Source organism: Anser brachyrhynchus (assembly GCF_964034855.1).
Source record: "Anser brachyrhynchus genome assembly, chromosome: 1".
Lineage (NCBI taxonomy): Eukaryota > Metazoa > Chordata > Aves > Anseriformes > Anatidae > Anser > Anser brachyrhynchus.
Genome location: NC_137694.1, coordinates 8779736 through 9068093, shown reverse-complemented (window position 1 = coordinate 9068093; position 288358 = coordinate 8779736). Strand labels below are relative to the sequence as shown.

General features: G+C 37.6%; 1 protein-coding gene and 1 long non-coding RNA gene across 6 annotated transcripts; one reads left to right on the top strand and one right to left on the bottom strand.

Annotated features, from left to right (window-relative positions):
* Positions 1-111150: 111150 nt before the first annotated feature.
* Positions 111151-259816, bottom strand: SEMA3D (semaphorin 3D). 4 transcript variants are annotated; one of them, XM_080555457.1, is made up of 20 exons: positions 259240-259507; positions 227029-227145; positions 225460-225527; positions 214319-214507; positions 196294-196454; positions 183522-183584; positions 181727-181846; positions 177445-177538; positions 174076-174204; positions 167743-167885; positions 153588-153702; positions 153142-153211; positions 152098-152242; positions 139959-140181; positions 136592-136680; positions 134707-134748; positions 133317-133474; positions 130962-131026; positions 128604-128743; positions 111151-118672 (listed from the first exon to the last, which is right to left on the bottom strand). In XM_080555457.1, the coding sequence occupies exons 4-20, from the start codon at positions 214431-214433 to the stop codon at positions 118259-118261; spliced, it is 2286 nt and encodes a 761-aa protein (XP_080411583.1). In that variant the 5' UTR covers positions 214434-214507; positions 225460-225527; positions 227029-227145; positions 259240-259507; the 3' UTR covers positions 111151-118258. The 4 variants fall into 4 exon arrangements, with proteins under 4 accessions (XP_080411583.1, XP_080411584.1, XP_080411586.1 ...); XM_080555458.1 differs by lacking the exon at positions 227029-227145 and having other exon boundaries at positions 259240-259814; XM_080555460.1 differs by lacking the exons at positions 225460-225527; positions 227029-227145 and having other exon boundaries at positions 133317-133471; positions 259240-259816.
* Positions 183599-210089, top strand: LOC308177833. Of its 2 annotated transcripts, XR_013939434.1 has the most exons (5): positions 183599-192964; positions 194125-194459; positions 194706-202370; positions 203136-203170; positions 204342-210089. It is a non-coding gene; the product is annotated as an uncharacterized lncRNA (long non-coding RNA). The 2 variants fall into 2 exon arrangements; XR_013939435.1 differs by having other exon boundaries at positions 194706-210089.
* Positions 259817-288358: the final 28542 nt, after the last annotated feature.

Genomic DNA, 288358 nt, shown 5'->3' with positions numbered 1-288358 from the left:
CTTGAATCGAGTAAATCACTTCAATGACTTTTAGGCATCTGAGTGTTGGTAACTTTTGAAATTGTGTTTCAGGCTCAGACGATTTTTATAAACACCACTAGAGGGGCTGTTCATATAGGTTTAAACACTCATGATACAAACATCTAGGTTTGAGCTAGTCATCCCAACTTCCTGTACAATCAGTGGAGAGGTCAAAAGATGATGTTAAAATTAAAGAATGGTATCATAGAATCAAAAGGTTGCAAAAAGCCTTAAAGATCATCAAGTCCAACAACCAACCTGACCTACTAAGTTCCATCACTAAACCATGTCCCTTAGTGCCACATCCATGTGTCTTTTCCACCTCCACGGATAGAGACTCCACCAAGTCCCTTGACATTTCATTCCAATCCTTGTCCACCCTCTCCATGAAGAAATTCTTCCTAATATCCAATATAAACCTCCCCTATCACAACTTGAGACTGTTTCCTCATCCTATTACTTGTCACCTGAGAAAACAGACCAACACCCTCCTTGCTGCAACCTCCTTTCAGATAGTTGTAGACAGTGATGAGATCTCCCCTCAGTCTCCTCTTCTCCAGACTAAACAAACCCAGCTCCTTCAGTTGCTCCTCATAAGTCTTGTTCTCTAGTCCCTTCACCAGCTTTGTTGGTCTTCTCTGTATATGCTTGAGGAACTCAATATCCTTCTTGCAGTGAGGGACCCAAAACTGAACACAGCATTTGATTTGTCGTCTCACCAATGCCATTTACGAAGGTGTGCTGGTTTTACTCAGGTGAGCAGCCGAGCTCTACCACAACCCCTCCCTCTCCTCAAAGGGAAAGGGGGAGAAAATATGATGAAAAGGGATCAAGGATTGAGATAAGAACAGGGAGATCACTCAACAATTATCATGATGGGCAATATAGACTCAGTGTAGGGAGATTAGAGAAATTTCTTGCCTATTGCTAACAAGCTAGAGAAGTGAGAAACAAAGTAAACAAACTAAAACCACCTTCCCCTCATCCACCCTCTTCCACCTCCTCCCCCCAAGCATCACAGGGGAACAGGGGAATGGGGGCTGTGGTCAGTCTCTAACACTTCATCTCCGCCGCTCTTTCAAAGTCACTCTTCCCCTGCTCCAGTGTGGGGTCCCTCTCACATGCGGAGGGACCATTACAAAAGCACCTACATACCTAATTCCCATTAGAATCCACCCCCCCCCCCAAAAAAAAAACAAAGTAGAAAAGACTACCTTAACTTGTCAGTAACTTTCCAAAATTTTATTGAACTTCTGAAGTCTAAAACTTTTTCTTACTCCTATGCACATTCCCTCAGGAACGTTTGAGAATATAGTATTTTCATGCTGACCATTAAACTTTCCAAAATCTTAGTATAATAAGCAGTATTAATATATTTTCTTCAATATATTTTAGCCATCATGAGAAGGGGCAATTCACCCAACCTTTGCATGTTTTAAACATATACACTTTAAGTAAGTTGCTCGCTGTAATGCCTAAATTCCTTTGGCCAAGGAAAAATATAAAATGTTTTTGAAAGACTTTATTGCTCCTTCATTTCCACCTAACTTATTTACCTAAACTAAGATGGACTATTCAAAGAACACTGCTTTCTAGCATTTACTTTATAAACAATGGCTTCAGGTATTAAAGAAGTGTAGTTTATTAAGTACCTAAAATGCAGGTGACATTTAGTCTCACAGGGACAGGATAAGACCTAGATAGTTTTGTATTGTTTTACCTAAATTCATTAAAAGCACATTTACAGTAGTATTAAAGATGACTCACTGAAACAGGATATTCTCTTAGGATAAAAAAAAAAAAAAAGGTATCTGAACAGAGTGCATCCCAACACCAAGAATACATGAAAACAATACCAATGAATTAATTGGGAATGGAAATTGGACAAGACTAGGCATTTATGAAGATTCCATATACCTTGGAGTATAAGGTATTTGGTTTTCTGTTTCAATTTGACTTCTGTATTTGATTAGGACTTATTGAGATGGAGTTGTTTGAAAAAATATTTTTAAATTCTCAGATGAAATGTGCTGGATGAATGAACAGCATTGTTATATCAACTGTGATATCAAGGAGCTATATCACAGCTAACTGTCATTGCCAGGCAATTTACTATTTACCAAGGCAGCTGAATGATCCTGAGATCTTTCAACTCCTCTCTTTCTTATTCAGTAAAAAGGCACTGTGTGTCAAAGGAAAAACAAATAGCACTTTGACATGAGGAAACACACCTTTCACCATAGCATTAAATTCCAGCATAGCTTTAAAGGCAATAGGAAAAAAAAATAATAATGAGGGGGCATTCCATCATTATTCCCAAATAATATTCCCAATAGAAATTTTGTAATAAATGCCTTCTCTTTCAGTATGAAGAGCACCGTATTCAACTCTTGGTTCGAACCAGTGCCTCACAGCAGGAATAGCACATGGTAATAGAACTGCAATAATATTCTTCTGCACATATGGAACGAGCAAATTAGGCCAACTTTTTTTAATTGTAAAAAATGATTGAATCACTTCTACTTCAATCTAATAGTCATTTTCCCTAACTGCAAGCATTAATGACTTCCCTGACTAATGAAAATTAATTGCTAGCCCGCCATGACAATTACATTGTGATCGATCAAGTTTAAAGGAGCTGCAAGGGTCATTTGCTGTAATTCTAATGCAATCCATTAAATCTGCAGCAGATGATAACCTTTAACTTAGTTGCATATTAGGGAATACTAATGGCAACTCAAGATGTCACTGTTTATACAAGAGGAGATACATCATATTGTCTATTTCTCCTAACACTCTTGAGGTGTTGCTGTTTTGTAGCTAATATGCAAATTCCCCTTGACATCCAAACATAGCATATCTACAATCTTTTCAAGGTTCTATAAAGGCAGAATCATACGAATCCAAACATGCTGAGAGTACTCAGCACATTTTAGGATAAGGCTCCTGGCTGTTATACAGAACTGAGTTGTAAAATGAGGATCAAATTTGCTAAGTCTTAATGGAATGCACTGTCAGAGAAATACATCTAAAGTACGCATCGTATTTTATTGGTCCTGCAGAACCCATCAGCTGTGCAACACTCTTGAATGTCATCTACTGGTTTTTATGCAAAATGGAGTTGTAAAACAAGGTTCAAATTTGTGAAGAGTTATTGAACTCATAATAGTGCACTCATTGGGTTCATAGTAAACAACCAATGTAATTACCCAGAAAAGACAGAACTGCACTGTATGTTCTCAATTGCCTTTTACAGGCACATTATCCAAATATTTACAGCACATACATACTGAATAATGATTTTTTTTTTTTTTGCTTCTTTTTTCAAAAGGAATTAAGAACAAATCACGTTGGATCTAAAACAAAACAAAACAACTTCAAAAGGCAAACAAACAAAAACCTTTAAATTGAAGCTTCACAGATTTCTCAGCTGATTTGAGCTATCCTATACATTTAAAGGCAAACTGCTGATTTTTGGGAAAGTTTGGTGTGATTTTCTTGAGATGAGAAAAAGGTGCTTGAAGAAGTGAATGAAAGAAATAATTTTAATCTAACTCTGATCTGCTATTTTGTATCTCCAATTTGTGAGTCTATGGGGGCAGGTACTGATTTTAGACTTTTATCTAGAACTGAGTCTTTCATGTACACAGACATGCGGCTATGCAACGTCACCTTAATAACTCAATTGAAAGGCTGTAGAAGTGTAAGCTAACAAAAAGTTTCTACATCTTGATCCAGTACATGTTTTTGCACAGATAGTGGTGCATATTTTGTAAGTTGCTAAATGTGTTCGTGAAGAAATTATTGCAAGAAATCCTGATCTTAGCCCTTAGTTGTTTAATAAAGACAGTCCAGGGTTATTTTATCTCTTGGGGGTGTTAATTCCACTGTATACTAAATACGTCTTCTACTGTCTGCACTATATACTAATTACTGTGACTACTACTTCAGTGTTTAAGAAGACAAGAAAAGTATTCAAAGCTTGACTGCAAACAGAAGAATCATAGAATCACAAATGTTGGAAATGACCTCTAAGATCATCTAGTCCAACTGTCCCCCTAGCTCCAATATTACCCACTAAACTATGTCCCTAAGTACCACACCCAACCTTTCCTTAAACAAACCCTGCAACCCTGTAAAACCCAAGGAAACTTGGAAACAAATATGCCCTGTTACATCTGTCACTCACAACTGTAGCAATGACCTTACAGTGATCATTTCAGATTTTCTAAAGTGGACTTTGCCTATCTCTACCAAAAACAAGCTCAGTAATGTGCTGAAGAATGCATGGATTGAACTTCAGCAGTATCATCAATAAATAAATAAATTAATAAATAATAATAATAATTCTATCATAAATCAAGTAAATCAAGTATGCCAATTTACGCTGTATTATTATTTCTCAGGTAAATTTACATATCTTTCTAGTTTATTCTAGAAAGCCTAAATTATAAATTTACATGGAAAACTACAGTTTGAAGAAGAAAGAAAACTTACTTCCCCAAATATATATTAGCACTTTGGCTAGACTTTTTGAAGAAGTTATTTGATAAGAGAGGTGCTCACACAGCAAAATTTCTTAAAAGATTTTATATTGATGTAAAAAAGAAACACCAAGAACTACATTATCAGCCAGCCTTAATAACTCTACAGCTGTAGCTATAACTCTACATGTGTAACTCTACATGTGTTGCTATAGTAGTTAAGGACACTGAATCAGTTAGTATCACTGACAGTGGTAAGTAAGGAATGTAATTTTTGAAGTGTACTTAAAAAAAGAAATTTAAAGCTTTTCCCATGTTACAAGAGAACAAGTTACCTATTTTTAAATTTGTTTCTAGTGGGCTCTTAGAACAATATAAACTGGCAAGAATTCCACTAAAATATCTTAATATTGTAAATTTATACAGGCGTAACCAAGATCAGATGCCAGTCTGTGGAAATCGAAACAAGTAATACAGAGATATGAAATCCTTCAGACTACATCAGTTTCAGTTTTTAGAAAATTAATTTTGAGCACTTGATTATGTTTGGGTAAAATAGACTGTGGTGGATTACCAATGATCTGTAAAATTTTCCCATAAGTATCATCAGGGAAAAAAACATACCCTTAGGAGACAGAAAAAAGCCACACAATTGCCTACTACACCATGACTACATTAAACACTAATAAAATATCGAGGGGCCTCTCCAGATATTTTTTTTTTGGTCCATCTTAACATTGTTGGATTGCTATTTAAAAAAAAATTATATATATATATATCTATGCCATCTGGGTTTTTGTTTGTTTGCTTGGGGGGGTGGTTGGGGGGGGTTGGGGAGGGGGGATTCCACCATTAGAAACCATCTGTACTGTACCTTAGCCATGTCTGTATGAGGCATTTCTCATTCTAGCCAAAAATGCTGGACACTGATATTAAAACTGTTCTAGAAACAATATTCCATACAAAGTTTTCACATTTTCAACTATAATGTAAGAGTCAAAGCTTGCTGAAATCAATTAAATGGGTTTATTGGCCTTACTGGCTTTCACCAGGACCACAATGTGAATAGCAGCTTAAGATTTAGTCACAAAAGTATTTTATTATATGCCTAGCTTGTATGAAAGCCCATTCCCACCGATGTCAATGGCTTTCATATTCTTCAGACTAGGCATATGCTTATTTACTGTACTGAATCAAGGCTTTCATGTCTACTCCTCAGACAAAACTTTTGTTTTTTAACCAAATCTCACTTCCAGTATACTTATGGATTCTGATATTTTCGAATAGCCAGCACTAAAAAAATGAAATTTCTGACTGGTTATGGTTCTGAGGCACTTTAGAAACTATAACATAAAGTAAATTGTCTCATCTCATTGAGTAAAGGTAAAAATCACAGCCTTATCAAGTGTGACACTGCTGATGTGGAAAAAAAAAAAAGTATTGCAACAGGCAATTAAATTGTTAATGGCCACGTTCTATTCTCAGGTTTGTGGTTTGATGCAGTCTGGGCAAAATGTCAAACTGTATCAACTTTAACAGCTTCTGACAAGCTCAAGGAAAAAAAATAAAGCTGAATGAATAAACTAATCTGTAAATAAAGAGATACTGTAACCTTTTAAAGACAGATGGAATTTAATTAAGGAAATTAACAGATCTTTTAGACACTGCAATTTTCTGAACCTCATTCTTTACTGTCAGGAAAAAGTTATATTCCTTAGTAACACTAATGATAAACAGTAAGTGCTACTCCCTGATCTAAAGTTAGTCATATCATCTAGATAAAAATGGAGAGAAATGAAGATGAATCAATGTAACTTTGATCATGAGTTTTTCTTTCTCTATTTATCCATTCTTTGATTAAATGGTGTAAGCATTAAATGGTGTAAGTTGAGAAACATGAAAAGAAAATGTTGCAACATTTTGAGAATCTTAGAAATACCAATATTAAACACTTCAAATGGCTCATCATTGCAAAATTTTAAATTGGATTCCACAGAGAAACATTTTGGTAGTTTTCAAATTTCAGTCTAAGCCATTCTATGTCTTAGAACATAATTCTTTCTCACTTATTGTCTTTTACACGATTTCCTGTTTATTAGGTCCAGGACAAGGAATACCATTAATATCTCAGAATCACAGAATCACAGAATCATCTAGGTTGGAAGAGACTTCCAAGATCACCGAGTCCAACCTCTGACACTAACAAGTCCTCCACTAAACCATACCACTAAGTTCTAAATCTAAACATCTTTTAAAGACCTCCAGGGATGGTGACTCAACCACTTCTCTGGGCAGCCTATTCCAATGCCTAACAACCCTTTTGGTAAAGAAGTTCTTCCTAATATCCAACCTAAACCTCTCCTGGCGCAACTTTAGCCCATTCCCCCTCGTCCTGTCACCAGGCACGTGGGAGAACAGACCAACCCCCACCTCGCTACAGCCTCCTTTAAGGTACCTGTAGAGTGTGATAAGATCGCCCCTGAGCCTCCTCTTTTCCAGACTGAACAATCGCAGCTCCCTCAGCCTCTCCTCGTAAGACTTGTTCTCCAGACCCCTCACCAGCTTCGTTGCCCTTCTCTGGACTCGCTTGAGCACCTCAATGTCCTTCTTGTAGTGAGGGACCCAAAACTGAACACAGTACTCGAGGTTCGGCCTCACCAGAGCCGAGTAAAGGGGGACAATCATTTAATTTGACTACTTTTTAATGGTTGTATCCATGTGTTTTAATTAGACAAGGAACTTTTCAATATAGGTTCAGATGTTAGTGTTTTGCAGAAGGACTACTAGACTATTAGAAACTAAGGTCTGCATAAACCTTCTGTTTTTCCAAAATGAAAAAAATAAAATAAAATTGCAGAGGGAAGGAAAAAAGGAAGAAAGGAAACAGGAAATAAGGACACTAAACTGAGAGAAGCTGTTGACTCCGTCAAGGGTGGAGAGGCCTCTCAGAGATCTTGACAAATTCAAGGGCTGGGCAAACACCAACAATATAAAGTTTAACAAGAACAAGTGCTGGATTCTGCACCTGGGAAAGAGCAACCCTGGATATACATACAGACTGAGGGATGAGAGGCTGGAGAGCAGCTCCGCAGAAAAGTCATTTGGTCAACAGGTTTTGGTCAACAGCAAGTTGAACATGAGCCAAAAGTGTGCCCTGGCAGTCAGGAGGACCAACCATATGGCTGGCTACAAAGGATGGCTACAAAGTTCTAGAGGGCAAGACACTCTAGAGCAGCTCAGGTCCCTTGGTTTGTTCAGCCCAGAGAAGAGGAGGCTGAGGGGAGACCTCATGGCGGCCTGCAGCTTACTCACAAGGGAAACTGAGCTCTGCTCTCTGGGGACAGTGACAGGACCCGAGGGAATGGCATGGAGCTGGGACAGCGGAGGGTCAGGTTGGATGTTAGGAAAAAGTTCAGGTGGTTCGGGAGGGTGGTCAGGCACTGGGACAGGCTCCCCAGGGCATTGGTCACAGCACTGAGCCTGCCAGAGTTCAAAAAGTGTTTGGACAACTCTCTCAGACACGTCCTGATTTTTGGGTGGTCCTATGTGGAGCCAGGAGTTGGACCCAGTGATCATGGTGAGTCCCTTCCAACTCAGGATATTCTATGACTCCATGATTCTAAGGAAAAAAATGACTGAATATTAAGAAGATTAACAGAAAGGATGGATTTTTTATTATTATTATTTTGTGTGTGTGTGTTAATCATAAATTAAAAATAATTGGATGGATTTTTCCAAATATTATCATGATTTTCCCAATTACAGCTAAAATTAAAAAATAAAAAACAAAAAATCCCCTTTTCTTTTTAAAGCATTCATCACCGTTTTGTTAAAAAAGAGAGAATGTAGAGAGAGAATACAATTATCAAAGCAGACAATACAAATAGAACAGTAGTGATTTATGTTATAGTAGCTTCTATATTTTTAACAAACTAGATAAGGTTTGGGAATTAAATAGTGTAGAAATGTTTAATGTAAGGTCAGATACTTTGTATCTTCAGAACTTTGTTTTTCTTTAGGCTCCTCTAACTGTATCAACAAGGTATAAATTGACAAAATGGAGTTTAGATATCTTGGAAATATATGGCTACATCTATAAAAGACACCATGAAACATCTACACTTAAGTGTCTAAATCTGGAACCAAATTCCACCACAAATGATTCCACACATAGTTTATAGTTTTGTCTGTGTACAGAGTACAAGGTTAATCTTTTATGCCTTTGCAGGTAGAGTTCTAATTCATATAGATGTGGAAATAATCTGATATTGAGATCATCTAATCTCTCTTTGTCATGGGAAGCTGACACTATTCTCTGCTTCTAATCAATCTTATTCCATCAGCTCTTTTCAACAGCTGGAAAGTTTTTTTTTTCCTTTTGAGGACTGAAGCAGCAATGCTTCACTAATCTGACAATATCAGATCTTTGCAGCTGGTAGCCAATGAGGGTACGTGTAACCTACACTTCAGTTTTTCATTAAGAGCCATGCAACCTTGACATGGAATTATCTCCCTCTTTCCTTAAGTGCTAAGTAAGAAGTTTGTATTCCACACTTCACACCACAAAACAGAAAAGGGACGTTACTGGACCAGTGTATAACTTTCATTCCTTCTAAGTTCATCTGCAGTTAATTTCAGTTTCTACTGACCATCTTCTCATTACAGTGCAATATAAACATTAAGGAACAATATGAACTTTGGCTCTGCAGCTGCATTACTGAATAAATACTATAGCTGAGGCTGTTATTTTCAACACTGAATGCTTTGTTTGATAACATCTTAAAAATGTTATTGATACTGAAACTTTAATGTAGAACATTTGTTAGCTTTATGCTCTGCCATTCACACTGCTGTTTACAGAGATGTAACAGTTATGGAAGTTCCCTATTATAGCAACTTCATAATAGTTATTTACTTTGAGTCTGATACTTTAAAAATAAGAGCAAGTCCTGCAGAATATACTAACCATCCTTCATTCACTTTGATTGTTGACTGCCTTTATCACATTGCTGGATCAGATCAGAAACATGCAGCTGTTCTTTGAACTTTTGTATGTTTTGCATCACCATATTTATGGCAGTTGTAAAATGCTGTGAATCAGCTGAGGGCTGGGCCAGCATACTCTCCAAAAAAGTAGTTTGTTTTCAATAGCCCCAACATAATTTTTCATGTGTGCAGCAATTAATATTTCTTTCTTTTCTTGGTGGTTGCACTCATATCCTATAAATTATATTTCTTTAGTATAAAAAATACAAATCACTGTTAGGATTTATGAAAATGTAAGCTTTAACACCCATGTTCATTTTGGCTGATTTCTGGAAGAAGAGCCTGCGTATTTCTTTCCTAAGTGTCACTGTATTTGTAGTATCAAACCTCAGTTCCAATTGTGGGCAGTCAGAAACACTGTCATACCTACTGAGCTTTTAACAAGAAATAAAGAAAGAGGGAAAATCATATATTCATGTCCTGTTAGTCTGAAGAGCTAATTTATCTTATGATGATTAAAGAAGTTCACTGATGTACCTTCTTATGATCCCTCCCTATAACTCAAAAATTTGTTTAACTGAGATAGAAAATGTAGAGCAAAGCTTTTTCCTAACCTAATTACCAATTATCAACTCTTACTACTATTCTTAATATTTCTTATGAATAAATAATACATTAATAAAAATAATAAATTCTTGATGATATTATATTAATATTGATATCCTTGAGTCAATGTATGAAATAGATTACAATAAAATATTTTAGAATCTGATTTCCCTAGTTACATTTTTACACACCTTTAATCTTATCTGATCTCAAAAGTCTGTAACTAAACAGCTGGTTAACCAAATTTAGCCAGGACAGGAGCACTGCTGATGCCACCTTTTATGATCATGTTTTGAAGATAAATGCTTTCAGTATGAGTGCAGTCTGGAAAGGAAAATTTTCTGAGTGGTCCTGATCCACAAGGGGATGAAAATAAAATGTTTCAAAGCTGTTGTTTTTTTCTATTTTTTATTTAAATAACATTTCATTGTTTTTCTACTTTGTTTTGACTTGTACTTATGAGGAAATGAAGCATAAGACTCACTCTACAATCCTTAGTAGACCTGTTTGATCTTGCGGTCAGACACTAAGTGGAGATATGCCACACTGAGACCAAGCTTCTACTCTGACTTGACAACAGTCTCACATTTGACATATATACACCATAATTTCTGTCCTGTTTTCTATGAATTATTTATTTTGCAAGAGAGATAACATGACTTTTTTTTTTTTCCCAAACAAATTACACAGAGTGTCTGTAATAACTTAATAACTAACGGGCAGGGCCCAAAGGGTTATGGTAAATGGGGCTGCGTCAGGCTGGCGGGCGGTCACCAGTGGGGTCCCTCAAGGCTCCATTTTAGGGCCGGTACTTTTCAATATTTTTATAAACGATCTGGATGTAGGAATAGAAGGTATTTTGAGCAAGTTTGCTGATGACACCAAACTTGGAGGAGTTGTGGACTCGAATGAGGGTGGAAAGGCCTTGCAGAGGGATCTGGATAGGTTGGAGAGCTGGGCGATCACCAACCGCATGAAGTTCAATAAGAGCAAGTGCCGGGTCCTGCACCTGGGACGGGGAAACCCTGGCTGCACGTACAGACTGGGCGATGAGACGCTGGAGAGCAGCCTAGAAGAGAGGGATGTGGGAGTCGTGGTAGACAGCAAGTTGAATATGAGCCAGCAGTGTGCCCTGGCGGCCAGGAGGGCCAACCGTGTCCTGGGGTGCATCAAGCACGGCATCGCTAGTAGGTCAAGGGAGGTGATTGTCCCACTCTACTCTGCGCTGGTGCGGCCTCACCTCGAGTACTGTGTGCAGTTCTGGGCACCACAGTATAAAAAGGACATGAAACTGTTGGAGAGTGTACAGAGGAGGGCTACGAAGATGGTGAAAGGCCTGGAGGGGAAGACGTACGAGGAACGGCTGAGGTCACTGGGCCTGTTCAGCCTGGAGAAGAGGAGGCTGAGGGGAGACCTCATCACAGTCTACAACTTCCTCGTAAGGGGGTGTCGAGAGGCAGGAGACCTTTTCTCCATTAACACCAGTGACAGGACCCGCGGGAACGGGGTTAAGCTGAGGCAGGGGAAATTTAGGCTTGACATCAGGAGGGGGTTCTTCACAGAGAGGGTGGTTGCACACTGGAACAGGCTCCCCAGGGAAGTGGTCACTGCACCGAGCCTGTCTGAATTCAAGAAGAGATTGGACTGTGCACTTAGTCACATGGTCTGAACTTTTGGGTAGACCTGTGCGGTGTCAAGAGTTGGACTTGATGATCCTTAAGGGTCCCTTCCAACTCAGGATATTCTATGATTCTATGATTCTATGATAACTTTGGCATATATATATATATTTAAAAACCACTACTCTGAAAATCCTTAAAGCTACTATCACCTCAAAATATTTCTGTGAATGCTATGCCTTAAAAATTAGGTTTCAGTATATGTCTTTTTTTTAACTAGTTCAACATTTTTCTCCAATACCGACTTTGGTAACTTGTTTACAAATCTATTATTTCCTTCTCTTTCGTAACATTTCCATAGTTAACTAAATAAACATAGTTAACTAATAACATAGTTAACTAAAATAAAAACAGCCAGATTCTGTTTCTCTTTACTATGTTGTGAATAACCAAAATTCAGATGAAATTGGGAGATATTTACCAATGCAATTGAATGAGACTACATCTCAAGAAATGTAAAATAATTGTAATCTTCAGTAGATCGTTGTAATGCTATGTCCACATGTTTATAATATTCTACACTTTATGGTCTAAAGCAAGATGCTTATATCCATGAAAGGAAAAGAGCTTGTCAGGCATTAAGAGGTCAGGAGTCTACTGAGGAAGAAAAGCAGGATGTCACCATTTTCAATAATGATCTTGACGACCGTAGCATATTTGAAATGTGCTTTGCCAAATAAAAGGATGGTTTTCTAAATCATGGCAATTGCCAACAGAAGAGTTCATTGTCTAAGAAATCCACTGAAGCATAAGCCTTCCTTGATGCAAACTAAACATATATAGAGGGAAGAGTGGGATAATCTTAAGATTTTTTTCCAAGTGATTTATTTGCTTTAAATGCAACTACTGAAAAGCCATGACAAAAGGTACCCTTGAGAAAATTAGTAGGTATAGTCCTATAGTGATATACATCTTTCATCTCACTTCATATACAAAGGTACTTTTTTCCTGTAGTACTGAATTGTGTGTTTCTTATATGTTGTACATCAAAATTAATGCTGTTAATAAATACTTGCTACTGAAAATTTTATTTTTATTTTTTAATGAGCAGAAGAGTTTAGCAAGACATTTACCATCAATCACTTAGTTTCTGCGTGCAGTATTTTACAGACCAAATGACTTGGGAATCAGCTCATCAGACAGTGTTCTGCACTTTATTTAGACACTTGTAAGATGCCTGAAAATATCCTCATTCATTTCAGTTAACTGAGTCAAATGTCCAAAAGAGAAGAAATTTGATTATTCTCAGTTGTTTATAAGCTTCTCAGAATTTGATCTTTTCAGAGATACAAGGAGTGTATGACCCAGATATGTTTTCTGGCTCATATACTTTGAGCAGCTTAGTTTCATATGAAGAATCTTAGTAACTCCAGATGATGTGAGAACCAGAGACCACAAGTTCACTTTTACGTCCCAGACCATGCTGGCAGAGCTGACAGTTTCAAGCAAACCCTAGAGCCCATCATTTAGCTTGTAATCTAAGTAAGCTTTACCGGGAGCCATCAAGAAACAGTGAACGAGACCTCATTTCATTGACTGAGAAGGATGTTTTCTGGCTCTTTGCATTCTCTTTGCACTTTCCAAACTGTGTCAAGGTGGTAGATATTAGCTATAAATCTTGGTAGATTTCTGCCAGTTCACATTCTCCAGCATGCATAGATCTGAGTTAGCCAGTCTCAGAGCAGGCTTTATTTCATAATGGCTCTAGCCACAGTACAGGCTGGCAATGCTCAGCTGGCATCCTGCACACTAGGGTTTTTTGCCAAAAAACACAAATTAGAAGAGCCCCAGGCAGCTTTACTGCTTCCTGGTGTTGGCTCTGTTGCAGAGAAATGAGGAACTGTGAACCTGACAGCTCCACTGAACAAAGGAGAAAAGACAAACTGGAATATCTTTAATAAAGTTCAACAATAAAATAGATAAATGTTGGATGTGTAAATCCAAATGTACATTTCAGCACTTAGACAGGTGTCTACATCATGATTTGTAGATGTTAGGTAGAAGTTCTACTTTATCCCTGCTTAAAAACAGAGCTTACAATTTGCCAACACAAGGAGAAAAAAAAAAAAAAAAGTCTATCTAAATATGTGCTGCTTATTGAATTTCAAACTGTAAAGTCCAAGGATTTACAACTACCCATTTCAAGCTCACCAGTCCAAATGTTTATTACCATTAATTCAAATCCTTTGCTATGGATATTACCTTGATTGGAAATTAAAGTCTGTATTACTGAAGAAAGAGTACAATAATGGAAAATTAAACTAATGCTCCCATTGGGGCAGTATCTCCTGACTACTAATTCAGATCTATTTTGGCTCCAGAAAGCAATGTTTGGCCAACACCATCTGTAAAGTGTCAGCCACACATTCAAAATAGTAAAGGAAGAAGAAAATTGGGTATGAAAATTGGCATGTTTAGGCCAGAGTCTTGGGAACACTTGATTTTGGGTTGAAGCAACACCAACATGACTGCTTTTTAAGCACAAAGCACACCTAACCAACAGACAGCTGTGAATGATTTGCTTTACCCTTAACCATAAAATTCAACATGGTGTGCCAAGAATCTGAATTATGAGGCAAAGGGAAAAATGGGAATAGGCTTCCAGTAATGAAGTGTCACCCACAGAAGAGGAGAAAAATAATGGAAAAGCTATGGTTATCTCCAGTCATGGATAATTTTCAGTAACATAGGATGACAATTATTAGGGCAGGAATTCAATCCAAAACCATGTGTTTGGTCTTCTTTCATCCTTCCAAACTGTAACCTATTTTATGGTGGAAGGCATCCTGCTGAAACACAAGAAGTCACTTTATTTCTGAATTTCCTTTACTTTGTATTTCCCATAAACTATCTTTGCTAATTGGTGTATTAATACATTTCACTTGCTGACATCATTAACCCAGTTACATAGGTGCTATTTACTCCTGCAAAACTTTCTGAAACTGTTATGAATGAAATAGGCAATATTCTATGTGAAGAGGAATGAGGAGGTGGTAGAAGTAGAAATGAGAAAATTTGAGGCTATAAGTTTAGAAACTTCCTGGGCTTACCTGAAGCATTAAACAAACCAAGAATCATTTTCTGACCAATTGATTTTATTTTCTCTAAGCAGATTTCGTATTATTACTTGGGGAACAAAGCAGAAGAGAGCTGCTGGGAAAGAACAGCAGAAATCTAACTGGAAAGAAATAAAAGTGATCTGAGTTATGTCTGTGTGGGGTATGGGAGATCAGCAGATACCACCCCACAGAATTGTTCAAATGGTTACTTGCCAGGAAGGACTGAATAGTAACTCAGTAACAACTGAATTTACGTCTGTGTTGTTTGCTCTGGGGTAAAATCTGGAGATTCCAAGAGACAATCCTGGTTTTAAAAAACTTATATGCTAAGATTTAAGGGTATTTAGATTGAGGATGAAGGACTACCTACAGGGATTTGGAAACTGTGAAGAATTCTTACATAGTCACTAAAAGGTTTAGGAAAATAAATAAATAAATAAATCTGCTTTTCGATGAGAAGCTGGGGGGGGGGGGGGGGGGAAGGTAGAACATAGTTTCATAGTATTTCCCTTCTTAGAAGAAAAAACAAGGTCAATTTTTGACCACTCCAGAGGTACCACATCCATTGCACAGACTGTGAGCTCCTGTGAACTACAATAAAATGACATTAGGTCAGAGAGGAAATTTCTAGAAGCAACATGCATGGAGGTCCCATTTCTTTAGCCTTACTCTAGTCCTTACTCTAGTCGTTCAGCTATAAAAGTACTGTCCTGAGATATTACATAAAACAAAACAAAATAAACAAACAAAAAACACTTGTTTTTACTTATTTATTTATTTTTTTACTTAATTAGAATAATAGAATCAAGGAATATGCTGAGTTGGAAGTGACTCACAAAGATCATTGAGTCCAACCCCTGGCTCCGCACAGGACCACCCAAAAATCAGACCATATGTCTGAGAGATGTCCAAATGCTCCTTGAACTCCAGCAGGCTCAATGCTGTGATCACTGCCCTGGGGAGCCTGTTCCAGTGCCTGACCACCTTTTGGTGAAGGACCTTTTCCTAACATCCAACCTGAACCTCCCCTGGTTTACCTTCCCACTTTACTTATTCATATTATCATTTGTCCTAACTAACAAGACATATCAATGTGGATTTTACACTTCCAACAGTCTTTGCTATCACCCTCAGTTCAATTCTATAAACTTACTTATTTTCAAGACCTTACTTGCCTCATTGGTTGTGAAATTAAAAACTGAATAAAAAAAAGAACTGTTTACTAGAGAAACATCAAGCGAAGTATTTCAAAATCAGTATTTGTTCTTAGTCCTTTTTTAAATAAAATGTCATCAGAATTGAGGTTTCTGAAGAAAGTTTTCTTGTGTTCAAATAAACTATTTTCAACCAGCTCTACCAAACAATAACAAACAGTACTAATGGTACTAATTTGCAATTAGTATAAAATCTGTAAATAAAAAGAGAAACTAAAGTTTATAGCTGAATGAGTTTATGCCACTGTAACTTTGTGAAGATGCAGTTTAGGTCTAGAATTCTAAGTTTATGTCTGAGCAGTAAGACAGGGCACTGTAATTTTTATTTTATTATTATCATTTTTAATATGAAAACCTCAGCAAATCATGTATTCAATTTCAAAATGATTAATCTTTTTTCCTTCCTGATACATGTAGATCTATAGAGTAATAAATGAATTACAACGTAATTATTTTCCAATTTGTTTTAAGAGTATATCCATGGTCTAAACATGCTTGGATTTGAAAAACAGTAACAGTCCTAAACTGATTTTTTGAGGCTAGTTCACCAATATTCTAATTCTTTCAGTTTTTCTATAGCTCCAAAATAGCATCACTGCAACTGAGAACCACTAATAATAATCATACCTTTATACAGCATCTTTTGTCTGGTATGATTCCAAAAGACTTTGCTTTTATTACTTTAGTGCAAAGGTCATTCATTTCCAAATGACAGTTTCTTTGTATTTTCCTTCCTGTGATGCAAAGACATAGAAATGAAAGATTCAGTGAGTTAACAGGCTAAGCTATATTGCTTTAGACTTTCCCTTTATGATTTCAGGTGACTTCCCACCCCCATGCCCCTGCCCCTGCACAACAATGAATGGATGTAAAATCAGGACTGTAGTGCTTAGCCCCTAGAGCCACATTTGATTAAAAATGCAGAGACTAGTGTGCCACTGGCCTGCTATGGTCTTAGCATATAGTTTATTATCCAGTTTAAAAGAAACATGTTATTCATATAAGTGGCATTATTAGAAACATAAATTATTGTATAAACATAGATCTCTATTTGCAACTGCTGTGGCTTTCATTAGGACTGGTTAAAAAATTACTCTGATTGGTTGTCTTAGGAATGATATATATTAATGTGCTTGTCTCCTGTCTGTCATCTGGAATTTTTTGGCTTTATGGGGAGAATTAGGTACTTTATGAAAAGACAAGTAGAAAAAAAAATAGTCTACAGTCTGAAGGAAACTGTTCAGTTCATGTTTGGCATTCTAGTACAGCTTTGAAAATCAGAGGAAGCTTAAACTGAAAAATTTAAAATTGGAAACATTTTAAACATAAACCTGCAAAAATCTCTCAGCACATCCCCTTGTGTTCCTTTACAAACTTACAGCTTCATTAATTTTACCAAGTGTTTAAAAGTGTTTTACATTTTGTTAAAACTGTCTAACATAAAAACAAAAGTTATCTTGCATTAGGGAAATCTATTATCATTCTAATATTTTGTACTGCAACTGTATAGTTTTTTTGGTTTATTGGTTGGTTGGTTTGTTGTTTTTTTGTTTGTTTGTTTGCCTTTTTGCCTTTTAAAGATTACAAAAGCAATGCAATATGAATGAGTTTAAGGCTAAGATTAAGTTCTCAATTAAATCAATCAGAATTGAATAGCCAGTATTTTTGATCTTTTAAAATGAATCCTGGATACTTATTATTCAAATATTTGCCTTTTTCTTTGAATCTCTTACTGTCCTAGACTTGGATACTGAAAGAAGGAGCAAAAACATATTTTAAACACACTGGTACTGTATATCAAAAAGACACTATCATCTTATTACTGCACAAACTTCAAAATTTATCTGTAGTAAGACCAAAATTAAAAAGGATCTTATAGGAAAAACTAGCCTTCTCTATAAATGGCATGTGTAACTTCAATCATTCAGAGTTCAAGTAAGCCAGCAGCTACTGTATATGTATAATGCATTGCTTTAGGGTGGGTCATGAAAGCTCATAATACAATTCAAATAGAGCGCATATAAATTTTAGTTTGTGTCCTTATTGCTGTTGTTGTTGTTAGAAAAATCAATTTAACCCCTAACCAACTTTTTTTTCTGCCTCCTTCTCCTCATACACCAGCAATGGACTATTGCCTTGGACAACAGTGTAAATTACAGGTTTACAGGAATATGACCACAGCAATAATAGAGCAAGATGTCATTAACTTGACCTCATTCCAGTTACTTTCTTACATGGCTTTCAAAAAACAGGTTTTTTTTGTGTGTGTTTTTTTTTTTTCTCAGAGATGCCTAGGTGATTTCTAAAGCCAAGTTTACTTACAGTAGTCCATTTCAACATCATAGGTTAAATTTTCAAAGCATTTTAGACAAGTCTCTGCTACATCTCTTAATGGGAGAAGATTGACTAACCTTTCCTTTTCTACCCCTCCTTCAAATTGCAAACATAAGCAATGCCAATACAGCGATTCATAATAACTAAAACATACAGAAGATACAGACAGTAACATAATCACAGGAAAAGTAGGAGCCTCCCAAGAAAACATGACTTTTTTCCTGTAATGCAGTGACCATGCAAGAGGCTGGTGAACAGAAAATGTGGTTCTGTTGCTACTGTTCTAGTAAGAATCTTTCTATAATACAGCAAGAGCATTATAAACAGGATTGCTTTCTGCAAGGCAAGGAGGCAGAGCCCTGAATGTGCAAAATGACTTTTCCATATACCTACAGAATCTGTATGAGAACATGGAATAACCAGACAGGTGCTAAAGCTTGCTGACATTGTGGATCTGCATGGCCACCCCTTACCGCAACAGAAGAACCACATCTTTAATAGATCATGAATTCTCTTTCCGTTATGTTCTTGTAAGTCAGTACTTTAATTTTCATACAGATATTTTGTATTCATCTTGTAGGAATCAAAATAAATAAATAAATAAATAAATAAATCCTACAAATACATTAAATTCCTCTTATGGCTGACAAACAAAGCTATTCTTTTAACATCAAACTAAGGCTTTTTCTCTGCTTTTGGAATGTTAAAGGGAAGAACTGAAATAATAAAAAAATCATGCACTGTCCATGTGTTTTCTGTAGGACATTACAGAAAAAGCTTTACAGAAGTGTTTCTTATAATCACTGCTCCAGCAGAGACCTTCCCTTCATTTCCTCTCGTTGCCTTATCTGTGAAAAGCTGGAAGAGATATCCAACAAAGGGTGGTAAGTTAGACTAAATGAAACACAATCATACCTATTTCATGTGTATTTATCTCATGTAAGAATATACATGAAGGAACTCCACAGAATCACAGAATGGTTTAGGTCGGAAGAGACCTTTGCAGGTCATATGGTCCAATTCACCTGCTCAAGCAGGGATACCCAGAGCAGGCTGCCCAGGACAACGTCCCAATGGCTTCTGAGTATTTCCAAGGACAGAGACATCACAGCCTTTCTCTACAAACTAATAAATTGTTTTATTGTGCACAATAAAGAAATGTTTCCTGATGTTCAGACAGAACCTCCTGTTTTTTTCTGTTCATTTATTTGCCTATTATGTTTCAGCTATTACAATGCAGTTACTGAGATCTGTCCATAAAATCTGTCCATGAGATGATAGTTTTTGTCCTTCTAACACCAATGGGAAGCCTCCTGACGCCAAAGTTTCTCACACCTGTGTATTGAAGAGCATCAACTTACCAAAATGTTAACTGCATTACAAAGAATGGACTTTGCTCTTTTTTTGCAGCAATAAAAAATGTTTTGCATGCTATATAGTTATACAGCCACCAGTGATTTTTCTTTAGAAAATACATGAAATGCACCAAACTTGTGGTTGTAAACTTTTTGACAATGATGGTATGAAAATTTTTAACAAACCTCTGAATGTACAATGCAATTTTTGCAAATCAACATTGTTATTAAATTAAGCACGTTCTGAAATCCCATTCTGTGTTGTCCCTTAGGTGACAAGGAACAGCCTGCATTTGTGTTCATATACCTCTTTGTGTCCAACAAGGCTGGCTCTGTGCAGAATTTGAGACACAGTCACTTGTGAACACAGCTGCAAATTATCTGAGCAGACAATTACTACCTTCCAAAATCATCTCAAGGAACAGTCCAATCACTTGCTAATAGAGATAGTCACATTCAACTGCCTGAGAATGCTCCTGCATATTATTTAAATTATTAGTATATCAGGTATAACAGACAAAAAAAAAATATTTTAGAAGACACAACAGTGAAGAGTAAGTTGACTAGACTGTATTTTTCTTTGTTAAACAGCATACTTTTCCAGGCAAAGGCCTTGTTTTTCAGTTATTTACAGAAATTTATAGGCATAGTTCTGTTAGTGAAATTGCAGCGAAGTTGTGCCAAATATACACCAATATAGGTTATAGCAGGACTGTATCCCAACTTTTTAAACATTTGACACAGTACTTACTTTTATGAGGACCTATTAAAAAAGAAATAAAGTAAACTGTATCATCTCCTTCATCTCCATAGACAGATAAGATTAAGTCCATATGGATTTCTGCAGTTAGAATGTAGAGGAACAGAGTATAAACTTTCAGGGTTGTGTCTCTAATCTCATAAATAAATAAATAAATAAATAAATAAAAATAAAAAATTGTTCTATGTTTGTTTCAAAAGTTTCATAGGATTCGTGAGCAAGAATGGAGCTTGTGTGCTGGGTGTTCTCCATGACACTGCTGTACAACATCATAATCATATAAGGAAAAAGAAAGAGAATGCATCTACAGTTAAGGGATCTACACAGGATGCAAAAACTCAGATTCTACTTTTTCTGCTAACATGGAACACAGACAGGAAACCTGGTCTCCTTAATTTCAGATGCACACCAAAATCAGCAGACTGTTATGCACAGTCTGGATACCTTCCCAACATCAGAAATTAGTTCTAAAGTGCTAAAATAGGTTGCAAAACCACCAAATTCAATAGTAATATTTATGTAAGAGCAGTCATTTGAACTCTTACCTCTCAAAACACTGTCTTGGGCTAACACTTGTAAACTATTTTTCTCAGTTTGATCATTTGAAAGTTTTTCCATTCCATACAGAACATTCAGATATTCACTACAGCAGAGAACATGACTGTGAGATAATTCATCTGCTGCACAGTTTTTAGGGTACTTACCCTGGAGATGTGATATGATGTCTCTTATTTAGAGACTATCAAAGCAGCTTATACAAAATTAGGTAATTTCAACAGAAAAACCTCAACTATCTTGAATATACAACACAATGATTGAGAATATTCTCTTAGATGTGAAATTCCTTAATCAGAGCAGGATAACGAAACTATGTTCTTCCATAATCATAGGGAAATAATGCTATATATGTGCTCTTTTGTAACATGGAAGCCAACGTTATTTTTTGAGTGCTATGTAAGTCCATCAACTAATTCTCTTTTGTTAAATACACTTACATATTCTTTTTCTTTTCTTTCAAATTAGGAAAAAAATAAAAAGTTTCTTTGACCAAGTATGGAATCTGGGGGAGGGGTTGTTTGTTTTGATGATAATTATGAAAAATTCATCCTACTTCATACAAAAAGGATTCCCTTTCAGATTTTATGGATGTCCTGGAAAAATAATTAATCACACAGCTCTGTTGTAAACAAATATTTGACAATGGCAAGGGAGTAGCCCATGTGGAGTCTGTTAGGATTCAAAATATTAACAGCATAAGTATGCCAGTTTTGTAGCAGCTGACTTTTTATGTGAGAGTGATTACAGCTGGAAACACACTAAAAATTAGCAAGACAGAGCTTCGCAACCTTAGCAGAAATTGCAAAACTGAACTCAGTAACAGAAGTTGATACTGCAGTATTACTTTGAGTCTACGGAACCACATACATTTCTTGTTGTAATACAATTCTTGTTGTTTGGTACCTTTCAATGTTTTTATCAACATGAAAAATCTCTTTTAAAAGGTGTTTATTGCAGGATATGTGTTGTACAAAGCTTTTGTTCACTTCCACAAGTGGAATACTCTTACTGATATGAAGGTTCCTAATGTTTAATGCTCGTATATACTACCTGGTTAGTAAAGCCATATCAAACAGAAAGAGGAAAAATCAAAGGAAAATGAGAGAGAGAAGAAAAAAACATAAAAGAGAGAGATGGGAATATGAGCTAACAAAAACACTTTTTACTTTGATGCTTTAAAGAAGAGGGGTGAAACCCATGCAGACCTCCCAGGAGTCTGAGTCATCCAATACCCCTCAGCATTTGAACTAATAAGCATTTGTACAGTGAGTAAAAGAGGGAAAAAAAAGTGTTATTAATTAAATTAAGAACATTAGATCTTTCTTCTTGGTAGATTTCAGAATACATTTTTCTTGTCAAAGTGCAACTCCGAGGCAACTTAGCAGTCTTGTCCATGGAGACCAAGTTCAAGAGGCTGTACCAAGCTTCTCTGCAGAACACTGAAGACAACAGCTCCCACACAGCCTCCAGGAAAGGGAGAGAGATGCTAACAAAGCCAGCTGAGGGGGGGTTCAGAAACTTCTTTTGCTGACAAGCAAAACTGTATACGGGACTGGAAGGAATTTATCACCCACTGGTATCACATTAACTAAATAACTTTCCTTTTTTAAAAAAATTGTTTTTAATGAGAACTTCTGTTTTATAAACAGTTACCTATTATCAATCAAAAATCATTAATTCCTGATTACTTTACACCTGGGTTCATAGTGCACTTTGATATGTGCAGTATTTCTAGTGCTATTGGAACAGATAGGGAGTATGTAGGATGCAAAGTTTGGAAACAAAACCTGTCCAGGGGTGATTATGGAGGTTAATGCAAAGAATATGCTTATGAGTATATCATAAGCAGTGCACCAGGTCCCCAGATCAGTGAAATCATACAATATTCCTCAGTGTAGTATTTGCAGGAACAAAGATGTTAAACTAAAAACACTAAGCCGGGGAAGATAAAGGAGATTTCTAATTATTTTCACTCTGGTGCCTGTAAGGTTCTTTCTACAGTTAATAGTACAGTGAAGACTCAGTCCTCAGAGAACTCCATGTTAAGAAAAAAAGCAAGTTTTCTCATGTGTTTAATACTAATATCTTATCAGAATGAATGCTCACAGGAAATACTCTGCTTATAACTTCTGGTCCATTGCTGGTCTCAAATCTAGTGTAATTCTGTTTAGATCAATGATTTTTTTCTTGCATAATAGTGCCATCTCAATTTGAAGTTAGTCCTACAAACTATATTCCACCTTTAATTTCCATGCAGAATTTCAGTGGTTTCATCCCACATATCTTTTGACACGTTTATAAAGTTATGATTTTATCAAACTTACTTTACTTTTGAGCAATTTCAACCACCTCCTCCAAGGACAGAAAGCAGAAGCCTTATTTGCCTGGCTTTGCATTCCCCTATGTGCACCTTTAACATTCCTTAGTAACAGCTTAATTTGCTGACAAGAGTAATTTATATTCAAGACCATCTCAAACAAGCTACTTCACTGAACATTAATGCAGGATATGACACTAGAGACACACATAAGTATCTCTTAGAAAGACGGTTTCTTTAAAAAAAAAGTAACAAAAACACATTTTATGTTAAAATTCTTTCTGTTCACATCATTGAAATTAATTCCCAGACAGTAAAACTCTACAGACAAAAGCATCACTGTCTAAAATGATATCACAACACACACTTTTTCAATTTGGGTGGCAGACATGCTACTGGAGGTTTGGGAAAAGCCCCACTGCCTAATATTAGTGCTTGTTTTCTACGCAACACAGCATGACAGATCTGGCATACGTTTTGTGGTTCTGACTTGATGCAGATTTTCTGTATTTTCTTGAAACGTCCAAACTGAAAATAGCAGTAAGTTCAAGTGTTTTTCATTGTGATCATAAACCAGTCACACATGTGATTTGATCTAAGTGCCACAAAGCTGCACTTGGTTTAGCTGTTGTCCATTTGGGAAGAACTGAAGCACTTTAAACTGGATTTCAAAGCTACATAGTGAAATTCCATATGAAAATATATTTTAAAAGAGTTTGTCTTCCCTTTAAGCAATTTAATATAATTTCCTAATTTACTGCTTCAAACTAAACCAATGTAATTAAGAGTTAAATCTTATGAAAAATATCCACATAGGGGACTTGTACCAATTTGAAAGATTTTTTTATTATTTTTTTTAACTGAGCTAGAAAAGTAGGACTCATTTAAATTTTAACACCAAAATATGCCCCAGTGAAAGTGAGGATATGAGTGTACATTCTGAAGTCAGTTGACTTTATTTGGCTTCGCAAATCATTCAGTAGCCAAAAGTAAGCAATTTGGCTTAAAAGCTTCCTTACCTGGAGGATCATCTTGTTAGTGAGCCAGCCGTCACAACTAGGATGAAGCTCAAGCAGTAACAGAAATTTTCAGTCTTTACATCATCTAACTCTCCAATCATTAATCTTGTCCACTTAAAAAAAAAACTTTTAGGGCCAAAGCTCGCTAAGCCGTTTAATTGAAATTTTGGAAGCACTTACAGGAGTAAAAGTAGAAAATTGTATCTGCCATGGACCTTTGAAGTAAAAACAACTAAAACTACACAGACAGCTTTGCTCTCATTTTAGTAACTTGAGGAAAAAAAGCAAAGTAGACCTACATTCAGTAATTGAGTATGTATCAGCAGATTAAATTTGGACATAAGAAAAAGCAACATAAAACTACAAAGTTTTAATTTCTGTTTTCTTTACATAATTAGATGTTGGTTAAGAAGAAGATACAGTATACTTCAAGACGGAAAGATATTATGGTCCCAGCAGTACTTAGGAGCCTTGAAATATTCCAGACAGTCAGCAGTAGCTTGAGTAAAGAGCATCCGCAAAGACACAGGCATGACTAATCATAGATCCATAGAATGGCTTGGGTTGGAAGGGACCTTAAAGATCACCTAGTTCCAAGTCCCCTGCCATGGACAGGGATGACACCCACTAAATTGGATTGCCAAGGGCCTTGACTAACCCAGTCTTAAACACCTCCAGGAATGGGGGATCCACACCTTCTCTGGACAACCTGTTCCAGTGCCTCACCACCCTCTGAGCGAAGAATTTCCTCCTAACATATAATCTAAATCTCCCCTCTTTCAGTTTAAAATCATTCCCCCTTGTCCTATCACTGTCTGCCCATATAAAAATTCTCCATCTTTTTTTTTTCTAAGCCCCCCTTAAGTACTGGAACGGGGCTTATAGTACTGATGAAGGTATCTTACTCACAGCGTCCTTCCACTAGTCTTCCTCCAGAATCATCAAGGGGTTATGGTGCAGTTGCCACACCAAGGAAAATATGACATTTATAAAAAATGCCTTGAGTGGGCAGCTATAGTCCCAATTCCATTCCCAACCCAAGTTTTGTAGAGCTGAATCTGCAAGATGTTTTCTCATCCAGAAAACTAAATCAAAGATTCAAAATCTGTACCCTTAAGTCTCAATATCTACACCTCACCTCAGGCAAGACTAGACCTGGCAAACCAACTAGAGAACACTCCACAATTGTCTGTAAAATTTTATATGTTTAAAACAATTTAGTGCTTACAGGTTTAGGAGCCTACTCAACTCTTTAGCTCATCAGCTAATTTAGTCTTCTACTAGGACAAGATGCTAAGCAGGATAGTAGTCTGAGAAGCAGACAGAAATTTATTAACAGAGGACTTACAAGAGAAAAGAAAGATTAAACTATTAGGTTTTTAGCCTGAAAAAGTCCACAGAATCTGCCACTGTTTTTCCAATCTAACCAAATAGTCCAGCAGGGACAGCATTTCAAGCAAACAGATTATCTGAAGGACCAGTTCCCTGATTAAAACAGCAATGATAAATCACAGAGTATTCTCCAGTGCAATGCACTGTTTTAGCCATACAAAATGAAAGAAAAGGATATGAAATGGTAGGCCTTTGAGAATCTATATAGTGAAAGGGAGTTCTGAAGTCTATGGAGAATTGTTCGTGTGAAAATATTTAATTTCTGTCTCTCTCTCTTTCTCTCTCTTCTTTTAATAATCTCCAAAGTACTTTTCATAGTTTCAACTCAGAACCCAGAAATGAAAAATAATTCTAGAAGACAATGACTAAGTGTAATTGTTATTAAAACTATATTAACAATGACAAGTGTATATTTTAATAATTATACATACTATATTTATTAAGTAAACTATAGTTTAGTACAACTAGTATTGTCAAAGTAAGCAATAAAAAAATTTAAATTGCAGAAATAATATTAACTTAATCTGATCCTTCAGTTTAGTACTTATTCATGTGTATATACGTCAAAGTCTTTAGTATAACCTGTATTTATTTGAATTGTAGTCATATATATTTACGTGTGCATTTCCTGTCACATTTTATTTTTTTTTCCATAGAGTGCATCTCATTTATTGCACAGAATAGGCATTGTTCAATTAATAGTTCTTCATTCTTAAACTTGTCTCCCTGGGCCTCATTAAAACATATAATTCAAACAATGCACTGCATTTTACATCGAAGGAATATCTTTGTAGACATTCTCTACTGTTGGAATTCAGGGATTACAAACAGGAATGTTTTTTATTAAAACAAACAAACAAACAAACAGGAAGGTCTTCAATGATCGAAGGAAAGAAAACAACCCACTTTGTTATTTTATTCTACAAAGAATATAGTAAGTGTACTGTGATGAGCAGGTCAACAAAAAGATGTTGTTCTTTCCCCTTGAAGCCAAAACAGAAGATGCAATTACACAACCAGAATGACTCCAGGTTGCTTCATAGGTAGTCAGAACAGATCCTCTGGTTCAAAGTGGCACTAAGAGCAATGATCATGGATATAACTGATAGCACTTTATATGACTAATTGTAAAATACTCTAGAGATCTCTAAGGGGTGTTGAAGAAGCAGAACATTAAAGCATTTCCCAGAGATTCATCCCATGTCATGAGCAAAAGCAGTCAGGGGTCAAAAGAAGTCACAACCTTCTTATACAGCAAAAGAAGGATGTGGTCTTGTTAGAGCTTCCTGGAATCAATCTTCCATGAATAGAATGGCTAAAGCAGTCAGGAGGGATAAACATAAGAGAGAAGTAAAAAACTGAAAAAACGTACATATACAGTTTGTACTAAAACATATATATAACCAAGTTACAGATGGACATAGAGGAAAAACTATTTAATTTTCCACGTGATACTGTGAGAAATCTAAGTAGTAAACAAATGTAACTGGAATTGCTCATGTCTGAGAAGAGTTTGACCTACTTAGGAATTACTGAATTTGGGTTGAAATATTTCAGTAATTCCTAAATGAAATTGTATTGTAAGACTCAAATTAGTGGAATCTTTCCATTGACGATTATAACCTATTTAGGAAGAAGTCAGTGGGGAAAAAAGGAAGGGGGAATGGTAGAATATGTCAAAAATAATTTGAACCGTTTCTACATTACCAGCATTGTGTAACAAATAAATGCTTATAATTAGGAGTAACTGTGGCAACATATAAAGCACTATATGTGGAGCTCCAGTCTCACAATAGATAACAGGATGATAAACTTTTTAAAAAACAATATGTCATGCATAGGTGGAAAAAGATGCATTACTGTCAGGGATTTCAATTCTTACTGACACGTTGGAAGTCATAAGCAGGGAGCACTTCAGTACTTTCAGGATTTATAAAATTATAAAACATAACCTAAAACTAAAATGTTATAACTTCTATAGACGAATTGCAGGCTTCTTATCTCCATATATAAAGAAGCATTGGTCTCAGAGCGAAAATTAACAACTGATACATTACAAGAAATAATGAACAATTGATAAATTACAAGAAATAACTAATCAATTATGTCAGAGAGTGCAAAGTCCCAACCTCCACCATATTTACAGTTCATTTAAATTTTATAGGCTAGATTTATGAGGTTGATAACAATTATGAGTAAAATCTATTGGGAGAAAGTAATTAACTGTGATTGATATTGGGAATTCCTTAAGTGCCCAAAACTTCTGGTGATGAAGAAGGATATGCTAGTTAAAACAGACATAGAAGGTATCTGAAAACATCAATTAATTAACTAATAATTATCATAGAAAAGAGGAGGAGCTTGTAGTCATAAATGCAAAAGATAAGAAATATAAAATATCTATAAGGGAACAAAAGAAAAAAAAATATGGTTAATAGATATATGTGACTGGTAGCTTTAGAAAGCTGTGTTGTGTTTTGTTTTTTTTTTTAAACTATTATACATTCTTATAGTACACAGGTGGTTGGATAATAAGCTTCATATTTTCAGTGTAAGTACACTAAGGCTTACTACTATTTAGCTTTTTTAATCAATTACTTGAGGAAAGACAATGTAAATACATTACTGTAACATTTGTCAATTATGTAAAGATCTGGAGAACCAGTAGTAGGAAAAAGACTGCCAAGAATGCAGAATGAACTCTACTTCTTGGTAAACCTATTGTGGGAAAATTATGTGTGTTTCAATGTTGCCAAATGGCAAAAACATAATTACGAACACGGAATGTAAGTCAATTCTTCAGGACTGGGAATTCTAAGGAACGAAAGAAATATTGAGTGACTTAGAGGTCAGCATGCGTAATTACTTGAATATGAGTTTTCATTGTGGAATACCGTAGTCCTTGAAAGTTTTAGCAAGAAAATGCCAAGTATGAGTGAAGAGATTATATTACAGATGTACTGACACTGAAGACATCAGTGCTAGATTATTGTGTCTAATTATGCGTTCAAAGAAGACGATGAAAAATTATAAAGGTTCAGAGAAGTCCATGGAGATGATTAAAGGACTAGAGAAAATGTCTTAAAAGAAAAAAAAAAGAAAACAAAAAATCAGAATAATACTTTAGTTTCCAAATTGAAGGTTAAGAAGTGACATGATCAGTGATTAAATGTTCTTTCCTGATGAAATATGGTAACAGAGAACTTCTCAACCTGGAAACATTAAGGACAATAATCCCTTATTATTTTTCCCAAACAATGCCAATATTTCTGTGGGATGATTCTGATTCCCAATTATATGTATTTTAAAGCCTCAAAATCCTTCCCTGAAGGTAATTTCTGACCCCCATATGATTTTAATTCTCAGTCTCAGAATGAGAAATAGCTGGGCAATTTCTGCCATAATTATCTGTTGAAAACTTCATCTTGAGGCCTGGCAATGAAAATTTGAAGTAGTTAAAATCAGACAGCCTTCTAAACACCCAAGGATATGGCCTCATCATGCACAATCCTGACCTGCAGTGTCACCTTCTGAGCTAGTTATAAATTTTCCGTGCTTTCAACCATGTGACCTCACAGTTTCTTGAAAGTCAGTGTATGCCCTAATCTAATTTCAAAACTCAGCTTCTGTGAATAAACAGCCCTTATCCAGAGTCACAAATAAAACAGTGGCTCGCAATAAGAACATAAAACAAATCTCCTGATTTCTGATCCCTGTTCAAGTCATCACAAGAACTCCCTGCTAATAATATTTAGTGATTAGCAGCTACTTCATTGTATCGACACTGCAGTGTTTACATGTACTACAGACTCTGAATTCCTATTCAGAACTCCACAGTCTTCAACCTGCAATTTATTTAGCCAAACAAAACAGAAATAATTCAAATAAAAGCAACACTTCAAAACTGTGGGCTATCCAGTTTCTGGGTAATCTCAGACATTAAACTTCAGTTTACAAGGGAACCTCAGTGTAAAAAAAAAAATAAAAAAAAAATCAATTCTCCTATAAAATGTAGAGGAGAGATAGGGGATGTCTGAGCAAGGTTTTGAGGCTTCCAGTCCTAAACTTAGAGACTTAAGCCTCCAGCTTTAATCCTAGGCACTGGCACTGTGCATATGGAAAAGTTTCCATGTGCTACAGTTTATGTTCTAATCTAAACAGTACAATATAAACTGGTGCATGTGTTATTTCATGGATGACACAGTTTTCAAGTTATGACAGTTCAGTAGTGTCCCAGACTCTTGGTTCCCACACATTCCACCCACCCCTTTTTCATTTTCCATTACTGTCATCAAAAGCAGCTTCAGAGCACTGGAGGACACTGAGGGAAAAGAGAGAAAAAAGATATGTAATATATTCAGATAATAAACTGTGATGGATCTGTGTTATGACATTATCTGTTGCTATGATGATAGGTCAGGATTGCAGTCAGGCAGTTTAGAGCAGTTAGTTTAAGAAAACAAAATTATTCCCAGTAGATTTCTCAAGGCCATTACAAGCAATACAGAAAATCTCTTTCCTCATCCTCTTCTCCTGCTCTCACTCTCTGCCTTCTGCCACAATGAATCATTATGATATACTACTTTTTTTTTTTTTTTCAAATTCTTTTTCTCCAAGTTGAGAAAGAGTACTTTCTTCAAAATAGTTTACTTACCTGTCCTGGTGAACATTAAATTGATGTCAAGGTCACCTTGTCTTTGGACTATTTGGTGCTTTGCTTGCTGCTTTTAAATTACTTTGACCCTAGTCAGGTAACTTTGTACTTTCATTACCAGTCACATTTCGTGAGTAAATAAACACACACTTGCCACCTCTTCTTTAACTGGAATAAATTAAAACCTATGTTTCAAGCCTGGACTTCTGATTTTTCCCTTGTCATATATGCAGTACTGTCATTAGCCCTTTTGCATACAACACAATTGAAGAGTTTCACTTAGTATGACATATGCACATGTGAATTTGTTTTCCTTCCAGAGGTGCAGTTCTCAGTGCAGATGGGAACAGAAAGAAAAGTACATCACAGCAGAATGGAAACAACATGCTAAAACATCACTTTAAAGATGTGCTCTTCGAACAAAGGCTTTCCAGATCTCATTTGTTGTTGGAGTCACCAAGAAAAAGTACTTGAAAGTAACAGATGCTTTGAAGAAATGGGGAAATAAATCTACAACTGATTTAAAATACAAAAATCAGATTCTGCTCTAAGCTGAATCTGTTGGAGTTATACCAATTGCAAACCGGGAAAGACTCAAGACCTACAACTTTTCATTGCTAAGAACCTAGGTACATACCAAGAGACACAATGAGATTTGTTCAGTACATGCTGCATCTGTAACTCCACATACTAGTTTATAGATTTAACCTAACGCACCTTCCATCAATGAAATTAAATCCACCTGTATTTAGAAAATGTTAGTGTGGTTATTCAGATAGGTATTGGGGGAAATAAGCACCATAAAAGTACATAGAGAATATGATACATTTGAGGTTAGAACTATTGTGCACAACATGCATGGTATGTGTGTTCTCTTCCTGGGTCAGTAGAAAAATGAATAAATCTTTCAGTCCTAAAGTCTGATGGGTTAATGTATAGCTGCACTGCATGTTACCATGCACTCTAGGTTTGTTAAAATATTGCTGATGCCTTCTGAAGTCTAGAAAAATTGGATTCCTTTAAACTGTCATCCACAGGTAGATTTATTCTCTAAGTTTGTGTTTGGTAATTTAAATTTAACTGAGATTTTCTGTTCTAGTCATCAACATTCAAGGCTTAACTGTGTTATCTTTCTAGTGTTTGCAGAGATTAAAAGGATTTTAATGGTAAATTAAGAAAGATAACTTCCCTTTCTAACCTGTATTATACACTTTTAAAAATGACTTTTCTTGTTGCCACAAAAATCTTTTTGAAACACAGCATCCTGTTTCAAAGAACATAAACAACTCAGAGCAAGTTAATGATCCCTAGCTTTGATCATGCATATCCCCTCCTGTACAAGTAACACAATGAAACCAATAGGATAATTTATGCAAGTACAAGTCCTCCATGCTAACAGAAGTTATCAGTTTTGTGACTACTCTCCTTTCTAATAATATTGAGATGAATACTGCTACATCTGAATTCCAAAGTTTTATTTTACTTCTGTAAATGAAGTAGTGTTGCTACCATTGGTAGAAAAAAGATTAATTACCCTCGTTAATGTCTGCAGTACAAAGGAGTCTATGCTTCTAATTATGAGATATATTAAGAAAGGATTTAATTTGCCTCTTCTGTAGGAATTACTGTGTATGAACCACTCACTATTATGCCTACATACAGGGAAGAATACAATCTTCTTCATCCATTCACAGTAGCAAACAACAGCATCCAGAACACCTATGTATGACAATTTTTAGATTTTGGAAATTGTCCAAACCTATAGCCCTTAATTTAAATATTCCAAATAAAGCAGTCTGATTCCTCACCTGAATCCAATTCATTGAGTAAAATGTATACTTTATCAAGAATAGCACATATATTTCATGTGAATTTCATGACGTAATTATATCTGTAACATGTTTTATGTTGAAATAGAATGATATTAAAATCATTATTTAGTCTGGATACAATTGCTCACTGAGATGTTGCACTGCAGATAAGAGGAAAAATAAATTTAAAAAACCTAGCCTTTATACGCGTAGCTGCATCATAGGTGGTTACTAAGACCAACATGTATTAACAAATCTAAAGAAACAGAAGAAGCAAAAGTATTAGTAAATACATTTCATTGAAAAATACCATATTGCTGTGTGATGGGACTCCAAATTGAAAAGTAGAATTGCTCTCCCTTTCCTTGAAGAACAAGTACAAAGACATGCCCTCAAACATCTAGAGTTAACTTACTTATAATGCATTACATAGGAGTGAAGAGCTAAGTAATTAGGGAGAAAACAGCTATGCAGGATGAGCCAGATAAAACAAAAGTCCTAAAAAGGAAGTTATTGTTGTGCCCTGGCAACATGTGACTTCTCCTTTGCTCTTTGCAGTTCAACCATACTCAATGGTTTGTGGGTTGGCTAAAATCCATCAAGTCTCATTCCTCCCTTAGGAACACAGAGAAATTCCTCTTCTCCTATCACTGCTAAGTCTCAGCTGGGCAGCTCTTCCCTTCTGCATGCACAACTACCCTGTTAGCTCAAGGCTTTCTTGATTCTGCCCTTCATCTGCAAGCTCCCAGTTTGCTGGCTTGCACCTTCACTTGCCTTTTGTCTTCCAGTTCTGGCAACACATGCAGGACATTCCTGGAGGGCACAAGGTGCTTTTTATGCTGATCTTGGTTGATCTTGGAAGATAAGCAAATTCCTTCTCCTTTCAGGGGGCTCCCTTGACCCAGAGGGCAGCACTTGAGACCAAAGGGAACTGTTCTCCCTACTCTGTACCAACAACTTTTTTAACAGAACATTTATACAATAAAATGAGAACAGACATTTTAACTAGATTTGTCTGTCATGCTGTTAAAAGTCAGATTTGCAAGGAAAATGTCTTAATGCGGCTGCTCATAATTTTCCCCTTAAAATTCTAAGTGTGTGGTTGGTTACAAGGTTGATTTTATTTTGTTTCCCAAAACTCCTGTTGAATTTCAAATTTACAGATATTTCAAAATGCGGCCCAGTCCGTACAATACAGGTTATAAACCTCAAAACACAGTAAAGATAGAGTGAATACCACACCGTTCGTGGGTATTTGGAAAATAACCATATAGTTAGCATCTTCTTATGTCAATCATCAATATAAACTATTATATTAGTATTAACTCAGAAAATAACATCATTAGAAACCACGATTCAGACCCACAGAATTTAATCATCTACTACTATAATTTTTGAAAATAATCACGATTGAGCATATGAAGTTGATAAAGACAGTATGTAAAATGCTGCTATCTCACGGTGAAACAACTGGGAGCAAACACCACAATGGGCAGTAGTGAGGCGGAGACAAGCATTCTTCTATCATAAAACCAATTTTGTTAACAGTTAAGGGAGTTGCGAAGAGTAAATCCTATCTCTGTCATTCAAAACCTCTCTGCAATCACTTGTCTTACATCAGAAACTGATCATCTAGGTCAGCAGTCTTGTCAAATAATTTTAGTTCTGCAATACTGTAGCCACTCAAAATCTTAAAAGAAACAAACAAGCGAAAACCTACTATTTTTAACGTTTCAACCACTAGCAAAAGCATGCAGTCAGGTTTCCCTCAGCTGGCAAAATGAAAGTTCTTGGTGCATCCAGAGTGGTAGAAAAGTCCCAACCTGGGAAAGTCACCATCTTGATTAGGGTGTCTCTCCAGACAGGTGTGTAAAGGCAATACTTCCGACACATCTAAACTGTGCTCAAACCAAGCTCTTTAGTGTCCATCATGGTCAGTCTACATACAAACTTCTGTGAACTCTGTGAGACCTAAATTTGAAGCCAACAAAAGTTTCAGGGACAGCATTCCCATTTCTTGTGCCAGTTTTGTTTTTTTTTTCCTGGTAGACTGATATCTGCCTTTGGGTAGGTCAGCCTATAATTCATAAAATCTTTTAAAACAGGAAAAAAAAAAAATGAAGACTGATAGAGTGAAAGATAATTCCACAAGTGATCTGGTAACAACTTTCTTTTGATGAGCTTTTTGCCAGACAGAACATCACCTACTGAAACCACAGAATCATAAAACTACCCAGTTTGTCATGAATTTTTGAGTTACGTTTACAGTAGTTGTCCTTTTTTCCATCTCCCTCTCACACTCTTTAAATCAACTAAGCACTGCTTTCTGTTCAAAGTTGTAGAGAGGTCATGAAAGCTGAAGACGTTACTTGTGGTTGAAAGCATCACTTCATGAATTTAAAAGATGTGTGTGACAAAGAAAAAAAAAGTTAATTATTTTCATTAATGGTACACTATCTCAGTTCCTCTCTGCTGTAAACTCTGGCCAGTGAGAATCATGAACACTAATGAGAATAGAGCAGAATGAGGACTAGGATATTTTGTTTTTTTGGCTCCATTACTGACCGTAAGAAGGTCCCAAGGTGTTACAAGGAGATAAATTTTAAATTGCTAAAATAAGTTGGGACTCCCACTGCATGCAAGAAGAAGCTGTGTTCGTGTATAATTATAGGATTACGACCTATTTTCCTACTCAGGATCTGATCAGTAGGTTTGCAAAGAAGCCTCAGCTTACATTTAGGTCTTAAGGGAGCTTATTCTCATTCTAGACCATTCCTTTAAATTAGCATAAAAGGAAAAAAAAGCACTGCACTAAAATCAGATATTATTCCTTTTTCATTATTTAATATTGTTTCAAGGAATCTACTATTCATCCTAAAATACCATTTCAATGGCTAATACTTCATTAAATAAAAATAATCCGAAAATCCACCATACCTATTTTGCAATAATTTTATTACCTTTTTGACATTTGCAACAACCCGTTCTTTCAGCTGTCTATGATCATTTTCTTTCTTAGTGGCCCCAATCTGCTATCTTTCACAGTCTGCAATTTACATAATTTTTGGATAAGTTATATTACCCCCACCAATCTCACAGTCTCTAAAAATATGTAACTTCTGTAAGAAATTTCTCTCTCTCCTCTTTAGGATCAATGTTTTCATAACTTTCATGTACATAACAGTTTCTTCTACAAACACCTGATAACCATCTGTGTTATTATTTGGGCTATAAAATGGTCCCCTCTTTTTTTTTTTTTTTTTTTTAATATCACTTTGTTTTGCTGATTGGATCTCTATGTTTGCTTGGATTCTTTTTTTTTTTTTAAATCTAAAATTTCTTTTGCAGTTAGGTCGCACAGCATCTAAGTCTTCTGGCTAGTCAATCAAATAGTTATGAATCCCAAAACAAGATCCAATGTTAAAAAAAAATCATATCATGGTGAGAAAATTGTAAAAGAACATATCTAAAAGAACTATTTTTACATATGAACTTGCAGCTGTTGGTGTTATAATACATAAAAATAGACCTCAGTAGTAACTGCATATGAATTCCAAAGAAATCAAAGAATCAGTTACATATACTGGTATGAGTAAGTATACTGATATAATCAGAGGAGAAGTCACATAAATGATGTGACATGAAGACAGAATGAACTGAATTGATACACAGAAAGAAAAAAAAAAAGAAAAATAAAGAGAGAAAAAAAAAAGCTATTCCCTTCATTTTCAATTTTCCTTTCATTTTTTTCTTAAATTTCCATGTCTTCCCAAATGTAATATTCACCCTTGTATTAGTAGCAAATATTACCAGCTGCCTATCATCAAAATTATAATGTCCATTATCTTCTGAACATATTATTTTCAGCCAACATAGCAACAAGATGGATTATCTTACTTAGTATGCCTGTAACTATATATGGCTTGAATGAATTCTAACTACTTTGGTAGGTAGAATTGGAAAAAAAAATCTACATTTGTTAGTTATTACTACTTGGTTTTCTCAAATACTTTCTATTAATAGAGATAAGCTACTGGTGACTGAAATGATCAAAAATAAGAGGAGATGGCAAGTCTTCTAACAAAAATCTCTATTTTCAGTGTCATTTCTTGAATAAAAGCGCACTGTTTTAGCATTAGATTTTACTAATTTAGAACAGTATGAAGTACTGCACAGTAAAATCAATTATCTAATGAAATACACTCTTATAGCATTCAGAAGGCTACTTTTTTTGTCTTTTACCAGCTTTTCTGTTGTATGTCTGACCAATTGAAACTTTTAGATGAATATTAAAAAGGAACAAAATATAAACTACAAAAATAACAAAAAGGAAATTACATAGGTCACAAAAGGAAGGAAAAATATTTCAAATGCAACTTTGCTCTTGTGAACCCTTACTTATTTTAGTTGTGGTTACGGAAGACTTCACCTATATTAATAGTCCTATACCTGTTCACAAAGTTAGTATCTACATGGGCATTAGTGACTACTTTGAAGTGTTGATTTGTCATTCGTAACATGGGGAATCAGAAAGAAGCAAACCCAATGCAGAATCTTTCTGCTCCTCTTTCTCCTCATGAGCTATATAAAATGTTTTGCTTATCTGCCCATAAAAGGCAGGACATGCTCCAAATGTGGGGTCCTCTGGCATTCTGTTTTACAACAGAATGTAGGCCACTGTATATACTGGGGTAGAAGATAATTGTAGGGAATTGCAGCAGGATTGAACTTTGTTGAAAGCTCCTACACATTCAGAATGTAGAACTGAAGCCAAAGGCTATAAACTGTTGGACATTTTGTGCGGATTAACCACCGTTTTGTTTATGCCAGCTGTAATTAGACCATATTGCAAGCCATCATCACACAAGCAGACTCTATTATATCTAAACACTAGGATACACTTTTTAGGAGTTATGCAAACCTACGGTAATTGTGGGGTGGTTCTACTTCTATAGTACATTGAAGAAATGCAGATAGAATGTGCGTGTTTTGTTCATTGTTAGTTTCTTGGTTAGTTATTTCCATATGATTTTTCTGTTGCACAATAGACAAAATTGGTTCGTCCCTGACATAGCTCTATTATGGAACTTCAATTGTCAAATGTTTCTCTATTGCTCAGGCCAATTTTAAAATATTTGACATTAGAGCCAAGCTTTAGTTAGCACAAAACCAGCAAACTAAACTTTTCATTCTTTAAGTGCTTTCCTTTATCAGTTAAAGGCTAAAAAATTGGCTTTTTAGCTGGCACCCGTGGCTTTGGGGAGTGTTTTACAGTACATTTTTGCAAACCGCTTTTTTCAGGTTTATTGGCCTCACAGCAGAGATTACAGAAGACCACACAATTGGAATGATCATTTTTCTTTGCATTAGCAGAATGCATTTAGAATGGCAGGAGCTAACCTTAGGGGAACCTGGACTAATGAATGATACTTTATGGAAAATGTTTCAACATTTAAGAGAGAGTACAGACAGGAATCTTCAAAAGTGTCTTGGAATTGAAGTTCTAAAGTCACAGTGAAAGCCAATGAAACTGTGCTCCTAATTCTCTGGGGTTTGTTTTAGTTCTAATTAGGCCTCTGTCTCCCAGTCTTCAACTGTTTATAAGCATATTGCATGGAGAAAAAAAATAAATAAAAAAGAGTTTTAATCATTCATGAGGTAGAAAATTCTTCTTTGTTTAATGCAGTGAAACAGACACGTTTCTGTGAGAGAGAATCTCCTCGCTGTGGCAGGTTGGCATGCAATAGTACATGTGAAAATGTATGTTTGAGCAAAGAACACATCTAGAACAAATAAGGATTATGGAATCCTACAAACTTGTTCAGTGGTTACGAAAAGGCTCATTGCCTTCCCTTGAATTGACATGTATATATGAAGTGATTTGATTCCTCTTTCTTTATTCTATGAAACAGCTATATGAACAACAGCTATTCCTTGGATATGGAAGCTCATCTTTTTTTATTTATCTTTTGGCTGCTCATTTCATAATCACATCATAAAGAATCACTGAATCAGTTAAGAAAAACTATTATATCATCTCTTTAATCCTTTTTCAAAGTTAACACATGATACAGTTCTCCCACAGAGACTAGCACAGACAACTGTCTTCTGCAGAAATTATGTGAAAATACAGGAACATGGGTCAATCTCATCCATATTCATTGACTTTCTAGGCACATCTTACACCAGGAATGAATTTGGAGACATAAACAGTAGTTAAAAATAAATGCTTAAAAACTAGCCCCATATACTGTTTTCATTACATGTCTGAATAATGCAAAAATGGGGAATGAAAATGCAAAACATATTGTCATGATCTGTAAGTAGCACTGTTTATTAATACGGTAGTAGTTAAAACAGTTTTCAAATAAACTGTCAGCCAGCCAAAGACATCTTCTGTGAAAGCACAAAAAACGCATGCCACATACTAAGTAAACAAAAAATTATTTTATGGGTGTGTTCTGCATGGCATCACACAAGAAGGCCCAGAGAAAATCAAAAGCTGAAGGAGTGAAATCACTTATGTATATGAATTTATCACCATGGATGTCTTAGAACAAAAAAAAAAAGTAAAATATTAAATACAATTTAAAAATAAATAAAAAGGTGTGAAACTTACGCCTTTATCAACCCCATGTTCAACACCACAAAGACTAGCTAATTTCCAGAGTGCATAACTTTATTTCGTATGTTCTGAAGATTCAGGAAAGACTGAAAAACTTAGATGTTTGTTGAACTGGAGAGCTTTTTCAATGTTCATGAGAAACTAACATTTGTGTATATATAGCTCTTTAACCAATGCCTCACAAACATATCTTTATCAATGATCTGGATGAGGGGATTGAGTGCACCCTCAGTAAGTCTGCAGATGACACCAAATTAGGCGGGAGTGTTGATCTGATTGAGGGTAGGAAGGCTCTGCAAAGGGATCTGGATAGGCTGCACTGATGGGCTGAGGCCAACGGTATGAGGTTCAACAAGGCCAAGGGCTGGGTCCTGCACTTGCAGCACAACAACCCCATGCAGCGCTACAGGCTGGGGGAAGAGTGGCTGGGAAGCTACCTGGCAGAAAGGGACCTGGGGGTATTGGTTGATAGCTGGCTAAATATGAGACAGCAGTGTGCTCAGGTGGCCAAGAAGGCAAATGTCATTCTGACTTGTATCAGAAACAACATGGCCAACAGGACTAGGGAAATGATCATCCCCCTGTACTCAGTTCTGGTGAGGCTGTACCTCTAATACTGTGTTCAGTTTTGGACCCCTCACTACCAGAAGGACATCAAGGTGCTGGAGAGTGCCCAAAGAAGGGCAACAAAGCTGGTGAAGGGTTTGGAGCACAAGTCCTATGAAGAGCAGCTGAGGAAACTGGGGTTGTTTAGTCTGGAGAAGAGAAGGTTCAGGACAGACATTATCACCCTCTACAACTACCCTAAAAGAGGTTGTTGTGAGGTGGGGGTCAGTCTCTTCTCCCAGGAAACAAGCAATGGAACAAGAGGAAATGGCTTTAAGTTGCACCAGGGGAGGTTTAGATTGGATATTAGGAAAACATTCTTCACTGAAAGGATTATGAAGCATTGGAACAGGCTGCCCAGAGAAGTGGTTGAGTCACCAACCCTGGAGGTATTCAAAAAACATGAAGATGTTGTGCTTAGGGATATGGTTTAATGGTGAACTTGGCAGTGATAGGTTAACAGTTGGACTAGATGATCTCAGAGGTCTTTTCCAACCTAAATGTTACTATGATTCTACAATTCCTGCTGTAATCATCTAAAAATAAAATAGTATATAATCTGTGATTTATAACATTGGCTTTCGTGGATCAGTTTGAAGATTGGGAATACAGACATGATATTATGCACTGAATAGGGTGTAAAGTAATTCTTCCATCCAATCCACATTATAGCAATTTATTTTTAAAACAGAAGACATTTAATAACAATTCCAATCTGATTACACTGAACTCTCAGAATTCTTCTATTCAGATTAGGACAGATCATCTTTACAGAAGAAAAGATTTTTCAGTTTATTTTGCTGTGCAAAATGTACAGACTTTTTTTAGAGTTTATGCGCATAATATTTTTTTTGTTGTTTGTTTGTTTTTAAATTGGTTGTTTAACACTCATGGTTAGAGTATTGGTTAATCTAAAAAAGAAAGAATTTACAAGGATATCAAAACTCTATTTCTGCTTTAGAAACTTTTGTGTATATTTCTTTGTTTTGTTACATCTTTAAAATATTAATATTTTAAAATACAGGCCATATATTGTTGTTTGCTTATAGACACATGGCAAAAACAAACAAACAAAACAAACAAACAAAAAAACAGTCTTCAAGACACACTGAAAGTTGAAAATAATATATTTAATTTGTGATGCTGGTCATGTCATAAAATATGACATCACACTAAGACTTATATGACAGTAAGAGTTAATCAGATGGATCACGTGATTGGCAGCAGTTGGAATAAAAGAATTTGCAAACTTCTTTGACTTGGTGTACATTTGGGTCTGATCAGTGTATCAGACAAATGTGGCTGAATGTAGAGCTAGTGTAATTCCCTTAAATTTAGGATTGATTAATGTTTAATGAACTTGAAACATGGAGCAGAAATAATATATTGTATTTATCTGGAATTTTTCTTTTGTTAAAAAAAAATAAATTAGTGAACAAATGCATGTGAAACTATTTTTGTTGAATTTATTTTGTTAAGCTTTCTGTTTATAAACTGAACAAGCCATTAAAAGCCTTCCACATTTCTCAGACAAATAGTAAATCTCTATATCTCAAAAATGTATTTTCTCTAGCATTGGAAGGCACAGTTAAGCAAAATTCTGGACTCCATGCCTTAAATCTAGGAATTAGAGCTAGATCTTTTTCCCCATGCAAAATGTTAACCTTTGCCAAGTACATTAGACAATAATTAAAAACAGGTCTAAATCCTTTATCAATCAAGATTTCAAAGATGTTGCAGCAGACAGATGCTGTTTCAAGCTAAGATGAAAGCTTTACAATATCATGATCACAATTTATGCAGTATATGGCCCTACAACCGCAGTTAAACTGAGGGAAGATTTTAAAATTGTGGCTTTGTTTGAAAAAGGAGAACTAGCTCCCTGCTTGCAATTAGTAGGTGAAAAGCCAGGAGAAGAATTTCACTGATACATGCTTTGAAAAGATACCTTCCTTACATGTGTAGCTGATAGGCCTAAAGTGAATCAAAGCGTCTCCAGAGAGAATGAACAGTGGTTGTGATCACGATACCTCTAGGGAATTAATCTTTTCTAAGCACTATTTCAAACCAGACTGGCCAATGGGCAGCATAATCCAGAAATACAATTGCTTTTTCTTGTGTTGTTTTTTTTTTTTTTATTTCTTTATTTATTTTTTTATTTATTTATTGTTGTTTGTTTTTCACCATGGGCTATATAATCTTCTAATTTAAACTATGAATAAGAAGATGAAGAGTGCCCTTCAACTCCAGTAAGAAGTATAAACAAGCTATAGTGAAGGTAGCTCTGCAGGTTATTTTATTCCCTTTGAAGTGAATACACAGATCTTTTTTATTCTCATTAATGATGCATCTAAATACTATGTGATAGTAAAAACTAATCCAGCCATACCATGGTCATTTAAATATTGAATCCTCTAATTACTTGACTTAAACTGGGATTCTTACTGCTTTCCATTTTCTGTAATGATTTATTGCACACTTAACACATAGTTTAAATAAAATATGCCTGTAAAAAACAGATTTGAAAATGGTATGGCAAATTTGTTAAACTCTCATAAAAATTTACCATCAGATTTCAAATGAAAAAACAGTGATACCACTTTTAATTGTTATTCATTTGCTTAACAAAATGAATGTTTTTGAATTATGAGAGCACTGACATTAACTTGGTTTTCTAGAAAATCCTTAAGCAGTGATCAAAACTGCTGTTCTAAATTATCATTTCCTGCTGATACCATAAACAAAATATCATGCTTGTCATCTCACCTTTCTGTTAACTACTGTGTTAATGAGCACTAACTATTTTTATCTGATTTTCTGTTGTTTTTTAACATAGACAAAAACATTAAAATGACTTAAATTTTTCTCAAAATTTTAATTCCAGAATGAGTTTATATAAACATACTCACTATGCATGTTTCTTAGTATTGAACCCTAGCCACTAGTGTTTTGTAAGAAGTGGGAACATTTTAGCATTTACATTCGTAAAGGAAGTTTCTTCTTTACCTAAATGTGATAACAATTTGCATGAATATCAAAGCTGCTATATACAGTTTGACATTATTCAGCACACAGATAAGGTAACCCATTTGTCACATTGCTGAGCTCTTCAGTCAGTCTACAGCTGAACAAATTTCTTTGGCTTGCTTTTCCCAGGAGAATTATCCTGGATATATTGCTTTCACAGGAGACGTTAACCAAAAGCATTGCTTTCTTTCAGCCTTGCCCCAAAAGTCTCTCTTGGCAAATAAGAAATATTAAACACATTGTTTAGATTTCACAAAAGCTAAATCACCACAAGGAGGAAAGAATAGGCAACTTGAACATTCTCTAGAAAGTTAAATTAGGAAAAGACAAACCACCCAAGAGGGAAGCTTTTGTAAGATCTTTCATGACAATAAATAAGAAACTACTCTCTCATCAAAGAATCCTTTCCATTGCCAATATAACTAAGCATAAGGATAATACAGTTCGCATTTTAAAACTCATAAAATTTTGGGTTTGCTAAATTAAGGCTTTCTAATCATCTCTACAGCTGTTGTCTACCTGCCTGTGAACCTGTTATTGAAAGGAGATCCAGAGGGACCACCCATCCAGAGACCATATCACCAAACAGGGAAGTGCCAAGTTTAATCCTTCAGAGGGCTTTTTACCCCCACCACATATCCAACACTTCCATCAAGCTACAGGGTTGAGTGACAAGAGATTTAATGTTTTGTAATGAGAGGCTAATTTTTCGGGAATTATACTGGGGACAGGGGGTCTCTGTAGCAGAGCTGTGTCAATGAAAATGCCACAATGGTGATATCACATCCAGGTTGCTAAGATTACCACCTACTGATGTCCCAAAGGTGGAGACTAAAGAATGAACTTCATAGATTTAGCTAGGAGTTCATGTTACAGAATGCAACCATATGTTGGCACTTAGGTTGTGGAAGCAAAACTCTCAGCAATGGAAAGAACTGGTAAGACAAAGGGTGGGAGAGAGAGAGAGTCACATACAGATATAATAAAACAGTAAAAAAATAATAATAATAATTAAAAATAATTAAAAAAAAAGGTATGATTTGTTGGATTTTTCAGAGCAAAATAACTTTTCACTTAAATTTGCTGAAACACCCACATACCAGCTATTATAAAGTAACGGATTTTTACTTGTATTTATCATTTGGTCACGCCCTTTAATACAGGGAAGCAGAGGCCAGAAAATAAACTGTAATTGTCTTTAATTGCTTTAAGTATTATATTTGTTTGTTTAGATTAAACCTGTAGAAAATCATTTATGGTTAAAAATGTGTTGATTGTAACTTAAGTGCATGAATACTCTGATTGCCTTAGGGTGGGAAGAAAGACCCTCTTATCACATACAAAAGTACTTGACCCAGGGAATGCATTCAAAAATTGGGATCAAATGTGCACCAGCTGAGTTAATTTATGAATGCTTCATTTGTCAGAACAAAAAAAATCAAGAAAATAATGGGGAAAAAATCTGATGAGATCCTAGACTGTCACAGTAAGTTCAGGTGTAAACAACAGCTGCTAAAGTGAGACATTGTACTATATCTAAGTAACATGACTGAAACAATGGATAATAAAAATATACTTTAAGTCTCGTAAAGTTAACTTGAATATTCTAGAGTGAAATTCATTACTGTTCACTTTTCCCTAAATTTTCTATGAGCAGTTCTCTTATTCTGTGCATCAGTTTAGAAAAGAAATCTTAAACAGTTTGATAAAGATAATTAACAAAAAGTTAACTTGTTCAATGTTATGTTATGTTATGTTATGTTGGCAACAGGGCAAATGCGTGGAACAAAAAGAAAGAATGAGTTTAGAGGGTATCTTTAAAAGGCTTTTATTTCTCAGAGAAAGAAAAATCAGAGTAACAAAATGTTTACTGAATCCCTAGAAGGAAGAGGAAATGGAGTGCTTCTTTTTCCGTCTTGTAAGGTTGCTGAGTCCTTATTTAAAACAAAAACAAGTCACTACCAACTTATATTTACTATATGGATTAAAATGTTGGTTATGACCCATGTTTGTCTGTTTACATGTATGCATGGAGATATGATACGATGCTTTATGCAGGGGACTGAGATTCTATTTTAACAATTGAGCATATTTTTTATTTCCCCATCTGAAAATGACTGGTTAAAACAAAGGGAAAAGAGCTGGCATTCATTAGATGCCAGTTCATATCCCTGCATAATGGCTTAAGGGAATAATATTTTTCCAAATTACCTGAATGCTGAGAGTGCAACATCTTCTTGGTGATCATCACATATGTTGGTAATGGAAGCTATGCTACATAATTAGCTAAATTCTGTGTGAGTCTACCTTTTTACATTTTTCAGTCAATATAATGGACCATATTCTCAATATTCTGCCTATATACCACACAAGAAAATTTAATTAAGAGAGCAAATCTCTTTATCATTCTTAAATAATGTTATAGAATCTCACAGGAATTCTCATTAATTCTTTTTCTCACTGACAGGAGTGTGAAACAAAATCTGTTTCTTGTTCTTCCATATTTTCTTGCCTAGTGTAATCCAGTTGGGAAAGAGGAACTTTATAATGCAACTGAGGAGCATGAAATCAGTGTGCTTAGCACATTTTAGACATCTTTAATCTAACAAATTGAGGTAAAAATCTCAATTATGGCAGAAGTATAGGGTTCAGCACTTAAGTAAATTAATGGAGTAGATTCATGACCTTGTTCAGGCCAAGCCATAAGCTGCAATTTTACAGCAATACTTTAACAGTTACCAACCACTTACAAATACATTATAACTATGCTGAAAACAACTGCATTTGTTTTGATCATCCATCAAGGTTTTAGTATGGATATAGGGTATGAGTTTCAATATGGATATACTTTTCTAATTTCTTGACCCTAAGGATATTTCATTTTTTTCCCTATTGGTGGGTGAAAATAGCAATAAAAGTGAAACACAAAATGCATTTCAGATTAGATGTGGATAGTGTTGCATTCACACTAAAATAATAGAGGAATATGCACTTGAGAGGACTTGGTTTTATGAAGACAATCGTGCTATAATTCACGTCTGCTCCACATTTGAGACATTTCTCCTCTTTTGCAAGATATTTATCACTTACTGTGCACAATAAGTCCCTTTGGAGTTTTACTCTTCCCAATCCATCAAATTTGAAGGGCCAAATTTAATGCATGAGTTCCAGACCAAATATTTTCAGCAGTTAGATGGTATAAAGGGATAAGATGGAAGGAAGTATCGTCACTGTCACTGCACAAACAACTGACTCTATAGCCTACACAAAAGGGTGGATTATACTGACCCTCATCAAGATATTTACATCATATCAGTGTCAATGTTCTTCTGATCAGCAGAAATCAAACATCATCAGCAAAGATGTGTAAGTTTGTGGACAAAGAAGATTACACATATATTGCAACTGTAACAGAAATTAAAAAACAATTACCTTCATGCTGCTTACTGAATACCAGATAAGAATAATTATTCTCTGCATCTGACTGTGGTACTATTTCATTAAAAATATATATGAGAAATCAATTAAAACACAGGGAAAATGCAAAGGTCTTTGACTTCACTACTTACTTTATCATGAACCATAGTGTTAAGCACATACAATAATCTTTAACTTTACTCTGGAACTAATTTCTCTCTACTAATTGTTATAAAAGATGTTAAAAATTACTTGTAATTTTGAATTTATCCATGTTGTAGTTACTGACTCTAAAAGATTTTACTAAGGTACTCTGTTTGGAGAGGCTTCATGGTATTTATGTGAGTCTTGATTCCTCAGAGTCCCCTCCAATGATATTCAAAGTCACGGAGTTAAAGTTGGCAGGTGAGAATATATGCAGTACCTCTTCTATCATTATCATACATAGACTCATAGAATCATAGAATCATTAAGGTCGGAAAAGACCTCCAAGATCATCTGGTCCAACCATCTTTCAATCCATCTTTTGAAGTATCTTTCAGTAATGAGCACAGTGTGAAACTGAAACACAATTTACCCTCTTATTGAGTACTACTTATAATAACTATATATATCAATGTAATACATGTTGATATGAGAGACTTTATTTGTATCTGTTCTGAATTTAAGATATTGGCCATGACATTTTACTGCAAAACATAAGTAAGAAATAATAATAAAATGATGAACAACAAAATGGTTTTGTGAAAGTTAGAACTAAGAAAGGTGACTTTGGAGTTAGAAATTAATTATAATTGTTTTAAAATAGCGCATTAAAAACACCAGCTTTTTTCTTCTTTGCCTTTTGGACAGAAAATTATGCTCAGATCTAGCTCCACAATTTTATTTTTTTTTATATTAGCTTAGTATTATCTTCTGAAAGAAATGTAGAATTGAACTTTATTGGTTGCATATAATACCCTAATTTAAAAAGAAGAAAATAAAAATAATTCAGATGCTTGTTGTATCTGAATAACCCATTTATTAACTTATGAAGTTATGAGCTATTCTAGAAAAGAACTGCTATAGCAAAATATATTATTCTTTTTTTTTTTAACCCCAATTATCTTCACTATCAATGTTCCCCTGTGTACAGTCATATATAATCAGAGTTCTTCTCACAGCTTCCCTTGCAACAAGAGTGAAGAGAAGCAGACTATCACAAACAATTATAGGAACTTATAGTCGTAAGGTAGCTTTCTGAAGTTGGAAGACAGAAAGACCAGTCTTACTGAGGACTTTTGTAATTGTCTTCAAACAGGCAAGAATTTTGTAGCAAAACTTCAACAGATTTCTATATGTATCATAAATAAAGACAGAAGAGAATAAAAACACTGCATAAATTCTTAATAATAAAATTAATACTATATGATGCAATTCGAAAAAGTGAATTCATTCTTTTTAATAACTGGGCTTTCGGAGAGTTTCTACAAAAATATGGTTTTGATCTACAATACATGTAATGCGCAACTCACAAATGGTTTTTTTGTTTTTCTTCCATAAAGCAGAAAGAAATATGTGAACTGCTATGAAATATAAACATCCTCTTATGCTGTGATAGAATCCAGTTTCAAACAGAACAGATCTGATTTCTAATCTGCAAGAAAATAATTTGAGAATCACAGATCTGAGGTAAACCCAGAAGAAAACCATCATCTTTGACTAAATCTTTCTATGAGGTTTTAAATTCAAACACAGACACTGAAAAATAAAGACAGTATTCCAATATTTTGAAAGAAAAACAAAGAAGATGTTTGCAAAGCTTGTAAGAGCCACTAGGTTTCATACAGATCTATAACCAAGTAATTGATTCTAAATGGAACAGGAGTAGTATATATACTTAAGATACATTTCATCAAAAATGAAGGAATTTGAGGCTTAGAAAAGCTCCACATAATGAAAAAAAATACACAAGTTTACAAACTTTTATGATATGTGGACCCATGAGCTTTTTTGAAGGAAATTATAAGCTCCTATCTATTAGGAGTTCTGCATAGGTAGACTACCGCACAACATTTAAGAATCTGTTTTTCCCAGTAACATTTGCAGACAGCTTTAATGCAGTCCACTTATTTTCTCTCATGCTAAAACTATATTGACAAATTAAAGGGTGCTAAGGAACATTTCCAAGCACTGAGAAGCTTCATCATTTATACTGTTAAAACTTTAGACACAGACCAATTAGCACTGTCCCAAACATCTTGTGAGCATAGTTCAGAAGACAGCAAAATAATGCATTCCTAGATGGTATTTTACAGACTTTCCTTGATTAAAATAGCTAGATATTTTAGCAATATGGTTGAAAGTTGCTCCACACAGCCTGGAGTCAGGACTGGAGAATATAGTGATCTTTTTACATTTAATATGCTGATATAGAGACAGCTTCAGAGTCTGGAGATCACTAGTTTCAATTGTATTAATGACATCAACAAAAATTACTGATGCAAAAGTAAAACTAAAAGTCTTTAACAGAGTGATGGAACGAGGTGCCCCCAAAAAATAGTTGAAAAAAAAATACAAAAATACAAAAAATAGTATGGAACGAGACTATGAAATTCCTTATAAAAACAATATACCAATTTTGCTAGGTTTAAGAAGATTCTCAGGAACATCTTTTGTAGGAACAGATTTTTCACAAAAAGAGTTATAAGGAGGTTCAGCAATATATTTTCCCAGCACTTCAAATTTTATTATGAATATATTCATAAACCTTGCATATACAGTTACTCTCAAGACTTGAGTTGGGCTGGTTAGTTTTTAAGAACTTGTGTGACCGAAACTCTGACCAGACTGAGAAATTTGAAAACAAAAAGTTCAAACCTGACATTTAGGATCCAATAAAAACTTAAAAAGATTCTGGGTAGAAGATACCCTCCCCCCAAAAAAATAAAAAAGATGATGATCAAATAAAAACATTGAAAAGGTTAAGAACTATTAAAGAGTTCTAATCAGAGCTTAAAGGGTCATCCTGCTTCCATCAAAAGAAATAAAAATGCAGAAAGCTTATAGGAAATGTGGAAACTTAATTAACACTGCTTCTGACAAGACAGTGAACCACAGTTAGCTGGCAGATGTATTACTCCTGGCTTTGTACAGGATGGTCACCTCATGAACAGGGACATAGACAGAGCAGAGATGTTTAATGCCATCTTTGCCTCTGTCTTCAACACAAGTGATACGCTCTGGACCCCAACTGCTCCGAGTTGGAGGACTGTGACTGTGGGAATGATAAACTCCCAGTCAACCCCGAACTTGTGTGGGATTTGTGGCTCCAGCCAGATGCATTTAAGTCTATGGGGCCTGATGGGATTCATCCCAGGGTATTCAGAGAGCTGTCTGATGTCATTGCGATACCTCTGAAATATTTTTCAGTGATCTTGGGAATCTGGACAGGTCCCAGATGACTGGAAGCTGACGAACGTTGTCCCAGTTTTCAAGAAGGGCATGAAAGAAGATCGTGGTAATTACAGGCCTGTCAGTCTCCCTTCAGTGACTGGTAAAATTATACAGATTATTCTAGTATTATTGAAAAATACCTGAAGGACAATGCAGTCATAGCCAACACAGGTTCACAAGGGGAAAATGACTTGGATGGAAGACTAGAAGGTGTTCTGAGTAAGTTTGAAGATGTTAGTAAACTGGGAAGAGCTGTTGACCCTGTTGAGGGTAGAGAGGCCTTGCAGAGAGATCTGGACAAATTAGAGGGCTGAGCAATCCCCAAGAACATGAAGTTTAACAAGAGAAGTGCTGGATTCTACATTCTGGAAGGGGCAACCCTGGCTATACGTACAGACTGAGGGGCGAGAAGCTGGATAGCAGCCCCACAGAAAGGGATCTGGGGGTTTTGGTCAACAGCAAACTGAACATAAGCCAGCAGTGTGCCCTGGCAGACAGGAGGGACAACCATACCCTGGGGTGCACCAGGCCCAGCATTGCTAACTAGTCAAGGGAAAGGAGTGTCCCACTCTGCTCTGCACTGGTGTGGAGTGCTAGTGTAGTACCTTGAGTAGTGTGTGCAGTTTTGGGTGCCACAGTATAAGAAGGACATAAAAGTATTAGAGAGGAGGGCTATGAAGACAGTGTCCTCAGAAGAGGGCTATGAAGACAGTGAGGGCAGGATACATGAGGAGTGGCTGAGGTCCCTTGGTGTGTTCAGCCCAGAGCAGAGGAGCTGAGGGGAAGCCTCATGGTGGCCTGCAGCTTCCTCAGGATGGGAGAAGAGGGGCAGGCGCTGAGCTCTGCTCTCACTATTAATTTGAATAAAGTATCTGATCGCACAAGTGGCCTCCATGAATCTATTTACATTTTAAAATTTAAAGTGACAGTTTATCATGCTTGTAAATGAAACGATTTTTTATTCCTGAATTTATATCATTTGCTTGTTTGAATAGAATAACACTATGACAGCTTGCTATACAAGTGGGCCAAAATCTCTTGTTTTTAGAGGAAATTATTATTTCAGTTGCATTGATCTGGAAAAAAAAAAAGTAGCAAGATAGGATGCAATTTTTTTCTTAATCAGTGAGCAGTCTGTATGATGCCATTGATCTAAATTTGTGATCATGGATTACAATTGTTATTGTGTTACATAAATAAAAAGATTAATGACTTGGGCCCAGATCCTTACAAGACATTTAGTCAAGTTGAATCCCGTGGACTATAGGCTAACTAATATTGTGGGTTTTTTTAGAGTGTTGTATAAATAAACACAAAATTTGGGTTATAGATAACAACCCAGATTTAATTTGCTTTTACTTCAATAACACAGCTTCCACCTACTCAACTAGAGCTGTGCATATGTAACATTATCAATGGCTCGTACCTACATGTGGTGGTTTAACCCCTGCAGGCAGCTAAGTACCACAGAGCCGCTTGCTCATTCTCTTCAGGTGGGATGGGGGAGAGAATCAGAAAGGTAAAGGTGTGAGGACTCATGGGTTGAGAAAATGACAGATAAAGCAAAAGCTGCACATGCAAGCAAAGCAAAACCAGGAATTCATTCACTGTTTCCTATCAGCAGACAGGTGTACAGCTAATTCCAGGAAAGCAGGGTCCATCACACATAACAGTTTCTTGGGAAGACAAACACCGTAATTCCCAATGTCCCGCCCTTCCTTACCCATTTTTACTCATCTTTTCCTTCTTTACCCATCTTTTATTGCTGAGCATGACGCCATGGTTGTGGAATCTCTCTTTGGTCATCCTGGGTCACCTGTCCTGGCTGTGTCCCCTCTCAGCTCATTGTGCACCCCCAGCCTCCTCACTGGCAGGGTAGCACAAGAAGCAAAAAAGTCCTTGGCTCTACCACTGCTCTGCAACAACTGAAAACACCAGTGTGTTATCACCACTACTTTCATGAAAAATCCAAAACACAGCATCACACAAGCCTCTACAAAGAAAATTAACTCTATACCAGCCAAACCCATGACACTGCGCTATTAATTTAACCATCTATTTTCATTAACTTTGGATTGTTCCATCCTTAGGTAAATGGTGTGCATAGTACTAGTACCCATGAATGAAAATTTGTGTTATCTCTGCATAAAAGAAAATTACAGCAGTGGAATTGACATACGCTCTGCAGGAGGTATGGGTGATGAAAAACGGTTCATATTCACATGACCAGCAATTAAACATAGGCCTTTTATTCTTGTGAAATGATACTACAATACTTCCTCAACAAGAATGAAACAAATTGATTTCCAAACGCAGCAAAGTAGTCATACATGAATGCATGCTCTGTACTACAATACTGCACATTTGCCAGCTAATCAGTGCAGAGCTTTTGATCTTGACATTCTCTCTCTAATGTAGAAAATAATGAATCTGTCATATGAACTTGAGTAGATCGATTAAGTAACAAGCTTGTTCCATATGTTTGTTGCATATACCACAGGGAGTTGTGATAAGTAGCTTTTCAGCATATTGCAGCCAGATTCCATTTCACGTAAGCTAGGTTTCTTTTGTGTTAGAATGAGAAAAATCCGCATATATTTGCCCCAGTTCTCTAATTTTCTCCAAATCTATTTTACTCTCATCATCCCTCTTCAATTGGTGCTCCCAAAGGCCAGTAAATATCAACACTGTAAGAGCAGTGTCTTGCAAGGTCTACAATTATCCAATGACTTGATATGGCAGGCTAATCGCATTAAATTGCAGCTATATCCTTTCAGCTTGGTTCCCTAGCTCCAAATAATCAACATCACAGAGAGTAAGGTTCTCTGCTTTAATTCTCTCTGGGTAGTCAGAACGAGTCCTGTATCACTCTCACAGCACTGCATTACTCAGTGTTTGAAAACCATCTTATTTTTAATCCAATTATTTTGGTTCTTGGGCTCTTCACAAAAACAATACACTTCTTTCAGCCTTAAACTGTAAGCTAATTACCATGATGATTTGCCTAGACCATAAATACCTGTTAGAAAGAAGGCTACATTAGTCAGAGATAAGTTTGCCAGCAAATCCTTAAGGGATGCAAAGGAGAAACAGGAGTCATTCTCCACCTTAGAAGCTGTTTCCAATTATTACATATCCATCTCCAATTGATATTTTAATCCCTAAAACAGTTTTTAGTGTCCATTATTGTTAACCTTCTAAAATTTCCAATTACTATCTAAAAAGAGGTAGTGAAAGGAAATAAAAGGAAAATATCCCAAGTACTGAAAATGCATAACCTAGAGGTTTTTAATACAAAATACAGTCATGGCAGATCTGAGCATTTCCTACAGGAAAGTCAGATAACTTCAATATCCAATTTAAAATGCACACATTTTCAGAAAATATGAAATAAATAAAAAATATATTCTTTACATTCTTTTGCAAGTCCCAAGCAATCTTCTTCTGAAAATTATATCTCCCATTAAAAAAAATAATAAAAAAATCTTAGTATACAGTATTAAGAATATAAACTGTTATTGATAAGTTATTAAGTAATGTACTTATAAAAAATTAGACAAATGATTATGCAACTGTGAACATGAGCTTTCATTCCTTACAGAGGGTTTCAATTCATTTATGCAAAATCCAGTATTTTGCAGTGTACTAGAAATTCTACAGCTGTAGTATCATGCTAATTTTTAAACTAAAATTTAAGACATAGAAAATATATGGTATAACTTAGGTGGTGGTGGTGATAATGAATAAAATTTCTAAAACACTGCCACACATGCAAATTTCAAAATTCTGTCACAGAAAAATCCCAATGGCACTATAGAAGTTATGGGCACTGCATTAAGATGGGGATGCTCTGACAGAGTCATTAGCTAAATGTCAGCAATAAGAAATTTAATGTTGTCATTGAAGTGATCACCAACTACTTAGAAGAGTGGCCATAGCTTACATCTTCAAAGGTGTAGGCTGCCTTCAGAAAATACTATTTTTAAATCATTTAAGAAAAAGACCACTTCCCTTCCCCAGAACAAGTTACTAAAGAGCACTACAACAGAGCTGAACATTCAGTGTACCTGCTCAGATACTCAGCCTTACTGATATATTTCCCAAACAGTTCAAACCAATAACTGTGCACAGCGTAAATCCATTCTGCATCAGTGACACAGATCTCAAAGCAAAGTACAGCAGCAACATCATTGCCCTTACAACTAGCTGTGGAGAATAAGGTAATGATAGTTTTGTCTCCTTTTTTACCATGACCAGGTTAGATAATTCTACAGGAAATGACATACCCCAGCTTCCCTTAGGCTGGATCTACCACTGATGGATGGATTTACTTTCCTTTTACCATAATGGTGCAGTTCTGTAGGTTTAGTTTTCTCGATGTACTAGCTGGATGCAGCTACTTGAAGATGAATCACTATATTAACCTGTGACCCTCCTCCCCATCCAGTCCCCCCACTTCCCCTCCCCCCCCCCCGAAAAAAAAAAAAAAGTGTCAGGGGGGAGTGGGGAGATGGAGAGGGTGGCAAGCCTAAAACAGGGCCTGGAAGAAAGCAAAGGAAACAGAATATGATCATTTAACGTCCGTAGTCTTATCAGAGTCTTACCATCTTGGTTTGGTGTTATTTATACAACTTTTATTTATTCATAATACTTAAGAAATCACTGAAACATGGATCAGAACAACAGGGTATATGTACAGTGTTCACAGTGGAATGAGGAATAAATCAGTAGTACAGATCATTTGATATTATTCTGTACTAACACTTTAGATCACATTAGAGTTGAAAGGCATTGAACAGTTTAGTTTAAAACAGTGGTGATTCACCATGACAAAAGATCCTTTTGCACCACTGAAGCACACATAGATCTTCAAGAACAATAATGGCTAGATGTCAGGTGACACTGCTGAATGGTATAGTGACATTAAATAACAAGGCAATGTATTTAAAATATTTGTCATTCCCCTTTAGTAAATACTTTCCTACCTGGAAAACCTCACTAAAGTGCTCTCTCATTAATCTTACTGTGAAAAGAGAGATAAGGCAAATAAAAACCACACACCTGCATTCTGGAATTGAACAGTCTGGAAATAAAATAAAAAAAAGGGGGTGGGGGGTGGGGGGGAAGGCAGACAGCAGCTATAAAGCAGGAGACCTTCCTTTCAATTACATAATAAATTCAAGGGAAATGCCAAGAGGATGGCAGGCTACACAGTTGAGAAGAAAGAGATGAAACAAGAAAATTGAGAAATAAAGACATTTGGTGACCATCTAGGTAGAGGTATGTTAACACATGGGGAGGAGGAAGGAAGCATTAAGAATCATTCCACCCACTAGCATTTATTCTTCAAATTGCAGGTTTTGTGTTAAAGGAATTTAAAACATCCATTAGCCTTTCACAAGGAGACTGGGTCATGAATTATAACTGCTAGGGGTGCAGTTGAGTGAAAATAAAGTCTGGCACATTTTTGAGCTAATTTAAATATTTATCACATAGTAACTTCTTATGCAAATGAAAATGATAATGTAGATTTTGGTCCTTCTTGTTCAGGCTGAGTAATAACTCCTCACTGAAATCTATGCTGCCATTAAGAATTGTAATTTATGTTTTCAGAGTCAGGACCATAGAGGTGTTATAAACACTAAATAAAGTTGCTATGTTTACTCAAAACGTGGTCAGTGAAACTGTCTCTACTATGTCCTTTCTTCAAAAATGGCAGCATTGGGAAGGTATGCACAAAGGTCACTATTTAAGCTTTTTATTATTATTTTCTTTAAAAGAGAAAATATGTCTCTACTGGCTCATTGAAATGAAAAAATAGACACAAAAATAAATATATGACCAAATTCTTCTCTCTTTCACACTGAACCCACACAACTGGTTCCAGTGGGGGTTTTCTGCTGCAAGAGGAAAGGTCTAATGTATTGCATTAATGAATGATAAAAGTTTCTTTCACTTTTCCTTCTTGCTCTGCTTTCATATTAAAGTCTTCTAGTTGTGCATTTTCCATTATTTTTTCAGTCTTTCAAAATGCTAATAGCTTGCTGAGAAAGCAAGTTCCACACCACTCCCACTTCACGATGCATAGAGGATATAGATTTGTAACAGCTCAACAAATATAGATTCAGTATTTGGCTCAAGCTACAGAGCACATTTTTTCTACTACTCAACGTGCTGAATTTGCTACCTCATCTGGTGGCCATTAAACCGATGGGGACTTAGTACCATAAATCAGGCACAGATAGGGAAGCGAGGGCTACTAGCCAGTGGATTATATGAACAGGGCTGTAGATGTCCTAAAGTCTTCAAAAGAGATTTCAAATTCAACCTCAGTTACGTGTTATCCCAGTACAGAAGAGTGAATTTCACCCGCAGGGATTTTATACTAGCTCACATAGTAGTCTTATTGTGGAAAATTCACCTCTGCCTCAATTTACAGTATTCCCTCTCTCTCTCTTCTTCTCTCCACTTCCTATCCTCAGGCCAACAAAAGGAAATCTGGTTTATATTTCTCAGCACAGCATTTGTTTTCACCTCTGACACACACTGAACAATCTATGCAAGCAAGCGCCACGTTACCGGCAGTGCCACACTTCTCACCTCGCAGTCTAATCACTCATGGCCTGCAGTGCCTTGTGCCCAGCTCACAACCAAATCAGCAACACCCCTCCTGATATAGGCTTATCAAGGGATTTTATTCTGGGAAATGAGTAAATGTGCAAGATCATAATTTTGACTTAAATGGAAGCTTATCTTCCCAAAATTATAAGCAGCACTTCCTTAAAATGGACGATTCCTGTTACACATCTGTGTATAGCCAAGTGTCAGAAATCAAAGGCAGAACAACTTTCCTGTACATACTGTGTTTCAGAATCACCTTTGTTTCAGCAGCAAAACTTTTTTTGAGAATAACAGCTGAGTTAAACTTAAACAAATAGAAAATAACATTTAGCTAGGTTCCTATAACTAATCACTGACTTCAGCTGAAATAAAAGTAAAAAAGTTGATAAACCCTATGCAAAATCCATTTTCAAAGATGCCTTAGCCTGTAAAGGCATGCTAATTGAAAAGTCTTGCATCTGGGTCCTTACAGGATTTACCTTAAGCTGGATATCGAGAGTAGTGCTCAACAGCCCCTTGTTATATGCTTGAGTAGCATGAAAAGCAAACGCATTCAGAAACTGTAATAGCATTCTGAACTACCATGAGCCTATGACTTAATAAACATTCATATCACTAGCAATTCAGAATAGCCCTGATTTTTGATTAAGTATTAAAAAAAAATAAAAAAAAGTAATAATTATTGCTTTAACACAGTACAAGCTCTCAGCTCTGGACAGGCATTCCAAATTTTTCTCATTTTACATTGCCTTTTCAGGCACTTGGAGGTTCATGTTACATAAATGTTCGTGCTCATGCTTAACATTCTGTAAATGAATTTGCAAATGGCCTCACTGAGACCATTTCTATAGTTAAAACTATGAATGGCAGTACAGTTGAATTAAGTATCATTGTTCTAAACATTATATACAGACAACTCCTCAAGGATATGTGTGTAAGTTAAACAGACTAAACAGACGATGTCTTGTATGGAAAGCAGAGGCATAGCAACCTATATTTAACTTAGTACATTGCTACACTTCTATATATGAAGCCTTCACTTGTTTTTTTAAGCACTTTTAAGTGTTGGTCTAAAGCAGTCTGACTACTGTCAGCAAACCTTGTTTGAAAGAAGAATCAAGAGACTTGCAGACGTTGCTAGAGCAGCTGCCTGGCACAGTGGCAAATAGGACTGAAGTCTCTGGAGCTTGCTTCAAATTGCAACAAATTTTTGTTCTGGTGATAAGCACTGAAACCCTAACTGTATGCTTGTAGGAGCACTCCTCACCCCCCCCCCCCCTTTTTTTTTTTTTCATCTCAGATCTTCCACTCTCTCATTGATACTAATCTTATCAGAGTTCCTCCCAAGGCATCCTTCTGTTACATCAGAGTGTCATTTTCTTCTCTCAGATGCTGACTACCCATAAAAATGAGACTTCTCTGCTTCTGTATGTGGTGGGTTAGCCTGGGCAAACAGCCAAACTCCCACCTAGCTGCTCACTTGCTTTGTCCCTCAGTAGGATGGGTGTGTGTGTGGGGGGGGGTGGAAAGAGTGACAAGAAGGATGAGAAATCTCATGTGTTGAGATGAAGACAGGGAGATCACTTACCAGTTACCATTACACACAGAACAGTCTTGACTTGAGGAAAATTAACTTCATTGCCAATAAAAACAAACTTGGGTAATGAAAAGACAAGCATTAAAACAACATCTTTCCTCCCCCCTCCCCTAGTCTCCACTTCACTCTTTCATTCCCAACTCCTCTAACCCCTACTCCTAGAGGCTCAGGATGATGAGGAACAGCAGGCGGGTTATGGTCAGTACGTACTGGTTTCTTTCTCCTGCTCTTTCCTCCTCATACTCTTCTCCTTCTCCATGGGCTGCAGTCCTTCAGGCAATATCCATCTACTGTGGCGTGCAGTCCTCCACAGGCCGCAGTGGACACCTGCTCCAGGCCTGGGGCACCTCCTTCCCCTCCTCTCTCCTCTGACTTTGGTTTTCTCTCTGCTGTTTCTCAGTCTTTTTGTTCCTCCTCCTCTGCCTGGTTAGCATTTTTTGCCCTTTCTTAAGGCAGCCCTATCACTGATGGGCTCACCTGCCGGCATGGGAGCTGTCATGGCACCAGCTGGAACTGGCTGGAGCATGCTGTATCCAGCACTGGGCAGCCCCTGCCTCTCCTCACAGAGGTCCCTGCAGTCCCCCACTGCCAACACCTCGGCATGGACACCCAGTAACACTGTGCCAGATGTATGATTGTTATCGCCTGTATTCAAAACTGAATTTAGGTACCTTGATTAAAACCAGTTCAGAAAAGTTAATCCAAGAAGCCTGTCCAGCTGCCAGTTCACCTCAGAGATATCTGAATTCACAAAAGGTACCCTCCTATTGCTGTGGTATCGATCTGCTTTCTCATGTGACAAGTGACGATAGGATGCAAGAAAAAAGTCACAACTTGCACTGGGGGAGGTTAGGAAGAAATTCCCCATGGAGAGAGTGGACAAGCACTGGACTGGGCTGCCAGGGAAGTGGCAGAGTCCTTATCGCTGGAGGTATTTTGGAGGCATTTAAGAGATATGTGGTCCTTACATGCCCTTAAAAACAACCTTTATAGCTTAGCCTAATTCAGAGCCATAATGTTGATGTTAGGTTAGGGATGTACAAAATTTACTGTGCATTAACAAAACAGTAGAAGTAAATGTTTTCATCCAGCTAATTGACCAGTTTGTACACTGCATAGTCCACAAACTATGCCCAGATTGATCAGATAGGTTGATAAATCAACATTTGATAAGTTTTCATCTCTGTGCTTAATTTGATAAAAGCATTCAGAAGTCACCCCAACCAATAAATGAGTAAATAAATAAATAATAATATTAATAAAAGAATTAAATCATTTTATCAGTTTAAAACTAGCAGAAATGTTGAGGATACTCCCATATCTAAAGAGACCTCTCCAGTAACTGAAAACTTGTGGGTAATGTTTTCAATAGCTTAATGTTGCTGTTGTACATCAGATGAAAACTGACTAGATATAATTTGTAAGTTCTTTTAGGAAGCGAAGATAAGAACGATAAAGAGGATGTTTCAATATTTAATACCATTTATTTTCCTTTTAAATGCATTTAAAAATTTTAACAATGCAGTCTTAAAATGAGAGAAGCCTGATCTTACATATGCTAAACTTTATGAGAAACTGAATTCAATAAACACAAGTTACAATAATGAATTGCTGACATATTTGGTCATAAATTTGATACAACTAAGATACATCATGATAAATCTTCAGATAAAAAGCTTCATTTTAATTGTCAACATGACTTCATAGATACTTGAATTCATATTTAATTTCAATAAGCAAACTTGTCTTGTTCTGATTGTATACTTTATGACAAAAATATATTGATTTTTCCAGAAAAAAAAAAATAAAATCAAATATTACCAAAAGACTGAAACTTCATGAAAAAAAAAAAAAAGAAAAGAAAAAAAAGGAAAAACAAACAAACAAAAAAAAGATAAGGATTATTTGTATGAAGAACAGTGTGTCTTGATTTGGTGATTATGTGTGTCTTTCAGGATATGTAATAGGAAAGGATCTAATGTACTTCCCTAAAATTTTTGTGGGTTTGTCGTTTGTCTTTGTGTGTGTGTTTTTTAATAGTGGAATATGCATTACCTTAGATATATCAGTAGAATGGAAATTTGCCTTTTATAAACAGATTTGGATAGCGCACAGGAAAATCCCAAGTATTGAATCTGCTAGGGTAGGGTTTGTTTTATACATTTAAAGCTATTCAAAAATTAAAATAAATAAATAAATAAATAAATAAATAAATGAAAACAGCATTGCAATGAATCAGCAATTACAGTAAATACTATTTTAAATACTGCTCTGTTTGAATAATACTGTTATTCCACAGAAACAGAAGAATGCATGTAAGAAAAATACATGACCTATTATGTTTTTTTTTTTTCTAAAACATTCATTGGAATTGAACTTTATTCCATATTTTTTCATGAAGAAAAACTCCAAAACATAATTTCCAAATTTCTCCATTGAAATGGAGGCGCAGAAATACCATAGCTTTCCCAGATGACTTATAATTAATCCTTGTTGGTATTTTACATTACGTAGTTGGAGAGGGGGTGGACAGTGGGTAGGAAAAGAGCAGACATAAATCTGTGAGTAGAGGCAGGTGTCCAAGACTGCTTTTTCCCATGTGAGTGTTCCCTTGTCTGTTTGACCATCAGAAATCCCATAATCCTTCCTGCAGAAGGCTCCATCCAGCACGGCAGAACATCCCCATTCAGACCAGCACTTAAATGTCAATGCACTTTCAGAAGGCTTGGTCAGGAGGGTATCAACTCATTGTCCCACTTGCTGGATAATAATACTAAACACTAGGCTATTACAGAATGAAGTGGCAAGTTGATAACATGTTCTAAAATAAACATCCTGGCCTGCCCTTTCAAAATTTGATTGTAATTCTCTTCCCTCAAGAGAAATTTCCCTGCTCCTATTTCTTTTATCCTGTTAGCCTGAATGACATGAGGAGAGAAATCAAGGCACATGTACTGTGTTGCAGTGGTTAATTTTGCTGGGCACATCTGAGATGGCTATCGACTGATGGATGTTTCTCTTTTACTGAATGTTTTCAAGAGGCATTTCTACAAGCCTTTCACAGCAAGGTGGCACACCTCTGTGAGTCTGAGATTCAAATTCTACTAAGCAGGCACTGCTGAAAGTAACTCTGAAGGTACTTTGCTGCAAATCCACAAGGGTGGTTCTATGATTCCTATTAAAAATCATCTATTTTAAATGACAATAGGATGCTTGAATCCCTCTGTGGATCTGGGACTCCAGTCTCTTAATAGGTCTCAGTCTACTACCTAAGATTTGGAACATAACAGCTGAAATAGGGGTCGGGAGGAGGGGTGCAGGGGATTTTGGACTAGAATCCTATCTTACTAATAGGATGCATTTTGTCAGTATATATTAATCAATTTTGCTTTCCATTAAAGTGTAAATTTTGTGGTAAATTTCACATCTATTGGGAAACCACAGAAATGTCCTAAATACTGTCATCACCCTAATAGTATTTTCAGAAGGTTTTAAACTGCTTTTATATAGCCAAAATTGTTTTCTCAGCATCCGATGATTATTTTTAAAAAAGCAGAGCACCTATATGTCCATACAGAGCTCCAACTTTTCATTTTCTCACTCTGTGTATTAAAGGAGACATCTTTCAGCATGTCTTACATAGTCAGTAAGAAAGTAGGACTAAGTCTTCAACAGAGGGAAAAGAACTGGCAAATAACCACAGCCATGTCAGCAGATTCAAGTACTGACTTTTGAGGCTGCTACAACTAAAACCAACATATCCATTTCATCCATGCTCTATCCTGAAGGTTCAGAAGGTGAGAGGCAACTCTTGCTATGTATAAACAGCCATCTACAGAATATTTGACAAAGAAATTTTATTGTCTTAAAATGGCTTTGCTTCTACCACCCACAGTGTAGAAATACAACAGTGGAGCTTGTAAACCAGCTTCCATCCTGTTCTAATGATAGTTTAACAACCAGAAGAACTATAATGTTTAAATATAGAATTATTTCTGTTTACACATTTAACTATCCCCAGTGTTTCAGGGACTTTGGCAGTTTACATAATAACCTCTGAACAATAGATTTGTGCAGTCTACACTGGGTGAAATAATACAGCCATCCTTTAAGGGATTAAAAGTTCTAGCGTTTATGTTGATTTTTTTTTAAATTGCGGTTAATCCTGTCTTTGATATGCAATGCCTGTGTTGGCAGCCTCCTGATGCTGACAGCATCTAGATTCAGTTCAGGAGCTCCAGCTTAAATTTGCCACTCCAGCCAGACTTACAGGCACCAGACACTATGGTGATTTCTATGCTAGTAAATAGAACAGAGTACAAAGGCTAGCCTGCTGAGCAACGGGATATTTAGATAAGAAACATAAAGTAAATCATGCATCTGAAATGTTCTCTTGGTCTCTTGTAGATTTAAGTACTAATGCACCTATAGGTCCAGGTACTTGGAGACTGGAATCCATTCTTGCTGTTAGGTACCTTGTGTCCTAAGGAAGTTGCCTGCTTGAAATATTAGCTAATATCACTCACATTCAGCTAATATTTAGCAACTTTCCTTGCAAAGTTTCTTTTTTTTTTTTTTCTTTACATTTCACATAAAACTCAACCACTGTTAGACTGAGATTTGAATTCACTCAGTTCCTTCAAAATTCAAAGTGAAATTTGGGATGTGGTTTGACTATATTGAGCTGGTCCATTAAACATTTGATCCAACACTAATTTTATCAAGTAAAATTGTTCTCAGCTTCTTTTTACCTTCATAGAATTATCTTGTACTATATTTATTTATAGCACTGACTGAATGAATGACATGTATATTAACCAGACTGTCCTCAACATGCAGTTGTTATTGGTTTTGTTTTTTCTTCACATACTTCACATTAATGCAGATCCTTCACAGATGTATCCAAAAGTACAACCAGACATTGCTAAACTGATAAAATAAATAATAATAAAAAGCTTTTATTGTTTTCTCACTTTTGAGAAAAACAATATTAGTTGAGTCAATCTCTCGTGATTTCATGATTTCCTTATAGAAGTATGAACTGCTGTGCTTGGAATTTGGTCCAAGGTCATGGGAAGCCCAGCCAAGTCTCACAGCCTGAAAGGTCAGAAGGAAGGTAGTGAATCTGTAGCCCGCTCAACAGAGGCCTCAGGACTTCTGGTTATTATTCCTGCCTGAACTAAAGCTTTGACATCTTTTTTGATTCAGATCCCAGTGACTACACCAGAAGTACAATGAAGTAATGCCCTCTGAGTGTTGGTTCTACTCTCTTTAGCTGACATTTCTAAACTGTTATGATTTTTCCTTGGACTAACAGGGACACACAGGATACAGGTTGAAAACTGCAATAGTAAGCTGCATCTTCTAGGGGTAAAAAAAAAAAAAAAAAAAGTGATGTAGAGAATCTGCTTTTGTTTTACAGTTATAAAAAAAAAAAAAAAAAGAAATCCAGATTATTTTTCTTTGACATCATGTTTCATAAGAACTGTTTCATAGAGATTAAAAAGAAAAGCAATATTCTTTTTCACTAACTATATATTTTCTTTGCATTGCCAAAGAAAAGTCAACGTACTTCCACTGCCATCAAATCAAAGGTGGTAAAATTGTCTTTAGAAACTAATCAGTCCTTCAGAGTTGGAGGTCTGTTCAGGAACTTTGCTGTTACTAAACAGCATGGATAAAATACATTTGGCCAATGTGCGCTCTTGGTTTATATCAGCACATATATTCTCCAGCACTAAACACAGCTGTTAAATAGTGAGTGAAGGAAAAAGGCTGTGCATTACTGTGAGCGTTTCTCCATTTCATAACCTGAAGCACATGTTTGTGTTGAGCTCTGCTAACAGGCAACCACAACACCATTAGCCACTTCTTTTTCCCCACTGTTGGTAGTGTTTTTAAGGATAGTGTGGGAGATGTAGCTATGAAAGACGGAAAGAAAGAAGGCACCAGAAAGGCAGACAGGATGGCAGGCAGACAGGAAGGCAGGAAGGCAGGAAAGAAAAAAAGAAAAGGAAAAAGAAAAAGAAAAAGAAAAAGAAAAAGAAAAAGAAAAAGAAAAAGAAAAAGAAAAAGATAAAGAAAAAGAAAAAGAAAAAGAAAAAGAAAAAGAAAAAGAAAAAGAAAAAGAAAAAGAAAAAGAAAAAGAAAAAGAAAAAGAAAAAGAAAAAGAAAAAGAAAAGGAAAAGAAAAGGAAAAGGAAAAGGAAAAGAAAAAGAAAAGGAAAAGGAAAAGGAAAAGAAAAAGAAAAAGAAAAAGAAAAAGAAAAAGAAAAAGAAAAAGAAAAAGAAAAAGAAAAAGAAAAAGAAAAAGAAAAAGAAAAAGAAAAAGAAAAAGAAAAAGAGAAAAAGAAAAAGAGAGAGAAAAAAGAGAGAGAAAGAGAAAGAGAGAGAGAGAGAGAAAGAGAAAGAGAGAAAGAGAAAGAGAGAGAGAGAGAGAAAGAGAAAGAGAAAGAGAAAGAGAAAGAGAAAGAGAAAGAGAAAGAGAAAGAGAAAGAGAAAGAGAAAGAGAAAGAGAAAGAGAAAGAGAAAGAGAGAAAGAGAAAGAGAAAGAGAAAGAGAGAGAGAGAGAGAGAGAGAAAGAGAAAGAAAGAGAGAGAGAGAAAGAGAAAGAAAGGGAAAGAAAGAAAGAAAGAAAAAAAGAAGAAAGAAAGAAAGAAAAAAGAAAGAAAGAAAGAAAAAAGAAAGAAAGAAAGAAAGAAAGAAAGAAAGAAAGAAAGAAAGAAAGAAAGAAAGAAAGAAGGAAAGAGAAAGAAAGAGAAAGAAAGAAGAAAAGAAAGGAAGAGAAAGAAAAGAAAGGAAGAGAAAGAAAAGGAAGAAAGGATCGTTTCAAAAACTGAACAAAAAATACAGGGCTAAATTTCCATCATAGTTGTGCCCTAGTAAAGCTTATTACCACAGGTCAAAGGTGGAGACATTTTAAATTCTGATTTTGAAAAGTGGTGACAATTCAGTATCTCTATGTTTATCACTCATACATCTGGTTTATATCTGGGCATGGTTATAATTTGTTAGCATCTTGAAGTATTTTTCTTTTCTTTATTATACTTGAGTATACTGTGTCTAGATAGATGTCCTAGCAGTTAATTGACATAACGGAAAGGATTGCAAATATTAACATAAGACAAAGCAATATATAAACTAATCCTAGGAATGTAAGGAAGTTGTCAAAGATTGTTAAAATACAGAGTGAATGCAATGATAAATAAACCATAGCACATACAAAGTCTTTTCACAGCATTTTAATATAGGATAATAGCTTGATACAGAAATGATATAAATAATCAGTAACAACTAAAGAGCTCAACTGTACTTCAGGGATGGAGGTATAACTACAACTTTTTCACATACAGGATGTTTATACTTCATAGACATACTGCATGACTTCTGTTAAGCTCAAGAATGGCAAACGACCTATTACATTAAAGAAAGACTCATTTAGTACTACACTACAAATGTGTAAAGCTAAATCAAGTGAAGTCTATGAATATAATGCAAACTGGTATAACAATAGAAACTCAACAAATAAAACTCAGTGTTGTGGTACCAAGTATATGCAATGTGATCCAGGAATTAGGACATTGAAAATAAGAAATCAGCGAAACCAATCTGCCATTGAGTTTGCAACTATTAAGTCTTACATTTAAACCATCTGCTAAAAAAGTTGGGGTGCAGAATATCTCTTAGAGTGCTATTCCAGCTCTTGGCACCAGAGTTAAGACCAGTGGTACCTCTTAGCTCTTTTAAGGATACAGGGTTACTTGTATATTTATAGTCCAAAAGCTCAAGGAAATAATTTTTTCTCAAGAAAAAAAAAAATATTTTTCCTTATATGCATTCACCGTTTCTGCTGTTAAGACCACCCAGTAACAGTACTGTCATTGACGCCATCTCGTACACCTGAAATCCAATGCACCTAAACTACTGAACTGGAAAGAAAATAATAATAATAATATCCTGGCACAAGTTTCTGTGATGATTTTAAATTATTTTAAAGGTAGGGAATATATGTCATGAAAATCCTTTATCAAAGATATAAGTAAAACAGAAATTCATTAATCAGCCCAGATCCTTGCGTAACTCAATATTAGGTATAGCTAGTTATAATTATAGTTATATTTCTATAGCTAGTTCTTATAGCTATAATTATATTGTTACAACTAGTTCTTATTTATTCCATAAAAAAATAAATCATCGAGTATAATAAGGAAAATGGTTTAATAAAATTTTGTCTTGATTTTGGGGAGAATACGGTGATTATAATGAACTACTTTTTGAGTTAATATATCTTCTTCCCATGATGACATACAAATTAGAAAAAGGTCATAAAACTGATCAAAACAAGACATACAATTGGTTGCTGTTTTTGTTTAAATTTTAAGTGCTGTACTGATACAAAGATGTAAATTACAATTTGGAAATCCCTAGTTTTCTTGTAAGTGATAAAATATATCCAAGCCCACTGACTCCTCATTAATCTACCCTAAATTCCACTTTCTCCCACACTTAGAAACATCAGTGTGTTTTTCAAATAATGTCCTCTGAAGAATTTATTGCTGTTTTGTCTATTCTTATTTCTAGACTTGTATATGACGTACACAATCTTAAAACACAGTAAATTATGAAAAGAATATAGAGCTATTTCCCTTTATCGGAAAACTGTCTGCATCTTGCTTTTTTTTTTCCCCTCTCACTCACTGATACTGTATTGCCAGAAATGATGTCATGCTATTCATATCATATCTCACAATAACACTTTTCTAGAGTAAAACCTTAATCTCCTAAATCCAGTGTACAGTGGCTGTCCAAACAGAATAGATGTCTCTCTTTTTTTAATAAAAGCCAGGTGATAAATTAAGTGCTTCTGATAAATGAGAACCCCACGGTTCTGTGGATCTAATTCTCCCATAGAGAGAAATATTTGACCAAGCATAATGTGTTTCTTATGAGGAAGGTATCTTTCACAAAGGAAACAAAGCATGGAATTTCTGTAACATTCCTTGCATAAATATTCTTATAAATATATTACATATGGAAATAATAATAAAAAACTGCGCTACTTTCATCACTCTTTTTGGCCCAGGAAACAATAAATAGGTAGAAATCCTAGCCAATTTTTTCAAAGCTCGATGTCTGAAGGTAGTCCTATAAATTGTACCTATGTGAAAGCAATTTTCAGAGGTACTGAGAACAGTTCTCACTGATTCCCACATGTATATATAAGTGCTTATTTCTAGACACTCAACTTCAAAAATTTTGGCATGTAATTCAGCTATATAAACTCGGGATTTGTCCCAATAAAAATAAAAGCAAGATTTATCATTGGTTCTCCTGATATTTACTGTCTCTATCTAGCTACTTCTATGGTCCCATCAACATAGCTTTTGAGCACCTCCCAAGATTTAAAAATTAAAAACAATAAATCTCTCTCTCTCTCTTATTTCCTGTCTTCCCAGTCTATAGAGCACAGTTTGATTCATTTATTTGGCTCTGCTCTTTCAGTCTGTGAGTTTGGGTAAAAGCTCAGGGAAAAATAAAAAAATACAAAAATAAAAATAAAAAGGATTCTCTTTCTGAAGAATAATTTAGAGATACTCTAACTAGCTTTTCGACAAGTGATACTGGAACGCAGTTCAGGCTATTTTGCACCTCTGAGAAGCAATGCTTATACTTTCAATTGCATTTCTCTGTGGTCATGCTGTCTCATGCATGAATCAGCTCTTTTGCAGCTACTTTGGGCTAATCCTACTCTCCAGTGTGGCCTGAAGAATAGGCATGCTATAAGTTAAATAGTGGAATTCCATTGGTTTGTTCCAGAAGTGTTGAGGCCTGCAACCATGCTGTCTCAGGGGTGAGCTGCACACACACATCTCTCCCAGACCGCTCATGTTTAGTTCAGGTCCTCTCACAGGGAGCCATGTCCACCAGCTCACACTGGCTGACTCCACTTCCCAGCGCTTGCCTTGCTCATAGTGTTTCGCTGACATATCTTGAGCTGAGGGGGGGGTTGGGATCCAAAATTATCCCAGAGGCCGGAAGGATACAAGCTGTGGAGCTGTGACCTGCAGTTAGGCAGAATGGTCCACGATAAAGCAGCACCTCTTGCTAAAACCTGCTCACTCCATCCTCAGGGAGTTTTCTTGAGTCCCTCTGGACACTTCCCCAGTCTTTTGGGGAATTATAGTCTCTACTTTGGAAAAGGACTAAAAATAGTTTCCGTTACCTTAAAACCAATTGGTTGTTATTCCCTATGAAACCTCTCTATATATATACATATATATGTACATATATATATATATATAAATTATTGTTTTACATGAGTACACCAAAACTTCACAAGAGAGGCCCTCAATTCTGTTCTGTGATCTGTGTGGTCCACGCAAAGAATGTCATGATTTTGTGTTCAGGGTAGCATGTTGCTAAGCAGAGCCTACTGTTGTGCTTCAAACAAATAGTGGCTTTCTTGGTTTATGAAACTTCATTCCTGGGAATGAAGAGTTACATTAGTCAAGTCTGAGAGGGATTAATTTCTGCACCAGCAGAGGCAGGTGTGTGTTCTGGGAGAAGAAACAGTTCTGGCCCATGCAGATGGAAACTGCCTTTTTCAGGCATTCAGTAGCACTGCTGGGAAAGATTCCCATTTTCTTACTGACTTCATTGCAAGACAACTCTCCAGATAGAGCTGGAAAGTTCAGGGAAAACAATTTTCGTCCAAGTGCTCTTTTCTACTTTGACAGATATTCCTTCCTTCCTTCCTTCCTTCCTTCCTTCCTTCCTTCCTTCCTTCCTTCCTTCCCTCCTTCCTTCCCTCCTTCCCTCCTTCCTTCCCTCCTTCCTTCCTTCCTTCCCTCCCTCCCTCCCTCCTTCCTTCCTTCCTTGCTTCCTTCCTTCCTTCCTTCCTTCCTTCCTTCCTTCCTTCCTTCCTTCCTTCCTTCCTCCCTCTTTTAAAAGAAATATATATTATTTCAGTTTGGCCCTGAGGAAGGTGGAGATGATGCAGTTTCTGTCTAATACAGATCTGAACTAAGCATGAATTGCCAAGGACATTCACTACTGATATATTAGTCCATAATGAAGCACAAGGTTTGTAGAGATGTTGAATAGTGCAAAGGATTTTAATGATTTCTCCAGGAGAGAAAAAATGGAGGTGGAGAGATGTTGGCCATAAAACACCTCAGATACTACCCGAGGGAAAACAATTAAAACAGTTAAAGTTTTCACCATTTACGTTTGTTCATCTCTGACTGCCAGAAAAAAAAAAAAACTGGAGTACTTAAGTGAAACAGAAAAGACTATGTTTCTCCCCATGAAGGCACTTGAATCTGGCTATGATCAGAGTAACAAACTTACACTCTTTAGACATTAATACCAAACAATAATAGTAAAGGTTGCATAACTTAGCATTTGCTAGTACATACCTATTTTTAGGTAGCCATGTTTTACAGAGCTTTTCCAGTGGTTTAGAGGAGGCTGTCTTTTTTATTTATATTTTTTTCAGTAGATTTAATAATAAGAAAAACTGTTATATTCAATTTCTTGCTGGAATGATTTTACACCAGTGTTTAGCAACATGGAAAAAAAAAAAAATAGCAGCAATATTTAACAAAAAAGGTACCGAAAGGCTCTTTGCAAAACAATGCAGACATTTACTCTGTGCCTTTCTACTAATTAAAAAAAAAAAAAAAAAAAGGATGGGACATTTACTTTAAATGTTGAAAAATGAAATTTAGAGTCTGAGCAGTGAAGCAGGTTGCTGAGAGAAGCTGTGGAGTCTTCCTCCTTGGAGATCTTCAGAAGCCATCTGTACCTGGTCCTGGGCAACCTACAAGGTGATTGGGCAAGATGACTTCCAGAGGTCATTAGAGGTTCTATGACTTCTCTACCACAGTCATTAAGCATGTCCATGACACTGTGTTCACTTGCCACACCATGAGACTAACAGGGTAGTAGAGTTTGCCTGGAGTTCAAATAAATAGCATGTGCTCCCACATCTGACTGCTGAGGTGTTCATGCAACAAACCACAGCATGCACAGCTTAGGACTTCTCAGAGAAACACTGCAAAAGCAATAGCACTATTTTCCTAATTTTCCCAATATTGCACATGAAGTGGAGTAAAGAATTTAATTCAAGTATCTTGATCCAACACATATGTTACAATTTTATGTTCTCTCTGTTAGGTATATACTTTTTTTGTTTTGTTTTGTTTTGTTTTGTTTTTCACATAAAACCCATGAATACATCTAAATTGTATAGGAAAAATAGCTTGTTTTCAGTGGAGTTCCTGCAAATCGTCTAGTATGTAAGGTAAGTATCTGTCAGGTGCTGTATCATACTATGTTTTGTATTTCATATTCTTTTGTTTTTTTAAGCTGCTTGCATATTGCCAAGTATAAAAACTAGGAGTTATTCCAAATAGCTTTCCACAAAGTATTTTTCTTTTTCTATATTTATTTTTTTAGCAGGCTCGGAAATTTAAAATATTTTCCTACACATGACTTTCCTACTGAGGCCAGGGCTGGGTGATAATTCATAACGATAACAGATAATGAAAAATAATGGTTTTGTCAATGTTTGCAAATGGCACATTTGAAAGTGATGTCATTATTTATAGGATCAGAGTGATGCCCATATACAATGATCTCAGATCTAGAATGTAAATTAAAATGATATGGTGTGATTTTGTCAGATGTGATGCCCTAGACTTCAGGGAGAAAAAAGCAAGGCTCTTACCTTCACATTGAAATACTTTAAAATAAAATAATGGACAGTTGAGATGCCAACTTAAAAAACTTCTCCATTTTGCATGTAGTTAGACATTTATTTGGGCCATACATTATCCTAGGGCATGCTTTTGAAAATCTTAATGGTCTAACTGGCAGAGACTCCACAATACATTATTCCTGTATTCTTCAAACACCTATATCACTTCAACTAGCTAGAGGAGACAATTAGAATAAATATTTTACTAAAAATGTTCTAAGCTAAATAGCTGGCTCTGTGCTATTATTTCTATTTATGGGTTCCTAATGAACATTAAGAATGTGCTGAAGATATTCTAACAGATGGATAACAAGGAAGTTCTGTACATAATTTACATTAGCATACTTATGTCGTTCACAGCAAAGCACGGATTTCACAAAAATAAAGTTTAATCTGATTTCTTTAAACAATCTTGTCATATGGGGGAGGCAGTTCTTACAATTTTAATTCCTTTCTCATGATAATTATTAGTTGCTTAATATGGCTGCTCTTAAAACTGAGGGAAATGTAAGATCCTCGCTTTCACTTAGAAGGAAATGGAAGAAGAGGAGAATGAGGAAGAGGCATTTAATGCATTTTTTGCCTCTGCTTTAAACACAAGTGGTGGGCTAAGCACACGTGAGCAAAAGTGGTGGGCTGGGCACAAGCTGCCCTGAGTTGGAGCACCATGACTGTGAAAACTCCCAGACAACCTTGAACTTGTGCAGGATTTGCTGCTCCAGCTGGATGTATGTAAGTCCATGGGGCCTGATGGGATTCATCCCAGGGCACTCAAAGAGCTGGCTGATGTCATCGTGGGACTTCTCTCAATTATATTTTGAGGGTCTTGGGAATCTGGAGAGGTCCCAGTTGATGGAAGCTGGCAAATGTGGTCCCAGTTTTCAAGAAGGGCAATTACAGGCCTGTCAGTCTCACTTCAGTGCCTGGTAAAATTATGGAGAAGATTATTCCAGGAGTTATTGAAAAATACCTAAAGGAAAATGCAGCCATTGGTCATAGCCAACACAGGTTCGTGAGGGGAAGGTCCTGCTTAACAAACTTAATTCCCTTTTATGATGAGGTCACCCACCTAGCTGACCAAGGGAAGCCAGTTGACGTAATCTTTCTGGATTTTAGTAAAGCTTTCAATACTTTCTCTACCAATATCCTTCTGGACAAAATGACCAGAATACAGTTAGATAAAAGCATAATAAGATGGGTAAACAATTGCCTGATGGGTCAGGCCCAAATGGTTCTTGTAAATAGGGTTACAACAGGATGGTGACCTGCCACTAGTGGGGTTCCCCAGGGCTCCATTTTAGGGTCAGTCCTCTTCAATGTTTTCATAAATGATTTGGATGTAGGACTTGAAAGTTTTTCGAGCAAGTTCATGGACAATAGCAAATTGGGTGGAACTGTTGACTCCATCGAGGGCGGTGAGGCCTTGCAGTTTGGAGACTTGGGCAATCACCAACAATACGAAGTTTAACAAGAGCAAGTGCCAGATTCTGCACTTGGGAAGTGGTAACCCTGGCTATACATACAAGCTGGGGGACAAGATTCAGCCCCACAGACAGAGATCTGGAGGTTTTGGTCAAGAGCAAGCTGAACATGAGCCAGCAGTGTGCCTTGGCAGCCAGGAGGTCCAACCATACGCTGGTGCACATCAAGCATGGCACTGTTAGCCAGTCAAGGGAAGTGATTGTCCCGCTCTACTCTGTGCTGGTGCAGCCTCACCTCAAATACTGTGTGCAGTTCTGGGCACCACAGTATAAGAAAGATAGAAAACTTTTAGAGAGTGTCCAGAGGAGGGCTACAAAGATGGTGCAGGATCTGGAGGGGAGAACGTATGAGGAGCAGCTGAAGTCCCTTGGTTTGTTCAGCTTGGAGAAGAGGAGACTGAGGGGAGGCTTCATGGTGGCCTGCAGCTTCCTCATGAGGGGAGCGGAGGGGCAGGTGCTGATCTCTTTTTATATTGGATTTACATGGCAAAGTTTTGGCAGCGGTGGGCTACAGGGGTGGCCTGTGTGAGAAGAATCCAGAAGCTGCCCCATGCTAGATAAGGGCCAGTTTCAGCTGGCTCCAAAGGGACCCACTGCTGGCCAGAGCCAAGCCAATAAGTGACGTTGTTTGCACTTCTGTGAGAGCAGACTTAAGAAAGAAAAAAAAAAAAAAAAAAAAGGAAAGAGAAAAGAGAAAAGAAAAGGAAAGAGAAAAGGAGGAAAGGGAAGGGAAGGGAAGGGAAGGGAAGGGAAGGGAAGGGAAGGGAAGGGAAGGGAAGGGAAGGGAAGGGAAGGGAAGGGAAGGGAAGGGAAGGGAAGGGAAGGGAAGGGAAGGGAAGGGAAGGGAAGGGAAGGGAAGGGAAGGGAAGGGAAGGGAAGGGAAGGAAGGGAAGGGAAGGGAAGGGAAGAAAAAGAAAGAAAAGGAAAGGAAAGGAAAGGAAAGGAAAGGAAAGGAAAGGAAAGGAAAGGAAAGGAAAGGAAAGGAAAGGAAAGGAAAGGAAAGGAAAGGAAAGGAAAGGAAAGGAAAGGAAAGGAAAGGAAAGGAAAGGAAAGGAAAGGAAAGGAAAGGAAAGGAAAGGAAAGGAAAGGAAAGGAAAGGAAAGGAAAGGAAAGGAAAGGAAAGGAAAGGAAAGGAAAGGAAAGGAAAGGAAAGGAAAGGAAAGGAAAGGAAAGGAAAGGAAAGGAAAGGAAAGGAAAGGAAAGGAAAGGAAAGGAAAGGAAAGAAAAGAAAAGAAAAGAAAAGAAAAGAAAAGAAAAGAAAAGAAAAGAAAAGAAAAGAAAAGAAAAGAAAAGAAAAGAAAAGAAAAGAAAAGAAAAGAAAAGAAAAAAGAAAAAAAGAAAAGAAAACTGCTGTGCAACAGCAGCTGGGAGAGTGAGGAGTGAGAACAAGCCCTGCAGGCACCAAGGTGAGTGCAGCAGGAGGGCAGGAGGTGCTCCAGGCACAGAGCAGAAGTACCCCTGCAGCCTGTGGAGAGGCCCCTGGTGGAGCAGGCTGTCCCCCTGCAGCCCATGGGTCCCACACGGAGCAGATCTCCACGCTGCAGCCTGTGGAGGAGCCCCCGGTGGAGAAGGTGGATGTGGCTTGGAGGAGGCCGCGGCCCATGGAGAGCCCCCGCAGGAGCAGGCCCCAGGCCAGAGCTGCAGCCCGTGGAGAGGAGCCCACGCAGGAGCAGGGGGTCTGGGGGGAGCTGCTGCCCGTGGGGGACCCGTGCTGGAGCAGTTTGCTTCTGGGGGATGGACCCCGTGGTTTGGAGCCATGTGGAGCCATTCTTCTTCTTGAAGAGCTGCTGCTTGTGGGCAGCCCCCGCAGGCTCAGTTCAGGAAGGACGGCATCCCGTGGGAGGGACCCCCACATGGAGAAAGGCCAGAGAGGGACTGTGAAGGAGTGGCAGAATCAAAGCATCAGGTACTGACCACAGCCCCTGTTCCCCATTCCCTTGTGCTGCTTGGGGGGAGGAGGTGGTGGAGGGTGGATGGGGGAGAAGGTGTTTTTAGTTTGTTTCCTTTGTTTCTCATGTCTCAATCTTGTTATTAATAGGTAATAAATTATATTAATCTCAGTATGCTGAGTCTGTTTTGCCCGTGACGATAATTGTAGAGTGATCTCCCTGTCCTTATCTCAAACCTTGAGCCCTTTTCATCATATTTTCTCCCCCTTTCCCTTTGAGGAAGGGGAGTGAGAAATGTAGCTCAGCTGCCCAGCTGGGTTAAACCACCACACTTCTCTCTGGTAACCAGCGACAGGACCTGAGGGAACAGCATGGAGCTGCAACAGGGGCGGTTCAGGCTGCATATCAGGAAAAGTTTTTTTGCACCGAGAAGGTAGTCAGGTGCTTGAACAGGCTCCTCAGGGAAGTGGTCACAGCACCAAGCCTGCCGGAGTTCAAGAAGCATGTGGATAATGCTCTCAGACACACGGTCTGATTTTTTGGGTGGTCCTTTGGGGACCCAGGAGTTGGACTCGAGAGTCTTTGTGAGTCCCTTCCAACTCAGGATATTCTATGATTCTAAGAGACATTTTTCTCTCTCCTTACTAATCCCAAGCAATCATCAAAGTCTAAAAAAAAAAAAAAAAAAAAAAAAAGAGCCTTCAAAAACTCATTGAAAATGATTATTTTATTTCTGAAAAGATTTATAAATAGTGGAAACCTAAGATAATTTCATGATTATAGAAAGGATATTAATGATTTGAGAGTACTAGAGGTTGGCAGTATTGGAAATAACAGCTTCATGTCTTTGGGGAATCTACAGTAAGAGTAATTATTGTCTTGCCTGGCAATATGGATTTTTTATTTTATTTTTTTAACTAGCCAACTATCATGCATTGCTAAGGAAATATCTAGCACATGGGTATTTTGCAGATCTGACTGAAGAAAATACAACAGTGAAAGAAGAAAGATAACCAGAATTTAGGCTTAAGTCAAGAAATTTCTAATTGCATGTGGGACTCACTGTGATTAGCAGTCTTTCTCTTAGATGCATTAATTGCAGAAAGATGAGAAGGATGATTTCCTGTTTGGTGAACCTCCATCCAGCATTTTTTTAAGAAAAGCTTTTGCTGGATACCTAGTGCATTCTCTAAGCATAGACTGATTGCTTCCTAAAGTAGATGTCTAAAATAAGTCAGACGAATTAGTCCCTAAAAGTGTCTATTTCTCTCTGTCATCGCCATGACCCCAGGAGGAGCATCTGAGGAGGATATGTAGATGCCTGCAGTAGATGAGACTGTTGCTGCCCCGGGCAGCTGAAGTCTGCTTGCCAAAACAAGTCTGTGCAGGCTACTGTATCCTGTGTCTCAGTGATTATCCTGCTTCTGTTTTTTGAGTTAGTGTTGTTAAAACTGAGCTGGTCTGCAAAAAATGTTTGCATCATGGATTATCTTTATCATTTATGTGAGTAACAAAGTAGAGAAACAGCCCTAGCCTGTCAGAAATTGGTATAAAGTTTACAAGCAGGATATGGCATCTAAATTCCAAAGGAGACAGGGTTTGAGTGGTTTCTCATGCAACTCTGCACTTTGGAAAATCAGGTCATTTTTAATGAGATGCCAATATTTCGAATTAGCTGTTTCTCATCAAGCACCTGTCATTTCCATGTTGGCCTTAGTTCTTGCAAAGTTAATTGTGGAATAGAGCTGGAGAACAAGTTTCTTGCCATTTTAGATGTCTGTTTACATAGAATAACTGAGGAATGTACTTTTGGCCTCTATTTTATAGTATAAACCTGTGATCCATTTTGAAAGTCTAAGTAATCTCTATGATCTTATTTTTTCCCTTTATATGACTGGTCATCTTCTCACTTGTTTTGATCAAAAGCCTGAAAGGTATGTTCTTTATTTGGTTTTGGCAGTTTAGTTTTCTTGTTAGTGGCCTGGGAAAAAAAAAAGGAAAAAAAGCCTACCAGCGCAAGGGACTGACAGATGGTTACAGTTTCCTGACAAATTATTTATTTGAATTCTCAAACACTCAGCTCTTACTTATGACTTTTTCACTTAAGTTTTAGGAGTCGATTTATCAACAAGAATGATCACATATTGACTGTACCCATACTCAAAAGCAAATGTATTCATTTGTTCACTCTACAGAAATGAGTTAGTGACAAGTGAACTGATTCAAACAAAACACCCAAACCAAGGCTTCAGTCCAACATCTGAACTATTACAAAAAGCTTGTGTATGTCCTTTCTTTCTGGCTTTTTCTAAACCCTTGTTGTAGGCCCCTACTTGGTACTGCATGCACTCATGGGTCTCTGACATTTTCTTTTCAGGAAACAGATAAAAAATTCTTTGAAAATATAAAGTTATTTTTCATTATATTTACACATATCTAAAAGGATTCATTGTTATAAAACATTCATTGGAATTTTCAATTTAAAGCAAGAAAATTGCTTTAACACAAAAAGATTTTTCATTAAAAGACATCTTTTTAATTAGATTTGAAGAAGGTTGTCACTGGTGCTGGAGTTCAACATAACAAACTCAGCTTCTCAGAATGAATGTTTCTTTTACAGGTAAAAGTATATCTTTGTAATTTCACCCCCCTCAAAAGAGACCATTTCTGTATGTAGTGTAATTCGAAAGTTATATATGATTATATATACATACATATGTGTATGTACATTTATTTGCATTGGTCTCTTAATTTTAAGTGAAATGTAGTTTACCAGTAAACATCCACTTAAAAAAAAAAATCATAAAATTGAAACACAGATTTTTATATTTTTCTTGCTGTTTCTTTACCAGTACAGTGAAGTTGTTTATTTATTTATATGGACATATGGTTCAGTGTTTAATGTATAAGTCTATCTGGGACCCATTCAGACCTTCAGCTTGTGTTTTATCTCATTAAACAGGGACTGTACATACACTGGATTTTTGTACTACACAAACAGAGTATTTACTATCTCCCAGTGGAAACATTTGGGAGTCCAAGCTGGAAGGAATCTGTTCTAAATGTAGTATTAGACGGGTGAATGTGTGTGTGAGCAAGTGGGAGGGAAATAAAGTGCCTATTACTGCACAACCTGGGATGCAGACAATGTAACTGCAAACTGTTTGATTAATGTTTCTTTTATAAAATGATGGCACCTTACTTGAAGCAGACACGTTGACAATTAAAGTACAAGTTTCTGATTTACCTGTCCTAGGTTCCTGTCTATCCTAGGGTGTGAGCTGCAGTCCCTCTTTTTCCCTAAAGCATCTGTGAAATCTGCAGCAGAATGAAACTGAACAGAAAGATTTTTTAGAAAACAGGTGTTTCTCACCCACATAATATTTTCATTGTGAGTGTGCAGAAATCTTAAAAAAATTGGTCCTTTACAAGAAAATTTATCTTACATAGTGATGGCCCTAACAGTGAAAATAAGTCTTGTCACAAACATCCACATTTTGTTAGCCTAGTAACAAGAATATCCTCTGTTGATTCGAGCAACCAGCATTTCTAGCTGCAGAATCAATACTTAGAACATGATGAATGGCTAAACTAAGAAAACATACCAATCAGCCCTGCATCTGAAGGCTTTCTCTAATGGAAAAAATAACTAAGTGATGTAAACAGAAAGGGCAAACCAAGTGACAACCTGCAAGACCACCCATCTGGGCTCGGCAGCTTGTTTAAGGGTTATCTGACTGCTTCCTTTGTGCAGGTTCACACAGTGACTATTGCTCTAAGTTCTGTTGACAGTGACCACAGATTAATTAGATCAGTGCTTTTTTAAAATGTAAACATTCCCAAGTTAGAAGACAAGTCTTATGTATAGTTCTCAGTGTGTTTGCTAGAAAAACCCATATCCTCAATTATTACTTAACTGTTGCATTTCTGTAGTACAATCTTCTTTTGGAGCTTCCCGCAGCAGAATATAAGTGATAGATTCTGGAGTTGTGCAAGCACAGATATTTACACTATATTTCTATAGTACACATTTAGAAAATCACTTTTAAAAGCTTGATTTTTTTTTTTCCCGAAAATTGCAAAAGATGTCCAATGTCGTTTCAAAAAAGAAAACTAAGCACAAGTTACATGCAGCCACTGTGGAAGAGGAGCATTAATTTCTAAGCAGAAAAATAAACACACTAAAATACACTAAAGTTGAGCATAAAAAGAGCATTAAAAAAAACCAACAACTTTGCTAACACTTTATGGTATATAGGGCTTTGAAATAGAATGTCAGAGAGCTTGGATCATTGCTTTTTATTGTAAGACATCAAAAATTCAACCATATGAGTCAGTTTCTTCCTCACAAGGAATAGTACTACACTGCACTATTACCCCTCAAGATTTCAATGGCCTACTTTTTGAAAGAAAAAAGTACTCACCGTGCATCACAAGCCCTAAATAATGCAAAGAGATCTTGCATCTCCTGCTTTTAGATTTTCATTCTCCTCCCTAATTTCAAGCTTTGGTTGCTAGTTGCTCGTGAACACCCGAGATTTCTCTAGTAGATCCATCTGTTCCCAGCTTTGTTCCTCCCTTGGAACTATTGAATTATTACCTTTACTTCCCTCATCTGGACTCCAAGAAAAGTAATAGGGGAAAGTGACTGAAAGTTCCCACAACCTATTGAATTATTAAAAAGCACAAGAATAAGGACCTTGGGGCAGATAACGGCACTTCTTTTTCCATTTTGGGAAACTTTTTCCTGATTTTACAGGCTTCCAGGCTGTAGCATTTCTGAGTATAGGGTGATGGCCAATAAATAGTTTTACTGATCAGTGGTTGAAGACTAAGCTATACAATTATTCCTGCTTCTTCTGAGACAAGCACACAAGGGAAAGATCAGCAATACACTAAGAGCCAAAGTAACGCCCTTCTCTTTTTGAGAATGATATCCATCTCCGACAGCAAATATAAAAGCAGTTGAAACAAGATTTCATGGGCCTCAATTCCCACAGCTTTTTCTGGGCATCAAATTTGATCACCATTGTAAAACATTCTATGTGAGTAGCTTGGACACTAAAAAAAAATAAAAAAAAATCTAAAACCCTTTATTTCTGTGAAATTTATAAAGTAGAATGAATCAGTTTTGTGGAAGGCATTTTGATGTGTACCAGACAGCTTTTAAATCAGTTTTCCACTGAGTAAAGAAAGGACCCTATCCCTGCTTGTTGAGCTATTGTGCTATTCTTTTACCCTGATCTACCTATAGCAATTCATTTTTTTCTTTTAGTGGAAAAGTATACAGGCTGCTCTTTGAACCTGGTTTAAAATATGAAAGCATTATAATGTTACAGGAAGAAGATAGCTACTCTACTATAAATTAGTTCTGGGATTAGACAATGAAGCAATTAAAATACCATGTAAAATAGTTTTGTCCAAATCCAATATTTCTGGTTTTTTTTTTTCTTGTTTTTTTCCCCTTAATGGAGATGATGCTGTCCCACAGCAATTTTTATTTATTTATTTATTTATATATTTAATGGGAAAAAAAGATTAGAGATTCTTCATTAATCTTTGAATTGTTCTTTCTTTTCAGAATACATAGCACCAATGTTTAAGGCCACAGGCTCCATATGTGTTTCTATTCCTGGGCCAAACTCACAGATCATTTTTTATTCTTACCAACATGTATGTGTAATGGATGGCTACCAGATAATCAAGACTCTTGTTTTCCTCATGTCACTGACAGATGTTGCCATAAAAATTCAACTAGGTCAACCTCACCCATTAAAAAAAAAAAGTTTCAGTTTATAAGACATCACAAACCATAGGCATTTCAGAATATGCATGTATTGTAACAAAACACTGTGGAGAAGTATCTAAGGCTCACACATAAGTCTGAGAATGTCCAAAACACAAATCTTTTGCCTTGTGCTGAATTTCATGTGTTTAAAATTTCTGAAAATCATAATGTCCTGCAACAGAAGGCAAAAGGAAAAAAGGTTTTCATATGATAGGAACAGGCAATTATAGAAAGATTTAATTTAATGTACTGCTGAACAAAGAACTTACAGGGGCTCCAGACAAATGGGCTTGGCTTGAACAGCTCAACTGCGTTTGAGCCTTGCTGAGTCATAGGTGGAGATTTATAGTATAGTGACATGAATTATCATTCTCCAGTAATTATGTATTTTTTACATCAACATAATCTTTCAGCTTGAATATGATTCAAACTTACTGAAACAGTAAAGAAAAGGTTAAAGAGAAAAGCTTTCCAGTGCTTAAATTAGTACTATTTCCGCTCCACATCCGTACAAGCATCAGAGATTTCTCCCTAAAGCTGCCAGTATTATTCTGTTCTGCTGACCCATAAGTAGCTGAAATTTGGGCTTACTCCAGTGTGTGATTTAGGGGTTACCCTCTCATTCACAGAGCTAGCATGTGGTCTTTTTTTGCTGTAGAACTCCCTTAGCAACCCACACTTCTCTCTTTGCCAGGCTTTCTCTTGCAGATTGTGAGGGCTCAAAAACACATGACGTCCAAAACCTTGGAGGTCAGAGCTGGCAAACTGTAGCTCATTGCTGGGAATTATTTCTTCTGGAACTCTTGAAGGAGAGGCGTTTGCCTTTTCAATTCTACAAGTTCTGCAGAGTTTTGTAGGGAGAAGTGTAATTTCTTTACTTGGAAAAATATATATACTTTTTTCTTCATGCAAGCCATTTGCTATGACCTCACAAGGTCTTTTGGGAAATGTTTTGAGGTAGAAGAAACATTTTGTTTCTCTGATCATTTTCTAAGGTACTATTATATGATTCCACTAGACATTTTAAACCCTGTCCTTAGCTAAAATAGGCAATCGATATTTAAACAACCTTCAGACTCCTTGTAAAACTTTGAGAGTACTATATATATTCTTGCTAAGATTCCCTCACCAGGGAATGACGAGGTGAGAAACAGGAAGAGCAAGCAAATCAATACCTGGCTCTAAGCTGGCTCTGGTGTCACCGAGATAATTTTTTTTATTTTTTTTTTTGATCATGGGTCATTTCACAAGACACCAGACCTGCTGGCAGTGGACGGCGATCACCTGTCTCTAGAGGGGAAAAGGATCTTTCCTCAGGATTTAGCAGGGCTCACTGTAAGGGCTTTAAACTAGATTTGAAGGGGGAAAGGGATAAAACCAGGCTTGACAGAGCTGGTTTAGGCTTTTCCCCCCAAAAAGGTGGCAGGATCACTAGCCCAACTGAAGTGCATCTACACAAATGCACGCAGTATGGGAAACAAACAGGAGGAGCTGTGTATTGGGTTTACATGGCAAGGTTTTGGTAGCAAGGGCCTGCAGGGATGGCCTCTGTAAGGAGTCCACCCATGGGGGACCCATGTTGGAGCAGTGTGTTCCTAATGGATGGGCCCCATGGTACAGACCTATGTGGGAGCAGTTCTTGAAGAGCTGCTGCCTGTGGGCAGCTCCCGCAGGCTCAGTTTGGGAAGGACGGCATCCCATGGGAGGGATCCCACATGGAGCAGGGGCCTGCAGAGAGTGACCGTGAAGGAGCTACGGAGACAAAGTGTTATGGACTGGCTGCAGCCCCATTTCCCATTCCCCTGCACCACTTGGGGGAAGCATACAGAAAAGGGTGGAGGGGAGGGAAGTGTTTTTCACTTGCTTTTAGTTTCTCACATCTCTAGCTTGTTAGTAATAGGTAATAAATTACATTAATCTCAGTATCCTGAGTCTGTTTTGCCTGTGACGGTAATTGGTGAGTGATTTCCTTGTCCTTATCTCAACTCTTGAGCCCTTTTCATCGCATTTTCTCCCCCTTTCCCTTAGAGGAGTGGGAGTGAAATAGTGGTTGTGGTAGAGATCAGCTGCCCAGCTGGGTAAAACCACCACAAGCTGGAAGCCATTGCGTAGCAGGAGGGCTATGACACAGTTATTATCATCAAAACATGGTATGACAGCTCACATGAATGGAGCACTGCAGTGGATGACTTCAAACTCTTCAGAAAGGTTAGGCTAGGAAAGAGAGGTGGGGGGATAGCCTTGTATGTGACGGAGTGTTTGGATTGTGTAGAGCTGAACAATGATGATGACAGCATTGAGTGTTTATGAGCAAGAATCAGGGGGAAGGCCAGTGAGGTAGATGTCGTGGTGGGAGTCTGTTATAGACTGCCCAACCAGGTGGAAGAGGCAGACAACATATCCTATAAGCAGCTGGGAGAAATCTTTGCAATCTCTAGCCCTTGTTCTCATGGGGGACTTCAGCTTACCAGATGTCTTCTGAAAATACAACACAGCAGAGAGGAAACAGTCTAGGAAGTTTCTAGAGTGTGTGGAAGATAACTTCCTGACACAGTTGATGGGTGAGCCAACTAGGGATGGCACCCCACTGGATCTTTTGCTTGTTAACAGAGAAGGACTTGTGAGTGAAGTGAAGGCTAAAGACTGTTTTGGGCATAGTGATCATGAATTAACTGAGTTCTTGATTCTTGGAAAAGTAAAGAGGCAGGTGAGCAGAACTGCCACCGTGGACTTCTGGAGGGAAGACTTTGACCTGTTTAGAAGACTGGTTGACGGAATCCCTTGGAAGGCAGTCCTGAAGGGCAAAGGAGTCTAGGAAGGTTGGACACTCTTCAAGAAGGAAATCTTAAAGGCACAGGAGGAGGCTGTCCCCACATGTCAAAAGACGAGCTGGCATGGAAGAAGACTGTCCTTCCTGAACAGAGAGCCATGGCTAGAGCTCAGGAAGAAAAAGAGGGTTATGACCCTTGGAAGAAGGGGCAGGTCACTCAGGGTGACTATAAAGAGATATTGTAGGGCTGTGCAGGGACAACATTAGAAGGGCCAAAGCCCAATTTGAGCTCAGTCTGACTACTGCTGTTAATAAAAATGTTTTTATAAATACACAAACAAGACAAGGGGTACAAAGAAATCTACATCCTTTATTGGATGTGGGGCGAAACATAGTGATAAGAGATGAGGAAATGGCTGAGGCACTTAATGCCTTCTTTGTCTCAGTTTTTAGCAGCAGATGTTCTGCAGGTACCCAGTCCACTGAGCTGGTAGATAGAGATAGGGAGCAGAATCAAGACCTCATAATCCATGAGGATTATCAAGCTAGCAACCTGCTAAACCACATAGACATATGCAAGCCTATGGGGCTGGATGCGATCCACCCGAGGGTACTGAGTTAGTTGTTGGAAGTGCTCACCAATCTACCTTCCATCATTTATCAGCAGTCCTGGCTATCAGGTGAGGTCCCAGTCAACTGGCATCTAGCAAATGAGACACCCATATACAAGAAGGGTGTGAAGGAGGATCTGGGAAACTACAGGCCTGTCAGTCAACTTCAGTGCCGGGGAAGCTCATGGAGCAGATTATCTTGAGTGCCATCATGCAGCACTTACAGGGCAACCAGGCAATCAGGCCCAGTCAGCGTGGGTTTATGAAAGGCAGGTCCTGCTTGACGAACCTGATTTCCTTCTATGGCAAGGTGATGCATTCAGTAGATAAGGAAAAGCTGTGGCTGTGATCTACCTAGACTTCAGTAAGGCTTTTGACACTGTTTTCCACAGCATCCTCCTAAAGGAGCTGGCTGTTCAAGGCCTGGACTGGTGTAATCTTCATTGGATTAAAAACTGGCTGGGTGGCCAGGCCCAAAGAGTTGTGGTGAATGGAGTTAAATCCAGTTGGAGGCTGGTTACTAGTGGTGTCCCCCAGGGCCTGGTATTGGGGCCAGTTTTCCTCAATATCTTTATCAATCATCTGGACGAGGGGATCGAGTGCACCCTCAGTAAGTTTGCAGATGACACCAAGTTAGGTGCGTGTGTCGATCTGGTCAGGGGTAGGAAGGCTCTGCAGGATGATCTGGATAGGCTGGACCAGTGGGCTGAGGCCAACTGTATGAAGTTCAACAAGGCTAAGTGCTGTGTCCTGCGCTTGGGGCACAACAACCCCATGAGCATGTCCAGAGAAGGGCAACAAAGCTGTTGAAGGGTCTAGAGAACAAGTCTTATGAAGAGTGGCTGAGGGAACTGAAGATATCTAGCCTATGGAACAAGACGATCAAAGAAGACGTTGTCACGCTCTACAGTTGCCTTTAAGGAGGCTTTTACAAGGTGGGGATAGGGCTCTTCTCCCAAGCACCAAGTGATAAGAGAAAGTGGCCTCAAGTTGCACCAGGGGAGGTTTAAGCCAGATACTAGGAAAAATTTCTTCACCGAGAAGGTTGTGAGGTATTGCAACAGGCTGCCCAGGAAAGTAGTTGAATCACCAACCATGGAGGTCTTCCAAAAAAGTGTAGATGTAGTGCTTAGTGATGGTTTAATGGTGGACTTCACAGTGCTAGGTTAATGGTTGGACTAGATGATCTTAGAGCTCATTTCCAACCTGAATGATTCTATGGTTCTATGGTTCTATGTAATCCTAAAGGTGCATTGAACCAGCAGTGTAGTTGCCATAGAAAGAACTGGCTGGCTAGGCTATTCCTAATGCTTGGCAGAGTCTGTTTTTTCACTCTTGAATTCATATCTAAACCTACATAAGAAGCTATTTTCATAAGCTTTATTTGATACCCATATGTTTTTAAGTTCTTACAAAACTCTGAAGTAACAGAATGACGTGAAGGTTCCCTGAGAAGAGATCAGCAGTCATCAGGATAGCAGCAGCCATGGTGAACTGTTTGCACAGGCTTGACTTCTATTAAACCAGAGAATACCTGACACAAAAGTCTGTGTCTAGACGCCACTGGTCAACTTCCTTTTTAAAATGCCCTGAGGGTTTCATTGGCCTATTCTCCTGCCTGGACACAAGGCAAGGAAAAAAAAAAAATGTGTATAGTGAATGGTATGAAGCTGGGATGCAACTGGGCACACAAGTGTAGAAATCGGGAACTACTCCAGCATCTGGTAATATTAGGCAGAACATAATCATGTCTGCTCTACATCTTTACTGCTTAGGGAAAAATAAGAATGATTTTAAGGCTGTAACTGTTTTGAGATTATCAAGACTGAAAATATTCTGTGAATTTATCACACTCCTGTTTAATGGCCGAGCAGTTTTCCTCTAGTTGTTGTTCTAATGGCTCAATAGCTGACATTCAGTGGAACAATATGCTATATACATCCATGCATCCCTAAATAGCTGAAGTCCCCATACGAGAAACTTAGCAACCAGCATCTGCAAAAGCAATCATACTCGGAATCATTATAAAACATAATACAGGTGATATGGTTATGAGATTATTTAAGCCTTCCTTGCTATTTAGAGCTCTATTACTGTCTTTTGTAGCAGTTCATAACAAGAAAGCCTGGATTTCTGAAAGCCATCTAATACTGACTTTTTTACCTGTTCTGTGAATACTAGGACATAAAAAACAATGAAAGCTTACTTCAAACATAAGTTAAATTGTATGCATTAAATCTTGGCACAACTGAAGTCAGTAGCAAAATTCCTGCTGACTTCTGTGTTCACAACCTCCATTTTTGAGCATTTATCAGTCTTTAAAGTGTTTAGCTTTGCACCCTCCTGTTGAGGGAGAGAACAGCTTAAATTTTACAGATGGCAAAGTAAGTCATAAAGGCTAGGATTCATTCAATTGGTTCCACCTATTTGAAAGTTAGGCATTTAGTCTAAATTGATCACCTCTGCATCTCTAGTCAATGGAAAAACATTTTTCCTTCCAGGGGAAATTGAATGAATGAATGAATGAATGAATGAATGAATGAAGTCTAGTTTAAGCAGGAAGAATCTACTGAAGGAAATACCTCCGACATTGCAGAGCTATTTTGGAATGAGGTCACTCTCCCTCAGGCTGCCTATTTGTTTCCACTGATGATGGGAAGAGCTCTAGATGAACTCTATATTAACTAAGTTAAAATATGAATCTGTAAAGGAACTTAGGGATCACTGCGTTCACTGGTACAATGCTTAACTTCTAGTTGTCTGCCCACAGCACAGTCTGTGGTTAGACCTTTTGTCTGACATTTAGATTCCATGTACAGGTCTCCTCAGAGTGGAGGGTAGAAGCCACCTGAGATCACAAACCAAAACAGACAGTAAGAAAATAAGAAAAGAAAAAAACACAGACCATAAGAAAGTATTGTGTCCAGTTCTGCCCCCTCCCCAGTATGAGAAAGATGGACATACTGGAAAGGATGCAATGTAAGGCCACAAAGGTGATTAAAGGACTGGGGTGTCTTTCCTCTGCAGAAAGGCTGAGAGAGCTGGGACTTTTTAGCCTAGAGAAGAGAAGGCTCAGGAGCTCTCATCAATGTGTATGAATAACTGAAGGGAGGGTGCAAAGAAAACAGAGCAAGGCTCTTTTCAGTGGTGCCCCATGCCAGGGCAATGGGATAAACTCAAACAAAAGAGGTTGTCTCTAAATATCAGGAAACACTTTTCTTATGTACTTGTGATGACTGTGTACTGGAACAGGTTCCTCAAAGGTGTTGTGGAGTCTCCCATCCTTGGAGAATAAAAACTGCCTGGGCAACTTGCTCCAGGTATCCCTGCTTGAGCAGGGGAGTTGGACCAGATGACCTCCAGAGATCCCTTCCAATCTCAACCATTCTGTGACTCTGTGAAATAATTAGAAAAAGAGTACCAGATCACCACTTCTTGTTAGGAAGTTGAGAGCCTATGCTCATGATAGAAGGATGCATTAATCATAGAATGGCTTGGGTTGGAAGGGACCTTAAAGATCATCTAGTTTCAATCCCCCTACCATGGGCAGGGATGTCATCCACTAAATCAGGTTGCCCAGAGCCCCATCTAACCTGGTCTTGAACATGGCCAGGGATGGGGCATCCACAACTTCTCTGGGCAACCTGTTCCAGCCTCACCACCCTCTGAGTAAAGAATTTCCCCCTAACATCCATACTAGATCTCCCCTCTTTTAGTTTAAAACCATTACCCTTTGTCTTGTCACTATCTGCCTGTGTAAAAATCTGGAGTTCAGAGTTGGTGTCTATTTATAAAAATGCAATATCATTACTTCTATACATTATGTCCCTGCCCAGGGAACTCTGAGTGGAATCAGAAAACCTAGGTTTGAAGATTATCTTCTCTTGAAAGGATTAATTTCAAATCCATAGTTCTCACCCCCAGGGGAGAACCATATGTAAGCTGTTTCAGGTGAAAAAGTTTACTTTATTCTACTTAGAAAAAGACTTGTGATCCAGTGAACAAGAGGGATTATCCTGGTCTATGACTAGGACAGTCACTGGGTACAGTGGAGAGCCAGACCTTGATCTCTATTCCCTCACCTTCTGGTATAGTTATCTCTAGAATCAAAAATCAGAACCTGAACCTCCCTTCCTCAGACACTCTCTTGTTAAATACTATTAGAAATCTACAGTAGTGCTAATGTTTCTGTGGGCAGACTACATCTCTTAGAAACAGAAAATAAAGAATTACATACCAAGAATATAGAAAAAAGTCCCTTGTTTTCTTAGTGTTTTCACAAGGAACTCCTTAGCCAAATCTCTCTCCTCTGCCCATAAATCCTCCCAACAGTGTAAAAGCTTATAATTTTAATACTCCAACATAAACCATAGACATGTTTCTTCCTGAATTACATGTAATTGCTAACCAGTAGCTGCAGGCAGATGTGTTCACCCCATCAAAAAAACAGTGAAAGTTTGCTTGGAGCTTTTTTTCCAAGATGACTGATAACCACAAACACCTGTATTTAAACCAACAGGCATCTTAAGAATTATGTAGAGTAATGAAGGGGCAACAAATCTTATCCTTGGTGCTGAACTCCTTGACAATTTAATTATCTTTAGCTGTGTGATATTTTAATCACCAGACTAGGGTAATCCTGGTCAGACAAAGAGGGACACATATCAGTTTGTACATCTGTGAGGGATACACACCACAGTCGGTGTCTTTTCACCTGTGAAAGTACAGTAGCTTCTTAGAAATATTCATTGGATTAAACAAGTTGCTTTTTCATCATAGAACGGTAAGTTTGCCTACTTCACTGTTTTTCTAAGTGTTCAATTTCAATTAAAAACTAATAAAAATCTAAACAATCTCACATAACAGGTTATGTAATCTTCAGTAGAAGTCTTCAGGGACCATGGCTGTTCATGGCTGTGAACTCAGAGCCATTTGTCAATGGGAGCATGCAGCATTTCTGCTATTCATACATATCCTATGGTGAGTGCCCTATTACTCATGTCATATCTTTTAATAAGGTATAAATGAAAATATTTATCTTCTGGTTTTCTGCCTATCATGCATAAAGTTTGGATACACAAAAGGATAGATTAAAAATTATTTTTTGATTTAGAGTTTTAGTCTTTTTTCTTTCAGTTTGAAGGTATGGGCAATAAGCAATCTTTGCTGTACTTCCATTATTTAATAGCAAGAAAAAGGTAGCAGATCATTAACATAAACGTACATACCTTTTATTCACAGGAAAACTATGGAATGATGAAGCTTCTTTCAGTACAAATTAGTACTGAAACAGCATTAGGAACTGAAGGGCTCCCCAACTTAATAATTGGAAATCCTACGTATTATTATGGTCCATAATTAGCAACACAATCAAAGGTTTAAGTTAAGAAAAAGATTATTTATAAGGCAAATACACGAACACCATAATGTAATGACTAGACACCAGGATAGAGTACAAACTCTAAGGCTATTTGTCGTTGGAAAAAATTTTCCTAGAGTTGTGATGAAGTTACCAGAACTTTAAATATAAAATATGATGAGCAAAATATGTGCTTGGGTTAGACACAGGGAGCTTCGCAAGGCATTTATTAGGTAAAGAGATGTGGCTTGTACTACACCAAACATTGAACCCCATGATTATAACTCTTTTCTACTCACAGATCCGGTAAGCACTGGACATTCAGCCTTGCCTGATTTCTCTGAGGTGATGATGCCTTCACTGTTTGGTTCAAATGGGGTGTTTTCCTTTATTTTTTGTATTTGTCTGTGTTTCTATTTGATATCTCAATATGATGAACTGGGCAAGGATTTTGCTGAACTCATTGCTGCACAGGCCTTTAAGCAAACACCAGATGAGAACTAAAGAATCCACTGACTGTCACTACTGAGTTGGTTTAGAATTGAATTAATCAAACTTTGTATAATTCATTAAGTACATTAGAATATTAAGTTAATTTAATGCTCTCTTTTCCTGATTAGGATATTTTATCAGACTCTCCTTCATTTGGGTTTACAGTGTCAGGTATTCCAATCAGTGACATTTAAACATGACTAATTTTAACTTAGAGGTGCAATCAGTGATTTTTCACAAGCAATCACCCCAGTAGATTAAAGAGGCTGACTCTCTTTTGGGAAATCATTTTCTTCTCTGGCATTTTCTGGGAAACAATCTGGTTTGAGGGCAAGCAGTATTTTGAATAAGACCCAGTAGTCTTGGCCTCTGGTATTTAACAGGAGTGTTATAAAAACAGGTGCTAATGTCATGCACATTATGTACTCACTCCCCAGCAGTTGTTAAGGTGATAGATAGTGTGGCTGAAAGCACCTTTTGGCAGATGAAGTTTCCTGAAATGTCATTGTATTCCACAGCTGCTGTGTAAAAGTGGGTCAACAGCCATGTCCTGTGGGCTGAGATGAGCAATCCAGTTTTGAAATTTCTCATCTACAAAGCTTGGAGGCCAAAGGAGAAATGTGAGGGAGTAGGTGAAATCCTGGTCCTCTCTGAGTCCAGGGAATGCCGCTAACGGCTTTAGGAAAGACCAGGATTTAATTCAATGTGTTTTAGTAGTTAAAGTCAGGTAAGGGAATCCCAAAAAGACAGGAGCCAAATGAACTGCTTTGTTGGTTACAGGGTAGTAGCATTTACACCAAGAAAATTTCAAAAAATCACTGTTGAAAAACTTTCTTCACAAGTTTATCTGTATCTTGTAAATCAACAGACATGAGTCTATTAGAAACCATCCTGATTTTGCCCACAAGATGACAGGTAACTTCAAAATTTCTGCCCAATTCAATTTTAGTGCTGGGATTTATGCTAAAGCAGAATAGCAGGTAAGGAAGGAGTCATGCCAAGAGGGGAAATACACGAGTATTATGAGTAAAATTGCTGGAACATTTGTATGAAGCAAATAAGCAAATGAATTGCAAGGTTGGTGCCAGGCTTCCTCTTGTTCCAGATGAAGGGTGATACAAGGTCATTTCTCTGTCTCCAGGCTGTTATCCCTGGTGCAGCCAACATAGCAAGGAAGGAGCACCGATCCCTGCTCTCAGTCACTGACTTCTCAGATATTCAACTGTTGTGGGATCAGGGTCCTGCTTTCTCTTGCTTCAACCATTAGTGCAAACTTGTCTCACCCGTTAGACCATTATAAACAGTGGGTTGAGCATGGGGCTTTTGTTTTTTTATCTGAAATACAGCCCCCATTGGTGGAAATTGCTCAGCTGTGCAGCATTTCTGCCCCTATTCTCTGGTCTTTAATCAATGCTTGTGTCTAAAAAAAGGAATATGAAGAAAAATGTTCTCCGTGTTCATAATAACAATTCAATTTACCATATATAAGAAGAGTTTTAATGCTATTTCAGGGAACACCAATGCTAAACAAACAGATAAATGAAAGGGCAGCAGACAGGTTCTTTCCAACACATAGCTCTCAAACATCTATTTCCCAGAATCGTCTCTTAGCGAGAAAATTCATTCAACATCTGAGCAATGGCTGCATTTTTTGGAGTATCTGAGGAGGGAGAGGTGGGACAGAGGCACTTGAAATGCATTTGAGTTTGAAAGGCATACATTTACAGGACTGACTGATTGCTGGAGTATTCAGGACACCAAAGCTGTTTCCACCAAGCTTTAAATAAGAGAACTCATTTGAACTTTTACAGAGTTTATTTTTACTGGGCGGTAAGCTGCAGTATTGTACTGGTCCATGAAAGAACAGAGATTCAGGCTTAGTGTTCACAACCTTGACCCCATGGCTTGCACATATGTATCGTGAGAGGCTCTTCCATTACATGATCACATAACAAATTCACACCCCTATTCCTGTTAAATAATTTGCAACTGTTTGAACCTGAGAGTCTCTCACTATTCGGCCAAGCCCCATGCCAGCCAACCACAAGTGTGCACCATATGAGCCGCTAAGGCTATAGCTGCTCTGCTGGCTCTACCACCATTGGGAAGGATACGCTTCCCATTGCTGGGGAGCACATGTCCTGCTTATGCACTTAGACGCCTTGTTTTTAAGATGTTTAGGCAGGTGTTGTTGTTACGGCCTGTGAAGCAGATGTGCATCTATGACTAACAGATCATAAAATGGAGAGGTTAATAAAGGGATAAGAGGTGTCACACTTGCAATATCAATGGTGAGGTGGGCTCGACAGGAGTCCAAGGTGCAACAATTGTTTAAAGGATATTATGTGATTTGTGAGGCTTATTAAAAACTAAGAACTATGTCTCAGTCTTTCTCTGCAATTCTTTCTCACCTTTTCTATTGTGTTCTCCCCACACTCACCATTTATTTAAAAAAAAATATTTTTATAAATATTGCAGTCAGTTATAATGTCTCATTTCTATACGTATTTAAAGCATAAAGCAGCTTAGTTTGTATATTAACTTGTAAATAATCTAGTAGGATATCTGAGTGGCTGTTATAAAATTGTGTGAGTCTCTCTCCTTCCCTTTTCCTCTTTTTTATTTCAGAAATGAAAAGACCAAATGTTCAAATGTTGCAGCACATACAGAATCCTCATTCGGATAAAAGCAAGCAAGCAAGTGAACAAATAAACTATTAAAAAAAAAAAAAAAAACTCAAATTACTATTTAGTAAACTGGAATAGCTCAAGAAAGTAAAATACCATTTCATTACTCTAGCCCTGAATTTCAAAAGTCCTTTCCTGGAGTTTATTTAAGGTCATTCTTAAAAGAGAATAGCAGCCATAATAGTAGAAATAGGAATTAATAACAATAATAAATTAGAAAGGAAGAAAAATGTAATGTGGGACCAATGGAAATAAAGTGTGCACTGATTAATGAAGTAGATTAAGGTTCAGATTTTCAAGTGGTGCAACTCTCCCGATTTCATGGATTTCACGAACATTTCATTAGCCCTGCCTTTGCCTTTGAGTCACAACAAGATCTACACTAAATTTCATCTTAATCTGCCTCTGCCTCTGTTCCCTCATTATTTCTAGATGTTGAAACACAGCTTTAAATGTTTGTAATGCTTTACAGTGCACTGAGAAGACTAGAAATGGAAAGGTCTACAAAAGTATTTTATAATTTTCATTAGGATGCAATACCCCATGTTGCACATCAAATACCTTATGAAATGGTTGAGTTTATTATTATTTTTTTAAGTCTACTACATGATACTGTACAGAGGTTTCATATAAAGGTATAATAAAGGCAGAATATTGTTAAATATATTTAAGTTGTATGCTGAAGTACTCTCAGCCTTAACTGGGGAGGCTAGTAAGAACTTAAATGACTGAGAGAGCAAAGGAGGTAGTTCTGATCTCCATTTAGCTTTTTAATTTAGAACTCCCAACTTGCAAGTTTAGAGTCACAGGGTAGCAATAGACTCCTAAATAAATTCATTTAAAATCCGAATTTAAATGTCTAATTCTGAGACTCAAGCCAGGAACTGTCTTCTAGCTGAGTCAGCAGATAGAGCAATAAACTATTCTCAGCTGGAAGTCAGTCTTTGAAGATCTTACAGATCTATTAATCTACATCTACTAATTCACCAAACTGAAGGAAATAATTCACTAACTTTCCAACTGACAAGCAACTCATGAGATATCTTTCATCCTTCATGAAGGAAAAAAAGAAAAAAAGATAGTAAAAATACAATGACTATTAGCTACAACATCTGATTTCAAAGCTTATCACAATCTAAACTCTCATCCCTCCTGGATTTTGTTTAATTTAATAGAGATGACATGTTTGGAGTATAAAGTGTACTCTGCACAAAATTTAATATCTAATTACAGAAAGTGACTGAAAACCAGAGCAAAGATGACACCAGTTGACAATTATTCCAGCTCCTTGGCTTTTACACATTTTTCATTGTTCAAGTATTAAATATCAATCCAGAAATCCTGATGCTTGCCCTTTGGACTATGTAGTAAATGAGTCCTGTCTTCCAACACATGTGCTTATGCAGTGTTTTGCAATTAAAGTGCGTGAGTAATGGAGTGTAAAAGAGTATCTCAGACATAAATCAAACATGCGCCCTCTGGATCATGCGAGATTTTGCCCAGACTTGAATGGTCAGGAACGCCTCTTGGCAAGCAGTCTGCATTTTCAAGATAAGACCAACTGTAAATGGCATTACTGGATGCCTTGGAGAGTATCATTTAACTCCACGTGGGAATACTGTAGTATGTAACACATCATCTGTAACTTATTCCCCTTCAAGAAAATGTATGACAATTTTGGAAGGCTTGTTCTAAATTACCGTTAGAATGTAAAGATAAACTCTGAGTCACTGAAATACAGAGACATTCAGACCATGTTTTTCAGTTTTGACACTTTGGTATTAGGAAAGGACATGGAAGATTATGGCGAAACCTGCTTGTTTTGCTTTCAGAGAAGTTGTGTTAGCCCCTGTGCTGATTGCTCCTGAAAATCTTACCTCCTTTAACATGCAACTTAGTGGTACTTTGTGCTGTAAGGGCAAAGTTCTCCCATTTGTGTAATTCCTCTTCATTGCAGTGGGACTGCATACACCTTTTACACGTTGATTAAAACCTTGTTGTAGGGCTTGAGGGCAAATTTCTCATCTTTTCATACTTTTCTCATTCCTAGTGATGTCACTGGGAGTTGTAACGGGATGAAGAAAATGGATTACCCCACACAGAAGTCTCGAATACAACTATTTTTTTACAGATCACTTGAACAACAGTCCTAATAAATAAATAAATAAATAAATAAATAAATAAATAAATTGCTATTAGCTGAAAGGCTTTATGTTTTAGCATAGTTTCTTTTCTTTCCCTTCTCCCTCCCTTCTCTGCCCCCCCCCCCCCCCCCCCAAGTGGAATTTGAGCTAACCTTGCAACAACTCAGATAAATGGAGAATACTTTTAGTTTCAAACCACACTGGATATCAGCGACATTGTTAACATTGTTACATTATTAAAGTACCAAGAAAGAAAAGTCAAGTCTTGTTCATGTTACTGGAAGTGACTATTCAGATTTATTACTGATCAGTCAAGCTCCAAGTGGTCTGTATCTTAATAAGAACATTCATGACTGGAGCAATATCAATTTATACTTCTTTTTCCCATAGTTTGACGATCCCAGACTGTACTGATCAGTCACAGAAAAGTGAGGCAATATGTGTGCATATATATATATATATATTTTTTTTTTTTTTCCAAAGGAATGGTTTTCCAGCAAAATCATTGGCTTGATGAGCTGGAAAATGTTCAGAGGAACGTGACATTTTTATAAACAATTTTTTTGAGGAAACCATCAGGATGCTTGATCTTGGCAAATATTCTTTAAAACACAACCTGCGTTAAATCATTTCAATAAGGTCAAAACTGAAATATTTCAGAATATTTTGTTTGACAAAAAGTCTCAAAGAGTTTTATATTTTGTAACAATTCAGAAGGAAAACATATTTCAAAGTGTCAGAATATCCCATGGGCTGGAAAACTGTTTTAGAGTTTGCTCTTGGGACAAGTATTACAGTAAATTATAACAATGAAATTAGGTGCAAGGTCTGTGGATACATCCTTCTGGATAAATTAATGAAACACCTTTTCAAAAACTACGTTAGGATCTGGAAAAGAGTTACTAATTGAATTGAAAGGAACTAGAGCAGAACCATCCTTCAACTCCCTTGAGAATCTTAGTCACAAAAAATAAAGGAGGGAAGACCTTCTAGCAGCATGCCGAATGCCGAATGTGATCTTAACTACAAGAGATTACTGAACATTGGCCCCAGAATCATAAGGGTCAAATATAAATATAACAGAAAAGACTAGTAAAAAATTAGCTTAAAATATTTTTTTTTATTTTTTTATTTTTTTCTTATTTCCAATGTTTTCTTTTGTTTGGTTGGTTTGTTTGGTTTGGTTTGTTTTCACTGTTTGTCTGCCTCTACTTTTTTTTTTTTTACTTTTTTGTTTTTCTAACTTTATTTTATTTATTTACTTATTTTAAAAGGCAGATCAGATAGGTAGTTTACTGAAAACTGCAGATTTACTGTATCTGGTAGTCAGATGTAGCAGAATTTAACAACATATATTTTCTGGGCATTGAAAATGAACCTATCGAATAATTTCAATGTGAATTCAATCCACAAGCCTTAGGGTATAAACTGATCACCAGATGGGGTAAGGAAGAAATATCCCCCATGGTATAATACCGCATGCACTAAGTGCATTTAACACTTTCTTCGTAGGTATTCAGAATTGAGGCAAGATGCTGGATAAAATGGATTAGTGATCTCTTGTGGTAAAGCAGTTCCTCTGCTGTTATTATCCTTCCCTTAAACTGATGGCTCATTTCATGAAATGGACTGCAGCAGCTCCAACTCAGGTGTCTCAATCCAGCCAGCCATGAAAAGGAATACGGAGACATCCTTGTGTAAGTCATTGTAAATGAGAAGCAGTTATTTTATTTGATAATATTCAAAACCAGTAGGAACTTTATTTGCAAAGCACCTAAAACCTCCAGCTAGTTTCAACAGAAGCAGCAGGTGCTCAAATCCTTCTCCAAATTTGTCCCTTGGTCTACAGTGTGTGTTAAATATGCTGTAAGGAAACAAACAAACAAAACAAAAACACAAATACAGGAAAAGAGTTTAAAGAAAAGATAGAAATATTACGGTAACCACTCGAATAGTCAGGGAAGAGCTCCAAATGGGAATGACATTGAGATCTAAGAAATCAAACAGGAGACTTGTTCAGGGATCTAAAAATCTAACAATTGATAAAAAGTATGGAGACGAGGTTGATTGTATGGCCAAAGCTGCCTATAGCAGTCTCAGTCTCTATCTTTCCAATTGCAGTCTCTGTACATTCACTTTCTCCCTACTTAACTGCTGGCATTTATTACACAACTTTTATTTGTTTGTTTGTTTTTACTACATTTAAAGGGAATTTATAAATATTCACTCCCATGGGATCAGAGTTTGGAGATGCAATGAATTTGAGACTTTCTCCAGGAAGTGGCAAAATGTTCAACTTCTGAAAGCTTCAGCTGATCACCAAGGATGCACATCCACATCTACATTAATAATTTGTGTTGCAAAGCTGGGGAAGGATATTGGGAACTCTCAAGATGCAGTCAACAGCATATGAGGAAATCTTTCTTACTCTGGCTTCAAATGTTTATCCTGTCCTATAGAAGCAGTCTTAGATTTGAAAAGGTGCCCAAGATCCCTCTATTTTCAGAGAAGTACTCTATGGAATGAGGGATAATTTCATAAGTCATATGCAAAATTTCAGAGTTGACCATCAGACTTGATGCTTAATACTGTACTCAGTTTTAACCTGAGCTAGATCTGCTTTTTCATTATCCATAGCCCTCAAGCAATGGCATATCTCTGACCTTTTTCTTTGATTTAAAAGTCAGCATGAAGAATGGTATCAAAGGTAAATTACACTGCATGAACTGAGTTAATTACCTCCCTTCTATTTGATTGCTCCTAGTAACACCAACAGTAAAATACATTAGAATCTGCTGTAGAAGGTGAGACAGCAGTTTTTTCTAATTAATTCATCTTTTGTAGCTATCAATGGAGTATGGGTACTTTGAGGACTTACAAGAGGTGACTATTTGATCATCTTGTCAAGTTGACAACTAAGATACTGAGGTTCTGTAGAAACCAGCACCTTGAGCACAGACCTGTAAATACAAGGGCTTTGTCCAGCCTTTGAGTTGACTTGGTACTGATGTGTCTATCTTCTCATGTTGGGGAGGACAGCAATATAGGCAACAGCTTTGCTGGTGCTCTGAAGCTAAGCATCCTCAACAGCAGGAAGCATCAGGAGTCATATTTTGCTGTTCTGCGCTGGTACAATAACAAATGCATCACCTGCTCCAGAAGGCTGGCACTTGAGCCATTTTGCAATTGCTGTGTACACAGCACATCCATTTTTTTCATGAACTAGGTCATTATTTTTTATTTAAATTTAAAATAATAATAATAATACAATACAAATCTAATTAGCTGAGGAGAAGAAAAGTAAGAAAGAGCAGAGCTCTACCCACCAGCTTTCTACAGACTTGTTCACTTAAAAAAAAAAAAAAAGTGGGAAAGATTTTCCAGATAAAACAGCTCTCCCAGTTTATCTATGGAGACCTTGCATTCCCATTCCCATCAAGCTTTGCTCTGAATCCCTAAACACGTCAGGCAATAATGCTTTAGTAAGCACCTGCTTGGCTTATTTGAAGAATCTTTCTGTGACAGCTTTAAATCCTGACCTTTGACTTCTGTCTGATGCCAAAATGATTATTTGTGCTGATTCTCAACTGGACATCAGGGAGCAATCAGTTAAGCCTCAGATCCTTCACCTTGTTATCTGCCATTCTTATACAGAATTGTTTCTGTACTTCAAATTTATAAAGACATATTTGATATTCTAACAACTATAGAAGATGCCTCAATTTCATCTGTTATTAGCTTACCTATAATGCAAAGAACAGAATAATTTTTTGTTTGTTTCTTTTCTTTCACATTTGCTCACAGAAACTCTGATGAATGACAAGTGGACAGCTCAGTTCATAGAAACCAAACAAGCAGTCAGAGACAAGGTTGCACCCTGTAGGAGTTCAGGTTATCTCTGTAGAACAAACTCTGTTAATGATGATTCTGATATTGCTGATCATATCTAGATTCAGACAGAAAAAAAAGGTGAAAAGAGTATTTATTTTTCATTAAAGCAAGTTGCAGATTTGTCCTGTCTTGGATAATGACAGAAAGAAATTTCATTAAGTATTAAAACATTTTTTTTGAAATTAAGCATTTATGATTTCAAAGGAAAGCTTATTTTTCAAATCAACATGATGTTTTATTTCAGAGATATATGTTCTTAAACAAAATTGAGCTGAATTTACATGTCAAGTATACCTTAGAAATGTAGCATTCTTTTTGGATTTAATTATTTATATTTTGAAGACAACACACTGGTTTTTTCAATCTTTAGTTTAACAAAACTGCTGAAAAACTTGCATCTAAAACAAAGTTCAAGATAAACCCCACTCCACACTCAAAAATTCTGAGCATCCTACAAGGGAAAAATCTTGTAAAACCTAAACTTCATTTATTTATTTATTTTTAATGTTAGAGTTACTGTTACTAGCAACATAAGTAACATTACAAACGAGTAATTTTGGTTGCTAATTACCATGCATCTCAGCAGGGACATGTGGTTCCTGTATGTGGTGAAGTTCTGTGTTAATCTACTTCTGATTAAAGAGGAGACACAGATCAAGGTCTCTGCTCTCCCCTCCCACCCCCTGCCCCATAGTGGAGCAAAGACAGCTGCCACAGCCAATTCAGCCAGAGCTAACAAGCCTGTGCCTTCCTCATGGACCAGCTGGGACAGCATGGATCTCTACTAACTTTGACACCACTATTATATGCTCCAGTGATGGGTATAAGCATACAGGTGAGATTTCCATAAAAAGATGATGTTAGGAATGAGTTTACACTTGTGTGCAATGAAAGCTAATAGGCTGAAGAGCTCTAACACACATCAAAGTCAAGAAACTAATGTCTTGCATGGGTAATAACAATGGAAATGTTCTGGTTATTTCCACTTATGGTGCTGTGTTTCAAGGCAGATCCATTGTGACAATCTAACACAGTCATACAGGGATGTACAGATTGTCAGGGATGTGACTTTTTAATTTAAATCGTTCAATAAAATCATGTTACATGTCATTTGCTATTTAGTCAGGGAGTTAAGGTTGTTTGTAGCATTACTGACTTATCAAAGTGCAGGTCACATCATTAGCAGGACTCAGTGCAGGAGCTCCATTTTACAGTAGCACTTTGGCTCCATCACAAAATGGATGAGTCCTTTTGTTTTCATATCTGTGGTTTCTTCATCATTCCAGTTGTTTCCAGAATATGCCTTGCTCTATCCATTCTTTTAAGTGGGCAGATGTGTTTTACTCCTAATTTATATACAGTTACTGCACTTAATCCTGCAGCCCCCAAAAGTAGTGTTCCCATGCCCACAGTAACAGAAATTAGTAGAATGTATTGTTTTCAATATTACATTCAACTTGTCCTCTGCAGAGCTATCCCAGCACCAGACTGCCAGCATCAGCAGCCAGAAATCTCCGTAGTGTCACTTGTCTGAGTAGAGACCGAATCCTCTTCTTTTACAAGCAGATGCTGATGCTGATTTCTTTCTCTTTGTTCCATGTTTTCTCAACTTGCCTTCTTCTACTAACAGATGCCATTGACTGTCCATCCTGGACTGTGTGTTGTACTTTAAAAATTTGGTTTAGCTTTCTCCCCCCCCCCCCCCCCCCCGTATTCTCTGGCATCTAAACTGTGAACTACGTCTCCAATGTACCAATCCAGCACTTTGCACGTTCTACTTGCACAGTAGCTTCTGGCCAAGTCTGTTCCCACTGAGGTCAACTGGCAGCTTGCCACTGTCTGCAGTGGGAAGAGTATCAAACTGTTATTTTAAGTGCAAATTCAGTCCCAAATCTGCAATTTCAAGGATGACATTATGTCTTAGCCTTGCTCAGTTTGATCTGTTGATATTTTAGCCAGTTAAGCATCTTAGATCATGCTCTTGGCATGTTGCTGTGAGGCTGGACACTCTTTTGTTACCATCATGATTATATTCTCCATGGGTTCTTGCAGTGCTCTCATCACTGTTGTATCTGAGGCTCTTCCAATTATTCATTAAGTGACTAACATCTGTCACATGTAATTCGTTCCTGGTGTCCCAGGAGGAGCCCAGTAGAGAGTTTTGCCATGTCTTTCTCTTCACCACATCAAACACAAGCTATCACCTACCCTACCCATCAACTGAAAATTAGAGCTGGTAAGAACATTTTGTCTGAAAAATCCCTCTCCAGCCATAATGAATGTTTCCCAGGTCAATATGTTACACTGTTCCCTGTGTAGAGGTATGTTTTTGCTCCAGGATGTATCCAGATACAGATGTGTGGGCTACCTAACTCCACAGGAGGGCATCTACTTTCCAGATGTGGAACCTCCCTTCTGGCTGTTGACATGGCAGAGATCTGGCACAGCAAAAGAATGATTTGCTCATACTGTGTATCAGTCTGAATATTGCCCAAACACCTGGAAATGAATGAAAGAAGTGAACAATATCATGGCTTAGAACAGTGAGTGATATAAAAATTAGAGTAAAATTTAAATTAAGGAAAAACTGTGGCAAACTATACCAGCACGTTCTTATCTGCTAAGACAATATTTCATTATGAAAATGCCTTGGAGTTGCTGAGTACCCCATAATACAATTGACTACAGTGAAGTAGGAAATATTCAGGTTTAGGGCTACATGGGAGTATGGAATTGCCTCTTATAATATCATTCATGACTTCTTTTTTATTCTTCATCAGAAGGTAACACAAAAGTTAATAAAAACCTGTAAAAATTTAAAATTGTATTAAAATATCACTTTGAAAATGAAACATTCAGGATCTTGTCTCAAAGGATGAATTCAAACATTAGTCTGAAACTGAGATTGTGCATGCGGGATGTTAACAGAGGTGTGAAATAGTCACATCTCCAGATTCTCTTTCCTACTTTACAGATGCACAAGATCAGTCTGTTGCAGACACACTATACTTAGATCTCATCCCTGCTCAGTGTCATTATGCGGTAATGCATAAGGCTGCTATGCACAAGAAAAGGAGGGTTAAACAGCCTCTTTCTTTCTTTTCTCTTTCCATCCAAAATCACATTTTGTGAAACTAAAACTGAGATAGTCCCTGCAGGGCATTTCTGTCTTAATGAAAATCATATTTTAGCAACAACCAAAAAGCTAATCAAAAGTGTTAGAACCTACTCTTTTGGGGAACAATTGGCATGAGGACCTAACAGTTGTGTGTGTGTGTGTGTGGTTTTTTTTTTCTTAACGCCAAGTAAAAAGTCTTGACGAATAGTGAATATGTGAAAGAAAAAAAACTATTATTTCCAAATGGTTCAACATTTAGCACATGAAGCATGGATGTAGCAAGGAAAATACTTTTGGATGATTTAGCCTGTGTAAGGGAATAGCAGACGGTGCATAATGCCACTTGTCCTGTGGGCTCTCAGAGGTGCTATATTCATCTAAAAGCAGATCTTACAGAGCGCTAATGTAAAATATTCTGATCCCAGACAGTCACCAGATTGATTTTCCAGTAACAACATTGTTAAAAAATCCCACGAAACAAAAAAAAATCACAAAGTTGGAGTGGTGGCTTTTGGAACCTTTATTTTTAAAGTACAAGTTTTGTTAAATTCACACATTCACTTAGCACCATGGCTTTACAAAAACATCTGATTTTGAGCATACCACAAGAAAATCTTGACAACAACACTGACGAGTAAAGTAAAATAGCTATACTGGGAGTAAAATAGCCTATTTTGCTTAGTATAAAACATAATGGATCCTCTGAAGGAAAACATTATTTTCATTAGAAGTCTTTATTTAAAAATCTGGACAAGTTTAGGAGTGATACTTGTATAAAACTTTCATATGTTTCTTTTCATTAAAACAGTTGTAACCTTTCTCTTTCCCCACTGTTTATGCTTTTAATGGGTCCCCTGAATAAAGCACTCAGATATTATAAATAATCACCTCTGCAATTAGCCTTCCAACTTTCAAAAAAAGTTATTGGATGAATCAGGAATGCAATATGACCAGTTAGGTTATTATGGAATAGTTAATAGGCAAATAAATTCTGAGACAGTATGAGAATGAAAACCTCTCCTCTTTCAGAAATGTGCTTTATTTTTACTTCTCAGTAAAGTAAATTGTTTTAATGATTCATACCACAATAGTCATATGTCTGCAGGAAAGTGTTGCCTTTGAGGGTTATCTAAATAGTTACTCAACTTAGTATAAGTTCACAGTGGAAGATGGAATCTACATTAATAACACTATATGCAGGGAAAAAAAAAAAAAAGTGAGTGAGATTAATTATCCTCAAATAAGAAGAAGCTTTCCCTTGTTATAAAAAAAACAGCCTGGAAAGCTTTAAGGATAGTAGGAGTTGGTAAAATTGTTCTGTATCAGATAAAGACAGGTTTAATTACTAAATTATTCAGTGGAACATATTTAGAAAGGCTGCATAATAAAGCCTGGCCTTTTTCTATTTATAATATATAGTGATAGTTATAGTCATGCCAGACCTCCAGCTATATAAGCTGAGAAAATTGTATTGCTGACAGTCACATCTTTTACCAAGTAAGATGAGAAATTCTATGCCACAAATCCACATTCAAGGGTTATATACCTAAATCTTTCTGTACCATATGTTTAGGCTGAGATCTTGATCTAACACAGTGACAGTTGGATATGATCTTTATTGGTCTTACCTTTGCAGAGGTTAAATGCACAAATGAAACCAGTCTGTGTGGATTTAACTAGATTTTTAAAATGATATGAACAGGGCAGCAAAATGCACACGCAGAAAATATAAGCATCTTTCCTTTGGTGACCTGGGTTTGATCTGATTCAGCACAGAAGCACAGAATATGTTAAAGGTCTGGGTTATATTTTTGAAAGAAGACTCCATAGAAAATATGCACACAAATTACTATAATAAGGGACAGTTGGCAAAAATGATAAGAATTGTAAGAATAAAGAGTGAGCATATTTTAGTTTGAAATAGTCTTTCGCTATCACATACCATCTGTTTCCACAGGGCATTGGAATGATGCTTAGCAGTGTTTTCCTAGCTGGAAGTATGAAAAAGTGAAGTATTTATGTCAATCCCTCATGATCGTGCTAGCAATTCCTTAATGCCATGGTTCTGAAAATCTTTTCTTTGAAGTTGGACTTCCTGGTAACACTGAATTCACAGTTTCTGACAATGTCTTAGTGTAAATCACCAAATAATTCCACTGGATTCTTACTTCTGCATGCCAAAGCAAATGAAAATATTCCATAGTCAATACTAAACTGTTGCTTTTAGAGAAATAAACAAACCTGAAAAAGATAAAATATTTCAGAACAAGTTTCACTTTGATTGGCAAAAAGGGGTTTTGTTGTTGCTTATTTTTTGTTTTGTTTTGTCTTTTTCTTTCCCAGCTCTTTCTGAGTAGCACTATAGCTGTTTGATATTTAGACTAGCTGACATTTAGAAACACTGAAATAATGAGACACACCATATTTAAACTTTTATAGGAAAAGTTGCAAAATTAAATGTGAGTGACTTAGCAAAACATTTAAAACACTTGGCAAAAAAAATCTAGGAAATTTCATCATGAATTCCAGCAACATTATGCAAGTAAAATAAATGTAATATATACTAGAACTTGTAATTTTAGTAGTTTCATATAAAATGCTAACAGCATAGCTAATGCATCACTAGATTAAGTGACATTCACTTAGCATGATGCTTTCTGTATGCATAGTTCCATTAAAAACTTTCAAAAGAAAATTCAGTGGTCTACTAAACTTTGTGAAATAATGTAGTTAAGTCTATGTTTGAGTTCTGCTAGTGTAGAACAGAAGGTCCTTCATTTTAATCAATGAAATTATTTTCTGATGCAGAAGCTTTTAAGTGAGGAATAATGTCTGACTAAGACTTACAATCCATTTCTTCAACCCTGCTTACATTATCTGCTAACTAATCATGGAGGAACGTCAAAAGATTTCAACAAGACAACTCGTTTAATAGAGTCCTACTTAGTGCAGGTCAGACAGTGAATTGGGATTCTAAAATTATACAGTGAATGCGTGTCTTTGGTCAAGTCACATGGAAATACTATGCAGCCCTGGGGCTCTTATTTCTTACCTTTTCAAGCAAAATGAATTTGTGGCCATCTCCATTCCATGAACTGCATTATATGTTAAATAAATGTACAAAGCAGTGGCCTTTCAGTACTACAAAAATGTCTTAGTTTGCTGCCACACAGAACATTGTTAAGGTTGAAGAAGAATGCTCACTTTGCCAAATCCAGGAGGTAGGGACTCTGTCTCTTAATAACTTCAAACATTTGATTTGGAAGGGATTATGAATAATAAAAGGACATCCCTTTATCCTAAGCACATGGTAGATTATTTTGATAAGGGGCTTCAGAGATCATAGAATCACAGAACTGTGATCTTGGACAGGACCTCTGGGGTTCCCAGCATCCTGCCCAAGCAAGGCCACCTGCAGCAGGTTGCCCAAGAGCATGTCTAGTTAGCTTTTGAAGATCTCCAGGGAGCAAGACTCCACAAGTTCTCTGGGAAACCTGTTTCCATGCTCCATCATCCACATAGTAAAGAAGTGTTTCCTGATGCTCAGAGAGAATGTCCTGTGTTTGAGTTTGAGCCCATCGTCTCTTGTTGTGTCACCACGGAAAAGAGGCTGGCTCCATTTTCTTCATTGCACCCTCTCTTCAGGTGTTTATATAAATTGATGAGATCTTTCTTGAGCCTTCTCTTTACCAGGCTGAACTCTTCCATCTCTCTCTGCCTTTCCTCATAGGACAGATGCTTCAGTCCCTTCATCATGTTTGTTTTGTACAGTAATTGGGGAAACAAGGGTAACAGCACCTGGCCTTTCCCAGAAGAATTCTGTGCCACTTGTGAATGAATAACATTCACTGGCATCTCATGGGTGGGTTTATCAGAAGGTTTTCAATTGAATAAACTTTGTATGGCTTTGGCTAGGAAGGGTGGATAAAATAGTTGTCAGCTGAATTCAAGCTGGAGGTAGGTGAATCCAAAAGACTAATCAGAACTCCATAACACCTTTTTAAATTTTGGGAATTTAGGTTATTTGTATGGTTGGACAAGGGATTGGAAAGAGGGACAGAAAGTTAATTGTTGTGGAATAACACCCATTTCTGGAATTAATGTTCAGACAACCTAAGAATCACATAATGATTAAGAAACTTTCCCACTATCAGTTAGGATCCTGGGTGTTATATCAACTGCAATGGACCTGATGTTTTAGAGCCTTTTTTTTTTTTTTTTTTTTTATATTCAGATGTTATTTATGGAGCTCTTGGAATTTGAAAATAGATTAAACTTCCTACAGAGAAATAGCTTATGCTTGTTGGTAACATTCAAATTCATTCAGTCTATGACCAACTTCCATGTGGGTGATAAGTCATGAATTTGTTCTGTAGAGTTACACATTTCATAGCTATGCTTCATTGAACTCTATGGTACACCCATTTTAAAGCTTAGCAAAACTGTGTTTGCAACACAGAAGTAAGCAAAAGTACATTGGTCAGATTAAAATGCAGCAGCAGAACACTGAAATGGGGCACAAATTTAAATAGGCTACTGGGAAAATTAATAAAGGAGGATAATTTTTTTTAGCATATTTTGGAAATGTATGGTGAATCAGATTGAACTTGCTGAAGCTGGAATTCAGTCAGTATGCTGGAATTATATTAGTCTGGCCTAAATTAACTATGAATTATTTGAGGGAATGACCAAGGGCTAGGATTGCACTCCATCACATTTCTGGTACTTTCAGATATATCATTTACAGTAAGCAAGTGGGAATGATGGCTGTTATCCTACCATCAGTAAGCAGATGGATCCCATATTTCAATAGGAAGTAAAGCTACAAGTGACACAGCTAGATAACAACGACTTTTGCCAATAGCCTTTTATAAATATCTTTTGTAATAAAATAAGATCCTTGTGTATGGGCTATAAAGCATTTTGCAAAATGCTTTGAAAGCTTTTTTTTTTTTTTCCTTTTGAAGATTATAGTCCTGCAACAATGTCTACAAAGACATAGGGACAAATATGCAACATCTGTGTATCTTATTTATTTATTTATTTATTTTTGATAGACTCTCGTCACGTTCACAGATGCATTTTTCCCAAAATAATAAAAAACAGAAGATACATTATCATTTCCACTAGTTCTTGATCGAGGCTAAGGGCAAATTTCTATTTTAATTTCAGCAGAAGAATTTTTATTCATTCTTCCACCTCAGAAACAGTGATGCTTATGACACAGTCCTAGTCACTCAGCTAGTTTAGGTTTACCTCACAAATGCTTATCCTGGTGTATATTAAGATGTGTCCTTAAAAGTTGTGCATACATCGCTTACTGTCCCCAAAAAGTTATGATCAAGGTTCCATATTTTGTATATCCTTCTCTTACCAGTATCACCTATCATATCACTGCCAAAGGTGGTGTGGTAGCTAAAAGTTTTGGATACTTCTTCAAGACTGAGATTTACTAAAATATTTTCAACTGTCTTAACACAAGTATAACTTTTAATATGTTTCAAACACAGTTCCTGTTATTGTAATTGTCTATATATATATGCTGCAGCCAAAGCTCAGATTTTTTAATTAAATGTAAGGCTTTACTATGCAAACACAAAGATTTGTCTTTGAAAAAACTCCAGTGTATAAAAAAACACAATACAGCATAAGACATACAGCAGTCTTCCACATATACTTTCCAGGTCTTTGAGTTCCTTTTGAATCATTTAGCCAACTGGTTGCACATTACAAAAACCAAGCTTCCCATATTATTTCTGAAATTTTGGCAGATTCTGTGTATTATGTTTTCCTCTTTCAAATAACTTCTATCCATAAATGTGATCCTAAATTCTGTTATGAATAAAAAAGGCCTCCTTGCAGTCTAAACAAAAGCAGAACATACAGCGCAAACAACAAAAGCTAGAAAATAAAACCCAGAAGATTTAGTGTCATTAAATAGGTTTGTGTGTGGAGAAAAAGGACAAGAGCACTCATGAAAAAAGTCTTTTAATAGGAACAGAATGGAGTTGCATCAGTGCGTAAAATAGCATGTGCTTCCTACGACTTATTTTCCAGAGCATTTTCATTTAGCATAGAGGACTTTCATATGCTGCTTTAGTGACGTCGAAAAGGACCAAGGAGGGAAACTGAAGTATGCAACAAGTGAATTGTGAATTCCTCAGATAAAGGCACCTCTACAAAATGAAGTTTATATTGCATTAAGTGAACTAAAACATTGTTATGTTCTTCACCATCTTTTAAATCCTCTGGTCAGGCATGCAATTTGAAGCATGCTCCACGTGAGAATATTCCATCCCCTCAGGAATAAGAAAGAAAGAAAGAAGAAAAAGGACAGGAAATAAAAATACTTACCAGCTGGAAGAGAAAGAAACAAAGGAAACAATATGCAGTTTCAAAAGGGTTGATTGCAACAACTACCTATTCATGTTCTTCTAAGATTTTCTTTTCATAAAAGAAAGGTATTTGAATTGAGAAGTACAATATTCCTGTCTTGTGCAATATACTTATAGTCAATTCTATCCAAAATGAGAATATGATTATGGTTTTCTGACTGGCAGCATATTCTCTACTGCCATTGTCTTCTGTAAGGTACAAGAGGTACATCCGTAGAGACTTGGACTCTCTTCTGAAACCATCTTAAAGCAGATTAAACAGATTCCCATTGTTTCAGCTTAGTCCACGTCTTGACTGAGGTGGAAAAATGTGAACATTCTGAAAATTGAAAAATGTTGTAACTTCCACCCTGTTCAAAACCTTGACTTTTTATCTAATTGAAGCAATCCTCCTCCTCTTTATCTAGTAGCATACTGCAGATGACACCATGATGTTCACTGAATCTCAAGCACACTGAGATTTTGTTTTTGCAATAAAAGACAGATACACACAGAAAAAGGTTAGCTCAATATCTACATTGCTAGCCAATGTCTTAAGGTTTAGAGTTCACTCACTTCTCTGCACCACAACTGTTAAATTTGTGATTTAGGGCTCAGTCCTCAGTGTGACTCACTGCCAGTCTGCGACACAGTTCCTGAGCTTTAGCTTTAGCTGCTTAATCTCCAGAAGGATATTTATTGTTGTGGATTTTTATGGCTGGGCTGACTACAGAAAGCTGAAATGGCATTGGAAAAGTGGAGAGAAAAGAACAAAAAAAGGAACAATAAAGGAAGACAACAACAACAACAAGAAAACAGCTGAGGGCTAGAATAATGACTGGCAATCCTGCTTTGTTGCCTACAAAAGTAGCTAAGTTTTCTTGTGGCATGCTGTGTTGAAGTTACTTTCAGTGCACAACTGACTCATGTATATCCACAAATCCTTGTGTATGCTGCAGTTGCACAGCCTCTCAGGGTCACTTATGCGAACGTTTCAAGCCCAACAGTATTTGCCATGGATTCCCTGAGCAAGCATCTTGTCTCCAATACATTGGATTCACTCTCTTACACAAACACATACATGGAGATTCAGTGGTCTTACAACAAGAAGTTCCCAAGTGTTTTTTGTTTGTTTGTTTGTGTTGTTTTTCTTTTTTTGTTTTGTTTTTGTTTTTCTGTTTTGCACCTCTAAGGGACAAGCTTATAGCAAGCCATTAGGAAAAGCTGGGGCTGGAATGCTGGGTATGATAGAAGTTGGCAATGAGTCTGCAATTTCACATTACAAGGTTAGATCACTGTTTACCATCTAGCTGGAAGTAGTGGTGCCTTTTTTTAATATATTAACCAGCAGTAGATACATTTATCTGTTTGGCATCAGCTAAAGCATCCCTTGCACAGTGCAGTCCATGCACACCCTAGGTGTACCCCAAATATACCATCCATACCTTCCTTACCTTAAAAGCATTTTGGAAAATACAAATTAAGACACACTCTGAACATCAGCTTGTGTCAGAGTAAGAGAGAATTTCTAGTATTTGCCCCATTAAAAGAGAATTAACCTGTAATTTGTCTGGAAACCTGCTCTTTAAATAGCCTTCATCCACTGATGCGCCTTGGGGAACGGAGCAAAATGGATATTACCCAAAGCAGATATTACTTTGATTCCATAACAAAATTCTGTGTTTCCTTAAATAATAAACCTTCATGACAATGGCTCTCATGTGAGTATTTTTAAAAAGCCTCCTATGTGCCCAGGCTGTCAACTTCCGAAGCTAAAACAACAGTTCCAGTGCTGCAAATGCCAACATCTGTGCTCAACTTGAAATCACTGAGAATAATCCCAATCATGGAAAGAAATGAAGAGAAGCAAGTCTAGTATGTGTTAGCAGATACAGTCCAAACACTGCATGCTTGTGGTTGTTTTCTTTATGAGGAAAAAATAAAAAAGCAACCAAGTTTTCCTGGGAGAAAGTTATGGACCACACCTACCTGTAAGAAATAAGCAGGAAAGGAGCAGCTTACTCTTTTGCTGTTGACTTTCTTCCCTGCGTGTGGAAATGAATGTAATACTGGAAGACGTAATTGTAAAGTACTGTAATAGCAACACTGGTAGATGTAAAAAATGATAGCCATTAACATTTTTATTGCAAGGCAAAGAATCAAACTGGCTAAAGAGTCAAAGTTTGTCATTTCCTGTCTTAACAACACTTAAGTTTCATCTAGCAACTCTTAAAAATGCTTGCTAGCTTTTTCCATTACATATTCAGTTACAAATTTGTTCTAAATAGTTGTAGGCAAAAGCAGAGAGGGAGATAACATTTATTAGCATTTCATAAATTGCCCCACATGTGCCGGTGTACAGTTTTGTCCAGTGTTTGATGAGCATTCTTGCAGACGTGATCGTGAACTGCAAACTGTGTCATTCTGCCCCAGTGCAGATATTACTGTATGCAGTAACTGCATGGACACATTGGTGCAAATTATATGAACCCCTAATCATCCCCTACACCATATTTTACTTTGCAGAAATACAAATGATTATGAACAGACTGTTAGCTCCCAGTTGCTTGTTTTCACAGTACATATGGATTCTGTGTGTGAACACATCCCAGAACACTTCCCGTGATTTGAATCACGAAGGGCCGGATTTTACCTCATACCTCTTACTTTAAGCACAGACTTCCGCAGCTAACAGCACTTCTGGTTTCCAAGGGTCTGGAAGGAGGCACCACACACAGCAAAGAGTGGAGCAGAGATTGCTCAGGAAGCCAATCAGTTCTGGAAATGTTTCTGAGCAACTGCAGCAAGAGTGTTTTTGCTCATTCCCGAGACTCATCACTAATTGTCTGGAAGTTTGACCCTGCTTAAATCCTTACAGAGAAAATGACAGATTTCAGCTTAATTAGCTTTTGTTTCTGTGAGTGCACACAAAGCAGTGCTGCATGTAATCTCTTACTGAGCAAGTGGCTGCAGAAAGGAGCTGAAGGGCTTCTTCCTTTCTTACACAGCCTCTGCTAATGAACCTGGTTAATCAGGCAGCCTATGCAGAGCACCTCTTCTCCTGCAGGAGCTGGAAGTGCTTTACCAGCTGGAGGCAGGACCAGAGCTGGGACACGCTGGCAGAATTCCCACTTACTTCAATGGGACCAACATTGATCCTACATGAGACATTATCAAATGCAGCCACCTGTGGGGAGGGAGCGGGGGAACCCGGCAGCTGTTTAGCAGTGCACGGGAACACAGAAATGAGAGTTCAGGCTCGGAAATGAAGAATACCATATCCAATTGCAACTGCAGGTGGAATGGAGGTAAGCAGAAGGCAATTGCTGCAGTTGGGATTTGGAGTCAGCTTTCAGGCCTGCAGTACCCTGGGACCTTTTCAGCAAAGGGTCAGAAGCATCGAGGTCTAATGGACACAGCATGGGATTGGGAAGCAGACGTCCTTCAGTGCACCAGTGCGGATGTCCTTGGAAATGACATGCTGACCGTCTGCTAACAAAATATCCTCCTTGGTCTTTAATAAATCCTGTGAAACACAGGGGGCTGTGCTGAAGGCTAGAAAAAGAGGTGACCGGTGAGCCTATTTATTTCCCTGTCTTTTTTTTTTTTTTTCCCCCAGCAATTTCCCTCTCCCTTTAACCATGGAGAAAGGCTACACTGCTTCATTACAAAAATGAACAGCCCTTCCTTCGCCCCAGTTATCCCCATCCTGAAAACACTCTGAAGGGCAGGAAACAGTCACACTCCCTTAAAGCCAAAAGTGCTCCCGAGGCTGTCCAGGATGGTTGGGTGATCTGTTTGTTTTGAGGGCAACTCCAAAATATAATGTCAGTGCAGTTTTTAAGGACAATGGTAGTTTTTCAATACCTATAAATGCATGCATTAAAAAGCTATTATTGAATTTAAATTAATAACTATGAACCTGCCTATTGTGTACTGCTTTGCACATACTAATCCAAATGGCTCAGGCCCATGGCTTCTTAAAGACATTTTTGTAGACTTAGTCTATTGCTTGTAAGCACATTCTCCATGAAGGCTGAACCTCTGACAGCCCTTATCAAGGTGAGCCTTCTGAATTAAGATACTTTAGGTTACTGACCTTGCATTAATATCCAAGCTGCTTCGTTTCCATGACATGAAGCAGATTTTGTTTCTTTGAAAGCTCATGTTTACTCTGTAGTTTGATGTGGGTTTAAATAAGAAGCTGAAACTCAGTACTTGCCTTTTATTATAGTACGAACTAAATATACATTTTTTGTGTTACCTTTGCATATAAGATTTAAATTTCTAGTAAAACAGCAGGCATGGCAAACACATAGCTTATTATCAGTTTTAAATGATACTTCAGTCATCATTTTAACTCAATTAGCTGCAGCATTTACAAATAGATACACTTATGAAAAAAAATCAGCCGTATTACTCTACAAATAGTTACATTAAAGAATGAAATTGAACCCCACTCACAAGGTCAGCCCGAGTACCACTTATGGCTTACAATTTAAAAAAGAAGGTATATGGCATATAATTCCTGTGCTGGGGTTTGGAAGGAGTGATGAATTTCACCTTAGGAGAAAATATAGTCTTTATTGGTCAAATGTGAGGTATTAATCATAATCCTCATTGTCAGTCCATTTAGTGTAACTTTTCATTTTGCAATTTGGAGATATGCTTTTGTAATCTCTTCCTCTCTCCCCAGCCAATATACATCCTGAGATAGTCACTGGGGGAGAGAGGAATAGAGACACATACATCATGGAAAAAAAAAAAAAAAAAAAGTAAACATTTGGAGATAATCTGTTCTCACTTGTATTTTCATAGATTTGTATGGTTTGTATCTAGTTTTTACAGCTGAGATATGTTGACAGGCAGTCTTAAAATGTGATTATTGCAGTTCATTTCTACGGAATAAGTCCTTGATGGAAGCCACATATAGTCTCAGAAAGAGGGCATGAGCATTTTTTGATGCTGCTTTTTCAAGTTTTAAGTACACATGAAAATATGAAACATATTCCAGTTCCATTTAAAATTTCCCAGTTTTTCTTGATTTTTTTTTCAGAGATGTGAAAGTATAGATTTAAAAAAAAAAAAAAAAGAAAAAAAAGAAAAAACCTTGTCCTACAGAGAAACATTTTAATAAACATATTTTAAATTAGAAGTTCCATTAAAAGAAAAGGAAAATAAATTTAGAAAGTGGAAATTTGTGAAATTCTGTTCATTCTTTTTTTATTTTGATATTTCTGGCAAATAATGGACTTAATAATGAACCTAATATGAGCTTAAATTTTCTGGATCTGTTTATACCAAAAGCATTTCATAATTTAAAGAAATATATACCTTTTTAAAATCTACTCTCAAATTCAATCTATGCAAGATAAACAGCACAGTGGTCTTTATACATCTTAGCATACTCGTTCAACCCATCAGACTTTGCTCCCTGCAAATGTACTATGCTGTTTCCATACCAAAATACCTGCCCAAGCCTTCTGTTCCTCTTACTGCTTTATCAGATGCTGCACCTTCAGAACATGTCTGGCTTTGGACATGTTTCCTCTTAGTAGCAGAAGTAGCATGAATAAAATAAAATAAAATGAGAAAAGAAAAGAAAAGAAAAAAGAAAAGAAAAGAAAAGAAAAGAAAAGAAAAGAAAAGAAAAGAAAAGAAAAGAAAAGAAAAGAAAAGAAAAGAGAAAAGAAAAGACAAAAGAAAAGAAAAGAAAAGAAAAGAAAAGAAAAGAAAAGAAAAGAAAAGAAAAGAAAAGAAAAGAAAAGAAAAGAAAAGAAAAGAAAAGAAAAGAAAAGAAAAGAAAAGAAAAGAAAAGAAAAGAAAAGAAAAGAAAAAAGAAAAGAAAAGAAAAGAAAAGAAAAAGAAAAATAGCCACAGCACTAATATACCAAAATTAAGATATGTCTAGGCTCATTACAAATATCACAGCCATGTATGGCTGGACAGATGACTTTCTTGGTTTGTACTGTTTGAAACTATTAACCAGCAGTCCATATCAATCAAGCAGATCACCTGGAAATGTTCTGTTTCTTATATCACATGGAAAACCTTATACTTTAAAGCACAAAAGACTTTGATTTTAAATTGGAGTGTTATACACAGTAACCACATAAGCAAAAGGAAAAAGGAGAGTTCTAAGCAAGTCCCCAAAATTTCCTTTGTAAATGCAAGCCCATCTGGTCTCTAATTTACCTCTCAGTATTTGGTTTACATCTGCAACTCTATACAAAAGCTAACACTTAGGAAAGTCATCGTCTGAAGGCAGATTGTGATACTGTGACTTGTGGGGAGGTTTATATGCTGAGGAAATGCAGATCCTGCAATATTTCTCCATATGGAAGCAGGGTTACCTGACACAGCGGAGTCTCAGACACAGCAGAAAACGGGCTTAACTGGTGGAAGTTAAAAACAAGCAAGTAAAAATCCATCCTCACTACAGCTGTCAGAACAGATGTTTCAGCCACACATTGGCAAGTGATGATCTCAAGATTATAATTTGTTATGTATCCTTACCTTACCAAGAAAAGAAAAACAAATACTGAAGTTCCTGGTACATTTAAGGGCACTCACTATTTTGATAGAAATAAAATCTTACAAATCTTACAAATCTGTCTTATAGAATTTATAATTGAACTCTTATCTTGTGCTTTTTTTTTTTTTGTTACTATAATGAACTTATTTTACAAACCCTGAAAACTGGATTACAACTGCAAAGAATGTCACACTTCAGCTAGCTACAGAAGCTTAGTTCAGGGTAATATTAGCAGCACTATGGTAAAATACTACAATGGAGACCATTTAAAGTTTATAAAATGTAACAGAATATATTAGAGAGACACGTGGGCTTAATTTTCCATTCACTCAGATGTCATTCCTTAGACCTCTACATCTCAACTACAAGAGTATGCAAGAAGAACCAGGCCAATATACTTTACAGGACAACCCATAGTTCAGGCTGTTTGACTACTAGACTGTAAATAGAATATAATCTACTTAGGCTGTGATTTGGTTCCAATAAGATTTTAATCTTTGTTGTCAGTGGGAGCCTATCTGAACCTTAGCTCACAAAATCATATTTGTCTTTTGCAATTACCCTCTATTACAAAATGAACATAACACATTCAAATATGTCCTGCTATACACATATGCTCATGTGACAACACTTTAGCAAAATCAATTTCCATTAGTTTCTATTAAATATTGATATTATCATGAGACACATGGACTAATTATATGAATAATGAGTAAAAATAAACAATTAATCGTTATCTGAAATTTTAAATGTAGATCAATACATGTAATGGATATATTAAAGAGTTTATAGCATTTTAACCGTAGGGATCTTCTGGTCAGAGTAGCACTTGAACTAAAGGAAAGTTGTGGCGTTTAACCTAATTACTGCATTATGAGTGACATGAGAACCAGGTCCAAAATCTACTTATGAATTGGAAAGTATTCACATTCCGAGGTTGATACCTCAAGCAAGTGTAAGTTAAACTGCTTGGAGAGGAAAGTATTTGCTTATGGCATGAACACACATTCACACCTGTTGTTGGAACAGTTTCTAGTAACGGAACTACTTTATCACAATAAGTGTTAATACTTTATTCCTTTCTCTGCTAATCCCATTTTCTGTTTTATTTTAACCGACTGCAAGACTGCTACAGAGTTTAGGGCCCTGTTGGGCTTTAAAGATTATGTCAGTTTTCAGCATTTTTATAACTACAGCTCACATTGTGCTGGTTATTCTAGGAATCTGTTTAAAGCCACTGCAGTTCAGTCAAGCACTGGCCATTTTCTGAAGCAGGGTCAGTGGGAAGGTTTTGCTGAAGGAAAAGATAATGTATTAATAACTGGACTCCTGAATGAATGCATCCGTAAATAAATACCTATGCTGTATCATATGCAGTAAGGCAGCTGCTTAAACCTGCAGTTATTAAGATGGAGGCAACTTTTTTTTCCACTGTGGACCAAAACTTTAACTTCTTTTTACTAGGCTCTTGCAGGAGGCAAGGCTCAGTTTCATTTTAACTATGAGCCTGTTGTGGGTCATAGCAACCCAACAAATATCCAAATCATCAGTTTGAAATTTAGTCAGGTTTAGGTTTTAGCCTTTAAATTATACACAAGATGATTTTTTTTTTCTGAAAAGAAAATGATACTTTCCAATCCTCTACTGGTCTAGTTTCTAGTCTAGCTCATCCTCTAAACTCCTCTCTGGGACTGCAGGCGGCTGAAAGACCCATGGTTCCTCCTGCTTCTACTCCTGGGTTTGCATTATGGAGTCCTGCCTAACAAAACCCTGTTTTCTGAAGTGATCCTTGATATGTCCCATTCAATCCCTGGTCTCCAACATCCTCTGGCCTCCTTGGCCATGTCAGATCTTCTGTGCATGAGGAGCTGTGCTAGCCCTGACGGCTTTAGGATACATACCTCTTACCCAATGTATCAAAACAGAGACATTTATCAGTGCAATATTATTAAATATTCCCCCTGGGGTGGTATGAACCCAGTACAGACCACTGGTTTGGAGGATATTGAATTTATTTCCCCATGATGGAAGTGGCCTTATAACTCACTTGGGGTTTTATGCTACCCACACTGATGAGGTAATTTCTTTAAGAAGAATCTCATTGCAGCAACACTGGAAATAAAAGAAATGAAAGTTGTTTTTTAGAGTAATAACATTTTAATTCAACCATTTAAATCTAATGCTCCCAGCACTGAGACCCTTAGTCATTCAAGACTTCTACTAAAGTCAGTGGGGGGAGGTTTCATTTGTAGAATACATACCCTCAGTTATATCTAAACATAAATCAAGTAATTTAGTTTTCATGAAGGATGGAAAAAAAATAGAAGAACTGATTTGCTTCTAGGCAAACATGAGATGACAGTTTTCTGAAATTAAAATACTGTGTCACCACTGGTGAGAAGAGTAGGCCCTTTGTCAGTGCATGTGAATGTAAACCACAGCCTTGCTGTGATTCCACTCATTTACTTAATACCCAAGTAAGAGAAATGGGACTTTATGGACTGATAAAAATCTAATAAGGAATAACTGAGCAGGTTCTGTATGATGACAGTACAACCTTCCAGCCAAGAATATTGAGTACCCCAGTACTTTTACATTTACATGGTTTACATTTAGTAGTTTAATACCCCCCAAAACCTCCTTTAAGTAGTCTTAATGGGCCTTAAAATCAAGGTACTCAAAATGATGAGTCTCCTGTGAAATGTCTGGCCTAAGTTATTTTGCAGCAAAAATGGCAAAAAAAAGTTCTCGGCAGGTGCTCAAAGTACTGTACTGTTGGTTAGTGTCTTCAGCATCAGTCTCTCTGCTGATTAAAGGTCCTGTGCTGAGAAATTCCCTCCTCCCCACAGACATTATAATATCTAGCACTCAGTGCTTTACACTATCAAAGCATTGTATGCATGCCATCTGATATCTCCTAATTAACTCATACATCTCCTATTTAAAAATAAAAAAAAAAAAAAATCTAAAATTAATGACATATGGTATTGCTGGCTTTTATACAATACATGCAAACTCAGCTTTTGTTTTTTACAGGAAGCATGGGTAAGCTGAGTTCCCTTTCTGAAGTCTGACATACACATTGCTGTATCTGACTTACAACAGAAAGGAAATGAACAGCGATGAAAATGGTAGCTACAGTTATCAACCCGGGACTGAATGCGCACACAAACACGAGCATGGGTAAGGGCAAATCTACAACTTTCTGAAGCAATGCTCTCAGTTCCTTAATGAGGCGCACACCAATTACACGGATTTCCCACAGGCTTTGCTCTCCCGATCTGTAGAATGCATGAGAAATGAGTAAAGTCTGTCATTTTGGTATCCATCAAAGCTCTCTTCCATGTGAGGAAGTGGCTAATTTGTCATTTCACACTCAAAAAGGCATGAAAGGCAAAACGGAGGACGTTAGCTGGAAGAGAAGAAAAAAGGGCTGTGACTCATGAGAAGAGACAGTAGGCCTGATTTTGAGCTTGTGTTTGTTGCTGCATATCAGGAATAAGTTCAACGAAATCATACTGATGTCAAATAGACAAGAATGAGGCCAGGGTTTCCTGCTTATATGAAAAGATTTACACTCCTACTACCAAAATATGAACTGAGGAACAAGGAACACTTTACAAATGGAATCATGGTATACAGCAAATTTCTAACTTACAAGTTTTATTTACACATGGACATCTTTTGTTTTATTTATTTATAATAAAAGTATTAATTCCAACAATGCAAATTTTCAACTTAAAAATACATAAGACCTTTGGGAGAAAATCCCAAAGAATACACATATCTGAGGAATGTCAGCTCTGTGTCAAGAGCACTGATCTCAGCCACTAAATATCTTCCCTCATCGTCTTTTGTTTTAGCTTTCTTGTTGTCTTTTATTTTTCTTTTCCTCTGCATAAAATAAGGCTAGCAAAGGGCCAGGGAAACAGCCAGAGTACAACACTCCGAGGGACAGGAGAGGTGCAGGCAAGAATCCCATTATTTGTTAATAGGATTTGTGCACATACCTCCCACACACCACTTAGGAAATTTACTCCCAAGCATCTCAGTGGCAGTTTCAATTAGAGTGAACATTTCAGTTCAGCAGATGGACTGCAAACTGGTGGCTATCAAACTCTAATGAATAAGGCTTGATAATTTCCCTCTCTTAAACTATGATTATGCTTTCTCTCTCTCTCTCTCTTTTTTTTTTTTTTAATGGGGAAAATCAATGTTGTCCCTAAGCCAATACTTAATTTGATTTTTCGCTGAGCCTCTCTGTGCTAGCAAACCCCACCCATGTGCCTGTATACAAGCCCAGTGGGTAAATTAGTGGGTATTTTTGCAGATCTGTCACACATTTCTACCGTGCTTCTTATTCAGAAAGATGCCAAAGAACTATGAATACATCTGCCCTCCCCTGAAATGGAGCCACCTCTGGGGTGGAACATGGCAGTAAATATTAACATGGGAACACGGATGCTAAATCCTATGTGAAAATTATGCAGGAAGTACAGAACACAGCTCGCGTAGCCTCAGGCTACCCAGAAATTAGCTAAAAGTGTACATCTTTTCTTTTTAATGAATGCATTCAAAATTATTGCCTGGCGTGTGGTACTCCAATAAGGAACATCTCATTTGGTATCGAATGCCATTGTACAGTCTTGTACAGATTAATAATGATGGTGAGCTATCTGATTTCAATAAGAAGCAGTACTAATTCATAGGCAAGATGCACAAAAACAAAACACAGTATTTTTTCTTTTTTTGTGGAAAATGTCCTTTAAATAGTGTTTTCAAACTACGTAGATGGTGGCCTGGCCGGCTCATGGTGCCTTCGGTTTCGCTTTTTTTTCATCTCCTGCACATGCTTCCATTTGGCACCACCTTTGTTTCGCTGTCGCCGTTTCTCCCGGTGCCACATCTGTTCACAGTACTCATCCAGGCTAAAGCTGGGGCTGCTGACGAGCTGGATATAGTCCTTGTACCGCAGCCGGGACTCTGTCAGCAAATCCCTCACCCGGCCCTCCTCGTCCTCAGTTTTCTGAGTGCTTTCCATTTGCCCATTCTCAATGACGTTTAAATTCAGCTTTACGATGGTGTGGACAAAGGTGTGTTCCTGGGCTTTGCAGAAATAGGCTCCCGCATCCCGTCTTTGCAAGCTGCGTATCAGCAGCCCATGCTCGGTTTTGATGATCCTTTCATCTGCCTTCAGCTGCATGGTTGGACAGAGAAGAATGAAATACGTGAATTTCCTCAGAAAAAAATAGAACACGTGTCAGTGCAATACCAAAGTGGAGACAAGGCAGGGCGGGCACACTGCACACCCTGTCCCAGCACGAGGTGGGGCATGCATGGCTCAGACAGATACCATGAGATCCTTTCAATTCCTGAGTTTTGCTCCTAACTATAGCATCTGCATCAGTGACATTTCAGCATGCATTAGTAAAAGATACACAGTGTACAGCTGAAAGGCCAGACAGCAGCACTCATCACACCAGAATGCAACAGATAGGCTGTGTTCTCCAAGGAAGGTTAGGTGTTTAGTGCCATAAATCCCATTTGTTTTTTAACTGCTTTTCTGGAGGTATCCGTAATATATCCAATATATGGGGGTACTAGTATATCTGGAATGACCTGAGACATTATTGCATTAAAAATAACGACCACTGCTGATTTTTAAAGTGAAATGCTCTGATTTTTATCTTCTTCAACTGGAATTTATAAAAGGAAATTGATCCTGCCTTTGACTCAGTGAGACGTGCTTAAAAGCACCCAGTGAGGTTAGATGACAACCCAGCACAATTATTTTATTGTTTTGACTATAAGATCCGTAAAGAAGAACTTACAGGGGGGAAAAAAAATAAAAAATAAAAAAATTTGCAAGTGAGAGCTGAAGTCTGTCAACATGGAAATGCAGTTTCATTTACGAATGCAAATATTTCCAAAAACATAGCATGATATGACATGTTAAAAAATGTGCACCTTAAAGTAATAACACTGTAAGATATGTTACATATCTGGTGATCTGAAAATGATTTCCAAAATAACCTAACTCTGAACTAAACTAAACTAAACTAAGTTAAGCTAAACTAAACTAAAATAAATAGAAATAGAAATAAAATAGAAATAGAAATGCAATATAATACAATAAAAAAACAAGATGGGGCACTGGGCATCTAAGTATTTTTGCAGCTGGGGAACACAGAAAGTAAATGATTTGCCAAAGACCATATAAAGATTAGTAGCAGAGGTGTAAGCAGAAAGCAGAGCCCTAACTCCCAGACTCCACCACCAGCATTTCCTTTGAAAACAATCCTGTTCCAGCACAGAGCTGTCATCTCCCTGGCATGCAATGTTCTGCTGCCGCACAGAGGCTGCAGGCCACAACAGCACCGAAGGACCTGGGGTGCCGCTTGCTCAGCCCATAGCAAAGCCAGTCCCTTGATCACAGCCTCAGAGCTGCTGGTGGTACTGTTATAATGAAGAAAAATTTCTGCACAAGGCTGAGCACCGGCTTTAAAAAGAGGGGTGGGGGCAGAGAGAACCAACACAGAATCTGGAAAATTTCCCGGAGTGCACATCTGACCCTCCAACAGACTTCAGAGAACGAAGATCATGGAGGCATAAAGATGACTAAATTAGATTTATTCACAGTGGGTAAGCTACACACTGTTTCTTTATGTAAAAAATCTGCACACAATTCCCTCTTCTACTCCATGGGAAAAAACTTATTTATACATATGATTCTCCATCTGTTATGATTCTAACTCACTGGTACTTTATCATAAGAGGGTATCTTGGAGCAAAAAAGATGGATGAGGTGCCCCTCCAAGGGCTTTTTGCTTTCCCATTTTCTGATATTCTTTGATAAGGACTTTGGAAGGGTTAAATGATTTAAGAGACCTTTTCAAGATCAGCAGAAAATATAACACGTGTATCTAAGTAATACATGAGCAGAGAGAGTTTTCCTTGCTAGCCTGTATCAGCTATAACAATCTTCAGCAACCTATAGATTTGGTAGGTGGATATTGGCCTGTGTACTACAATTGTTTTGACTGCATCAGTGAGAAGAAATCAAATGCTACAAAAACCTACGCTAGAACATGGCTCTGGCTGCCTGCTTCTGTGGCCAAGCATTGTTTGGATCCTGACACATGTTGGTAGTGTTGTGTCAACCCTGGGCTTTAGTTTCTTTGTTTGTAAATTGGATATAATCATGCCTACTGACACCAGCAGGGTGAAATCTTGCTAATTTCTGAAAATTCCTGGAAAATGGATTATTTTCTGACAACAGGTGCTACATGAGCACCAGCCGTATTTGATTTACTACACTGAGTTCCAACCGGAGAAATCATGGTCAAAACAGAAGAACAGACACATAAGATAGCAGGGAGACAGATTAGAAAAGACCAAATTTTCTCTTCCAGAAGCTACAGCATAGGACAGTAGTCTTCAATTTTATCAGATAGTGACACTTCATCCCAAGTAAATGCACCTTCCTCATGGTTACAGTAAAAACAGAAGCAAAAAAGGTATAAATGAACCCAAAGATAAGTAGTTGTAGGCAGAAATATGTCTAGGGCAGGTGTTTCCTTGTGCTGTTCTACTCCACAAAAAAGGAAAGCCTTGCAAAAGGAAGCTCCTCTTTTTTCTACCCAGGCTTCATGCTAACAATGGAAAATCCTACAGACCCCCAGTTTGAGGAATGTAGGGAGAGGGATGGGAAGGTGAAGCTAATTTGCAGACATTTGGGTTTCATAACTCTCTATGCAAAGACCCAGTTCCCACATTGTTTCAGTGAAAACTGGACAGATCTCTTTGAGCTCAGGGCTGGATGCAATTGCAGCAGTAGCATCTGCCTATCGTGGCTCTGCCAGTATTGTAGTCTAGAGTGCCTTGACAGCTGTGTACCTCCTACACTTGGAAGTGCTCCAGCTGGCTCTTTCGGCTGGCTCGGCACCAAGCCAAAGAGCCCTCACTAGTGCTTCGCCTATTTTCAGTGAAAGGAAGGCAGAATAATGGCAGATCTAGACTTGAAAAGATGACTGGACCCCTAAGTCCAGCACCCTGCTACTCATAACTATTTACCATTTGTGTAGCAGCCGTCCCTTTCTAGTTGTAAATGTGTTAACTCAGAGAGTTGCCCCCCTCTGCCTCAGGATACTGCAGAGAAAGCTAACAGAGGCTAAATTGGTTATGTCTCCTAATCCCAGCCCATCACAGCTCCTATTTTTAATGAAGCAGCATTCTTACAGAATGTCCTGTGTTAACCTTGGATATTGATTTACAGTGACTGTCACCTCCTTCTTCTCTGGGCCTTCATTGTTCATTCCTTTCTTATCCTCTGGTAGGATGAAATTATGGCTCTGATTTCACATGTATTGAGCAACACTTCATTATTGTTTTCCCCCCTCACTTCTCTTTTTGGTATCCTGTTTATGTTGTTTTACCCATAGGTTCAGAACTCTTCCTGTCTTTCCTCTCTACTTTTTCCCCCATAGGGCTCTGGAGTTTCATAAACACCTGGCATTTCATTACTTGGTAGTAGATCTTTAACCTTTCACTTGAATGCTTAATGTGCTCTTTGGTTCCTGACCTATAGATGTAAAACATATTTTATTAAATTTTGAGGAGAGTGAAAAGACTACTTAAAGACATCATTCTGTTTTGGTCAACTGTGGATTCATTCCCCCACTCCCCCCCCCCCCCGCCAATTATAATCAATACTTCTCCTTAAATATTTATAAATAGGGTTTAACAATTCAGAAGCACAACGGCTTTAATTCATAAAAAGCTTGCTGACATGCTTAAATTTCAGCATACAATAAAAATTAAACAGGAGAGAAATAGTTTTGTTCAATTGGGAACCAATTGTAAACCACAAAAATGAAGCAATTGATTACCATTAACTTTCTATTTTACTGGAGTGGGAGCAGATTTTTAAAAACATTTTATCTGCATTTTGTACTTTTTATCCTTTATGGTAGGCACTTGGGGTTTCAAAATTACACTAAATAAAACATGGCACATGCCATAGGAATTGGCAATATTTGACAAAGGAAAAATATCTCCATGTAATAGATTTTCGCAACCTGAATTTAACAATAGAGGAAAAATAGGCATTGCCAATAATGATGGCAAATCTTTAAACAATCAGTAAGTTGGAAAACAACCAAGGATTTGAAAGTGCTGTGGCACCAGGTTAGGTCAATGCCTTTTGTCCTTTGCTAATGATGTGTTTAGATAGCTCCCTCTTTACAAATAATTCACATGTCAACTCTTTCACAGTTAAAACACTGCACCTGTCTGGGAGAAGAAAGTGGCTTCAAAGCCTGCCTTCTCTCATTAATCACCATGTGAAAAAATGTTAGAGGTAAAGCTGGACTAATCATGGGGTAGCAGCAACCCCTGAACAAACTGTTGTAGGGGGGAGAGAGAAATGAGGAATATTTGCTGAGAATTCACATTCAGCTTTGTTTTTTCTATTGCCTTCTTATTCATCCTCACCATTTGAGTGGAAATAAAGATTACTCTGCTTTTGTTGGAATTATTGTTATATGCACCTTTTTTTCTGTTGTCCTGGTAAACTAATCATGTAACTCCAACACAGCTGTACAGTTGATTTCTCTACTTCTTCTTCTGCTTTTTTTTTCTTTTTTAACATTTTTTTAAAATTTATTTACTAAGAATTCACAACTAAAATGAAGAATGTGTTGTTGGTAGTGACATTATGGAGACACGTGCATTCTATTATTCTCAAGGTGAAGCTAACTTCTCATTCTATGACTAATTTTTAAACTTTTACCCCCCAATATATTCAAATGAAAGCAGAAATATCACCTTATATAGCAGCTCAGAGTTACATCTTTTTTTCCCCTTAGGAAACTGTCAAAAATATTAGTCTTACTTAAGGATCTCAAGGTATTAGAAAAAAATGCCACACCAATGAGTCATAATAAAATAAAAGAGTGAAAGCATGAGAGCTATAATTAGTCCCTAGGCTGCAGAATAAATCTTATTTTCTCCCACTCTTGATCTGTTTCTTATCGACCGAAGGATTAAGCCTGTGTCTGCTACAAAAATACTGAAATTCACTCCTGTGACAGAAAATACTACTAGAAACTTAGACCTTGGTGTACGTCCTCTTCCTTACTCAGCTCTCTCATCTGACTTTTAGGTTTCAGGGCTGGCCTAAGCATCCTTTACCACCTTTTTTTCACAAGATGCTTCTGACCAGATGTTTATAACAATGAAAATCACAGCCATCATGATGCAAGAATCTCCAGCCACAAAAAGATATGGAAACTTATGTCTCATTCACCAGCATACACCCACTAAGGTCAACTGAACAGGACACAGATCCTGGACAAACTGAAAAATGTCTTAGTCTGGCTAAAATGTTGAAAGGAAACAGCTCTTCCCTGAAGGGGTCATGCTCTTGTGCCCATCTAGAAGTCCTGTACAAGAGTGAGTCATGTTCATGTACCTACCAAAACGTCAGGCGGTCATTGAGCTGGGTCTGTCAGAAAAAACAGCCCAGGCTGTGGGGCAGGAAAATGGGACAGGGCGAGAATGGCTGCAGAAGAAACTGGAATGTTCTTCTGCCTTTCAGCCGATTTATTTTCACCTCCAGGTATGAATACACCAGAAAAGAGAGAGTTAAAAGCGACCCACACCTGTTCTGTCACTTCAGACCATATGGTTTGCTCTGTCCCCTGCATGGGTGCATGGCAGTTTGGCAGGCTCCAAGCCCCAGGAGGCCCAGGGTGAAGGCCAGCCTAAAGCAGGGGGCCGAGCACTTTCCAGAGCCACAAGACACCAAAACTGAGGGCTTTGTAGGGAGCCCTGCACTTGTTTTATTTTCTAGTCCTGATACCTATTATATACCTAACACATAGGAATTTCAGGAGAAATAAATACATATTTGAGTTTAAGCTTCAGGAAACTTCAGCACTTTAAGTCATTATGTAGAAATGGCATCCCCACTTTTTTTTTTTTTTTTTTTTTTTATGAACTCCAGTTGCCAAAACGCTCTCATCTCGGTGACTAACCCTGCAAGCACAGGAATAAACATGATCAATTGCGTGAGCAACACTAACCACAAAGGCACTAGATATTTGACTCCTGACCTTAAAACAGCCCCAAACTACAGGGAAATGTACTCCCACTGGCAGCAAAATGACCTGGTGACAGCTCCTGGACCACAGGAGATCCTGTCCCTCCCCGCAGGTTGCTCTGGCTGGAAGTCACACTCTGAACCATGACCCGAAGGGTGAAATGTTGGAGACATCCTGCTGGGCACAACGCTTCCCACCTAGTCTGGATTTTGCCCTTTTCCTTCCCTCAGGAAGCTGTAGTACATGTCAGAGAGAGTGCGTAGCTGTCTATTTGCAAAGCGAGGCTTAAAGACTTGCTGAGACATTGCAGCTACAGCCCTGGAACTAAAAGTCCGTAACCTAAATTCCAGGTGCACAGTCATTTGCAAAGCATGGTATCGTCATCACAATAAGTTACACCGCTAAGACACGCACTGAAATAATGCACAGTGTTATTTGAGAAATCTGCTGCAGGAAGGGAGAGGGAGCAGAAAATATAATTGTAATGGGAAAAGTTATGGTGAGGCATTGGGTAAGCAAAGATCAAGCTACACATTAAATATGACTACCCTGTTGCTGTCACATATGGTATTTCAGTCAAATTGAAGTACTTTATAAAGAAAGTCAATTACTATGCCTGTCTTTGAATTTTCCAGGAAGGCCTCCAATTAGGCTCTAATACCGATGAACTCATTTCCACTGATAAGATAGATTTCAAATTAGAAAAACTGAAAATCTTAATTTAAAAATGCCCAAATGAAAAAGGGATTAACATTTTAACCTGCAAATACTCTTATTCCCTTTAACAGGAAGAGTGATTGCTCAGCTTTTCTACAGATTGGGTGGGTTTATTTAGGCAGCCATATCTGAAATTAGGAATTTAACTTCAGGTACATGCATTTTTAAACATGACATTCATATATGATTAACTCTTTTAAAAATAAAAAAAAAAACTTTTTTTTTTTCTTTTCTTTCTGAAAAATGAAATGTCCCAACATGGTAATTTGAGATGTGAAAGCTGAGTTTACACAGGATGAGTTCCAGTTCTTAGGAGACTGGAACTAAACTGGGTCAAAACACTAGAAAATAAGAAAAAGAATTCTCTGGCAGGAATCAAGCAAAACTAATAGCTATATACTGTTTTAAGTGATCTGATCCTGTAATTGTCAATGTGTGCATATGCATTTATACAAGCTGCAACCTTCAAAGACTGGAAAAATAAATAAATAAATAAATAAAATAAACTAACAAAACCACCCCAAGGAGTTCCGGAACATGTGCTCCAACTTCTATTTTATCAAAGCTAGATCACAGAAACACTGCTATGGCTTTAGGGACAATATGTGGTAAGAAGCTATTTGCCTACTGTTAGCATTCATAATGTAGAAAATCTGTCTGCATATTTCTTCTTCAAATTTTCTTCTAAATTTGCCTCAAAGGTTAATCTAGCCTTTTAGCAAAGCTTTACTTTTCTCATACAAACAGATGTCAGACTGTTTACACAGAGCAAGCCCAGTAAACATTTCTGTGGAAGGCTGCTAATGTGCAAAGATGTATACTGTGCGCTTGCTGGAGATTCAAATGCCATCACACATAAGTGCACATTTCCATCCTCTCTCCCTAGATCACAACCTTGGCACGCTGGGCACTCCTGTAGTATTAGGAATCATGGTGTCTGGATTACTGGTATTTGGTGCAAAATTGGGAGCGGGGGCCCAGCCATTCCCACAATGAACCTTTTAGAAACACAAATGTTGGCAAAAAATGGCATAGCCTTATATTAAGCTATGTTATATAGGCTTATAGCCTGCTCTAACTTTGTTCAAAAGTCAGTTTGATCTGCTGTTTGTTTTGCAATCAAATCAGAAAAAAAAAAAAAAAAAAAAAAACACCATGAACTTGGCTTCCTGACTTTCAGGTGCACACCTGAACGTTTGACGTAGGAGAAAATCATTTTATTTACTTTTTCCTAAATTGACACAGGTAAAACTTAGAAACAGCACTCCATAAGAGGCTTTCAAATCTCGAAAGTACTGCTTCTTATGATACAGAAATATTATGTTCTTCACAGAGAACTGACTGCTTTAGATGAAGTTTGTAGCTCTGAGGAACTTGGACACATGCTGTAGTTACGATGCATTATTTAAAAAACATGACTGGGTCTCCTCATAATTTAATATGAACTACATTTCAGAATTTAAAAAAAAAATAAAAGTACCTGCTTAAATTTATTTTTAAAATTACTCTTAAACACATGGTTTGAATTAAGCAAATACTTTACTTTTTTCTCTGATCAAATATGTAATTGCATTTGCAAACTGATGCCTTAGGGAAGTAGAGCACAGTCTTCTGTACAGGACACTTAAAGGTAAATCAATTAAAGCACAAACCATGAGTGCCCATAGGTCTTTAAAGGCTGATACACTTCTAACTGGGTTTTCACTTTAACCACCTGTGGCTATGATCATGGTTGGCCTGCTGATCAGAAGACCACAATTTTTTTTCCAAGTATGGATTGTAATGGAGGTTAGAGATGGTGTTTCAGACCAGTAAGCTCCTTCCTTTGATATTTAGTGCATGCTGGGGGAAGCAGTGCATCTATAAATTAGTGAGATGTTTATTCCCAGCAGAGGGAAGAATCTTCGGCAATCCAAAGCATGAGTGAGAGAAGGGGAGTAAATTAAAAGCAATGCAGTGTCATAGTCAACATACAGCCTTGCTTTTTGTATCTCTTATGGAGAAAACTCAGAGGTGACTTGTATCCCTTTACTCTTGCTTCCTGGGTCAAGCCGTAACTGAGGTCTCAACTTTGAGGTGGCTTCATCCCTGCAGACTTCCCTTCATGCTACAAGCGGTGTTTAGTGGATGACAGCAGTGAGGCAGGTCTCAACCAGAGGTGATGCTCTCATGGGCATCTGCCCTGGCTTGCATCTCCCCAGTTTTTACAAAGAACTAGACTACTTTCCGCACTCAGAAAACCTCACAGGACAGGTTATCATTGAGAGTGGAAGACTGGTTGTGTGTTTGATAGTTCCTGTCATTTAAACTAATTTTTGTCTGGGATGAACATTTAACAAAAAAGTGTATCTAACACCTGGGAGCAGCTCATTTGAGAGGGCACTTCTTTTCCTTTCTTCTCCTTCCTTGTTGCCATGGCTGCAGCCACAGCAGGACTTGGCCTCAGACACAAAATCATTCATGTAAGGGAAAGGCTATGAAGGCTCCCGAGGTTTGAAACTCTCTCAAACCCAGTCAAGATCAGTCCCAGTTCGCTGACCTTTTGGGCATGTAAGAGGGCCCCTTTGTCACTAGGCCAGAAAGGAGTCTGCAGGACATGGCACAGGGGGCAAGGGAGGACCTGGAGGTTTTTCCAGCACTTCTCCACTGGTGCAGACCCCAGAACTGCCTCCTGCAGGAGTTAAGGGCCATCGCAAATTTCAGTGCTTTCTACTTCAGCTGCAAGGTGCAATTCTTTAACGTGACATCTCTGCCTCAGCAGAGTGCCATTTCAGAAAAATCCTCAGATTCCAAAGAAGAAAAAAAATAAAACAAAAAAACAAAACAAAACAAAAAGGTCCTTGCTGTACAAACTGTTCCTTCTCTGGGGAGACAGAGAAGCAGCAAGATATACAAAGCAATTCTTAGCTACAGTGCCTAACAATATAAGGGAAGGCAGTCAGACACTAAATGGAGCAGAGGTTTGAACATACTTTTGCCTGCAGAAGTAGTTGTACTAGTTACTGAACAAAAAGTCTTTTTTTTTTTTTTACTTTCAGTATTTTACCAGTATTTAAAGCCTAATTTCTCTATTCTTCCTTTTTTTTTTTTTTAATAGAATGAGCATGTAAGTCAAAGTAAGTATCTAAATCTGCTTATGATCCAGTGCAAATGGCTTCTCTCTTCCCCAGATGGTGTTACCAGAATGCTATGCAATACCTAAGGTGAGGCAAGGAAAAGTAAAACAATGGCTAATCCCAGTAACTCCAGCCTTTCAATACTCAGCTGAATTCTCTACAGAGGAAACTTGTCTTGATGACTATAACTTACCTCTTCTCGATGTTCTTCTCCAGAGCGTTGAATGTACCACCTAATAGAGGCTTGCTGGGACTTAGGAATACATTCCAGAAAAGTTGAATTAAATTCAATGCCAAAAATCACCTTTTCATCAGCAGTTTCATGACTAATGCCTGGAAAGCAAACATGGTACAGGAGATTAACCCTGACCTGTTTTTTAAAGCAATGGGAAAATAGCCTGATTCAGAACAGATGCTATAAGAGTGAGTGAATTATAAAAAAGCAAAAGGAAACTTAACTTTTAGCTTAAACTATAACTATGAGGATTTAGAGGCGGCTGCTAACCTTCCTCCAGTGCAACTGGTTTTTAAGGAGGTCAATAAAACCTATATCACGAGCTTGCTCCATTTTAAAGCTGAAGCTTTTGCCTTTGAGGATTTTAAAATCTGACCTATATTTTTCCTTTATGTAATGCAACTAGTAAACCTGAGAGAGGTGGAGCAGCTGCTGAAGGTACATCGTAGGGTCTGGTTTGTTCCTCTCAAACACTTTAAAGGAGTTGCAGGGCTAAAGTCAACTGAAGTTTGACTTCCTTCAGTATCATTTGAAATTCCCTGTAGTATGTTTCAGACCAAACACTCAAGTACACGAGCAGATCTAAGCTCTTTCTTGGGGGTTGGTAGACCTGAGCAAGTCATTGCTAAAATCTGCAACTCCATCTTCCTTTTCAGGCTGTCTTATTTGTGTCTTATCTGCCTTATCATCAGACTAAAGCTGTTTCTTACATCCTGCCAATAACAGAGAGGAACGTGAAAGCAGTGGCGTCTCCTAAAATAAAGGTTTGCTCAACAATAAAATGGATACAATTTTAGATTTTTTTTTTCAATATAATATGTACGTATATGAGATCTGCAGAAATTCAAGCTTTTTGCATTAAATGCTTTTCTTTTATTTCACTGTGCCACAGAGATTTTAGTAGAGCCAAACAACTTCATGCAGCCAATGCGGTTTCTGGGATGGAATCTCACACAGTGGAGCACTGAATTTAAGTAGGTTTTGGGGCCATAATGTTGTTAATTATCACAAATAGCATAAATAAGCCAAGAGCCTGGAGTGGCACAGGTCAGCTTCATGGTTTTATGGCACACAGGGATTGTCCCCAGCTGGATGAAATTTCTCTTGGTAGTGCTATGTCATGGATAAGGATTAATACCAATTTGCATGCTAAGTCATTTTACATTTGTCTAGGAAAACTGACTCTTCCAGTATCTCTTTATCTTTCCGGAAAAACGTGACATTGTCAGCCTTTCTGCTAGCATTTCTACAACCCTGAGCTTTGCACGGTCTCAGATGCCACTGCTTGGAAGTGATGGCAAGCAGCAAGTGGGTGAATTCTGGCCTTTTGGGAATGAACAGGAGTTTTGCCACTGTCTTTAATGGCAATGAGACATTACCCTGACTTTGTGACTATGTCTATATGTACACATGTATAGCCAGGGTCCTCTACACTGTGCAACAGACGTAAGCTTTGATCCTGTGGCAAGCAGCTCTGATTTCTGTAGGGATTCACGCCGAGATCTGCGGCAGGCATCCAGCACTGCTGCGGTATGAAAATCACCAGATCAATGGAAAGTGGTGGCTTTTCCTGAATCAAAGCTTGAGTGCAGCGATACAATCAATACTGTTTTGACTGGGTTGCTCACTTTAATAAGCAAATATAAGAGCCCCAGACAAACCCAAACTTGGTTTTGAATGCTTTTCATTTATTTTATGCTGCCACAGAGATTGCCGCGTAACCACAGGATTTCATACTGACAGTGCACGCTGCAAGGGAACTGCTGCAGCTGCCAAAGGAGCAAGCCAGATTCTTTGGCACCCGAAAAGAGGGTGTGGAAAAGGGAGGGGGGGAACTGATAGGAGGGGGGTAGGCTGTTGTTAATAACAGGAGTATTTAAGTAGCTGCAGGGAGGGGAAGGGGCTGCTTTGGCAGCTGGAGCTGGGTCTTAGGACTTGCATCCAGTGTATGTGATGGAAGGGGAAAAGTTGGTGTGTTCTGACTTTTCCCCTGAGTGTTTCTCTGTGGGATTGTCTTCCCTGTTTCTGAATTAACCGAGGTCCCAATAACTGCTCATAGTGATGTGTGTGATGTTTTCCCTCGCCTGGGTGGGTGCTGGGGAGGGATGCCCATACAGCATCCAAGGGTGCTGCCCTAGCCTTGGGTCCACGAATTTCACTGTGGGTTGAGAAATATATCTGAATCACAGGAAAGGCAGCTACTTTAATAGTGTTATTTTCCCCAGTTTAGCATGTTTTCACAGACAAACAGGGACCCTTAAAGCAAACTCTGTTGTCAAAAGGACAAAAGAGCAAGGAAAAGTGCAAAATACTCACTGTCTTCCACATCCCAGCATTGTGCGACAGGGTCTCCATATTTGACATCTTGCCTTCTGGCTCGCCTATGGGAAGAGCATGAAAACTTGTAACACTTCAGGCATAATTGCTGGAATTCAACAGCAAAATACAGAGGGGCTCAGCAGATGTGGATGCACGTTGCTCCCACCCTACTGCTGACAATTACGGTCTTAACTAAAACCAGCCTCACCCTCAAAGCTGCATGTGGCCTAGAGAGATTTGTACAATTGACATCAAGAGAAGGGCCTGTGATTTGGGAAAACCACTGTGAGGGGAAAGAGAGGGGGAAAAAAAGAGAGAGAAAAAAATAAATCTGGCTGGAATAAAGAATGTGCCATATAGTGACAGAAAGAACAGCTAAACCTGCTTTTAAACTGCCCATTCTGGGTGTAGGTCTCTTGGTGGGATGGACAGTCTTGGAAATATCTGGAAACATCCTTGACACTGTGCCATGAAAAAGATCTGAGGTTCAACGAGTCATAATAAAATCTGAGCTCAGGATCAGCCCAAGATAATACTGACTAGTAAATCTGCCATTAAAATGAAGAGGAGAAAACTTATATTTTAATTTGCCAACAAAAAATTGCCAAATCTGATTATCTTTCATCTGCATGTATAGAAAAAGCGCTTAAGCCAGTGATCTGGTTCCACAATTAACTTTCTTGGTAACCTCTGGGTGTGTTACTTAAACTCACTGTGATTTAGTGTAATTTTAGTGTCATAGTATTAAAAAACAAAAACAAAAACAAACAAAACCCCCTCTTCCTCTGCGGATGATTGCATTTATCTCCCAGGAGCTACAAACATGTTTATGTTTTAATTTTTCGGTGGAATAATTGGAGACCCGGGGAGGAGCTCCCTTTCTCACAGTCACACTGGAGCAAGACCTCAAATCTACAGAGCAATGCCTCAGTAGGAGAGCGGGTTCCCAAGGCCGAGCTGTCTGCTGTGGTGAAAGCTGTAGACATGCTGGAAGCACAGGCTGCTAGATGGAAGAAAAACATCCAACTGATCTACTGGAGGATTCCCAAGGCTGGCCACCCCATCCTTTGTTTCAGAGCCACAGACTTTTGGCCTACCCACCAAACTGCACATCTGTTGAAAAGCATGGACCATCAATCTCCATGCTCCAGCCCACCTCAGACTTCAGCAGGCCTCATGTGTGACTAACTTTGCAGTGAGCCTGAACACTTGCTTTTCTCCTTTCATTTACGCTTCTCTGAATTTAGTTTGCTTTGGCTTTGAGGGAAAACACATAAAGTTCCTTGACACCATGACACAATAACCTATGACTCATTAACTTCAATGGTTTGTCTAATTGCTCAGGTCCCAGCCCTGCAGCCCCTGAGGTAGAAAATCTCGTTCCAGAGCCTGAGCTCAGACTGCAACCTCTGACCCTCGCTACAAGAATTACTGTCAGGAAGGCTTCGTGCAAAGAGCAATGAAGAGGCTGTGGACTCCAGTTCAATCAGCCAGCAGAGCAATGGCTAAAGCAGCCAAAAACTCCAACAGGCACATCCCACATTGAATCAACAGCTTAGGTAATGCACTGCTGGAGCCTGCAGCACGCTCTTCTTCGATGCAGATCCATGCTGCAGCCCTAGCTGGTAGGTACAGAGAGTTCAGATAAAGCTTCTGTCACTGTAGAAAAACTGCTCCTGCTGCAGCCCAATCGCACTACTTAAACCTCTGTCTCCCTCTCATGGCTAAACCACAGATAAAATTTAGGAGAGTGGGCTACGCTATCTGAGTTGGTTAAATCAGATAGGAAAAGCTTGTTTGTTTAGATCAGGGAGTTAAATGCATTTCATTTATTGAGTTAAATGCATTTCATTGCTGATCACTCGGTGATACTAGAGTGGTAATATCACAGAATGGCTCAGGTTGGAAGGGACATTAAAGATCATCTAGTCCCAACACCAGGAGTGATAAACTTTGCTTCATAACTATGGTGGTGCCCTGAACAAAAAGCAAAAGCTCATGAGAGGCTCTCACATCTCTCTTCCATTGTCACAACCTGGCCCTCGATCTGAGCATCTCGTGCCTTAAAGAATTCAGCATAAAAAAGGAAAGTGATGGATTTATTATGTTAACTGCAGTAGCTGAGTTACTGTCACACACACTTAAACAATGCTATGTTGTCTTCACAGCTCTTCAAGCAGAAAATATGAAACATGGCCAGAGTTTGATCAAATTTTAAGGTAAATGACATGCTATGTTAAAGTAATTAAAAAAAAAAAAAGGTGAAAAAGGTGACACATTCTTATTGGGAACCTCTTAAATTCTTGCAAGCAGCAAGATCTTTTGCAGCACATGGTATTTTTTTTTTCTTACCTTTTAGAAGTGGGGGCGTATCTGGAACAGGAGTTTCCATCCCAGGCACAGTATGGGTCTCTGGCAAGGCAGCAGTCTGCACAAGCCTTCCCATACGTGTGACATCTGTGCAGAGAGAGCTGAACCAATCCATCCCTGGAACCAATGTACAATTGCTGCTGCAAATCAGGCAAAGCGAATGAATTAGGATCTTTCTCCAAGTAGCCCGGTTAAAAAGTTCCCTTCCTCAGTGCCACACTTGCAGACTTTCAACCTTGTCCCAGATTTTTGAAAAAAAGAGGGAGAATTCCTCCTTTACTGTAAGCTGTTTCTCAGGGCTCAGTGTGAACTGGCCATTCCCCACTAATCCCTGATGGAAAGGGGACTGCCGTCCTGGAAAGACACCAGCATTCAACACCCTTACACTTTTGGCTTTGTGTTGCGTCAAAAAAACCAGAAGCAATCTACGGCGAGGAGGGTTTATTAACACGTTTAAAAATAAGGGGCTGGATAGCCATGACATTATGAGTCTGGGAACTAGTGATGACCTTGTGTGAATAAAACATCATCTTCTGCTTCTGATCTTCAAGTAGTATGAGGATAATATTACTCCCCTTTCCCCAATGGGTGAGTGGATTGCTTGTTGAGACAAGGGTGGTCCAAGTGCTTGCTGTTGAGCCAGAGCTGGCTCATGCAGCACTTCCAGCTGGCTTGCCACCTTTTTGGGGGGGAGATGGGACCCAGCTGTGCTGTGCGTGCCTGAACAACAAAATACCTCCTGTATTTGGCATGTTCTACTGGAGCTGCTCCGGCCACCTCCATGGGGACGGAAGGGGTGGCTCTGGTGTCACGCTGCCTCCCGAGCCTGCACGGATCCATCACAGAGCTCGGAGCTGCCCTGAAACCCTTTCCCATAGGGGGAGTGCCAACTGGGACCAGCCCCTGCCAGGAGGGGACCACCCAGATTTAGACAGTGAACTAAGAGGAGGGGGGCCAGTGTGCAGGCTGTGCGTGCACAACATTCAGCACAATGAGGCCCTGAGCTCTCCTGACTACTAATACATAAAAAATAACAACAATAATAATAATTTATTGCTAGATTGTAGAGAGCCAAGTATTTCTAGTGTCCGGAAAATGAATGTGCATTGACTTCATTCACAAATCCCACAACCATAAGACTGAAGATTTGTTTCCATGAATAATTACCAGCTTGGGTACACAAATTACTGTTTGTAAGCAAATGTAAATTAGGCAGGGAAACAAGTTCAAACATATCCCCTTCTTTCCAGATCCATTTTAAGAGTTATCCATGGAAACTTTGGCCAATAAGTAACAGGCGCCACCTGAAAATTACAAACTAACTGTTCGGTGTACCCTATATCCTGCAGTAATTAAATGAGCTTGTGATTACCTGCTTCTGAGAAATCTCCATAGTCGAGATAAATGAAGGGTGCTAAAAAATAAATTAGGAAAGTGCATTAGTTTACACATTCACTTTTGTTAATAAAATGAGAACAGACACTAACATACCCAAAAGGTAAATTAAATTACAGATTAATTTATGTGGTTTAAACTAATATTAAAACAAAACAAAGACAAACAAAACACTAAATTCTTGCTTACAAAAATACCTCCCATAATTTTTCCCTGCTGCTTACAAGGTGACTGGTTTTAATTCTTAGAGTTTGCAGTCTATCCTGACCTGGGGACTGGCAATGAGCCTTTGCATCAAGTTAAGTTCTTATTAAACACTACTTGCAAGGTTTAGATGGCATTTAAGGGATACAAAGGCAGATCTTGTGCACTAGGATGCATTTCACTTCTGTGAAAGACAGTGAATTTTTGCCGGTGACTGATGTAAGAACAGGACAAAGCTCTGAGTATTATCTATCTCCTAATAGAAGATAATTAATCTAAGCCTACTGTTTAATGTTAATATGGTTCTAGGAAATAAGAGATGTTTTTTCAGCCCCTCACCCCCTTTAATTTTCTGGATTCAAAACCATAGAGGTAAAATAAATGTTACCAATAAAAACGTGAAGGAATGTCTGCTGACTAGAAAAAAAAAATAACCTTTTATTTTGTTTTGTTTTAAATATGATACGGTACATTCGCCCTTGACATTATATTTTAAGAATGCAGCAAATTAGTGCGCATGCTGAAACTCCTGATTACTTGGCAGGCCACTGAGTAATCTTGGTATTTTCAGAGCAATATTTATAATCGGTGTCCGAGACAGTTAGAAGAAGGCATGGAGAACTTTTAAATCAAAGTTTTATCATACACGTGACATATCAAAAAGCATTACAAAAATAATTTTTAAATATTCTGTCCTCATGCTTGGAAAACGCAGCCTCTAAGACTCAAAATCATTTCTTTAGCATGGACAGAAATTTTGGCTGAGACCTCATACAGCACATAAGAGAAAGAATATGCGGGAACATAATCAAAACGCCAGGGACACAGATAAACTATAATGAAAAAGCAAGGTGAAAACTGAAGAAGAGCTATATAGGTGAAGGTGAAAAGGAAGGAAAGTGAGAATGCAAAGAATGAAGAAGAAACTGCAAAATGGAAAAGAAAATCAGCAGGAAAAGCACATCTCTATTTTCCTACTGGAATGGAATGTCTGTGTAAGCTTCCTCACCAGCAATGAGGTTAATCAGAAATTATGCCTGTGCAACAGAAAGGAGGTTTTTTTTTTCTTTTTTTTTTTTTTTTTTTTACAAGTTCTATTTATGAAGAAGTTAATGGTGTTCTCAGGACTCTGGTGACTTTTCTTCTCAGCCAGAATAACCAAATCAAAATGGCCAAAAACACTGAGTCAACCCACTCCAAAAGATTAAAACACAATGATAAACAAAACTTGCTTTATTTTCTTTCAGTTCTCAATTGCTAAGGTGTTTTATTTTGAAGAACTTCTCTACATCTGTGGATTTTTTTGTTTGTTCGGTTTGTAAATTATAATTATATAAAGAATAATCACAAAGCTGAAACAACTGGAAAATCAGCATTAAAAATACAATAATAATAAATAATTTGTTCTCATAATAAGATTGCAGACTAGAACAAGGCAGGAAAAATGGGACTTTCTATGAGTCTGAAAAATCATGGCCTGTTTGATTTTGTTATTTTTTTTCAATTAAGTCATCAAAGAATACCAAGACATTTAAAAATTTACGTAGTGTCCCTCTGAAAACTTGAACTAGTTCCAACAAGCAAACAACCAGACAGACAAGGCCAGTTTGGGCCTTAAAGTTCCCTCAATAATAGAAATAGTGTCTGTTAATTCTTACCTTGTATATCTGCAGCTCTTCCAGGACCACCTCCTCCTTAGTCCACTTCTCCTTTGTAATACTCACAACCTTCAGGACTGTGCCTACATCTGAAACAAATGTTCACCAAGTAAACCCCACTGTTACATCTCGGCTACTCCATTTCTTACTTCATATCAACTTTTATATATACATTTTTAAAAATGATGCTGTAAACTTAGGCTAGAAAATAAAATAAATAAAAAATAAATAAAAAATAAATAAATAAATAAAAAATAAATAAAAACTGTGCACTGAAAATAAACCTAATGCATCAAGGATGTAGCCTTCAAATGGCATCTATCCTTACCTGCATCTATCACTACCTACATAACTCTATAAAATATGTTTGGTTTTACCATATGGCAGAGCCAACGCGATTGTAGATTGTGCTCAACAGGGGTGGTCTAGCACTGCTGCTACACAAATACACACACATACAAACACTCATAAGCACAAGCACATTCATGATCCCAGCTGGATCTTTCTGCATGTTTCCTTGAGCTGGAATTGGGACCCATCTGACCCTAAACAGATCCAGTTTAGGGGGCCAAACTGGTAGAAACCTATTTTATTTATTTATTTATTTATTTTTTAATAGGATTAATTTTCATCAGCACAACTTCTTAATCAGAAGTAGGGTTCATTTTAATGTGGGAAATTACGTAATGCATTTTTTCTCATTTGTCTTTTCATTTTAGGGAGATTTTTGCACAAAATCTCCATTCAACATTAGAAAAAGTTTAAACAGTGCAAAATTTCTTTCTTTATGTTATCTTGAGATTTATTTTTTTGTTTGTTTGTTTTGTTTTTTTTGTTTTGTTTTTTGTTTTGTTTTGTTTTGTTTTTAATTTTCTCTGTTCATTAATTTCAACCTGAATTCTTCATCTGTGAAAAAAAAAATAGATTTTTTCAGACCATTACACATTGCAAATCTTTACTGGCCTTGGAAAAAAAAAAAAAAAAACTTAAAAATTGCCTATGGAAGTGAGTTGGGTGCTGGAATATTCATTGTGGAAATGACACAGCACAGCTTAGTGCTAAGCATTATCCATCATTTTGAAATAATGGAAAATAATACATTGTAATGGAAAGAATGTGATTTTCTTTGTTTTTCCAAACTACAGAAGATCATATTACCAATCAAAGTTAAGAGTATTTCAGTTTGCCTTATATATTAGACATTTGTTTTGTTTTGGATATAATTTCCAAAGCCTGTGTATGTTAAAAGACCTGCAGCATGGTTGCATGTGCCTGTCTTTCTAAATTCTACAATAACATGGTTACATACATTCAAACACAGAGTAAGTTTCTGATCTGCTGCTAAAAAAATCTCATAGGTTATTTGGTATGCTTGTATTCAGTTTCTTTATGTGCTATTTGAAATTTTATATTTGTGTTTAGATTTTTTTTGTTTTTTCCATAGGACAAGTTTAGAAGATAAAATGGAACAAAAACACATGCCTCTGGAGAAGAAAACTCATTTTTAACGAAAGCATGATAAAAAAGTATCTGCATGTTATGGAGTGCCACCTAGTGACTGCATGGTACCTGTGCGCCTGGACACCTCCAAACCAAATGAATTACTCTGAAGAGTTAGCACCAGTGCTGGATAGTGACAGGTAACATGGCAATATTCTGGTTGCTGGTCTCTCAGTATAATTTCATTCCCATGAAAGATTTTGTATCAGAGGATAATAAACATCTAAAGGCATCCTCTGCAATCACTGAAAGAATATCTTGTATATTTTAGCTATAACCCATCTTTTCTTATAGCCTGTTTTACATTATTTTTCTTCAGTAGTATCGCTGTAAAAGCAGGCTTTAATGGGTACTCTCAAATCTTATGCAGCTCACAGCCTGAATTTGTTCACTTTCATTTGCCAATGACTATATTAAAGATTGCATTCAGAAAGCAACAAGGATTTTCTGTCATCATGGGTAAATTTTATTCCTAGCCTCCCCAGGCAGCCAGGGAGCAAATGCCATATTAATGTTCTTTTCTATGAAAATGCACTTTTCCATTTGACACCACTGCACACTGGTTGTACTGAGTTGTAGGGGAGTCTCACGCCTTCTTTTTTGGAAGACAGAGTTGTGAAGTGGATTGAGCTGAAAGATATAAATGCACAGAGAGAGGCTCTCTCTGAACTTGTGTATGTGATAGTGCAGCTGGGAACCTCCTGAAGGTTGAGAAAACCCACACATTTTAAAAGGCAATGTTCTGTGACAATTCACACCTGTCCCCAGATCACTTCAGGGTATGCGTAGCTATCAAACTATATGACTTTAAATTTGCTTATAGTCCAGACAAAATGCTGCACAACCCAACAACGAGTAGGATTCGAACAAAGATTTAGTTTCTCCAAAGCTCATGCACATCCTCAGATAAATCTTTTCCCCTCTGTGTACCTCAGTTTCACCCACAGTGAGATGGGGATAATGGCAATGGCTGCCTTAGTAAAGCATTCAGATCTTCTGGTGCAAAGTGCTTTATAAGAGCTATTACAACAGAGGAAACTTCAAACTGTGGATTAAGAATAAGAAATTTCTGTGGAATAAGATGAGGGATTATACTTTAGAAATGTTATGAATAGGGATGATAATAATTCTTAGCATGCCATGCTGTCGGGTGATCTATTCAGTGATTTTGAATTTAATTACTATGGTAAAACCAGAATTTTTCCTTAAGCTATCATAAAAATGTAAATACGTACATAATTACTGACAAAAAGACTGCAAAGCAGGTTTCTTCCCTAACAAGTTAGTTTAGCCTCTCTCTTTTCAATCCTGGCTCTCTTGTTTGGAGCTATTCATGTTGCACGGTAATATCTTTAAATTTATTGAAGTGGAATTGTTGCCTTAGGCTCAATGTGAAATCTTTCTTAGCTTTTCAACGTCACGAGGTGTAATGTTGAAGTAAGTACCATGTCACTTTTGATAACAGGAATTACTCCTTTTATTTATTTATTTATTTATTTATTCCACTTTTAATTGCCTATTGATGTGCTGCCAACAGGAACTGGAGCCACATAACATAAAGACAGGTAGTGAATGACGCTTGGAGGGTAGGAAAGTCCAGGTACTCTGATCCTTAACTGGGTTATCACCTAGGTACCAAGAGGCATTAAAATCTTAATCTCAGAAGAAATCTCTTGAGATGACAAATTCATCCAATCTTAGCATTTTTTTTGAAAGCCTGGCACAGAACTGGGGGCATCTAATGCTTCCTGAAGCTGTGTGATTAGGGAAAAGATGTTAATCAACACGTTTATTTGAGACCTGCTGGACTAAAAGCATTTTTAAAGGGTGGGGCTTGTGCAAAATGATAGTGGAAGTCCAGTCATACCTGTTCCTAGGAAAATAACATCATATTGCCCATCCTCTGCCATGACATGATCCACCACAATCTGCGTCAGCCGATAGTCCACGTTGATCCGAGTGAATACTGGTCCTCCCGTCACCGGGTAAACGGATTTGTACATCAGAGGATGGCGTTTTATAAAGCTAATGACTTCATCAGGAAAGTCTCTTGTAGATTTTATGAGTGGATCGTAGGTTTTGCTTGGACACTGAAAGAAAAAGAAAGACCAAGAAGTTGAGATGAATATTGTGAAAGAAATACCTGAAATCTGCAGGTTTTTCTGCTTATTGGGAAAGACATTCTGTCCATTTTGAAATCTCAAGGGCTCTATCCAGCTCCTCAGCTACCTTGAAAAGCAGAACACTTCTCTAGATGACTAAATAGGAGTGTAAATTCAGTCAATTATTTCTTTACAGTGAAATTTTGGTCTCTGCTCTTTTGCTTTGTATTTATATAAACGCACACCAATGCAAAGAATAGCTGCTAGCACATCAGCTATATCCATTTGTAAGTCACATTTACCAGTTGGATGGTAATTTGACTTACAATTTAGAAAGCTTTGTGATGTTTTGAAAGTGTGGAAGCACACTGGGAAGCTCTGTATTCACTTCCAGCATGTGCTACTCCAGTTCTTCAAAGGGCAGCTTTCTTCCTTATTTCTCTACTCTCACCTCTCCTCTTTTAATTTTTATCTCTCTTCAAAAGTGATTTCCCTTCATCTTCATTTTTCTTTATCCTGCATATTCTCCTTTATCTTTTAAAATCACCTAAAACTTGCTAATTTGTTTCATCTCACTATTTTTTACTGCTACTCAGAATTATAAATCTTCAGTTCCTGTTAGTTATATGCCCACACGTGCACCTACCTACCTATAGATATATGCAAGCTTTGAAGAAAAAACTCCTATAGGTTTTTCTTCTTTCTTAGTCAGAGTTTTGATAACTTAAATTAGAAGTTAGAGGAGAGATGAATTGTTTTTATAAGACAGCAAGAAAAAAAAAAAAAGACAACGTTAGAAAAAAGATGTTTGATGTTGAATCAAATGCTAATAATTAATATTTATTGCACTAACAAATCTGCAAACACAAACTACTTTAAAACTATGTATAATTTTTGAATTTTATCGCCAAATGTCTTTTAAAACCGTCCAAAATCCTTTCTGTTTCTTCATCTTGCAGCGTTCCTAAAGAGAGTAGGAGATATGCCTTAACATCCACACCACTATCACCAGTAATTAGAATACATCATTGTTACTAACATTCAAGCAGTTCATCCAAGCCTGTGGTGCATTTTAACATTTTTTCACATCATATAGTAGAGACAGCAAAATTTAGTTATAAACAATCCACAAATGTAGGAAAATACCTATTTAAAAAAAATATTTAGGAACTACTTGTATATAATACTATAATAGATGCCATCAGTAGAGATCACTTTAGAAATTTGGTCTTATTTAAATAAGTCACAGATTAAACCTATATTCTATTAGAAATCGGGTTTTCTATTAAAACGCTTGTGAAGCCAGTCAGAAATCAGGTTGCTCAGTTCTTCTTCTCATCCAAAAGAAGCATTTGGACACCATTACTTCATTTTTCAAAAGCACTGCTATAAACCAGAAACGTTCTCATGATAAGATCGGTACATCTGCAAAGAATTTCACCTCCTCATTCCCTGCCCCACTCATGGGAGTATTATCACTTTGGCTATTCTACAAGACAAGGAAATCGAGTCTGGGGTGAAGGAAGAACTGAATGACCTATCATGCAGTCTAGCTCTCCATTTCAAGGCACAGATAGCTAGCTATATGCAGTTAAATTTGCTACATGCTGAATAAATAGTTTTACTGTGTGACTTTCAACAGCAAGTCTAGAGTGCCCTCTGCTGTCTAATTAGGATAATCTCAAGTATTTAAAATGCAGGATCTATTTATTCACTGATTGAAGACTTTCTTCTTTTAGTATTTCCTTCAGCAAAATCACAGAATACTTCATCTGTGCATAGCAGAGGAGAGAAGAATAAAGTACAAAAAGAAACGAGAGGGATGTAAGCAGAAACACTGTTGCCAGCTCCCTGCTCTGGTATGATCAGAAATGGGTGGCTGCTCCTCTTACTGAGGCTGAGCTTTTGTCTTACGGGTGCAGCGAGCCAGAAGTTGGTAAGAGCCCCACCAGCATGCCCCCACATTTGACTAAGGCTTGATTTCTCTTGGGAATTACTCCCAGAGCTACTGTGGAAGAAGGCCGCTAACAAGTGCTTTAATCGTGCTCATTTTTCTAGACTGAAATACCCTGTATATGGCCTGTAAACAGAGGCCACAACTTTTTGGTGAACTGAACATCCTACGCTTCACATTTATTTTTCTTGTAATAAAAGCAGATTCTCCAGATGCCAGATGATCCCTGCAGCTCATTATTTCTCAGAAGTGACTTTTCTTACTCTTCTACATAGCGGAAACTCTTGTTCAGGCTGACAGCTTGGCTGCTACAGCATCTTTTTCTCTGGTTTTGAACAATGTTGTCTCTTCCTTTTCAGGTCCAGACCACTGCTAATGTGAACATCCCACCCTCCACCCCCCTTAGATACCTCCCCAGGATATTCTGTTTACTGATGGGTTTAGCCCCCACCTCTCTTAGGCCCATAACCCTACCTCCTCAACCACCTTCCAGTCTTTCCCTTCCATGCTTTTCCAGGTGAGCCCTGGAATATTTGCTTTCAGGGCCAATTGTGTTGGTGACCCATCATCTCTCATGCCCATCTGATTTCCTTCCCATGGCTGTCCTTATCTCATTGTCATCCCTTGCTTTAAATTTAGTCTCTAATTTGAATCTGAGAAAGCTTCTCTTTTGAAGCTGGAGACACCTAGATGTGTTACTGTGGTGGTACTAATCCTGAATACTAATAAGATGAGCTGGAAACACTATTCCAGTGTTACATTGGAATGACACATTTTTATATATAAATACACATTTTTACATATGAACTGCCAATTTCTGCTTTTTTAACACTAAGTAATCCCTTTATTTCCTGCCAGATGGAGCCATAACATAGCCTGTGAAGAAAGCAATGTGATGAAATAATGTTTTTTGTAGTGTGCTGGAAAAAAAGTTAAGATTTGTCATGAAGTTGCAGTACAATCCTTCAGAACTAATTTCTACAAAAACTTTAGATTGCATTCCTACATCTCCAGCTTGACATGTATTCTATCTATGGTGCCAGTTAAGGTCTTGCTGTTAGCATTTGTTCCAATATGTAAAGTTTGATATTATCCAAAACATTCACATTAAGAACAATACATACAGTGCCAAGAGCTGAGCCTGTCCCTCCTCCATTGCTGGCGAACTGCCTTCTTACAGCCATGCAACTTTAGCTACTAGCAGCAAAGCTGTCCCCACAGGCTCAGGGCCAGCCTGGAACATTCCCTTCCTTGGGTTTCCACTGCCCGCTCTCTGCCTGGGCTGTGGGATGCACACAACACACCCTGGGGCAGCAGGGGAGAGCTCAGCAGAAGTGTTGGTTTTACTGAAATGGGATTCTAGACAGGAATAGTGCTTAGGCTCCTGAATCATCTAATAGCTTTTGTAAATTTCTCCATAGTCAGTAAGTCTATGAATTAAGATATGATCCATCACATATTCAAACATTTTTCTCAATATACGATTTAAAGTATGTCTGTGAATGAACTGACAAGAGAACAAAACTAGATTTACATTATTGTACTCTGATACTTGCTCAAAGGACATTCCTTGCAAACCCAGTTTAATACAGGTAGAAAAGAAGAAAAAGAGAAAAATCCTACTGAAAAAAAAAAAAAAAGTTCATTTAGAAATAGATGTTGCAGTGAGTTATCCCTAGGGGTCTTATGCTAGCTTTTCCATAAGAAATTCACTCTCCGAGTAGACTTTCCCTTGTTCTGTTTTCTGCTGTGCTTTCAGAAATTAAAGGCTTTGCAAGGTTGTATCTTTAAGGTGGGCTATAGTTAGCTTGGTTTTTGAAGACAGCAATATCAGTTTAATAATATCACAAAGAAATACATGATTTTGTATTACGCAGCAAAAGAGACAAAAATAAGGGTGTGATGGAAAGGAAAGGGGAAGGGGAAGGGGAAGGGGAAGGGGAAGGGGAAGGGGAAGGGGAAGGGGAAGGGCATTTCACTTATGCCAGAACTCCAAAAGCCCTATTGATTTTAAAAGTATATTTATCTTTGCAGGGGCTGAATCAAAGTTTTTTGGAATCAATACAAAGAAACCCATGTTCTTTATCCACCTTTACATCAATTTACTCTGTGTAGAACTGGAAAGAAATTCATTATTCTTTGCATCCCCAACCACGCAGTAATTCACTTTCCCCCTCACTGAGTACTAGAGGTTGATTTCCCTTACATGTACATTTTCTGTGGTTCATACTATCACCCACTAACTCTGAGTTACAGGTCACATCTTATGGAACTTTGCCGATTGCTCACCTGTTCATAGCTCAATCTCAGAAGTCCATTTCAATTTGAAAAAAAAAAAAAAAAAAAAAGCAGTAGACCCACAGGTCTTAAAAATGTCCTAAATTTTTGCCAAAAAATTATCAACAGAGGAAGATGAGAACAATGACATCACTTACTAAAAAACACTAGGATAAAATGTCTACCAATATGGAACTATAAAGCTGTTGAAGTATTACGAAAGACTTAAACCCTACCATGTATAATATAGGGAAATCTTTGCCAGTTTGCAGAGCTAATTTAGTAGAAACAAGAACTAAGGGTCTGATCCAAAGATCCACTTGAGTCAATAGGAACTTTTCCAATTATTTCAGTAGGCTTTGGATCCCATCCTAAGACAGCATGACCACCAGGAGCAGCTGGGCAGGTGTAACCCTGTTATGCTTGGCCAAGGGAGCTATTTCCAGAGGCATCACTAACTGTGGCATGATGGATGGAACAAGGGAATGAAAAAATCATTTGGGCCACCCTTTGGCAAAGTCCTCAGGCAGCTGTTTGAAACTGTGTCCACCCATCATTACAGAACAATTCCTGTAGGTTTGTGCTTCCTTTCATAGCAATCAATAGGATGCACAGAGATAAAGGCTTTATGGCCAAGTAGGTGAGTGAAGCAGCCTTTCACCTCTGAAAATGTGAGTTCATATCCTGGTGTATGTCACATGTGATAATGATATCAGTGTTCTCTGCCCGGTTCACATTTATTCACATCAGCAACACCAGATGCTGTTTCAGATATGTGACATCTTCCACTGGAGACAATAAGATATTTGAATTTATATCAAATGTCACAGGAATACACTGCCAGGGTTGTTTCATGTGGACTACAAGAGAGTCTGACTCCATAAAAGTTCTTAGAGTACCATCATTGTGCTATCTCATCGGCTTCTGCTTTTGCAACAGACATGGGATTCATCTCGCCTGACCTAAATTATATTAGCTGTGTTTGAACTGCAGAAAGGAGGTGACTGTCTCTTTCCTTCTGATAGAGAAGTCTAAACAACTAGCTCAAATTAGATACTTTTCTTTTAGATAGATGAAGTCAAGAAAAATTAAATTAGTAAAATCAGTACTGCTAGATAGGAATCTTGCAGGAAATATATTCACTATGTAATTTATTCTTCAAAGTTGCTTAGGTGTTCACTGTCACAAATGGTATCTTTATCTAAATGTACATGTTCAGAAATGAAAAGTAAAAGACAAAAACAAGCCTCCAAAACAGAAACAGAGTTAGAATTGTTAAGAACATCTCTATTCAAACACTGTATAAACTGCTATATGAACTTTTAAAGAATCAATTCAGTAGTAACTTAAAGCTTTTCCAGTGTCTTCAGTATGAGCTCACTTTGACTCTAATCAACCTGGACCAAGTCCTAAGCCCAGGTGATCTGCAAAAATACCTTTTTATTCCCTCATCTGTTATTTGTATCCAAATGCAATCATGAAGTGGTAAATTAAGGCTAATCTTTCTCAAGTAAAAGCAAGTAGGCTCTAAGTTAGCAATACTGCACATCTCTCTCTCTCTCTCTCTCTCTCTTTTTTTTTTCCTCTCATCTTATTAGATTTACAACTTAGTAGAGTGCTGGATGTGTAGATCTCACACAATACTAAGATATATGGTGTGACTGTGTTAACATTATATGGGAACCCTGGCCAAGATTTTTAAAAGCTGGTGCCAGAAGTTAGGCTCCTAAATAAACATCCAATTTGCCAAAATGCATAGTGCTTTACACCAGCCAGTGAAGTCAGTAAGAGCTGCTGGATCTAACACCTATTAAAACTGTGACAATTATTTGGGAATCTAGATTTAAGGTATGTAAAAAAAAATCCTTTTCATTTAATTATGTTTCTTTAATTCAGCAGTGCTGTTGTCTGCTGACCATTTTAAAACAGAATGATGCTCCCTGTGAACTACAAAAGTTTCGATTTCAAGCATGTCAAAAACCCCATTTTAAACAAGACTTGTCGCATTTACCCTTAGACCCACTTAACAATGAGATTCGAACACACATAGGTTAGGTGCACAACAGGGACTTCATAACACTGACTGAAGTAGGCATCTGCTGGGGAGATTTTTCAATTCCAGGCTGGAAACTTTCATGCTTTTCACAAGCAGAACTAAGCACCATACCAGTAAGGCACTCTCTTGGGATCATCTCAAGTAGCCAGTGTGAAACATAAAGGAATGGAATACTTCTTAAATCTCTCTCATTTTGGGGAATTTGATGCCTTAGCCTGGGCTTCCCTTCTGGTGGAGGTGTCCATTTGTTCTAGACACATGGACCAGAGCCATTCTGGGAGCTCCCCCCTCCTTCCTGTTTGAAAGTGTTTTCACTTTTCATGGGATAATTAGGTCTCAGCTTAGCCAAGAGTAGAAAGAATATTGCTCGGATGTTAACCAGGAATGGAGAAGATCTGTTTTCCACTGAAAAGCTCTCTATTTTATATTATATGCAGCAGGAAGTAGAGAACCAGACCCTCCCTCAGAGGGAATGTACTAACTGCAGCCAGGCGCTAATACTGACACTGTCCTTTTTGCTTATGATCTCAGCTAATTAATGTTTAACTACGAAGGAGTTAATATGGCCATATAAGCAGCATTCTCCTGCAGTGCAACGTAGAGCCTTCCAGACTCCAAATGAGCTTTGTTATCAGTTAACCATCAAGCAAAAAGCAGAGAAACAGAAGAAATACCTTCAGCTAGTCACTTCTGTGTTAAAAGAGGATCCTCCACCCACCCAACAAATTGAATTTTATGTGCATATAAGTTTAATGAGAAATGCAGAGTCTGAGGAATGAGCCACTGAGATGTACCACTGAGGAACTGGTATGATGCCCAGAAGAACCTTAGAATATTGGGTACTTATAGTTTAGGATATTCTGTGATTTAGATGGCAGCCAAGAGATGACTCCTGGGCCTTAAGCATTTATGTGCTGCTGGAGACTCAGCACTAATCCATTCTGGAGAAGGCACTTGAGCTCCTGAGTGTCATAAAGACTGTGTGGCTTTTTCTCTGTAGTCTGATCAGAGCTTCACAAAACATTTTGCATTTGGACATGCCCCTCTAAAACTTTAGTGTTTCTCTAGAGGATGGACATAATGTGCCTGTCCATCCTGTAAAGATGTTCACAACAGCCTTGCAGCTTAAGCCTGAAAGAAGACAGGGGAGAGGAGATTGAGTCAGGTTCTGCTGGACACAGAAACAGCCAAAATTTTAAATGAAATCAACATCTAATCTCACTCTATCCCCCTAAATATGCACAAAATAAATAAATAAATAAATAAATAATAATCCCTAATATGATTTTTTTTTATTTTTTTATTTTTAGCTAGAGACTGTATTCCACTCAATGTATGGGGTTTGTTCTAATGTTTGTCTTGAACTCCTTGTATTGCTTTTCCATTTAACACACCTGTGTTGCTGATAGCAAAGGCTGACATAAGAGAACATTAATGTGAGGTTAACCATCTGAGACCAGCTAGGTGACTGAACTTGACTTTGTAGGTGGCACTTTGCAATTTTCTGCCGACCTCAGCACACTGGAAAGGTGACTGGGTTCACAGCCTTTTGAAAGGCTGCTATGAATTGAGAAGTGATTCATGTTGGGGAGAACATGTTGGTACGGAGGAGGAGGTGGAGGAGGCTTTCTCAGGAAAATAAACCTATAAAGTGAAACATTTCACTTAATTAAGCAGCCCCATTTACAGTGGTGAGATCAAAGGAGAGAGGAATTGGAGAAGCAAAGAATGCAGTCTATCCCATAAAAGATCAGGTGAAGGAGAAAGATAAGTCTAAAAATAACAAAGGAAACCTGTGCAACCCTCAGTGTTTTATGAACACGCTTATTAAAGCAGGAAAATTAACCAGACGTGAGGACAGGGGGAGGCTTTTGGCAGACAGTATTTCTCTGTGGCTCAGCCAAGTCCCAATGGGATGGACACCACATCTTGATGAGCCTTTGCACTGGATTAGCAGAAGAAATAAAGGGATTTCACTAAAGAAAGGAAGAAAAAGCAACTGAGAAAGACAAGAAAAATTGAGGAAGATCACAGAAAGATCTGAGGGTAAAGGAACTTACTTTTTAAAAAAGAGAGAGAGAACAACAAAGAATATAGAAGCTCAGAAGCATATATTGGTATTCAGATCTGGAGTGGAAAGAGGTGAGATATAACACCGCAAATGGAGAAAAGCAATAGCTTCTGTACTGGGCTGCTTCTTGTAGCTAAGAAGTCAATTAAACTGCAAGATTCTTACTTTGCTGATCCAGAAATCTAGATCCATTGTACTCAGTCTTGCCTTGAATAGCAATTAAATACCTAGGCACTATGACATACCAGACTGTGTGTTAATCTGCATCTTTAAACATTGATGTTCCTCTCAAAATCTGGTCTTGGTACAGTAGTTACAGTTATATAAATAGGCTAGAACTGCTGCTTTCTTCTAATTCACTGAAAATCTTATTTAAAAGATTGAACATCTTCTGTGATTACTAGGAGGGTGTTATGAAAACTCCGGTTCAGAACACAGAACACATTTTCAAGAAAGTCCTTGATGATTTCTTTATCAAAGGACTATTTCCTGGGTGAAACCCTAAAAGACTGCAAGAAAACTGGACTTGTTATTTGGGGACAGCTGCAGATATGCAAGTCCAATTTTGAGGCATCTAAAGAAGAAAAAGCAAAAGCTTTCTTGGTGTTCAAATAGCCCTTTGTACCAGGCTGCCAGCTGCTTGATTCTTTTGTCTCTCTCTCTCTGTCTCCCTTTTTTTTTTTTTTTCCATCTTCCAAACTGAAATAGATTTCAAGCCTTGCTTCCATTTAATTTTCACCATTTCCACTTGCTCTTTAACACCGCTGGGAAAAATTGGAGTAGAATTGCTGCATGCTTTGCAGCATCTGATCACGAGTCAGCCTGGCCAGGGTCTCGCAGGACGCCAGAGGGCAGGCAGACCCCACTGCATCGCCCTCATGATGCTCAGCATTGCCAAGGCATGATGTCATGGTCGTGCTGGGAGTTTATCTCCAACACAAATTGCCACAGGAAGCATTTTGTCAAAATTTCAATATCAAAGTGGTCACAGCCCCTATAGTGAACAGCTTTATTTACTTAGGAGATAAAGGCAGCTGAGCAAAAAGTTAAGTTAGGGTAAGCAGTCCCTAGCTTCTGTGTAAATGCTGAAAAGGAAGTCAATGCCTCTTGCAAAGCCAAACATCAAAGGAAATGCATTTCCTAGTACTGCCATTTTCAGACTTTGCCAATAACTTAAAATATTAGAAATATAAAATAGGGCAGTTTTGGCTATGCTAAGCTTTATGCAACACTTAAGTAGAGCTTAAATTTCAAAAATGCTCTAGTAACTCTAAAAACTGGACAGATTATCCCTCTTTGGCTTTGTTCTGCTCATTCCTGAATCACCCCATAGTTGGCAAGAAATGGTGAAATTAATCTTTATAAAAGAACATTTCAGCATACAGACACACTGCAGCATTCTGTGGGCATGTAATGTGCTGCTTCTTTTCCTTGCCTTTGAGCACTGCGCTGCCCTTTCAGATCCCACCCTAAATCTGCTCCGATCCAGAAGTCTGGAGTACTCCACTTCAGGACGAGAGCATGGCGTGAATCCACCTCTTATTTGGGTACGCTATCTTAAACTACCAAGCCTGAAGTATGTTGTAATCCAAGCCTATTCCAGCTCAGTAAGACTAATGATAAATAAGTATGCAGCAATATGTTTACCTTATCTACATAGTAAATATTACAGATATCTCTCTTCAGAGAACTTTCTTCAGTAAAATCCACTTCCCTTCTCAGCTCCTGGTCAGACAAACTCCTACAGAAATCCACTGGGTACAGAGTTCCTAAGGATTTTTACGAGACCATTTTCTCACAGCCGTTATCAGGTGTTTAAAGGAAGCAGTTAGAGAGTTAAGGGGCTGCTCGTGGAAAATATCCATTTACATTAAACTTTCCAACTTTTAAAATACTTTTGAGCATGGATATTCGAATCAGCGATAAAGATCAGCATTGACATGCTTCAGCATGACATGTTTCCTTCCTTGCGAATCCCCGCTCAACCATGTGATGGCTAATACACTCAAAAATGCAATGAGCTTATGACCCGTCTATCTGTGCAGAGTGTTCATCCTTATGGGGCACTGCGAGGTTTTCAAGAGAGTTATTTTAATCTCTTTAGATACCATGGGACCAGCTATTGTTCTCATTGGCACCATTTTTGTACTTAAAACTAAACACATCTGCACTTCTTAACCAGTAATGGAGTTGCGCATGCTAAAATAATAATAATAAAAGAATTAAATGTAATCTTCTTTTCTGGGGGCACCATATATTCTGCATGGGAGAGAGATGTGTAAGCCTGCGGTGTCTAAATTAGGAGCTTATTTGCTCCAGCAGCGCAGATCTTATGCTGGAGCTGCCTTACTCTTTATGGAAAGCCTTCCTTCCCCACCCGCCTGCAGCTCTGAGAGGAGATCATCAGAGCACATGGCATGACCTGCTGAAGCTAAGGATGACCAAGTGCAACAGGGAGCAAGGGAATGGACCAAGAAGTTGGATCCACTGGAAGGATGATGAAGAAAACACAAAGATACAAGAAAGGGTGTGAAAAAAAAAGGTAAATAAGCAAGATAATACAGCTTGAAGCAACGGTTACACCAATGCAGATGTCAGAGAAATAGTGTAGAGACAACCAGGTGGCTTCTAGGCAAGGTACGAGCAGCAGTCCAACCTCAGTAGCTCAGCATTTGGCTAGATTTATGCAGCAGTAGGCTAGTTCAATGAATACCAGACCAATATAATGTAAAGCTGTCCTGGACAGTATCTGTCATATTCTTAAATCACTGCTCTTTTACAGTGATTGTAACAAGAGTTGCTCAAAGTTTTGCTGATGTTTTAAAAGTAAATGCATTTTTTTTAGACATATCCTTTTCCTCCTCAGCTGTAACATAGGTCCATGCTTTTCCAAATTTAGTATCAAGACAGAAGTACAGAAATTATTTACTAGTATTCAACTTTCAACATTTTTGATCTGATTGTTACATCTCGAGTCTAACAGATTTGGATTTAGATTTTTCCAGACATTAAACTTCACTTTTCTTCCTATTACTTGTCTTCCGTCACACAAAATCCGTAGCAACTAACTCTATTTTATTTCAAAACACAACACATGCCCAAACACACATAATAGAATCAATGACCATATCTCAAGGAATGGGATTTTAACAAACACAAAGTTAACAGAAATACAAGACTCCAAATAAAATACCCCATCATAATTTATTCCTCCATAAAGAAATGTTTTTGGCTTTCTATAAAGTGTTGGTGCCTCAGAGGTGATCCCAACAGATGGAAATTCAGCTGGACAGTAAGAGACCACAATAGGAGACAATCAGGAAATAGACAATCTGGACACAATCTCAGAGAAATGGAAAATGTATATTTATATATATAAACAGAAAAAGGGTAGGTAGAAGTCTGAGCTCTCAACAGAAGAGAAAGGGTTGTGAGGATAATTTGAAACATCCTGAGTGGAAAATATAAATTGACAGTCCATGGAGGGGAGAAAAGTATGATTGCCTTTGAGTAAAAATAGAAGTATGTAATTAAGGAGACACTTACTGTACCAGGTCTGGGATATGGGATACGACCTTCATACTGCACCCATCGATGATCCACACTCTCTTTGTGAGCATAGGGACCATTGAAAACAGCTCTGATATCTGCCATGCTGTACACACAAACTGCAGAGCCCTTGAAGACGGAGCTGCAAAAAGAAGACAGACTGATAAGCACATCTTCAGTGCACACCTCATCCAGTGAATTCATTAATTCCACTGAGTGAGATGGGTTTTCGATCAATCCTGCACCTGAGAGCTGATATAAGCGGTGCTAAATAACAGACAATGTGGACAGGTCTGATAAGTACAGATATTTAATGTCACTGTCATTACAGTGTAAAGCTTTGCTCAGGTGAAACCTGAACTTGTTAGCCTTTCGGATCACTTCATAGACTGTCATTTTTTCTAGTGTTCAGCAGGCTCCAGATACCATTTATTAACTATTAAGTTTAGAATTTTCTACAGATGAAGGACATTAAATTATGTACACTTCTGTAAGTCTGTATTTTAATGATAACACAGGTGACGTGCCTGAGAATTAAAATTGCATTTACCAGATAATCAAAGAGTTAGAAATAAACATTTATTGCTTTTTTATTATTATTTTTTTTTCCTATGTACTTTTCTATAAATAAATAAATAAATAAGAACTCACTTTCCCAAAGAACACCATCCCAGGTTGTTGAGTGGCATGTATTTCAGCTACTTCATGTGCTATGTCATTAATTGTGCTACATTCAATTCAATTCTAAATATTTTTTTTTGTGATTATATATTCTATGGAGCCACAGTAGTGGCTGCTTCTTAGTTAAGGAGTGTCTTGGCAATTTTTCTTCATAATTGCACTGTGCAGTATATTACTTATCCTTATTATTTACACTTAATTCAAATGTTACAGAAACAAAATAATAATTTCCTTCCTGACAATATTACATAAAGCACCTCAATAAAATAAACAGCTGATATATTCATTAAATAATTAATCTATCCCCAATTAAGGTCTTCTGCATTTGTTTCCAGAGGTAAACATATTCCTAATACATACCTTGTTGTAGTGAAGACTCCATATACAAGAGGATTTCTCTCATCTCTGGTAGAAAGCAGGAATATATCTTCTGTAATGGGAACATATTTATTTATTTTTTATTAAACATCCATTGAATATTTCTACATTTATCAGTTATAATTTGAAGATTTGTAAAAATATAACAAATATTTATTTTTGTCTAATTTCTGCCATGTGAATTTGTACTAATCTTCTGACATTTGCCCATTTGCAGGTAGTGTGTTTTTTATATAGAATTATAATATTATTATAATAAATAATATACTTTCCAACTTGGGGAACTACTTGGAAATTTAGTAAAATCAGAATTAGATGTGGTACTTCTCTAAAAAGAAAAACAAAAACGACCAACCAACAAACAAACAAACAAACAAAACCAAGCAAAGCTGATGACAAAATAAGCCATTAAAGACAACCCAACTTACGCAGCTCATCAAAATGTGTGTCTGCTCCTTCAGGACCAGGTATTGAGCACACAAGCCTGGCTTTCAGAAAAGTAGTCCACTTGTTTATTAGGCTCCGTTGACCTCCCATATCATTCTAGTAAAAAGAAAATGAAAAGACTAAATTACTAAAAAAAAATAAGAACAGTTCTAACACATGATATGAAGTGCAGGACAACCTTTTTATAAGTAGCTAGAGTAGTCACTTCTCAGCTCAGCAATGAGCAATTAAAAACTCCTAATTATACCCAAATCTGTTTGCAATGTTCTCAGAACAGCTTCACAGCTGGAATGCTGTGAAGCATATGTTATATCATGTGATTTCTTGTTCTCTGTAATGCTAATTTTTGCAATCAATGGTTCTTCAAGAATTGTTTACAAACTCAAAAATAATACAGAACATTCTGGATAGATTTAAAAAAAAGAGAGGAGAGGAGAGGAGAAAAAGAGAAGAGAAGAGGAAGAGGAAGACGAAGAGGAAGAAAAAATATATTCATCATCTGTTCCTCTGTTCCAGAGATGTAAGTACTGTGTTGTTTTGTTTATATAGTACACAGATATATGCATTCCAGGGAAAAACAGTCATATTATTTCAATAATATTTGTTATGGAAACATCATTTCTTTCTCCACAGAAAGGATTTTTTTTTCTTTAAATCTCTTTTACTATAGGTTTCCAAGATATGAGCACACTTGCCCAAATTCCCTTTAGTTAACAGAGAAAGAAAAACATCATAGAGGGTCACTTGAAAACTGAATTATCCTTCTGAAGAGTAGGTGTCCTTCTATTGATCCTATGATCCCACATGCTTCAGTTATGTAGGTGAAAGGATACACTAAAGGTACACTAATTCCATTTAGCTACATTTAAGAAATTAATATATTTCTAAAATATTTAGACATTTTCCATCTTTTTCTTTGAGGGAAATGGAATACTACGACAGAAGTTGTTCAGAATAATGAGCATTATGAGAAAGAATATGAAAAAAATGTAGTAATAGACTGTTAGAAAAAAAAAAAAGGAGAAGGAGTTGAGTGGGAGGAGTGGCACTTAGAAGAATGTTTTAAATTATAGGAAGCTCAATTTAAGTGTCTGTTTAGGAGCTTTTCTTCTTCCACTGAGCATATGAAGAATGGATTGAATGACATTTATCTGTCCTCTTTGGCTCCAAATAACTGATGTATTTAGGTTCTACATGCTATTTATGCCCCAGGTTTTTCAAACTGACATCTTTAAGGACAATGCTACTCCAGCAGGAACCATGAATTCAGTCCTTTAAGAGAAATGTTCTTATCACCAACAGTAGTCTCTTAGCTGTAGGAGATGCCTTTTTATTTTCATTTACAAACTTTGAAGCTTATTGGGCCTGTGCTGTAAAATTAAGCACGACAAATTTAGTCATAAATATTCGTCCCCTCTGGATTTATTAGGAGAAATCTTTCTCTCTCTCTCTCTCTCTCTCTCTCTTTCTTTCCTTCCTTCCTTCCTCTCTCTCTCTCTTTCTCTCTTTCGCTTTGTAACTATAAGGGTACTATGTAGTATTTCCAAGGACTGTATTTGGCCCTTCAGGGCTGTATCATAAATATTAAAGGCAATCAGAAAGATGGTTTAATGTGCTGAAATTCACCTCACAAGGAGTAACACTTCTCTGGTAATGTACTTCCTTTCCAGCTTCCTTTTTCATGCATTTGCTACTTTTAAATTGGTTAGCTCAGTTGGAAATTATTCTTGTTAATCTATCGCCTTTGGAACTCATGTTCTTACAAGAATTGCTACCTCCCCTCTTGATTTCCTGAAGTCCTGCCAAGCCTGGAGCTTTGCATCTAGCCAACAGATTTATTACAAAGGTGTCAAAATTAGCAGCCTTAAGCCAATAGGAAAAATAAGCTCTGCATGTGTGTGTTCTGTTCAAAGGCATGACAGATAAACTTTGTGGACTAATTAAAACCAAACAATTACGAAGATGCAAGAAAGAATCTTAAAAACCAAAAAGCTTTAAGCTTTTTCTTCCTCTGGCAATTCAGATTAGCTAAGCAATTCTCGCATTGCAGGGCATCCACTTAGGTTTCTGGTGGATGGGGAACAGCATCACTAGCTCCTGAGATGTCTCTAAAAGCCTGGCTAGGATCAAGAAGAGGGGAGGACGCAAGACATGATGAGGCTGCAGTGGGAAAAAAAAAAAAAAAAAAAAAAAAAATTGTCTTGCTCAGGCTCCTGCCATTGCAGGAGTTGAGCTCCTGCAAGAGATTGGAAAATACATACTTGTATTTTACCACCCTCAAGTTGTGATCCAACAGAATATTTTTGTAAATGCTTATTTTAAACGTATCAGTAGTTCCACTGAGTTCCTAGAGAGTAGTGTGAACCAAATCCTGTTCTTGAAGGAAGCAGTTTTAGCAAGTGCTATGTGCTTTAAAGTATAAGATTCCACTGAGTATAAGATATATCCGTATTTCCTCACTCTCAAGCCAGGACATGATGTTAACCATGTTACTTGAATTTAAAAGACATTAGCACAGACATTCACTAAGTGTGCCTTAAGTTTGAAGGATAGATCCAAATGGTGCCAATAATACTGTACTATATACAAAAGAGCAAGGGGAATTCAATGACCAGCCAGCACTTCATGATTTACTAAGTTTTTCTGAGGTCAGAGTGTTAAAAAAAATCATGCTGCAGAAATCAGAGACACAAAGGACCTTTCAGTGGTTTAAAAATTTGTACTTGTACTGACATACCCACCAACATGCTTCTTCCTACTGCTTTTGCTGAATATACCAAAATGAACATTTTCTTAGAATTTTTTTCCTTTTTTAAACAATTTTGTTATTTTTTTAGTTTGATTTACAGTCATATAATACTCTTCAACTCTTTGTGTCATCTCTGGATAATGCAGTGTCTTTGTTTTCCTAAAACGTGCTCAAGATTCACTGTTGGATAAAGTGCAGGAATTGCCAAAGGCTGTGGCAGTTTTATCTACAGGTAGTGTTAGCTCAGCTCAAAGCACAGGGTTCAAAACCTATTAACAATTTAGCCATATTTGTGCTCCTGGGCTCTCAAGTAGTAGTTGTCTGAGAAATCTCTGAACATCTCTAAGCTTTGAAGAAGGTGTCCCCCTCCTTTCCTAACAATATTTTATGGTTCATATTAGGTCAGACTATGAGATATGTCTCAAAGCTTCAGCTCATGGAGACATGTGATTATTCACCTTCAGACCACATTAATACGAACTCATTAGCTTTGAATCGTATCTGCCTACTCTGCTACAGATTCCTTGGACCACCATAGTTCATTATTATTGGCCTCTGAAAGGTTGGACAGAAGACATACAGCCTGAAAATCTGTTTGAGACTGGGTTGGTATAAAATGAAGACAATAGTTAATATCAGTCTGCAATGAATCACTGATGTGTTCAAATACTGCAAGCTGGTTGTAAAGTATGGTATTTGTATAATAAGATGTACAGGCTGGATAGTCAGTAGATAAGAAAAACTGGATAGAGAGCAAATCACCAAAGCAGAGACCAGTCAATGCATAAGTGTCCAGGAACAGGGTTTCAGCACAAAGTTTCCACATCCTAAATGACTGCTGGACCTATTTACACCAAGCAAGGACTGGCCTCAACAATGACAGAAATGTGTGTTAAATTTGATTCATTGAAATTATTTCGGCCAAGAGATACTGATACTGAAGACAAAGAACAGTAAATATTTTAGGCAGATGAGACAAGACAAGAAAAATTTAAGTGCTGAGAGAAGTGGAAGGCAGAATGAACACGACCTTCATTCCCAAAACATTACTAATCTACTTGTAACAGATGAGCAGCCACAAGTATCTGAAATTTTATCTCCAAAAATATCACTTCTAAGCACACTGGATTAGCAGTGTTTACTATAAACTTTGTTACATTACAGATGAAGGCACTTAGGACTGCATATTTCTTTTTGAATATAAATAAAGCTTTAATTAGCACTTACTGCTTCGTAATCTCACAAACTGCAACAGATACCAACACTTCCGCCTGAAATACCTTCTTTTTAACAGGAAGAAGTGCCTGTAAAATCTCAGTTGCTGGTGTTTGCATGAGTTAGAGATTTAGATAATTGCCAACTAGAAGGTGGGCAGTTCAATCTGCCATGTGTTGAGGAAAGAATACCAAAAAGAACACAAAGACCTAAACACAGAAATTATCTAAAAAAGTGGGGAAGTAATCCAATGTGATTTTAATTGAAATAAATTTAAAATAAATTAAATATGTATTTTTAATTAAAAATACTTTTATTCTACAGAAATCTTCAAATTTTATCCTTTTGTTATGAGTTTATTCTAAACAAACAAACAAACAATTACTACCAAGCTATTGTAAGAATTTAAATATTTAATGCACAACTTCAATGAACCCAGGTTCACATGTAAGTATATGGTTTTCCTGAAAGCAATAAAGAATGTTGTTTAAATAATAATGCAAAATAATGCAAAATTTGTGAAGTAAAATAAGATCGTATCAAATGTCTTCCTTTGGAGACTTCTATGCAAATCTCAACTTTGTGGCCTGTAATTTATGTACAGAAGAACAAAACAACTTGCTTTTCAAAAGCTCTGATTTGTGATAAGTTACCAGCTTATTGTGAAAATAAAAAATATCAGACTATTGTCAATGAACAAATGATTTAAAAATCCACTTAAAAACTTTTGGTTGCTCCTATTTTCTGTTCTATTTTATCTTATATATAATATAAATGTAGCTTCATTGAAATGCACAAATATATGTGTTGGCAGGAAAACAGATGGCAGCAAAGCTAAAGAACATCTGCATCATTGGGGTTTTAAATCTCTTATTTGTTTGTGAGTAACAGTGACAAATTGAACATTAGAACAAAAAGTGCAGTTTTCTGAAAATCAATCAACATCAAAGATGTCAAACACTGTGATTCATAAAACTTTAAAGACAGTAATTATCCTGAATAGTCATTTAAAAAAAAAAAAAAAAAAGACAATGAATGGAATTTCTAGAAGCAGGTTATTAATTAGAGCCAGTGGCAAGATGTGCAAAAGGACCATCCAAAGTGAATTCCTGGCCTCAGTAAAAGGAAATATTGGAGAACAGAGAGAAAAAGTGCTGAAACTGCAAAAGACCCTGGAGCCCTTCCCTTTTGGGCAGTCTAGCTAAGTTACAAAGCCACCAGAAAAAAATGCATTGCCCAGCAGCAAAATCGTACATTATGTGGAGGAGGGGAGGCGGGGGGGACATAAACAAGAAAAAAAACACTTCTAGCAGACTTCAATTATGTTTATAAACAGTGAAACAGCCAGCAGTCTTATCAGTGGACTTCTGTCTTCAAATTTTTAGTTTTTCTTTTTTTTGTTTAATTATTAGGTTTTATTTTCTGTATTCTGGGCCTATCCAACTCTGTCAGGTACTGGCATAACACAGGAAAGTAAGACTTCCTTCTTCATGAATTTAGGTTGAAAAGTTCTGGTCTAAACCATTCTGATGTTAGAGAAAAGATTCCTCCCATGATTTCAGCAGGCTATGGTTCAGGTCCAAAACCATCAAGCAATCCATGAAGTCTGACTGAGAGAGAATAAAAATACACTTGCAATATAAACAAGAGAAAGGAGGTGCATGCAATTTAGATCTGTGACTGCTATGGATACCTAGAGTAAACTTGGAAAGTCAGTTCATCTCTATGTGCACAGTTCCCATCTGCAAGTGAGAGTGGTGACTATTTAGTAATTCTGCTGTTTATATGAGATGACCAGATCTTTCACAGGGAAAGCTTCTTATTACATATTGCATATTGCTTCATATAAGACACCAACCCATCTGGACACAGTGGATATTGCTAGTTTATAGTGTTTCTGCTGCTTGAGCTAGTTGATCCAAAGATCGTGATGTGTGCAGGACTCGGCCTCGTGCATAATGTGCTTCGTCACAGAGACATCCCTTGCAGAGTCTGGCCTGGCAGAATGGGATAAATGCTTCAGCCTACAGACTGTGCATTATAAGGTCTCTACCACTGCAGTAGCATCTGCATAAAATCAGACACGAGAACTAAAGATGTGAATGTGCATGGACCACTGATAGGAAGAGCCTGAGTCACACATCACCTCAACAAGAAAGCCTAGAATAAATTTAGCCTTCCTGCTTACCAGGGTTATACATCAGCTGGATAGCTCTACGGTGCTCCTCAGACTGTCTCAGAGAGCAGACTAACTGCCTCTTATCACCTCCAACAGCATATTCAGAAGTTCCTCTAGATTTGTGTGGCTTGGCCATTAAGCTTTCCCCTAGGCAAACCTGTTTACAGAGAATCCTCTTATAATAATTTTCCATATTTTTCTGGAGAGTTGAATACCATCACCTCTTGAAACAGACAACCCATAATTCGAGATTACAGATGTGCAAAACCCCAGACTGCTTTTTGGTCCCTGGGAGCTGACAGTCTTGAGCACCTTTCTGAAATCATACCCCCTCACAGTCCAGAGCCTAATGCATACCTTGTCCTGGCTGCCTGCTTACTGTCCCTATCTTGAGACAGTGCCATTGTGTCAGGCACTTTGACTAAATGGTCCTCAGCATTAGTGCAGCAGATTCACTGCCCTCATACCTTTGTACTGTCTGGCTTCATTCCCTTAGTGTAATCCACACTGCTTGGTGCAAAAGGAATTGGAGAGGTTAACTAGAATCTTCTATAGACTAAGATTATAGCTTGTGGATCAAATCATTTGTTGTGTGCTGTGCACGTACAAAGTTGATTGCACAACCAGGGTCAAATATAGATATTAAAACCAAAACAAACAGAAAAGATAAACATTTGCCTCAACCTCTGCCCTATCTAGACAGCAGACTTAAGACAGGAGGGGCACACATCTCTATTACCAGAAGCATGCAGGAGTGCTGTGGTTAGTGGAATGCTTGTTTTTGACCTTCCTGGCTGAAATGAGTAAATGCCTAGAATTGAAGGAAGGAAGAATTGAATGAAGGAAGCCTTTGGCTTGAAACCAGGGTGAAACTCAGGTAGCTGAATCTATGGCAAAATTACCAAGTCCATTGATCACACAACCCATCACTGGAAAGCTGACATGAAACCTATGGGTAAGGATGCCACTCTGGGCATTCACATCTTTCTAGGCATTAAGACAAGTGGAAAGAGGGTTGTTATTGCAACTGAAAACCATAGCTCAAACTACGAGACTATAGGCCACATCTGTGTGAAAATGCCTTCTGTCGGAATGATGGGTGTAAGAAACTATATTGTAGCTTTGAGTTCCTGCTCGTCAAGTGGATTTGCTGTTATTTCATTCAGAATGGTAATGTACTCACATTAAGCATACATAATTGTTTGGTTCACTATGGAAGATGTTGATTTTTATTTTGGAAAGTGTTTAAACATCACACTCAGACGTTTCTACTGAATTAACTTTGGATGGGATCCAAATTGGAAAATCTAACCAGCAAAGAGAACTTCTGGATGGTTGCTAAGCATATGGGGGCTGGGGGGGGGGGGGGGGGGGGCGGGGTTGGAGACAGAAACTAACAGGTTAAGATAAAGAGAGAGGGAGAGAGAGAACATGTCTGAATGTGATTTGGGACAAATGAAATAATAAAATTAAGCTTTTTAAGCTTTGAAGTGATAAAGTACCATTATACTGCAGGGTCATTCAGTAACCCTGCTGAAATTACCTCCAACAGGTCTGACAATATTAAGAACAGAACTGTTCAAAGGCTGACACAAAATAGATGCATGTCATTAGGCTGTTCACTTTAACTTCAGTGGAAATTTGAATTGAGCAAAAGATGATGGCTCAACCAAACAAAAATGTTAATTAACTCACAGGAAAATCTACCTTAAATTTTGGGTATAATCTGTTTGCAGTTTATTCCAGTGTGTTTGACTTGCCTTTACCTGTTTTTTATCTGTAGTTTCATATATACTTATTATAAATTACATGCTATAAATACATAAAAGGATATAAAATGACAGGTGAGAAAAAAAAAACACTACAAAAACTTCAACTTACGATATCTACCATTTTGATCATGAAGCCACAGGCAAGACAAGTGGTTAGAAGGATCACGCAATTAGTGTCATATAGAAGGGCTGAATTTATATGTTTGAGTGCATTAAGAGCACTGTGAAATCTTATACAGAAGTATCATAAAACAGTGTGAGGCAGTACTAGGTTAAACTGGTTTCTGTCTGAACAAATAGGCCTGAATTTGCCATAAAATTTCACATTCTTAAATAGGAATGTTTTGAATTTCACATCCTCAGGACCCAGTATGCCAAAGCTCCCTTTATGATTAGTGGAAAATATGGCCTTCAAAGAACGATTTGGATTGAAGATGCAAGGTGCTGCATCTTCCTTTAAAAAAATAGTCATCTGCATTTACCAACTGAGGTGGATGCCTGGTAATTACTTTCTTAGCTTTGACACTGTCAAGTGCCTAAAGCCACTAATGCAGGCCAGTGTGATCTCAGTATACACAACCACAGATATAGAGCTGGAAAAGCAGATGAACAAAACAAAGGTAGGTCAACATCTTACAGATCTCTTTAGATTTCAGCACTAGTCAATAAACATCAGTAAAGCCTGAACAGTAAACCATGAAGAGTACATCCTCATGTTAATGGTACCGAAAGAAAAAAATCAGAGAGCTAATTTTGTCACATTAGAAAACTTCCAAAATCTACTGTCTTAAAGAAATACAAAAGTCTGAATCAAAGCACTCTGAACTCCGGGATTTTGGATTATGCATTGGTACATCACTCCAATTAACTCTGCAAGTTCCTCACTTCTGAGCTGCTGGGTTGTCGAAAACATGTTCTGGCAATGAGTGTCTCAGGCAACTGAGATGATTTCCAGAGTTTGCTTCAGAGGTTGTGCAGCTGCATTTCCATAATCCAGCTTTTAAAGCACTATCTTGACACTGCAATTTCTTTTTCATTTTCCCTGAGGCTCAGTAAAATTCAGTCACACCTCTTTATATATAAGCATAACTTACATATTTTTGCTTCATCTGCAAATCATGACACACCCCCAAACAAAACAAAACAAAAAAACAAACTCCAATTACATTGTTGAAATGCACCCATGAGAGACAAAAACACCAAACTTCCTATACTGTGCCTGTACCCTTGCCAATAAGGAAAGCTGGACCAAAAGACCTGTCAAAGCCTGGTGTTTTATCTCATAATTCATCACAGTTAGAAAACAAATATTGTATGGAGCTGGGCTGTCTCCAACACACCAGCCCTTAAAATGAAATCATCTTGATGAGCATCTGCTTTTCTACAATATTTGAAAACTTTCAGACAGCATATAACATTAAAATGTCAAACTTGGAAGTCCAGGAGGAGTTGGCTGCTGAAGGATCCACAGCTGCAAAGATGCCCAGCTGGCAAACAAGGGCCAAAGTTTTCCTACGGATGACTTTTTCTAAATGGTTTTAATCATGATCACAGAGATTTCAATAAATAAATAAATATACAAACCACTACCTTTGGTTAGCATTGTGGCTAGGCAATATTATGGTGACGAAGAAAGTATGTAAGCATGTAATACGCAGTAAGTTAAATCTAGTCTGGAATGAGTTGCCTGCAGAACTGGAAGCAGGATCGTTACACGAGCATGGTGGTGAGCCCAGACTAATTAACCCTGCTGAGAACACGTTAACATGGCTATTTCGCTTCCGGGATCCTAGCTAATATTGCTGAATGGTAAAGCATTACACTATGTGGACAACTCAAATGTTTTGTGGAGAGAGATCAATTATCTACACAGTGATGCATTACATGATATAGAAATACAAAGAATGTTAATGACCCAGTTACCTCTAGTCACAGTAAAGGCATGGCTAGACTATTTCCAGGACAAGAAAAACACCTCCCAACTTTTGCACGCCAGCAGTCCCACAGCAGAGCGCACTGGAGACCCTATACTCAGGCTCGGGGTGGAATAGCTCCCTGCTGCCACTCCAGGAATACAAATTGCCTTAAACACCAGACGGGAGGCAAGGTCATGGCCTTGAACTCTGCTCGTGTTCATGGCTTTGGAAATAAATCACATTACCCTAAGGTGGAATGCAGGGTGTGTCCCGCACTCTCGACTCAGGAGTGCTTAAAATGATTACATTCCAGTGCCTTTAGAAAGTACAGTTTAACCAAGAGGGCTGCGCCTAATTGGTATATTCTCATCCCCAGGTACAGCTGGGTATATATGAGGGTGGAATGGCATAACAGCCACCAACCCACACCCCCTCAAAAAAAAAAAAAAAAAAAGGACAAAGAGCTCACTTGTTCCCACTAGAACAAAGGACACTTCTGGATGCTGAACACTTTGGGAAATATGAAAACAGCATCAGGGGCTAAAGTCTTATTTCTTGGCAGTTGAGGTCTCCTGGAAATCAGACTCTGAGACTGCATGCACTAATTTTTGCAATACATCACCAAAGCCATTACAGAGAAGCTTATAACACAGCAAATACATAGTGCTGTAATAATAAACAGGATTTTCATACTGCAGCAGACAAACTACCACTTTTGGCTAATTTCCACTCCATTCCAATAGAATGAGGTTTTAACTATGAAAAAAATGTGATGTTATAGAGAAAACAAACAAAAACCCCAACAACCTTCTTCCTTATCCAAAACATTTCTGTGGGCTTCTGCAAGCTAGGATTTTTATTCCTCACTTTGAGTGGGAAAAATAGGAGAGAAACCTTTTCTAGGGTTAGATTTGTGCATATGTGAGGTTGTCCTTAAATGCAATTACAATTCTGTAATTATTTTGTGGTGGACATGTATACAAAAATGTAGCTGACTTGTTATTTGCAAAGGGCACAGTGCAGAGATGCTGCATTTTGTTTTCAAAATCAGACTCGGTGTGTAATGACTGTGTCATGTCTTTGGCTAATGCAAGCTGGTTCTGCAGTGTGGGCTTGAAGAGAGTGGAGCTGTAACAGCTTAATCGTGTGTTCTAGAAATATATGGACCCATGCTTTTAAGATGTTAAGGTTTGTATGATGCATGTAATATGTACAAGTGTACTTGTATGTTTAAAAAAAACGGATACATATCACTGGCAAATATTTAATAGTAATTCTCTCTTCACTTATGACCGTTCTTGAAAAGAAAGCAAATAACCCAACACATTACTCTTTACATAAGGAGAAACATACTATAAGTAGTAGCAGGTATTATGGATAGGACAATGCTACTTTTCCACCTCCCTCAAACCAAAAATAGGAAATGCCATTTGCCATGATAAATTGCACAACTGGCTCTGAAAGTGACTGTTGAAAACACTTCCTCCCAATTCATACTGATATCCCCTGGTGATCTACAGAATGCAGATGACGCAAACCTAAATTAGTGCTATTTACTGCTATAGTGGCTGTGTTATTACAACGCAAGTTCGAGACGGTAAGTATAAGTATGGTCTTATGAACAGGACAAGTGACAGCTGTTTGACTCTGGGCAAAGAGCTGCCAGTGAGAGCATTGTAATCTTCTGGGTGTGTAAGTAGCTGGGAAAAGGGAATGCTTTCCAGAGAAGATTTTCCCTAAGGGGAAAATCAGTGAGAGACCATATTGTTGAGTCACTGAAAATTAGCCAAAGAATAGGCTGCATTGACTAACCTCCTTATTAAAAACAAAGCCTATTCTAATTTCAGCATGTGTCTCTGCCGTTAATGTACAGGAGCCCTAAGGCACAGTGAGGTAGACAGCAACTGAGCTCTAGTAGAAAGAAATTGGGATTACACCAAGCAAATGATTTCAAAAATTGCTGACCTCCTCCCATCCACTGTTACTCCATGCTTGCTGATGAAAGAAAGCAAAGGTTTAACTTTATGCAGTACAGGTCACATTTAGGAGACAGTGCAAGCAGAAATTGTTGTTTTATCCATCATTTTAACCAAAGACATGGATCCCATACTGGAGAGAACTAACCATAACAGAGGTGTTACAGCAGACCACAGATCCAGAGGATCTTAGTCTGTAAATAGAGGAGTTTATTTGCGCATTTAAACTTATATTAAATATAATAATTCTACCTGTATTTTAATAATTTTCACTATTTGCAAGATAATGAAGACAGTCATACAAAAATGCACGAGTATAAACTATCAAGAGAATTCTGAATCCATCGGGAAGCACTCAATAAGGAAGACAGTATAAAACATTAATAATAGCATTAATAATAATCACCTTACTTACCAGTTTCTGTTGTGTTGGTTTGACTATTAAAAATAAAATTCAAAACAATTTATTTCCACTTAACATGATTACCCTACAAATTCTCATTCAGTCTCATTCAAGGTATGATTACACACAGTTGCTAGGATCTCCTTGCAATACTTTTGCTTTTATTATGATACCTTATCAGCTTATTCTCTAGGTATAGGATGTTGGACATCTCTAGCTAATATATCTTAGTTTAATATAATCTCCCATGTGCCTTGACTTGAAAATTGTTGTATACCAATTTTTCCTAATGCATTAAGTGCTTTCTCATAATCAGCAAATGCCATGCCTAGTTGCAAATCATGTGTGTTTGCATTTCCATTCTGCCATTAATCACACCACTGTGAAATACCCAACTACAGATTATCCATTCTTTCGTCTGGCTAAAAACCTACTAGAGAACTGATTTATGAATGAGGTGGTTTTTACTGTTTTCTTAACATTTTAGGTCAAGGACAGAAGTGTGAAATGGCTGTGGTCACTGAAATCTCAGTTGTTAGGAGTTTGCTGGTCTGCAGAACAGTCGTAGATTTATGCATTCATGCACATGTATCTGCTCTTTGTTTTCAGTGTGTGTCCATTAGCTTTCTGTGTGCCTTTCTGCTAGATGTATCTTACTGCAAATCACAAACTCTTTTGTTTCTTCACTAGTTTTCAAGTTTCTCCTTAAGAAGATTATTTTCACTGCCAGAGGAGTTGCTTTGCTCAGAATATGCAAGTAAATGAAAACAACTGAACAAAATATCACAGAAATGTACGTACTTAATGTGCTTGCTATAATAGTGTTGCTGATACCTAGTTAGGCACATGAGAAACATTTGCTCAGAGTTTATTTTTATTAATATGAAGACAACTTTAAAGTCCCATTTTCTGACTTTTGCCAGCAATTCTTGTGCACCTGGATTCACTAAAAGACTTGAGAACAGGATGGGAGCATCTACTCTGACTACATCTCTTCCTAAAATATTATGTGATAAAGGAGAGGGTAGACAGTATGTCTGTCACAGAAGTCAATCGACCTTTCCACTATAACGGGAAGAACACATTAGCAAAACCAGCAGGCTGTTCAACCGCAAACTATTTACTGCCTTCATATGACAGGAATTGGTTTATCTTCTCATTACAGTTTGAAGAGGCTTCTTCCCTTGACAAAGATGCTTATTCAGAAAGAGTGCAGCTCATGAAAATCTACATTATGCGTACCATAAGGGGAGAAATCCTTCATAAGGGGCAAAAACAAACATAATGATTGAGAAAGTGAAGAGAATAATCTCTCAAAGCAATTCAGGCACCAACTAAACGAGACTTCTTACACTGCAGCACAGTCAGTTCCTGGGTCGTGCTTGTAAACAGGTCAAAGACAGCACTTCACAAGAAAGAAAACCTCCAGGTGGGTGTGGATGTAGCTCAGAAACTGCATTTTTTTAACCAGTCCCACCCAAACTGATTATCAGGAATGCTTAGAAACAAACGAATGACCTCAGCTCTCAGTAATGCCCACAAACGATGTACTGATCTATGTTGAAAAGATGGGTTTGTATATCCCTCCATTCACTGAGCACTTTTCACAAAAATCCAAATACCTTGCCATTGTGTACACAACATCAAGTCAATCCTCAATGAAAGCTTATGAAACAGAGGTCACTGTTGCATATCTGAAGGTCAATACATCATCGTTTAGACAAAGGATTTTCATTTATAAGCATATTAGCTTTTATAAAGTATATGCAGTCAATATTAAGTATTTTTCAGATGAGTACATGTCAAACAGCAGTAGCATTGTACTGAAAAATTTCAGGATAGCTCAAACCAATTTTTTTATTTTTCTCTTTTTCTTTTTCAAACAATGTACATTGTTTTAAATAGTGTAAAAGACAGAGCCCTCACCTTACAAACTCTTCCAACTCGAGAAAGAATTGTCTTGTCAGATGTGCCACTATCTTGCGATATTTCTCGGAAAAAGAAGTAGATTTTGTCATCATCTGGGTTATAGGTATCTGGGATGGGAAAAGTTCCAATGAACTTTGCTCCTAGAAGTTCCCAAAAAAAAAGATTTTATAAATATGAAGAAAAGTCCTGTTATTAAAATTCTTCTTCAATATCTACATTTATGTTGCATCTTTCAGTGAAAGAAATATATCACTATATAGACACACCGTGGCAAGTTTGTTATAAGCTCTGAGAGAAAACCAGCAGGGATTCTGAAATATTTACTCTTGGTGTGATGTTTTTATGTATGCAATTTACTACCACTTACATAAATATGCAGCATCGGGTATCATTTCTTGTTTGAAAGGAAGCAAAGTCTGCCATATCACTCTCATTCTCTAACCACCAACATCAAGCTAAGTGTTTTTTCCCAAATTCCGTGGTAGAATTTACTTAATTTAATTACACATTTCAGTAGTTATGAGTATAGAAATACACTACTGTTTACTAGAGATAGCTTGCAAATGAATGAAAGAACTTTGATTGATCCACAGGATTAAAAATTCAAACATAAATGACATCTTTCCCGAGTTAAAAGTTTCCTACATATCTGTGCTTTAACAATCCTACTATCTATATCTACAAAATCCAACACAGTACCTTGCTGAGATTAGGTTAGCAAACGTTAGCACACCGAACTCCACAACTCCAATTAGTTTTAAGGAGATAGTTCCTTGTTTTGCACCAAAACATGTTAGCTATATCAACCTGGGAACAAGTTGCCCAGAGAGGCTGTAGAATCTCCCTCCTTGGAGATTTCCAAAAGCCAAAGGACATGGTCTTGAGCAACCTGCTCTGGGTATCCTGGATTGAGGACCAGATGGCCTCCAGAGGTCCCTTCCAACCTCAGCCAGGCTGATTCTGAAACATTCTGTTTGGGTTATTTTGCTTTTTGCAAGGAGTGCTATGGCAGTTTTATTACTTCTGGTCTCTTACAAAGAAAACCTGGCTATCTCTGCCTGCATCTCACTGGGCCAATAACTTCATCCATATTCTTGACTGTCTTATCCAGATCTCATGTTCATGTTATCTTCTTCTGTTCTTCCTGTTCACCGTTTTTATTTTTTTTCTTTACATACTACAATCAGAAATTAAACAAATTCCATAGACTCCAGACTGCAACAGAGCAGGCAACCACACTGCCTTGCACAAGTCAGCCAGATACTTTGGGAAGTGATTTTTTTAAAGACATTCCCCAGTGTGCAACAATAGATGAGCTCTTTTGAGGGCCCATGGAGCAATGATATTTTTCTTTAAACAGAAATGCTTACGCAAATACAGTGCAAAGAGACCCTTGACTCTGAAATACATTATTTCAGTAATAAAACACATGGTCTTTGTCCCAGGTAAGGCTGCAGTGAAAGGTAGTAAGGGGTATGGCATAAGATGGCAGAGCAAACAGAGCACATTGGTGATTTGTGGGAAATACTATTAATAGCTTTTATTGTATCTTTATGTCTTTATTGTATCTTTATGTCTTTACTTTTTTTTTTTTTCTAATGATTATTACTTCATATTCACCTCAAGGAGTTTACACAATGTACTTTATGGTACACAGAGAACAAAAATAGGGTCCTTGATTCAAAGGTTCACAAAGACTTGAGACAAAATGTTCAAGGGCTCCTTAATATGCACCTTCATAACAGAAGAGTAAATTTATTGGTCAAAACTGCCACAAATTGCCTCTTCCATTTTAAACCTTTCTGACACTACAGAATGGCACCAACAGAAAAATGAAATGATGAAGACGTCAGGTCCAACAAATTTAAGCGAGGATTTCAAAATGAGTCTAAAGCAAATATTCAGTTACTCCTCAGGGCCTTTAAAGCCACTTTGAAGATTAGATCTCTAAGCATGAATAAATACATAATGACTTCCAATATGGCTTCTATAGTATGGAGTTTATTAAACAACCAATAAATAAAGAAATCTGTGAAATACGTCTGTAGCATTCTTTTGAATTTCATATAAATTTATTTTATTATTTTTTTTGAATCCACATTCACCAAACAAAACCCTGAATATATGGTCTTTTAAAAATAAATTTCATTGCTTTACTTGGCAAGCCAAATGCAAAAACAAATGTCTCAATACCAATTCCTGGAATAGATTTTGAAGAATCTCTAACAAATTAAAGGAACACAAATATTTAATGATTTTAAATCACAATGGAGAACACTGATCTTGAAAATAAAATCCAAACAAAAATACACCATAAAAGATATGAAGAATGAGAGATTGAAAACAATTTAATAAAAGAGATCATGAACTGAAAAGCACATTGTGTTCTGCAAATGAAATCTTTGTCTCATCTCTTGTAATCATTCCATAACGTAGAAAAGCAAGTTCAAATCAATTGTGAATTGGGTTTTTGGATTCTTTGCATGGGAAATAAATTATATGATGATCATTTTAAACCAGTGTTTGTTTTCCCATACACACCACTGTCCTCCCTTAATTACTTCAATAGAAAGTTTTCCCACATATTAATTTCATAGTTAGACTGTATGCAACAGAACAGGGAATTAAAGGCATCAGGAGCTCTGAGAAAGAAGCTACCAGAGGTTCAGGTATTGCTCGTGCTTTTTTTAAACATGTTCCTGTGGTCTAGTAGGAATAGTTACTACACCTGATCCTTTACTGCTGCTTCCCAGGGGTGGTCATGTTTGCTTTAGGTTACCTGCCTTCTATTTTCACCCTTCTAAAGCAAGCACTAGTTTTAGCCAGGACAACCTCTCATGCATTAATAATGCTTCCAGAGAAAATTATTAAATCCAGAAAAAGAGGACAGCAAATGCGTAGCAAATCCTAGAACAAAGAAATGAAAAGGCAAACCAAAACAGCTGGACACTTTCTGCAGCAGCTCTTTGTATCTGGGCTGCCAGAAATATGGGGCATGATAAGATACAAAGGACAGTGCTCACCTCATTTACCTTCAACCATCAACCATCCAGTAGTCAAGCTCCTAACCTACACTCATCCAGGTCCTCTCTCAGAGAGGGACTGATAGGGGAAAGAAAGAAAGTGACGATAAATAATCCTATTTTAAGACAGATTCCTACAATAGGTGGGGTGAGTCACCCCGTGGAAGTGTCACATCTCTCTGTAAATTACAGGCAGAGACAACTGAAATGGCTGAGCTCAGAGAGGATGCTAACTTTTGCCTTTTAAAGCTCAGTGAGCTGAATCCCATCCAAAACATGCAGGATATAAAGAAGTTATTGCCTGTAAGTATCTGTCCCTGGCAAAGATGACTAAATTGAAATGAAAACAAACAAACAAACCCCCCAAACCAAAAAAAGATTCATGTATGCAGGGAAACACTCATCCTAACTCTGACTTTAACTTCCTATAAAGGAGGGAGGAATGTGCAGCTGTTTAGCGGATGCCTGTATGTCTGGTACCCCACTGTGGGATGCCCTCCTCTGCTGTCTCAGCTGGAGGAAGGCACACGGTTCCAGTGGGCGGTTTTGCCTTCTGGAGCAGGGGCCCAGCCCCATGCACATCATCCAGGGCTCCAGCCCTGGGACAAGCAGCTCTAGCCAGCTGCTGTGACAGCGCTCAATTCTCCAGCCGTGCAGGATGAAGTCTGAGTGGAGGCAGCATCCTTCAGTGCCACTGCATGCAGGAGTAAGAGCCTGTGTGAGCGTGAGTCATGGGAAAGATTAGCTGCCTTCCTCCCTTTCTCCTTTGCAGAGCGGCTATTCAGTCACTGAGATTAAAACATGTCTTAATTAGTCAAGATAGAGATGCCCTGCAAGGAACTGGAAGGTATCCTACGCATTTTTCCCTTGTGCTTTGTCTTTCTCTGCCTTCCCCCAGGAAAGAATAATCTTGTTTCCAGGAATTGAATTAAAAAAAAAAAAAAAACTTTAAAATATTAAGGTGCATTATAGCAAAACTTCCGCAGCCCACTGGAAAAAAAACAAGTTACACATTTTATGCTTATCCTAAGTAAAACATGACTCACGCCTGGAAATAATTTATTTCTAATTGTACAATTACTCAAGTATGTATGACCTTTACTGGAGGTCTAGCACATACTTGGTCAATGGGTGGTAGGTTTAGGGAAGAGGGGATTTAGATGAGGTGGAGGTTTTAAAACTGAAATTAAGTAAATATTTTCTTTATACCAATATCAGCTGAAAGCACAAAATGTATGAAATTGGTAATGCTACACAATCACCTAGCAATATACTGGCTACCCTATGGCTTACTGCGCAACTGATCCCATCATTTAGAATTGCACTCAAAATTTTCTCCAGCCTTAAAAGGACCATTTCAAAATATTAAAAGTACTTATTTTATGCCTGTGCCTCTTAGTATAACACTGCGCGGATTGTGTTTGTGAAGTCTTATAGCATGACTGTGGTTTTTTATATGGCTGGAAACAGGGTAAACCTGAAGAATATATGGGGTCTTTGGTGATTACATAGCATGGGTAAATTTTCACATTGCAATCACATTGAAGTTGTTTTTCAACCCCAGCCATGTTAATATATTATTCTCCTTAGAAATCTTTCACAGATACAGATGCTTTACGTGAAAACAGAATAAAAAATGAATCAATCTATAGGGAAGAAGAAAGGCAGACCTCCCCTCACAGCCTCTAAACTAAAACACAAACAGTTCTCAATCCTTTAGTTTATCCTATGTTCTTGTACTGTTCCCTGGTCTCAAACTGCTCATGAAGAATCGTTAATATCATGAAGAAATGTTTAGAACTGGATATTTAAGCTATAAGTCCTTGTGTGCTGGGAACTGAGCCCTCTTTCATCCCCCTGTAATGCTCATTGATGTGGATATGTACTAATGATAACACCAGATGCTCCTTAGGACCAAACTGCAGTAAATCTTTCTTTTTAGGATATTATAGCATCCCTTAGGAAAGCAACTACCCCAACTGTCTTTCCATGCTGAGCACCAGCAAGCAGCCAGTAATAAATTCAAATGTTAAGGAACACGGTTAGAGAACTGCCTCCGGGATGGACCCATCCCAGTCCAATACTGCATGCAGCCCATTTCTGGTCTAAACTGCACAAGGGACATGCAGCAATGAGAGAGAGGAGATAGCAGAGGTGGGGCAAGAGAGATGTTGAGCCATAGTACAGGGCATGAAACTGGGATAAGTTAGAAAATCTCACACTGGAGTGCTATGTCTGCAGAGCTACTCCAATCTGGAAAAGTAAGTTGACTTGAAGTTTTTTTTCTTTCCTCCCCCTTCCCCAGGAGAAATCCTGAGGTTATGGAGCCACATCTAGACATAAATATAGAGCAACAGCTTAGGAGGAGGGAGAGAAGGAGTAGGGAAGTAATGATAAAAATATGAACATTTCCTCTTGTTGAGGTCTCAAAGAGTTAAGAGGTAAAATTATGCCTTTCAGAAGTTGTCTGCTGGGAAGACAACCCTGTGGTCAGCAGGCCCTGGCTTTACAATACACCCATAATAGTTACACAGGCAGCCTGAATCAGGGCCTGTGTTGCCACATCTTTAGAGACAGATGACAGCTAAAAGGAGGATGCTTTAATTGAGCAGAGTTAGCTTGTGAGCGAAGTTTTCCACGTTACTCTGTGTGTGGTTTGAGACCGGCTGGGTGTAAATGTGGCCAGTTTTCTAGAGGGTTTACTAGCTCAGAATGTTTTTAACAGACAAGAAAAAGCAGTGTTTTGCTTGGGAAGCTATTTTAGGGTGCCCTTAGTGGTTTTAAAATGATCCTGACAGCAACAAAAGGTATTTTTCCCCTTCTAAAAAGGGGGAAAAATAAAAAATGAGAGAGAGAGAGAGAGAGAGAGAGAGAAAAGACCTCCTACCTAAAAACATGGAATTTCTAGTCTGTCATTTCAACATACTGGAGGGAACAGTTTTTAACAAGTGATCAGGAAGAAAAATGATTAAAAAAAATATTCCAACAAGACTGGAAATAAAAGCATTTTAGTCATGATAGTATTCCAATTATAGCACTATATACAGATGTACAGATCAAAGATGGAAAGAACTATTAGGTCTTACTCTCCTCCCCTTTCCTTAATTAGTATTTTCACCTCTGACTTTTCTCAAGTGCATTTTTGTTCCATTGAGCTTTTTCCAAAAGAGTCTACATAATCCAAAGATACCATGATACAGTATCTATATTTATACTTACTGGACATATATTTATTTAAGAAAGGGGCTATTAACTTCAGAGAGACAGGGACAATGCAAATGACAACAGCATATGTTTGGGATCTTACCAGTAAGCCAGTAATGTTCAGAAATGTCAGTTCTGATGTAATGGTGGTCGTGAGAAGGGCCCAGGGAACGTGTTAGAGCCGTGTCTTTGCCAAGGAAATCAGAAGCTGTTCCAGCATAAAGATACTCATCTGCAAATGAAAAAGAAATGGGGTTTCTACAGCTGTGGAGTAAACAAATTACAACCATTTGTGTTTTGTTGGGTGAATACCACCTGCATCTAATTTGGCTATGAACTAATTTAATGCTTTAAAGTGTTATTGTCTTATATTTTAATGGGATTTGTGCTTCTGTGAAATTACTTATATTTAAATGGAAGTAGTATTTATAATAACATGTCTGAGAAGTGAAGAAGTCCATGTCTAATTTTCAGATCTTTTAGGCCTCTAAAAAAGCCTCCCTTCCAGGCTTTGATAAGCTTCGGGCTAAGGGGATATAAGAATATCCAAACTGAAAATCCTGCCCCATGAGCCTGGGGGGCATGACGTGGAGAGGACCATCTACCAATCCAAGCTAGCTCTCATGTCCCAGCCTTGCCAGCACACATGGCTTTGCTGCTCCTGGGCTGGAGCTGGAACACAATGGATACTCCACCAGAGCAGCTTCTCATCTTGGCCCTTTCCTGAAGTAGGGATCTCTGCCTGACACTTCATTCATGAAGAGGAATTTAGGCACTAGTGAAATCCTTCTCAACTATGTAACATGTGAATGGTAGGAATATGGCTACAGACCCAAACTGTGATCATTTTAACATAGTGAGTAGTTCCACTAAAATGAATGAGACATCTTGATTGAATAAGGCAGCCAGAATTTGTCTTGTTAAGAACTGTAGTTTGTTTGCTACAATTGCAGTTACTATTTACATTTCTGTCAGCTTTCTGAGCAATGTAAAACTCACAACTTTAAGAATTGCACCATATTTTCTGCTTTCCTTCAGATCTCAGTATTTTTCTAAAAGGAAGCAAAGAGTTACTGTGATTTATTTTTTTTGATTTTTTTTAACCACATTGTGCATTTTACAATTCTCTTTTATTTCTGCAAAAATAACAAGATAGATTTATTGGTCGGAGAAGTTTTGGTTTTGTTTAATGGCTTGCAACAGTAAATCAGTTTGTAAAAAGTGGACCTTAACCATACAAAAAGCTGCATGATCTGTGTGATACATAAAATTACCTTTCCAGGTTTTCTGATGCTCTGAGCAGAAACATTTCACAATATATTTTAGTGAGAAGTCCTTTGTTGAGAGCAAACTCAGAATAAATATCAGTCAACACAAATGTTGTATAATTTCATTTGCAAAATTTATAAACACGCTAAAAACAAACTAACAATCAAACAAAAAACACCCAAAAACCTCAAAACAAACCAAAAACCCCACAACCCAGTGGCCCACAAGCACCTTATTTGGCCAAAAAAATCTGTCAGCTTTCTTTTTACTTCAATATTACTCTTACTTATGCGTTATTTCCTTGACAGTATTGGAAAACACATCTTTCAGACAGCATGTCGCCTTTGTAAAGAAACAATAGTGCATTTGGTACGGTATTTGTCATAATGAGGAATGGGCAGGGTAATTGGTGTTTGCTAACTGACAGGCACTCAGTGATCAATAAACCTGAAGGACTAACAGAAATTGCTCATCCTTGCCTACATTCCGCTGACAAGGCGCTTTCAGCACTTCTTGTGGCTTTTGGTATCTTTCAGTCCAAGTTCCAGTTATTTCCAGAATGGTTTTGGTGAGCAGTAATTTGTAATAGAAGATGGATGATGAGCAGGTGATTTTTAGCTGGAAAGACTAGCTTTTCCAATAGTGTATAATTAATCTGTGGAATTTACTTGGGTTGAAACACTGTGCACAATTCAGAGAAATTAGGTATTAGAATGAAAATTACTCACTTATATTAACCTACGTACAGGAATGGAAATATAAGGAAATGCTATTTAGCTCATATTTATACCTGATTACAAAGTGCTTTTTGAAGGATGTAAGTAATTTTTATTGCCATTTTTCAGATAAATAAAACCAAGCAGAAATAAATAATGTTCCAAAGGCTATTCCTCTCTCCAGTAGCAGAGATGGGAACTGAGCTCCCCTAGTCCCAGTGCAGTATCTTATCCATGAGCTATACTGCTCTCCTAGCACTTTTGGGAATAAAGTAATCATCCAAAGATAGGTCAAGAATGCATTCTCTGGTCAGGCCTGTAACTCTTTACAATGCTCCTTGTACATTATTGCAAAGCACTTGACACCAGACATAATCAGGGAAGGGATGCTGGAACAACCCAATCATTAATTTTATCTAGCCTGAAAATTCTTATGTACCAAAGTTCATGGTTTAGTCAGCTAAAGCACAGCAGCTTCTTCATTTCACAAGATTTAATAAAGAAGTTGATGTACTAGAGTGCTACTGAAATTAGCCAACTCTATAATAAATCATGGAGCTATATTGCATTAAGAAAAAAAATAGTTAAAGTTTCTAGAATTCCATTTTAAAAATAGACTTCACGGTCATTAAACAGTTCTAGGGGTCCCTGAGAAGAATAAGCACTGGCTTTAATCTATTGTTTTTAATAAAGGAAGTCCTGCCCCATCTGTTGGGTCAGAATCACAAATCATCTATCTTATTATCTGAGAATAAAGACCGAACATTAGTCATATTCTTTTTATAACACAGAGTGACCAATACTTCAAAGCATTGTCACCACTGCTCTTTGGCTGTAAATGAAAACGTCATGGTGCTTCACTCTTATCTTGTATTCATAGGCTTGATGGACAAGTTAAATGAAAATTGTCCAAAGCTATGAACCAAACCATGACAAAAGTAGCTCTTATAGTGGTTTGAAATCCGGAGGTCAAGCTGACATTCCTCGGCACCAAATGTCAGACCACACAGCGCTGTGATGCACGCAACAGGCAGATTGCACTATCTCGTTCTTAGGCTTCCAGCTTCAGAAGTGGCTACTCGAGTAAATAGAAACCTCGGAAATGTATTTATGGAAATAGTGGATGTCAGCAGACTTCAAAGGGCAGAACATATTGATAATTGTGGAAAGAGGCCCAGTAACGCTTGAAACATTGTCTGTCCATGTGTTTGTTTTTTGTTGTTGTTGTCTTCTTAACGGAGAAATGACTGGGTGAGAATTAAACCCTGCTCAGAGGTTTCACAGCCACTCAAATTTCTCTGTTTGTGTTGCTGCACTTCCAACTGTTTGGTGTCTGCAGTCTGAAGGCTCCCCCAGGTCCCAGAGCACAAAGCAGCATTGGAAGCAAGACCACAGCCAGAGTTTCTCCACCAGTGACATCTGCTGAGCCTCTGACCCTGGTGTCTGCCCATGAAGCCACCGAGCGCCTGGCTCTGATGGTTTCTTACCTGCCATCACAGATGCAAACGGCTGCTGAGGATCAAAGGGGCATTTCAACCTGCCCGACTCCAAGTTCTGAGTATCCAGTCTGAATATTGTCTCCTGAGAACAAACACATATTCATTAGCCTGGCGTGGCTGCAGAGAAAAACTCACTCAGACAGACTGTTCTGCTAACATATGAAGTGAAGGTGTATTAGATCATGTAGCTGTCATGTCAGCATTGATGTTTACAGTCCACGTCTCTGTTTTATATCTGGATTTTTTTTATTTATTTTTTTTCACTCATTGTTTTAATGTATCTTGTTCACTCCATAGCAAAAAATAAATCTTGGAAAAATAAAACGATTTTCAGAAAAAAAGATACAATGCTCATTTCTATTCAAATTAAAGGCTGAATTGTACTTAAAAGGCACTGGCTTCTATTTGAGAAAGTGCTGATAGACTGTGTTGCAACAGGAGACCCAGATGGGATTCTGGCTGACTCCTAAATTTCTCTAGGGACTGCTGAATAATGTTTGTGGCAGACACAGTTCAGCCCCCTTTAAATAAGAGCAGCATATGTTCTCTCTTGTTATTTTTAACAAGGTTAATGATACAAGAGATATTAGAATAGATCCTTCCTTAAAGTTCCCAAATACAGTGTGATTAATGCTTAGGTCTCAGAACAAGGGCATAGAGGGAGATTAAGAAAATAAATTATTTTAAAATCATTCCTGGTGATTTCAGTGGGGAATCTTATATTTCTGATTCAATTTTTGTAAGCATTAATTTGAAGTTTTGCTATAGTTTTGAATTGCTAAAGTAGTCAGTTTCACTTGCTCCTTTCACTAGCTTCCTAAAAGCACACTTAACTGAAACCCAAATATCCTCAGAAGGCAAAATGATTACTCAGATAAATGAAGTCTTTGTAGGTACAGAGACTTGATTTTCACAATTTTACTGTTTTTAGAGAAGGGAGATTGCCTACAGAGGTGTTGTTAATATACTCTTCTATGTACAGTGACATTTAAAAACCACATGACCTGACTACTGGTCAGGAATAAAATTATTGTGGGTTTAATGTTAATTGCAGAGGCACAACTTTTGAAGTTAGTTTCAAAGAAACAACTATGATTTAAACCATTATTTTAAAAAGAGTGAAGTTACTTTAATTATTTATTTCTATACCTCTGCCTTGCAAGAGGACTGAAGAGTGCAGCTGAGCTTACTATGCCCAAAGATAGACACATAAGATCAGACTTCATAACACATTAATTCAATTCATGCTAATAGTGCATCAGATTATAAATAACCAAGCTGTTCTATTTCGTTGAGAAGTCTCCTAAATTCTCTAGGCTTAGAGGACAAAAGCCCAGGATGTTTAATAATTAAGCTCCTTACTTAAGAGGGAAAAGGAATCAATTCCAATCTACGAAGATAAATTCCATTTTCTCCAGCAATGCTGGCTTCTATAAATCAGTATTTAATAATCCAACAAGAACCCTTGTTATCCTCTCAAACCTGTGGATATCAGGTAAACCAAACTCTCAGGCTACTGAACTGGGCCACAGCACAGTGAGGACAAAACTAAATTAAAAACTGAGCATTATTTTGCTGGCAATACAATGCTAATGTCCCATTCTCATTTCTTCCAAGAAATTCAATCCTGAGCTGCTCAGAGGACCTTTCCAGTGTCACATGCCAAGAGACTGTCCCAATATCCAGCAGTACTCCAGAGACCGAGGGCTTTGTAGATCACCATCAAGTATTCCAGACTTCACCCAGACAAACTAATGGACACTACCAGGCATTCACACAGAATTAAACTCCTGCTTTCACTTTGGACAAAGCTTTCAAAGAAAAGAGCATCCCTTGGAGAGCTGTGGCTCATGGCACCAACCAGGCCAAGCCTTGTCTTTACCAGCCAAGAGAAGTTTTGGCAGTGACTTCAGTAATAGCAAGACTAGGACTTTAATCCCCTTTAATTGTGTGATCCCGTAGGGGATTTGTACTGCTTCAAAAGCAGTGTGTGCTGTGGTTTTGAGTCACCTGATCCACACTCTTTTCCTTTCTGTTTTTGCAGCACTGGCACAGGCCAGCAGACCACTGGGCAGATCCTCCGCTGCTTCCAAAGGTCATCAGGGCACTGCCTGATTGCACAGCCTCCGTGAGGCTATCTCAGGCCTTGGCTCTCCCAAGCATCCCACAGCTTCCTGTAGAGGTTGCTAATTACCAAACATCCACTATTCATCCTTACAAGCCAGAGATTAAAAAAAAAAAAAAAAAAAAAGATCTGCAACAGAAGCATTCTGAATTTCCATACAGGACTCCTGGCTTCAGTTCCAGCAACCAGGAAACATTTTCAACTACTGTCTGTCAAATTCAGATCAATGGGTTTGCAAGGAGAACAGACCCAGCACCCTTGTGCTATTGTCAGATTTATCTGGACCGGCAATGCCAGGACAATGGCTATATGGTGTTTGGTATCCCAGGAAGAAAGGGAAAACATTGAATAATAGAATCATTAAGGTTGGAAAAGACATCCAAGATCATCTGGTCCAACCATCCCCCTATCACCAATATTACCCACTAAACCATGTCTCATTCAAACTGTTATTTCAGTAGGCGGTTGTAGAAGATCTCCACCGTCAGAGGAGGTGGGAGTAGTGAATGCTGCACAGCTCACCACTACAGCTGAGCAACCAGTCAGTGCAGGAGAGGCAGGACTGGGAGACAGTGAGGGGATTAGGAAATACAATTTGGGAATTCTTCTTCCATTTCCTCTCATAAGGTAATTGGTCATGTCTAATTGAGCCAGACCCCTTGTCTAGACTGACTGCCAGACTGAACAATCAGGCCAACTCCATGATTTTATAAAGTCTGATGAAAACAACCTTCACTAATTAAGTTGCAATAGTGGAGTGGATAAGGCATCTCATTAATGATCCAGAGGTAAGCCAGAGCCTTACTTAAACTTTTGCTGAGAGCTGTTCTGCTCAGTTCAGCTTTATATTTAATCATTCAGGCTAAGGAATCAGCATAATACAAGGGATCCAGTTGTTTCAATTGGAATATTCAAGGAAGTGAAGAAAAAAAAAGAAAAAAAAGAAAGAAAAAAATATTTATTTGCAAGCCCAATTATTCAGTATATGTTTGTATTAATGGCTTATTAGGAAAAGAACACCACAGTGCAGATTTCAGATAGTTCAGTTCTCTGCAACTTTAGCAGACCCCTGGTCAATCAACCCACAATTTTATGGAATAAAATGGGTCTCAGCCAGGGCTAGCATTAATACCCATTCCTCACATTTTTATTTATTTATTTATTTTTTTCCCTGGGAGCATCTGCCCTTGATTTTGTACGTCAGAATAAATCCAATGTGTACATATTTCAGGGTATTGCATTTAATAACATATCATTAAAACTCTTTTCTTATATTCTAGAATTTCACTTAGACCCCGAGAAAAGAGAAAGCTATTTCTACAGCAGCACAGTAAGCCTGCAGTGTAGGCAAGCAGCCAGACAGGTCACATCCAGACACTGTCTGAGAACAGAGCCAGTGTTATAAATATAGCCAAGGTGTGATACATATAGGAGTTAAAAAGAGACTTGTGTACTAAGTGGCTGCTTGACACAAGACCAAAATGCTTCTGTTGTGGGGGTTAGGTCTCAAACATTTGCCACTTAGGATAGAGATTTCCTTGTCACCAGCAAATGAAGACCAATCAGCCGCTAAATTCAGTCCAGGAATACACCACTTGTGATGGAGGATACCCAGCATTTCTTCAGTGAGAGGACTGCAAACCAGCTGCAAAGCCTGAGATACCATCCTTCAGCTCGGAGACCATTTACAAACTCTGTACTACCCTTACAGGGAAGCAATCCCTGAGGAGCAGGGGATATGTATACCTTAAAAACTAGAGCAGTGAATGTCATCTTGAACTCTGCATGTGTGTGTGTGTGTACGTAAGCAGAAAATATGTGCGGAAATGACTTACTAGAAAGAAGGACATCTGGGTTAAATGTGCTCTTCACTTAGTTAATCATGTGGAAGTGTCATTCCGAAGAACGTTGTGTATTAAGTCTTACCAAGGAAAGTGCTTTGTTCAAAAGCGATACACACATATCAAATCTGAGAACACGAGTTCCCGTCTGACCTAAAAAATCCGCCATTTACTCTGTTATTTATGCAAGCTGCTGTCAGTTCATTTTTTACACACTCACAGGGTATTTTCCAATCTGTGATGAATGCTAAACAAGACGAGGGTTACTCCTTGACATGTCAGAGTTGCAAGGAAATTAAATTACCTCTTTGTGAGTGCCAAGTTCAATGTATCCACAGAGAGGGTGAAATGCTCCTGTGCCACAGACGTAAACATGGGTTCGGTTGTAGGGCTGAAGAACCCTGATAAAATTGGCACATTCTGTCTGTTGTGAAGGGAAAGGAGAGAAATGTTAATTTTCATGTTTATTTTTCTCTTTGACATTATTGTACTAGGTTTTAACCATAGTATCCTTGTATTTAACCTCAAAACTACTGTAGCAGTGACTGTTTACTAGATAGTTCAAAGTTGTGATGGCTAAAATTTTGCAGTGGCTATGTACCAGGCAGCTCATCAATCAGATTTGTAAGCCCTTCTGTTGTAACGCTTACAGCCACGAGAAGCTATGTGGTAACAGTACAGTCTGGAGGACATCTGCTCAGCGTGTGCTGTGGACACATCCTCCGTCAACAAAGGTCAGATAGCCACTGGATTAATCTGCCTACAAATCCTCCTGCCTTTGCTCCTGATTAAGGGTTCTGCACAAGCTTTAGCACTGAAGATTACATGATAGAAATCCTTGTGGCAATCTGAAGGGCTTCACCATACTTCCAAGGGAATGTTTTGTGCAAGTGACCTCTCTTTGCACCAACCACAGCTGGTCACCTTTATTTGGGATTTCTGTGAGTCCTTCGGGATAATCAGGTCAGTCTTGGCTCTAACTGGGCTTGGTCGTCACTGGTAAGCAGCACAGATGGCTGCCACTTGCTGTAAGGATGAGTTGGATATAAAGGCAAGTTGTAGTTTTCCCCAAAATTAAAGAAATGTGTGCACGTATAACAAGGTACTTAGGCAATGCACAAGGGGTAAGTATAGGTCCAAGAGACCATCCTACACCTAAGTGCAGAGACAATGCAGGAAGCAAAAAGGAGATAGTTATGATGTATGTTAGAAACTAATATTCTCTGGTGCCTTTCCTTTTGTCTTAGCATAGGAATAGATCAGCACGAATCCTCCATATAGACCAGTATCAGAACTTTCCCAGTGCTCAGCAGAGGTGTTGTTTAGGTCTTGTCTGCTGTAAAGATAAGGGTAGCAATAAGTTAGGATAAAAAGTTGAAATTCCTCAGACAAGAGCACAGAGAGTGTTCTGAGCTGGAGTCCACCTTGGTAACAGACAAGCTGGACAGAAAGCACGGGATTTGTGGAGAGAAAAGGAAGAAATTTTATTATACAGCTGGGAAATGTTTACATTTGTAGTAGACTCTAGACACGATGTAATCTGTGCTATGCAAAAGAGATATGAAAGTTTTATTGTATATATGAATGCACCTTATATACACAGAGACTTCTTAAAGAAGATTTGTGGTTCCAGGAAAAAGCTAATGAGTCTGAGATTTTGTTTTAACCTTAGCTGCAGCTGTCTACAAATTAAGTTAATTTGTAGTGTCCACTGCTACTCTGATTCACCAATGAATTATAATGAAGTTACATTCAGGATATTTTCAAGAAAAGAGGAGCAGTGCAATGGGAAAGAAAGGATTTCAGGAGAACCTTTCCCACAATAAATTTCAGAGGAAAGTCCATTCGTCTCTCAACTGCATTCATTACATACAAGGATGGCTAAGCATGATTGCTGCTCTTAATATTGAATATTTTTCTTGAAGCATTAACATTTAAAGAAATTCAATGACTTTTAAATTAAAACAAAAAATTTTTCAATTAATCCTGAAAAAAAAAAAGTGTAAAAGCAGCTTACTAACCTATATAGTGCATTTAGAAACAAGTACATGGATGCACAGTATTATCAGCAATAATAAAAATATAGATACTATACTTACATGGGCATCTTTCCCAGCTAATTTGCATAACTCCACCTTTTCTTTTGCTGCAGGCCAGTAAATCTGGAAGAGAGTTTAAATAATACAAAGATATATTATTAAGATATATATTATAAACAGTCCTCTGATTGCTGCTTAGCTATTTCCTTGAATGAACAGTTAAAACAGACTTATGCATGTCAAAGGAATTTACGTGAGTAGAAGTGAATGTGGCTTTGAATACAGGTTTTTGTCACTAGTATCAAGGCTTTAAAATCAAATCCCCTGTTCTTTGTTAATTTCGTCTTTGTGTATACCTACCTTTTAAAAGTACTTAGTTGATCCACCTAACACACCTTGTAAGCATTATGAACCACATGTTTTTCTCAAAGATTAGATGAGCCAAATCATCTTGAAACTAAACTGACTGCAGAACAAGGCAATTTACATTTGTGATGAATTTGGTCCAGTGAACTTGGCAAAGCAGTTATAGAAAAATAGTGAGCTGTTACTGCCAATTTCCAAATGAAAAGAAGTTTTGTTTGAAAAACTAAAGGTAGCTGAAGGGAAATTTGTAGAACAAGAAGTACATTTGACAGAAATTAATAGCACATTGTTTTAAAACGTCATCAGTCAACAATAACTGAGTTTACTGAGTGAAACATACAGATTTAGAAAATGACATAGGAGTTTAGAGGATAATCATATACCTTAGATAATTTGCAGCATATATTATTACTGTTTCTCTTTCTTTCATTTGTATTATAGAATTCTATATTTAGGTTTAAGTGCAGATGGAGCCAGATGACAAATCATTATCTGTTACTGTAACCCCAATGATATTAGTGGTGAAAAGTCAAAGAGCAACAGCTCCATTTCTGGTTCATTGATTTCAATTAAACAGTTAGAATTTGATATCATAGAATCATAGAATATCCCGAGTTGGAAGGGACCCATAAGGATCATCAAGTCCAACTCCTAGCACCGCACAGGTCTACCCAAAAGTTTAGACCATGTGACTAAGTGCACAGTCCAATCTCGTCTTAAATTCAGACAGGCTTGGTGCAGTGACCACTTCACTGGGGAGCCTGTTCCAGTGTGCAACCACCCTCTCGGTGAAGAACCTCTTCCTGACATCCAGCCTAAACTTCCCCTGCCTCAATTTAACACCGTTCCCGCAGGTCCTATCACTGGTGATTACGAAGAATAGGTCAGCGCCTGCCTCTCCACTCGCGAAGAAGTTGTAGACTGCAATGAGCTCTCCCCTCAGCCTCCTCTTCTGCAGCCTGAACAGGCCAAGTGACCTCAGCCGCTCCTCATATGTCTTCCCCTCTAGGCCCTTCGCCATCTTTGTTGCCCTCCTCTGGACACTCTACAACAGTTTCACATCCTTTTTGTACTGTGGTGCCCAGAACTGCACACAGTACTCGAGGTGAGGCCGCACCAGCGCAGAGTAGAGCGGGAAATTATGCAGTATATTTTTGATTCTACTAAATTCAAACAAGAAGCTAAATACCAAGTCTTTCAGAAGCATTATGCTAAGCGTGGATCTTTTTTTCCTTATTTTGACAAAAGAAAGCTACAACCATTTCTCATGATTTATAACAAAAACAAATCACACTAATTTTCGAGCAAATATTAGTTAGGAAATTGCCTCACATCCCAGAGACCAATATGAAGAGTAGTCATTGCTAGTAGTCATACATGCTTTTTTACTCGAGTCTCTAATCACACTTGGTAAAATCCTAAATAGTAAGTAGTGAATATATGAATAAAAATTCGTTATAATAGTTATTAAAAAGGATCTTCCAAGGACAAATAACTCAAAAACATGTGAGAGGAGTTAGCTTCTGTAATATTCCTTTTTGTTCGCCCAGATGGTGGCACCTTTTAAGATGTGGCTTGCCCCATACACAGGCTCAGACCCACACTGGGATGGAAAGCTAGAGTGCCCTGTGTCGAATGGCTTTATCACAGTCCCAAACACACAGTCAGTGTTCCTCTCAATATGGAAACCATCTTTTTATTTCATTTCTTTCTCTTCTCTTCCCAGTGCTAATGGATGTGTTGGCTTTCTGCAAGGAAATTAATTTCCTCTCAGTGAATTTACAGTTACCTTTGTGATTAGAGGCTAATAGTAAAGATAATGTATTTTAAGTTATATAAACCTTAACCCTTTACAGCAACATTTACTTAAAGTCAGAGATAAGGCAGTATAAAAACATCTCTGCACTGAGTAAAAATTTACTTTCCCAGAGCATTTTCTCAGAATGATGTCATGATAGCATCCAGGTACGAAAATGCAATTGGAAATCAGCCACACCAGCATGTCTGGATTATGTGGTGTACAACTCCAGAAAGTACAGCAAGAAGCACTGGGAACATTGCAAAAACATTGGGAAGAGCTGAAGCTAGTGACAGTGAATTCATCTGTCCTCTGTCTGGGTGGAGTGGGACAGCTTCCCCTTGCAGCACTGTTTTGTCACAAGTGCCATTGGGTTAAGGAGAACGAGAGGATGAGGCACAATCGGTGCTACTGAAAAAAAAAAATATTGGTGAAAAGGAACAGGCAGAGGAATACAAGATTATGGATCTCCAAATGGCCTGGTTAACTTAAGCTGAGATCTGCTCTTCAAGTCTCTCTCACATAAACTTCATGTCCAATTCTGCCCAAGCACACCCCATCAAAAACAGAGAAGGGTATTAGAGGTCTTTGAGGATCCTTGAAGACTTTTTTTTTTTTTTTTCTTTTGCTCCCAAAGTTGTTTAGGTATCTGGTTATGTAGACAAGATCTCCTGTAGGCTTTCAAAAATGCCTGCCTCTTCCTGCCAACTACACAGAAGTACTGGACCCCTGCTTTGGGAGTTCCAGTTATATTGGAAAACATCCACTTGAAGACTTCAGGTATATTAATGGACTCTACCCTCAATTCTTGTTAATTCTTGTTAAGATTCCTTCATGGGAAATAGTGTTTGTCATACAAACTGGACCAGTCAGGATGAGACATACATACTCCCTGCCATTGTAAAAGAAAAGACCACAGTCAGTTATGATAGAAAAATCAATTGTCTCACATTCTGGCTACTCAACAGCCTCTGTATTTAGCATTATACAAGGCCACAAGAGTCAATGAAAAGTGTAGCTAAGTGATCCAACTAACTTTTAAATCAACTTGAGACTCAAAGGAAAATAACAGTATCAGTATCAACAATAACAATAAAAACAATGATAATGATATTCACACGGAAAACCAGAATCATTTCACGTTTCAAACAGCACAAATTATATATATATATATATATATATATATGATATATTTCATGGTCTATATCTGTAGCGTCTGGAGAAATCTTAGAATAGCTAAGTACGATTATTTAATTTAAGGGAAGACTCTAACTAGTTGAAATACATGAACAATATTCTTAAACAGGATTATTTTCTTCTCTTAAGCTTCAGCTTATTTTCCTTGTGAAATATCCATATCAAAATTCCAAAGGTTAGCACTACTGTCATGGTTTCCTGATTTTATCTTTTATGGACCAATTAAAAACAAAATACGTTACCATTACTTTTAAATAATTGCACAAATATTTTCATAAATTTAGCAACAGGAAAGAAATTAAAATCTCCAAATAACTGTAAGCTAATAAGTTCTCTGCTAGCAGAGTGAAAGAAAACCTCCCAGGAGTACAAAATTAAGTAACACAGAAGCGTAGGACAGATAAGGTATCACATTAAAGGGTAGCTGGAAATTCATTTCTGATTAAAACAAAACATTAGAAACCACAAAGATATTTTTCAGATCAGAAGCAGAGTAAGTTCTAAAAGTAACATTTTTCCTTCCTCCAATCATATACATTTTTACTGTGAGAAGAGTGAAAATTAAAAAAAAATGAATTTTTTAAAAATATAGATGATTTAGATACATAAATTGATTGGTGAATGCTATATATACTATTATAAGTATTTATAAATATTACCTAGACACAGTTCTGTGAGTTTCATTTCAGCTGCCATCTGTCATGAATTAACAATACTGGTTATGAGCTAGTATTTCCCTTGTTCTTCTGTATCTAACTTTCTCTAACCACTTTTGTTTCTAGGCTAACACTTAGACTATAAATCCCTTGGTGAAGTGATGGCTCAAAGACAAAACACTGTGTTCTGATTCCAAAGAAACTGTTTTATTAGATTAGAGATTTTCCAAGAATCCTTTCTACTGAAGCTACTAAACCTGGGATGATGCACAGCTTTTCCAAAAGAATGGAAATTACTACACATAATCACGACACACAGAAAGAAGAACGTGAGGTATCTAAGTAAGTTACAGTCCTGTTGGTCTTATTTCATCTGTTTGCAAGGCTTCAGAACAAATTTGTGTGGAAGGGATAACTTAAGTTTCTGGTGAATATCAAATATGATATTACACAATATAAATTAGTAAAGAGGCATTGCTCCTGGCTAATGTTGTACCTTTCCTTAATAACATAGCTGAATTGAACATTAATGTGGTAAATATCCTCTTCATCAACGCTTCAATAAAGCATTTTGTAAGTTGCCACATGGAAATTGATTAGCTCAGCCAGAGCAAATAGATAATTATTAATAAGAAAAAAATGGTCTGATAAATAAAGAACTTGTGGTAGGAAGTTACTCATGGAGTTCTTCAAGAAATAATGTCATAGCTCATATTATTTCATGTACTCCTCAGTAGTCTTGGCAAAAAGACAGCACTCTGCAGCAAAATTTGGAGATGACACAAAATTAAGAAGCATAAGTAATAAAAATGAAGACTTCCAAATCCGCAGGAAGAATCAAAGCACTTTGAAAAACAGAGTTATAAATACTAAGAGGATATTGATATAAACTGGACATAAATATAGATCATAAATTAAAAAAAAAAAACTGAAACATCAGAGTAGTAAGATTCTGGTATTAAAGACCATCCTACAGAAGTTGCATAAAGTATCCCACAATGCCCCTTTCAACAGAGTTGGACCGGGTTATTAAAGGAATAACTGCTGTATGAGGTATTTGTTTGTGATAGCAGGGAGTGAGACCAATTGACCAGTCTGATTCCTCCCAGCTCCACATCCCCAAGATAGTCACGCTCGTGCCAGCAGCAAACACTTGAGTGTCCCATTGAGGTCGACGGCTTTCAGCAGCCCTGGGGGTTTCACTGGAACCTCTCATGTGCTTGACGCTGCACACGTGCTTCAGCACTTCTCTATCAGTACAGTCTCTGGTACGAGAAACCCCAAAGTGTTTCATTAGTGGTACACGCAGCACCAGCAGGATGTGTCCGTATCTGGAGTGACAGACATCAGCTGATCAGCATGTCTTCTATCACTCACTCACTGAATTTAAGTCCTGTGAAGAAAGACATTGTTTCCTTCCTATGCTGAAGGAATAAGAGGTGGATGGAAGCACTTAGAGAAAAATACATTGATTTTAATCAGCTACTTGATGCAGCAAGTCTGCTTTCTTCCCTTACTTTATTCTATGTTGTATATTTTTGTTGTACTGATGCTTCATAGAAGAAGGCATGCAATAAAATTAGAACATCTTTGATGTCAAAATGTCTCATTAAGACTTTGTGAAGCAAGCAGACCATAATTCAGAAGCTTAAACTCACTGATGTTAATGTATTCCCCATAAGACAGTTCCAACTGAAACGCCCAAAGAACAAAGCCAGATTGAGCTGTAAGCCCATTGTCACACTGGCATATCCAAAGTGCTCCCCCTGAGAAACTCTCCTCCATGAAAGGCTACTCTGCATGATTAAAAAAACAATAAAAAAAAAATGGTTTCCTGACTTAGCCTAATGTGATCATAAAGCGCGCGCAGTAAAGAGGGCAACATGATCCAAAAATGTTGAAGGAGACGCTCTAATCCCAGCTATGCCATTACCCTACTATTTGTAACATTCAGTTCTCAGTTTTCCCACCAGTAAAATTACTTTCTCCTTTTTTTTCACTAAGAACTTAGTAATTCATAGCAGAAAAATGAAAAGCAAGGAAAAATAGTAAGATCAAGGAGCACCAAGGAAAGACATGAGTGATCCAAAGATAAGACTATCACACTGTTTCATAAGACAATACCGTAAATATCACAGCTCAATAGCGTAACAGTGGGTGTTCATAGATTGCTTGCTGGGAACTATGACATTTGTCATTTTTGTATACTGACCTAGGGTCATGTCACAAAAAAAAAAAAAAAAAACCTACTGCAAGCATCAAAAATTTATTGAATTTCCCAAGAAACACTGGAAAGAATTTCATGCTTTTTTACTATTATTTTGCTGTAAACAAAGAGTGGGAAAATAATGGGAAAATGAGCTGTTTTTAGCATACTATTCAAGTATACCAGTTGGTCTCTAAATACCTCACATCTGTTGCATTAGTGTATCTGGTATGGGAAGTTCACAACTTGGGGAACTGCAGAGATTGTTCTCATATACATATGCTAAGAGGAAGGTTACCCTAAGCATTTCTCATAACTGGTTCCCACTGTATTTGCTACACTCTGAAATTCAATATTTTAAAGCATCAGTAAACAAAGGACTTTAATACATCTAAGTGCCTTATCTGAATTTCTCCTTGTATTTGAAACTTCGACTGTTTTTAGAATTGGATTATTCATTTTTCGCTTTTTTAACAGTTTTATCAAAGGTTAGCTAACTCTCGGGACTACTTAGAGACCCCTAAAAAACAGGGTTCTCTTAAATTTCTGTTACTTTAATATCTACCACAGACCTCTTGTCTTTCAACAGTTATTTCTACATTCATCACACTAATTCCCATAGTTGAAATACACCTCCAGGGAGATATTTGACTGGAATTTCTGATTATTTTATAACAGCAGAAAATTGGATCTCTGAAAGAGTTAATTTGATATGGCATAAGGAGGGGAAGAGAGGATATGAGGATTGATTTGGATTATGGGAAGTGCAAGTATATGCTATTCTTCATTTTCATGGTAATATCAATTTGAGTTAAATGCACTTGAAAGTCATAGGGAAGCAACGGTTGTGTATTTAGATGACACATTCGCAGACTTTTGGTAGCTTAAATTTGGCAAGTGGCTGTTAAAGAGAGATGTCTGAACTAAATGGGCTTTTTGTATTGCATCTAAGATGAAGCTAGATCTCAGCTTGCCACAGGGCTCTTAAATCCTGACCCACACCAAGCACAATTGAAAAAGTAGCCAATGCTTTCAATACTCAAGGGTTTTCTGAAAAGTGCATTTTCAGGTGTACATTATGAGCATGTGTGAAACCTTAGAGAAAACAGACCGGATGCTGATTTCATTTACACCAGATTAAATCCTGAAAGGCTTCAATGCCTTTACATTTCGTTTTCTACAGTGTAACCCCAACAGACTTCAGCCTTCTGTCTGTTTCTCCTAAAAGGAAACCATACAGCAGGATTTTCAGTGTAAACGCAATTTGCTTCTGACTTGTTTATCACTTCAGACTGAAGATAAATCCTACTTTTGAAAAAGTCAAAGCCCAACATGAGTTTTCAGAGAGCAGGATACTGGCTGTTTTTTATACCTAAACATATGGGTAAAATATAAAAACAACAGGGGATGTTTATGGAAACATAATTTATGGCAACAATGCAAAAGGAAATAACAGAGACACCCTCTTCCACCTAGGATCTCTGTCCTGGTTACATACTGCTTTCTCCACGTCTTGCCTCAGTCTGTTGTTCCATGTCTGTAAACATCAGTTAAAAGCTTCTGCCTTGTCTACACAGGTGCCTAAATTTCACTCTATCAAACAATGTTATGGACTCTAAAGGTTTCCAGAGCTTCAAAACAACATTTACATAGATCAATGGGAAGGGCACTCCAAGGGCTAGCAAGCACAGTTATCACAGCTATCTCTGGACATCCCGAACCTGAAACACCATCATAGCTCCTTCTTACACTCCTGCTTCATTACACAATGTTGATAGCATTTGGTAGTAGCACATTCAATTACATAGATACTCAATAGAAACAGTCTTTTTTTATTGTAAATTATAGAAGAGTTTTATTACCATGAATTTTGCAAGGATGGGAAATACCCTAACACAGGTGGAAATTAGTACTTTATGAACTGCAATATCCAGAAAAGCTGTTTTTGTTTCAAAAGCAAAGCCATAAGCATGCCTTTAATGCCTGGGAACTAATTCCTCATGAAAGGAAGGTGAAAACATGGCCCTGCCAGACCTCAGCATCACCCTCATTCTTTTCTCAGAACCTTCTCTACTAACAGCGTCTGAAAAGAAACGAACACGCTGACCAACAGACTCATGACCATCCTCCTCCCCTGCCACATGGCTTATTTTATTTTTTGATTTTTTTGGTCTTTGTGCCCCCTCTTTCAAAACTTAGAAATCTCCAGTGACTTCCAGATAACTCTCTGGTCTCTACTGATGTCACCTGGCAATCCTTTTCACCTGACAGGTAAAGTGTCACCCTCAAGCAGTCTACAGCCTTTGCTAACAGGCAGAAAGCGGAATTTCTTTGAAATATAAAATAAGCTGCATATATTTAGTTAAGAAGGAATAAACTTGATGTTACTGTTACTGTGCTTCAAGGCTGCAATAAACATCTCAGGCTCTGTATCAACACCTGAGGCTCTGGCATGATGGCACAACTAAAGCCTACCTTCAATGCTGGCTTAATTCCCACTGGTTTCATTCCTAATTGAGACATTTATATAGACTGACAGGTTTCCCAGAGCAATGAAGATAAAATTGGGCACCTATATCTTAAGGGTATTGTTTATATATACTTATATATTTATATAAGAAACACACATATACACACACGCATATGCTTTTTCATGTATATCCCCATTCCTGCAGAGATGGGTGGGTCACACTGCAGGTATCACACAGTGATACTACTGACTTTTAATCCCATTCACACTGTTAGTAAGCACTGGAGTTATAAAAAGGTGCAGAATTTCTTCACAACTATTTGATAAGCATTTACCCAAATGAGATATACATATATATATATATGCATATGTATTTTCTACTGTGAAATGCACACAGATAAAATCAGTACTAAAGGAGATTAAAGGATACAATACATGACAGCTGCACCTGGCAATGCCAAAAAAATAGTAGCAACCACAAACTAAGAATACTCCAGGCAACAATAATTTGTGACCTAGTGCCAATACACACTGGGGCAGATGAAAACAACTTGTTCCAAAGCTGCTGTTGGGGATCTGACATGTTTATCTATTTGGCCCACATGTGGCCGTGTCTTCTAGCACTGACAGCTCCTGCAGGTTGGCAGCTTTTCAAAAGCTTGTCAAGCCTTGATAGCATTCCTATTCCTGCAGAGATGGGCGGGTCACACCACAGATTGCACAGTGATAATAGTGCTGACATATAACCCTGCTCACACTGGTAGTGAGCACGAGTTACAGAAAGGTGCAGAATTTCTTTACAGCTACTTCGTAAGTGTTTGCCCAGCTGGTCACATTTTGTATTTATTATTTAGTTTCCAGGGTTTTTCTTTTTTCTCTTTTTTTTTTTTCTCTTCTTTTTGATTATTAAAATAACAAAGTTTTTAGGCAAACTCACAAGAAAATTCTATTGACTGAAGTCATCTTTTCAGACAGATCCCAGAGATTAGGATTCCTAAGGAATTCTTCTACAGCTTTCCATCCTCTCATGCTAGTAAAAATTTTTTGTTTTACACCACACTTCTACTTGGTTGTGACATAGTTTTTGTCTGCATTTGCAATGGCCTGATAAATATAGGTTGCTGCTCTTCTCTGCCTTTTCTTTATTTTACGGTATATAAATAACTTTCAACATCTGTCAGGCCCCTCAGAATCATTCAAGAAAAGACTATGGCATGGATAATGCTATTTGTGGAATAAGAGGTATAGGCTTCTATTCAAGACAAGTTCAAGTTCACGGAATTTTTTTTTTTTTTCATACTACAGAAAGACAATTATATCATTTAGGTACATTTTTAGTCTTTTTCATTTTTCTTATTCTCATTGCTCATTCTGGAGTCTTTTTCTGTTATACTATTCTAGCCACTGTTATTTTATAATACGGTTTGCAAGCACTGGAAACTGGGTAGATTTTTTCGAGCTGACAGTTAAGTTTTCAACCAATTACACAATAAATTGAATAAAAATATACAATGATTCAAGAAATCGGAACTCGAGAAGAACTATTGATTTGTTTCATCAGGAAAAACTATACCAGGAAATAAAGCCATAACTTAATATATTTAAATTAATTTAACTGATTTAAGTAAATAATTAGGTTGCAAAAATGAAGTTATGAAATGATATGTGTGTATACATTAGAGAAGGGAACACAATACAATGCTTTAGATGTTTCTTTGAGTACTATTCCAGACATATGAATACAGAGCATCAGACACTACAATATAATTTTGCCAAGTAGTTATGTCGACAGACAGGGATTTTCTGGGAGTAAATTGTTAGGAATGCTAACTTGGCCTTTTGGTGTATCAGCAGTTACTAATACAAAATAAATAAATAAATAAATAAATCTGAAGCTGAGAACTTTTATTAAGTAATCTGAATCAGAAGATGTTTAATATTCTAATTAATTCAGACTGCTCTTGCTCCAGGACAGGAGAGGACAAAGGACACGCTTCAGCCCATCGACGTCCCAACTTGTGTGGTTTCCTCTCACCGGGAGAGCCTGGAAGCCAGCCGCCTGGCCCTGAGCCAATGCAAACCACGGTCAGTCTAAACACAGCACCGGCAAATGCTACTTTCTGACACTTCCCTGCTACTGGAGAGTATCTTTGAGCACTGAAACCTCACCAGTGACTGAGATTTATACAAAACCAACTTCCTCCATCCCCTCTCTCCCCTCACTCACACGTTTCAACCAGCCCAGCACAGAGGAACCAAGGAGGATGTCTGTATGATATTGCCTCGTGGGCATGTACTCAACAGGGTAAGTTTATAAAATTGTTGAATGCCCATGGAGACCTTGGAAATCAACACACCAGGATGCTCTGCAAGGTTTTAGTGTCACGTGTCACTTTTAGCTGTTTAAATACACTTTGCCTCAATGTTTTGTCTGAAAAGTTAAAGACAACCTGAATAGTTAAATGTATTTGAAACTGCACATAATTCTTTCTTTAGTCCAGATATCTTAGTGGCTATGAATTTTACCTTTTTTTTTTTTTTCTCTCTCCAGGTTACTAGAGATATTTAGGCATATTAAATGGCTTACCAAATGTGAATTTTAATTCAAATTCTTTGCTCTAAAATATTTATGACTAATGGTGCTGCCTGATCACAAATGAATTCTCCTGGCTCAGTTTGCTTTCTGCACTTCTTGGAAAGTGCAACATCCACAACAATCAACAGTGGTATGGCTAAAGTGAAATGTTACCAACTTGGGTGGAGGGGTGGACTATGCAGGGTGCGAATGCCTCCAGAAAGCTCTGAATTAATCAATCCCCACTGAACATAATGGGAAGTGAAGTGACAGCACTCAGCATCTCTCAGGAGGCAATCAGCAACCCACAGAAACAGGCGTCTGCTTTTCACACAAACACAATTTGTTTGCTACAGAAAGCCTATGCCAAAAATCAATCCATGATCTGAATCTCCAATATGAATAATGCTGTTATAACTGCAATTTCCTGAAAAGGTGCTGATTTTTCAGCAAACTACCGAGATGGAAGATGAACATGTGGTGTTTCATAAAGCATCCTAGGGAAGAAATCTCCTGAAACAATCTGAATTTTAAAGGATTAAAAAAGAATTTTAAAGTGGTGTATGGAACATTGCAGAAGTCGAAATAAGATACTTAGCTTGATACTAGAAACACTTGTATACGATGACAGCAAGTGTTGCATTTAAGTGTGGGGCAAAATCATCTCCTGTTACACCTGTTAAGCCCTGTGCTGCCATCATATTAATTTAGGATCAGTTACCACTTCAGAACTGACAGCAGAATATAGTCACTTAAAACCTCCTGCTGGTGCTTAAAGAAAATATCAAACAGCTGAGAATTTAAATTTTCTTCAGTAAGTAGCGTGTCTGGAAAAAGCAGGAAAGCAGTTTTTGTGTGTGTTTCTGTACAAGCATCTGTTTTTTATATGTAGCCGTCAATTGTGCTTACAAAAACTCTGTTTCACCATGTGTACTAGAACTATTGAAGGCTATATTGCCTTTTTATTATCTGGAGTTAACACATTGTCACAGGGCAAGGGCCAGTGAGTACAGTGGATCCCAGTGGAAGCTTCTCCTATCACTAGCAATTCCAGATATTAATGTAAATATTAATACTAAATTGCCAGTAACATTGCCATAATTTAAACCATCCAAATTGCCTCTGCTCTGTTTAATATCAGAGTAATGTAATCCTAGTAATGCCAGGAAGCAACGAATGCTCTGCCTGCAGTTACCATCTTCCAAATGCTTTTACTTGAGAAGGGTGACCATGACAAAAGAAATAAAGAAGCAAACACTTACAGGTGCATGTTTGCCAATTTGCTGATATTTTGTTTTCATGCAATGCAGGGCTCCTACAGATGGGTGACCTCTTGAAGGATTTCAGTCTCACAGAAGGTCAGATACCATGAGAAATTCATTTTATTAAAAATAACCTGTATAACTATGGAAGGTGAGATTAATATTAACTATTTATATTATAAATATTAAGTCCTAGTACAAAACATCACACAACAAATCAGAGTTACCCAGTGAAGAAAAAAAATAGATAAAAAGGAACAAAATTGAACTTATGAGATGAACTGTGTGGAAAATAAACTGACCTTTTTTACATTTTTGTTTAAATCAACCAAGTTGAGCAGGAAGATGTGGTCTTTAGCCCCGATTAGCAGCCGGCCCCGCTCCTCATCTAGCAGCAGGGTTCGAAAATCAAGCCCCTCCGTAGATCCTAGGAATGGGATGCAGCTGTTTGAAAGCAGCAAGTCTGTGGGAAATGAAGAAAATCTTTATAATCAAAATGTTTACATATGACTCATTGGTGTCTTTTATAAATATCTGCAACCAGCATGGAGTATGCCAGTGACATAACTGCAGTCTTGGAGCATGTCTTTCCAGGGTCATAATACAGTTCCTTTCAACCTTGGTTTTCTTGGGGGGAGAGGGAGAGAGGGGTGTTGTTACTTCCAAATTGGGTAATATTTACTTTCACAAAGATTTGCCTGTATGAAACTTTCTTAATAAATTGCTTCTATGACATAAAGGAATCACATTCCTTGGCAGAAATTAGAAACAAAAAGAGCTATATCATTACTGCATTGTAAGAAAACGAATGTGTGTTTATATTGTCATACTCATGGATACACAGGACCAAGGATCAATATCTCACCGTATTTGGTGCTCAACATATAAAGCAGCAACATATAAAGGCCAATGGCACAGAGAACAGCAAGGAACTGGAAACAGCTGGTAGGTGTGGCAGTTATATAAGGATGAGAAGAACTGGGAGAAGGAGGTAACAACTGTAATGTGTTGAATCATAGAACAGTTTGGGTTGGAAGGGACCATAATGATCATCTAATTTCAACCCCCTGCCATGGGCAGGGACACCTCCCACCAGATCACACTGCCCAAATTCCCATCCAGCCTGACCTTGACCGTTTCCAGAGATGGGGCAGCCACACTTCCTCTGGGCAACCTGTTCCAGTGCCACCTGTTCCACCCTCAGAGTGAATAATTTCTTCCTGATATCTAGCTTGAATCTACTCTCTCTTGGTTTAAAACTATTACCCCTTGTTGTATAACTCCCTGATAATGAGTACCTCACTATCTTTTCTGTATGCCCCTTTAAATACTATAAGGACACTTTAAGTATAGAAAGTTTTGCGTAAGGTTCATTTTTTCCATTGCCTACCAGTCATTTTTTGGTGGTAGTACAGAAAATATCTACAATTAAATTTGCAGTTACTACAAGTTTAATCGAGAACTGAAACATGAATCAATACCCATCGAGCATAGGTATACCAAGGCATAGTATTGAAAAAAAAGGCAATATAGAGGCATATTAAGGGGAGCATTGAGTACTAACACCTCTAAACTCCTGGGGTCTGTACTTTCCTTACAGAGTTGGCACCAGGTTGCCATTCCTGCATCCTTGTACTCTCTGCAGGGAAAGTTAGGGCAGAGCTCTGGCTATAGCTTGTAGTTTAACATCAAACACTTTCCCTTTTAAAAGCATACATTTTCAACACAACTTTTACTGTGATGTAGTAGTGGCTTCCAATCCCCTTCAAAAGGTAATTAAGAAAAAATATGCTTCTCTATGAAACTAATGAAAGAATCTATGCTTTTCCCCATTTAAAAAAAAAAAAAAAAAAGCTAAAGGGCCATAAAGTAAAGAGTCTGAAATCTTTTGCTCACTGAAGACTTTGCAGACGTAATTTTGGATGAGGACACAAATAACATACAGAAAAGAGCACAACGAGAGTATAGTCATGTTGAGCAGTCTCTAATTTGGGGAGAACAAAAATAAACATGTGAATCAGTTCTTCCACAAGCAACCTCTCCAAGCTAAACCATTCACAAATTTTGGGACAGAAAAGTAAATCCTGTATTTAATTGAATACAAAATTAAGGATATTTCCACCTTCTTGGCACCGGATGGAGAATGTATCCTTCCTGCTAAAGAGGCTAGACTTAAAGCACAAGTTACTTACATTTCCTAGTCATGATTAAAACCGCAGCCAGTGTTTTGCAGAGAAACTCTGGATCAAAATAAAGAGGGGAAAAAAGAAAAAACAAGACTTTTTCCCCCAAGGTCTCTTAAAAAAAATGTGATAGGCAAAGCAAAAGATTAAGTCTTGTTGATGGCTAATAAACAGCACCATGGGAGAAAAAAAAATAAAATATATATTTTAACTTTATTCATATGACTACCTGGTACAGAATTATTAAAAGTATTTTTTTGGCTCTGTCGCTTCTACTTAAGCTTATGTGGTTTTGTCTGGCTCACTGCTGAATACTGTTAGGTACAGTCTTAAAACAAATTGTCTTGTCTTGTATTGCAGCTCCTATTCCCCTAGGTGGGATTTGTTTGGCAGTACTTTGAAAAATCTTACTTCACATTAAAAAACTAAATCAAAAGTTAAACTTTACACTGCTTTACACTAGCACTATCCTTTCTTGCCTATCTTTTGTGAAGACAAAGATGTCGCTGTTCTGCAAATCAGTAACAGTTTAAAAGACCTGCTTACTGATTGACAGCAAGATCACTGAGGAAAAAGTTGTGGATAGCACAGTACTACAAACACCTAAATCCCATCCAAACTACTACTTACAGTAGAACTGTCTGAAGAATAGCCAAGCTGTTAGCTACCTGGCTGATAACCAGTGTTAAAAATAAATACAAATTTTAAAAAGTGAAAATAAAAGCCCTCTAAATTCCAAATTTCTGAAACTTAGCTTACTCCATGAGTGTGTTTTCACCCAGAAAGAGGTAAAGATTTATTACTCCTGACACTTTCAGTGTTGTTGGGCTCTCTGTTATAGGTTAGCAATCTTCAGTTACTCTTAACTTTTGTGTGATGTAGATGCATCTTCATCAGACATCACAGACTCTATAAAACTCCTCCCTTGTTTTTCCAGACTGGAAATTCTTGGCACCAGATGTGATGGAGCTGTTTATTGGGAAAGGATTCTCTGATGCTGACCACAGTGAAAAAGAAGGTTTTAGCTCTCTTGGGCTGCTCAGATTCTTCTCAGTTGATCTCTAAAATATTGTTTATCACCTCTGCATTTCTGAGCAAATGTCTTTCTCTGCTCCACCCATGATGTAAGAGCTGGCTGCATTACTAGATTATCCAATCCATTGCATATAGCATTCCTTATAAATTCTGCAGTCTAAATTTAACCCCTATTCAACAACTGTCTCTAACACTTAGTACATAGGACTGAGGGAGAGAAAGAAATTAGGGATAACAATATCTAGTAATTAGTAATTTACAGGCATTAACACAAATAAACAGGAGAGATAGATGGATTTCACAGGCTACCGTATTTCAGTAACCCATATCATCCTCTGTTACATGACTCCTCAATCTCTTTTGAGGACAAGCTTCCAGTCATGTCATAGTGCTGGTCTATGTGGGATCGGTAAATAAAATGTAGAATACGAGGAAAAGTTCCTTCTCATCACCAAGTAGAAATTTGATCTGAGTAAGGATACATGATACATTTGTACAAATGCTCGATAGCACTTCGTTTCGTTGCCTAGAGTCATGAAATCCATTGCCCTTTGCAAGCATGTCACTTGCCAAAATATCTCGACCTGATTCTCTACATATCTAAAAGAAGAGCCCTGAGACTGCTATTTCCTATTTCTTTCTTATTTGGTAGAAAGAATCTCTGCAGTGGCCATCCCAAAAGAAGAGTCATTGTCTATTGCTTAACACTTCTAGTATTTCTTAGTAAAGAACCACCTAGACAGCTACAATGGGGAGGGAAAATGTTGTCTCATAGGTGAAACGCCCAAATGGGAATGAGCCCTGCCTGGTGCCTTGTACAGTGATTTATTTCACTGCATCAGAAGGAAAACATTTGTAAAATGTTCCAGATTAAAATGACAGCACTGCACACTGATTTCTTACTGACGTAAATGACAACATAAGCTGCAAAGTGGTGAAGAATCAGGTTTGGTCAGTTATTTACTAACTACTGAAAAGAGCTTGGAAATAAGACTCCAAACATAGCCACTGATAAGATTAAAACTGAAACATGACCTAATAAAAGTTGTCAAGTAAACATTAACAGAGAATTGATTAAATTACAGCCAAATTAATCATTGTTCTCACCTGATAAAAACAAAACAACCCAGCTTTATCAGTTGAAATTGCCCATCACAGCCAAATATCTTAAATATGACCTAGGATATCACACTGGAAAAATTTACCATGAAAAGCATACTTGCCCATTCATGTTTCAGAGCATATATTCTGCTTAAAGAAAGATGTTGATGTGAATCATTGAAGCCTGTCTAGTGTAGAAATAGTTTTCTTGCAGTGCACAGAAACAAAGTTAGTTACAGGGATGGTCTTTTATAAGTGCACATTCACCATTCGGTTTATAGTGTGTATATACTGTTTTACTGAAAATTAAACACTTTTCTTCACAGACTCCAGTCTGGCCATTAAATGAATATACAGCTAAATTCCTAAGTGGGTTAATATTTCACTGCTGAGTGGCAGAAGATAGATTAGTAACTAGTTTTTAATCATTTAGGTAAGTGTTTCAGAGGTCTCAGCTCACAACAGCTTGATCATTGCTTACTTAAACAATATACAGCATCAGAGCCACCGTGTAAAATTTCTGATGAAAAAATGTCATTGCATTCTGGTAATATGTATCTACATTTACACAACATATTTAGACTTCTTAGCCTTAGCTCATGTATTTGGTGACAGTACTGTTGTTCCTCACCCCAGCATGGTGTAAGAACAGAGCAATCTGGAAACAGTTCATGAAGATTCAGAATTGCCTTTCTGGCCAGACTTTTGTTTGTAATGATGGGCAATGCCTAAACTGGCAGAAAGGGATCTCCTCAACCTGTTTCAAAACAGCTGCATCTAATGACACCCTTGAAACATCCTGAATTTAAACACTACATATGTATAATTTTGTAATTTTCACAGTCAAAAGGCAAACATCACGTCATTTTACTCTAGATGTGAGCAAGTTCCTTCACATGCTGGAAAATATCCATGACAATTCACATTTTTATTGTGTGAATCCTCAACTAAATTACTGGGGTAAAGAAGTGTCAAAGTAGCACAAATACAGCAAATTACTTAATTCCTGAAGTATCCTGAGTTTAAACATACAATTGACCCCAGATGTATTTGTATGAATAGTTCCCATCTATGAATCTCTACTACTTATTGCAAGAAGTAAGCTATATTTTGTTTAATTGCATCTCACCATGGACAATGATGATTTGTTGTGCATGCCATGTGGCTCATTGCTATACAATGGATTTTATTTGGCCTTGAGGAAAATGTCATATTCATGGTACAGCAGGGCCTTTCCAAAAGGATATGGATTACTGGGAGCAGAGAAAACACAATTTTTTGTTGGCACAACATTATGTAAAAATCTTGAATCTGTTTCTAGGTAGGCCCCAAACTACTTCATACTCTACCACATAGTTTGGGGATTAGGCACTTATGTTCCTCCTTCAGGACTGAACTGATCTACAGGAAGGTATTACAGTCTCAGGAGGTGACACTTGAAAGAGAACTTTTTCAAAGATTGCTCCAAAATTCAGGAATGTTTTACTGCAGTCTTTAAGGCATTTCAGGGCACTTTCCATGTCAAATTGCAGGCACTTCTAGCAATCAGTAAGAGTAAAATTTCCCAAATCCCTATTTGGAAACACGTATTGACATGTCAAATGTCAACATTTTACAACACAGAAAAAACGTAAGTAGCTCCTTCATGCACAATGTTTCTCAAATCATCGTTACAGTCAATAATAACTAAACAACAGATCACTCCGTGCAGTGCTGTCAAGATACTTTTGTATCTTTCATCGGGAAAGGAAGACCATCTTATCTTCCAGTATGCCTTATAAGAGCTACTGCACCCATAAAGAGAAATACATTTATTTATGTGTGTATATATATATATGTAAACTGTATTAAATTCTGGTGTGATGTGGGACCTGATTCTCTTTCATATTAGTAGAGCTCACTTGCAAGGAGGTGCTTCTACAAGATCAGAGTCAAGACTACTACAGAACATTCAGTCCATCTATTTCATAGCCTGGGGTATATTCAACATACAGTGCTGTCTTTGTCTGGCTCTGTGTATTTTAAGTCTGCAAAAATGGTAATCCAGTAAAACAAAATAGGTAAGTGCTAACCACCAAAAATACACTCAGTTAAAGCACTAGCTAAACAATTCTCAGTTGTGTTTATGGAAGTGTATTTTAGTAACTGCAAATAAATTTGACTAGAGAAACAGCTGCACAAATAACTTGTAAAGTGTTATTATTGCGGAGGTGATTAAAAGCTGCTTTGTGACTTCATGTTGTTGGTGAACAAAATGCAAAGGTTCAATTCACAACCTTCAAAGAGCCAAACAAAATAATTAACTTTTTAGACAGCACAACTGAAAATGCATCTGAGTGAAACATTTGTTTTTTGTGTAGAAAATCTAAGGCCATGGATTAGTAAGGTTCCTTTTTCCTAAGTAGTTTATCTTCCTTGAAAAATTGCCAAGGAAAGCAAACTCACTGTTATTGCCAAGACAAAATTAAATCCTCTTTTTTTTTTTTCTTTTTCTTTTCTTTTTTTTTTTTTTTCCTCTCTCTCTCCTTTAAAACAATACCGTGGATGTTAAAAGAATAAGCATTACAGATGTAATTCAATATAAATGACTGGCAAGCATATGAGAATTGGTACTGTGTAGATAATTGTTGGCATCTCATCACACATACCTTTCCATTAGAAATGCCTGGCACACTGATGGACTTAAAGGACAACAAAGCTCCTCTCTAAGTGAAAGGCAGACTACACCCAAAAAAAAAAAAAAAAAAAAAAAAAAAAAAAACCCTCAATTTCCTCATTTTCAATTCCAGGGCTTCACTTACCTATTTTTCATTTATCTCTTACAGATTCTCAGCCTGACTGTCAGTCTCACACATAATGGGTAAATCATCTGAGTTATGTGAATTAAATGTGCTTTCTTCTGCTGCAATCTTATTTTTATTTTATTCAAAGTATCCCAATGGTAAAGGGATATAGTTCTCTAAGAACATACAGTTTTCTGCTTATATCTAGCACAGTAAAGCTTTAGACCATTGCTGAAGCTGGAGATCAGGATTTTTCTTGACCTAACAGAAAGAGAATTGTTAACTTGACTGGAGACCAAACTCTATCCCTGCCTTTTTTTTTTTTTTAATTATTTTTCAGTGTCCTGAGCATCAAGCAGCTGAAAGAAAACCTTTCATCTATTCTGAGGGAGCAACCCACCAGCTCACCTATTCTTAAAGCCATCGCAAAATTCCCCATTACTAAAGCCACAGTAGCAAACAGCCTGTAAATTCATTGAACGTGGAGAAAAGAAAACAAAAAAAAAAAACACAAAAACAACCAAAAAAAAAACACCTTCAGCTGAATACTGCTGCTCTACTCACTCTCATTAGAATTTCAGTTTTTGCCCTGGTTAACCATTTCCCAGACTCTTGTCTCTTCCAGTCTATCAGCCAATATAAAATCAAATATACAGAAAACAAAAGATCAGTGGTAAGCTTCAGGTAGAAATAATGGTAATTGAAATCCTTGACTGGCTTATTTAAAGAAGCTTCACTCATTGTGAAATAGTTTTACTGCTTCAGCTAGCCTATCATCTCATATCACAAACTTTCCACCTACCTTTAGGTGCATAACCATATGACCTGTAATTAGAAAGCGTGGAGATTAGTCCACACTGAGAAATGTGCAACACAAAGTGCGCTGACAACACATTGCACCTTGTAGATGTCTAGCATCAAAATCATACTGGGGATCTGGAACTTGTATTAACTTGCATGAATGAACACATCTCAGTCTGCAGCAGTGGATTCATTCTTTCTTGCTTGGCTGGAGATGTGTATTGCACTTTGACAGTATGTCCAGGTGTTAAAAATATTATGCAGTTTTCATATTTAGCACTTTAAGGCACATTACTCTGTTGTCAAAGCATGGTACACAAAATTCTATGCAGTGCTACCCATTTTTTCAAAACAAATGATTGTTGTTATATTGCTTTTGCCTTCAAAAAAGCACCAACCTTTCATTTCAGACCTTTTTTTTTTTTTTCTTTTTTTTTTTTTCTTCAGAGTGATGCAAAAAGGTCTGAAGTATTTTGAAGCACCTGGAACTGAAATTTTCACATAACTGTCTCTTTGGAGAAACTTCTGAGAACATAGTATTATCTGAAGATGCACACAGCACCTTGCAGAGAGACTTCTATAGCCTATATATCCATGGACAGATAAAACAGCAGGTTGTACTGTTTCTTCCACCTATATTATCTGGTATCAGTTGTACAGAAATGGACACAGGTTTAAATCTTTACTCAATTTTTGCTCTGTAGGTGAAGCAAATGAGAATTGTGTTGTGGATTTCACTCTCCAGGAATTGAAATTGCAAGGATTTTTCTCATGTAAACCAAAGGTCTAATTGGCCACAGAAGTCTGGATTTGCCTCAGCAGCTGGTCTTACACCACAGATAGGTGCTGACAGCTCTTTTGGGGAGCCTGCCTCTTTTTGCTAAGACCTGAGTTCTCAGGCTGCACGTCTGATGCCAGAATTTGCCTTGTTGAGCCTATATCTGTTGAATATGAAATATACTGTTTTTCAGAAGGTCACATTTGTTAAGAATACATTTTTTCACCAAGTTCAAGTCTATTTGCCAGCTTCCTTAATGTGAGTAATGTTCATAACAAAGCAGTCAAGGCCTTCATGCTAAAGACGAGAGACCTTGAACTGCAGACGCATGAACAATTCGGTTGTAGTAAAAGTGTCAGATGGCATGGGACTAGAAAACACATTGATACTAACAGGCTTAGAAGAGATACAGAGCAGCATGAGCTATTCCTGAAGAAGGTGACTTGACAGTGCAAAGGAGAGTTCCTGCCAACCAGAGTTATTTGCTCAGTTACCTCATTAGTGCCTCTGTTTTCATAACTTAAAAGAACAGTTCATAGACAGGGAAAAAAAAATCCAGTGTTTTGTTTTGTTTATTTGTTTTTTGCCTGTAGTTTCTATTATTGAAACCTATTTGCAATTTCCGTACTAGCATTATCATATACCAATTGTAACCAGTGTCTGTGTGCAACACAGATTTTTATGAAAGCATTGAATAACTGTATGTCCCAACCTCCCCTATCCTCTGCATGCTCCACACAGACACACACCTCGCTTTCACTCTGATCATGACTTGGAGCCAGACCTTCAGTTTAACCACTGTGACCTGCAATAATTTTATCAGCTGAGGATCTAGCTCTGAGTGTATAGCAAGAAGTCATGGGGGCTATTCTCCTCTCTGACTCCAAGCATTGGACCAGAGCCCTGACAAGCTGTATGGTCAGGCTGTAAAGCTAAATAATAAGTAAAGTCCCAAATGCTAACAGATCCTTGCCAAAGGAGCTCATGAGAGCTGGAATTAGTGCAAGAGAAAGGGCAGATCCATGCATCTGGGAGCAGGTAAGAGGGGAGAGAAGTGCATATGTGTGCTTGGGGAGAAGAGAGCAGGGAGGGAGATGTCCTCCTTCCAGCAATAGCATGATGTTGTCTCAGCTGCCATGAAACCACTGTCTTGAGAGAGCCTATAAGATCTCTTAAGTGCTGATAGTCCTTCAACACACTTCCCACAGTCCCTCTGAGGGTAAACAAAATTCCTCATCACTTGCTTTGAAAAGCTCTTCTGTTTTCTCCACTCCACCAAAACATATTCAGTTGGATGAGGAGGCTGAAGAGATACAGTGAGGAGGAGGTGGAACCTGGTCTGTGAAACAACAACCAGCTGACCAGTGCGAATCCATGAGCAGAGAACAAACTTTGGCAGGGCTGAGTGGGAGAGGTGCGTTCTCAGGAAGGGAGGGGAAGGGCAGGGACCTCTGTGAGCAGATTTACCTGCCAGTGGGACAGACACTTCCTCTGTTGGCACAAAACCTGTTTTTAGAGGTTCCTGCTTGCTCTTCCCACACGTGACTGTTTGTTCCCGTCCCACAGGGCATTCCCAATCTGACATAAGCCAGATTTTTATTATTATTATTTTTCTTTTCTCATGTTCTTAATGACGAAAGAGAATATTTATAAATGACAGTTGAGGCATTAATATTTTAGCTTTTCCATCATGACTGGTTGATCTCACAAGGCAAAATTAATGTCCTTGTTCTAAATTGCTATAGACATGCAAAGAAATTCAATTGCTGTAGGGAAGCACTGTTTAAGTCACATAGTCATCATCTGTGGTAACTGCACAGGATGGATATTCTTTAAAACAAATGTGGTTTAAATGTAGAAAATGATTGTTTTCAGGAAGCTTAAGATATTTAGGAAAACATTATTTTTTTTTCCATTTTTCCAGATACCTTTTATTTGATTAAAAAGCAAGTGTAACGCAGTAATTCAATTAGCTAATGCAGAGGTAGGCTTTTAAAATAGTTTTGCACTAGCATTAGGAAAGAACCACTTCCAGAAGTGAAAATAAAAACAATTCACATTAAAATAGCTTGGCCTTGCATAATGCTCACTCTTGGCTAAGTGCAACATAATTATCAGGTTTTGTTTGTTTGTTTGTTTGTTTGTTTGTTTGTTTCCTGATACTGACAGGAGTTAACCTCTTATTAAACCATTAAAACAAGAGGTCACTGAATTTCTACGTTAATTCCTTTACATGTCAGTTATTTGTGCTGGCCTTGTGCCTAACAGCCTCTGTCAGATTCAGAGTCCCACATGCAGAAATGCAGGTGGACCCAATATCTGTCTTACAGGCTTCTTAGGCAATGTTGAGACAGGACCATACCAACTAAAAATTATAGGGCAACGGATATCAGATGTGTGTGTCTGCACAGGCTAACCATGTGCACTTTCCAATTGTTTCTTGTCAGTTGTTAGTATATAGGCATAAGCTATCATTAAATATTAGAATGTCAGGGTTTTTAGTTTTTTTTATCATTATTATTTACAGTTATTTCTCCTTCAGACACCAACAGATGCCACATAGACAGCAGTTACATTACATATTATTTAGAAATCTTTTTTCAAAAAAATCCAGATTGCATGTATGATGTGGGGGGATTTGTAAAGTCTTTTCAAAGCTGCCAGATAAGTTGAACATAAAACTTTGGTGTCTTCAGTAATATTTTAACCATGAAATCCTATGGTACAACATTATATACTTCTCCAGGACAGCCAGCATATGGATCACAAAGTAGATTGCTACACCTGGAGCCCTGTGTTCAGCTCTGTGTCCCCAGCACAAGAAGGGCATGGACCTGCTGGAGAGAGCCCAGAGGAGGACCACAAGGATGATCAAAGGGCTGGAGCACTTAGCTACTATGAAGTCAGGCTGGGGGAATTGGGGTTATTCAGCCTGGAGAAGAGAAGGCTCGAGGGAGATCTCATAGGTTCCAGTACCTAAAGGGAGCTACAGGAAAGCTGAGGAGGGACTCTTGCATGTAGTGATACGACAAGGGGTAATGGTAATAAACTGAAAGAGGGTATATTTAGATTAGGTATTAGAAAGACATTCTTTACTCAGAGGGTGGTGAGGCACTGTTACAAGTTGCCCAGAGAAGCTGTGGATGACCCATCTCTGGAAACGGTCAAGGCCACGTTGGATGGGGCTTTGGGCAACTTGGTCTGGTGGGAGGTGTCCCTGTCCATGGCAGGGGTGTTGGAATTAGATGGTCTTCAAGGTCCCTTCCAACCAAAACCATTCCGTGATTCTATGATTTTATGACTCTACGATGTTCTGATAGTGCTCCAGTGTGATACACAAAAAAATGTCTGTCTCTTTCTGCTGTTTCTTTGTGTATTTATTTATCTCCAAATGACTTTGACTGCAGAACAGATATCCCCTGAACCCCTCAGCCCTTGTTTGAAGAACTTATCTATATATGGAACAGCAGAAATGGGGAGGGAGGAAAAGGAAATAGGATGTGACTTGAGGACCTGTGCTGCAACCACAGATGTCCACCACTAGACACACACTGACGTCAAGAGGATCATGCCCTCAAATTAGTGCATAGAAAGAGAACAAGGCTGGGATCTTCAAAGCTACTAAGAATTGGTTATGTTTTACAACTGTCTTTGTAAAAGTGCAACTACAGAAATATTGTTGACAGTACTCTCTTCAAAGTTGGTGCAATTGATCATTTATAATCACTACATTTTTGTTCTAGGGAACCAATTTTCAGTGTTGTCTCATCCTCCTTTTTACAAGCCACTAGTCATTCTTCCCAAAGTCTTATTCTTTTGTTTTTCTCTCATCTACTGAGATTTAATCAAGTGAACATTCAACAGAATAGTTTGGTATTTGTGAACACAATTCTTTTTTCATCCAATTGAGGCCCTTTTGTGATCATGAAAAAAGAAAACTGTTGTGAGCTACAGGCTGTTTACACTGTTAAGAGGTTGATACGGGTCAGTTCTCTAAGGTTATTCTTAGTTCAACTGCTATGTAAACTGCTGATGTCACTGACTGGAGGCTGTTCTCCAGGACATTATATATGTGATAATTATATGACAGAAAATGCAACATATAGTTGGATCTGACCTTCAAGTTCACTAGTTTAAAAAGGGAAAAATGCAAGAAGGTTGCTCATTTTCCTGTTAATAAAACATCATCAACCCCTTTAAGTTTATACTTAGCGTACAGTATATGCAAGACTCTTAAATCACATGGACAGCAATGCCCATCTGCCTCCAACATAGGGTGCATTTCAGTCTCAATATTCACTGCCTCCAGAAAGGATTTTTGAGACAAATCAGGCAAAATCTATTTCATGACTAGACAATCATCTGACACTGAGATCTTAACTCTCATATACAGATCTTACATTACTCTATAATCTTAGACATTTTTCCCAATAAATAAAAAATAATTAAAAATGAATTAAATATCAAGTAAAATAAGTGATTCGAGAAAACCAGCACTTCCTCACTGAGCAGATTTTCCTTGATCTTCACAGGCATTCAGAATTACAGCTGCTAATATTACCAGAAAAGCATGTTTTTACTGATCTTTCTTCCTCTTCCTGTGGAGCAAGCACAGCTGCAGAAATGCAAGCTCATTTCTAGGCTTTTCTATACATAACAAATTTACCACGTTCGAGCCATTCATAGCTGTGCAACACCCGCTTCTTGGTACTGGGATTACCACAATGTCACAGACAGTTTAAATGAGGCTCACAGAGCTATACAATTGGAACTGTATTTTACATGCGTAATTAAATGATGCATGCCATGGAAATAAGCCGGCTTACTAAAACAGAAAAAAACTGCTCTTGATGCAACAGTGAAGTATCTCTTTAGTTATACAATGAAACATGTTTAAAGCAAAAATAATTTAGAAAACAGGATACTTGACTTTATAAATTAATATGTTCAAAGGCTCATTTTTTGAATATTAAGGAAATGTGCTAATACAGTCGTTTTTTCAAAAGAATTCCTGGCACCAAAAAGTAATCCTCTGCTTTTCTTTTCCCCATGTCATATGAATGGATCACTCCTAAAGGGAGTAAAAACATGTATATGAAAAACTTCATGAAGCTAGACATTTCTGAAATGTGGCTAATTTCCATGTTGAACTGATGATTTAGCATTGTCATCCTTAAACAGAGGAGACAGAATTGCATATTGTTAGCTTGTTTAGTTAAGATGAAAAAAACAAGGTGTGGATATTAGGTCCTGCTTCAATTTACGTCAATGGCAAACCTCTTGTCATGATTTTAGTGGGAATGAGATGCATTCAATGAGAAGAATAAAAAGTCATCTGAGAATAATGTTCCTACTTATTAGATTTAAATTACTACCATAGCTATTATAAGGGTTAAATAAATCCTGTTTTAAAAGCCCAAGGTTGCCTTCAGTCTTGCCTTTCCTTGTGTGTTATGTCAAAATGTAGGAGCCTGATCCCCTGACCATCCATATCAGCACTGGTCACAGCAAGCATGTCTTGGTCCTGGTGCATGGCCACACTTCCTCTGCGTGGGAATGATATATGTTTGTGGATGTAAATATGGGTATATCACTGGTGACGATGTCCAGAGTGGGGTATGTTCCCCAGACAGCAAAACAGGGTGCACATTTTTGTAATACAAATGTATTCTTTGAGTGTCCAGACTACTCATAAAGTCAATGAAAAATAATTAAATAAAGCAAACCCATAGGCTTAAATTTGTAGTTAGGAGCCTGAGTTTCTACGGGAAAATTTTAGGAGGACCAAAAATAGAAAATTGTTGAAAAAAAATCTTTTGTTTTGTTGTGGTTTTATTTTGTTGTTGCTTTTGTTTCATTTTTTGTTTTGTTTTATTTTGTTTTCCCAGGAGGCATTCAACCTTCTGGCTTGGTTATTCCCTCTGATTCTCCTTATAAACTAAAACCCAGAAACACACACACACAAAAAAACTGTATAAAAGTACTTGCTAATAAATTTCCAAAGACCATTGCTCAAAAGATAGACAAAAATAGGACCGTCTACAAAAAATGATTTAAACATGTTTTTATGTACGAATTATAACACAGGAACTTCCCTTCCTTGGTAACAGAACTGGTGTCCTGTGAACAGTAGTATTGAATGAGATTAGTATATGATAATTTTCTTCATTTGCTGTAGAAGTTGAAATAAGGATGTTAAATGGGGTAGTCGACAGCAAAGATGTGCTGCTTGGGGAAGCTGAATGTCACTTCTGTGCTTGACGAGTTCTGCAGTTTGTGTGATGGCCATAGGTTATCTCCAGCTACATCAGAATGAATGATAAATACACACCATTGCTCTGAGAGTGAATGTAGTGTATTTAAAGACTATTAAAATATGGAGTATTACTCAAAAATCAGGCCCTAGCAGTAATCTTTTGGTAGACAGTTTGTTTACCTTATCCTAATCTTACAAACATAGCATAATAATAAGAATGACAGATAATCTTGTAAAAAATATCTAGGAAAGAAATTATGGACTATGTACTGAGAGGTATCGTGAAGAACAGTGATAATTTCTGGATTACGAACAGCATGCACCAATATCTAATAGCTAAATCTAAGTCATAAAAAGAAATACTGAAGAATTATTCAATTAATGAATCAGGAAAAAAATGGGAATATAAGATGACGTATGTAATTAAAGATCATAGCATATTATATCAACATAGGTGTAGAATATATTCTTAATTTTACACCTCTAGTAAAAAATTTTAATTGACTTGAGTTGATATATGTAGTTTTATGGGTGTATGATTTTTTGAATTTGTATTTTTAGAACTGGGCCAAAGAATGAAGGAAATCCACCGTATGGCATCATGTTGATACCCCTATGATTCACTGCAATATCTGCATCTTAACTTTTCCAGCCCAGACTTCTGCCCCTTAAAGTACCTCACAGAAGTTGAAAACCCATAACTGCCATGCAGACAAGCCCCAAAGTTTTAACTGCTCTCTGAACTCAGAGGACTTGTGACAAACAGAGCTTTATTGGAGCACTCTTGCAGTTGTAGACACTTCCTTAGCTACCCCACCCTGCTTCTTCTTCCTCTTCCTATATCCACCACCAGCTTCTTTCTTTCTCTCTCAATTTTCTCCTTCTCCATCTTCCTTTAATACAGTTACTTCTTCTTCCTCTCTTCCTGTCTCCTGTCTTTCTTCATCCTCAGCATGTATGCAATACTTGGCATGCTCTTTCTTATCCTTACTGTCAGGGAATGGGAAGAAGCAGTTTCCTAGCCCTCATCTGAGGTGTGTGCTACTACACTGCAGTAGCTACAGCTGTGAGATGAAGTAACTGCAGGGGAAAGTCCTGCTCACTTCCAGCTATACTGCCTTAGCATATGCTGGGCCATTCTGGGAAGATGGAGCTGCGCCATCCCATAAACACTTTGCATTTGGAAGAGGTTGAAACCTTCCCTTGAAAGACAACATTTTTAGCAGTGAAATGAACACACATGTGTGATCAGGTCTTCAGAACTGCCTGACGTGGCCAAGTTTGGTCAGTTTTCCATAAAGATGGAAAAAGGCCTCATATTATCCTCATGATATTCAAACTCCAAAGAATGGAGGTGCCAGGACTTGTCAATGACATGACTCTAACAATTTTATGCGAATTGGCAAGACAGTTCATTTCTCTTACAACTTATGTGCAGAAACCTTGAAGTTATTTTGGCTGGAATGCTTGGGAAAAAAAGAAATTCAGAAAAAGAAAAGAAAAGTAAGTTTAGTTCTGACAACTATATTAAATAGTCATGACATCTGACACACTGCTGTCAACAACAAAATCTTGATTTTGTTATGACATATACTAGCTGCATCATTTACAATGCAAAGTCCATCACCCATTGACAAGCAAGCTCCAAGAAAAAAATCAGAATTGCTCTTTAAAACCCAGACACGTGGCTGCAGGGTGGTTATTTGACCAGACTTACAACCAACCAAATATCATCTGTGGATTAAACATGCCTGATCTTGGCTGTTTTTGAAGTGGGTGGTCACACTAGAACTCTTCATATCATGGCTTAGAAAGACATCCAGTGTTTCTAGGAACCAAACACAGTATCTTAAAAATATATATATGTATATATATATGAATAATTCATTTGTTCTCCTCCTGTGTAAGAAAAGTGGCATTTTGCTTCAGAAAGAATAAAAGCTCCATGTTTTCCTTTACTTGTTCTCCATATATTATTCAGAGGTATAATATCAAATGAATAAAGCAGACAAGTTGTGGGTTTTTTTGTTTGTTTTTTGTTTTTTAATACTTTTTTCCCTCTTTCTTATTTTAATACTTCCAAAAGAAGTGTGAAAACAAACAAACAAAAAGCAGTAACTTATTTTCTTGTATGTTATGGAAAAACAAAAATTACCACCACCTGCCAAAAAAATAAAAAAATCAAAAAAAAAAAAAGGAAAGAAAATCTGATAATTCTCTCCTTTGACTTCTCAGTTACTTCGCATCTTTCCAAATTAAGATTTATGTGCTGGTTTGTATATGTTGTTGCTTTTTTCCCCCTACAGGGATATAGGTGGATAAGTTTGGATAGGAAACTGTAACCCTCAAGCCAAACTGAAAGGTTTATAAAGTTGCTAATAAAAGTTTGGGTCAGGGCCTAAATATCAATCATCTGTTCATTGTCTTTTTGAACGAGCTCAGGCATTTTCCCAACCACTCCCAGCAGGTCTCTGCCACTATTTCAAACTAAGATTGCAGTGATTTTTTTTTCCCTGTGTTGACCTCAATAATTTTTCTCTCCCTTTCTCCTTACCTGCCAAATGCATCCATCAGGATTTTGCCAAAGGCTATCTGCTTTTGAAGTCAAGAGGAATTCACTAATCATGAGTGTCAAATCCACAATAAATGCCATTGCCATATGGTATATGCTGCTATTGGGAATTATCTCCAAAAGGCCTAGCTGTGAAAAGTCTGGCTATATGTTAGGGATTTTTTACTGCTAACGTTCATAACTCATGTCAGGTCTTTCAGTTTCTGTATTCATTGGCTTAAGTGAGTGTAACTGTTTCCTGAATTTATAAAAATGTTGTCAAGATCTCTTGATCTCTCTTCCTCTGTCTTTCTCTCGCAAACACATTCAAACACAGATATACACAGTGGAATTCCATACACACTGGTATACACATCTAGCAAAAGAGAAGCCTGTAAATAAATGATATTTCATTCTATTTACTCAATAAATTCCTCTGAGTATTAGAGCTCATGATAAACATATCATAACCACTGATGAAGGCTTTACAGCCTCCTGTCCTGTCAGACCATCCTGAGTGTGATTCTGAAATGCATACAAAGACCAATGTTTGAAAAACTGAGAGCAAAATGAGCTCCCATAAGCACAGGGTGCTGACATAACTGAAAAATAACAATCTGGTGAGCATTTGCTTTAGCTAAAGGAGACGACATCAAAGTGATATATCTCTGTATCTTGTGAAAACTGTGCAAGTTTACTGTACAGTCAAAGCAACAAGAAATCCATTTTCTACAGAACATGGGCATTAAAGATTTTTTTTTAACTATATATTTAAACCCTTCAACCTTCTCAACATTCTCAACAAGAAATACACATAAGTAAGATTACACATAAATTACCTTTATAGGAAAGCTTGAGTCTTGGTATAGTTTGCTTTGATGTTCCAGTGACTGGAAGGAGCAGCATTGCTAAATATAACAGGCAGCAGGCATTAGGTACTTGAGAAGTTCTCATTCTGCTCTCTTCTTCTGTATCTTTTGCAGTATGGTGAAATACCTCTCCGCTATTTCAAACAATCCAAATTTAATCTGAAATCAAAAAAGAAACATCTGTAGATCTTTCGCGTTACCATATAAATAATATTTCTGAAAGCAAGCCAGACCTATCTTTAAAGAGTAGCTAATTTAACACATTTGCTACAAAAGTTTGTTTTTTTTTTGTTTTGTTTTGTTTTGTTTAGTATAAATCTAAATTTTGTATATCTGTTTCTTTAATACTACATTTACTTTAGGGATGGAAAAATATTTAAACTTTTCGAAAACCAATGTCTAGCATAGCTGAAGTCTAAGCAAAAATTAAATTAATGCAATATCCATAAAAAGATCCTTTGCCACTCAAAAATATTCATGTATCTCATTAGTTCATACAGTTCCATTAGATTTCTTAAAAGTTTTATAACTCACTCTTTAGCTCAGTACAACAGCTATTGTACGTTTATGCTATGACTAGAATAAGCTGTAATATCTCAGATACCATGAGTGAACAAGTTGAGTTAACACTGAGTACATACCCATCATAAACTTTCATAAATAAACTAAGAAAATTGGATACAGCAAGCTGTTGTGTTTAGTTTTAATAGAGAAAAAAGTCAACACAGATGATGGACTTAAATGTGCTTTGCAGTAAGATATTTTCAGTGGAATAACTGCCTCAATTCATCCACCAAAATGTCCTATAAACTTTAATGAGTGGTTCATGCCGAGGTCAATAGGCTGATATGGGACTATGTTAACACAGTATGCGACTAAGCCAGCTTTGCAACACTTTTCACTTAATAACAGTCATTCATATTCCATAAATCTTGAAGTGTTTAACAAAAGAAAGTAATTATCACTGTCCTTATTTTCCCTACACAAAATTGCAATCATAAAACTGTAGTGAACCTAATTCCTACAGGTCACACAGCCACCCCAGTAGCTGCACAGAAAGCAGCAACAGTTCTCCTGTTGTCTTGTTTTGTACCCAGTTATAAGGGATCCATTTTGCCTGATTTTTTTTTTTTTTTAATTATTTGAAATTATTTGAAATGACATCCTGAGGTCCTAAAGGTTGAAGCTGATGTTTAATAAATCACAGAGGTCAGAGCATGAAAATATCCATGAGACCAGATACTTTCCCCTGGAGGTGCACCATAACAAGAGGCTAGGGAAGATAGCCAGCAAAATGACAAATGTCAATGTTTGAGTGATGTTGTAAACCAAGATGTAAGGAAATGTTATGGTTAGTAATGAGATTAATGGCTCGTGACTTGTCATGAAATTTTTTTCTGAAACGTACCAAAACAACCTGATAAAAAGAGTGATTTCAAAGGCCAGAATATCTATCACTTGCACAGGCACCAGGGGGAAGGCTCCTTGTGAGCCCACGAGAGATACAGTCCAGCTCACCCCCCTCATGAGCCACCCCTTGTCTTGAACTTCACCTAGCTGCAGCACTGGTGCCAGAACCCCTCTGCATGTTGCGGAGGCATCCAGAATCAATTCACCAGCTCATGAGGCAGGTAGTACCTCCTTCCTGGCACAAAGGGAGTGGAAAGAGGACTACTTTAGTTCTCTCTGACAGAGGAAACCTCTCTTGGATGAAGTTGGGGCTTTCTGAGCCTCCAGCACTTCTGCCAATACTAAAGGACAAGGGAGTGTACAGGAAGGGCGTGATGAGGAAAGAGAGAGGGGAATAGATTTGTAAAACGCCCGAAGCATCCTTCCTACGCAGAACATTAAACCTCTTTCTTCTCAATCCCTTCCTCAACACCCCCATTCTGTGTCTGAATGCACTACTTTTGGCCAAGTGCTGTTACATATTAATAAGATGACATGAAAAGAAAAGGAAACAAAACAAATTTGAAATGTCTCTGGTTCCTCTTTCCATTCTCTTAACTGGAGTGTAGGATCCTGAGAGATGATAGCCCTTATTTCTTACATGCTGGTACACCTATTTGTGGTTGGAAAACAAAAAAAAACTTCTGTTGATTTGTCTGTTTCAGGGTCCTATCACATATTTTTGGGGTGAAAAAGGGGAAAAGAAGGGGGGGGGGGGGTGAGGCGGTTTATTAAGACAAGACAAAACAGCCCTGTTCATCTTCAGTGGGATGACAGAGACAAACCATACTTGAAAAAGAAGCAATCAACAGGGAATCAGTCTCACTACAAGTATGATGAGACTTAGTGGCGTGGGGTTCTGGGTCTCAGCCAGCAGGGATCTCACTAAAGGATTTGGGGTTCATCTTCTCAAGACAAAGTACAATGACAAGTCAGGAAAAAAATTATCACTGACAGAAAAAAAGCAGTTGCCCAAATTCACGATCATTTGCTTAACTGCAGACTGAAAATCGGCACCGAATTCGGCTTTTTGGTCATAAGGAACCTTGTTTTTTCATGTAAGGCTCTTTTGCTAATGGAAATTTTTATTTTTTTCCTTTCATTCAAACAATGTGAAAAAAAAAAACAACATTTGCTTTAATTTCTGACACAAGGCTTTTAGTTTTCACTGAAGACAGCTGCTGTGTGAGCTTGAGCCAACCGTCTTGTCCTAGACTCACTGCTACTCAGCCAGATTGTCACATATATTTTTAGTTTATGATGATCTTCTAATACAATTCCAGCTTCCACACAGAGTCCTTCCAGCAGTCTAATGACCAGCCCAGGTTAATGAACTTCAGACCAACTAACTGGCCATTAATCTTCAAAAGTACCCTTTCTCTCTGTAACATATGCAATGTCAATCAGTGTCCTGCTCTCAAAAGAGCTGTGGTCACGCTGTTCCAAAATAATCAGACCCATGAACAGAAATAAAATACGAAACCTAAAAGCTAATCTAACTCCTCCTTTTTCCTCTGCTCAGAAAATAAGAGCTTTGTCGGGGGAGCAAAATTATTATTTCCTTTAGTTCTTCAATATTTCTGCTAAGCACCAACATGTTCTAAAACTTCCTCATCATAGTCAGACACAAAATAAATGAGGAAAATGAACTTGAAAAACAACAGCAACAACAACAAAAAAAAAACACTGAGGCCAAAGCTGCTTTCCCACCTTGCCTTCAGTTAGGAAATACCTGCACTGTGTTAATTATCACCTGTGAGACCGGCTGAGGGAGGAGGCTATGTACACATCCCGCCGGGAACAGGGTATTTCCACTAGAAGAAAGAAGCTATTATTTGCCCCACGCGGAGGTGGGAGGCGCCTGGTTGAAGAGGGGACAAGGTTCCTGGCTCCATCCTGCCTAGACCTCCCTGTGGGGCCTGTAAATTCACAGTGAGTGTGGGTAAAAACTGCCAAAAGACAAAACGTGGATCCGCCGGTGTCCTGCCATCTTGCCAGAGAGAAGCAGCTGGATGTAACTGGCACATGTGTGATGTCACATCCCCGAAACGAGGTGTCACCTCCCTGCAATTGGTCAGATTTAGTGGAGTCTATAAAACAGATCACTCTGAAGCTACTGTCTGAAAGAGGAAAACCTGGAGCCAATTTACTAAACATAATTTATTCCAGGCCCTTTGTTGCAATAAACAGAGCTCTTCAGGCTTCTCAAATACACAGCCAGTAGGGAGCTCTGTGCTTATGGGAGTTTTTTTTCAGATTGTTCAGCTAAACCCCATCTGAATGCAAAATCTCACATTCACAAGTACTGAGTAGGTGTCCGACCTCCCTTGGCGTCATGAAGTCCAGAACTGAAAGGACTGTGACCCATCCACAAACACACACTTTTTAAACAGTAGCTCATGTAACTCAGCTGAATTCCATAACAAAAACCTCTTCTGAATTGGAGGATAATTTAAAACCTGTCTCCAGTGCTAGTTTTCCACAGCCATTTTAAAATTCAGAATTTTGTACTCCGATGAAGAGGATGATGAAAACAGCCTGCAGCAAATACAGGCAAAAGTGATTAACCAGATTGTGATCTAAATCTAATAGCAATGTTATAAATTGCAAGTAACCACTGAAAATCTTTTAGTTGGCTCATGTTATTTTAAAAAGGCAAGAATAGAATAGAAAAATATCTAATAATCACTGTGGATTTATAAGTAGATTCAGTAAGTCACCAAGGTCATCTAATCTCAATATGTAAACTATTATCTTTGATACCCAAGGTTTTCTTTCTTTTCCTCTGTCACTGACTGGGATTTGGGGATTTTATTTTGTTTCTACATGGAGTAAGAAGAGAATAAAAGATGTCCCTTGTGATGATATCTGCATCAACCACATAGCATGAGTGTACTACTAGATGAACGTATTACTTATTAGCAAAAATAATTAATAATAAATTTTTTTTTAACTTAAAAAAGAAACTAAATTCCCACCCACAATTCAAATGTATTGAAAGATATATTATCTGTTTAGTTACATCAAACAGAAGCTTTATATATATGCATACACATTTAAAGCACATTATTTTAACCACAAATGCATGCATATTCTTCCAATGCATTTTCTTGTAGACATCTCACTTATCACATATGTTTTCAGGAATAATATTACTGTGTATTTCAATACTATACTATAATCATGGGTTGGATATTGAGCATTCTGTGTCAATAGGACGGAAAACTGTAAACACACAAGTCATAAAATAATTCATAAAATAAAATGGACTAAAAGTAAAATTGCATCTCCAGACTTACTTAAAATCTTTAATTTGCTTTTTAAGTAACAAAGATGACATTGATCCAGAGCACAATGTAGCTATGCTCTTGTAGCTCTTAGATAGACTGTCTGTTGATATATTATTTGGCAGAGGATGCTTTTCTCTTCATTGTGAAATCTCAGCTTAAAGCTAACTCCATCCAAGAACTGGTAAACAGTATTATTCATCACTATTCTCCCATTTATTAAGTAGTTTTTGTGCTGTTTATAGTGCAACAAATGTTCTCTTCCAAGATTGAGAAAAATAATTCTTTTTACAGAAAAAAAAAAAGAGAGAGAGAGAGAGAAAGATCAATATCACATCACTTCCTGACACTACAGCCTACAGTGAGTGACTAATTTCTTTTTTTTTTTTTTATTTTTTACATCATTGTTTTAGGTATATCTGGTTTAGATAAGGTTTTGTCATAAAATAGACCTTGCTATTGTTATACACCCAGATGAATAGTAACAATTCATATGATACATAACCCAGCTTATAAGGAGTTTTACAAAGCTTTACAGGCTTTATCTTTACTGAGCTCCTCACATGATTTATACCCTATCCATTCAACACCAGTAATTCAGAAAGCAAGAAAATCTGCTGTTCTCATTCCCACATGACAACAGCCAAGTAGAGGTAAATAAAATTAAGGGACTGAGAAACGAGGAGGATGCAACTGAGGAAGCAAGAAGTCAAAATTATTTTCATTGCAGAGAATCATTTGATAATAAATATAGCTCTCCAATGGGTGTAAATATGCATGAGGCTTACACTGGATTTTTAGTTCATTAAGACAAAGGTAAAGTGAAGCTAGAGCAAAAATGGAGGCTAAGAAACTGAAATGTAAGAGAAGAAGATTGAAGATAATTTTTTTTTTTCTTTTTACGGCTTTCTTCATTTTTCTGAATACAGAGTTAAATTAAGCTAGTCTGCTGATGGAAGCATTTATAAAAGGCATGTAGTCTGCTAGGAGATAAAAACTCTTAAGAATGGGTAACCTTTATAGAGTGGTTTGTGTCACATTGCTATGAAGAGTTCATCTGACCATGAACTTTACTATAGTGCACTTAAAACTGTATGTATAGGAAATGAGCACTTTATCCTCAGAAGATACTGGGATATTTTTCAGGTCAGTGTCAGAGGGGTCAGGATTACACCCAAAGATTTCACGTAGACACAGAAGTAATCCTTTCAGAATGTGATTGATAGATAACCATGTACACAAATGTGTTAAATATTACTAAAAACAGTGATTCTGAGAAGTTTTATCTGTGGCACTATGTATTCTGGATGTGTAATGCATAAATCCAAGACTGATGATAAAACAAATGTTATTCTTGAACACTAATTCTTTGTATATTGTCTCAATTAAAAAAAAAAAAAAACACAGACCTGGAGTTTTACATTCTATTCTGTTGTCTATTGTCCAAGAAAGGGATGGGATGCAAAGCAACTTATGATCTGATAATGATATTGCAATGAGGAGATAGGAAGATTAGAATAGTGTCCAGTCACATGCACAAATGACACCTTCCACACATAAATCCCTACATGCCATTCACTCTAATGTTAGATGCATATGCATCTCAGATTTCTTTTTTGTTTGTTTGTTTTGTTTTGTTGTTTGTTTTTTTTTTTTTCTTTTGGGTGGAAGGAACCGTGACTTCAGATACTATGTCTGTAGTAACAGCTTCCCATAAGCTCTTTTTAAGAACCATATGAGAACACCCTACACACCTGCTAATTAAAATATATATATATGAAGAAAACCAAGAAGAAGAAGAAGAAAAAAAAAAAAAGCCAAAGAAAAAAAGCAATGTATGGTACGATTTAGCAACACACATAAGAATCAAAAGGAACATTAAGCCAAACCTCAGCATTACAATATTTTAGGTACAGCATGCCTTCCCAGCAGACCAAAAAAGCCTCTCAAACTATGAAAAGTGATTCTGTGTTGGGTTTTGTAACTCGGGAATCCAAGAAAAGGAAAAGGCAGTAGGATGAAAATTCCTCGAGACATTTAACGAAAAGGTAGACTAGATGAAAGCCACATCCTGCCGAGTACCGTGATGTTTGAAGTTTTCTGACGAGAGCCAGAGAATTTTCCTCTAAAACGTCTGTCACCACCTGGAGCACTTGGGGTGGCTCGTCTGAATAAAGTAGGCAGGGAAAAAAGGCATGCAGAAAACTCGGCCTGTGGAACAGCTTTGACCTGTTATTGAGAAAATACTTGAAAAGCCAGAAAAGTGTCACAGTGGCCATCAGAGAAAAGAAATGCTCACTTTGGAGAGACCTGCTTGAACATTTAAACACTTACAGATTGCACTGGTCCTGCTAAAACCTGAATTAACCCCAGGCAGCAATGTCACGCCAGCTAAACCACTGACCCTGCAACCACCATTATTTTGTTGGAAGAAATATACATCTACAAAAGCCAACTCAAAGGAAGGATTACAGTCTCTTTTTCACCTCCAGGAGTCCTTGCCAGTGTTTTGCTATGGAAAAACTGTTCTCTGTACCTCCTTGCATAGGAGACCTGCCAACATCTGCAGGAGTAGCACATGAGTCCTCCAGCATTGACAGTTCAATTACCAGAGGTCTGGACTTGCTGGTATTTCTGGGGTCACCAGTAACTAGGGGCAAAGGGGTATTTTACAGATTATTTACATGCATGGAGACTTGTCTTACCATTTATTTTGCGTGTCTGTGACAGGAAGATAGTGAATTTCACACTGTTGAAATCTGTCATGAATCAAGTCCAGACTCCCTTCTAGTCACCATCCAAAAGCAAGGTACATAACTGTTCATACTCTGGAAGAGTATAGCCAGTGGGTTTTTACATGGATGTATCTACAGATGCAAAAATGTAGGGCTCATCTGTCCTTGATCCAAGCAATCCAGACCTAAGCCCTCTCCAGCTCATAAATAGCTTTATTAACTCCATACTATACAACAATATAAAAGTCATTCTGCCCACAGCCACCCAGCTTATCCATAGAATCATAATCCAACAGACCCTACTAAAACCAACCAAACAAAAACAAGCAAAAAAGTTGGCAGAAAGAGAAGAATAAATACTTACATTTACAAATATAATTATAATGTTTATTTCATGTCACAGCAAATACTGTGCTAAAATTGTAGCTAGATTTGTCTGATATAAGCAGAAATTTATTGCCAGCTAGTTTATTTTTCTTGGAATTTTTCTTATATGCTTGTAGGTACTCACAGACATCCCAGCTGTATCTAAAAGCTGCCTATAGGACTCTTAAAGAAAACTAGAATGTTGCAAATATTAAGGATAGGCCTCTTTGTATTACAGTTGGCCTCAACACAACCATTTTCAGAATTATTTTTACTGTACTATTTCTGATAGGATGTCTCATTACCTACCAGTATTATTAGTTCATTGTCAGCTGTCTAATGTGATAGTTTTTAAAAAGAATTCAGGCTATTACAGTTTATTGATGGTTAAAAAAATGTTCATTTCATGTGACAGCTGGCCTTTGATCAAATATGTTTGCTGTATATCCAACGGCATATTTTCATATAATTCCTTTCATCAATGTATGGCCTCATTATTAGATGCACTGTCAGTGAACTCTGTGCAGCATAGATTGCAAGGCGTTAATATATAAACTGCAGTAGAGGAAGAGATGTGCCGGAAGGATTTTAATTTACATTTCCAACAGATTTTGATTTAATAATTCATGATCATACACTTGAACTCTTTTGGATGAATATTTTTTTTACTGGTTGTCCAACTAATTTTGTGTCAACTCTTTGTACAGCCAATGTGTAAAATGATATTCAACTCAATGTGTACATTGCAGTGCACTGATCTGTGTTTTTTCATTAGCCTAGTTATTTTATTGTTAGGCTGAATGTATTTGCTTTCTTGTTTCTTGTTTTGTTTTTGTTTTGTTTTGTTTTTTTTTCTGTTGTTGTTGTTTTTAGATTTCATTTTTTATTTCGTTTACATTTGTAGACTAAGTGATAGAGAGGTAGCAGAACCACTATAACACATCCTATTTGTAAGCTTACACAATTCATTTTGTCCTAACTTAATGTGGATCTATTTCTCTTGATAAGTTTCCCCTGAGTACTGATCACTACAGCACCTGAGCAGTTTAAAAGCTTTAATGCTTCTATTCTCTATCCACTATCCTCACCATTATGAGGCAATTGATTTTTTTTTTAAATGTTGCCATAGGAGATGACATCACTTGCATAAGGTCACAGCAGCAGTTAGGACCAGTACCCACATCCCCTCGACATCCAGGCAGTGCCTTAGTCACCCGGCCACCCTTCTCACCAGGGACTGCATACTGCTGGCTGTGATTCCTGTGGCAAGATCGATGACTCACATACCACTTCTTCCAGTGTTATACTCTTGATTTCAGCCCTTGTGCAAACTGCAGAAAATTACAAGCAATCACAGTTTCATTTTCCATAAACAAGAATTTCACAGAGCTGTGTAAGGCCTAACACACACCCTGTGTGAGTTCAGACGTCAGGTTATCAAAGCCTATGTTCACTGCTAACCAACTTGACCATTTTCAAGGGTTAGAACATGCTGTTACCAGACCCTGAGAGAACTTTCTGCTTGATTTTTGCAATAGAAATCAATTTATATTTGGTGCAAGAGAGTCATTCTGGAGGTCTATTTTTAAGCTGCTTTGTGAAGGGTGCTAGCACAACAGTTCCTGGAATCTGAAACAGCCATACTGAAAAAGAAAACAAGAATTCAGGCATCACCACCTCCATTCAACACAGAACTATTTCCACTTTGGTTTCAAACCACAATAACTTTCCTTTGTCTCGTGAGGACAAAGTGAGGACACAGACTGCACATATGAATCAATACTTAACTGAAAAATAGCAACGCTTTTTAGACAGTTAATTAGTTGGTTACTAAGGAAGTGCCATAACCAGTATATTATTAAGAAAAGAGGTAGAGAGTAAAATGTCACCTCTAGTTTCTTTGTCCTCTAAGAGGACCAGGCAGACTTGATCTTGAGGGATTTCTAAAGTTTCATTCCCTATGAGGGTGGTCAACACCAGAACAGGAGCCCAGAGTTCTGGGTTCTCCGTCCATGCAGACATTTGAATCTGGACTGGACATAGCTCTGAGCAACCTGATCCAAAGCTGAAGTTCTCTTTTCTTTGAACTGCAGATGGGACCATATGACCTCCTGATGTCTATTCCTACCTACATTTTTCTACTAGTTCTTTTAACAGGTAGTGGACAGAGTAATAACTGAACCAGATCATACACTGAACATCTTCAGCAGCATCCAACAATATTGTACTCCTCAACTTAAGGCTCTGACAGCCATCAAATGGTTGTTCCTGTTCCACAGTGATCATTCTCATCTTATCAAGGACTCCTGTGATGAGGTCAGCACTTATCTGATCTGCTCACAGATCAATCCGTTTTACTACTGAAATATGACTGAATTCAGAAATTCTTTCCTTCTGTGAAACTGTCTGAAAGCAGCAATCATTCAAGAGCTGATTCACAAGCAGATCACAAATCCCTGTATCAAGAACAGCAACGCACATAAGATGCATTAAGTACACACAAAATGGGTATAGAAACCACATTAGCTATACAACTTAATCCAATATATCAAGAACGTCAGATATTGTTCACACAAACAGCCCTGGCTTGCCCATCCCATGAGAACTTAGCACCAGAATCAAGTCTTAAAATATTGACTCTGTATTTGAGATAATGCTTTTGTCTGCACTGAACAGATAAGAAGGGGATTTCTTCCAGGGTTCCCCCTTTGGAGCTAGAAGAGGAAGATGAGTGACAAATACCTCTGGATGGACTGGTGACACTCAAACAAAACCAACAAGCATTGCTCACCCAGAAGAGAAAATCCCAGCTGTGTATTCCAGCCTGACACCCCCTTTTTTTTGGTCCAAACTAGAAACTCCTTTCTGCCAGTCTATTATATGCCAGACAGATCAAGAAATGGAGGCCACCGTCCTTACTACACTAAATGCTTCTTAAGGGTGTGGGAAGAAAAATGACTAAAAAGGATTTGGCCTCCATGCCAGCTTTAGCTAGAAAAGGGATGTGGTGGAGAAGAATAAGCTTCTTCTAAAATATGTTTCCATAATCACAATTGAGCAGGTGTCAAACATCCACCACAGGTGCTTGTTCTATAGAGGATCCCATTCCTTGGTAAAACAGGCACTCCCCAAAGAAACCAGGGCTTGAAGACATCCAGGATTCTTAATGTCAAATGAGCCTGATGCAAGTTTATTAAATCCCTTGGGATCATGATGATTAACTATCTTCCTTAAGTTATTCCCCACTGGGCTTTAGTGCTTTTAAACCACTGACCCTTTGAATTAGAGGTAGACTTCTCTTTTCACAGCTGTGACTCAACACAGGGAGGAATTCAGAGGCATCTGAAAACAAAGACAGGCAGAATTTAAAACAAAATCCTTCAATGACAGATCTAGAGAGTGATCGCTGCAGCTGGAGTTGCAAATATAACTACTAACTAAATGAACGAACATGCATTATACAAAAGCTGTATATGGACTGTCCGTATGAAGTGCAATTTCTTTGTAAAAAAAAATCGGAAAACTAGAACCAGTAAGAATGAAGCATCATAATAACTGTATATTGAATATTTAAAAGGAAATTTGGTCCATGGGTCCTTCAGCAAATTAAACAGTAACCACCTATACAATAAGGAGAAAACTAATAACCTGTTAGACAAACTAATCCTTGATCTTTTTTTTATTTTTTTGGATCTGCACCACAAAACCGAAATCCCTGTGCCCAGAGACAAATAAAATAAATAAGATGTATTTTTTAAAATGTATATATGATACATCTCTCATTTTTAATTTAAATTATTCAATAAATAGCACATTCTTTATTGAGTCTTTGCAAAGGAAATGCATTATTATCATTCCAGTTTCATGGCTAGGAATGTATTCATTAGCCACCATAGGTGGACTTGAAGCTGGTTAAGATGTGGAATCAAATTATATTAATTAATAGTTATTCATGTTACTACCTTAAACATTATATGCTTTTTTCTACAGAGTTTAATAGGTTATCAGACATGACATGTCAGGTTTAATATAAACATAGGTTTATTTATAAGTGTAAAGATGAAGTTTACAAAATTCAGCAATTATCTTGAAGATGCTAAAGCATGGAACACAGTTACAGAGGAATACACCAATTGACCATCTTCACACAGCACTGCAAAAGCTAAACAATCAATGACTACTGGAAACTGTTTCGCTTGTCTGCCCAGCACGGGTATGTGACTTGCATTAAAGTCACAGGCAATAATGTACTTGCACTCAAACCCAGGACTGGCTGATGTCAAATGAAGTTCAACCATTCATATTAATAGGATCAGCATTTGTCTGAGGGAATGGAAGCCTCTTAGACCTTACGGTCATGAATTGACAAGCTATCGAACATTTCTTCTGTTGTGCTGACCGTCCTCCATCCTCAATGAGATCAGCTGTCTAGACCCTTAGCCCCACTGCAGCTGCTTTGTGCTCCTCCAGAGGCGTAGAAAGAGCTCATTGCTAATTCTTTCTGTGTAATATGCAATGCAGGGTGAGGTCTCACGACTCTCTTTCTAGGACACAGAGAATAGTCACATTTCTCCTGAGCCCAGAAAAATCGTAGCCTCATGCACGCAGACTTTGAGTTTTGTTTATCTGAAGATCTGTGACTGAGACATAGGGTGACTGGAGTGCTGTTACAAAACAAACAAATACTGAAAGTATCATCTTGAAACAACAAAGTCAACTTAAAATTTCTACCAAGAAAATTACTGCTAAACTACTATTGTCTTGCACCATTAATAAACCGGGTGGAGGCAAGATTTTTATTTATTTATTTATTTATTTTCAGATGGACTTCATGGAAAAATACCTTCTCATAGCACTTTTCTTGACAGTTTCCAGAGCATCTATAAGCTTGTCGGTCGTTCTCACTCTAGCAATCATCAAGCAGTAATTTCAGATGGCTGATACAAATGGCAGATATTGTCTGCCAAAACATTAACATACACAGAGAAAAACATTGCAGCAGATATTTTATTTCTTAACATTAAGTAGAGAAATTTTTGGAGTAAGGACAGTTATAATTTTTACCATCATCATTAACGCTCATCATAACAAGAACAACAATAACAACACCCATTACTCTAACATACTTTATACTTTTTTTTCTCAACAACAATTCTGCCAGAGGCAAATTTATACGATAAGAAAGTTGTCTGTTGGCAGTGACATTTAGAAGTTATAACCTAGGTTTGTCAGTCAGGACATGCAGAGTGAGTCAATTCAAAAAGCCCACTCATACCTTGGCATCTCTATTCATTTATAGGCACCTCAGCTACATTCTTGTTTTTCAGAAGTGCTTGTATAAACATTTAAAAAACACACAAAAAATAAAAAAGATAAGAATTCAGCATGCAAGGCCAATCTCAACAAAGGATGAGACCAAAGATGAAAACAAGATTAAAATAAATGCCTTATGTGCTTAATAAAAAATTTCAATATAATGAGTCACTGAATTGACTCATGAACTATGAGTTGACCATGTCCTTTTTAACTGTTCCACAAAACAATCTCCTTTCTGAAAAAGACTGACATTTTTTAGTAGATATAGTTACTACAGCTGATTGGGTTTTGTTGGTCAATAGCATATGCGTACTGTAATGTGAGTTATGGTACTGAAGTTTGGCTACAGGTTTAGAAAGCAGCACATAGAAGATTTGCAGCTAGATCAGAAAATTCCGTCTGTATGTATTTGGAAAGTTACCAGAAGAAATCACCAGGAAAACACTGCAAATCTCTTCCTTGCAGAAGTATAAGATGAAATGGAAAAGCTATAAAGGCAAGACTGCAAACGTATACACTCAGTAATTGAAAAAGTAATCACATTTGAGCTTCTTTCAACATTAATGTTGCCTCTCAGTTTGCTTTCCTTAGCAATACCTAGCACTAAACACACTACTGATTTTCTACATTTAAACAATATTGGTTTTTTTCCACCTTCAACATTCATTTCCTACTTCAGAAAAACCATCTTAGACATCACCTTCTTACTTAAATGAGAATATAATCATGTTTGCAATGGCCAGGCAAAGATTCATCCAATCTAGTAGTCTGCTTTCAACAGTAAGCCTAAGGAAGAATAAGAATGGAGCATTCATACATATATGATGTTTCTCTACCTTTATCAATCCCCCCCCCCCTTTTTTTTTTGTCTATTTTCAGATCAGGAGATCTCCTGAGCCTATTGTGGCTTCTCTATTTAACCCCTACTAGATACCACTTTCAAGTACTTAACAGAATCCTTTTGAGCCATTATAAAATTCTTACATCTACAACACAACCTGGCAAACAATTTTGCATGTCTACTACTCAATGTGTGTGGAGCCACCTCTAGTACCAACAACAACATGAAAACATATTATTTTCACCTTTCATAATACTAGCCAGAAAGTAGATCAATAAAATTATTATTATTATTATTAACAACAACAACAACAATATCAAAATATTTGGGACAATAAAAATGGGAAGATTCTGATTTAAAAGTCATGATCTTTCAGATATGTTGCCGTTAGAGGCATTATGCATTCTATACTTCATTATATAGTAGATGTATAGATTGTCTAGGAAATTAAAGAGAAAGTTGATCAACAAAAATTAACAAGGTGATAGTGGTGGTCAGCTCCAATGAGTGTTTGTTGCCAGATGAAAATACATTGCTACGGTCACTGCACAAATGAAGATGTAAGGGTTCACAACTGAATGTGTGCTTGGAATCCAGGACAAGGTTGTGCATTTGACTACAAAAGTTTTTGCCAAGCTTGGCAAATATATGGGTGGGGAAAATCACAGTGTTTCACGGTGGCTCAACACCAGTAGCAGAAAGGCTCCCATGCATTGCTCTTGGTGAACACCTTCAGGCAGTAGGATGGAAAAAGTGCCCCAGTACCCCCAGTACCCACCAGCTGAATAGCTCGGTCACCTCTCTCCCTGACAAGGCCCTCTATTTCTCTCATGTTGAGCAAAATTAAATTTTACTGTACTGATTTTTTTTCCCACATCCAGAAATTTTATTCTTATTATAAAGGAAATATAAGGGGTGACAGGTGTTGCTTTTGCACAAGTTGAGAATACACTTCTAAAATCTTCTGTTATCAAAATTAATATGTAAATATTTTTTAATGTATTTTAAGATTTATGCTATAAACAGAGTATATGGAAATACAATTAAGAATTCTATTAATCTTTATGTCTCAAAGTGTGAGTAATGTAGGAAACAGCAACATACAGATGAGAACATTAAAATTGTGAAGATTTATGTTTTCCATTGAAAAATCTGGTCTTACCCACTCTTGGTGCCAGAAAGGCAGACTGGATGAGATACTTGTTTACTCCAACCAGGACATTTCCTTGACTCTTGGACATTATTTTAAGATGTGATGACCATCTTACTCCCACTGGAGAATTATCACTATCATGAAGTCAGTAGGTCAAAACTTGAAATTTACAGCTCATGAAAGGAATTCCTCAGTTAAGTGTGTTATATTCTAGTGGACTTGTGGACAAATATAAACACTAAAGAACAATTGTACTTTATATACTTCATGCTTATATTTCATACATACACTGACATTAATTTAAGGGCCTGTCAGAATACAGCTTCACTAGTGATACCCTGCTTAGTGAATCATGAAGGGTAGTAAATATCCAAATGGGTTACATCTCATAGAAATACTACAATGAACCCTAAAGGAAAAAAAAAAAATCCCTTCTTTTGACAAAAAAAAAAAAAAAAGAAAAAAAGAAAAGAGAAAAAAAAAAGATTTAAAACAATAACATAATAACATAAGCTGTAATTATATTAAAGAATGAAGTGATTTATCTTTACTTATTTAGAATTAAACATTTCTGTAGTTATTTTGATCATCTCTATAAAAACATCAAGTTTCAAGTAAGATGCTAACTGCAGAGGATAGTAATAATATGATGATATTTCTGTCATTGTCTAGTGGTTTTCAGAGATGTTTCAAAAAATGCACACGTTCATAAGTTCTGTAACTTTTTCATCAAAAATTAATATTAAAACAGTGATGGAAAACATTACACTTTCTGAAAAAAAATCTCATTAAGTTTTAAAACAGAAATGTCATACCTCCTTTTTCAATTACAGCTACTTTTAAGATTTTTCCAAAGGTACCTACAATTTGGCTTTGAACCTGCTATTGCAAAGTGCCAAAAATACCTAATTATAGCAAGGAAAATGTTGTGTGCACACACATGTATGTGTTTGTCTGTAGTCTGCGTGAGCAATTGAAAAATATCCAAAATATACACTGAGCAAACCACATAATTAAAATTACTTTTATGCAGAGTGAATTTCTCTTTAAAGTAAAAAATAGTGGAAGGAGAGCAGAGACTTCTCAGTACTGCTGAGTACTGAGTGCATAATGCTTCATTTAATGAGTAATCTCTGGAGCACATGGATGTTTACCTCACTCTGGGCAAGCTAAATTGCATGGACAGACTATTACTTTATCCGATGTGCAATAACTTGTTAAGCAACTGTAATGAAACCACATTCTTCCACAAACTTATGCACTGCATGTCTATATTTTCTCCATGCCAGGATGACATTTTGACTCCCAAATATTAAATGCTTAAAAAAATACAAGCATGTCCAAAGTTAGAATGTCTGAATCTAGATCCACAAATCACTAGAAATGGTGAAAACTAGAACCCACGTCCAAAGCCTCTCCAAGTTTGGCAGGTATAGTGTCTGAATCCACTCTGCCTTCAGGAAAAAAAAAAAAAAGTAATAACAAGAACATAATACAGTTAAACCGTATTGTTTCCTAGGTGAATAATGGTGAATGGATGGCAGATTTATTAATGCGATCAATTGCTTGAATATGATTCAGAAAAAAAAAAAAGAAAGAGAGAGAAAGAAGGAGAAAGAGAAAGAGAGAGAGAAAGAGAGAGAGAGAAAGAGCGAGAAAGAAAGAGAGGAGAGAGAGAGAGAGAGAGAGAAAGAAAGAAAGAAAGAAAGAAAAAGAAAGAAAGAAAGAAAGAAAAAGAAAGAAAGAAAAAGAAAGAAAGAAAGAAAAAGAAAGAAAGAAAGGAAAGAAAGAAAGAAAGGAAAGAAAGGAAAGAAAGAAAGAAAGAAAGAAAGAAAGAAAGAAAGAAAGAAAGAAAGAAAGAAAGAAAGAAAGAAAGAAAGAAAGAGAAAGAAAGAAAGAAAGACAGACAGACAGACATAGTCTATAGATCAAAAGCAAATGCTGGCAAATGTCTTCCGAGATCCTTCAGATTTTTCTTTGGGAGAATGGCAAAAGAAGGGATTTTGGTAAAGCTTCATTTCCTTCCATTTTTGCACTTCTGCCTGTTGTTGAAGTGTAGGTCAGTGAAGTTTTGAGACTTATATTTGGCTAAAACACAGATGAAGTTATAAAAAAAAGCAAATCTAACAGATAAACCAGGACTCATAATGAATATGGAACCTCTCAATACTTTCTGGTACATTTTAATGTTTCGTCTTGTATGCAGGACACAGATTTCATTGTTTTGAGGCTATTGAGCACCTTTTCTAGTGTGATAACTCTTTTCACTTCTCATTGAAATCAGTGAAAGCTTAAAGCAGTTCTTCAAAGTATTTAATAACTTTCTAGGCTCTTAGAATCCTATTTTTCCATAATTTTATATTACTAGGTAAGGAAAGTTAAACAGACAGAGAGTATACACTGTATTCCTTTGCAATATGTGAATGTGTAATATCTCCGATTTTATGTATGTCTTTCGATGTGTTTGATCCAAACTTCTGGCTGCCAATGTAAAAGCAGTTTTACAGTGAGCTCTAATGAATATTCTTATAGCCAAAATAGACTAAGGATATAAATGATGCAATAATCAAAGAAAAGTAACTTGTCCATACTCAGATATAGTTATGCATGGTAGGCATCTTGTTCCATAGGGAACTATTGTGATTCACAGCAACTGCAGATGAATTTCCAGTTTATTATGATCTTATTCCTTAAACATTAAAAACTAAATACATCTTACAGGCTTTTATTTTTAAATAATAATAATAATGCAGAAATACGAATAAATAATCATCTATAATTTACTTGGCATAGTTGTGTATTTCTCACAAGAGACCTTTTATATCAAAGCATGGCTGAAATATCAAAATTCCTTCAAATGCTTATCTCTTTTAATGATAACTGATGCTGCACTCAAAAAATGTCGTTCTTGATATCACTTACATTCCCACAGGAGTACAAAACTGTGATGCAAGGGTTTAAAAAAAAAAGTGTTATTGGGACACTGGAAAAAGACATAGTTTTATTCTTTTGATTATGCATAATAGTTTATTTGGGGGTAACATGATGAAATATATGTTCCTTCTATTTTTTTTTTTACTTTTTTTTTTTCTGAAGCTTACCGATTCTCCCATTATTAATATGAAAACAGGCCAAAAGAAAAAAACAGGATGAGAGATCCAACAAATTCAGAATTCAAGCGCAGTCATTTGGGCCACTGAACATCTTCAGTGGAAGCAATTTAGTCCTAGGCATGGGAATATTGACAAAGAAATGTTATGAACTCCTAAAAGCTGTTTGCAATCTGTCTGGGATCAAAGGGAATCAAAGTAATTATGAAATTGTCTTGTAGGCAAGGTAATATTGTACACAGCAATCTTGGAATGAATTATTTAAATATTCATATTTCTATATTTTTAAAAGGTGTATGTAAGTCCCCTGAGTAATTTAACAATGATGATTACAAAGTAGTGATTATCAGCGTTGGATTAGTGTTGGATTATTAATGACCTAATATTAAATTTAAAAATGAGATTTATCCCATCCTTGCCCACCAAGGACTAAGAAAATCAAAATTATTTATTTCACTAAGGTAAAGACATATTGTTTCAAAAACCTAGTGACTATATGTGTTCAATTTAATTTATAAGTCCCTGGCTATTGCTGCACTTTTACTCATACAAAACTAAACCAACATATCCTGCTGTTTGATGCATATTTGCAAAGTCAGAATAGAGAAAAAAAAAAAAAAGGAAGAAAAAAAAAAAAAAGCACAAGACTTAGAGACACATCACCACCCCTTGCAGAAATGTCACTCATGCCACAAATAAAGTGTAAACTTGGAAAAACATCATCACCCAACAAACAAGCAGCATTTGCCGAACCAAATGCATGTGTCTGGAACTGTTCTCCCAATCTAATTGGCGGCAGGCTCTGGTGCAGTGCAGCAGGATGCTGAGGTTGAGAAATCCCTCACGCTGGTCATGCAGAGTTCAACAGCCAGTGCAACATCAATTGCTTAACTCCTGGGGCAGGAGGCACAGAGAGAAATCCCCTGAAACTGATGGGGAAGCAATGCTGTTGCCTCTCACGGACAACCTCGGTGGGGTAACAAGGGCAGGAAGAATTACAGTGAAGCTGGCTGTAAGGTGGCAACACAACATCACAAAGACTGAGTCTCACCCTGGGGGACTGCTGGTGTGGTTTAAAAGTGGTAGAGTGCTGGGGTGCAAATGACAGCAAGCAAGGATGAGGCTTCCTGAGCAAGCTGAGGCCTGTGCCTGTTCTTCCAAGTGCTGCACCAACTCACCACTGTTTGCATTATTGCTGTGTCAAGCAGGAATGCGGGGAGTGGGTTAAGTCCCAAACCCTGCAGTGATCATCCTAGGAGAGATTCCTGCCTCCCATTTGTCTTCAGAAATGGAGGCGCACCTACACAAAACAGAAATGATTCATGATCCTTAGAGCAAAAGTTGAACCAGAATGTGCATGTCTATGGCTGGCAGATTGTCGAACTCAAAGACTATCAGTCACAGGACAACCACGACATCTTGGCTCATTCTAAGCACCTAATTCTAAGCTGATGTTTAATTTAGAATGCTTCTGCAGCAAGACAGTTGGTTATGACACTCAAGTACATCCAATGGCAGACAGAGAAAAAAGATAACTGAAGGAGCTTGGTCATTCTCAAAAACCTGTTCTTTGACAATTTTTAGAACTGGGTGAGTACGAGTAGTGAACTGAAGGATACACTCAGTGGGACCTGGCCCAGTCTGATATCCAAGCTAGAAGACAAAATTTTGAAAGCTGGCAACAACTCTTTTCCTTCTTTCCTGTGTCAGAGTAACCTCGACCCTGAGTGTGTCTTCTACTTCAGCCTTCTCCAACATATGGTTTCAGGCAGAATGTTGCCTGTAAAATCCTTATGCATTTATTCCAATAAATGAAGCACTTCAAATAAAACCAGAATGTTTTGTGGGGAATCAAAAGGCAAAGCTGCCTCCTCAGTGCTAACATGCTATCAGCCATGGACAAGGCTGGGAACACATTCATTACTGGGGTACTGAGCTGTCATGTCTTCACAAAAACATTCAGCTCGATCAACCAAACTGTGGACCTTGATTTATCCATCTAACAGCCCTGTTCAGCCCTCCTGGGCTGGACTTTACCCAGTGCTGCTGCTGGGAAGCTGCAGAGCATCGCTGGGAGACAACCTGCAGGGAGCAGAGAGGGGGAGGAAGGCAGTCAGATAGGGTCTACAAGAGTTGGAAGTGGGAAAAGGCTGAGCCAATTACCCTGTGTGAACTGACTATAGGAACAATAGCTGCCCAGACAAAAGGCAGTCTAATGCAACTGTTACAACCCAGCCAGTTTTGAAAGGCAACATATGAAAAGACAACCACGTTTTCAAAATCCTCAGGATATTAACTGCATATTTGTGTGTTGTATTAAGAAGGCTAACGTCATGACAACAGCTCAATTTAGAACAAACAATAGACCAATAAATACAATACTAGTGCTTTAAAATAATTAAATAACCATTTGTTCTTACATTTATGTTGCTTCCAAATATTGGCAGAATTCCTTCAAATAAACAAACAACTTTTTTTTTTTTTTTTAATTTTTAAAGATTACATGTTGGCAGTAATTTAGGCAAATCTGGACATTTGTTCCATTCGTCTGAGGTGAAAAAAACAAAGACACATCTATCACGTAACATTTTCACTCTTAAAAAGCCAAAACAAGGACCCTCAAGGAAACAAGAAGTTTAATTATAAACTATCACTGCAAAACAAGATAGATCCTGGACATATCATTGGGCAGACATTCAATACACTAAGCCAATATAATCTGACTTTTTTTCCTCAGTACGGGGCCAAGGTCCTTTCATGGTGTAAAAAGACAGTCAGAAAAACAGTGATCAGCTACAGAGGCACAAATGTTGGTGCAAAATAATCTTCTTAATATGATCAATGGTTCTCCAGAAGCACTCGCAAGTGTAGAAAAACACAAGCAGTCCTATTAATCAGCACCCCTTTGTTTATTATGTTGTAGACTAAATTTGTGCTATATAACAATGAGAAAATGTCAAGTGTTAATAAGAATCACAGTGCACAATTATATCACCTTGTCTGCACTGCACTTTTCACTTTAATTCAGTTCCTATAAGGCTTTTTGTAATTGTTGTATCAAATGTTACAGCAGAAACATCTTAGTGAAAAAACAGAATAAATGCACCCCCCCTTTTTTTTCACCATCCTCACCAAAAAAAAAAAGGAGAAAATTTATTCCAGAATCCTCAGTTTAAAATATTTCTTAATCACACATGATACATCAAATACTTTTTTCATCATTTCTGTAAATATAAAAACTGAAAATTCCACAGAAAATTCCCCCAACAGAAAAATGTATTTATTTAATAAATAAATAATGTTGAAAGAAGTTCAACCTCCTACAATCCTATGAGTCTATTTAATAAGGCTGCATTTTGGATTTCCATTGAGTAACAGAGAAGAAAAAGAGTAATGTCAATAACACTGTCAACAAGGTCAAGTCCCAAAGGAATCCCTATGAATTCCTTCTAAAATCCCGTGTAGATCTATAAACTGTCTTGATCTTACCCACCACATCGGTACAGCTTGGAGCTTATTTTAAACTACCGCATAGTGACAGCCTGATCCTGTTTTCACAGAGATGAACTGTATCTCTATAAAGGCATATAGCTGTCTCATAACATGAGAGGAGTCCATCTGGTAAATTGATTCTCTTGAAGAAATGCATTACAGAAGTAAAGATGAAAGTTTTGTAGTGACTCTAGAGAAATACTGAGAGAAATACACATTTAGAGAAATCTTTCACCCTTCTAAATTCCAACATGGCACTAAAGATGAATGTTAATCTACTTTTCTACAAACATAGATTTCCACTTAGATCCAATATGTAAAATTATTATATAAGATTATTCCTTATTAACAGAGGTAGTACTATTGCCCATAAAAATATAGAGGTAATAATATTGTCCTTAAAATACTTTTTAAAGTACACAAGCCTCTTGATAGCACACAATGTCCGAACATGCTAATGTGAAAATTGATTTCTTTTGCCTAAATCATGATGATCAATTCTTCGGTAAAACTTCCAGTTGTACACAGAGATTATCTGATTCATACTCATTTCTCTTCTTCATTCTTTTCCAAGCAATTACCTCCCTTGTACTTTAGTGAGAGCCTTCACATTTTTAATGAAAGTAGCAGAGATTTATAATAACGATTTATAATAAAATCTCCACTATAGAGCTGTATCAGAGTAATGCATAAAGTAACCAGTAAGGAATAGATTGGTATGTGCACACTGACTTTAAGTTGCACTACTTTGATAGAAAAGGATCATGACCATCATGATGCTATAATATCAGTGATACTTTCGTTCATTAGTACACAAATATTAATTTTATAATCTTACTTCCAGTTTTGAATTATTTTATGACAGAATAATTAGCAAGCACATTCATTCAGATGATTTGAATGAAAGTAGAGCTCATCTTTACTAAATTTAGTGTAAAAAATATTTGATGACATCTCAGAGGAACAGACTCACCTCCATTCAGTGTAGCTACCCAAGAAGTAGAAGCTGGCAGCCTGGTCACTCAAAGCTACATGCATAACCAACAGAGAGAAATGGGAACCACCAGCCTGAGTTCCTTAGGTCCTTCTGCTGATTCCAGTTAAATACCACATGTTATATGTGAGGAAAAAAAATGGGGCCTATGCTGTTACTTGTTTATCTCTTTGCAACGCAAAATAAATACTTCCAAAACCAACAGAAACATAACTAGAACAATTATTTTTTTTTCTCCAGTTCCAGATTTACGTATAGGCACTCCATACATGATGCCCTTCACTGTGAATCGTTTGCAGAAACCTCATAAACTTCTGGCATGTCTAAGCACGGTCCTCTGCCATAGGAGGTAAAGGAATGAATCCCTCCAATGGTGGCATAACAGGCTCTTATCCTTCCGTTAATAAAAAAGGAAAATTATATTAGCCATGCTGTGTGTACATGTCCTTATAGTATTCTCACTTGAGATGAAATGAAAGAAAATGTTATATTCAACAAAACGGATTCCATGATAAATTAAACAAGAAGAGCAAGGCCAAGAACAGAAAAGTTGTAAATGTCAGAGCAACAGCTGGAATGTCACCGCAAACAACATGATCCTGCCTCTCATGGCAAGTCTGTGAAGCAGAGGGAAAATAAAGGCAATGTTTTACTGAACTCTTAAAAATAACAAGACAACATTTCTACTTCCTTGGTGTGTCTTTTGTTCAATGTCCACCCTCTGCATGAATGACCCAGAGGTCTTTAGGAACATATGATATCTGATTGCATAGTTAAAAAATGCAGCCTAGTGCATATACATTAGGGAGTGGGAAGGAATGAAAGTGCAAACAGTTATCCTTTGGGATGCTGACAATGAAAGAACTTTCGAGTCATTTCTCATTGTTGCCAATGGAGGGGAGAGTGGCTGCAAATCACTGAAAACTGACATATCTAAATGTCTGTTAGTATTTTGTTATTATTAATTGAAAGGAAAACATTGTTTTCCTCTGTTATCTATGCAGGTATACCCTCTGTATTCAAGAAGTTAAAGAGAGGTCTGATTAACCCTGTATATAATTAAGGGTTATACCCCTGCCCCCTTTTATCTTCCAGAGCAGACGTTCTGATCAGTGGTTGTTGAACAACCAGACAAAATGATAGAATTCCCATGTTGGGTACTGGCAATCTTCTGAAAAATGTGATAAAATATTGCTGTCCTGGAGATAAAGGAAAGGGGTTGAGAAACTTGCCCCGGACCTATGCTAGAAACTAAAGGATAAAAAGAAAAAAAAAATCTAATTTTTTCTCTCTCTCCCAAGCTTTTTTATTTTTATTTACAAAATTTGTAATTCCTTTTTTTATATTTGTACAAATATATATAAATTTGCAGCTGTAACTGAAGCAAAGAGTTTCAAGCAATTGAAATCATATAATTACTGACTTAAGACCCCAGATTAGTCAAACCATCCATGATTAGCTTCTGATTATATAATTCTGTCACTGAGTTTTGGTCAAAGAGTAGAGCAGTTTTCTCCTAGAAGGTCCCAGGACATTTCACTTAATCTTCACTCTCCCATTCTGGGTCTCACTCACATATTTCAGTTTCTCTCCCTGTGTGGCCATACTGGGAGCATGCACAAGCTAAACCCACAGGAAAGAAACGGAGAAGAACAGGAACCAGGTGACAGCCTCCCTGGACAGATTGAATAATGCCCCCAATTTGTTAAGGACTAGAAGACAACTGAACTTCCCTGGTGTTATTGTTTTATCATTCCTTTGAAATTATAACTTAATGCTTTCATCCACTATGAACTCATGCACTAAGCACAATAACTTAATGGAGTATTAGAAAAACATTACTGTGAAAATATAATAATAATAATGGAAATGGGCTGACATATGTTTATGATTATTTCTATAAATGCCTTTTGAGATGGCCGTATCGAATATTTAAAACTCATCTTCTTTAACTGCAGCCCAAAATTCAGGGTTCTGTTAAGTACATTCAGCCTGAATCCTTCTGAGTCTCGATGTGAAGGAAGGATAGGTTTTCAAAACAGACTGAGTCTGGCCATAACACAACAGGATCAGAGACATATTTCTGCCACAAGGGAAAGCACTTCAAACATCAGGGTGCCAGTCTGTCAGCGCTTATCACTCAGTGGGTTATACTATCTCCTGAGCAGATTCCCCTTCCAAACTTATACTTCATCACAGTCCTGACCTTGCTGGGTAAGGCCTCTCATGAAGAGTTCAAGTCTGCATCATGTAAGACATGGAGAGTTTATTCTCTGCTTCTCAGTAATGTCTAACAGTTTTCTCCTCTATTCACCAAAATGATTTATTCTGCAGTTTGGGGAGCATTGATGGAGGAGAAATGTTTACCAAGAAAATGTTACGCTGCAAAGAACATGGACAAACATCTGCCCGTTCATGAACAAAATGGTTGCTTCTGAACCTATTTGGTGTGCAAAATTCCATCCAAAAATGGGATGGAAACTGAGACAGCCACGCCATACTGAGCTCCAGCTAGCAAAGTGTTTCAGATCAAGAAAAACAGGCAAAGCTGCATCATTCTGGCTTGTGTTGTATGGACTCTTTTTTTTTTTTTTTTTTTCCCCTTTGAAACATTCCATTTGCTGTTCATGCCAAGACAAGAAAAGAAACATTTTTAACCTTAAAGGTCTGACATAAGCCTACAAAATTAAATAGCCAGGACTAAAAAGAGGCAGGTTTTACAGTTCTTAAGTAGCTACCTTTGTTCCTTCCATAACAGTACAGTTAGAGTCAAGGAAAACACAGCAAGCTGCAAGAAAACAGGGAAGACCAGATTCGACTGCCTTTATTTGCACTGAAATCTATGGCAGTCAGGGCCACATGGTACTACAAACTCCACAAATAAAGAGCAAGTGTCAATGCCTTCCCTGGTGGGCTTACATCTACAAAGACAAAAGCAAAAGGTGAGTGGAGGAAAAGCACGTGCAACTACAACAGTTGTACAGTCAACCCAGTGCAGCTCTGATGAGCTTCCAGACCCCAGGGCTGTCTGTATCAATAAATAAAATGTGACAGACACCATTTGCAGGTCCTGAGACAGTGCAGCCTGGCACAGCTTCTGTCCATACAACTAAACTCTTTTTCCCTTCAGGACAGAGTGGTCTCATCCACATTGCCTCCTGGGAGCCCTCCATATACCCCCAGCTTATGCTAAAGCAGTTTGAAAAACTGCTAATTGATGAGAGCAAAACTGAGCATGCTAACATCACAGGCTATTGCAGGCAAACATCATCTTTTGGCCTTGTTTAACTTACAAATACAGATGTAACACATCTGTGTCTCTTGCAGTCTGCCTGAGAGTCCCTGCACCCACAAGGGAAACATGCCACTGAAGCCATCAGAAAAGATAGCCAGTGAGTGACAGAGCCAGCAAAGGCTCCCATTGAGTTTTGGCACTTAAAAAATACTGCCTTTCATTGTGTAATTTCTGTGGAAGAAAATGAGATGTGGTAAAAACAGCACAAAATATTCCTCAGTGTGAACACGTGCCAGAATCAGGTGAACGTGACCATCACATAGAAAGTTAAAAAAGAAAATGGGTTCTAGGTTTTGTGAGGGAGTAGACAGCTAAATTACAGGTGAAATCTTTGAAATGTAACCCTGTTTTTTAAAAAAGGCAGTGTTAGGCTAAAACATCAGCTGCTTTTTATAGCCACTAAAAACTTCTGTTTTCAGAAAAGCTTTGACAAGCTTGGGAAAAAAAAAAAAAAACAGCAAATAGCTGATACCCACTACAATGCATAAAAGTGTCCTCCTATGAGTTCCTGTCCAGGGGCCTGCTTTTAAAGCAAACGTCCACTGACTTCTACACAGGTGTCCTTAGTTCACCTTCCATGTTATATGGACCTCAAAAATGAGAAAAAGGAGATAAAACCCATGAGGACAGCACTGTGACGGGGGCACTTCTGGCCTCCAGTACTTATCATGGCCCTCATACCATGCCACATCTTCGCTTCTGCCAGAGAACCTGTTCATGGAGACACTCTGTGGTACAATCAACATTGGCTGGTTTATTTTAGACACCTTAAGAGCAGTGCTGCTGCACTTGCTGGAAATGGATCTGCAGAACTGAGGATGGAAAGCTTACAATGACCAGACTGAGAGGCTGTGGCACATCCCTCCGTGAAGATATCCAAAAGCCAACAGGACATGATCTCGGGCAACCTGCTGTCAGTGGCCCTGCTTGAGTAGGAGGTTGGACCAGACAGCCTTCAGACGTCCCTTCCAACCTCAAGCATTCTGTGATTCTGTGACAGCTGAAGCAGTTATTAAATTTTTCAGCTGGTAGGACTACAAACAAGAATGAGCGATAAATCCCTTGTTCTCTTCCACCACATACTCACGAGAAGAGATTAATAACTGATCACACTTAAGAAACCAGTAAAATTATTGCTAGTATCTTCTTGACACGTTCAGAAGATGAGATGCCTAATTGTTATTTTTATTTTTAATCAAATAAATTAATGAGAAAAAAAACTGAAACAAATAAATAATCAGCATGGATCTTGGAAGAAAGGGTTTCAGGAAATGTTTTATGGCAAAGAACATCCATTCTGCCATCCAACTGCTTGTTATGTTTTAACAATTCATGAGAGTGGAGCTTCTGCAGCTTCTTTTCTTTGTCCTATTCCAAAAGCCTTGGGGATGTTTCTCTTTTAATTTTGAGCCCAGTGTCGTACTGGGAATTCTTTTCCCAACACGTGAGTGTGAATGATATGAATGAAGATTGTGCAACTACTTACCTCTTCTCTTGCTGCTCAAGTTATTTGCCTAACTCTTCCTGAGACCAATGAAAGAGACTTTTTTTCTTTTCTTTCTATGGGTTTGTTTGTATCTGTGGAAACCAAGGATGCTCTGTCCCCCTACATCCATTTATAAATTCTTTTGCAGAACCAAAGGAATTTGTTTAGTAAGGCACTCTGAAATGAGGAGCCACATGTTTGTTTGATTTTATAGAAAGAGCTCGGAGCTTGATTTGCACAGTTCTCAGTGCTTTAACCTCTGAGGCGGCTGGACCTCCAGAAACCTCACAGAAATAAATGACGGGATGCCACAGAGAAGTCTCCCTCTTCCTATTCCAACAAGACAGCAGAAAAATTGCTACCACGGATCCAGCTTAACCATAAAAGACTAGCACAGGTTCAATGGAAAGCAGGTAAATAAGAAAGTTTCTCTTTGTTTTCTGTATCTGTACATTGTGCCTGTAGACACAGTTCTGGATTTAATAGGCTCTATCTAACTCTTTGAAGTCAAGGGAAATGCTTCAGTCTCTTTGATTTACTTATTAATGTCATTTGTGATGTGACATGAAAGCACCCAGAAAGCTGTTATGCTCCTTTCACAACAAACAGCTATGCAGGTGCTCAACAGTCATGTCAATGATGATTCGAAAATCAAATCCTATGTGGTTTTCCTCGCTAAATACCATACACTCCTGCAGCACTGTTCGTGAACACCAGTTCCAGCATCCAACACCTTTGAAGCCCATTCTGCTTCAGTAGCAGAAACCAGAGATGCAACCTGTGATCCAAGTTTGCAACAGCATGTTTCTCCAATGATGAAGGGGAGAGAGAAAAAAAGAAAAGAAAAAAAAAAAAGGAAAAAAAGAAAACAACAACAATGACAACAAATACATAGTGCAGAGGTTATGTGTCTAAACCCTCTGGCACTGAGACAGGCTCCTGAATTGACAATTAAGAGATTCACCCCAGTTCACTGCCTCTAAACACTGGAACCTAAATGAACTTCAATCCTTTTGACTAGTGTTTGCTTTCAGAGATGCTGCTTTCCAAGTTCTTGCTGCCATTAATATTCCAATATCTTTGAACGCCTGAAAAAGCAGTTAAAATGATTTAAAGAAATACTGTGATTTCTCCATTCTAAATTTAGTCTTTTAAAAAACTAAGTGTAAGTTCATCTAGTCGGCATTTAGAGACTAATCATTAGGGGGATAAAGGCACTTCAGGAGCTGATTCCTCTCAGCCACTTCAGACTTCTTGGACAGGAATCTGAAATATCTGCCTCTCTGCTGATTAAATGAAGAACCTATATGACCATCTTAGTTTAGATACTCCCAGCTTGCTTCTTAGAGCCCTCAGCTGGGGTTGCCAAACAGACATGGAGCTCGGAGCCAAACTGGAGTCATGAGCCCAGTAGAAATGTACTTGCACTGAAACATGTTTACACTACAATGAAAGTGGAGAGCAACACTGGAATCAGTTTCTCTCACAAAGCATCTGAGAACTGGTGCTATAAGCTCTACTGTCACAATATTCTCAGTGGCGTGGACTTATCAAAGGCATTTATACCTCCCCAAACCCCCCTAAGCAATCCCATCCAATCCACTACAAGGAATAATAATCTACAACTATGCAACAGCAAATCACTGTACGTTCATGACTCAAAGCTGAGTGAGGATAGTAATACATCATTCCTGTGATATATCTTTGTTCCCTAACATACTTGATAACTTTTTCCAGGGGAGTTTTAACTCATGCTATTTGGACATACTGTAGTCTAGCGAGGCTCTGAGTGGATGAGCTTGGCAACACGGGTTTCAAATACAAGTTGCAATATTAATACCCATTTCTATTAGGTATTGCCCTTATACACCTCAAAAGCTGTCTACATCACTGAGATCAATTGATTTGCTTAATGTGGTTCTACCTGTTGCGGCCTGAACAATCAGTGCTGTGTCAAGAGCGGAAGCTACTGCAAACCCCTCGGCTATTGCAGCTATTGCTGCAGCTGAAGTTTGGTTTGATTGCTTCACTTTAAAATTTTTGGCTGTTTTCTGCTATTAATCTTGGAAAACCTCCAAAATAAACCTGATAAAGTCCTGAACATCACAAAAGATGCATTCTTCCCCATGCTTGTAAATCGTCTTTGGCACACTTCCCTATTTTAGTAATTATAGATCTTCCCCAAGCTCCCCGCACATAGCCCATTGATATAAGGCTTTGTATGATCTGTCTTCTGTTTCTAACTCAGAGAACTACAGCAAGCTATTGCATGAACCACACATGAGACAATAGAGCAATTCAATAGTAAAACACTGTTTAGGTCTTTGTATGGTTTTCTTGATGGATGCTACTTTGCTGATCTATTTTTATGTATTGTTTATACTGGGATAATGCCTAGAGGCCCCAGTCAGGGGCAGGACCCCATAGTGTTGCAGATACTGTGATGGGGATACAAGAGCCCTTTGCCCTTGTAGTTTGTGGTCTAAATGCATGATGAATGACAACAGATGGATAAAACAGTCAGAGGGAGCAAAAGATGAGAAAGTTATTAATAATAAAAGTTACAAGCAGAGCTCAGCAGCTACTTAGCTGTACATAAGCAATGTGACATTCCTGTTACTGTAGTCTGCTTTCTTTCTGTTTCTCTATGTTGCAGGTACCTACAGAGGATGACTCAAAACCCCTGAATTACAGCATAAAGCAAGTGATGTGAATTCACAGGTCTAGAGTCTCCCACATGAAGGATTAGGACTTTGGGGTATTGAGGGAACCCAGCAATAACCTGGTCTTAGTGCATTTCATGTTATCTCCACCTTTACTCCCTTATGCCTTAACAGTTCAGAAAGTAAGTGCCTCGGACATCCGAGTTTCTGCAGTGGGAACAAGTAAGAGCATACAGTAACAATGTCTAGTCCATGCCCAGGCTCTATGGGGAGACAGATGTAGGTACATCTCCCATACACCTTACTGCCAGAGTCGCTGAGGTTGAATATGGCCAGACATTTGCAGTGGGCTTTAAGCTCAGAGCCTTCTGTTCCAACTACTCATCATCAGTGAGAGAGTTCTTATTTCATGGAATCATAGAATCATAAAATTCACATCCTGATCTGAGCCAGGATTGTTCCATGCCCAGACAAGTTCCCCACAGTGATTAGATCCCTTGTGCAAACCTCATATCCTCCTCTATGTCCTTACAACAGCTGATCTCTGATTAGCAATAGGTACTGGGTCTGCAAGGTCAAGGAAAAACAATACAAACAAACATCTGCAAACACATTTTGTTCTTCTGAATTCAGCATGTTTGAGACATTCTCAACCATAAGTCTAGCCCAGATGTAACCACAGGCTCTCTGACACCAGATCCTTGTTGTCTGGAGGATCCAAGTGCTCACTTTACCAATGCCTCTTCATCAATAGATGAGGCAGAAGATAAGGGGTTGAATAGCAAGGGATGCTCTCTTTCCCTTCCCTGCAGAGACAGTGAAGTAGGCAAGCAACAAGTAGTTGTGAGGGAAATAAGAGTCCAGCTGTGTAAGGAGGAGGTGGGAGCTACCAAAACAAGAGGGACAAAGCATGAAAGCAGGACTTTTCTTTGAAGAATGCAAACCAAAAAGAGTAAACTAGTCACAAAGAGATGTTGCTGTCCTGCAGGGTAACAAAACTAATAGTACTAGGGAGGACTCTATTACCGAGCACCGCCTACAGCAGAATAAACAAATAGCTCCTCTTCCTTTGAAATGCAAACTTGTGCAATTGTGTCTGTTAACAGGGACCACAGATGGGTCATATTGATCTCCATCATCAGTATTTATAGATGAACTTTTCCACACAGCCCCAGCATCTTACAGATTCTTTGCACATGGACCTCCAGCTGCTCTGATAGAAGCTTCCAGAATTATTGTTGGTCTCCTCTGAATAATTCTAATTTTTCTACATATTTCTTTTTCTTTAAACTCATGTTGCCCATAACTGTATATTCTCTGAATATCATTTTCTAAGAGGTAGCTATTTCCTACTAGCTACCACCTAGAGATATTTCTAACTAGCATAAGGATGCTGTATTAAAGCATGAGACATTAGGGACAGATTTACTAAATTGCTCAGCTCCCTTTTAGTTATAAAGCCCTTGATTTTCAAATGTACTGTTAGGTAACCTGGGACACACAGATCTAACTTGGTACAGTATTCATTGGTAGCGCGTTCACCATAACACTTTTGGTCTGTTTCTAGTTTGCACAAGAACTGTATACCAGAAATTGGAGAAGTGGGAGTTCCATCGTGTAGTTAGTTTTTAATAAAAGACTTCCTGAATTGTTTTATGATATATAAGAGAAGGAAAATATAACTTCTTTGAGGTGGTTCCTGTAATTCTTATAAAAGAATGTTTCAGCAAATATACTCATTAAAAGCATTTTTCCCCCTTAAAATCAGGCTGAGTTGATGCAATTTGATCCTTTTATTCTTAAGATAACATTCATCTTGGCTCCTTTCAACCATCTAAAATTCATGTGTTGTCTTGAATCCCTCCAGAAAGGATGGAGACAGGCACTGCTGGGGTGAATTCATCTCCTGCCTGAGATACTGTCCCCAAATAGGATGCATTGCCCTTTGGAGCACCTCATCACTGTACCGAATACAGAGAAGGGAAATAAATACCATCTTAATTAGTTTCTCTGCTTGTTATATCTACATGACTCCCATTTTTACATCTTCTGATCACCCATATTTTCCGAACCCATTATTCTCGCTCTGTTTTTTATGACATAGGGTAGTTTTTACCCATTTACAGACATATATATCTGAGGCAGGTAGAGGTCAAGATCCAGACACACAAAGGTTTTTAACAAGTTAATTGTCTAAATTAGATTCTTTTCAGTATCATCTGACTAACATCCAAAGATGATGACAAAGAAGTGACAGTTGGATGTCTTTAGGAATTTGCTAGGATCTAAGCAGAAATGACTTGCCTAAGGACGTATGTCATGGAATTAACCCCAAGTCTCCTGAGCTACTATCCTAACCTTTGGAATGTCCTTAACATTAAGCAAATCCTCTGTTATTTTTGGAATTAAATTTCTGAAGTATTTAACGTCATGTCTTCTTCTTTTTCAAACTCAAGCTAACTATGTACACTCAAATCCTTTAACTTTTCCTCATAAATCAAACCTGACTCAGTGCCTCCTTTTTCATTTTTATTGCTCTTCTCTAAGCAATCCTTAAATGTTAATGCCAGGAATAGTAGAATGGGGAAAAAATTCCAGGTTGGATTTTTAGGTGTTATTGTGAAACAAGTGAAAACATGAACATAACGTTGGATTTCTTACTAAAGTCAGTGAAAATAGCATATTCACTTCAATGAGCACAGAGTCCTGTTCTGAAATGTAGCATCTGGGCACTTTGTATCACAGTACAGTACACAAATATTGTTTGTTACACTTATACAAGTAACTGACCAAGACCTTAAAACTGAAATATTTAGGTCTTGTCAACAAGAGAGAGTCCAAACATAAGATGACATCTATTAGCAGCACACTGACTACTCTGCAATCACAAATTTGAAGGCTTTTAATTAGAAAGCAGCTTACTTCATACTGAGAGCAGACTTAGGACATGTACCCTGTGACAGATCATGCAGAGAGTTAGTGTGAAGCAGATACATGGTGTACACTGTTAAACTTTAGTTTAACAGCATGTTGACTTCCGCATGTAGACAAACCTTATCAGACCAGAGCAGGCTTCAGTACTGGGTGATACGTGTTTCTTAGAATAATCCTGGGGAAAAATGCTGAATGCTAAGCACATCCCCTGACCCCTCTGAGACTTGCACCTTGGTAAAATGTCAATTTCTAAAATAGGTTCTATTCATTTTATCTTAGCTGATTTTTTATTTTTTTTTATTTATTTAAATTATTTCAGTACAGTGAAACAGAAAAGCAAAGTTGATGGCCTCACACTATCCAAACAAACAACGTGGTAGAACAATTTCTGGTAAAGCACAAGTGTAGTTCTCCCCTTCCAGGACAGCAGCCTTGAACTGTAGTTAGTCAAAACAATACTATATCAACAATGAATTATCATCAAAGTCATGTTTTTCTTTTTGTTTGTTTGTTTGCTTTTTGTTTGTTTGTTTTTAGAAATTATAAGCATAGCTTGTGGGAAACATACAGGTAAAAATATCATGCCTCTTTCAAGCAAGATGTTCAAATAATTGTAAATGGTTTTCTAGACAATATTGTTAGAGGGAAATATAACCAACTCCTATATTAAACAGACTGCAGAACTTTACACATTTGCCTTTATGTTGGATCCAGTAGCTTGCTTATGAATTAGCACTTATTTTCCAGGTAGGATTCAGCATCTGGGGACATCAAGCACATGAGATTCTGCAACATCCTTTCTACTGTATTGCCGCACTTGTCTTCTGAAATTGAAAACGATAAACCTCCTACACCAAAATGAGAAAATTTTGTCCAACCAGCCAGTTTCAGAACAAGGAAACATGTTTGTTCTGCATCAGAGTTCCCAAACTACATTATGTGAACCACAAGAGGAACACACTGCTTCAAAACTGTATACAAATCACCACCATATCTCTGTAGGGAATAAATAATACTTAGGCAACAAACACTGCCAAAAACTCAAATGCCTATTTTGGGACTTTCTGCCAGCCTAAGAGAAAAGCAGGAGGTAGAAATGACAGATACACAAGAAAAAAAAAAAAAAAAACAGGACAGAGGCCACATCTTCAACTTGAGCATGTGCAAAAAGAAGAGCTCTGAGTGATTGCTGCTGCCTCCACAGTATCGCTTGGTTTTCTTTCTGAGTGGTGGCATATATGCATGTTAAGCCTGGAACGCTTTCCATAATGTGATATATCTGAAGCTTAGACTACAAGTCATCAGTGGGATCTAAGAAAACTACTTGGAAAAAAGCTACAGATCTTCTAGAAGAAAACACGGGAGGCAATGACTGAGGCAATGACCCATCTGAAAGTAACACCCTCAGGGCCCTTAGTAGATCCACAGAACAATCTTTGTTTCCACACATGTCAGTCATGGATTTCTCCATCCTCTGGCAGCATCTTTTCAACTTTTAACCACTTGTGCTCACACCTCTTCTCCCATGTGGCTCAAAGATGAATGAACAGAGACAGTACAATTTAAAACGGGTCATTCCTTCCAAGCATCAAAATACTATTTTGTTGAGAAAAGAATGAAAACAGACAGTAGGAATATTACATTGCCTACTGCTAGGCCTTGTGAGATTTCCCCCAAGGACATCACAATTGACCATGGTATTCTCTGCTGATGCTTGTACCACAGATAACAATGCTACTTGTAAACAAAGTCACTGTGTCCCAGTTATTCTGGCCGCACATGCCATTTCACTTATAAAGATGACTGCAACACTTTATAGACAGTCTAACAGTTTATCTTGGAGGTGTCATATACCACTTTCCTTTGTGTCATGTGAATTCCTGGATGGAAAACAAAACATAATCAATTCAAACACTTTCCAAAATGTTCTTCTCACATCACTTAAGTGGCATTTACCTTGTGTGCAGGGAAAGGAAGGAAGGGAGGAAGGAAAAGACAGAATGGATGGAAAGGTGTTTTGTTTTGTTTTTAACATCACTCATTAAGGCAGATTTTAGTCCCATTAAAACGGGTTGATAACCTAGGACAAAAATAAAAATACAGCCTGTCTGTACCAAGAAAATTGCTATCCATATTTCATCACTGACCAACAACAGAACAGCTGTGCCTGTGTTATCAGTGGCATAAATGCTATCACAAAGGCATTTTTACCATTGTCACAAAAACCTGACGCAAGACCTGAAATCTGAAATCTGTTAACACCACACAGGCAAGATTGCTACCGAGCAGAGCATTCTCAGGGTGTGAAGTTTTTTCATCATGTCAGAGCCACTTCTGGGAATTAATTGTGTATCCTGCTGGGAGTTTTATACTAAAGCACTAGAGCATGTTAAACTGGAGCAGGAAGGAAATGAAATTTCAGAGGGGAGAAGAGTTTGGAGGTTGGAGCAGGATGTCCTGTGCCTCAAAACCACCTGGAAACCTGCTGCAGCTAAGAGGTGAGGACGGGCAATTCCAGCTAGGAGGAATGAAGCTGTACCACAGGACATGCTGGCTTCCAGCACAGGCCCAGGGCAATAGAAAAGCCAGGATAAAAGAAGCAAAATATCACCTTGGATGGTAAACTGAATATGACAATTTCATTCTGCTATTTTTTTATTTGTATTTCTTTTTAGCTTTCAAAACAGATGTTTGGGATTAAGAGAGACAAGCTCCCTGCACTGTTTGCTGCACGTAACTCCTGCTTTTCTCTTAGGCTGTGAAAAAGTGCAGAAACTGGCATTTGAGCTTCCAACAATGTTTTGTGCCTAAGTATTTATTTTTCATCCTTACATGTCAATGTACAACAGCAACAAATAAAGAAAAGTTGTCATTACCAAAAATAACAAAAAAAGAAAAGTTGTCATTACCAAGAACCAAAGCGCAATAATTCATCCATACAGTAAGTAACCAGCATTGATTTTAAGCATGGTTGAGGAAATAAATCACTGTGGTAATAGTTTCATATTGGTGCTTGTGCTGCCTTTAAGGAAAGGAATGAATTGTAGCAAAGGCACAGGAAGAAAAGGACACAGGAGCTTCAGTTCATGATCACAGCATAATATTTGATTTGTAGTTAGAAATATAAATCTTTTTTTGTTTGTTTGTCTGTTTGTTTGTTTTTGGAGGGGGGGAAGAAGACAGGAATATTCAGAGGGATACCATAAGAATACCAGTCTATTGTTTCCCCACTCACATATATTTTATTTTGTGAGTTTAATTAGTCTTCACCCTCAGCAGTCTATAATGATTTGATCTGATGATATAAATTCTTCCCATGTAAAAACTCCCATAATTTCACTGAAAGGTGTATGCATTATCTGGGTGTCATATTGGGAAAGATATTTCTTTACCATAGACTCATTTTTTACTTTTTTTTTCAAGCTGAGGCAGCTTAGTGAGATAATATATGTCTGCTTTTTGTAGATGTCACTAGCGGACTATAACCACAGAGTAGTAACTCCAGAACAAATCTTTACACTGCAAACAGCATTACCCAGGACACTCATGTTAAAAAGACAGCACAGTACAGCAGAAGTAAATGCACCTTTTCCTCTAGAAAGAGGGCCTAAAAGGTCCTTAAACATGGACAATGTTAGTAATTCTCTGAGAAGCATCAATTCTCTCATTTATTCCTCAGTTAGGTGTGACTGACATTTAAAATATTACTTCTGGTCCTCAAAGCTTTAAAATTTGGAGTTCAACTTAAAAGAACAACGAATTGAGTCTTAAAAAGAACACCTTGGATTTCATCAGGTCTTAGAAAACCTCTGTTCTAACATCATATATCATATATGACAGCAGTTCAAGAGACCACAATGATTCAGGCAGTAGTTATGCAAAGCACCCTTGCCTATTAAAATTATTTTAGCTGAAAGATTGAATTCGTAACAGAGATTTGTGACCTTAACTGACTCTTCTGCCTGCCAGGTTCAGTATTAGAAACCAATATATAAACTACCTACCAAGGCTTTGTATGCATCCAAACTTTCTTAGCAGCACGTCCCCCATGGCACCAAGCTATTGGGTGCACGTAAAACAAGGTCATGATTATCTCAAGCTGTTCAGTGTTTGTGGTGTTTGAAAAGAGACATTGCTCTGTCCACCGTACTTGCAAGCCCAGGCTGGGCCCCAAGGGTACCAAGTTCTCCCACAGACTGACACCAGAACAATACCTACCTCTCCCATTACACTTTATCCACCAGCCCTGAGGTTAGCACCCTCCTTCAGGGACAGGTGGTATTGTACTAGTGGGACTCAATAGTTTAGTTCAGTATCAAACACGAAATACCACCACCTATTTCCAAAATATTAATTGGAGCAGGTCCAGATATATAAATCCCTGAAAGATGATGCTCTAACCACCATGTCAAGCCATGGACCCTTTCTGTTAAGCCATCGATACCCACAAGAGTTGAAGAAGCCACACTCCCAAGTACAAGCAATACCACTGCTCAGGCACACACTGGAAAATCTGCACTTCCGTGCCACCTCAGACAAAAGAAGGCTCCTCAACCACCGAAATACATACTAGAGCCCTTTATTTATTTATTTTTATTATTCATTTATTTTAATTTTGACACAAGAAAACATCTGACCCTACACAGACACCTATCTGCTGGTAGAGCTCATGACTGAGGATCCCTAACGGACTTAGGCATTTAAATCTGTGGCTCAGGACTTAAATGCTCTTCCTAACTTCCTGCAAGATGGCTTCTGCAGTCATCCCTCAAGACTCCTGACTTTTGGGTATCCTGCCACAATCAGCGAGTCAGTGCACAAGAAGTGATAACTCTTGCTCATTACTTGAGTCTCTGGCTTCTCTTTATAATTTTACTCCCCCAAATGCTTTCAGTATATACAGTTTATTTAAATCTCCGATGTCCTTTTTCAGCTTTTAGAGCTAGAGCTAGTCAGTCCTTCTGAAGAGATAGGACAGCCTTTACCTATTACAAACCACTAAACCACTCCATTAATTTCAGTTATGCGTCTCTAATTTACACCAACTGAAGATGCAGCATGCTATAACTTTTTTTTTTTTTTTTTTTTCAACACAATGATTGTTCTCTGCTACCATCATTCCCAAGGACACTCTCCACTTCTCCAGCCTGCAGCAGCAGAAGTTTGACTCTCAGCTCCAGACTATATCCCAACAATGGGACATGTAAAGTACTTTTTGCTGTTGTTGTTAAATTAATGCCCACCTCTTTTTGGATGGTTTTCCTATAATTAACATGACCATTACGAAACCCCTCACTCAAGATAACTTTTGCAGGATCCCATTCAGGAAATGTATTTTATTTAATTATAACTCTGAAATGAACACATGCAGATTTAAAGAACCATTGACAAAAAAACTTGTTACCTAAAAATAGTGTTACATTTCAGTTTTAGGGGAGGAAAACAGGTAATAGATATATCTGCTTTTATTAGCTCAGCTTTATGCTTGGATTTATGTTCTTTCAATAGGCCTTTTCCTACAGATAAATGACTTACAATATTTTTGCTTTTAGCAAATGACATGACACCAACTGTCTGTACTATTTATGTGCTCAGATATGTGAAAACCAGATAAAAAATGGTGTGCCTGCTCCACGGATAAAAAAGAAAAAAAAAAGAATTATGTTTTCTCCTTCCTGTTAGATTTGTGTTTCTGCATAGTATTTCTAGTAGATTTTGTTTTCCCTTTTGAAGACAAGTTCTGCTCCAGCTGAAACACAAAGACTTAGAGTCTCCAACTCAAAATATTACATGGCTCAATGGATCCAAGAATTCCAGATTTGTTCATGTGGAGACTTTGTGTCTCTAGAAAATCCTCTAACTTCCCTATAATATACCTCCCCAAAATAAAGTGGATTCTTTGAAGCTGCATTGTTCAGAAATTAATCTGCTAAACTCAGGTTAATTCAATGTAATTAATTTATTGAGGCATTAGGCCAAATTTGCTATTTATCTTTCACAATAGGGGATCTCATAATGCCATTATAAATTCAACTTTGCCCTGATGCTTATTCTATTCAACAACAGAAAAACAGGCTGAGACCTCTGTTTATTCTACCAAATAAAACAGTTTTTGTTACTTGTTTTCTTGAGGAACTCTCATCTCAGTTTTTTGTGCTTGCTGACTCTTGCCCTACATTTTGGTTGTAAGTGGTTTTGTTTGTTTGTTTAATTAGATACATCACCAGTGCTCAACACAAGAGCACCTTCATTACATTACTGACAGGGACCTTCACTGTGGACTGGGACCAATGTTACTGCAATGCTACTAATAAATTATTATGACCTTCTCTGAATGAGAAAAGGTACACTGCTTTGCAACTAAAGACTATGCAAACAGAAGTAATAAATCATTACTTTATGTGCCTACTTTATCTGCACTTCCTACCGTGGTGAAACTCGGCTGCCCACCCGAGTAAAACCACCACAGTCCTTTTTGGTGTGAAAAAACAACGTTTTAAGAAATTTGGAAAACAGATGCAAATAATTTGTCCTCAACTGTGTCTTCTCTCCTTAAACAACAACAGATCTTCAGAGGTGCAATACACAATCACACTGTAAGTAGAACATACTCTAGTAGCTTTGAAGATTTATTTATGTCCTTAATAAAGGTTCTCAGGCACCTGCCTTAAAAAAAAAAAAGTATTTTGGAAAAAAAAAAAAAGGTATTTTATATGCAGGTGGAACGTGTCTTTCAGAAATCAGAGATTGGATATAAGAATGTTACACTTTGCAATGGCACAGATTGTAAAGAAAGTCAGAAAAATAGGGGCGTAACTTTATAGCCAAGGCTGTTTTGTTGTTGTTGTTGTTGTTTTTTCTGTAAATCTTATTTGTCATTGCCTCTTCATTTTATTTACTCTCTTAACTGTAGCTGTTCAGCTCTTTTGATTCCAAAGGATGTTACAAACACAGTTTTCCTTTATTATACTCTTCTAAAGCCTTTTAGTATAAGTCTTCATAAAACCTCACATATGTGCATTATAAAATTACAGGGAATAAGTTCCATATGAAAAATTCATCATATTCCTCTTACTATTATTTAGCAGAGATTCTGACATTAAGCATGAGAGCAACAGACATTGTTTTAATTCTTCATTGTGGAAGGAAAAAAAAAAAAGCAAGCTTTTTTGGTTTGGGTTGAGAAAGAATTTTTTACATTCTCCCTCTTTGCAGTCTTTCCCTTGCAAAACCAAAAAAGGATTTTAAACGGACAAAAAGTAACCACAATTATATGGAGTGTGTCATTGATAAATTCCAGGGGAATATAACAAGCTAGGTAGGCACATACCATTAGATCTAGCTGTTCAAAATGTTAAAATTCTAGCCAAGATTATGCTGGAATATTTGGCCACATCAGCCCTCAGGACTGCACTTAACTTTTAAAAGACTTGATCTCACTCTAGATTTAGACTTTAGGAAAGTACTTCTTTCAAGAGAGCATTTACACAACAGTCTGTCTTTAAACACATGCTTAAATCCCTTGAAGTCACTAAATACAGATTAACTGTGAACAGGCGCAAGTCTTTCATTTCATGACAGCCTTAGTTTTGTATAATTTTCAGTTAATCCTACGCTTTCTGTTTCCAGTGCATGTAGTCTTGAGTTATGCTGACGCAAGATGAGATCAGACTCAGAGCTGCAGTGTCTTCAGGAGTTTTGGAAGGAGACATTCCAGGAAAATGGGTGTCTTCCCTCCTCCTCCTCCTCTCAGAAAGAAAATAAATAACAAAACAACAACAAGGAAAAGAGCATATCATCGGAGTGTGCTCAGATGTTACAGGAATTTTTAGTCTATTTTCTCTTGCATAACATCTGCTTCCTGCAAGGCTCCTGATTCACTGACCAACTAGATTGGAAACAGTTTAATTCTGGATATTTGTTTAGCTTTTAAACTGACCACATCAAAAGACAAAGCTCACACAACTCTTCTTTGTGTTTACAGCAGTAACACAGGAAGAAAAAAAAAAAAAAAGACGTTCAAAAGGGATACGTGTTACTGAAAGCTGAGTAATATACAGTGTGAAATTCATGCAGTGCAGAATGTCCTCACAAGTTACAGGTCCCCACGTATGCAGAAGATCCACAGCACAAATTTATCCTTAGCCATATGTACCCCAAACCATTTAGGAATCCCCCTGCAAATTAAGGTTGCAGATAAATGTCTGTAATGCAGTGTGCTTGGTCTGTGCAGTGAAGCTGACTATTCAGTAAACTGTTAGGTACCAGAAGAGCTCTGAATCTTAATCACATTTTCCAGTTATGCTGTAGGGAAGTGCAATGATTTAGTTAAGGTCAATATAATGTTCTAGGCTTTAATACCACACCCATCACACTGATAGTCAAATTGAGTCAATGATTCAACCCAGATGGGAATCCAGGTTCTTCTTGGCTTACTGTTATCTGTTCTGCTCATTAGGCTATATGACTTCCATAAATTATTTTGGAGTTCCCGTTAAAAGAAAATAAATCCACATGATGCTAAATGTTGCCTCCCAGCTGTAACACAAACTGGAATTTTGGACAACAGTACTGCTCTCTGACTCATCCTGGATCCCCTCCATGTGACGTTGAATCCATCTAAACTGAGGAGAGTAGAAGAGAAGGTTTTTTTTTTTTCTTTCTCCCTTTTTTTTTTTTTATCACCCACTGTCAGATAACACATGGATGTTCACTCAGCATGCCTCTAGGATGTGAAAAATAACAATACTAGAGAGGTGTCTTTCTGAATACAGAGGGATAGAGAGGGGAAAATAAAAGGGCTAAAGATTTACATAGGGATAACTTAAGCACTGACTCATTGCCATTGTTTAGTTTATAAAATACATGAAACCCAGACAGAAATATTGGGGGGGGGGGAGATTGTGTTAAGCATGACAGAGAGGCAGTAGTATAAAAAAGATGAAAATAGCACACCCATGGAGCAAAAATTTGTTTCACTCATGGTTTAAATACAGCCACCACACTGCATGTCTCTCAGACATGGCTTTGCTCTGAGCTTCTCTGTTGCTTGTTCGCAGTTGGAAAAAGTCCAGAAAGCAAGGAAAACAAACATATCACACATTCACCGCATCTATTTGATTTAACTACACTCAGCATGCCCCTTAAGCATTTTCCCCGTGTTAAAAAGACAATGGGCCAAATATAGCTCTGGCTGTCCCGCAGGCTGCCTTGCCAGGAGAGCGCGGTGGGAAATCCTGCGTAACCAGCACCAAAGGATTCCCTCATGTAGGAAACCTCAAAGACTATGGAGGTGGCTGGGTGGCCAATTCCAGCACTAGGGGTTTTAGCCAAAGAAATGTTGGTATGTGCTGGGAATTCAGCTGATTACTGGCTGATGAATCAGCCTCTCCAGAGCCTCAGGTAAATGGGATGTCTACATTGCAGTGGTGCATGGTGAAGAGACACCTGAGATCACAATTTCTCTATTTTTAACAGCAAAAAGTAAAACCAGAGTAAACACCAAACAAAGATTAAAAAAGAATCCAGTAATACATCATTATTTTTACCACCCTAAGCTGACAGCATGCTCGCAGAGCAACTCCCAGTGAATATTACCTTCTGCAAATTAAACCATAAAGATCCTGACTTTGTGGGACAGTTACACCTCCACTTGTTCTGTGATAGAACAGGGAAAGAGATGCTGAGCATACCTTTCCTGATAGCACCAAAGTAAGGGCAGGTTTTTGGGGGAGTGTTTCATTTTTTGGCTCGGCTTTTCATAATGCATTGGTGCTTACAATGCTGATTTGCTTGATTGTCATTAATGAATCTCTAAGTAGTAACAATGCAACATCCTCAAACGCTTTAAAAGGCTCTTTCACAGTGAACAATGTGAATTTCCATTTTATATTCTAGCTTAATTAAAATAGGCTGTCAGCACAACAGCTGCAGAGAAGCAGGTGGAGGTTGGTGCTTGAGAAGGGGCTCTAAAGCAGGTATTGCCTTTCAAGGGACTTTGACTGCAGCTACCCGCCCAGCCATCTTTCTGAGATTTATTCACTTTACTTAGAACTACTGAAGGCACTTCTGTCTTCCTGGGATGACTGTCCTGTGAGCAGTGATTCTTATCTTTTGAGACATGGCAGAGGGTTCTAGTGAAGCTGCTATTTCCATTTCTGGTTAAAGCAAGCCATGGGCAGAGCCTTCATACGCTCTGCGGGAGACTTGAGCTCCAAGCCCTCTGCCTGGTTTGGAGGCACATCTCTGTATTCAGCAGTGCACCTACCACTCTGTTCACCCAGCCCTGAGAACCCCTGTTGGACTGATCCAGTGGCAAGAAGAAGGAAAGTAAATTTAGTTCCTGGATCTCAGGCTAGTCTGGATGTCCAAGCCAAAATAAAGTTCAAATAAAAGTGAAGCCAAGCTGCTCTGCCTGATCAAGGCTGAGCAGGACTTGTTTTGGAAACTTTAAGAAAGAAGAGGTATGACATCTGCAGAATTTGGGTACCTCTGTCTGGCAGTAAGACTATAATTATGGTTTAAAATACCCAAATTCCTCTTCAGAAAGATTGTTCAGAAAGATAGCTGGGAATGACCTTGGTCCCTATACACCTTGCAGGAAACGATGACCAGTACTTTTCTGGATCAGGCCTGTAGTAAGCTAAATGAGCTAACTAAAAGGCAGATGAAAGTCACATCAACTATACTAATGAGAGTTTGAAAAACGCTATTAAAATATTGCACATTATAGTAAATCACATACTAATGGTTAACAGCAAAATCAAATCACTTTAGCTATTGCATAGATCAGCAAGTTAAGTAGTAAAAAAGAGAAAGTGTCATGCTAAAATCCTTGCAAAAGTTGTACTCTGCATCTTCATGACCTCTGTAAGAGCCACAGATGCAGGGTTGAGCTGCTGCTTTCTCAGCAAAGTGCTCTCTGCTGATGGTCACATTGCCCCATTGATCTCTATTGTTCTTGGACAAGTATTGCCATTTCAAACCAAAAGGATTTTTATTTTATTTTATTTTTAAGGAAACGTAGGTGTCTGCTTTATGATTCTTCAGTACAGTCACCAATTACCTAAAGCTCTCGGAAATGTTTCCTTTCTAGTAGCGACAACTTTCGTTTTGTAATATTCACTGCAAAACAAGGAGCTTTACCCCCCTTTGTGTTATTGCACAAAGCGAAAGAGGAGTTGTCAGTGCCAAAGAAGAATAACCTCATTCCACCGAGCACCCCAGGCCAACCAGGTGCTCTGCTGCTCCAAGTGATGGACACATCCAGCAGAGTCGCGCTCATGGCAGCGCTGGAGGACTCTGCGGGAAAGAAGGGATTTTGCCACCCCTCCAGCAAGCAACAGTTTGGCTGATGCACTTGAGCCACCTATCCCCACCCTGCCCTTTGCAATACCCCCAGAAACCTACACGAAGCAGAAGGGTGCCGGTGCTGCACGACCCAACCCTCTCCCTCCCTCCGCACCGCACCCAGCCCCGCAGCCTTCAACCCCCGCTCCCCAAAACTGCAGCCTCCTCGCCCCGACCCCAAAACCCCATTTCTGCTTGCTCTTCCGGGGCAGAGCCGAGGGATGCCCCGCATCCCAGCTGCGCCTCCCAGCTGCTGGATGACAGCCGGGCAGGTGGCCCCCGGGGGGGGGGGGGACAAGCACGGGTACGTGTGTGTGTGGGGAGAGGGACCCCAGGCACTTTTCCCCACCACCACCACCCCTTTCCTCGGAGGCGAAGCGCGGCGCAAAGTGGCGGGGGTCCCGCGGGGGCCGCCTGGTACCTGCCGGGGAGCCGGAGCGGCGGCGAGGTGCAGGGTGAGCCCGGTGCGGGGCCGGGGCCGGTGGCTGGGTTTTGGTAGGCGTTGCGAGAGAGTCGAGCTCCTCCCCGACGGCGCCGGCGGCGACGGAGGGTCTCGCTCCTTCTGCGCCGAGTGTCAGACTTTCCCCTGGCTTCCCTTCCTCCATCCCCGCCACCCCTTTCCACTCCCTCGCACGCACATGCACACCCCTCCAGCAAATGGGCTGCTTGGCGTGTGTGTGTGTGTGTGTGGCTGTGTGTGCGTGTGGGTGTATGTCAGCCAGCCCAGCCTCACACCCACTGCTGCTGCTCCCGGAGCCGGGCACAGCCCCGGCCACCGGGCAGTATTCGGGGTGGCATTTTGCTCCGTGAAAAGCAGCTCAGCGCACCCACGGACACGGCAGCAGCATGCCCACCGCGCTGAGATCGGGCACAAGGGGACTCGCGCACTCGTGGCACTTTCCCCTGGACCACAGACCTTGCCTGCTCTTGCAGGATCCCCTGTGCGTTTGCAACAGGAGCATCTCACCCTAATACTGCACTCGCCCTGCACAGGTGCTGGTCCAGATCATAAAGTCTAAAGCAGCCTCAGGTCCTCTCACCTTATTCCCATGGCACGTTGCTGCCAGGGAAGGTCACTAGGTGGTAGACTGGGAGTTAAAAAAAAAAAAAAAAAAAAAAAAAAAGGGCAAGCTTGCCACACTCTCTGATAAGGAGAAAAGAGCTGGGCAGTGGCCCAGTGCTGGGGGTTGGTGCACGTTTATGGGAAGCCCTTGTGCAAAGCTGCCAGGGATACATTTGCTTTTGCATTTATTTTTGTTTGCCCATGGAATATGCTACATCAGTGGTTCTCCAGCTTTCGCATGTTGCACACCACTTCCTAAGAGAGAAATTCTCTCCTGGACTAACCCACTCCCACACCAAACCCTTCTCCCCAACACATTTCCTTCTGTGGCTGCCCAAGGAAGAGCCTTTCTGCCCACAGGCTGAGAGCCATTCAACACATGGCACAGATAGTATCAGACCCTTCCAGACAAGACACACTGGGGCTCTTTCAAAAACTGCGTTTCCGTTAGTGAAGAGCTCAGATTGAAAGTCTTCAGCTGGTGACTCAGTTGCAGAACAGACCCCAACTGTTGCTCCCTTGAAATAACAGCAGAATCAAAGAAGTTCAGAGGAATATATTGGAGTTTCCACTGCATTACCCATGGCATCAGAACTTCATCCTCACCTACCATTCAAGTCAGATGGGTGGTCTCGGTGTACAGTGTAGAATCTAAATACCTTTTTTTTTTTTTTTTAATTCATCAAAAGCTGGCTTGACACGTTTTTATCTAGTTTTTTAAACAGTTTGTTACTACAGTACTAAACTGTTGTTTTTGTAAGTTCTGTACACGGAGATACACAGACTCTGCTTGTCTACATGTGTCTCATATGCCCACAAAATAAATGGAGCAATTCAAAGACAGGTTGTTCCATAGCTGCCTTTGATTTCTTCTGTTTTAAGGCCTCCAAAAGGGAGGCCTGATTCTATTCCTGATTTTCCATATTCATTTCATTATCATCAACAAAACTTTCCACTGGTTTAATCCCTAGATTTGATAAAATTATCATTGTGATAGGTAGGATGCAGTTCAGAGCAGAGTTTATGTTTTAAATTCCTATTGAACAATTACTGCATTTCACCTTGTTTCCGGATCCTGACTGACCATCACAGACACTTTTTTAGTAACTGCTTTTTGCAGCAAAGGAGATCAGCAAAGAGAAAATGAGGAGCAGGTTGACGGAAAGAAAATCCCTGTTGATTTTTGTAGCATTCAATAAAACTACATAATTGAACTTTGATGTATTCTGAAAGCATAAGTCCTGGTAAAAAGAAGAAATTCTGAAATGTACTGCTTGCTTCATGTACTGAAGATATTTCAGACTCAAGTGAAAAACAAATCAGCGTGAATGTCCCCTTCAGTCATTTGTTGAAGCTGTTTGCAGTTTCTCTGAAGTGTAAAAGAAAACCTTTTTGGAAATGATTTTATTTTAAGAGCTGCTTTTCCTTCTTGCAGATCATGAGAACACATATTCTTAGTGGAATAAATAGCAGAAGATTCATCTTTCAAGAATTACACAAAAGAATTTGGGAAATAATTAAGCTCTTAATTTATTGAAGTGGAAGAAACCAAGAAAAAGATGCCCTCTTGTGGCTGTTTGCTGAATGAAAACAGGGAAAGAAAAATTTCTGTGCAGAGAGCACAGTATGAGCATGCCTTTTTATTCTATTACTAAGGCTGTACAACAAAGTTACACAAAGTCATACCATGGACACAAGCTGAGGAGACATTCACCATCTGCACAGTGTCATTTTAAATGATTAATACATTTCTTGGCATTGTATTTTAAATCACTATTCAGAAAATCCCAATGTAGGTAAGTACAGCAATATTGGGAAACTCTCTGAGTGACCTTTTTGACCAGGGCTGTATCTGCCCCTTACAGGGTCTTAGAAGTGCCCTGAAAGTTATAGGAATTTCTGCCAAATTTACCAAAATTAGCTAAAGTTTTTATAGGAAGAGAAAAGTTCTTTACAATATTGTGAAGATGTGAAGATTATAATGATGGCAATGATGATTACATTATTTGTCCTACAGAAGGAATACTGAGTGTTGGGTGGAAGATGTGTTCAACAGGTTCTTACAAACATGAAATTGAAAACTGTGTTTTCTCTCTCTCTCTTTTTCTCTTTCTTTCATAGCTATTTGAGGCTCCCCTAAGACCAAATTCCACACCCAGTGCCCTGGGCAACTGTTCAGATTTCCTGTAAGGCTGAGTGGCTCATAAAAGAGCAAAAGTTGAACATCAGATATCTCCCTTTTTCTTCTCTCATTGAACAGTAGTACAAACATGAATTAAGTGACCAAATGGATATTTAGAAAATAATTAAATTTAGGAAGAGAGGTAAGTTGTTTTTGTTAATTTCTATTCCCTTCCTTTTCTGTTTGATCATAAGTTTGAACACTGTCCAGTTACTGTAATGTCAAACTGGCATATTGCAGAGAAAACAGTTTTCATCTAAGAAAAGTGTCAAAGCAGATACATGGTCTCTTAGTAAAGGCTGCAGGAGAAACATGACACATCATGCTGCCACACTGTAGGCATTTGCTGTTATGCTGAGTGCTGTGCTTCTGCAAACAGTGACAGAAATTTCTGTAGCACTGCACAATGCTTTAAATTATTGTTGCTTAAATTTATTAAATTTGTTTGACTGCCAAAAAAAAAAAAAGGCTAAATTGTGCTTAGTGAATCTCTTCTGATTGAATACTCTGGAAGGATGGAGTGGGGGGTCAATCAGATGAGGGCAGAAACCACCTCTTCCACTCAACTTCAGGTACCCGTATTTGTTACTCAGCCACCAAATATGTCTCCTTGGGGAGGACTAGGTCACTAAGCACATCTACTGTGCAGGCGTTTGGGCAAGCTGGGTCCTCCACTTACAATCCAGTCAAATTCAGACTTCATCATTGTCCAAAAATCTGTATCAATGTTCTCTGAAGACAGCAGGCATATTACCACTGACAATAATGTATCTCGTGCTGATTGATGGAGGGGGGCTATGTAAAGAATATATAAATATATATTATATATATATATAATAAAGTTATTAAAATACAGGTGTTTAAAAAAGTTGTAATGGTATTATCAAGGCACTGAACAGCCACCTTGCAGTCCACCAGAAGGTAAAGGCTTTTCTCATTTTCAACTCAGAATTTTGCCTTGCAAAATAGGAACAGCCAGAGTATGCACATTGGTTTGTGCTGGTTCAGCTAGGCTGACTGGGGACTCCAGAGCAAGACAAAGCACTTGTCCCACTCCACTTTGTTTGTTTTGTTTGTTTTTATTTTGTTTTGTTTTGTTTCTACCTGATCATCCCAAGTTCTGCCTTATTTAAAGCATTGAGAACAAGATGCAATCAAAGCAGAAGTCAAGACTCTTTCACTCTTTTCAGGTTTGTGAAGAAGCTCAGCAAGCAGTAAAGATTGTTTCAGGAGAAATTAAACTGCAGGTTAGAGCGGATGAAAGAGGGCATCTCTAGACTCTACTGGTCTCAAATAAGAGCATGTTTCACTTAGTTCTTTGCTATAAGATGTAAAAGATAATCCAGATTCACTGAGTTGTTGTACCAAAAAGAAAGAGACAAAAGGAAACTGTTATGAAAGGTACATAGAAAAGTCTAAGATGTTACATAAAATCAGACAAAACCTTCCTGAAATGATTAGGTAAAAGTAGAACATCCAGATTTGTCTTGCTGCCAAATTCCTGGATAATTCAAACCTTAGTCATCTGATCTTGAATTACAGAACATGTTCAAACTCCATTGGAGTTCACTACATTTAACTTAGCCCAGCATGTCACAGGCCTAGGTAGAAATTAAATAACATCTTATTATAGGTACTTTCTTGCCACTGTTTAGTCCTTGTCTTTTGAAGATCTGTAACCGTCTACTGAAGCACCTACAATTTCCACTGACTTCAGTCTAAACTTTGCTGCACAGCTCATGTGGGATCTGGAGCAAATATGGTGAAAAGAATAAAAAGTTTTCTACAGATCAAGGTTGGGATATTATTCTAGTTTCTATAAAATAAATACTATGACTAGAAAAAAGATTGCTGTATTTCCATGTGTCCTGGATTGGAAAGGAAAGCAACTGCTGAGGTCCTGCAGTGCTATGTATTTTATGAGTCAGACAAGAAATTCATTTCCATGAAAAATTAACTGAAGCTCATTTTCCCACTTTATAAAAATTGTATTTCTCTTATATTTCTAAGGATAGGCATTTCTACCTCCTGCCTCTACTTCCAACGAAACCAGTGGTTGAAGCAATTGCTTTAAGGCCTTATCCTGCTTTCATTGAATGGCAAAAACTGCCCTATAGATTTATTGGCTTCCGCACCAAGCAGGGGAGTGTAGGAATATAAATTCAGCTCTGAGCTGTGTCCAGAGAACTCCAGTTCCCCTCAGCAGTGTAGCAATAATAAAATATCCCCTCATTTTAATAAAACATGAGTGCTATTAAAAGAAAAGATTCCATGTATTTTCTTATCTCAGAACACAAGATATCTAGTTCTGTTTATCCTTAGCATGAACAAATCTTTGTGAATGCCTGAAAGTCACTTTTTTTCTACTGAAAATATGTACTTGTGGTTAACAGAAGACAAACATCCAAGCAATGGTTCTATAGATAGAAATGTTCTTTCTGGCTTTAAAACATAGCTTCATCCCAAACACACCCTATTTGTTATTTATTATTGGATATTTTTGCTTCCTACCCATTTTAGAGCAAACTTTAACTCCAGGTGATCACCTCACAAGCAAAATAGTATTAAATGAAACCACATGCCTTAATGACTTACAGTGTACATTACATGGACTCATGTTCATTGTCCTCAATAAATACTATTTGGATTGTATTAAAGTATTTTCTTCCTTAAACTGTAATCATTAAATTTGTTATAACTTCACCAGTGAGAACTGACTGTTGTTAACAGCTTAAAATAATATGCTACTGGCCAAGTCAGTATAAAATTCATCTGAAATATGAGAGTTATCAGCACTTTCAGAAGGATGAAAACAGTAACTTGGTATAGCGTGTTTGTTTACATGCTCCCTCTGTTCTGTGTTAGTACTCTGTTTAAATCATTTTGTGAAGTACCTGTGCAAGAGATTTGAAGGAAAATGGCTCTGAATTTGAAGATCACCACATCATTTCTAATGGAGACAGGCATATATTCATGGAAGCTGTGGATCGGGGGGACTCTGAAGGTTTAAGTCTGGGTTTCTCTGTACAAGGAAATTAGCATAGCCAAAAGAGGTTAGTGAGGCATCTAAACCCAGTGAATGGGAACCAAATCCCAAAAGCTTAGCAAAATCCCTGCAGCACATCATCATATTCTCAGTATCACAAAAATCCACAATAAGCTACATTTTGAATTAGAAATGTATTGTGGGCAATTCTTGGGAAAATACCAGTACAATATTCTTATATTTTTTCTTGCTTCACAATTCAACAGCACTTTTTATGAGAGCACACCTCAGTTTTGCCCACATTGTCAGGTGAGCAGATGAGCTGGTTTCTGTGGGAGATGCAGCCCCTTCATTCCATTGTCATGGTTCTGGTCCACATGATGCAGTGAGTCCTTCTCACATACTACTCCCATTTGCATCAAGGCTGCATCCAAGTTTGGTTGTACAGCATCTGTATGTACTTTAAACTGCTACCTTTCTAGCCAAAAGAAGAATTAGTTGTTACTAATGTATATTCCACTGTATATACTGTGTCAAATGTTGCACTGATTGCTTCTCTACACAAGCATATAGTTGACTAGTGTATGGATCCCAGGCAAAAAAATATTAATTCAAATTTGAAAATAAATTTATTTCCTACAAACTAGGTTTCAAATCATATAGGCTCCTTATCCAGGAAATAGAAGGAAATTAGTATCTCTAAGCAATGATTCATCAAAAAAAAAAAGTACTTCAGAGGAGACAAGGAACACAACTTCCTCCTTGTGCTTTCTTTCTGTATCTCTTCATTGACTGCAGAGGGAGCCTACATGTCTACTTCTAAATGTCTACAGTTAAGTGAGTGAAACCCACCCTGAAGTAGTGCAGCTGAAGCCAACATAATTACATACAAAGTGTTTTCAGGATCAAGTCCAGAGGTTATTGAGGACTCTGTTATGAAAGGTGCTATTCATTTCAGCATTATAACCTAGAAACAGAGTGACCACATTTTGGTGTTCCTTGAACAAAATTACCTTCAGAGTCTGACAGGAATATATTTTATTCAAACTAAACAAACAGATTTTTAATTAATTTTGTTTATTTCTCCTTTCAGGAGAAATCATTTATTCAGTTTTATACTAGATTTAATCCAGTTTATATCAGCAACATTTCTTCATGTGGCTATGCCTGGCTGCTGTTCAGTCTTCAGGGCTATGTCTCAAAAATAAAAATAAATAATAATAATAATAATAAAAAACTAATAAATAATAAGTTTAGCATCATTGAAACCATGTGCATCTATAAAAATGCTTATATATTCAGTGGCTTATCAGCTGAGAATACTGTAACTTAAACTGAAATGTGGAGGATACCAGAGCATTTAAGAGTCAGCATTTGATATTGTGGTTTGGATAGATCTCTTCTTGCCTATCAGTTTGATATGAGGTGAAATGTGGTGTGTTAATTGGCTTGGCTTATCTAGCTCTAATTTACTATCTTTCAAACTTTCAACTTTCAATAAGTAGGGGCTTTTTGTCCTTGACTGCAATGAGAACAGAACCTGAAGCTATAGAAAAGAAGCTACGATGAGTAAATACTTTTGAAAATAGACCTGCACAAACTGCATTTATGGGTGGAAGTGACTGCATCTACCAAGTCAATTCACAGTTCCAGGTGCTTTCTGTTCACAAAGAAACCCAAGTACAAATAATAAAAATGGAAAACTGTGCCTTAGATTAAAAGAAAGACTAGAATTTTTACAGATTGGGTACTTTTCATTAGTTTAGTTCAGTGTGCAAAAAAAAACAATCTACAGATTTATTTTTTCTGTAGTTTATTATTGACTAAATTCACAGTAGAAAAAGGATGGAAATGAAACATAACTACTACTTTCTCTTACTGATACTATATAGAATCATTTTCATGATTTAGTATTATTTTTCAATTATAGCAATCTAAACTACTCAGCACTTACACATTAGTGTCAGTCAGATAAGACTTAGTTTACACAGAGAAAGAAGGCCAAAACTGGCTTGATTACTTATCTGTGACTTGACTCAGGAATTTCAGTTGGTGATCTGAGTCTAACCTTCAATCCCTGGCTGACCTAGAGCCTATTCATGAGGAAGAATGTCAGTTCTGAGCTAAATAACTGGAAGAAAGAGGAATCCAGTGGTCCCTGGAGAAATGGTTCCAATGGCTAATAACTATAATCATTACCAAGATGACTGATTTTTAAAGTAGTGTTAAAGCAAACCCTGTTGTAGAAATATGTTTCATCATCCCAATTTTTGGAAAGTGAAGGCACAACAGCAAATTATTTTGGCATCCTTTCATAAATGTGAAGGCCTTTGAGTGCATGAGACCCTGTAGACCATTTACCAGACATGAATGTATTGTTGGCAAAACCAAGAAACAGAGCAGATCCAGATGTTGGGAAACTCAAGGTTATGTCTAAGCAGAACTGAAAATATTTGGTAACTTCTGAGTTTACCTTGGAGCATTTAAGTCTATCCTATACTTGGATGTCAAAGGGATCAATGAATTACATTGCTTCTTGTGAACTTATTTTTTAAGAAAGACAAAAAAAAAAAAAAAAAAAAAAAAAGAGATTTCAAGTCTGGGGTTCAATAGAAAATAAAACACAAATTTAAAGAATGAAGGAAACATATGATGTGATTGTTCATAATAAAAGCATCTGTAAGGTCATAAGGAGCTCTAATATATATCCAAGCTGTAACTTATGTGACTGAGGGACAGAGACTGATTCAGCTTCCTACATTCTTCCACTATGTGTATTGTAGCAGTGAGGACTGTTGCCAGAATCACTCTGTATTAAAGCAATCCTTTTCCTGAGTAGACTTTAAAAAATAATAATTATTAAAAAAAAAATACAATATTGTGATTAAATAAGACATTTTAAAATATACCAATGAAACTTTTTGTTTCCTCGCTTCCCATTACTCAGTTACCTTTTTTCTTCTCGTCTTTTCTTTGGGATATTCTTTGGTGGTTCAGAATAGCCAACCATGCAATTGTGAGACAAATGTAAGGCATTATGTGTCTTCTAGTCACCTGAGACTCCATATTAGTCAAAGAAGGGAAAAAGACATCTCCAAAGAGTACATGATTCTGTTTTAGAGAAGTGAGATGGTTTCTTCTTTGGAGGAGCCCCATGAAGGCAGCCTAGTAGGTAATTAGTTCATACTAAGAAATTTTATCTTCAGATTTGTAAAATCTTGTGAGATGACTCTTACCCATAACTAACCCACAGGTGACCTCTTAATGCATGCTGCCAGGCTTCCTATCATTTTTGATGGTCAGTTGCTAGCTCCTGATTAAAGTCAGGTGTAGCCTAGAAAAATAATTATTTTTCCTGTGCCTTTGTATAGCATCTCATAAATGGATTACCCCTTTCTGAAGTATTTCATTATGGTACCAATATTTATGTTTTATATAAATATAAGTAAAAACAGATTGAACCAGAAACTGCTTTGAAGAACAGGAAATTTTCACCTGCATATTTTACTGGCATGAGAAAGTTTAAAATCAGTGTGTGGCTTTGCTGATTAATGCTGGATCCAATTCCTTCATTTACATAAATTAAGGAATATATATTTTTATTTAAGTTGTACACTGATATAGCGCTGGAGATCACTGAGGAATTAAGTTGAATGAGTTCATGAAGTTAAATTATAAAGTGCTAACTCAAGCAGAAATTCTTTTGCATATGTTTCTATAACTTAAATCATGAAGGCAATCCATCTGAGTTATCAAGAACTTTCTTCTTGCTTTAACTTATGAATGTAATCCCCGTCTTCTGCTGTCAATGGTAAAAGCTTCCCTTCAAATCCAATAGTGAGAATTCAACAGCAAGGCTTTAAATTCTGTCAGTCTCAACAATATAGATACCCATTCAGCACAAATTTCACAAACCATAGGTTCATATCTTTATTGCCAATGAATAAACCCAATGTAGCAACACACTTCAAAAACTGTAGGAAATTTGATGGCAAAATCAGAGATCATACTGCTTCAGGAATGTTCACAGCCTTTAGTTTCTGCTGCAGTACTAAATGCTCAGGTTCGCCCCAATGTTATTTGTTTTTATTTTCTACGGGGTGAATTTTAATACATTTTCTTGGCCTGCAGAGCCTGTTTGGAACTTCAGATCTTTGATATTTTTATTCATCCCTTACACATAACATCATTCATCTGCCTGGTTTTATAAGATGTTGGCTGTCTGAAAGCACAAAAGCTGTTTCTTTTGGCAACATTGTTCAGGAGCTAAGTTTCAAAAAAGGACCATAGCTAAGGAATACACACTTTGTGTACATGTAATGTAGTATTTTAAGTTTCTAAAAAATCCAGCAAATTTATATTGCAGGTGCAAGATTTCAAAACTACTGTTTTTTTCAATTCAGCCCAGAGACATAACCATATCTGTATTTTTATGAAACACCAGTTATATGTTCTAATTGCAAATTATGTAGACTCTGCTCATTTGATGGCCTTTTCTTTATGTTTATTGAATCTAGAATTAACTATAAAGGAAAACAGATTTGGCAAAGATCTAAGTGGTTTTTGGAGTGATCTGAAGAGACTTACTCCCAGGTTTTGTGGTGGTTGCGGTAGAAATGGGTTCTGTGCTCATGGTTTTATGGAATATCTTTGGATGCCTATGCAGAGATACATTCTTCCTTTTCCAAAACTGTAAGCCTGGAATTCACTGAAAAATGTAAGCCTGATTTTGTGATACTACACCACTTACGAAACAAAATACAAACCATGCATCAGACAAGTATTTTTGTAGTGGACAATGTCCATTATTTCTACTCCTTTTATATGTGGCTGTAAGAATCAAGTCCTGTGCAGCTCATGCACATCAGGCTTATTTCGGGATAGAACCATGGAGGATTTTGCAAACCCTATACAAGAAAGAAATTAGCAGAAGTCAGTATAGTCATTTTTTTCAATGAAAAGACAAGCACACACAAAACCAGTCAAAGAAAGATCACTCTGGGAACAGAATTTTATATTATATTCTCATTTAAAAGCAATCAAGAGTCGGATTTGCAACTTAAGCCAAATCATTGACTCACTGAAAGTCATGGTAGCAGGAAGAAGCATGTGCACCACACAGCTGGAAAGAAATAAAGGTGGGAATTTCTGCCTTGTGACCTCTGCACTATGAATCCCCTTTCTGCAGACTGCTGCAGAAATTTACCTTTTATCAAGACCTCTGTGTAGCACCCTTTCACCATAGCTACCACTGCAGCAAAGGTCTATGGGTCCTCAATATATTTTAAGCAGGGAGCACCATAACCCAAGAAAGTCATTGTTATGCAATCCTAAGGAGAACACCAGGACATAAGAAGTCTTCAAAATAATTAACACACAATAGAGTCCTTCAGGGAAAATATACAGAACCAGCCACATTTCACTATTCCTTTGAAAAAAAAAAAAGGGGGGGGCCTGAATCCGAGGTCCCTTGGGTCACGATAGATTCTTCAACTGCTAATCTCAACTTTTAGGGAGTGACTCTAAATGTCTTGAATAGTCACATCTTCAGTCAGTGGAAACAGCAGATGATTGTTCTCTCAGGATTAGCCACTTAATTAAATCTACTCAGTTATAGCCAGCCAGACTCATTGACCTCTGATTTTTAGTCTCACAGTATTTCTTTAAAGTGCAGTATCCTGTCCATGAACACTCAAGAAGAAAAATGTGATTGAATTTACAACTGTCAAATTACATATGTTCTACAAAGAGCAGATAATCTTCTGGCAGACAGAAACTCAACAATATGTAAAGGAAATTGTAGAATAAAAACCTCATATTTTTCTTAACTGATACTGTACAATGGCAGTGACATTTTTTGTTCATGGTCTAATATATGTTTTGAAAGATGATGTGTAAGAGTAGGTTTAGGGTTCAGTTCTACCATTTTTCAGTGAGGGCACCATTCAAAACTGGCATACATTTTTCTAAGCAGAACTTCTCTTACAGCAGATTGTTCTGCATGTGTCCTTTAGAGGAATTCTCTCACCTTCCTCTAAAACTTGAAAAAAAAAATAGCATCTGCTGAGGCCAGAATGAAGAAAAGATTAGCTATTTCTTTGAACATCTATGTAGTTTTTAAATTAGAGGAACCAGAAACAGGAATTTTGCTTAGGTCCCCTAGACTCTTGGATTTGATTAAAGCAAACATATTTTCTCATTAAAAACAAAACCAAAAACGAATAATATTTGAATCTTCTCTTTTTTTTTTTTTTCTTCTTTTCCTTTTCCTTTATTTATTTATTTATTTATTTTTTCCATGTCAGTCTTTCTGGCCATAGGAACAGAAGGCTTATTGGAGCTTTTTGTTGTACTTTTTGGTCTCTCTGGTAGCTCTGCAGGATGCTTTATTTCTGTGGGGTTTTTTTATGTCACTTTGCCCCTTCCATACATTATTTTCTGTATCACTGGTATATAGAAACAAAATACCCCAAAACAAATATCTAGTACAGCTTAGTGAGGACTGAATCATGATTCACTGAAATCAACAGTAACTATAACATTTATTGGTTGCAGGATATTTTTTTTTTTTCATTATGAATAGTGGTTCTTTTTTTTTTTTTTGTAGTTCTGTGTTCTTTTTGTTGTTGTTGCTTTTGTTTTTTGTTTGTTTGTTTGTTTGTTTGTTTTGGTCTGTATATGTTACACACTAAATCTGCAATTCAGCTCAATAGCAGATCCTTGGCTGATGTAATTCCTTGCAGCAGCAATGACCTCGGTGAAGCTATGCTGAAACATTGCAGTGGACTGAAAGTATGAATTCTGTTGTGTATTGCACAATATCCTACCACTTGTGCCAAGTAATACACTGTGTTTTCTCAGAAAAACCAAGTGGTGAAATGATTTATTCAAATATGTATATATAAACTGCTCATTTTCCATTGCAAGATTGAGTTAGACCTAAAGTATATTAAACACGTTAGTGTTCTATGTTATTAGCCATAACGAGAGATCAGTTTCAATACAGAATGGTTAGTTTGTGTTAGCTATAGTCAGCCCCTGCTTGATATGTGAAGTGAAAGCCATAAAATGCCTTCAAAGTGTCGATGTTTTGCTGTTAGAGCACCATTTTACTTGTTGCATACCAATTTGATCTTTGCTTTATTTCACTTCTGTTTCTCAGACAAACCCATGCTGTAATGGCTGTTTTTGCCTTTTGCCATTTTACCTTTCTATGATAACACACACATGTATACTAGACTCAGAACTTCTGTTGCAGACCACTGGTACATCAAAAGATAGCGCTAAAGAGAATAATTGGAGAGATGTGTATTTGATGGATGGACCAGTCCATGGAGAAGGAATTGGTTGGACGGTCACATGCAAAGAGTTGCAGTCAATGGCTTATGTACAAGTGGAAATTAGTTGTCATTCCTTGAGGGTTGGTATTGAGACCAGTGCTGTTTAACATCTTTGTCAGTGAGATGGACAATGGGATTGAGTGCACCCTCAGCAAGTTTGCCAATGATACCAAGCTGTGAAGTGCAGTAGACATGCTGGAGGGAAGGGATGCCATCTAGAGGGACCTGGACAAGTTTGAGAGGTGAATTCATGTCAACCTCATGAAGTTCAACGAGGTCAAATGGAAGGTTCTGCATCTGGGCGAGAGCAATCCCAAGTACAATACAGCCTTGGTGGAGAATGGATTGAGAGCAGCCCTGAGGAGAAGGACGTGGGAGTAGTGGTTGCTTGATGAGAATCTCAATATGACCCAGCAGTGTGTGCTTGCAGCCCAGAAAGCCAACTGTATCCTGGGCTCATCAAAAGCAGTGTCACCAACAAGTCAAGGATGTGATTCTTCCCCTCTACTTCACTCTTGTACGACCCCACCTAGAGCCCTGTGTTCAGCTCTGGGACCCCCAGCACAGGAAGGACATAGATGTATTAGAATGAGTCCAGAGGAGGGCCACAAAGATCATCAGAGTGCTGAAGCACCTCTCTTAAGAAGACAGGCGGAGGGAGTTGGGGTTGTTCAGCCTGGAGAAGAGAAGGTTCTGGGGAGAATAGGGTCCTTCCAGCGCCTAAAGGGGGCCTAAAGGAAGGCTGGGGAGGAACTCTTTGTCAGGGAGTGTAGGACAAGGTATAATGGTTTTAAACTAAAAGAGGGTAGATTTCAATTAGATGTAAGGAAGAAATTCTTTACCATCAGGGTGGTGAACAGGTTGTCCAGAGAAACTGTGGATGCCCCATTCCTGGAAGTATTCAAGGCCAGGTTGGTTGCTTTGAGCAACCTGGTCTAGTGGAAGGTGTCCCTGTCTATGTCGAGGGGGTTGGAACTAGATGGAAAAAAAGTCAGAGTCTGAAAAGGGCTTTTTAGTAAGTCCTCCACTGGGTGAGCTCACAGTTCCATTCATTGCTGCTGTAACATATTTTCATCCATGGACTCAGTAAACACATATGGAAAAGACATACATGCACACTGTGTATGTCACTGTCATCACAGGTGCTATCAGCTGGCACTCTGTAGCACCACTGACCTGCTTGATTAAAGCAACAGCAACATGCAATATTCATAGATTTTTTTCCATATGTTTTTTCAATCCACTGTCAGTCTCCATTACTTAAAAGGTCAAACAAACTCTCCATGTATTTATCCTGCTGTGCACTACAAAAATGCAGAAATTCAAATAAAGTAGAGACTTGCTGAGAAGCCCTGCAAACTTGTGTCTTCTATTCCAAATAAAATAATGTGTAAAATTCTACAAAACAAATTAAATTATATATGGATGGTTTGTCATTTTTCAGCCAGTGGGAGACCTTCTCTTCATAACAAAAGATGGAATTAAAAAGGTTTCCTGAATACCTCACCTTATACATTTTGAAACATTCTAAATAGCCCTCCTCAATGCCTCACTAATTTTAAGATTGTCTTACCCTTTAAGTGACCTGATTGCAGTTACTTAAATGGCCAACTAGTTCCCTGACTTGTGCATTAAGACTATTATTGAAAACCTTAAAATTCATTATGTGTGAGTACAAAGAAAACTGGGCATTTTTTTGGTTCACTGCTAATAAGAGATAAGTTTGTTTCCTACCTTGAAAGGAAAGAAGATTCTGCATGTTCCAGTTGAATCCTATTAGAAAGATGATTATTGAATATCTTAAGTTTATGCATATAAAACTCTCTAATTCCTCCATGTGAAAAGAAATATGTGAAGGGATTTTACTCTGGAGCAAAATTTATAACGACATTTAAGTAAACTATAGGAAAATGATGGGATAAAGAACGAAGCAAGTCATTCAGGCTTTCACAGTTCAGAAATTAAGCAAATGCATCTACAAGAATTTATGTGTACAAAAAAAATTATAAGACATATAGGTTAACTGACTATAAATACAGGAACTGATGCTCCATGAAAGCAATCTCTTCAATAGATTTGTTTTTAGGACCTAAACCTGATAGAAGATAAATTCAGTTTAAGTTGTGAAGAATCAAAAAAGAGCTGGGAGAGGTGGAAAATCAATGCTAGACCTGTCTATCATTATATCTCTATAGGTACAGTTATAACTATGCACTAAGTGCATTAAAGGCATTGTTGGACCTGAATGGAACTTCAAAGGCCCTGAGATATTTTTTTCTTTTTATTATTACTTTTTATGTTATTACATATGTGTTAGTTACAAAGCTGTATAAAATGTCATGCCAAAACTAATGTGCAAGATGAAAAGTCATAGCAGTTTACTAAGGACATTTTTTAATGTATTGATTAATTAAATGTTCATTTCTCTAGATCAAAGCATCTCCTATTGGAAACAGTGTAGCATGTTTTATCAGTTTTGTTAAAACAGTATTTCTGAATGAAAATCTGATGACAAAATTTTTACAACAATTTCTAGATATGATGAACAGCTCTCATATGCAATTTATCCCCAGCACTGTCTTCTGCCATGGTGGAGAATGAAATGCACTGTGAATGTTTTATTATTTTGATTATTAAAATAAAACAAGTTTTGTTAAAAACAGCTTTAGAAAAAAACCTTCTCCACATTTAAAATTTGAAAGAGATTTTGAAAAGAAATCTTTCAGTTAGATTTAGACAAATGACAGATCTTTAAGAAAAACCTTGAACTCAAATCTTCCCATGACTCAATTTAACCTTGAAGCTAATTCTAAGAAAGACACAAACAAGATTGCACAGAAATGTATTCTACTTTCTGATCAAATAAATATTCAAGTATTTCATACCAAATAGAATTTAATGTCAAGCAGAAGAAGTATGTCTACACCCTAGAGTTTATAGAGTGCAGGGGGAATTACCAGTATCATATATATTGTTCTGTTTCATAGTGAGACATACTGTAAGCAGGTCTGTTGGGTCATGTCATGCAGGTAGGCTAGGCAGGACAAGAGGATGAAGACATCCAGTAGGATGAAGGCATGAATTTAACACCTTGCTCCTGGACATCATCAAAATAGACATTTCCTGCCACAGATATTCAGATGTCCAGGGCTGCTCCTAAACTGACCTTTGGCTCTGCACCACGGAAGCCCCTGCAGTGTCTCAAAACAAAGACCTCTTTAAAGTTCACCATGGATGACAGCCAGCCTGCGCAGCAGTTATCTTTCCCCAGTAAACATGATGTGGGAGATGTCTGGGGTGTGCTTAAAGTCCACTTTCATGTGGAGTTAGGACAGGCTAAGATTTACACTTAGATCAGGAACCTTATTCTGCTCTGGAGTCTCTCAGTTTAGATGTCACATGGGAAATTATGTGGAATAATCACAGAGGATGACTTGAGGGAGACTAATGTCCTTTCTAGTTCGTGCTGAGAAAGAGGGGTCTGCCCTGCAGGGTATTTCAGCGCTGAAGCCTAATGCAGCCACTTGGAGTCAGCTTGTAGGAGCTACATTCTGTCCATTAACAAATGAAAAAGCCTCATAATACTAAAGGTTTGTGACTAACCCTCTAATCTGTTAAATTAGGCACTTAAAGTACCTACAGGCTTAGGTGGGAATTTGACAAATGTTAGTGGCACCTAAATGATCCTTAAAGCACCATTTAGATGCTGAAATTGCCTTCTGGAGAACTCTTGTCACCTTTCTGTAACTATGGATTCTAACTTGGGGTAAGCTCCTTTTGTTTCAAGTAGCATAGGGACATTTCTGGCACAAAGTATTTCAACATGCTTCCTTTTAACTGCTTAATGATAAAATGACTTTCTGTCAGAATTTTAGTATAAAGTTTTAAATATTTAATATTTCATGTGTTTAAAAACAAGGCTTGAAAAAAAAATAAAAGGGAAAAGTTTAACATTTGAAATTAAGTCATATATATGACAGAGAAAACTTTCTATACAGTTTAATAAGACCAAGACTGGGAGAGTTGAATTAAAGCTAAAGAAGTGAATAACACTTTTTAAAAGAAATCTCTTTTTTTTTTAGAAATAGATCAGTTTGAAATTTTAGAAACTGTTTCTATTTTTGAAATGTTACATGTGTTTACTTCTCAGCTCTCTACTCTCAAGACATTTTCTTTTGTTCTTGCCTTCTAAGTCAAGTGCACTGTTCTAACATTGAGATTAAAGCACCAGATGAAGTGGTTCATACTGCAACACTGAACCCATAAGCTATTATTGTTAAGTGGTCAGAGCACACTGTTTGCTCCAGGGATGCAAGACTGGGGTATTTCAGAGGGCCTACTCCCTTTGACTCTAAACACTATGCTAACAAGCCTGGGAAGAGGGGCAGGAAGAAATTTTTCTAACTGGCCAGCTTCCTCCGTTGGCACCAGTGCATAGCGGCCTTCTATTCAGGCTGTTTCCCAAAGATATGCTTGGCCTACCAAAGAGCCCACATCCAGGCTTGCTTTGTTTTCCTTAATTCACAGCTTGGGTTATACTGCCATGTGACTTCAGGGAGTCAGAATTTAGAGTCTACTTTTGCCTTTTTTTCCTGCTTCCATTCCAACCTTCTTACTTTATTTGAATAGGAGGCCTCTTGTGATTTAACACATGCAATGCCATTTCTAATAATAATAATAATAAGTCTTCCTAGAACCTAACAACAACAGTCCAGGAACAGGTCAAAGACTCATCTGTATCAGTATCTGGTCTATAACAGTGGGTAAAATAAGCAAGCAGACAGTACTTTTATGCAAGAACACTCTCCAAGACACCATGCCAAAGAGCTCATTCACAACTAATGGCCTTCTCAAGCTTGACATGGTATATTTATGTGAGAAATTCTTCCATGATCCTTTCTTTCATGAATTGGTCAGTAGGTATTGCTAAAGTATGCGATGCCCCAAACCTCATGTATCATAACTGGTCAGCAGACACTCCCTGTTCACCTTTCCAATACTCCTTATGGTTTTGCAGAACCTGGTCATAATCTCATAGAACCACAGAATAGTTTGGGTTGGATTGGACCTTAAAGATCATCTAATTCCACCCCCCTCTGCCATGGGCAGGGACACAGGGACAGGGCATCTCTCCTTCAGTTTTCTCTTTTCCAGGCTTTATTCATTCAGAAAGTTCTTATAAAATAAATCAATGATCATCAGCTGTTCCTTTGTGTACTTATTCTAGTACAACTATATCTCTTTTAACATTACATCCAATAGGTCCTATACTTTTTGAGTGTATAACAGAGATATTTTTTAAGTAACAACATAAGTGGTAATTATGTCTGAGGAAGAAAATTTATTTTTTATATAACCACTTAGAAACAGATTATCTCTTAGGGACTATGAACAAGTAACATAAATAAAGTTTTTGTGCAGGCTCCTTAGATTTAGGAATGGGTCTAGAATGTGCACTTTGCAAGTGGATTCAAGACAGAGACACCTTTAAACATTAAAAATAAAAAAAAATAAAAAAAATCTCTTCTACTTCATAATATAGACACACAACAGATCTGGAAGTGTCAGCTGTCTAAAATGGACCTCATTCTTCTAAGATCAATAAAACCCTGCAGTAATGCTTATTTCTTTTAAAGCCGATGAACTTTGGACTACATTGCTAATGACATACTCTTTTGGTTTAGAATTTTAAAGAAAGGTTTTTACCAGATCAAAACTCAGAGAGTGGTTATTGTTCTCCGTATCTATTTAAGTAACATAAATTTAAACCAGTGATGGTATACCGAGTTCATGATTTCTCTGTTTAACTCATATCTTGCCTGTGCTCCTGAAATCAATATTCTTGCCAGTAAGAGTTGCATGCAAAGTGTCAGAGAAGCAGTACATGAAGTTCTGCCTTGTACTAACTCTTGCGGAACTTGACAAAAAATCAAGAGTCTAAACAAGCATTTTTATGTTTTAAAGGGATAGATACTTTTGTTTTCTTTTTTTTTTTTTTTTTTCTGACTTACCCATAAATACCTGCTGTTATGTTCTAATTCAAATATCCTAGTCAATCAAAGGACAGTTTACATAGGGGTTTGAAGTCATAGTTTTAGCCTTAGCAAAGTGTTTATATTAGGAGTTCCACAGAAAAGCTAACTTGTTTTCATTCTAACATTGAATATGCAAATGTATAAATATAAATGATTTAGCTTGGAAATATAGAATTCAGTGAAAAGTAAAAACTATTCACTATATTATATTCCAGTATAACCCTACAAAAAGTTGTTCTTTTTTTCACAAAGTGTGCTTATAAAACACATTTTATATACATAGCTTTTGCATGTATAAGTCTATTAAACCTTCCTAAAATAGGTTTGCTTGCAGAGTACCTTTTAATTTATGTTCACCTATAAAGCTTCTTAGCCTCTGTTCTAGCACAGCCTTAGCCTCAGGAGTAATGGAACTAGGCCTAATTGTGTCTAAGCAAGGCCCTGTTAATCTTGTCAAGAACTAATTAACAGTTTTGTTATGTAAAAAATATCTCCTTCCATCAGATAAAGGGAAAATGCAGATAAAGCTGTTAAATACAGAAGCCCTGCTGCATCATGACAACATGCCATGAGTGGATGACACCAGGTGCAAAGCAGACTGCAACACCAGGCAAACACAACCCAGTTCTGCTGCTGCATTTCCAAAAGCAACATCTTCAGTCCAAGAAACCAGGGCGTGATGACCCAGAAAAAGCTGGCTTACTTGTTACTAGCTAGCATCAATTGTCCTTTATTCTCATCCGCTTCAGTCTAGAACCCCTTAGGCAGCACACATTGAAGTCACTTAGGTGAAGAAATGGTGAACACACAGTTTCTCTTCCAAACTTGGAAGTCCAGTCTTGGAGTACTCCAATGTTGGAGGTCTCTTCCAACCTAGACGATTCTGTGATTCTATGTGTACTTTGAATCCCTTTCTCAAAGGGACACCACCACTGCGTGAGTGCCACTCAAGCTCCGACCCCATATAATACCAACACTATTTTAGACACTTCTTATGTAAGAAATGATAAGACAGTAAGGATGATTATTACAGCCTGAAACCATATTGGGGATGGTTACATGTGCCCAGAGCCCACTGTTTTTTACAGTATCACACCTACAAATGCCATACTCTGGTGCACAAAGGTAGCTGGTCCTTTCAATGCAAGGAACATATCTGAATTAACTTTTTTTGCTCGAAATGTTTCAAATCTTTAAATAACATGTTGTCTTGCAATACTTCAAAATATACTATCCAAGCAGAAATTAGAATGTGTGTTTTCATTTGTTCAACCCAGTATTTTTATTGAACATTCTTAAAATGCTCTAAGAGCTAGTATGTCCTAGTGCACCATTATGCTGGCACAAATGTATTTTCAGATGCTGATAGAAGTATCAAAATGATACAGAAAAGTGCTCATATCCTAATCTGTTCTTTTAAACTCTGTTGCCTTCATGTAAACAAGCTAAAATTGTGTTGTTGTTGTTGTTTTTTCTCATCCTTTGTAAGCTTACTAATCATTCTCATTTGAACTGACACCTTTTCATAACTATTAATTCTCTCATTCTAAATATAAGCCTCTAGTCTAGGATAATGTGAAAAGATTTTTGTACTTTTTACTCAGTACTGTTTCTTAAATGTAGCAATTTAGTGCCATTTGAGGTGCCTTAGAGTACATCTGCATGTGCAACTGCAGTGAAAACCTCAGCACATAGTTTCACAAGTAGACATTTACGCATAGATGTTTAAACTTAGGCTTAATCCATGAGCTGACACCTACTTTTAGGAAAAAACAAAAACAAACAACAACAACAAAAAACTTTACCTTGATTTCATCCATAGTTTTACAATTTGTGAGCATAAGTATAAAGTATAATTATTTATAGTTTAGATCATAAATATCCTTGAGACAATAAATAAGGATACTAACCGAGGATCTTAACAGTTTAGATAGCAAGTAAACATCAGTAAGCAGTCACATTCATTATCACAAAGATTGACACTGGAACTTTAGCTATAGAAGGAGACAATTTCTTTGTACTAAAAGGAACTATGTAGAGTTCTCAGCACTTAAAAAGGACGCACAATGGGAAACAAGAAACCCAGCTAATATATCAGTAAACAAATAGGCTAGAATGCCAATCTAAACCATTTTGTAACCAATCTCATAAAAAATTGGCATCTTTTCAAGTTTCATAATGATGTTGTGTTTTTGTGCTACTGTTTCCAAACAATCCTGAGGAACAGATTGATAAACAGATTGGAAAAAGGTGTGAACTAAAATTGATCATATTGACAGATACATATTATTTCCATGGAAAGGCAGCGCTGCTGTTTACATATTGCAAAATACATAGAGATTTGTCACAGGTAACCTCTGAGACATACTCAGCTGAGAAAAAGCAGAGATGCCATTAGGTACACAAAACTCTCAGGACTCCCCATCCAGTCCATAGGCCTCTGCACTGACAATGTGAAATGGAACAATTCCAGCAGGGATGAAAGTGGCAGGGAAGATGACTGAATGCTATTTAGCACCACTAAGTGCTTCCACTTTGCCTGGCTGGACAATTTGGAAATGATTCTGAGTGTGTGTTCATAGAAATTAGTTATATGTCTGCAATGCTGGCATGGGTCTTTGCAAGCAGAATATCTAGCTCATATCCCAGGCAACATACAGACACCACTGCCAAAACAAATGGGGAAAAAAAAAAGAAAAAAAAGTGAAATTTATTAAATTCATCTTTAAATCAGAAAGACACTATGTTGCAGGAAATGTTGTGGACAGATTTGTGGTTTAACACAATACATATGATGTAGTTGGGACACTTGATTTATTCTGCAGTACATTTTCATAGGATGAGAAATAAGAGAAAATATTTTGCTGATAGAATGACTGATATGAGGACATCAGTGGGAACCCAATGGTCATGTGGGATTTTTCAGCATCAATATAAACCTTAACTTCAAAATCACATTCTCAAACTTCTTCCAACAGAACAGTCAGTACAAAAGAGATTTTTACTGAATCATTTCATTTATCTTTTTTTTTTTTTTTAATCAAATCAACATCTGAACTATTGAGTCCCGAGAGAATGATTTTTGGGATGCTGAAATTTTCCCATGTGCCTACAAACAAATCCAGTAACTTGCATGTTTCATTTCATGGTTCCCAAAAGTGACAATACAACAAACTTCAGTGTAAATGTCATTATAAATTACAGATATGTTAACAACCTAAGAACTAGTTGCTCAGAATGATTAAAGTAAACCATTATGGTAAAACACGATGGCAGCATCTTTGAACATTAAGTTCAAAGAACACAGTCCTCATCATACTCAGTAGTTCACTGTTTGACAAATGTCTTAGTAGCCTCAAACACTGGAGAATGAGATGTCTTCATTTATTAAAATGTATATATTAAGCAATTTTTTTGTGAATGTACAGAATTATGCATTGTTTAGAATGTATATTAGAAATTCCCTTTTTTGGTAGATATGTAAATGCAAGATGTGTTTCAGTTAAAATAAAAAGTACAAAATTATGTATTTATTTCAGTTAATACTGAAATTTTGCATTTGTCAGGTTTTTTTTTTTGACAGCTTCATAAAAACTAGTAACTAAATTACAGTAAGGACTTTCATAAACTTTGATTGTTTTAACATTTTCCCACTACTTCTAGTGAAGGTTTGATATAAAAAAAAGCAAAAGAGTGCTGAGAACATGAGAAACATTCAGAAAATCATTAATTTTAAATCTGTTTGTTTTTTTGTTTGTTTGTTTTTCATTTTGAACTGAGAACAAGTGTAAAAATGCAATTCTGCAGTAGTGATCTATATTCAGTAATTGAATTTGCAAGACCTCATCGCATGAATGCCAGCTAAAATTACCAATGTTTGATGCAGAAATCTGGGAGCTCACATTAGATTTCAGAATAGCTCATTCAGTAATTGGAGCCTAATGACTTAGGGTTATAATGTACTTTTAAGCATTTTCCACAATTCCCAGAGGACTGGTTCTCTTTGCTCCCATGAAATAATGGAGGTAGTAGAACCACTTGCATGTGCAAGTGTTCAGAGCAAACATTAAAAAATGACATATTGTGATGGAAAACAAAAAAGAACAAAAAACAAACAAGCACACAAACAAACAAACAAAACTCTCCTCCCCAGCCTTATAGTTGAATGAGAAAAAAATCAGATCACCAAATGTAGGTGTAAGGGAGCAAGGAGAAATGCAACCAAGAAAAACTTTACAGTAGAAATGCATATTTTAAAAATAACATTTGCATGGAATTTCCTCTTATAACACATAGAGGCCACCCAAAAGAAATTGTAATTGCAGGGAAAGTTAAGTGGTATAGGCAGAATGGGGAAAAAAAATAAAAATAAAATAAAGGTGTAAGGAATTGACTGTCAGGTCTCATAAATCTCTTTAGTTCCACTCAGCTCAGCTGAACCATGTCAGTGTATGCCAGCCAATGAAATTACTTTGTGGTTATAAAAAGATTTACTGAAGAGATAATGGAAGACGTTGTGTCTGGGTATCTAAGTCTTTTTGGTACAGTACAAAAATCCATCTACTGCTTTTACATGACGTCTTAGTGTAGTTACTTTTATGTATTCTGCATAGCTAATTGTTTACCTCTAAACATCAATTGCCTTAAAATAGTTTCATATTGTTCTTTTGTTGTTGTTTTCAGCATAGCATTGATTTTGTTAAATTATCCATTCTTCATTTTGGGCTTTTACGATATCACTATGTATTTCCAGGTGACCTCATGTTTATACCTGGAATCATGCACATGTTGCTAGAGCAGTGAAGACAGGTGATGTCCTTAAATCTTTCCTGTTTTTGCTGAAAGGAGATTTTGTAACAAACCTATTCTGTACAATAATGTTCAGAATCAGAAACAATGGTTGGGATTCATCTCACCCAGTTCTAAGTTCAAAATAATTTAATAGAAGTTAAAATGACCAAGGGGACGTTTCAGATTTTGATTCCCCAATGCACCCTACTTTACAGCAGATCAAATGATGAATTGTCATCAGCATAAAAACAAACTGAATATATCAAAGTGACTATTGTGATGACTTGGAAAGTTCCTCTATGGTCTATTGTTTTATTTACTTCTGGCCTCAAGGTTTTAAGTGGGCCAGAAGAACTGCATCAGAACTATTCTAAGAAACTAGGTTATAGTACTTCAATTTAAAAAATGTCTGTTCACTGGTATTGAATCTTTGTAAACTTGTATCACTTTCAATAAAATATTTGTCAGGAGGGTGAAGCATCTGATCAGAGATCTGCCTCATTCATGAGAAGTAATGGTCAAAAGTAGTTAAATCAGCAGAGCTCCTTCTGCATAAACCAAAGCAAAAAGATCACAAGCACACTTTGTATTGTGTATTGCAAAAAGAAGACTGTCTACTGTCATCTTCTGAATGTAACATTATGCTCATTTTGCATGCTTACCAAAGCCCACATCTGATTTATGCCATCTTTTGCATCACTGCTGAAAGTGACTTCATGACCTTTTTTGTGCTACAGCTAAGTACACATTTTCCAGTTTCCCAGGACTGGAAATCCCTTGTCTTCAAACTCAGTAGCTGTAGTGTTTTTCTTTTGCCATGTTGTAATATCATTTCAGCCTTACTGATGTCAGAAGAAGATGAGAAATTCAGGGATGCCCTGTGACAACAATGAAAATATACTCATGAGGTTTAGGGAGGAGGGTGAGATCTGAGTCAAAAGCAGGGTTTGTTTTGCATCAGGTTTTGGCAGAAAATTTAGTAGTATTAATTCCTTCTTAAAACTGATGGTACTTTGTCATTTTCTGCTGTCAATCAGAAGCAGAGGTCAAGGCTTCTAGTTGAATGTCCTCCTGCAGAGCAATGGTGACACAAGTCTGGCTGTACTCATACAGTAGATAATTCTGTGATTTCTACTACTGTACATGTATGAGATTAATACATACAGACTTGAAAACAATAGTTGGTGGTATAGGCATGTTCAAGTGTTATTCAAGTTTTTATGAATGGACAATAAGCAAGACATAAATAACTGTAATTTTAAAAGTGAAGTAGATATTTTAGAAAATGTTATAGAGACATTTTAGAAGATCTTAAGGGATCAACCAATGACCAACGAAGAAGCTACACCATGGAGGTCAAAATATGTAAAAAGAGAACAAGACTGTTTCAAAAAATAAAATAAATAAAATAAAATAAAATAAAATAAAATAAAAATCTAAAAAAAGGAAAGAAAAAAATAAAGAAAAAAAAAGAAATAACTATAGCAAAAGCCTTGATTGCACAAGACAACCATGCAGATGAACAAAGAACAGAGATACTGTGATAGCTCTATAGGGCAGATTAAGTTAAGACAAAGGGTAAAGGTTTGAAACTAAAAGAGGGTAGATTTAGATTAGATATTCAGAAGAAATTCTTTATTCAGAGGGTAGTGAGGCACTAACAAGTTGCACAAAGAAGTTGTGGATGCCCCGTCCTTGGAGGTGTTTAAGGCTGGGCTGGATGGGGATTTGAGCAACCTAGTCTAGTGGAAGGTGTCCCTGCCATGGCATTGGGGGGTGTAACTAGGTGATCTTTAAGGTCCCTTTCAGCTCACACCAATATATGATTCTAAGCTGATATTAAAGGATCAGCAACCAAACCCCTGTGAATTTTTATCTGTTTTCATGAAGACATTGTTCATAAAGGCAAAGTGAAGTAAGAGTGAGAAATGGGGCACATGAAGCAGGGGGAAAACTTAGGTTCTCCTTGATCTGAAGGAGAAGTGAACATTGACAGAATAATATGCATTCAAATTTTCCTGAAAAACAAATCAACGGCCAAAATGCTGATAAAATAACAGCTCTGATATGAAGGAGTGTTAATAAATTTGTCAGTTTCATCAAATATACTTGTTCAGACACACCTCAAGTACTGCCTATACTTTTCTGTGCCGCAATATCAGAAGGACATAAAACTATTAAAGAGTGGCCAAAGGAGGACAATAAAGATAGTGAAGGGTCTAGAGGGCAAGACATATGAGACTAAGCTGAGGTCCCTTGGTTTGTTCAGCCCAGAGCAGAGCAGGCCGAGGGGAGGCCTCATGGCGGCCTGTAGCTCCCTCATGAGGGGGGCAGGTGCTGAGCTCTGCTCTCTGGGGACAGCAACAGGACTGGAGGGAATGGCATAGAGCTGGGACAGGGGAGGGTCAGGCTGGGGGTTAAGAAATGGTTCTTCACAGTGGTCTTGGCACCAAGCCTGCTGGAGTTTAAGTGCTTGGAAAACACTCTCAGACATAGCATCTGATTTTGGGATAGTCCTGTGTGGAGCCAGGAGTTTGACTTAGTGATTCTTGTGGGTCCCTTCCAACCTGGAGTATTCTACACTTCTGATCCTATGATTCTATGAATTTGCAGTGTTATCATGGGTAAACAAGAAAAAGTAGGACCTCTATATATCAAAAAGGTTAAAAAAAAAACAGGAAATACTCTTAATAATATTACTGAAGGCTTATAGAATGTTTTGAAGAAAAGACAAAAGAATCAAACAAAATTTGAAAAGTCAATTTATTATATGACAAAGACGCGGATTATCAAACATGTCCTGTATTAAAGACTGTCACTTTTCTTTTGATAAAGCCTTTCAATTTTGCGTGAGGGAAATGTGGTAAATATAGTCACATACGTGGATTGTGGTAAAGTATATGAGACTGGGTCACAGGGGAAATATTTTGGACTGGAGATGATTAATACAAGAACTGGAACTTGGCTAAAAATTGCTAAAAGGGGAAATGACAAGTTATATCTAAATGGGAAACGTTGAATCACATGGACATTGAAGTGGAATTTCTTGAGGATCAAATTTGGACTAACTTTCTATAATGTTTTCATTATGGTTTGGCACAGAAACCCGGGAGTGATCTAATAAAATATGACAACAGAGCTGAAAATCATTGTCACTATGGTGAAAGATGGGGATGCCGCAGAGAAAGAATTGGATGGCCATTAGTTAAAGACACAGAAGTAGGAGAAAATTCAATGCTATGAGAAGTAGAGGACATTCATTTATGCACTATTAAAACTTTCTGTTGGAGAGGTGGGATGATGAGGACTTGAAAATAGTAAAGGAGAAAAGACTGTGCACGCTACAGACTCACAGCATGACCATGAGCTGCTAGTGTTGTTGAGATGTGTAAAAGACATACGTGATCCAAAGAGAAAGTGGGGAAAAATGCCAGTGTACCAGGTAAGAGTAAGACTTCATCTGGTGCAGTGCACACAGTCTTGTATGCAAACACTGGAAAGACAGGGTAAAGTGGGAATAAAAGAACTTGTCAGACAGCACAATAATATGGAAGTCACTGGAAAATTTCCAAACACTAGTTACGTTTTGTTTCCTTTTGTGAAATCAAAATGTTCATAGTCTGCCTGTGACTGTGATAGCTTTTGTGTTTTAGCCTCTCTGATTCTGCAGCCTGCTCTGTATAAATATGGCCAGATGAGAACAAGTCCAATAGCACAGCAAGCCTAAGGAAGGAGCATTCATGTTACTTCAAAGATACCAACCACATGGTGCTGAAACATTAGCAGAGAAGTCTGAAAAAGAATATTAATCTCTGAATAGTTTCTGTGAAGAGTTTTTCTGTACAAGCTACTTCACATTCTCACTGTATCTTTGCATTGTCAATATCCACAATCTGGTATGATCTGACTCCTTAAAAGTATGTAAATAATAATGGCAGCATTAATATGGTAGCAGTAGAGATCCTCCCAGTCTTGCCTGAAATCCCACACAGTTTTTGAAATCTCAAGCATCTCTATGTTCTTATAAGAAATACTTCATTCCCAAGTTTGACAGACAAATATAGATATCTTATCCTGTGAATAGAAAATGTTGGGGTCCATCTTACCCGTATTAAGAATAGTCCCTGGATAAGGAAGCTAAAGAAGCCTAGTATCAAAAAAAAAAAAAAAAAAGCAAAAAAAAAGCTGAAGTTGTAATATAAAACTTAAGTGTCTGAGAGAAACCAGTGAACCAGGATTTTAGCATGCAGCTATTTCTTATATCCGTCTTTACACCAAAGGACACAAAGTCCCTACTCAGCTTGATTATTAGATTAGGCTATTATGAGGAACTGATCTGTCTACTGAAATCTATATTCTTTGTATTTCTGTTCATCTTCAATTAAGATTTTTTGATAGTTCCCTTTCAGTGTTTTCACTGAGAACATTCATCATTGTATTTGTTATTTGTTTCCAAAGTGATTTTCCAGAGCTGAGCAATATTTTTTTCAGTAGATGCATTATTTCTACAGTTGCCTATAAATAAATAAATAAATAAATAAATAAATAAATGAATAGGCAAGCTTCAGGGTACCAAAGTATGACATGGATCTTTGTCTGAAAATAGTTCAAACTAAAACAAAAATCCAGGAAAACAAATAATAATCCTTCTATGTATTTCTTTTGAGGCATATGCGAGTATGTTTCTCATTCCAGTTTGAAATTATATTCTACATTTCAAAAAGCTGAATTAAATTTAAAGAAAAAGCAGGTTTTGAAAAGGGTTCAATAGCTAAAACAAACCTTCCTGGGTGCCCCACAGTAGAAGCTTTTGATCTGGGTATTTTTCCTATTTAACCTAAAATTCTGATCCTGAACACATATTTTTTCTTCATTTTTATGTTTGGCAACTAACACTAAGACCCCAGGGTTAGTTTGGCTCCAGTGACTTAGAGCCTCTTCAGCTGTGCACAGTGAGAATCAGTAAATACCTAGGAGTATTTCAGCTGGGAGGATTACAGTCGTGCCAGTGTTTCCCAGAACAGCTGCTACAAGAAGCTTGCTTAATACCTGCTGCCTGTAAAAAGAATTAAGCAGTAAGTGAGGGCTTGCCACAGGACCTGTGTCCAGGTTTACTGAGCAAACCTGGGGAAGCAAGAGCACA

Excerpts from the sequence above, each read along its gene's own strand:
- SEMA3D (XM_080555458.1), bottom strand. The coding sequence starts at position 214,433 with ATGAGAACTTCTCAAGTACCTAATGCCTGCTGCCTGTTATATTTAGCA. Across the intron at positions 153,212-153,587 it reads CACACATTTTGATGAGCTGC|AAGATATATTCCTGCTTTCT; the intron begins GTAAGTTGGGTT and ends TTCCCATTACAG. Across the intron at positions 140,182-152,097 it reads CATATCCCAGACCTGGTACA|TGTCCAAGCAAAACCTACGA; the intron begins GTAAGTGTCTCC and ends TTTTTCTTTCAG.